Genomic DNA, 286,874 nt, shown 5'->3' with positions numbered 1-286,874 from the left:
GAGTCCAACAGAATCAGACTTGATTCCTGGTCTGTGATAGAAACTCTGTTGGATCTGGTGTACCCTTTGCTTGAGCCAGGAGAATGTCTCTTGAGAAGGTCCAGCTAATCTCCCCTTGAACAAAAAAGAACAAGCTGTCTCCAAATGTTAATACTTAGAGGTTGAAGGAGATGTTCTCTGATGCTGCAGAGAGCAAGATGGGAACCAAGCCGATGAAAAGAACAAGAAACACTTCTTGGCTGAATGTTAGGAGCAACTTCTTGGCTTCTAAGTGCTGGCTAAGAAAGGATTTTTCGAAATGACCCTCAGTCATTAGAATTTCTTATATTATTATTAACACGCTCTGATGTTAAGGAGTTAGGCGTTCTACTCCCCCTCCCCATCTGAAAAGAACTCTGTTCCAACTGCCACTTGGGCATGGGCGTGGCCAGCACATGACTCATCTGCCCTGCGAGCTGGCAGTTTAGACATTCTACTCCCCCTCCCCGCCTAAAAAACGCTCTGGTGGTAAGGGGTTAGACTGAGGGAGAGAAGGGGATAAGATAGTAGAGGCCTCTGTGGGGCAAGCCTGAGGGAGAGAAGGGGAGAAGAGAAGAAAGGAGCCTGATCACATCATTTCGTAGCAGAGCACAGGTATCCAGCTAGTGTCTAAATAAAAGCTGAGAAGATAAGGAACATTCAGTTGCCTTTGAATCCTGCAGGGTAGATGCTTGTATTTAATGGGAAACTATGTTTGAATCTGTATAACTCAATTCTCAGAAGAAGAAATTATTTCTACATGTACTGCCAGGCACAAGTGATACAGAAGGTATGTTATCATTTGAAACTGTTGTAACCTCCTGAGCTCCGTTTTCGGCCATGACGGCCTCCTGCTGCCATGCAGGACCCTCCTGGGCTCTGTTTTCACTGGCAGAGGTGCCGCGGGCTGGCCCTTCACTGTTTCCAGGGCAGCCTCATCGGCCAGATTTAAGCACCCCACGGGCCTCGAGTTTCACACTAGTGCTTTATAATCCCTCTGCTGGGGCGAAGATGCATGGAAGATTGATTTAAACCTTGAAATAAAGCTGGGTGCTTCCAGTTTTATAGTGTTGATTCTGTCACTGAGCACATTACAGGTTTTCTCTCTCTTTTTCTTTTTCTGGCAAAGGATTTCACTTTTTTTTTTTTTACTATTTTTATTACTTTGGTGGAAAGGCGTTGCTTTTTCTTCACCACAAGAGCTGCTCCTGGGTGCTGCAGGCCACATTCAACACCACTACGTCCAGGTGGAACTAATGAAAAATGGAGCTTAATCATTGGCTTCTTCCTCCGAGTCTGTGACAGGCCAACCAAGGTATTGGACACGAGTTTAGCACTCTTCCAGGACAGCGCTAAACCTGTATTTGGAGAGTAGCAAAGAACATGGCTACGTCGTCACCTGTCCATTGAATGACTGGGGAGGGGGGGGCAAACCAGCTTTTCTGTCTTTACTTATCCATGTCCACCCATTTAGATCAAGGAAACCCTCAGTTGGAGAGAAATGAAGGTGGGGAAAATATACCCATCACCGTTCTTCATTGAAATCAGGAGGCAGAATAGGGATCAGGGGAGGACAATGCAATTGATTCCAGTTTATACTTTTTTCTGGATTGGACGGGCATTATGTTTTTATATGCTTTCTGACTGTTCCTCAATTAGAAAATTGGAAAAAATACATGATGCTAGAAAAAGGTATGCGAATATGCAGTTCAAGAGTGTTGCAAACTCCATTTACTTCTATATGTTCCCTTGGTTTATTTCTTTATGGTGTTATTGGGTTTATTTTATTGTGTTATTGCATAAAAGCAGGATGTAAATCTAAAAATAAATACCATATTGGGCCTGTGTTTTAACTGTGTTTTTAGCTGTGTTTATTGTCTTTCACTTGCAGGTCTACTCTCCTCCATGCACAAATGTAATTGTCCTTGTTTTTTCGTATGTATGTGTGTCCTATGTGTATTTTATCTTTTTGATTGTACGCCGCCCCGAGTCCTTCGGGAGAGGGTTGCGGCTAATCAAATAAAATTTGATTTGATTTGATTTGAAAACGGAGTGTGTATTTTGCACAGGAGAAAAAACGGACTTCTTACCCTTTCAATCATCTTAACATACTTTTATTCCTGAGCAGAATAAGCTTTGAAAATAACAAAGGTGTGAACGTATTTTTAAAGTACGTAAATGTAAAAATGCTCTCTTCACCTCAATGCTAGCTCATTTTAACTTGTTAATATTTAAAAATGCTTGAAGTACTATGTTAAATTAACATTATACATAAATAAATATGCTTCCTCTTGAAGCAGAAACATCTGTTATCTTGTAACCACATCATATAAAGATTAGTAATTTCTTGACATTGCTGATCCTGTTTTTTTTATATAACTCGTTGAACTGTATTTAACTCAGGCACAGGCCAGCTTCAAACTAGAGAAAATTCTGGAAAATGTCTCCAATTCGAATTCCTCTGAAATTAACTGTACAATACAGACATCTTGCTGAGAAAACCTGCATTATTTTGGAGATTGGTCTTAGAAGATCCCCAATCTGCTTTGTAATCGTTGATACTCCAATATTCAAGGATATGTTGGTCTGTTCCCACATACGAAAGTAGCAACTAGCAAAATAGTTACAAGAAGAATGGACATAATCCAAACTACCATTTGCCAATCCGTTCAAAAACTGGAAAGAGTTTTTCCCATCAGCAATTTAAAAAATAAGCGTGAGTTTTAAAGCAGCAATTGCTAACAAGTCTTGTTAAAGAAAACTCCTGCTACTTTTATTACTGGTAAAGTTCCACCTGCTAGAAAAATGACATCCAGTCATCCCATCTGTTAACTGGGTGATAGGCAACTGATGATCAAAGAAAAACTTTATCTAGGGAAAAGGCATAGACTGTTCTAGTGCTGCATTGGATTTTTCCCTGTGCTAAAAGAAACGAGTCTGTAAATTTGATGTAGTCCAATAATACTTAGCAACATTACTTATAAAATGCACATGCTTGAGTTGTAATCAGTGGTGAGATTCAGCCAGTTCGCACCTATTCAGGAGAACCGGTTATAAACTTTCTAAGCGGTTGGGAGAACTGATTGTTGGGAGAAATCTCATTTTGTCCTTTTTCCCACTTTACAGGGCTAATTCTGTAAGGCAGGAAGGAAACATTCTGGTGTTGTTTCTAGCCTAATCCTTGCTTACAGAAACTGCCTCTCTGGTTAACCCATATTACATTGTAACACTCACGCTCATTGACGTGACATTGAGTTGGCCATGCCCACCCAGTCACATGGCCATCAAGCCCCACCTACTCAGTTGGTCATTAGGGCAGAGAACCGATTGTTAAATTATTTGAATCCCACCACGGGTATTCTTGTTTTAAGCAATATTTTATTGTTAAATTTTTGTTGTTGTTGTTCAAACTGCTAGAACTATTAGCCCTTTATGTTTTTCTAACGCTAACATTAAGGAAGATCCTATAACCCCTTTTCTGAATTTTTAAGCACAATATATTACAAGGTTTGTGTTTTTCCTTCCTCCTTAATTCTTCTTAATCAACTTGTTCCCTTTTTTTCTGTAAACCACAGGCCATTCTTTAGAACCAAGGATATGAACTACTTCTCTTAACGACATCAAATTTAATCAACCATTCTGTAGCTTTCGTGCGATTGCTTCATTTGAGCCACTCCTTCCTCTTTGTCATTTGAAGACTTTTAATTCTCCCTGGGCTTAGTCCGAAAATATCTGCTATCTGATGGGTCATTCAAAAAGCTCTGAAATTTCCCTAAAAGAAAATTGTAAATGTTTGTCCATTAAAAAAAATGGTCTGTTCGGTTTTTATGTTGAATTGGAATGCAAGTTGAAGAATGCCAAGCAGGGCTGGGCTGCTGGGGGTTCACAGGGGTTTGGGAGAACTTCTAGCTGTGCAGTTCGGAGAATCCCCAAATCCCACTCCTAGCTGGCCTCGCCCACCCCACCCCTCCCCTCCCAGGAGTCCCCACGCGGCCCATTTTGGATGCAGGTAAAGTGCAGGGCGTGCATGGATGCTTGGGGAGGGCAAACAACGGCCCTACCGGAAGTTTGGGAATGCCGGAAATGGGCTTGTTCTGGCCTCCAGAGGGCCTCTGGAGCTCAGGGAGGTCATTTTCACCCTCCCAGAGGCTCCAAGAAAGCCTCCAGAGCCTGGGGAGGTCAACCCCCCCCCCTGTGGTGCAGGAAGCCAACTAGGCCACGCCCACTATGGCCACGCCCACCCAGCAACTGGGCAGAGAACCCCTTGCTAAAAGTTTTGAACCCCATCCCTGATGCCAAGTGTAACTCGGCAAACTATTCAAAGGAAATGAAATGCAGCGTTGCCGACTTCCCTAAAATCATGAATCAGACAGTGACAAGTGTGTACTATAATAAAACCCTGCTTTTTTTCAGAGAACTGTCATCAACACAGTGTATTACTCATGCATGACTGGTATCAAACAGAATGTTAGTCAACAGGTGTTTGAAAAGATCGAACGTAAATAAAAAGCACAATATTTGTCCATTCTCAGGAAATTAAAGCCATTTGTTTGCAGCTTTGTGCGTTGATCCAAGGGTGCAAATATCTCCTTATCTCCTTGCACTGTAAAATGTCTTCCAATGACCTTTTCAGTAATCCATTCTGAAGCTGCTCTTTTTTTAAAGACAACAAGAGAGACTCACGTAAGACTGCTATGGTAGCAGAAGCAATCAACAGGAGTTTGAAATCCCTGAAGTGCTTTCTACGAGTATTCCAGTAGTAACTGATGCAGTATATGAACAGTAGCCGTTCAGGTGAGGAAAGAAAACGGGTTGCAGGCCTTCAAACAGAAAGGTAAGGTGGAAAACTGGTACTGTGGACACTGTTTAAATAGCTGAAAGAAACTTTCCATATTAATGTAAGGTGATGATGCCATCAGGAACCTTTGCAAATATCTTGGGAGCAGAAGACAAAATCCAGCATTCCAGAAATGGATTTGCCTTGGGGGAAGTGTTGCACTGACCCTCCACAACCCTATGAAAATAGCTGTATCTTTAAGGAGCTCCAGTGGCAGGGGATTTTGACCTGGCGGAAATGGATATGCAGTGGCAAAGAAGCATTATTAGATATAATTCTTGGACAGGCTCATAGTAAGCTCCCTTTGGAGTAGCACCTCTGCCTTTTAGTACAAGTCAGCGTGTATGGATTGGAATCCCCAACCCCATTATACCTCAAAGTGTCCTCGGGAAGATAATTCATCTCTTCCCCTGGGTGCAATCTTTTCCCTGGTGGTCATTTTGGAGACCTTGTAGAGCAGAGGTCTTCATACTTGGCAACTTCAAGACTTGTGGACTTTAACTCCCAGAATTCTCTTGCCAGCCTAGTTGGCTGGAGAATTCTGGGAGTTGAAGTCCACAAGTCTTAAAATTGCGAGGTTTGGGGACCCCTGTCATAGAAGAAGAGCACTATCTGCCATTCCAATCTACTTTAGAAATTTTGAACATCACAAGCAACTCACACACGTTTCTAGCTACAAAGTTTAGTTTCCACTTAAATAACCATTACCAGTTTCTCCCCGGCACCAAGGGGTGAAATGCTACCAGTTCGGACTGGTACGCCCAAATCGGTAGTAAAAATAAAATGCACCTGGTTAGGGTGAACCGGTATTTCCGATGATCAGCTGTGATGCGCGATTTATATTGGCTAGAAAGCAGGATTTCCTGCTTTCTAGCTAATCTAAATCGCGTGGCATAGTGGACTCCCCCCCCTTTCTGTTCTACTTACCTTTGCAGGGGCGCTTGGTAGCAGGCTCCACCCACCCACCCGTCCATTTTTGATGTTTTTGAGGTGGCGTGTGCGCTCACATTTGCGAATCAGTAGCGAAGATAAGTAGATTTCACCCCTGCTGACACCCAATTGACGACAAAGCCCAGGTGTTCCACTAAAATCAAACGATTGCCCCAAAATTATTTTACAAGCCAAAAATGAATGGATTTTTATAGGAATTCATGGCTTTCAGAGAACTAAACTTGGTCTCCTGAAGGCAGGACAGAGTTTTTATGGGTGAGGCTCTCATGCAAGAATCTTTCAGGGAATTTGAAGTGAAGGGGATTTGAAGTGAAGTGACTCTTGGAATTCGTGTAACTCAGGATCTTTCTTCCTCCTCTTGATAGTATCTGTCAATTACATCTGAATTAAAATAGACCACTGTAACCGTGATATCATCCCTATACATGCGTGCTAAGTCATCAGGAAGAGTCAACATTGCCATTAGCTTTTCCTGGTCTATCTCTCCATACTCATTGGTGCCAATGGCATGTCTGATAAGGTGGGTTGCCACATTCTGGTCAGAGGGCTGGGCAGTCCGGGTCTTTCTCCGAAGTAGCAAGTCTTGTACATACCCCAGACTGGTTGGTTTCTTAAAAGTGAGCTGAGTTTTCTGGACATCATCTTCCATTGTATGGTTTGCAACGAGCTGGACCACCTCTTCATTGCTCAACATGTCCCACAGGCCATCAGAAGCAAGAACCAAGAACTTATCCTGCCGCCTGATTTTGTGGTAAGTGACCTCTGGCTCAGCTGTTAAATAAGGTGGGGTGTGGTAACACGGGAGGACGTACTCGTAGATGTTTAAATCCTCCAGGTTGCAGTGGTTTTTAAGGATGCTCTGCTGCAGATCCTGACTCCATTTGAACATGACATCTCCAAAAGCTCTGGAAGGCATAAGGACGCCCAGCAATCTGTCGTTCATAATGAGGGTGTTCCCTTCAGAAGATGGGTGCGCGCCTTTCAACCGCGAGATTTCCGACTCATTGAAAGCGTTGTGATCTCGGGTAAGGGGTAAAGCAGACCACGAGCCATTGGGGTTCTGAACGCCCAGGATCACCCGGCAGTCCCCAGCATTTGCTACATGCAAGTGGGCCTGGTCAACGTGAGCTAAGCAAGCCGTTGCACCCGAGAAAGCCACTTGCAGAGCGATATCTTTCAGAAGTTCGTTCTTGGAAGGTGCCTGAGCTTCCAGCGATATGTCTGAATCCAGCCGTTTAAAAGCACCGATCAAAGCTTCTTCCATCGTCAGCCCAAGGTCTGCGTCCGAGTTCAGTAAGTCTTGCCAATAATATCGGAGCTGTTCCAGGTACAGGGAGGCAACCTCGTGGAAGAAGCTGTCGTTGGGGTGTTTGTGCCACTGGAGAAGAGGCAGAATCGGCTTCATAGACTCCACGGCCAACTCAATCTCTTCCAGCGTTTGCCGAGGCAGCAGAGAAACGGCAAGGTACGAGAACAGCCTCTCGCTAACCGACTGAGCGCAGGAATAGCCGGCATGGCCATCAAAGACTCCAAACATCATTCCCCTCGTCTGCAAACAGGTTGCTGCACTTCGGCGGTCTTCTATCGGCACGTTGGCCGCCAGGTGGTTGGACTCGAATTTCAATACCGGGCTGGGATTTTTCCCATCAAATTCAGGGACGGTGTAGGACAACTCGCTCGCCCTTAAGACCTCGTCGATCTGCGATGGCGTCAAATGGAAGGAGAAGTCTTCTTCCTCAGTGGAGGTGTGCCGGAATGCTTTTCCCAGATGGGGGAAAGGGTGATTGATCTTGCAGCTGCAGCTTGCTGGGGACCAACCTAAACGACCTTTGGCAAACAGACTTTTCCATGCTTGATTTTGGGAGATAACGTATCTGGAGTAGAGGCGTCCTCCTCTTCCAGGCAAAGTGGCAACAGCAGACCTTGAAATAATAACCCAGCTAGGCATAATGCCTATCATACGATTCCTTAGACTTCCAATCAGCACGTTCTGGAAAGTCTAGAGGTAAAACGAAAACATAATTAAAGGAGAAAACAGGAAGACCGCACAATTTCTACAGCAAAAGGGCTGACCAAATAATTTTCTACCAAGAGGCTTCCGAAGACATAATCGCTTAGGATTGTCCTCAATAATAATTTTGTCTGTATAGGCAACTTACACTCATCAACCTGGCAACATTCACATGGAAGAAATTAAACAATATGCCTGGAATCTTAACAGGGGTCAGCAGTAGGACACTTTCATAATTGCAATATCCCTTCTGCTTGGAAACCACTTCTGCACTTTGTGCTTGAGGGGGGGAAATGAAACTTTGATTTTGGGTTTCCCCAATCAGATAGGATTGCTATTATAGAAATGGCTAGCATAGATTATTATGTAAAAATAAAAAGTTGAGGTTCTATGTTATTAACTTATTCTATTGTGCCAAAAGGAGTCGAAAGTCAATGTTTTCTGTTTTGTTTCGCTTTTACCCTACACGTTTTCCTCTTCCCCTTCTCGTCCCGTTTCCCCATTATTTTCATTTTTCTTTGTATTTCTGCATTTGTTGTTATGATTAATAAAATTTGCAATCTCCAAGATTTCATAACTGCAGCCTCTCAACATAGCCCTATACCTCCTTACAAAACTCAGTATTTTTATAATTTTCAAAAATGGTAAAGGTAGACATCTTTTGAAACGGATTGCTAAATCTTCGGAAGCTTTGGCCTTTTCTTACATAATTTCTGGTAATGGTACGTTGGAATGACCTTGAAGAAAAGAGGAAGAGCCACAGCCTAGACCAGGGACATCAAACTCAAGATGCAAGGGCCGGATTTGGTCCGTGGGGTGCTTACATCGGGCACGCGGGGCTGACCTGGAAACAGTGAAGGATTGGCCTGCGGTGTCAAGGGTCAAGGTTGGTTCAGCCGTCCATCTTTCCGAGGTTGGTAAAATGAGGACCCAGATTGTTAGGGGCAATAGGCTGACTCTGTATACCACTTAAAGAGGGCTGTAAAGCACCCTGAAGTGGTACATAAGTCTAAGTGCCGCTACTATTGCTATTTCAGGAATAGAATAGGTGGAACATTATGACCTATAAGGACCTTGAGAGCTTTCAAACTTCTTTTTAAGTAGGTGACCTAGCAACCCATCATATGTTGTGGATTTCCATTGCTTGAAAGGTCTGCAGATCTTTAGACCATCCACAAAATAGGTAGATTTCAAAACTGCCAACTGTAGGCATTGCTGGAATGTGTGTAGACACCAAGATAGCAAAAACCATTTACTTATCTCTTTTTACCTCATCTCTTTTTACACAACATATTATTTGCTCCTGTGGGTTAATGTTTGTAAGTTTATGTCATCAGAATAGGGTGATGCGGTAGCTCAGCAGTTTAGAGGCTGGGCTTATCAGCTAGAAAGCTGGCAGCCCAAGTTTGAGACCTGAGCACCATGTGATGAGCTCCCTTCCTCGCCTCAGCTCCTGCCAACCTAGCAGTTTGAAAGCATGCAAATGCGAGTAGATAAATAGGTACCACTTCAGTGGGAAGGTAATAGTGCTCTGTGGCATCACAGAAATGCCTTCGGACAGTGCTGGCTCAATGGCCTTGAAACGGAGATGAGCACTGGCCCCTACAGTCAGCAGCAACTAGGAAAGTAAAATCCATAGGGATGCCTACTTTAGTTCACCAGAATGCACTTTTTTACAATTAAGGAAACTGCATTACCCAATGCTTTGCAGTGGTTTTTTTTTCCAATGAAGGACGCCTGACCCACTTCTCGTAAAATAGCTATAAATGAAAAGTTAGCCACCTCCCAGTCATCAACATCTTGCAAAATGCTTCACTTAAAAAAAAAATCTATTTTGTAACATCTCACATGTGGATGTAAAAATTGGATTTGAGCTTCATGGCTGGCATAGAAGAAACCCAATAAATAAGGTAGCATTGTTCATTAGCTACCCATTTCTCTTTGGTTGCAATTTAATGCACATTGTTTTGAGAGGAAATCAGGCTTATTGATATCAGGGTACTTGTTTCTGAGCAAACATGCTCAGTAGTGAGCAAATAAACAACTTGCATTGGTCTGGGACAGGGGTCAGCAAACTGCGGCTCTGGAGCCACATGTGGCTCTTTCCTCTCTTTGCTGCAGCTCCGTCACCAGTCGGTGCCACAATTTTGAGGTCGGATCCCTAGCGCTGCATAATGGAGTGAGCTCCTGTTAGTTGTCCCAGCTTCTGCCAACCTAGCAGTTCGAAAGCATGTAAAAATGCAAGTAGAAAAATAGGAACCAGCTTTGGTGGGAAGGGAACAGAATTCTGTGCGCCTTCAGCATTTAATCATGCCGACCACATAACTACGGAGATGTCTTCAGACAGCGCTGGCTCTTTGGCTTTGAAATGGAGATAAGCACTGCCCCCTAGAGTTGGGAATGACTAGCACATATGCGCGAGGGAAACCTTTACCTTTTACCTTTAGTAACAGCTGAGCCTGGCTTTTGATCTGTTATTGAGAAACATAAAGGAGAAATGAAAACAAAGCACAGGAGCATTTCCAAAGAAATTAATCTCTGGAGATACATGAGCCTACACTCTGTTTACATGTGGTTGTTCTCCTTTTATCAAAGCTTGCAAGTAACTAAAATCATTAGGAAATGTCCTATCTCAGTGGAAGAACACTGGCTTCCTACACAGAAGGTTTCAATATTAAATCTTCACCCAAAGCTAGAGAATTGTTTCTCAAAACTTTAGATAAAGTTTGTCAAAACTTTCTTATCAGGAGTTGATTCACACATTACCCTGTTGGTTCTATTTCAGTTAGTTCTGTGGAAATATCATTGGCAAAGAACGGATTAGAGTCTAGTATAATATGGGAACCAAACCAAGTGAGTTTTCCTCAACAAGCATGACTTTAAGACCTTTAAAGGACTTACACAGGAAACACCTGTCAGGTGGAAGAAATCAGGAGCCAGGACAGAGTTCAAAGCATTGCAATTTTATTCTATGATACCTGCACACAAAAATCAGATTTACTAAGTCAGTGAGAATTGGCGCCAGACAAGAGTCAACGGATTTCAAGGGGAGCTGGAATTAGTTCTTACAACGGTGTAGAGACTCTAAACTGATGATGCGTTTGACCCCACCCTCAGGCTCAGCCTCGTCGTCTCCTACACCACCATGTAAAATAGGGTTCAGGATTTGGAGAGACCAAGACAAATAGATAACTTTATCAAGTTAAAAGATTCTTCCAAGATAAGCTTCTCCATACTTGACAATGATGGCCAAGAAAAGAAAAGAGGTGAAAAAACTACACCAATATAGAATTTTTCTTTTTAATGGAGAAGCCCAAAATTAAATCCAAACTCATTCAGGTCCTTCCAGGAGGCAATTCTGCCAGGGTCCTATTGGAAGCTGGAGCTTCTAAGGAAGATGCTAATAGCTGGAATGCAGAGAATGTCAACATGCAATCATTTTCAACCGCCATTCAAGGGAGCGTGGGAAAAGAGAGATCAAGGAAGCTTGAAAGCAGGAAAGGCTCTATAATATTCTATTTCAGGGAGGGTGAATCTTTTTCTTATGGCGGGCCAAAATTGTCTGCGTGCATGCTGTCGCACAGCAATTCAATCCTCCTTGCACACCTGCGCATATGCACGCAACCGACTGACCCACCCACCCCGTGCATGCGCGCATGTCCCCTCCCCAGGTTCCGGAGGCTTTCCTGAAGCCTGGGGAGAGCGAAAATGGCTTCCCTCGCCCTCTGGAAGGCCAAAAATCATCTGGTCTGCACGGACATGTGTGCTGGAGCTGATATGGCTCCGTGTGCCACCTGTGGCATTCATGCCATAGGTTCGCCATCACAGTTCTATACCATCTTTCACTTTGCTCAGTATGTGTCTTTCTTTCCTGAAAACAAAAATTCCTACACTGTGCTTGTCCATGTAACTGGGGGGTATATTGCCCAGTTCTGCCAGCCCTTTGAGGTGGTCAGGATTCAAGGAACACACAGGGCAAGAACTCCAGGAATATTTTATAGCCGTCTTGAAAGCTTGTTCTGAAGTTTCACCACCCCTTCTGAAGGACACTACAGCCTCTTAATCATACTTTCTACTTTCCCAGAACTGAGTAATTGTCTTCCCTCTTCCTCCTTCTAGCTTAGAACTAAATTCCTTTAACCACTTCTTCTCTTTTCAGGGGAATTTGACGTCAGATAGGGGTTAGTCCAATTTGTAAATTCCACCCACGGGCTAAAACTGGGCTGGAGGAATCAAGATTTCAGATAAACTCAAGGCTGCTTCCAATTCCAGACTTAGATAAAGTACGGTGCCTTTCTAGCAGCTCACGGTGTGCAAATCCACACAGGTAAATTATCTGACTCATGAGATCAGTAGAAGTAATCCTTGATTTTAATTCTGCAACTCAAGGTAGCTTTGCCCAAACTTGACGCAAAATAGGAGGAGAAAGGCAGGTGGCTTCCTTCACCTCCACCCATTATCTGCCCTTGAGAAAGATCTCAGAAGAGAGAGGCAGGAAGGCAAGAAACTGACTCAACCAGATTCTTCTTTCTCTTGGCCCTTCCCCATAATCACAACAGCCACTAACCGTCCAAGTAACAAAGATATTGTTGTTCATGGATTGCTCCTTCAAACAATATTCACTGCTGTTTTATTGACCCTTATTTACCCTGCTTGCAAACTGCTTTGGGAGGATAGCTATCTAAGTGGCAGGATATAAGATAGCTGACAACAAAGATAACAACCAAGGTGACTAGGGGGAGTAGCAGCTATAACTATATTGAACAACAATTGCAGGAATTGTGCATGTCTAATCTGATGATGGCAAATCTAGACAGCATACTAAAAAGCAGAGATATCACCCTACCAACAAAAGTGCATATTGTCAAGGCTACGGTTTTCCCAGTTGCAATGGATGGCTGTGAAAGTTGGACCATAAGGAAGGCTGAGCGCCAAAGAATGGAGACCTTTGAACTATGGTGCTGGAGAAGACTCCTGCAAGTCCCTTGGACTGCAAGGCGATCAAACCGGTCAGTCCTAGAGGAGATCAACCCTGACTGCTCTTTAGAAAGACAGACCCTGAAGATGAAACTGAAATACTTTGGCCACCTAATGAGAAGGAAGGAGTCACTGGAAAAGAGCCTAATGCTGGGAAAGATGGAGGGCAAAAGAAGAAGGGGACGACAGAGAATCAGGTGGCTGGATGGAGTCACCGAAGCAGTCAGTGTGAGCTTAAATGGACTCCAGAAGATGGTAGAGGACAGGAAGGTCTGGAGAAACGTTACCCATGGTGTTGTGATGGGTGGACACAACTTCGCAACAACAAATCTGATGAAAAGAAAGACTAGGGGTGACATGATAGCAGTGTTTCAACATCTAAGGTGCTGCTACAAAACACCTAAAAGCAGAACAAGAAGCAATGGGTGGAAACTAATCAGAGAGAGAAGCAATCTAGAACTAAGGAGAAATTTCCTGACAGTGAGAACAATTAATCAGTGGAACAACTTGCCTCCAGAAGTTGTGAATGCTCCAACACTGGAAGTTTTTAAGATGAGATTGGACAACTATTTTTCTGAAATGGTCTAGGGTTTCTTGCCTGAGACATGGGTTGGACTAGAAGACCTCCAAAGTCCCTTCCAACTGTTATTCTGTTCTGTTATCCTGTTATTATCTCTGTATCCATCCCATCAAGCCCAAAGAAAGTCCAGAATGGCATAGGTTCTCCTGCAGAGGGCTGGACTAGAAGACCCATAAGTTCCTTTCCAACTCTATTATTGTACTCTATGTTGTAATATGTTAGCTGTCAGTTTCTGGCGCCCTCCATCCTCAAAGAGTCCCTGCTCATTTCACAACTGAGGTCACTTGGTTATGAGACAATTTCTGCTTGAGACATGTGGAGGAAGAAAAGCAGTGAATGAACCCACATAACACTCATAGAAAAGTCCTGGATTGTTTCATCATTTGGCACCACCTGTTTTTACTCTTTTGCATTATGCATTGTGAAGTTACTGTCTCATAGCTGTTTCTGTCAGCCTCCCAAGCAGACCAGACAGGAAATACAACAAAGTGAGCTAATTCTGCTTTCTTATAAGGCTACAATAAAAGAATCTTGCAAGTCTGAAAGAATAAATCTCCTGCCACCATTTCTTTTTACTGCCAGATAAACTAGGGTGGTTCTTTTCTAAAAAAAATTTTTTATCTACTCGTTGTTTAGCTGCAGGTTGCGTCCTTATCTGATCATCCTCTAGGCAGCATTTTTATTCCCCTTCCAAGGTCATTTTCACATACCTTTAAAGTTTCTATTTGACCCCAAACTGCATCAACACATTTTGCTAATCCAATTTTGTAGAATAAGCCTTAATTGGCTGTTAAGACAATACAATACAATACAATACAATACAATACAATACAATACAATACAATAGTAGAGTTGGAAGGGACCTTGGAGGCCTTCTAGTCCAACCCCCTGCCTAGGCAGGAAACCCTATACCGTTTCAGACAGATGGCTATCCAACATCTTCTTAAAGACTTTGCTAAGATGTAAATCACAGTTCACAAGTTTAAATAAGAGTACCTATTCAGTGGTGGGATTCAAATTTTTTTTACTAACGGTTCTGTGGGCGTGGCATGGTTTGGTGGGTGTGGCTTGGTGGGCGTGGCAGGGGAAGGATACTGTAAAATCTCCATTCCCTCCCCACTCCAGGGGAAGGTTACTGCAAAATCCTCCCAATCAGCTAAGACTAGAGACTAGATGGGGCGGGGCCAGTCAGAGGTGGTATTTACCGGTTCTCCGAACTACTCAAAATTTCCACTACTGGTTGTCCAGAACTGGTTAGAAACTGCTGAATACCACCTCTTCTATTGAATACCACCTCTTCTATTGATTTAAAAGCCAAATACCACATTACACTGCATCATATTTCTGGCAATGTCTGTGCCTGTAAATTTAATCTAGATTTTAGTTAATACTGAGCTGGTCATAATTCCTGGTCATTGCATGGATAAACACTTGCTATCTGTCCACTATTGCTTTCCTCTTTTGTTATGTGTATGAATCCTATGACGTATATATATTTTTTCTAGTCACCCACTTGCAACTACGTGCCCAAAGTATGCAAATTGATGCCCGCTAATCAAAAACTCAACTATCCTGGACAGACTAGTTTGACTTGCAGCCCATGGTTTTCTTAGTAAATTATATGCATCTATTACATCAGTCCTCAATTACAACCATTTGGAGTTACAACAGACCCTAAGGTCGCATAATCAAAATTCAGGCAGTTGGTAACTGACATATCCTTAGGTACAATGGTTGCAGGGTCCTAGTAATTGTCAATCATGAACTTCCTAGTCAACTTCTGACAAACAAAGATAACAAGGGAAGCCAGATTGCTTAACCATATGATTCTGTGGTGGCGCAGTGGTTAGAGTGCAGTACTGCTTGCCAGCAGTTTGGCAGTTCAAGTCCCACCAGCTCAAGGTTGACTCAGGGGGCAATAGGCTGACTCTGTAAACCGCTTAGAGAGGGCTGTAAAGCACTGTGAAGCGGTATCTAAGTCTTAAGTGCAGTTGCTATTCATTTAACTTCAGTGATTCGCGTAACAACTGGACAACTATTTAACAATTTATTTAGCAGTAGAAAATCTGGTCCAAACTGTGCTCAAAAATCAAAGACTACCTGTATATAATTCGGGTAAGAGCCATTGTCTACTTTCTCATTTGAAAACAGAAGTTGTGTAGTTTCCTTTTGACAAATATAACACTGCCACTTTTTCTTCTGTTTGTTTTCAATGCAAGTAGAAGAACAAGTGGAAATACTGCATTTGTCAAAAGGAAAATTCACAACTTCTGTTTTTAATGAGAAAGAAGATACTAGATCTTGGCTGTTATACGTAGGTAATCCTTGGTTTACAACTGCAATTGGACCAGATTTCCTATTGCTAAACAAGGCAGTTGTTAAGCGAACCCTGAAGTGAATGTGATTGCTAAGTGAATCCAGGTTCCCCTATTATCTTTGCTTCGCCAGATTTTTCAAATCATACCTGCTTTCTTTTTCAGAGTTTCTTATTGCACTCCATTCTCATAAATTATAATCAATAAGTATTTTTCCACCTACAGAAACAAAGAATTTTTTTAAAAAAACCTATCAGAATTATGAAACATTTCAAAGTTATTTACCTTGTTAATCATTCATGTTTTTGCTTTTTCCAAGTATTAGCAAGGCAGATGTCCTTCACCAAGACCTGTTGAAAAATCAATGTGAGATTTTAAAAAAAGATAGACAGGAACATGCCAATTGCAAAAAAAAGCCATTATTCCTCTTGAACTATAAATTTAAATGTATTCACAATATATACCTGACCATTAGTCAGGTTTCCTGACTAAGCAGGGTGTTGGACTAGAAGACCTCCAAGGTCCCTTCCAACTCTGTTATTCTATTTTTATCCACAGGCAAAGATTTATTTTTCTTGCACAGAAAAAGGATCCCACTACAATGGGATGCACAAAAATTCTGGAAGACAGTGCATGCCACGCAATAAAAAATTGCAGTGACAAAAATAAGCAGCCTTTTAAGGGCTGATTTTCCATATTACGCTGAAGTACCTTCCCCTCGACTCAGATCAGCTTCAGAAACACAAATACAAACTTGTTTTGAGTCTGAATATAATAGCCTTCTCTTTTATCATGCCACGGACATTGTTTAAAACAGCAATTTCCCACTCTATAACTACACCCCTGATACTCCCTTCACGTAATTGCTTCACAACCTCAGTGCAAAATATAATGTGCAACTAAACACCTTGGGTGATCAGGCCAGCTGAGCAAAACAGAACCTAAAATGTACCCAAGTTTTTAATAGCCGCACATCCAACTAAACTGTTTGAATTAACAGGTCAGCAGAAGGAATGTTATTTTAGTTCCTGATACCAATGTTTGTGGATGAGGTTTGCTGTTGGTTGACTTTGCTCGTGTGATGTTACATTTGCATAGGCAAAAAGGTCAGCCAGCAAAAACAGAACACCAAGAGAATCCAACACTGATAACTGGAAAAGTATCAGGTGGTTGATCTTTTCACACAAGCTTTCAAAAATTATACTGCACGCAGAATTACATTAAAGATGAGCTGCATTGGTTAGAGTGCAGCACTGCAGGCTACTTCTGCTACCTGCCTGCTGCCTGCAATTTGGCAGTTCAAATCCCACCAGGCTCAAAGTTGACTCAGCCTTCCATCCTTCCCAGGTGGGTAAAATGAGGACCCAAATTGTTGGGGGCAATAGGTTGACTCTGTAAAACGGAGGGTTGTAAAGCACTGTGAATAGGCATATATGTCTAAATGCTATTGCTATTTCAACTCTCCAGGTTATTAAAGCAGCAGCATCTTATTTCAGGGTCTGGTGAAAGCTCCCACACAGACCTTCCTGTTTTAATGAACAGAAAGTAGCTGCATTCACACAGGTTCCAAAACATTTCAAATTGCACATGATGAAAGCACAGCTCTGAAACATGCACAGCTCCTTACTCTGTGAAAAGTAAACCAACAAGCAGAGAAACTGTTCCTCTACTAAACTTACACCCTAAGTTTTGTAAATCCATTCCCCACTTATGCAAGAGAGAGAGAGAGAAAAAAACTTTATCAAATGCACCCAACTGCCTTCAAATTTTGCAACTTTGGAAAACGTTGGGATATTCTTTAGAATCTTTTTTCCTCTTTTCTAATACTTTATCTACATTTCTTTCCCACTTGATTACTTTTCTTCTTCTTCCTTAACTCCAAAATCTGCATCGTTTTAATTCTGCTTTAACACATCAAATTAAAAAAAGAGGATTTTAGAAAGGAAAAAGAAATGCAGAGCCTCCTTTTAAAAAAAAATCTTCCCTACCGCACCAAATTTGCTGTCGCACTTTTAAGAGCAATAAAAAGAATCATATTAATAAAAAAAATGAATAGCAACCGAATTGACAAGCTTAACTAGGCGTCCAGCTGGAGAGCTTCCAAACTTCAAAGGAGCTCCTTGGCAACTCCTGAACCCAGCTCCGTTTCTGGACCAGCGCCGATCCGATCTGCAGCCATGAACGGCTGATCCCGTTTACACGACGCTCCTTTGATAAACTCACCACAGAGAAAGGAAATAACCCAAGCTTAAAAACCAAAACAAGGCAACCAACCCTGTATTTTTTTTCCTCCAGGCGATTAATGGGTTCACTTGCTGAATTCCTGGCACGCTGAAACCTCCGCGAAGAGAAAAAAGCCTACTTTTCTCTCTTCTCCTTGCAAATCACATTCCAGTTTGGGGCGTCGAGTAGAAGCAGCAGCTGGACTTACAGTATGGCAAGGCAAAAGCGAGGCTTCAATAGAGGCTTGACTCCGCCCCTGGAACGCACAGCCATTGGCTGCAGCGGGAGGCGTGAGACGGTGTTCAGGGAGCTGAATGGCGGCCGGGGGTGGCGAAGCCACGCCCCTCGCGTCAGTACTAACTCGCGTGGGGCTTTTCCGGCTGGGTTCCGCTGACCCCCTAGCGGCCGTTCGGAGTTTTGCAGCTTCAACCAGGCACGCAACAGAATTCCGAACGCGTCGGAATCCGCCCAGCAGGGTTTCTTAGAACGTGTGAAGGGGCACTTATAGAACGTTTTCGGGTTCTTTTGGATGCGGGCATCCCCAGGAATTAAAGTGAACCGGTACGTTCTCAAACCTCCACGCCCGTGCTCCCTTAGGAAGATTAGGGAAGAAAAGACCTACCTCGTGTCGGGTTGAGCCTGCCTGCTAAGCCGTGTGAGTTACTCGGAGGCGAGGCAAAAGCGCTCCTCCCCTCCTCTACGGGAAATGACAGCTGAGCCCAACCCCAAACTCGCTTCCTCTGGATAGAATAAACACGCCCCGCGTCACTTTTAGTAGGGAGGTGCACGACCCGGGAGCCTTTTGTTGTAATTGAGTCTGTCATCTGCACCTCTATAACTGCCTGGCTTAGTTCTGCAACTGCCTGCGACTTCAGAGGATAATTAGAACTGCAGAAAAAACAATTACTGCCAACCTGCCTTCCATTGAGGACCTGTATGCTGCACCAGTCAAAAAAAGGGGGGGTTGTGAAAATAACTACAGACCCCCTCACATCCTGGACATAAATTATTTCAACTCCTATCCTCAAAATGAACCTATAGAGCACTGCACACCAGAATAACAAGACACAAGGACAGTTCCCCCCCCCCCCAAGGCCATCACTCTGCTAAACAAATAATTCCTTCAACATTGTCAAAATATTCACTAAGGCTGCATTACTATTACTATTAGTCTTCTCATCCTTCCTATCGCCCATCTCCTCCCATTGATGACTGCAGGACTGTAACTTGGTTGCCTGTATCCTTACGATTTATATTGATATTGTTTCCTGATTGCTTATTTGTACCCTATGACTATCATTAAGTGTTGCACCTTATGATTCTTGGCGAATGTATCTTGTCTTTTTATGCACACTGAGAGCATCTGCACCAAAGACAAATTCCTTGGCCAATAAAGAATTCTGTTCTATTCTTGCAAACGGGGAGATTCCCCCACGCCTTTTGGCCAGCGTTTCCTTAACAAACCTGGATGAAATCGGTTTGCAATCCGGCTCAACCCTAACCCCACGCCCTGCCATCAGTTCTCCACCCACCCACCTATCTCAGTAAAAAAAAAAAAAACAACCCAGGAGCGCAGCGCCTGCAAACACGGAAAGCTCCACGTGCGCGCAAGTACCCACGTTCTCCAAAGCGCGTCGACTCGTGGGCTCTTCCCGGCTGGTTTTTTTGGGGTCGGAGAAGGGAAAAAGTCGACAAGGAGCAGCCCCGCCCGGAAACGAACCCGCCCTCTGCCAAGCCTCGCTTGTCCTCGGATGGCCTCACGGGCTGCCGCCCCTGCGATCAAAGCCGAGCCCGCGGGTGGAGGCTTGGTGCCCGCCGGGCCTTCCGGTGGATTCCGACGTTGCGCGAGACAGAGGAGGAGGAGGAGAAGAACACGCAAGCTTACTCCCAGCCGTTTTCAGCCCCTTGCAAAGCGCTGCAAAAGCCGTTTTCTGCTCCTTGCGAATTAGCTGGTCAAAGCTGCATCTTTAAAGGGATTTTGGATATGGTCGTTAAAACTAATCCATGAATAAACTCTGCCGCCTTTAAAGATGAGGCGAGAGCATTTGGGTAAGATTTCACCGGCGCCCTAAACCAGAAAATCCATTTTTTGCTTCTTCTTCTTCTTCTTCTTTTTTTTTTTTTAGTGGACAGAAGGAACGAGGATGTTGATGGTGCAGATGGAAAAAACCCCAGGTTGACGTTTGTCACGTTTTTCAGTTGCAAGCCTTCCCAAATCAGAGTTTGGGTTTTTTCCATCCTAAATCAGGTACTTGATCTGCTGCTCTGTACTATTACAAATGTCACTGAGTTGGTAATTTTTGGCTTAATTCCCTATTTAGATTTTAGGGGAAATGCCAAAAGACAAAATGCATCTTAAAAAAAAAAACCAACTTGTGCACCAAAGCCCTTTTTAAAAAGATGTTGAATGACACCCGGTGGTGGATACTTTCAGTTATAATCGGTTAAAAAGCTGATGTACTATAAACCTCCGGAGGGCCGTTTGGTTTAAAAAGCCCACTGGCGTTTGTAACATCTGTAGTAAAGAGTGAGTAGGTCTACAGTGTGGATTTTGGACCACATTTGGAAATGGATCCAAATGAAGTCAAGACACTTCTGATTTAATCTCAGTCATTACAACTATGAATAATAATAATAGTCACAATATACAAAAACTCTCCTAAGCATACCAATGTGCTAGGAATCCATTGGTGGTGTCCATTTTGCTGTCCAAATTCATGGAGACCTAACCCTAACCCTAAGTGGATTTTACCCCAATGGGATTTTCCCATGCATTTTTCCAGGAAACATAGATAAGGCAGACTCAAAAAGCATGCACCCTCCTAACCATACCTATGGGCTCCGAAACCATTGGTGTTGTCCATTTTGCTCTCCGAATTCATGGTGCCCTAACCCTAACCCTAAATGGATTTTACCCCAATGGGATTTTCCCATTCATTTTTCCAGGAAACATAGATAAGGCAGACTCAAAAAGCATGCACCCTCCTAACCATACCTATGGGCTCCGAATCCATTGGTGTTGTCCATTTTGCTCTCCGAATTCATGGTGCCCTAACCCTAACCCTAAGTGGATTTTACCCCAATGGGATTTTCCCATTCATTTTTCCAGGAAACATAGATAAGGCAGACTCAAAAAGCATGCACCCTCCTAACCATACCTATGGGCTCCGAATCCATTGGTGTTGTCCATTTTGCTCTCCGAATTCATGGTGCCCTAACCCTAACCCTAAGTGGATTTTACCCCAATGGGATTTTCCCATTCATTTTTCCAGGAAACATAGATAAGGCAGACTCAAAAAGCATGCACCCTCCTAACCATACCCATGGGCTCCGAAACCATTGGCGATGTCCATTTTGCTCTCCGAATTCATGGTGCCCTAACCCTAACCCTAAGTGGATTTTACCCCAATGGGATTTTCCCATTCATTTTTCCAGGAAACATAGATAAGGCAGACTCAAAAAGCATGCACCCTCCTAACCATACCCATGGGCTCCGAAACCATTGGCGATGTCCATTTTGCTTTCAGAATTCATGGTGTCCTAACCCTAAGTAGGATTTTACCCCAGTGGGATTTTCCCATGTATTTCACCTGGAAACACAAATAGAATCAAAAAGTCTGCACCTTCCTAAGCATACCAAAGTGCCAGGAATCCATTGGTGATGTCCATTTTGCTCTCCAAATTCATGGAGACCTAACTCTAAGTGGATTATCCCCCCAATGGGATTTTCCTATGTGTTTTACCTGGAAACTGTCAATAGAAACAGAATGGCTATATGGCAAAAGAAAGCAAAAATAGTACCAATTGGCGCTTTGCAACCAGAACAATCTGGAGCTGCACTTGAATACTATCAGCATTGACACAATCACCATCGGTCAACTGCAAAATGCAGCTTTATTGCATTTTATTATTATTTATTTTATAGCTTACATCTCACCACAGTACCTTTAATATTATTAAACAAGAACCTTTATCACGAGTCCTTGAGAAGCACTTGGGAGGTGGGCATATGTGCCAAATCCACTCTGAACCTCTCCCTGACTGTGTGATGAGCATAATAATTTAAATTTCGCATTGGCAAATGATTTGGGGGGAGGGCGACTTTACAACAAAGCTGAACATTTGGTGTATTAAGTATAAGTATAATCTTTATTGTCATTGTACTTAAATACAACGAAATTCTCTACTCTTGTAAAAAAGAATGGAGAATACCCCCAATACCTGAGCAAATGGGGAACTCAGGGTCCTGTATGAATCTGAACCGCTTCTTGTGGTCTCTAGAAACTCAGCTATTTAATGATAGATGACATGTACTGTTTGGAAAGGCTTAGACTAAATCACAAGCATTACATTAAAGAAGGAAAACAAGTTCCTGTGTAAGCTTTGAAGAACCATCATTAATGGTTCAATTGGTTTGGTTAAAGCTCAGTGCAGGAGTGGGCTGCTGGGAGTTCGGTAGAACCTCTAGCTAAGATTCTGTGCAGTTCGGAGAACCCCCGAATCCCATTCCTGGCTGGCCCTGCCCACCCTGCCCTTCCCAGGAGTCCCCACGCGGACTGTTTTGGATGCAGGTAAGTGCCGGGCACGCAGGGAGGTTCAGGGAGGGCAAAAAACAAGCCTACTGGAAGTTTGGGAAGAGGGCCTCCGGAGCCTGGGGAGGCCATTTTCGCCCTCCCCGAGGCTCGAGAAAAGTCTCCGGAGCCCGGGGAGGGCAACCCCCCCCCCACTATGGTGCAGAAGACCAACTAAGCCACGCCCACCATGGCCACACCCACCCAGCAACCGGGCAGAGGACCTCTTGCTAAAATTTTTGAAGCCCACGCCAGGCTCAGTGAAATGTGTAAACTCGGCATTTTGAAGCTTATTCAAGAAAACATGGCTGCCACAAGAAGAGAGGACCACCTTACTCACCCAAGCACTCTAGGCAGGACAAGAAACAATGGATGGAAACTAGCCAAGGAGAGAAGCAACCTAGAACTAAGGAGAACATTTCTAACAGTGAGAACAATTAACCAGTGGAACAAATTGTCTTTGGAAATTGTGGGTACCCCAATACTGGAGGCTTTAAAAAAAAAAGACTTGACAACCATCTATCAGAAATGGTATAGGTCTCCTGCAAGAACAGGGCGTTGGACTAGAAGACCTCCAAGGTCCCTTCCAACTTCGTTAGCTGTTGCTATCTAGGTCTGTAAAGGCCTGGAATGAATGAATGGGTGATTTTCAAATTGACACCGTCCCTCTCTATTATCCTTGCTGGTTAGGACCAAGTTGGAGTTTTTAGGTAAGCAGCATTTTTGAAGGACTATGGTTCCCTATCCTTGGCAAACCTTTTCAGGATTGTCTGAAGCAGAAAAATATAGCATGAAGGGCAATGAAGTTCGAGCAAAGCATTGAAGTATTGACGGCTTTAGTCAAGCGCAAATTTCTCTTGCTTAATTTAGGCTTTGCGGCTATAAAAGCACACCAGAGGACGGCTGATACTGATGGGTGTGAAAAATATATTGCCTTTTAACACCCATTAATTTTCAGGTAGAAACATTGAAGGGCTTTTCATTCTGCTTTCCTAAATTATCTAACTTTTCTACAAGTGGTAATGTGAACATAAAATGATTTCAGTTCTCCAAAATGCTGGTCCTTCCATAATCCAAGGAACATCACAGACAAGCTGGGAGTATTGGACATCACTTGCACTGTTCAATAGTTCGGGGGGGGGGGAATTGTGGAAGGAAGGAAGGAAGGAAGACAGGAAGGAAGGAAGGAAGGCTCAGGTTCTTAAAAGCGTCTTTGGTGGAGATCTGGAGTGGTATGGATGCTTTTCAAGATATCTTGAAATAGATAAAATCATGTTAAAGTCAATAGATGTTCTGTAGCCATCTTGCATTTTACAGCCTTGGATGAAAACCAGTCTTAAGTCGGCTGATTTTAGAAACCCTCTGTATGTTGTTCCTTCTCCTTTTCATTCATTCATTCTTTTTATACCTTGAAGGATGCACGAACGACCCTTCCCTTAAGAGGCTGAGGAGGCCGAAAATTATTCACCATTGGGATTTTTTCATCTTCCTCCGTCGTAAAAAGAAGACTTCTGAATTTCTCCATCTGTAAACGCACACGAGATGGCGTTACAGCTAGAAACAGAGTCCGCAACAATGCTAACAAGCAAATCATACTAAAAAAAAACAACCTGAACACACTTTCATCATTTTTTATTTCGTTCTGTTCATTCAGTCATACTCATAACTAGGCTATTCATCCAGTGTTATTTGGGAAGTGAAGTTTGCAATAGATTTGCAAAATTTGATTTTAAAGAATTAAAGCATCCTAACAGCTGAAGAAATACAAAAAGAAGTCTACATGTTAGTACAATTACACAATGCTTTTAAACCTGAGTTACAGCAACACAAAAAAAGGAATTTATATAAGGCCTAAGTACTGTCGTTAAAGAGGGGAAACACAACATGACCCAGCTTAATGACAATCAAAACGTACGTCCTTACCTGCTGCTTTTAAGACTTTTTTCTCTTCAAGATTACATTTAGAAATAATGAGAATAATTTAACAGATATACAATCCATCTCGGTCACAGTTTAGTAAAAGATCTGTGGCCAAGTGTGGCCTACAGATGTTAACCGTAGATGGACAACATTAAGTTCCTGCTGTCTCCTTTGAATTTTTTTGTTTCCAGTCTTTATAAAGAACATTTTAAATGTGCAAAACATTCCTTTTCTTAATCTCACAGTGCTCTTCAAGACCACACCACTATGATTTGCCAGAAAAATCAAATACAGGTCGTCCTCAACTTACAACAATTCATTTAGTGACTGTTGGATGTTACACCAGCACTAAAAATGTGACCTATCCCCTTGGTCACAGGATCAAAATTCAGATGCTTGGCAAGTGACTCATATTTATCACCATTGCAGTGTCCCAAGGTGGTGTGATCGCTTCTTCTTGTGACTTTTTGACAAGCAAAATCAAAGAGGAAGTCAGATTCCTCTTCAGGAACTTAACTGTGTTACTAACTTAACAACAGCAATGATTCGCTGAACTGTGGCAAGGAAAGTCGTAAAATGAGGCAAAACTCACTTACTGTCTCTCTTAGCAACATAAATTTTGGGTTCAATTGTGGTTGTAAGTCGAGGGTGGTACCTGTATTAACAATGTTAATTCCCTGCTGATTTTCAATGGAACCTGCCTCCACGCATAAATAAACCTACTTATAAATCCCTCTCCAAAATGATGATAATTTTTTAAATCGTTTGAGGAAAAAAAAATCCATTTATCTGGATAGGATAACTAAATCTTTTGCAGCTTGGTTGCTGAAAGGGAATTTCCAGGAGAATAACTGGTGTTTTTTAAAAAAATACAGCAGTGAACATAACAGAGAAAAACTCAATAAGAAATAATGTCAACATTCATATTCACATAATTCAAGAGCAATCTACGTTTTCTCCTGATAACTCTCTGGAAGAATATTTTCTGTAAACATCGCACAACTACATTCTCATCACTCACACGCAAGATTTACCTGTTTCTCTGATATTTGGATAGCTTCCTTCAGTACTATCCAGGTTACACTCTCATGAAGAGGTGGCGTTGTCAAAGATCCAGCATAAGTCCAGTACTTTTTGCCAGGGGGAAGCAGAGTGCTTGGGCTGAAAGATCTGAATTCAGCTTTTGTTCCCTAGGGAAAGTTTCAACAGGAAGGAGAACATTTGACATTTAAAAATAAAATTAAGAGACAGCTTCACTGGAGAAAGCAATTACTGTGTGTTCGGAAGAGTTAGCGGTAAAAGCAGGGGTGAAATTCAGTGGGTTCTGACAGGTTCTGAAGAACCGGTAGCGGAAATTTTGAGTAGTTTAGAGAACAGGCAAATACTACCTCTGGCTGGCCCCAAAGTGGACAGGAATGGAGATTTTGCAGTATCCTTCCCCTGGAGTGGGGAGGGAATGGAGATTTTGCTGTATCCTTCCCCTGGAGTGGGGAGGGAATGGAGATTTTGCTGTATCCTTCCCCTGGAGTGGGGAGGGAATGGAGATTTTGCTGTATCCTTCCCCTGGAGTGGGGAGGGAATGGAGATTTTGCAGTATCCTTCCCCTGGAGTGGGGAGGGAATGGAGATTTTGCTGTATCCTTCCCCTGGAGTGGGGAGGGAATGGAGATTTTGCTGTATCCTTCCCCTGGAGTGGGGAGGGAATGGAGATTTTGCTGTATCCTTCCCCTGGAGTGGGGAGGGAATGGAGATTTTGCTGTATCCTTCCCCTGGAGTGGGGAGGGAATGGAGATTTTGCAGTATCCTTCCCCTGGAGTGGGGAGGGAATGGAGATTTTGCTGTATCCTTCCCCTGCCACGCCCACCAAGCCACACCCACAGAACTGGTAGTAAAAAAAAATTTGAATTCCACCACTGAGTAAAAGGAAACCAGGCCACCAAAGGACACAGAGGCTGGACACCAGCCAGATGATAGAAAAATTCAAAGAAGTAGTACAAGATCAGAAGACGTGAAGAGATCTGGCTCACAGAAACGCCAAGAGTCATACATGACTGAATGGATAATATCATCATCATCATCATCAAGAGACAACTAAAGATGCAAACAAAAACGATTTTTTTAAAAAAAAAAATCTCTTGGAAACTACAAAAAACAAAAATGAGACAAGCAAAACCCCCAAAGGAGTAACAGAATTAAAAAAAATTGATTCCACACTGAACTGGTGAAAAGAGACACAAAATGGATTTCTGATACGAAATGATCTAAGAAAAAAAAAACACGCACAAAACCAGATTCCTTACAGAATCCCATTGTAATTTTTTTCTCTGAAAGCTTAAAAGAATTTTATAAAAGTTAGAAATCTTGGGGTTGGGTTTTTTTTTTTTTTTTTTGCATGAATAATGTAATATAATTCACATCCCGGCTCCAAAATAAAAATTTTAAAAAACGCCATAGGTGTGAGCTTTGCATTATGATGATACGGCTAAAAGAATACTTGAAGCAGGCGCAAAAAATCTTGAGCATCAAGGTACGTATATAGACATGCACACTTCTATAAATATTATGGCTTCCACAGTTTAATTGGATTTAACTTCCGTAATTCACTTAAGCACAATTGATTTCCATAGGTTACTTCCAAGGGCATTAATTCTGGATTCAATCTAAAATGTCTTCCGCAGAACACAATTACAATATCCCTTCCTCTTATTATCACAAAGCTTAATCTTTCTCATATATATGCAAGAAAGGTGCAGTTGTGTTGGATTTGATTCCATAAACTTGTTTGGAGAAGGCAGGGCAACAAACGTAGCATTTGTCTGAGCTCCATAGAATAGCTGTGTTCTAACAACTGACTCAAAATGTCCATGAAAGAACAGTGAACATAACAAGAGAAAAACTCAATAAGAAATAATGTCAACATTCATGTTCATATAATTCAAGAGCAATCTACGTTGAAAACTTACTTTAAATTTGACCATATAGACGGCATCAGTCAATCGGTTCAAAGTAGTATGTTCTTCTCCAACCTAAACGTTGAAAAGGCCAGAGGAGATACAATATGAAAGTAGAGGCAATTACAATACCGAGTAAGTTAATAATTTCTTCAGTCTGTGGCTTGTGGACTCCTGCTCTGCCCACAATTCTTGAAACCATTCAACTTTTTAGAAACACTCGTTGTTAGTTGCAAAGTCATGTCCGACCCATTGCAACCCAATGGACAACGTTACTGTTAGATCTGGGCAACGAGAGACAGACTGCGGACACGACGTGACTTAACAGCTCTTTATTAGTAATAGTAGTGATCCAGCTTACTCTGTGGTCGGAGGGTTCCCCTTTTATAGGGATGAGGCACGCCCATTGACCAATCAGAGGAATACCTGTTTCCCGCTGTAGGAGCGGACCTGAGGGAAGACTTATCCCGATATATGCTAATATCTAACACCCCTCCCCTCCTAGATGGGACGTTGCGGTAGGTGACATAGTCCTTTAGGTAGGTGGGTGTTTGTCTTGCTCGGGAGGAACGTCGGAGTTCAGGTTGTGTTGAAGTACTTGCAGGATTGGTTTCCTGTTGGGTTGAAGTAGTTGCAGGATCGGGTGCTTTTTCTGTTTCTGGAGGTCTTGCGTTTTCGATGCTCTTTTCCCTGGTATCTTGTTCGGCTGCGATGACGGGGGTTTGCTCAGCGGCTGTGATGACGGGGGGTTGCTCAGCTGCGTGCGTGATGTCCTGTCCCCCGCTTAGCTCGCCGGTGTCGTCGTTTCCTGGGATGAAGTTTCCCTGCGGTTGTCTTTCTGTGGACAGGAAACTTTCGCCCTCATCCCTTAAGTTGGAGTGTGCTAGGCGACCTCGAAGCTGATCGATGTGCCTTCTCCAATTCCGCCCATCTTCAAGCTCTAACAAATACGATCGAGGGCCCATGATGCCAATGACCCTTGCCGGTATCCACAATGTCCCCCCTGTGTAATTTTGAGCATAAACAGTGTCTCCTTCTCTAAAAGATCTGACCTTACTTGTAGAGTCTGGGGGAGCCGAGGTAGAATAATTCGGGTGGAGCCTGTCCAGGTGAGATCGTAGGCGGCGACCCATTAGTAGTTCAGCGGGGCTTCTACCCGTCGTTGCGCTCGGGGTAATGTGTTGAATGAGGAGGTAATGGTCAATGCGTGTTTGCCAATCCCCCGGGCCCATCCTGGCGAGGGCCTCTTTCGCGAACCGCACCATTCTTTCTGCCTGACCATTGGACGCTGGATGGAATGGCGCGATGAGGGCGTGTCTGATTCCCAACCCTGCTAAAAATGTTTCGAACTGCATGGCCGTGAATTGGGGCCCGTTGTCCGATACTAACAGATCTGGTAGACCATGGGTGGCGAAAAGCCGCCTAAGAACCTTTATAACTGCCTCTGCCGTGGTTGATGTCATTAGGACTACATCCAACCATTTAGAATAAGCATCTACAACTATGAGGAAGGTTTGACCCTGGAATGGCCCTGCAAAATCAATATGAATGCGTGACCAGGGTGCCTTGGGTTTCTCCCATTCTGTGGCGGGCGCTTCCGGGGGTGCTGGTCTCGACTCCTGGCATGGATCGCAAGTGGCCACCCACTCCTCTATTTCTTTGTCCATATTGGGCCACCACACATAACTTCTCGCTAACGCTTTCATTCTCACGATCCCCGGATGCCCCATATGTAAAGCATTCAATACCTTTTTTCGTAGCGCAAAAGGAATAACAACTCGATCCCCCCACAACAAACATCCCTGTAACACGGAGAGTTCGTCCCGTTTAGACCAAAACATTTTGAATTCCGGGCCCACATTTCCCTTTGGCCACCCCCTCCATACCCAAGTTTGCACTTGTTTTATTAAATTGTCCTTCGAGGAGAACCTTGCAACGTCGTAAGAAGAAACCGGTCCCGAATCCAAACAGTCAATGAGCAATACCGGTACTTCTGGAGTGGGGTCTGGCAAAATGTCTGGTAATGGGCAACGGCTGAGCGCATCTGCGTGCCCTAGAGTGGAGCCCGGTCGATGAATTAACTTGTAAGAGTACGCAGCCAGGAAAACAGTCCACCTGGTCATACGTGGAGAAAGGGAGACCGGAGTGGGGCGATTTCCCGCCAAAAGTCCTAACAGCGGTTTGTGATCAGTAATGAGTTCAAAATCGCGGCCGTAGAGGTATTCATGGAAACGTTTCACACCTGCAACGGCAGCCAATGCTTCTCTGTCCATTTGGCTGTAGTTCCTTTCGGCCGATGAAAGAGTTCTGGAGTAGAAAGCAATGGGTGCTTCTTTCCCGTCGGGCATCCTGTGGCTGAGGACTGCTCCAACCCCGAACGGCGATGCGTCGCAGGTCAATACCAGCGGGAGGGTCTGACTGTATTGTACAAGTAGTGAGTCAGTGGTGAGCAGGCGCTTTACCCCGGCGAATGCTGCAGCTTCTGCTCGTCCCCATCTCCATGGTGCGTTCCTCTGGAGTAGACGGTGTAGTGGCTCAGCAACGGTCGCCTTCTGTCTCAGAAAAACGCTGTAGAAATTAAGTAGTCCGAGGAAGGCCTGCAACTCGGTTTGATTTCGTGGTGTGGGGGCGTCCTGGATCGCCTTAATTTTCTTTTCAGTGGGGTGAATTCCCTGACCATCAATTCTATAACCCAGGAATTCTACGCTAGGCACGTTAATTTGGCATTTTTCTTTTTTCAGGCGGAGACCCTTCTCTCTGATTCTGGCCAAAACCGATCTGACTCTTTTGTTTAGTTGCTCCTCGTTTGCAGCGGACACCAAGATATCGTCAAAATATGGGACGACTCCCGGTATCCCTTGCAACAGTCGTTCCATGACGCTCTGGAACAATCCTGGAGCAATACTTACGCCGAATTGTAGCCGGTTGCATTTAAACGCTCCTCTGTGCGTCACTATAGTCTGGGCCTCCGCTGTGGCGCTATCTACTGGCAGTTGCTGGTAAGCTTGTGCCATATCTAATTTAGCGAAAACTTTTCCTGGCCCCAATGAGTGCAATAGGTGCTGTACTACGGGCACCGGATATGCGCTCTGTTGTAGCGCGACATTAATTGTGCATTTATAGTCTGCGCACAAGCGGACTGATCCGTCTGACTTAACTGGGGTCACGATAGGTGTCTCCCAACGCGCGTGATCTACCGGCTCCAGGATTCCTTGTTCCACTAACTTATCTATCTCTTTATCTATTTTTGGGCGGAGTGCAAAAGGCACTCGTCTCGGTTTAAGCCGGATTGGCGCCACATTTGGATCTAAATTGAACGATATTGGTTTGCCCACATACTTACCAAGACCGGAGCTGAACACATCCTCGAACTCCTTAAAGATCTTTTCAGCGCTGCTGTTTCTCACGGCGTTGATTCCGGTGACTTCTAATCCCAGGGCTTCAAACCAATCAAGCCCCAGGAGGTTCTGCAATGGCGCGCTGGAGATGGTCACGGGCAGCTGGGCTTCGATGTCCTTAAACTGGATGTGGAATGTGCCTTGGCCCACGATGGGGACTTGGTTCCCCTGGTAGTCTCGTAGCAGGACGTCAGGAGCGCGCAGTTGGCTCTTTCTGAGGCTGGGAATGGCCTGTTTCATGGATGCCCATGAAATGATCGTCAGGGTTGATCCTGTGTCAACCTCCAGCTCGCAGGGTGAGCCCTCCAAGAGGACTGTGACTTTCAGCCTTTTGGGCCGCTTAGGGCGGACCTGATGTATCGTGGTGAGATACGTTCGCAACTCCTCTCTCTGGGTCAACTCTATCTCATCGTCTATATCCTGAAAATACTCTCGTTGAGCGTCTTGGTAGAACGCTCTTTCGGCTCTCTGTGTGAATTCTCTCTGGGGATACGCTCGCTCACTTTCTTGTGAGTAATCTCTCTGGGAATACGCTCGTTCAGCTCTTTGGGGAGTTTCTCTCTGGGTAAACACTTGTGGATTTTTCTCTGGGCGCCCTTTTTGATTTCGCCAAGCCCCTGGGTTGGGCTTCTGTTGGCGGTACATGGGTGGCTGCCGTGAGGCAGGGACTCCGCTCCGGCACACTCGTGCGATGTGCCCAAGTTTGTTGCAGTGCGCACAAACAACGTTCCTGAACCTGCAAGTAGACCTGGGGTGATTCCCTCCGCAGCTTGCGCAGGGCGGCAAACGGGATCCGGGTTTCCCCCCAGGCCTCCAGTGACTGCTCTGCATTAGGTGACTGTCCTCGAACTCGGGATCCACGTAGTCGGGGCTTGCGTCTTCGTAGTGGACTCTGGTTTGTCTCGGTGCTGGCTGGGTTTCGTTGACCCTTCGTTGTATGGTCACTGCTGATTTCTCCGCTGATTCCGACGCTCTTGCTTTGTTCAATGCTGACTGTAGGGTTAGATTCGGGTTGGCTAACAGTTTCTTTTGCAACGAAATGTCTCTTACCCCACAGATGAATTGCTCTAAGATATGCTCTTCCAAATCCCTGTATTCACAGTGGGCTGCTATTCTTCGTAGAGCTGCAACAAATTGGTTAATGGATTCTCCCGCCTTTTGAGTCCTCATGTTGAACTCTTTGCGGCTGACATGGCGGGACGGTTTTGGCGCGTAATGTGTTTCCAAGGCTTGTTTCAGCGTCGCCCATGGTACTGCTTGTATTGGAGTAGGCGCGGTGAGGTCTCTGGCCGTATTGAAGACTTCCTTTCCGCAGTAGCCGAGGAAGATATTTTTCTTTCTTGCATCGGTGATCCCCGTGTACTCATTTGCTTCGAGGAAACACTCGAAGCGAATCATGAAGGCTTCCCATTCGTCGGTTGCTGGGTCGAAAGGAGCGGGGGGAGCATGCATCGCCATCTTCTCAGTTTGAATTTGCCGCGCTGCGGTGATCTGAGATGGCTGCCGGAATTTCTGCCGAATTCCTGGGCTGGATCAAATCCGGAGATTCTTGAAGTAGCGTTCTTCGTCCTATCTGTCTCTCAATCCCATCCTCGTCGCCAATGTTAGATCTGGGCAACGAGAGACAGACTGCGGACACGACGTGACTTAACAGCTCTTTATTAGTAATAGTAGTGATCCAGCTTACTCTGTGGTCGGAGGGTTCCCCTTTTATAGGGATGAGGCACGCCCATTGACCAATCAGAGGAATACCTGTTTCCCGCTGTAGGAGCGGACCTGAGGGAAGACTTATCCCGATATATGCTAATATCTAACAGTTACTACAGGCCTTCCTGTCCTCTACCAACCCCTTTATGCATTACTGCCTTGTTAGGGGCTTGCGTAGCTCAATGAAGCTATGAGGTATGCCGTGCAGGGCCACCCAAGATGGACAGGTCATAGCAGAGGGCTGTGACAAAAAAATGATCCACTGGAGAAGGAAAAGGCAACCCACTCCAGTCTCTTTGCCATGAAAATCCCATGGACAGAAACACTCTGAGGTTATGATAAAAGGGAAGGTGATCACACCTTTCTTTTTCTTTTCCCTGTGCCTGGAATGATTTTCTGAGGGCGGTGTGCCTAAAATGACACTAACTCATTCACTCATATTCCTCTCGTGTAAGCCCATGTTTTTGGCACTACTCTCTCTTAACCCAGTTCACTTCCCAGTTTTGTTCACATGGTAAAAAATAGGAGGAGAGGGCATTAGGTACCCTGCTTTGAGGTGTACCCTACCAAAATGGTGGAATGCCAATCAAAACACATCAATTATTCAATAAAATAAGTAAATAAAATATCCTTTCAGACTTGATTGCCTCCCGGTGTACATTTTCAAGATGGAAAGCCTGCCTGTTCATGTCTGCACAGAGAGAAACTCATAGCATTGCAGGCACTGTAGAAGACTCATGTTGACTGATAGGGCCAAACATTTCAGCAGGAGGCTGCCAAATAGCAATAGCACTTAGACTTATATACCGCTTCATTGGGCTTTGCAGCCCTCTCTAAGCCGTTTTACAGAGTAATCATCTTGCCCCCAACAATCTGGGTCCTCATTTTACCAACCTCGGAAGGATGGAAGACTGAGTCAACCTTGAGCCTGTTGAGATTCGATCTGCCAAACTGCTGGCAGCTGGCGATCAGCAGAAGTAACCTGCAGTACTGCACTCTAACCACTGCACTACTCTAACCATTGACATCCCCCTTTTCCAACTAACAGATTTTACTGGAAATGTGTTATTATCTGGATTCTTCTGGATGTGTAGCCTTGTGGATGTCTATCCTTTTACACTGACATTGTTCACCTTTTGTGTTAAGCTGTGTGCTTCATGATGGTTTGCTGCTTTTTTTTTTTCTTAATGCAAGCCATAAGCCAGGATTTTCAAACCAGGACTGTCTTTACTTAACATATTGGAGAAAAAACCCCAATCACATGATGGCAAAGGAAAAGTGTGACCCCAAATGCTGTATATCTGGGGTGTCCAATCATGGCAACTTTAAGTTCTATGGACTTCAATTCCAGAATTCTAGGAGTTGAAGTCCACAAGTATTAAAAGTTGCCCCGATTGGACATCCTTGCTGTGCAATATGTGTTGATGGGTGGTAAGCATATAATAAACATAAGATGCTCACCTCTAAGAAAACCCCAATCACGGCAAGGCCATCTGGGGCAGCTACAGCTTCTCCAAATGTTGGGTATTTCTTGGCATTCCAGTGTACTAAATGGAGCTTGGGAGGAAAACCAGACAACACCGTTACCCAAAACATAAACAGACAAGGTCTTATTCTTTCTATCCCTGACCACATCAAGCAGGTGAGCTGAAATTTATTGCTTTGTCCCCCCCCAAAAAGTTGAATTTTTGGAAGGTCCAATAACATTGGCAGATAGTTGTATTTTTCACCAGGTAAGTCAGAAGGAAATGCTAAGGAAATTCCAGCTTTAGAAAAAGTGTCTAGAGAACTTGACTCCCAATTCCCCAGCCAACCAATCCTTTAACCATGATGGTTGGGGAATTCTGGGAGTTGTCCACACAGCCCTTAAATTCCCCAGGGCTGAGAAACACTGCTCTAGATATCCACATTTGTGAATTAAAAATATGAGCTTAGATCAGCAACTGCCATTGAATCTTTTTGCAGACACTGGATTCAGATAGAGAAAAATAAAGGAACAAGAAGATTTGCAGGATATTAACATTTAATGGAAAAAGGAAGTCCTAAAAAACAAAATCCAAAAAGGATTCAGGAAGGAGAAGCCTGACAACATAAATGAAGTTTGCTTACCTGTGGCTTAATATATTAAGGTGACCTATCTACTGTAATTTCCAAACCATATTTTATGAATAGGCATGTGTGAACGCAGCCAATGGTCCATAAACCATGGTTAAGCAAAGCATAATGTGTCATGTGAAATTTTACTTGTGGGAAATTAACTTTTTAAATTGGCTATTTGCAGTTTTTCACATTCTTGCTAAACAATTATAAAGAACAAGCCTACGGGTCCATTTTTATATAGAACTATTAAAATAACTTTATTTTTAGATGATTGTATACCTATACCGGGCGCAAAGCTTTGCTTTTAAAAATCTGGAGACCTTTCAGCAATTTTTGGCTAATCTGAAAGGTCCACAGATGCCCCGTCTCCTTTAGGCTTTGTTTTGTGCACAGCTTTGCTCCGTCAACGTTGATAATAACTCACCTCGCAAGGAAAAGATTTCCCATTAACGGTATGTTCGGACCCCGACTTCCGGCTTGTCCCCCAGTGAAAATGGAATTGTTTCAGCCTATAAGGATTTTCCAAGGGGCCTCCACTGATAGCTGGAACCCAAAAAGAAAGCAGGAATTGATAGATGTCTCGTTAGAGTAGTAACAATCATGTACTCCTTTCTTCCCATCTTCATTGGCCAAAGGGAGAGTACAAAAGGGCAGGTGTTGTAGTGGTTAAGGCAGAATCCGGGACAAGAAACTGGAGCTCACTCCATTACGTGGCATTAGGGATTCAACTGCCTAACTGCCGACCTTTCTGATCAACAAACTCGGCATCTTAGCCTCTGAAGTGAAAAACTAAAGGGATTACAACGAGAGTTTCTGTAACAGACAACCGGACACTTTCTAGGTTTACAGTTTTATTTACAATACAATAGTAGAGTTGGAAGGGACCTTGGAGGTCTTCTAGTCCAACCCCCTGCCTAGGCAGGAAACCCTATACCGTTTCAGACAAATAGCTATCCAACATCTTCTTAAAGACTTCCAGTGTTGGGGCATTCACAACTTCTGGAGGCAAGCTGTTCCACTGATTAATTGTTCTCACTGTCAGGAAATTTCTCCTCAGTTCTAAGTTGCTTCTCTCCTTGATTAGTTTCCACCCATTGCTTCTTGTTCTACCCTCAGGTGCTTTGGAGAATAGTTTGACTCCCTCTTCTTTGTGGCAACCCCTGAGATATTGGAATAATGCTATCATGTCTCCCCTAGTCCTTCTTTCTCTTAAGCTAAACATACCCAGTTCCTGCAACCGTTCTTCATATGCTTTAGTCTCCAGTCCCCTAATCATCTTTGTTGCTCTTCTCTGCACTCTTTCTAGAGTCTCCACATCTTTTTTACATCGTGGCGACCAGAACTGAATGCAGTATTCCAAGTGTGGCCTTACCAAGGCATTATAAAGTGGCACTAACACTTCACGTGATCTTGATTCTATCCCTGATCTTGATTCTATCCCTATTTACAACACACAGCAGTGTACAAGCAGAAACAGAAATGATCCTTTTTCAAAACAGTAGTTTTTGCCTCCAAAGCCCCAGAAAGTTCCATGTTATAAAGTGCATTCCACTCAGTCTTAAGCTCCAAAACTCCTTGACTGGCTCCAATATCAAATTAAGCCACTTTGCTTAACCATAGTTTATTGAGTATGTAACAATTGTCTAGTTTCACACCACACATGATGTAATGATTTCTTACTTTCTTTGGAAACAAATAATATGATAACACCCAAGATTATCCACAGAAGCCCTGACTTCCACATGCCCAATTCCAAAGTCCAAAATTATTGCAACTGTTGGGGCTGGAAATGCACTGGCTGAAATCTGTTCAAAGTCATCCAATTTAGTGCCCTCAAGGACACCCAGTGTTAACACTGTGCTGAGATGTGCAGTTTTTCCCTTGCAAAAGAGGCTTTTGATGTATTATGCTTGAGAATCTTTCCAATTCCACATATCAGTTCCATCTGAATGGCCCTAAAGATGAAATAAATTTCTGAAGATCGCTGGAATTCCAATTCATCTTGGAGCCCTAACTGTTTGTTAGGTTCACTTTATGGTGGTCCTAGATTATATCTTGTGTAGAAAGTATGTGTGTGTGTTTGTGAAGGTTTTAAAAATCAATAGAGTCTGCTCACCTGTTTTGTCATCTACATCCTTGAAATCCACCATGAGTGAATGCCCATTGTTGGAGATACTAAGAGATGAATCCGATTCATAGGAAATATTGAGAGGCTTCAAACTGGGGTCATAGATAGCTTGTGTGGAAATGATATCAATTGGAGATTGACGGCTGCCTTGGGCAATGGGATAAGACTTATACCATAGAGAAGGTCCTTTGGGGAGAAAGAAACAACATCTAAGAATGTCTTTCAAAATCATGGAACTTGTTCCTCTTCCCCTACATGTTTGGAGTCCTAGTCAGTTGAAGTTGACGCATTAGCACAGAACTCATTTGTTGTGCAGCTCAACAAAATAGCAAAACATTGCAAGTTCAGAAGGAGGATTCTTAGCTTACAAAAGTTACAGCTGCAACTCCTGGCATTTTCTGTGAAAAGATTTGGAATTGGGGCAGGAGATAGGAGAGATTTATGGAGATCAGTTGCAGTCAGATGATGATAGCTCCTACTTTTAAGTTGGACTTCTGCTTGTTCAGAGTACAAACCATAAAGCTATTACATCTGATGAAGTTGATAGCAATGTCTTTGGCAGAGACATAAATCTAACGTGCAATTCATCAAAGGTAATAGGCTCACCGTTAAAACAACGACTAAGTCAACTAGAATCATTATCACTTTTTGCCTGGTTTGGGATGAGTTTCAGTACAGATTAACAGAGTTGGCGTCCCTTAAGCTTGGTTGTTTCCTTGTACACATGTGGTTGAGCCACAGTGGTGCAGTGGTTGAGTGCAGTACTGCAGGCTACTTCTGCTGCCTGCCGGCTGCCTGCAGTTCAAATGTCATCAACTCAAGGTTGGCTCAGCTTTCCATCCTTCCAAGGTAGGTAAAATGAGGACCCAGATTGTTGGGGGCAAGAGGCTGACTCTATAAACCGCTTAGTGAGGGCTGTAAAGTGCGGTAAAGTGGTATATAAATCTAAGTGCTATAGCTATTGTTACCAACTAGGTCAGTGATGGGGAGTGCACGCACGCTCGTCGGGACAGCAACCCAGAAGAGGAGCTGCTCAGGGGGCATGCACTTCTGGTTTCCAGTGTGTGCATGCGCACCAGCCAGCTAATCTTCTGGTTACTGGCACGCCAGTGGTGGGTTCCTACAGGTTCAGACCGGTTCAGCCAAACCGGTAGTAGTTTGGTGGCCTGAGTCGCTGGAACCGGCAGCGACCCAAGCCTGCCACGCCCCCGAATTGGTTCCCCCATCTTGTTGTTTGCTTCTGCGCATGCACAGAGCATTTTTAATTGCTCTGTGCATGCGCACACATGATTTGCACACCCACAAGTAAACCAGCAGTAGTAACTGCTGGAATCCACCCCTGTGGCACGCAGGCATGCGCAATGATCAACTGGCCGCTGCACATGCCCACACTGGAAAATGGGCATTTCTTCCAATTTCCCGCACTGGCACATGCATGAAGGCCAGCTGATCGTCATGCGTGCATGCATGCCAGAAACCCAGAAGAGGAACAGGCGATGCCTATGTGCCATAGGTTCGCCATCGTGGAACTAGGTCATACTCATCAATGCAGATGGTGATCTATGCACTGATGATGTTACCTAGTTGGTTAATGAACTCTTCGAGGGATCTTTGGTGGTGCTCTCTGAACTTGGTTGTTTTGTTGCATGCAAACCTTTCATTATCCAAACTAGGTAACATCATCAGGGCTAGATCTTCCCTCCTTATCACTCAGTTGGTCTGGCATAAACCACAAAGAACAAGTCCATGTGCAGAACTCAATAGTACTGACTGAAACCTGTCTTCAACTCTGGATCAGTATCCTCAATTACCCCCAAAGGCATCAGATATAGTTACTCCTCCAATATCCTCTTGCCACCTCCTACTATCTCCTGCCTGAAGTAGTTGCCTCCGTAAGACTAATAGTATGTAGTTGCTCCTAAATCACTCCTCTTCCGGGCCAAACTGTTTGGGGAGCATTTGTTTCCGATGCCTTATTTTTAAAATGTGACCTATTCCTTCATCAGCGTTGGAGCACCCATATTCCCCCACGTTTGCTTTGCATCCCGAATAATGTTTGATCAGCATTGCTTGCAAGCATCTTTTGAATGGGTTTCTGTATTTGGAAAAGCGGATAGAAAAGGACCCCTGTTCAGCAAAAGTACTCAGAGGGACTACAGCCACAGAACATTTATTTCCTAATTAAAACAAAAACTCCAAACGTCCCCCAGACGTTACAAAAAAAAAAAATTATAAATCAGATAATATTTTGACCCAGCGATAATGTAAAAGCAGCTTAAAAGTTAACCCTTTCGTCCCCTGTTGCCTATTGCCTGATGGTCGTGGGATTTGGGATGTAAGGGTAAAGCCAAGCAGCACGATATAACTATTCTGAGTAGAAGGAAGAAAAGATCGAATGCAGGAAAAAAGAGAGAGAGAGAGAGAGAAGGAGAGGGAGGGATGGAGGGGGGAGGGAGGGAGAGAGAGAGAGAGAAAGAGAAAGAGAGAGAGAGAGAGAGAGAGAGTGAGAGAAGGGAAAGGGTTGTGCAAATCACCTACCATCTTTCTGGCTGTATCCCCAGCAGTTATGGCCTGTCATTATGTGAGTTGCTTCCTTCTGCCTGGCTGCCAGATCATTTAATCCAAGTGCATCAGCTTACCTGCCTTTATAGCAGCTCACTTACAGGACAGTGTTTGGCTCTTAAAGAGACAGATGCAAATTCTTCTCTTAAATCCACTTTGCACAACTTAGAATTTACATATGAGCGTATGGGGGGGGGGAGATAAACTACAGCATTTTTCCTTCAAGTGCAGATTACGGATTGTCATTCTTCAGGTTAAGAGGCCCATCAACAAGGACAGCATGGGACACGAGAGACTTTGGTGTGCGATTGGGGTATTTCTGCTCTGAGCAAGTCTTATGGATGGGCTGATTACCCTAAGGTGATTAATAGTTCTGCTGAATTTAAAGCCAGTTGGAAAGCAGGAGCAAGGATGCTTTTTTTTAATTGTTCAAAACACAGTTGGGATTCAAAACACATTGGAGTCAGAATGGAGTTTTCTTATTCCTTTGGGCTTATGGAATGAAGGGTTGGTGGATATGAATTAGCCTGAGAAATTCAATTTTTGAATTTGTTAAACCTTTTGTACCAGTTGGGCTAGGTGGCTCAGTGGCTAAGGCGCTGAGCTTGTCAATCAGAAAGGTCGGCAGTTCAGCGGTTCGAATCCCTAGAGCCGCATAATGGAATGAGCTCCCGTTACTTGCCCCAGCTTCTGCCAACCTAGCAGTTCGAAAGCAAATAAAAATGCAAGTAGAAAAATAGGAACCACCTTTGCTGGGAAGGTAACAGCGTTCCATGCGCCTTCGGTGTTTAGTCATGCCGGCCAAATGACCATGGAGATATCTTTGGACAGTGCTGGCTCTTCGGCTTTGAAACAGAGATGAGCACTGCCCCCTAGAGTCGGGAATCACTACCACGCATGTGTGAGGGGAACCTTTTACCTTTACTTGTACCATTTGAAAGATTTTGTACCATTTGTGTATTTATTATAGACTTTATTATTATAGGACAGATTGCCATACACTAAATAAATACATTTATTATAGACTGAATCACGGTCCATTTTACAATTTCACCTGGAATTATGGCATAATAAAAGCAGCTGTTGGATAATAGACCAGTATATATCAACAGTGGGATAGTTTTGTTTTTGTTTTACTATCTAAGCCAGCTACTAATTTTGAAGTTTCCCTTGTACAATAAATAGACTTGATGGGTCAGCATTACATGTACATCCAGGCAATTGCATCTTAATCAAAGTATGGATTAAATGCAAAATGCAATGGTAGCTTAAATATTGCTTTTTGGACCTTCTGAATGGATGTTACATCTTGCCGGACATCTGTAAACTTTTCTGATTTACAGCACCTCCTAAAAATAAAGATGCTGGTCACCCTGCAAAGGTTGGTGTGTATGCATGTGTTGTGTGTGTTGTGCATGTGTTGTGTGTGTTGTGATGTGTGTATACACATGTACATGTTTTGTGAATTAAAGTCTCATCACTATTCTATTCAAGGACAAATCAGCCTCCACAGCACACACATAATACTGTCCTTGAACGAGAGCCATAGTGTGAATTTGGTTCCTCCTATGTTTATTATCTCTTAGTGAAGAGTAAGGTGTCATAAAACAATTTATCACTGGATTCGTTCATGAGAAACACCATTTCAATAGCCAATTTTGAAATATATGTGTGGGAACAGTGGTCTCGTTTGTGAAGCAATGTATGTTTTAATCCAGAGATGCACATCCTGAGCCTTCTTTGGCATGGCTGCCATTCGCTATTAATGCAGTTTTTAATAAAATACATGATGAAAGAGCATTTTATTAACTTTAATATTAATAGCAATTATTAATACGTGGCTATCCTATTTTTATTTTGTAAGGGAAGTGGTGGCTCAGTGGCTAAGACACTGAGCTTGTCGATCAGAAAGGTCGAATCCCTAGCGCCCCGTAATGGAGTGAGCTCCCGTTACTTGTCCCAGCTTCTGCCAACCTAGCGGTTTGAAAGCACGTAAAAAATGCAAGCAGAAAAATAGGGACCACCTTTGGTGGGAAGGTAACAGCATTCCGTGTGCCTTCAGCATTTAGTCATGCCAGTCACATGACCATGGAGATGTCTTCGGACAGCGCTGGCTCTTTGGCTTTGAAACGGAGATGAGCATCGCCCCCTAGAGTCAGGAACGACTAGCACATATGTGCGAGGGGAACCTTTACCCTATTTTTAAAGTGCAGATGATAAGTTTTGCATGGTTCATGAATTCTGACCCATGAAGTTGCCCAATCCCTGCTACTGGGGTTGATTTAATAAACCATGGTTAAACATAGTTTGGTATCACATGCAGATTAAGAGTTACAGAGCCTCATTGCTTTCAACAGGAGTGTTGTGGAAGAATTTGACCATGCTGTGATAAATATGCTCCACTTGGGAATTCTTTCTATGACCATTTGTGAAACAATTTTCTGTCTCTTCAGAGGTTGCTCTGAAATCTGAGCGACTGTAGAATATCCATTCATGTTGCTTTCTAAAGAAAGTTATATGAGCTGCTTCTTTATTACATACCTGAAATTATAGACAAATGCCACCCCCTTCCAATAAATGTTCTATTTAATTGATGTTTATACTGCTTACCCTATCAAGAATGATATTTTGAAGGAGAGCATAATATTTTAAAATTTATAATTATAGAAGTGAGATATAATTACACCATAATTACAAATATAATTCTAAACTATCATTATAAACAATTTCATTTAATTCCACAGTCATTCTGGTATTAACATCTCAAAATAGAATTCACAGCATACACTTAAGGCTGCGTTTGCCAATATGCCATGGTTTGTTTCATCCATGATAAGGTTTGGTTCATCCAACATACTAAGCCAAAATCAACAAAAATGCACAGTAGCCTTTGTGTGATGCAGGAACCAGGTCAATTTAAGTTTGTTACAATGTTATTTGCATTTTATTAATTTAGCTTTTTTTTTTCAGGTGACATTTTAAGAGTCATGAGTTTTTGTTTATTTATTTATTTTATTTATTTTATTTGATTTCTAGACCGCCCCCTCTCCCCGAAGGGACTCGGGGCGGTGTACAGGTACCAAATTAAAAACCATACAGATAACAATAAATATAATTAAAACCAGATTAAACTTTAAACCCCTGTACAAATTTATAAAAATTAAAAACTTAGCTTTAAGACCAACCCGTAAAATTTAAAAATACAGACTAAGGTGGGAGAGCTGGAGTTAGGCCAAGCCGGTTTATACTTTACCATATCCTATACATCTTGATGTCCATTAATTTGCCCGATCAAGTGTCTATTTGGACAGGAAAATTTGAGTTACAACAACATTCACCAAACTGATTTGCTTCTGGAAGCATGAGTCTTTCCCCTTCCTTTATAACGCCTTGGTTAGGCCACACTTAGAATAATACTGCATCCAGTTTTAGTCGCCACGATGTAAAAAAGATGTGGAGACTCTAGAAAGAGTGCAGAGAAGAGCAAGAAAGAGGATTAGGGGACTGGAGGCTAAAACATATGAAGAACGGTTGCAGGAACTGGGCATTTCTAGTTTGAAGAAAAGAAGGACTAGGGGAGACATGATAACATGTTCCAATATCTCAGGGGCTGCCACAGAGAAGAGGGAGTCAAGCTATTCTCCAAAGCACTTGAAGGGAGGACAAGAAGCAATGGGTGGAAACTAATCGAGGAGAGAAGCAACCTAGAACTTCATGCGCGTGCATGCGCAGTGCAATAGAAATTATTCTCCGCATGCACAGAACTGAAAAACAAAATGGTGGTTGCGGCGACCAGGGAATTAGTTCGGGGGCGTGGCATGCGTGGGTCGCTTCAGGTTCCAGTGATTCAGGCTGCCAAACCACTACCGGTTCGATCAAACCGGTCCAAACCGGTAGGAACCCACCACTGGCCGGGAGGAAATTACCTTGAATGTGTTCCTTTTGATTTCATTTAGCAAAGTGCCAAATATTTAAATCTGCACAAAGAGGAAGAATGAACATAGCAAACAGAATGCATGAAGGCAGAGAAAAAGGGGCTCAGATAAGAGAGCCGAGAAAGAGGAAATGATCCCTTGCTATCATTTTTTTTCTCTATTATAAAATATTACGACAATCATCTCATACATTTTTGTTCTTCTGCTCAATCATGTCCAATTCTTCAAGGCTGCCAGAACTAATCCCTGCAGTTTTGTTGGCAGCTTTTTCAGAAGCGGTTGGCCATTGCCTCCTTCCCAAGAGAGCGTGGCCAGTCCAAGGTCACCCAGCTTGTTTGTTTTGTGCTTAGGGCAGAACTAGAACTCCTGGTTTCTGATTTCTAGCCAATCTATTCAAATCTATTCACCATAGCACCAGAGGGCAGGGCAAGAAACAATGGTTGGAAACTAACCAAAGAGAGAAGCAACCTGGAATAAAGGAGAAACTTCCTAACGGTCAAGACTATCAACCAGTGCAACAGCTTGTCTCCAGAAATGGTGGGCAGTCCATCACTGGAGGTTTTTAAGAAGAGACACTAGACAATCACTGGTCTGAAATTGTATAGGTTCTCCTGCTTGAGCAGGGGGCTGGACTAGAAGACCACCCAAAGTCTATTCTATTCCTATTCCTATTCTATTCCTATTCTATATATTCTCTTCTATTCTATTCTATTCTATCCCTCTTCCTATTCCTATTATATTATCTATATTCTATTCTATTCCATTCCTATTCTATTCCTATTCTATATATTCTCTTCTATTCTATTCTATTCTATCCCTCTTCCTCTTCCTATTATATTATCTATATTCTATTCTATTCCATTCCTATTCTATTCCTATTCCATTATATTTTCTATTCTATTCTATTCATTTCTATTCTATTTTTCTATTCTATTATTCTATTCTATCCTATTCCATTCCATTCCTATTCTATTTCTATTCCATTACATTCCTAGTCTGTTCCATTCTATTTTCTATTCTATTCTATTCATTTCTATTCTATTCTATTATTCTATTCTATTCCATTCCATTCCTGTTCCATTCCTATTCCATTATATCCCTATTCCATTCCTATTCTACTTCTATTCTATTACATTCCTAGTCTGTTCTATTCTATTTTCTATTCTATTCTATTCATTTCTATTCTATTTTTCTATTCCATTCTTCTAATACTCAACTCAAGGCATGAAGATGCTCTCAAGCAGCCTTTACATACTACCCTGCCCTCTTCTGATCTCAGTTTCCTACTTTTCCAATTTTGCCTGGCGCTCTCCCTCCCGAACCTAAGAAGGTTTAGAGCCTTTTCCCGCAAGAATGGATCTTGAGAAGCTAAACCTGCTTAGGACCGCGCACGGAAGAAGCAGGCACCCACCCACCCACCCGCCCGCCCGCGGCTGAGTCGCAAGCCTGCAACCGCTTACGACGTTCCTCCTATAGCGCTGCCTCCAGGGCGCATCTCCGGGGAGATGTATTACAGTGATTTCTCCTGCTAGCCCGTTCTGGCCTCACCCATCTTTTGCAATGTCAAAGCTCTCTCCGCAGAGCGAGCATCCCATTGCCTTGACACCAACAAGGGCATTCCCAGACAGCGCGGGTGGGATTCCGCGCAGTCGCAGAAACGGTGCCCTCGGTCGCCCTCTCCGGCGGAGCGAGGAAGCGCAGGAAGGCCCCAGCGGCGGAGCGGAGTCATGGCGTCGGGGCGAACGGCAGGCCGGCTCAGCCTGAAGGAGCAGCGCTACGACCGACAGCTGAGGCGAGGAAGAGCCGGAGGGGTCCGGCTGCAGGCCGCGGGGGAAGGAGGGCTCTCTAAGCTTCGGGTCGCAGGGCGGAGGGTCAGCGTATCCCCCCCGCCCGGGGTTTGCAACCTTCGCAGTTGCTTTTGGTCCCCGCTTCTCTCGTGCAAATCCCTTCGCCTCTTCCTCCTCCTCTTCTTCCTCTTCTTCCTCCTCCTCCTCTTCTTCCTCCTCTCCATCCGGAGCCCCCTGGCCGGGGACGGCTACTGTTCCTCGGGCTCCCGGTTGCCCGGATCCTTCGGATGGAGGATGACCATTCATTGTCCTGCCTCTCTTGGCTCCTTATTTCCGGAATCCTTGTTTATTTATTTGTTTATCCTTCGGCTCCAGGGATAAGAATTTAGGGTGCATGTTTACACATTTGCATATCTGGTTGTATGTGCATGTTTTAACCATGCACCCATATGCACATGTTACATATGCACATGTCTTATATGTATGTGCATGTCTACAGGGGTCTGTATGTGGTATATAAACTATATACTTATATATACTGTATAAGAATGTTACGTATGTGGATATATGTAGAGTATTATACACATACACACAAAACTGTGTGTATAATAAATATATTTCCATTTCAAATAAATGTTGTTTGATTATGTCATTGCAGACATGCAAATCTACTGTATGTCTCTGTCTATCCATCCATCTATCTATAAATATAATATAATAAAGGATAGAATAGAATAGAATTGAATATAATTCTTTATTGGCCAAGTGTGATTGGACACACAAGGAATTTGTCTTTGGTGCATATGCTCTCAGTGTACATAAGGAGAATAAAATACATTCATCAAGAATAAAAGATACAACGCTTAGTGATAGTCAAGGTTACTAATAAGCTATCAAATCATACTAGGAAACAAATGTGAATAATGCAATGTGTGTATACACAAACACACAATGAAATCCTCCTTTCAGGAAACCTAGGACAGGACAGCAATAAATATTTTGAGCGACTGATTGTTTTATGTCTGTTTTGCTTTTGGTTCCTTTATTTTATGCTTCTGTTTTACTGCCTACAGACTGCCTTTCAATCCATTTTTTTCTCTGAGTTTTGAAGTCAGAAATATTTTAAATTTTAAACCAACCATTGGTAATGTATATCTATGGAGATTCTCAGTCGTCCAGGTCATGGTTGCCCCAAAGGTGCTTTTTCAAGGGGCAACTGGACTTTCTGGGGTTGTTTTTTTTTTTTTTAAGACGTTTCGCTTCTCATCCAAAAAGCTTCAGAACCGAAGAAGCTTATTGGATGAGAAGCGAAATGTCTTCAAAGAAAAAACAGAAAATCCAATTGCCCCTTGAAAAATGAAAGCACCTTTGAGACATCGCTATTTTCTTTGTCAAGTTCTTTGTCTTGAAAGTCATATGTTTTGATGTTGCAGGCTATGGGGTGATCATGGACAAGAGGCTTTAGAATCTGCTCACGTTTGTGTGATAACTGCAACAGCCACCGGAACAGAAATACTCAAAAACCTAGTTCTACCAGGTATAATTGACTTTTAAAAACTGTAATTGGTCTCCAGTAAAGTTGTAGTTCAATCTGATCACTGGTTTGGTTTGTTCTTTAAGGTATTGGATCTTTTACAATCATAGATGGGAATCCAGTCACTGGGGAAGATGTTGGAAACAGGTAATGCGTTTTCTACAAATATTTGGTAATATTCTGGTGAATATTCCTCTTATGGTCTAAACAATGGCATCATACAAAAGCATAATGATTTGTTTCAGTAAATAAAATACTTAGGAAATTAAAGCTTCATTTTAACGTACGATTAAAAACCACTAATGCTGACTTTTACCAATTATTTCACTACATTCCAATGAATATTTGTGTAAAATCAACGGTACATTTGTTTTTGTTTTTTGAGATAGCCAATTGTGCCGCAATGTTTATGGCAAGAATTTCATTTATTTTTAATTAAAGTATATAAATATCCAGTGGGATTTTTTTTTATCCCATTTGCAATGGTAGATGGAAGATTTTTAAAAATCCTTGTTACTCCATGAACTACAGTTAGATTGTGTGCCATTTTTAATACTTCCATATTGTTTATCTGGACAGAAAACTGATAGTGTTCTCTGTGTCTAAGTCTCTCTGTCTCAATGTTTTATGGTTGGTAAAAGCATAATTTCAGCTTAATTTCAAACTTGATGGGAATATGGAACAAAAATATGTGAAATACTTTATTGCTGCTATAAATATCGTTTACATTGATAGGTAACCCTTTCTGCTTACTGATTTTGATCATATCATTATATACCCGTGTTGAAGCTTAGTCAATATTCACATGCCATTGTTCAACCTCATTCCTTGTGACCATTTTTATAGCATGGTAAAATCAACTGAGATATTAAAATGTAAATCTTTAAATAAAAAGAGATCCGTATAGACTAAGCCTGAAATGCCCTGATTGGAATTATTGGTTTTATTTATGTGGATTTTCCAATTCACATACAGTACTCAGATGTATTGATTTCAAGCAAGTCTTTAAAATGTTGCAAGATTTTAGAGAGGAAAAATATATTAGAGCAGTAATGGCAAAGCACGCATGCAGGCAGGCACGCTTCACATAGACGGGCTCACTCCTCTGGGCCGCAACCAGGAAGAGGACCTGCCCAGGGGGCATGTGCGTGCCAGAAAAGGAATTTCTGGTTTCCGGCACACACATTGCACGCCAGCCAGCAAGTCTTCCAGTTACTGCTGCGCACGCATGCATGCCGATCAGCTGGCTGGTGCTCATGCCGCAAAACAGAAGGCATTGCCGCACATATACCAGCTGATTGTTGCACGCGCATGTGCACTAGAAACCTGGAAGAGGAACAGGCAATGCCACATGTGCCAGATTGCATGGCTCTGTGTGCCACTTCGGGCACGCGTGCCATAGGTTCACCATCATGGCATTATGGAGTTTTCTATGGAGTACACTGTTTACATTATTTTATTTTAAAAATTGGGATTATGATAAAATTCTAAAGGAATATTTTTTCCCCTTTTTTAGTTTCTTCCTGCAAAGAAGCAATATTGGTCAAGTAAGGAAATACTAAATGTGTTTATTTATGTGAGTCATTATGTAATGCATAGGATTGTTTCCCTTTTACAATAGAGATACACATACACATGTCTTGTATGATTAACAAGGCAGTTGTATACATATCTACAGAGAAGTGATCCCCTTGTGAGAATTTATTCCTAAATAAATATATGTTGCAGCCTACATTTATATCCTTGTGTGACCCACTTTTAATACAGATAAGTAGATTTCTTACGTAGACGCGTATGTAATCCTTTTCAAATGATTAGTTAATTCGCTTTGAAGATCTAACCATGGGTGCTTGCAAACAAAGTGTTATCCTGAACAAAACTTAAAGCAGTTTTTTTTGTTTCCTGTTATGTAAGTTTGTATGCCCTTCTGTATCCAATGCTGGACATTTTCTGGTACACCCTAAAATCATACATGTTTTCAGAAGGAATTGCCTCGGGATTTCCCCTAACATTTCCCCATTCATATTTATCAAAGCATCTGTATTCATATCTCTCTTGAATGTTGTAATAATCTGTCTACAATTACATCTACCCCCAAATCCTTATTTTGGAAATTGGAACATGCAGTACAATTTGGTATCTATTTTTTGAAAGATGGGGGTGGGGTTTTTTTTGGGGGGGGAGATTTATATTCTCACTCTCAGGATAAAATTTTAAATCTATTTATGGCAGTCACAGCAATGTAACACACCTGCTTATTATTTTTAAACAGAATCGAGCGCAGTGTGCCACAGAACTGCTGCAAGAGTTGAATAATGATGTCTGTGGAAATTTTGTGGAAGAGGTTTGCATTAAACATTTTTAAACACGTTATACACACGTGCTAACAAGTCACAAAAGTATGTCAGCTATGACTACCATAATATCAAATCTTGCTCTTGTGTAGGCTCATTTCAAAATAGTATCCTTTTTTTTCACTTTCAAGCAACAAATCCTTTTTAAGATGCATATGATTTCATACCCTAAGCAACATGAATTTGTTCCTGGAACAGTCTTCTTTTGCAGTGGTTACTATGTTGATCCAAATCCATATTAATTCTAATGTGAATTTAATAATAGCCAAGGTAGAATAGTCTTGATTGAGGAGATTTATCTGACCAATGTAGGTAAGGTATGCCAACTCTGATGGACAGAACTGAACTGTCTATAGAGGTGCCATTCCAAAGGGTAAAATATTGAGTTTAGATTATTGTACTGATTGCAGTTTTATATATATTTATATATATATATATAACGTTGCAAAGACAATCTCAACCTTACACGGGAAAAGACCCGAATACAACAAAACCAGCATACCTACACCCGTGAAAATCTACGAAAACATTATATATATATATATATATATATATATATATATATATATATATATATATATATATATATATATATATATATATATATCTTTTTATATATATATATATATATATATCTTTTTCCCCACTATAAACATACATATTTCATGGAAAGTACATTGACTGGGTCAACTCTTTTTTAAACCACATAAACAATAGTAATGCAAATAAATATGTATACTTCAAATCTTCCAACTTCAACAATATTGTCTCTTTCCATAATCCTTTATCATTTTTCCAATAGTTCATTTAAACATAAATAGCATTTCCTTGTGCCCTATATTTATTATTCCCTGCTAAGTAATATCATTTGATATTTTAAAAATTACTCATTATTCTACCATAACTTCAATGTTCCAAATGTGTAGAGTTGCTAATAACGCCAAGTATCAACAATATTTAATCAATCTCGGAAATGTATCTCAAAATCCCCGTAACTTCTAAGCCTTACTATTTTAAACTCACAGTATACTTTAACAATTATTAATGTTATTAATGCAATTAAATTACCTAATTCTAAATTCCCACCTACTAATCTTTTCTTATTGGGGTTACAACAAATATATATTGTCTATTAATGTATATACTACTATTTTATCTATATATATATCTTCCCCTTTTATTAATATATTTTCTCATTATCCATCATCTCTTAATCTCTTTGAAATTCCATCATTTATCGACTTTTTAATCAGCCTTGCACTGAACTAGAAAAGGAAGTTTTAATTCTGAATCTTTTTATATTTATTGCTTTATGCTGCAATATAGATGGGTGTTTTTTTTATGTTTTCTCAAGAACCCAGATAAACTTCTAGACAACGATCCTTCTTTTTTCTGTCGGTTTAATGTAGTGATTGCAACTCAACTCCCAGAAAAGTAAGCTGGAACGAATTTGATAGTATTGTCTTTAAATACGTGTGTTTTATTTCGTGTTTGTTTGGTAAAAATGGAAATTCTATTTATTTTCAGAATATAATCTCTCTAGCTGGTTATTTTTCTTTATCCCTTGCTTGATACAGCTGTGCCTCCGTTCAAACATGGTTTATTAATTAGGCCACAGTGTCTGACTTCACACATACTGACAAAACAAAACAAATAATATTTGATTTAATGTGATATGTGGTCTCATTGTCCAGCCATCTCTTGTCATTCCCATGTTAAATTGTGTGAGTGTGGATCAGACATGGTCCTTTTTTATCTTTGATACACGAAGTTCAAAAATCAAAGCCGTCAGATATTCTATCAAAAAAAGTCTGAATGGGAATTTTGCATGTGTTTGCTTGAACGCAAGTACAGATATAACAGGCCTTTCAAAGAATTGCTACTTTATATGCAATATAAAATTGTAAATTGTTTTTAAAATGCCAGAAGGTTGCAAGCTAAAGGATCTCAGTTGCAAGATATTGTTGCTTGTTCAAGGTCTTGAAGTATGAGAGCTATCTATAGATGCTCTGTATACAGAATAAATATTTGTGGGTAAATTCTAGTGGCTGTGTATTTTCTGTTCATTGTTCACTGTTTAATTGCCTTGCATCTTCTGTTTTTCAGTACGTTGCTCAGATTAGCTGATGTCCTCTGGAATTACAACATCCCTCTGTTAATTTGTAGGACTTACGGACTAATAGGCTATATGAGAATTGTTATTAAAGAACATCCTGGTAAGATATTTAATGATTTAGAAAAAAAACACATTCCATTGTTAAAGAACATCCAAATAAAATAATCAGTGAATTAAAATTACCCTAAATATGTAACCATTTATTAAAATGGTAAGTAGCAAAGTGTCTATGTTTCTTCCCCCTCCCACTCCATATTTTTAATCTCAGGTGGCTCATTTTCCAAAACTAACATCCATAATGAAAATATGGATACTGAAATAGATTATTTTGATTAAAAAATAGATTAGGTAATTCTTTAAATCACTTTCGTAACTTGTAAGGCAGGAAATATAATCAGTTCCAAATGATAATTTATCATTTGAAATCTAATTTGAAATACTCTTTGGATTTTACGTTGTATGTTATCACCTCTGGGTGCAATGTTAAATAGCCAGGAAAGGTCACATCATTTACAAATATATGCATAATCATTGAATTGTGTTTATTTAAAATATTTTAACACCAACTTTTTAAGCACAAGCCCTTCAAGGGCAGCTTACATAGTAACATCTCTTATAGAATATAGAATTCTTTATTGGCCAAGTGTGATTGGACACACAAGGAATTTGTCTTTGGTGCATATACTATCAGTGTACATAAAGAAAAATAAAATAGAATACATTCATCAAGAATCATAAGGTACAACACTTAGTGAAAGTCAAAGGCTACTAATAAGCAATCAAATTATACTAGGAAACAAAACAATATACATTTTAAAGATACAAGCAACACAGTCATGAGTGGGAAGAGATAGATACTAGGAAGGAAGAGAAGAATAATAGTAATAGTGTCTTAGTAGATAATTTGACACTGTTGAGGGAATTAGTTGTTTAGCAGAGTGATGGCATTCTGGGAAAAACTGTCCTTGTGTCTAGTTGTTCTGGTGTGCAGTGCCCTATAGTGTCGTTTTGAGGGTAGGAGTTGAAACTATGTCCAGGATGTGAGGGGTCTGTAGTTATTTTGACTCGTGCAGTAAGAAGGCTGTGAAAATAACTACGGGCCCCTCACATCCTGGACATAAGACATGTGAATACTGTATATGTGTATATGTGTATGTTATATATAATAATGGGAACAAAATTGCGGCGAAACCACGGACTTTAGCAATAATGTTACCTTCAGCTATGGCTTTAGAACTGAAATGTTGTTTAATCTTTCAATAGTTATAGAATCTCACCCTGATAACGCCTTGGATGATTTGAGATTGGACAATCCATTTCCAGAGCTGAGAGAACATATCCAGTCTTACGATTTAGAGCATATGGAAAAAAAGGTTGGTAGAGGCTTGGCCAACTCATCAGTACGTGCATGCAAGCATTAGTGCTGTCCCAAAGGTGCTTTTTCAAGTGGCCACTGAACTTTCTGGTTTTTCTTTAAAGAGGTTTTGTTTCTCATCCGATAAACTTCTTCAGCTCTGAGAGAAGAGCCGAAAAAGATTCTTGGATGGGATGCGAAATGTCTGCAAAGAAAAAAACCATAAAGTCCGGTTGCCTCTAGAAAAAGCACCTTTGGGGCAACCTGGATGACTGAGAACATCCATAGATAAGTATGAGAGATGTTTCTTGAATTTGTTCTTGAACTGCATTATATGCTATTATGCAGGGCATCTATGGAGTGTCTCGATCATCCAGATCATGATTATCCCAAAGGTGCTTTTTTCCAAAAGGCAACTGGACTTTCTTGGGGGGTTTTGTTTTGTTTTTTGTTTTTTGCTTGAAAACGTTTCGCTTCTCCTCCAAGGAGCTTCTTCAGATCAGAACTGAAGAAGCTCCTTGGATGAGAAGCGAAGTGTTTTCAAGGAAAACAACAACAAGGAAATCCAGTTGCCTATCAGAAAAGCACCTTTGGGACATAACAAAGGATATTTCTTTTCAGAGATGAAAATGGGGCTTGATCTAGATCAATGGATTCACCTGTTACATGTCAAATCTGATTTTGTTACGGTGACTGGCTCATTGAAGTTACATAGAAATTTGTTCAGTCTGTTTCGTTTTAGGGGGGGTGAAAAACAAATCCAAGCATGCTTTTTGAACAAGCTCCATTATTACAGACTTGCCTTCTCCACATGCTTTCAATATAATTTTAAGGTGGGGAGCCAGCCAATAAGCTTATATAATTCAAAGGGGTCGAAATGCTTTGAATTTCTTTAAAGTGCCTGGCTCCATTTGATTTGTTGTGATTTCCAACATAGGATTGTGAATCTCTATTTTTAGCGGTGAGTTTTCAAAATCAAATGGAAAACTGAGGAAGCAACTTACATCCCGTCGATCTGTCGCACCAAGTGAAAAGGGTTGTTCCACAATTATTTCGTAGCAACCCTTAACCGAAGGCAATTCTGTTGATTTAGCTATTTTTGTTGCACTGTGAATTCAGTCTGTGCCAGCAACCCTATTTCCCAACTACTCTGCTTTCCAACTTTAGAAGTGCGCTATTTTCGTTGGTTTCTTTATTTCGCTATACTTGCTTTAATTTTGCATTTGCAGGAACACAGCCACATTCCATGGATTGTGATTGTATCCCAGTATCTAGAAAAATGGTGTCATGAGGTATGTAGATACCTTGGCGGTAGTAGTCTAACTTACGGTCACTCATGCTTTCTGCTGCAGATCTGGGGGGGAATAATGCCTTCCACCAGAGAGGCTTAAGTGCTTTTATATGCTGCAGTCTTGATCACAGGCTGCTTGCATGCTGCTGAAATCACAGGGTTGAATCAGGCAATTATACGTGAGATTGAATTGTAGCTAATTATGAAGCTGATCAAATGCCATTCAGAGGAAATTTTAGAAGCCCTTAACCTGGGCCGGTTGTGGTTAAATGAAGCCCCACAGACTTCAATAAATGCTTATTGTTCCCCAATCTCTACTTCCCATCTAATTGGCACACAGAAAACTGTTTGCAGGCTGTGCATGGCAGCACTGCAGAGAAAGGGAGGTTAGTATTCACCTCCAGTATGCCATTTCAGCTATATCCTATTCTCTGCACCGTGTAAGTATTCATCCATAGGCTTAGGTTGTTGGGGGTGGATTGTGCCCATGGGTACATCATGTTTAACTGTATTTATTAAATTTGTAGGCTAGCCATCTCACCATCAAGTGACTCTAGGCAGCTTACAGTAATTATAAAAGCACCACAGACAAAGTTAGAAACATTAAAACATTGCTCCTTAAAATCAAAAGATGAACAATAAATTATATAAAGGATCCATGGGTAAATGGGTTGGAAGTGGGATCTTATGTAATCTACCAGATTGGGACAGCCCCATTTCAGCTCCAGGCCTTTTGGCAGAGCCAAAGCTTTAGGCTCTTACAGGAGGCCAAAAGAGTTGCAGGGGGCAGATCGGTGGTGGGATTCACATTTTTTTACTGCCGGTTCTGTGGGCGTGGCTTGGTGGGCGTGGTGTGGCTTGGTGGGCGTGGCTTGGTGGGCATGGCAGGGGAAGGATACTGTAAAATCTCCATTCCCTCCTCATTCCAGGGGAAGGTTACTGCAAAATCCCCATTCCTTCCCGATCAGCTGGGACTAGCAGAGGTGGTATTTACCGGTTCTCCGAACTACTCAAAATTTCCGCTACCGGTTCTCCAGAACTGGTCAGAACCTGCTGAATACCACCTCTGGGGCAGATCACATTTTTTAGGAGCACGATCTTCCAAAGAATGCCTATTTTTTAATGTAAATCCTGTTGCTAAGCTTGTTATTACTTTTAGTGCCTTGTTTAAACCAGCCACATCCTGTATGAGAGATAATATATCTGTTCATATCTATATATGTATGCAAATGGAAATTTAAAAAAAACCTCATGTACTCTTGAGTCATAGAATGGGCCTTAATTTAGTCATAGCTTATTCCACTGATGATAATTATTTACACTAAAATTGATTGAATTTGGCTGTAACTCACTGGAGTATCCTGGCCTAAACATTTCGACTTAAATATGTACAAATAACATTTTGATGTGCTCCACTTTATATATTCTTGCTTGAACCCATCTTCCAGCAGGGGCATCTACCTATGATTTGGTTAGCATTATTATATGTAAAATGGGAATTCTGACCTGTTTCCTAATAGAGTAGAATTTTAAGTCTCATTTGTTCTTATGAAAAAAACCGAATCCGATTCACTTATAGTTTGATGTTGAACTAATTTTTATTTGCCTTAATTAATACACAATTTAATAAAATTCGAACCTGTTGTATTTCTGTTTAGAATAATGGTCAGATACCTAAGAATTACAAAGAAAAGGAGGCCTTCCGGGAGATGATTAGGCAAGGTGAGAGTTTTTGACCATCTGTGTCTGTCTATTGTAGTATTATGTTTGGGTGAACTTTATTTAAAGACGAATGTACTGTAAATATGTGTCTAAGTCTACATCAGTGGCATATAGTATTTATCAGAAGTTAATTAATCTATCTAAAGAATTCCCTCATATTAATATTAATTCAAAAGATAGAGGTTGTCTGTTTATCACCTATTTTCTAGTTAATAAAATCTTAGTCAGTTTTTCATTTTTTTCTAGGAATTTTAAAGAATGAAAATGGAATCCTGGAAGATGAGGAAAACTTTGAAGAAGCCATCAAAAATGTAAACACCGCTGTAACTGCTACTAAGGTAAAGGAAGGTTGCCACCTTCTATCAGAATTTTTAATTGCTTAGTGACTGATGTCAGCGTTCCAAATATCATGCAGAATTAAATCATTGTCCAAGGCAAAGTAGTCCTTAAAACTCCAATTTAATAAGACAGGCATGTTGGCATTATGCTGTTGAAATTTCAACTCTAAGGTACATCCGGTGAATTCCCCAAGTTAAAAGTTCATCATCTATCCCCACACCCCATAATTCATCACATGGTCCAATCTTCATCTTCCACGCTGGCATGTCCACCCCTCTTCTTCCGGCCAGGTGTCGAGGTGCGGAGACAAAAGACGACCTTGAGCTTCTAAGAAATCCATAACAATACATTCCACAATCCTACTCCTTTCTATTCCCCCTCCCAACTACTATACCAATGAAACAGCATAATATATATATGTTTTAATTATGTGGCAGGCCAAAGATCCTAAAAGGAACAGAATTACAGGCCTGACAACTGCATTCCTAATGGAAAAAAAATAATGTGGAAATAAATATTATCTTGAATTTGACTTTTAGGTACCAGGTTGTATTGAAGACATTTTCAGTGATGATCATTGTATCAATCTCTCACAGCAGGTAATAAATACAAATCACTTTAGTATTCTAGTCCAGTATTCTGACGCTCTGAATAAAAACTTGGATCAATCAATTTTGATTTTGACTTGTTTGGTTCTCCTTTCTCCTTAGACTCCATCTTTTTGGATTCTGGCTCGAGCTGTAAAAGAGTTTGTGAGCAAAGAAGGTCAAGGGAATTTACCTGTTAGGGGCACAATTCCAGATATGATTGCAGATTCGAGTAAATTTATCAGCTTGCAAAATATGTAAGTATTTTTCTACAGTTGTTTAGTTTTATATTTGTACTGAGATCCCCTTCAAAACCAATGTTTTCATTGTGACTTTATAAGCTCCCTATTTTGGGGTGGATTTAACTTCGGTATAAGGGTGCTCTCAAACTGATGGCAAAGTTTTGCAATCTGCTAAAAATATCAAAGACTGCTTTTGATTCATAGTACAAATAATAAGTCGTAATCACAATGGAAAAAGCTTTCCTGTAGGTTTAAGACATGCATTTAGGCAGAGGCAGTTTATAGAAGTGATCATTTGTAAGTGGTTGGTTCCAGATTTATATTCAGTAGATGTCAGCAAAGAATCAGGACCATACCATAAGTTGCAGTTCAAAAGATTTATTGCACAAGCCTATACATGAGAATCCTGTCAACTAAAGTTTAGTACGAAATTGGTGCCAGATAAGAGTCAACATAACAAGGGGTTGGACTTAGACAGTTTGTGGCAATGTAATGACTCTAAGCTTATGACATGCTTAACTCTGCCCCCCAAGCTCTGCCTCCTCTTCTCCCACAGTAGCGTTCCACTGCTACTGGAAAAACAAGTCAGAGATATGGTGTTTTTAATTCCTCTACATACCTGCCATGACTCTTAGAGATTTGGTAGTCTTTCCCAAGCATCAAGGAAAAACGTATTGCAGATTTGATGATTTGATGTGACTAAAAAGAAAATGATTTCCTCAGTTCCTTTTTTGTAACTCCATTTTATTCATTTGGAGAAAGGGCAAGACTTACTTCATCCACTTCCAATTTCTTGTTCAAAGAATTCATATTCTTAGTCAGAAAATTCTAACTTGAATATAAAATATTGAAACTTCTTACTGCTTTGCACGCTCCATAAATACAGTACAGTTGGCTTTGCATCCATTGGTTACTACTAAGTTACCTATGGATATTTTGAAATCTATTGATTTGGGGGTTAGATTTGCTGAAGTTCATTTTTGGAACTTTTTTTTTTAAAGATACCGTGATAAAGCCAAGAAAGATGCCGAAGCTGTGTCTAATTATGCTGCAAAGCTGTTGCAATCAGTTGGCAAAGTGAGTAGTAGAAAATGCACTTTTCATTCCCTTAAAGACATTGAAGTAAAGAGTGAAGTAAAATGTATTTATGTTTTTTTTAATTTATAGAACTGCCCACCTCACCAAACAAATGAGAGGGGGATGGGTGAGGCAGCCTGAAATATTTCTTGTCATGATTGATTCCCAAAATGGGGAATTGTAGAAGATAGATAAAACATTGTAATTGTATATGTGCCCCCAGCTATGGACATACGATTAAGTCAAATTCTATAACAGGAATCTAGAAGACAAATTGTCGGGCATTCTAATTTCATGAAAACAAATTTGCATTTTGTTCACAGGCACCAGAATCCATTTCTCAGAAAGAATTGAAATTGCTTTGTAAGTATTTCGTTTTACTTACATCAGGTTAATAAGGCTAAATTGTAAGGAATGCTGTTTATTTGCTTCCACTTGACTGCTACTACTAATGGAACAGGCTGAACAAGGAATCAGTCATTGTTTAATAATGTATCCAAACTGAATTTGCTAAAATGCTCTTTTCTTAATTAGTCTTAATGGTGAATGAAGAGCATTGAAAAAAGGACTTTGCTACTCTATAACTGTATGCCGTATAACTAGAGGTCATAGTTGAGAACTTTATAGAAAGTTTGAAATTTTTTACTTCAAATTCCATGGGAAATTTTAAAATACTGTTTTGAAATATAAGAATGACATAACTATCTCTCGCATGTTGTAACAATTAAGTCTTTATATTTAAAGTACCTATTCTCTCCTGCCCTCTTCCCATTTTCCCACTCTCCTTGATATTCTGCATTTAGGCAGTAACTCGGCATTTCTTCGCATAGTACGATGTAGATGTCTTTCTGAAGAATATGGACTGAATACTTCAAACAAAGACGAGATCAGTACGTTTATTTAGTTGTGTCCTTTGGCAGTGTTTTCATGTACAAATCAAATATGTTTGATGTAGAAGAGGCACGGCCTTTTTTCTGCTTTCTTCATTTTTGCTATAATGTAAATGCAAGTTTTTAATTGCAAGAAAGATGTGAGGCCTCCCCCCCAAAAAACCACCTTGAATTTGTATATGTTGTGAATGCAATGTTGCAGTGATAAATCACATGTGCAGCTTGTTTTTATTGTTCAGTAAATACTCTTATTGTGCCTGTATAACATTTGAATCAGTCACAATCTGAATGCAGAGAATAGAGAGGAGGGGATATATGATATGGAAACATTCTTATAGCAAGTGGAATACGTTGTGTGAGAAATTGAGGAATAGGAAAGATATTTAGTTAAGTTAATCTCAAGCCTTTAACAATTTTCTCTTGTAAATTACATTTTGTTTTGTTTCTTGAAGCTTCCCATATGGATAATCCAGATAGTGAAATGGTGCTCTACCTAATGTTACGAGCTGTGGACAGATTTTTTAAACACAATGGTAGATACCCTGGTAAGGTTTTTTTCAATATATCATATCCTTTCTGAGATAAAAATGAATACTTTTTGTAATACTGTAATTTCTGTAATTTTGTTCTTTTCTGCTTTTTCTATAGGATAGAATATTCTCTAACAAAATTATATGTCATTTACTTGCAATAAAATGTTAGTTCTGTCTATAATAATTATATCTTCCTTTCAGGGGTTTATAACTATCAAGTGGAGGATGACATTGGAAAACTGAAATCTTGCCTTAATAGTTTTCTTCAGGAGTATGGATTGCCTGTAACAGTCAAAGATGATTATGTCCATGAATTGTAAGTGTTAAGTTGGAAAAAATACTTTCCAAGATCTTATGATGATGCATTATAATATGACAACTTTGTTTTCTTTTTGTAGTTGTCGATACGGAGCTGCTGAGCCACACACCATAGCAGCATTTCTAGGAGGTAAAAAAATTGCTTTTTTTCTGTGTCGATGGTGAACTACAAGCCAATTGACATGCAAAAATATTTAGTATGTCTTTCTTTGATACTACTTTGTATTCTCATGCCCATTGTACTAATATCTTTATGTTGATTAGAGGTAGTAACTATTCATTATATTGATATAATTCCGTCTGATAAAAATGTCTCAGATTTAAAATTGTTTCCAAAGTTTATACATGTACAATAATATTAGTTTGTACTCTATAGTTGTTCGTATATTTTGATATATACGCTGAGATATTAAACAAATAAACTCTAAACTGCAGCCAGTATTCTTTTGTGACAAATCTTAGATGCACATAAAACTCCCCAGATTAAATTGCCTTGTTTTAATTGGGAAGATCAATTTTAATTGGGAAGATCAACCAACATGAATTTGGAATCACAAATTGCTAACAAAAAAATGAAGATCCTACCATAATTTCTTAGGGAACAAAGTTGGTAATTGAATTTTATAATACCTATTACTCCACTTCTCTTGTTGATGATAGGCTGTATAAGGGCTCAACTGACAATTTCAGTTTATGGACAAGCTTGTGCCAGGAAAAACTCTTGCCAGGGTTTTTTTTAACTGCCAGAGATTTAACATGGAAAAAGAGCAATTGGCCATTGAGCTGAGTCAATCACAAGAGTATTCATGCTTTATTTCTACCCATTGATGTAAGGTGGCATCTGTTAAAAAATGTAAGCATTTGGATTTGAATCAATTGGCTTCTGTTACATATTTTTAATTTGTCATTCCTTGGCTGTTTTACAGGAGCTGCTGCTCAGGAAGTTGTGAAAATTGTTACCAGGCAATTTGTAATATTTAATAACACCTACATTTACAATGGGATGTCTCAGACCTCAGCAACGTTCAAACTGTAAACCAACCCAACTGTGTTGTTGAAATCTGTAACTGCTTTTGATTTGCATTCTGTTCTGTTAAAAGTATTGCTGAAAAGAATGTATGATGCCAGTTCCTTTCTTTGTATCATTTCTGTCTTTCTAAATTCTTTGAAATTGTAATAAAGAATGTACCTCGCATTTTAATAAAAGATACTGGAACGTGGACATTATGGCTTCTTCAAAATATGGCCAGATTACCTACTCCAATTCTCCATATTTTATATTTTGTTCTTCACAAAAAATATTGGCTGGTTTACAGGACTCAGGAAAGTATTTTTAAACATTGTGCTAAATAAATTACTGTTTGAAGCAAATGTACAGTGGTATTAAGTGCAATGTGTTGGATCTTCATGAGTAAGAGACAGTTTCTTGCAAAATACAGATATTCTCCATGCAAAGACTGGTTCACATAGAGGATTGGGCATTCATTGAAAGCTACTAATGAAAAAAAAGCAGCAATTTTTAATTGATTTTTTCTTTCCACTGCTGATACCAATATCTTTTTGAACGTCGTTCTGGAAGTTTTCATAATGCTTATAGCAGCTTTTGGGGATATTTGGCTACAAAGAAATGGAGCCCACAAAAACCACTGCTCAGATTTTCCTCTACGATCAGCTGTGGTCTAAATTCCAGATCCCACTCACTATAATATGCAGTGTTGTTCTCAATATTATGAATGTGTCTTTAAACCATTAAGAAAATGTAAAATGTTTTGGAAAAGAATTCATGATACTCTGATATAGTGGTAAGGGTTACATGCAATAAACGTTTTTAATGGGTCATGCAAGTTTTATTGATATTTTGAGAAAAGCAAGCCCTTTAAAAGTGGCTGCTCTTGAAACAACATTTCAGTGCAAAATCATTGTTGATATCTCTGATTCTGTCACTAGAACAGTGCTTTGGCCCAAATGGAAACATTCAATTTGAAACTTGTATATATCTATCTATATCTATTTGTCTAGCTATCTATCGCTAGCTTTCAATCTATTTATCTACCTACCTACCTATGAATCTCAATTTCACTTATGTTTTTTTTCATCCAGTTAGTAGATGCACATTAAGTTTGAAAATTTGATAATCTACCTTCGAAAGGATGTTATGGGTCACTGGTAAAAGAAAATCCGGTCCCAATTTTGGTCATAACTTGAGGATTACCAGCACAGGTGATAAAGCTGCAGTCTTACTGCATTTACTAGGTGGTGGGAACATCCCAGTCAGTTTGTGTTCTCATTCAGAGCCCATTTTTGGGGTAGGAAAGGGATCTGCCATCATTGCTTCCCCTCCAGGGGAAAAAAAAATTGCGCAATTTTTAAACAGGGAAACAAGAAAGAAATGAAGACTTGTAAAGGCCACGCCAAGGTGGCTAATACTGGAAGTACAGATTGGTAGCCTGCAGATTCCCATCGCCAAAGCCCTTTCAGTCCTGCCAGCCGAGACCAGAGGCAAATTTGAAAGCTATCATCTGCTTCCTGGATTGTCCTCCCTCCGAGCCAGCTGAGCAGTGGGTGCTGAGCTAAGAATGCTGGGACTTGTAGTTCCAATTTACCTGGCGGGCACCTGATGGGGTGGGCTGCTTATTGAATTGCCTTAGGCAGCTTGGCGGGAGATGGATGTTTGCCCACCTGGGAGGCAGAGACATGTTTATTTGAAGCAGATTTGATACAAATGGCCAACAAAACAACCCACTGCATTGAAGACCTGTGTAAATTATTGGGAAGAAACATGATAAAATTCTCCTTCAAGAGTACCTAGAGGTGTCTTTTTTGGGGCCTTGGCAACACTTATTTGTGATTATTTTGGAAAAGCGCCCCATTTTGCACGAGAGGAAGTCGGGCCTTCAATTCTAATTGAATATAGTCTCAGAATTGATTCTGAGGGAGGAAAATGTATTGTTTTGACCTCAAATATCCATTTTATTCTTCAAGAAACCAGGAAGACATTTTCAGTTCAAGAGGGCTGATAGGCCTCATTTACTAGATTCGTATGTCTCATGACATCCTAATATGTCTGCCTGATTGGAGCTTCATTTGTTTATAAGCCAGCCCAAGGGTGTCTGCAAGGTGTCAAAAAAGTCAAGATGGCGGCCGCAATATTGCCCTTGAAGTTTCAGGTGTTTTATTTTGTTTTAATGCTGCCATCTTGACTTTGTTGCCTTGAAATGCAGGCACCCTGAATGGCATGGAACTGAGGACCCATTCTCTGCATCGGAGAGACAAAAAAAAAACTTTTTAATCTTTGCAAAGGAGGCTTTTCCACCTACCTGAAAATGCAAATTGCCAAGTAATTCAGGCAAAGTAAAAAGCATTTATTAAGGAGGAAGGTCAAGTCTTTTTATAGGGTACCGAAACAAGTTATACGTATATTTAGTATATGCGATACGTTAGAAATCAAGTGCTCAAACAAACACACAGATTATATGTGAGAATTGATCAATAGAAAACGTTGATTCTAGGTAACAGTCCAGAAGTGGCAAATTTATGGGTGAAACTATAAATTAAATTATTCCCTTTTCCAGCCAGGTTTGCATCTAAGGATTTCTGTTGTTTAATTGTCAAAAAGGCAAGTTCTTGCAAATCAAAAGAAATGGTCTTGAATACGAAGGGGGGAAAATGCTTTTTTGAAAGTAGAAAAGAGGCCTGAGTTACCATGTTAAAAATGCTAATATTGCCTTTTTAAAATGTTAATAATGAAGCATAAAATTCCAGGTACCAGATCCACCTGTTTTGTTTTTTTTATACCTCCATTTTGACATTTTGGACTGCAGATGCCCCAGACCAAGCGTGGGTTTTGTAAATGAAGAAATTATGTTCTTGTGTTTTATTTCTCCTTCACCTTCTTTATTATAGATAAAAGCTGAGGAAAAAATATGATCAAAATGGAAAATGGAAAAGATCAGAAACTTAATTGTGGTAAGATTGGCATAGACACAATAAATTAAAGGATGATATTAAATCTGCTCTGTGTATTCACAACTCTGGAAAGAGTTCCTTTTCTGGTATTTGTGAATGCAAACACAAGTTCAAACTTCCACGTAAATAAAGACATGGATTAACAAGAGCAATTTCCATTTATTAAAAAAAATATTTTTACTCAGTACACTAACTAGTAATTGTTTGGAATATTTTTGGCATTCTTAACATTAGTGCAATTGGCTGTTACAGATGACAGGATTCTACTATTGACAACTTTTTTTTAAAAAAAAGGATTCTGAAATTATTGCGTTATCCTTTCAGATATGAAAACAGATTTGAATTTACTCCTTGAATGTCTTAAGTATCAAATGGACCATCCAACTTCTCAAAAGGAAGCCTTGGTTACTATTTATTCGGTTTGTCAACAAAACAGTAAGCTACTGTTTACAGTTGTAGGTCTATTGGGTTTGTTTTGGTCATAGGGATTATTAATATGGAAATAAATGTTGTTTTAAAACGTCATCTGTTATTCACTATTCATCTGGTTTTTTTGCTACAGGTGCTGCCTGTGATTATTTTAGAGAAATAGGTGGCTTGCTATTTGTATGGAATCTTGCAAAGTCACAAATGCACAGTTTGGTTCAAGAAGCTGCTTTATTTACATTAGGAGGTTTAGCTGAGAATAATGGTAAGACAAAATTTCATTCTCATTTCATTATATCATTCTTTCAGAATCCCTTGTTTTTATTAATCCATTTATGATAATCAGTATAATAAAATGTGCATTTAGAAATATTTACTGTTTATCTAAAATCTGATCACCTGAAAAAATAATTTTATTAAGGAAATCTCCATGTAACAGCAGCTCAGATGGAGGGGCAGAAGGAAAATAAAAAACCATAAATATTGAGCAAATGCTATGAAAATATTTCATCATTCTGGTTGATTTAATATCAAGGTGCCTTTAAACTTATAAGTGATTCTGCAAATATTAATAAAGAGATGCATAAATGAAATAAGTACTTCGAGTCATGGTTGCTATGAGGTACTTGAACTCCCATCAAAATAGGCTCCCTAAATCTCACTGAAAACACTATTAGAACAATCCTATTCTTATCCACTTAGAACTTCTCTCAAGCTAGTGTGTATCTGTTGCAATATGAAAGACACTTTACTGCAATGTTAAGTTTCAACAAAAATTGGGTATAATTTCTGCACTTGAATAAATTGAAATATTTTATGTTCCCAGAGCTACCATTATATATACTGGTAGTTCTAGCCATATTTTTTAAAAGTAAGTTCCATTAGGTAAGTGAGAACAGTGGCTATAGTTCCTATATTTGCTCAATTACAGCAATAATACTAGCACTTAGACTTATATACTGTGCCATAATGCTTTACAATGCCATAATATTTGCTCCCAACAATCTGGATTATTGGGGGCAAGTATGCATAATTATCAGGAAATTCAATTATATTTATCAATTAATGTAATGCAATATAGTCTTATTCACATTATATTTATTTTTTGTAGTGTTCTGCCAGCAGATGTTATGCACAGCTGAATTATTTAAGGATCTTCGTACGTTTTTAACTAATAAGGATTCAAGTATGAATTTGAAAAGAATGTCTGTATATGTCTTACTGGTGCTGGTTTCAAATAATAGTAAGATTTTTTTCTTCTTCTCCATGTATAAAGAAATTGTTCAAACACATATAAAGGCAGTCCTCACTTTAACAATATGAGGTCTACTAAGATTAGTTCCCATCTAATTGGGAGTCATTGGTATGAATCAGAAATCCTAGTTTGCTTTAGGTAAAATGTTGAAAATTTGTAAACAATCATTAGGTTTCATTATTAGTTGCTTAATATTTGTTCTATTTATTTTTCTAAATGTTATTTTAAAATATAGACAGTGGACAAACACACATGAGAGAATCTGGATGCCTCAATGTTCTGCTCCAGTTATTCAGGTAAATTAACCCTCCCAAAAATTCAATTAAAAAGTATTTTTTATAAAATGACTTTTTTCGTTATATGCTATCTATTTTCTTGAACAGGGTAATTCCTTCAGAATCTCAAATGAACCTTTTCGATCATAAAATTGATCAGTATCATCTATGGTCCTCGGTTTGTAGTAATCTTTGTGTATGTGTCAACAATCCTCAGAATGGTAATTAGTTTATCGAGCATTTCTTCTTCTTCTTCTTCTTCTTCTTCTTCTTCTTCTTCTTCTTCTTCTTCTTCTTCTTCTTCTTCTTCTTCTTCTTCTTCTTCTTCTTCTTCTTCTTCTTCTTCTTCTTCTTCTTCTTCTTCTCCTCCTCCTCCTCCTCCTCCTCCTCCTCCTCCTCCTCCTCCTCCTCCTCCTCCTCCTCCTCCTCCTGTAAATATAGGTGGGAGGGGATGACAAATGGCTTGTGTTCAACACACATTTTGTTCCCCTCCAGAGGAAAATCAGAAAGCCTGTAGTTTGGTTTTTCCATATGCAAAAGATTGGCTGCAAAGTAGTATGAAGGCTGAGATAATTCGCCCAATATGTTCATTCATTGGGCTCACTGTTGCAAATAATTGTAAGTATCTGAAAAATACACACTATGAAAATGTTTATTCTGTGAAATAAAATATCATTTCTAAGTAGGGAGAAAAGAGATAGAGTGTCCTGATGTGTGATAGAAACTCTAGTGTGATTTTGAGAGGATGAAGTTTGCAATAAGCAAAGTGATGATGTGACGTAAGCGATGTGGTGTAGTCTATGCAGCAAGGCTGGCATATATTTTCCTTTTCTTTTTTTATTTAATTGTGTGATTTTTCTTTCTCTTATTAGGTTGGTTTTAAGTTACATTTAAGCTACAGTTTACATTTCCTTTCTAAACAGTGAAATCCAAAATTTGGCAATGCCATTGAAAGGGATTAGGAGCAGCAAATAGGAGATCAAAAGGCTACAAAAGGCATGATTTGATGCATTGTGCAAGCCAAACATTTTGAGTTATTCGGGAAAATGTTATTTAGAAATATCCATTTTTAAGATTTAAATCTTAAAAATTTAAGGTTACATGAGAACATCAGTATTTCTTACAGTTTCCCACTTGTACTTATTTTATGAACCTTTTGTGTGAAGCTATGGAATAAACTGGTTTTGTGTACATCAGTTACACATTTTGGACTTGTTCACCTATCTCAGTTATAAATGCGGTTAAAACTGAGTTTATTTGAGATTCCTTTAGATATTTTTTTATGTTGATTTAGGATTTTGGTTTATTTATCTGCTTTAACATAATTAAAGAGCTAATGAAATATTGCTCCCCTCTCCAAATCTGTTTAACTTTATAACATCTTTAACTTTTAACTTTTAACTTTATAACGTCTTTAACTTTAAACATCATTATCTTAAAGCAATCTAGTAATGGTTTATTTTTGGATTTTTTTTTTCAAGCAAGAACACAGAATTTTTTTATTTCTATTGGGGGATTAGCTGTTTTGGATGAGCTTCTTCTCAAACTGATACGTGGTTCATTGGAGAACAATATAAATCTAAAACTTGCTGTGGTGGTGACCAAAACATTGGATGCCTGCATTTCTAACAATGGTAAATAGTTTCTATTCATAAACTTACTGTTAATTGCATAGTGTGTTCTGTGTGGATTTATATTCAATTCATTGTCTTAATAGTAACAGGTTATCTTACCTGTTGATCTTATTGCTAGGATCTGTTTTGCTTTCTGATTTTCTCTGAAACAATTGTGGTTGAAAGACTTTAAGCTACATTAGGAATGCTGTAAGAGGCATAAGAGAGCTGAAAGTCTCCCAGATCTCCTTCAATGTACAGATAACCATTCAACCATTCATTTAGAGGCCGGTCACAGTTACAACAGTACTGAAAAAAGTGACAACAGGTCTTTGCGCTTACGACCATGGTAGCATCCTCAAGGTCACCTGGTCTAAATTTAGGCACTTGGCAACCAGCATGTATTTATGACAGTTGCAACTTCTCAGGGTTATGTGATTGTCATTTACAACCTTCCAGATGGTTTCCGACAAGCAATAGAAGCTGGGTTTGCTTAATGACCATGCATCCACTAAACAACCACATTAAGCCATTCGTTTAATGACTATGGGGAAAAAAATCATCATAATGTCAGGCATAATTCACTTATTGACCACCTTACTTCACAATGGAAGTTTTGGTCTCATTATGTGGTTGTAAGTTGAGGACTATCTCTATTTTCACTCCTTATATGAGCCATGGTGATGCAGTGGTTAGAGCACAGTACTGCTGCCTGCCTGTAATTTGGCAGTTCAAATCTCACCAGGCTCAAGGTTGACTCAACCTTCCATCCTTCCGAGATGGGTAAAATGAGAACCTAGATTGTTGGGGGCAAGATGATGACCCCATAAACCACTTAGAGAGGGCTGTAAAGCACTGTGAAGCAGTATATTGCTATATCCCTGGGATTATCATGATTCAGATAGTAACATTTGATCCAGAGAGAAAGTTTGAAAAAACTAGAAGCAATGATACAGAAAATTCTTCTAAATGTACGACTTTGTATATGGTTTCATTCTATTGCATACCTAAAAAAAAAAAAACTGTTTTGTGTTTGCAGCTGCAGTTGGCATTCATTTAGCAAAGTATAACATTGTGCCTAATCTACTGAAACTGCTTTCTTACAACATTTTGGACTCAGGAGAGCGATTCAGCGTTATACTTACTCTTGGACATTGTACAGAAGTCTGTGGTAAGATTCCTAATAATATATTGACTTATTTATTTGAGGGTAGTGAATGCTGCATTGAGGTGCAGACTGCATTCGAATTTCAACACGTGGTTTATAACAATAAACAAGAATGACCAAAGCTGATATTGATAGAGTAATCAATGTCTGATTTTTCAAGTTGCATTTAGCTTTCATCTAAATGAAAAAATCAGCCAAAATAAAACATTGGAAGTTTCTAGTGAGTCCAATAAAACATGAATGAAGTCATTCCAACAATTTAATAGAACTTTGCTCCCTAAATGGGGCAATTTGCAATTGTGCATGCATTTATCTGAGGGAGAGGTTCTGAGCAGACACAAATAGGATTTGACAATATCTAGGAATTGTGCTTTAGTTAGCTTTCCAACTGTGGAATCGTAGGAGTCATTCTCTGACCTCTGCTGTAATATGTACTGTATATAGTACTTTGGACTACTACTGATTTGGTTTACACATAATAGTATACTATAGTTAGCTTAAAATGGTTTTAAACTAAAAGTTTTGCGCAACATAAGCCATAAACTGTGATTTACAAACTACAACGTAGTGGTCCATAAAACACCTTAAATTATACATTGGTTGATGTATACGCTCTGTAACTATCTTTTAGAATTGGGGGGGGGGGGATTTTTTTTTCTGGATAACTATTATAGTTCTAAGCTAATATAAGTTCTTGAGTTTATGATATATCGTAAAAATAAACTGCTGATGGCAAGTTGGCAGTGATAACAAGATGTGACTTTAAATTTTAGACCTTACTGGTAGTTTGAGGTTTGCAGTAAGTGAGATCACATGTTTCTGATTAAGCAAACTTGCAACTCAGACTCAGTTGCTTTTTCTTGGAAAGATGTTTTCAAATGATCTTATTTTTACAGTTTGAAGAAATATGTTTACTAAGGCTGATTTTTTTTAGAGGAAAATCAGTATACTCTGATTAAGAACAATGGCCTTCCACTTATGATTCAAGCCCTAACTGAAACGCAGGATGATGAACTAAATAAAGCGGCTACCTTTGTGTTGCAAAACTGCAAACAGATGAGTAAGATTATCATTATTTTGATTTCTGTATTTAAAACCAACCGGACAGGAATAGTCACTTGCATGGTTAAATTCAGAAGTAACTACTGTATCCAAGTGTTCAGTATGTGAATATGTTGCAAAATCAGTTATTTAGGTTGAAACTAATGGTATTTGTTAGACTGTCTTCCAATGTATAGGTTGTAAAGTATCATTTTATAAGAAGTTTAATTTTGTGATTGAGAATGTGTTTTTGTGAAAGCAGTGTTATAAGTTAACAAATGTTTCTAAAATTCTCCTAGTGCAATGCCCTCAGTTGTTTTATCCTATGCTAAAACACTACGATTGGAGATGATGATTTCATCCTGAGATGCTTGGATCAAGAAATTACTATTAAACCACCCATTCTGGTCATTCAGGCGGTTACTTGTGTGAATAAAATATTTCATTTGATACAAATCAAACCTTAAATAAGTTACATATGTTACATATGAGATGAGATCAGTGGTGGGTTGCACGTGTGCAGTGCATGCATGCGTTCAAGTGCCTCTGCGATGCTCCACGCTGCTCCAGCTGCTCCGCGGAGCATCGCGCAGGCGCTGTACGCACCATGCGCCTGTGCGGAAGCGCAAAAGCCTTTAAACTCCGGTAAAGAGCTCGGGTGGGTGGGTGGGTCCTCTGGAGCACCATACCAGAGCAGTATCCAGGACTCCAGTAAGCGTGTACCAGGGCGTACCGCCTGCAACCCATCACTGGATGAGATGGATGTAATGTATTAAGTCTTTAATATGAAATATGCATCTTTAAGGGATGTGATGGCTCAGTGGCTAAGATGCTGAGTTTGTCTATCAGAAAGGTTGGCAGTTCAGCGGTTCAAATCCCTAGTGCCACATAACAGAGTGAGCTCCTGTTACTTGTCCCAGCTACTGCCAACCTAGCAGTTCGAAAGCACATTAAAAAGTGCAAGTAGAAAAATAGGAACCACCTTTGGTGGGAAGATAACAGCGTTCCGTGCGCCTTTGGCGTCTAGTCATGATCACAGAGACGTCTTCAGTCGGCACTAGTTCTTCAACTTTGAAATGGAGATGAGCACCGCCCCCTAGAGTCAGGAATGACTAGCACATATGTGCAAGGGGAACCTTTAGCTTTACTTTACCTTTATATATCTTTATTTCTATGAAACATTTGTTTCTATTCTTTTTCACAAGCTGAAAAACTGTCGGTGAAGATGAATCAGCATTCATTGCAAGAGCACGAAAGAAGAATATTGGAAGTAGATTGGCAGAATGAAGAAAGGATTCTTGAAGATTATTGGAATGAAGCCAAACAAATTTTATACAGAATCAAAGGGCTTGAAAATGAACAAGAGGTTTTTTTCTTCTTCTTCTTCTCCTCCTCCCTCCCCCCCCTCTCTCCCCTCCCTCCCTCTCTCCCTCTTAGTAGTTGAGGAAATCTATCAAAATCGGAAAGCTTCTCCTGACATTCTCAGTAGAATCTAATTGTATTGTTTTATTCCAGTTTTTCAGTTCTTGGAATTAATAACTCAATGAGCTATGCTCATTTACATTTTAAAAATAAATGGATTGAAATTCCACTCCTCTGTTAGTCAGTGTTTGATGGCCCCTTCAATTCAATTTCAATTTTATTTAATTTCTAGACCGCCCCCTCTCCCCGAAGGGACTCGGGGCGGTGTACAGGCACCACATTAAAAAACCATACACATAGAATAAATACCCTTAAAAACAAATTAAACCATTAAACCCTGTACAAATTGATAAAAATTAAAACTCGGCCTAAAACCAACCCATAAAATTTAAAAATGCAGACTTGAGGTGGGTAAGCTGGGATTAGGCCAGGCCTGCCAAATTGAACAGGTGGGTTTTAAGCTTCTTACGGAAGGAGCGGAGATCTGTAGTTGTTCTGATATCGGGGTGAAGGTCATTCCAGAGGGTCGGGCCCATCACAGAGAAGGCCCTTCCCCCAGGCGTCGCCTGCTGGCACAGCCTCGTGGACGGCACCCAGAGGAGTCCCTCTCTGTGTGAGCGGATCGGCCGAAGGGATGTATGGGGCCTTCTAGTTATTGTGGGTATTCGTTTACATATAAGTTTGATTTCTTGCAAAGTAGTTACTGCTGAGATAAATATTCAGTCATGGTACTAAATTAATGGATTACTGTATATCTATATGAGCTTTTTTGAAAACAGTTTTTCTCTGGCTTTCCTGTTGTTTTTATAGTCAAACAGAAAGTGTAATGTTTGCTTAGTTTTATTTAACATCTAGTCATGTTTGGCTTGGTCCTATCCTGCAGCTTTGTTTTTTGTCTATGCATTTGTTTCATTTCCCTACTGTTTTTAAACATAGGAAAATATCAGAAGAGAAATATTAATTAATGAGGATACCCCTCCAGAAAAGTTTTTGCAGGCTATGACCCAATACCGTCGAACAAATTCCAGCAAGCAGCCTTTGGAGAACAGCAAAATATATTCAGAAATGAAACACCCACTACAAAATACTATTTCTAAAGTGCAGAGTACTTCTAAATTTGAAGAGAGTTCTTCTAGTAGAGAACAATTGAAGTCTGCCATTTGGAATTCAACTGATGCTTCACTCACTCAAAATGATCACAATAATCTTTATGCAGCTGAAAAAACAACAACACCCAACATAAATGAAGCTTATATTACAAAGAAAAACAGTTTTTGTGATTTTAGGAAAGTTGATGCCCAAGCAAGGTACTGTACCTAGGATCTTCTGTCTAAAGCTGGCTTGTTAGTTTGATCTTAATAGTAAATCAGATTTTCAAATGGAAATTTTATATTGGGTTGCTTCCAGATTTAGTTATGTTTAGGATAGATCCAGTTATTTAAAATTATAAAGGGTCCCTTATATTATCTAATTCCATTTTAAGTTTTGGGATGAATTCTGAACAGCCTAGAATTTTATCCTAAATTGTATGTTATCTACGGTAAATGTTTCTCTAAAAAATAGAAATCAATTTTTATCTTTCACAATAATTCATGACTTCTAGATAATGCCACATACAGGAACAATGTGTGATATTCTGTGAATTTTTCCTCGCATATCAATAATAAATTAATTATAGGGTGTGAAAATTTTCCAAATTTGAGTTTGAGTGTGAAACATCAAATTTATCAGGGGGCAAAGCAATATTGTGTTGTCACAATACAAGTCCTGCCTACTTTGTATATGTGTGTCATGGTGTTATATGCATGTACAAATGAGATGGAGTTTGTGGCACAAAAATACAACATTGGTTTTAGAATTTGACAGACTTGGCTGTGGATACCCATGAATGAACACTGTATATTCCTCAGTTAGCGGTGCGATATGAAAGATTGAAGTACTTTTGAGGCATGTGTCAAATCTCCAGCTAAAATTCTCAATAATACTCTTTTAATCTTTTCAGTGAATTCATTTTTAAGAAACCAGATTGTGTAGTAAAAAGCCCAATGCAAAAGATTCAACATTCAGGTAGATATAATTTATCTAAATATTTTAATTTCAATTTGATTTTGGGAAATTATATATTTTTTGCATGGATGACTAAAAGGTACACAGCTACATTCTGTGATATGCTACTCAAAAGAGCTAAGTATGGATAGAATAGTATTACAACAATAATAAGTTTGCTTTCTATTGAAAATATGATTCTAATTCTTTTTAATACTCTTTTGAAGAATCAATATGTAAACTAAATATTAACATTGTAAGCCCTGTGTTGCTGTATCATACAAAGGAAGCTAGTATAACATAGTTAGTGATTAAATTGATAGATCAAAAATTAATCTGGAAATGTTAGTTGGCAAGTAGCTTTTCTTTATGCTGGTGTGTATTGCAGTATTTCAGTTTAATTCTTTTTAAATACAGTGGTAATATATAAAAAGAAATACATCCATTAATTAATGCATTTCACATTAGATATTTTATTTTTCAAAGAGCTAAAATATCCAAGGAACCCAAGCAGAGGAATGGGACATATTCTGACTGTTCCCCCTAAAATAAGAGAACTCAGATGTTCAGGTAATTAAAAAAAACACATTTAAATATGCTCATAGATTTTTCTGTTCAAAAGGAAGTCCCACTGAATTTAACAGTAGTGATACCCCAAATACAATTTCATCCATTCAGTCAGCCTATCCAAAGTAATGAAAATTGTTAGGAGCGCTATGTAACATTCCTAGTATTAACCATATGGGTATAGCAAGATGGCATGGATAATCAGTACAATTTTCTGGGACTGCCCTCCTCCTGGCTATGTGCCAATATTATCCTTTTATTTGGGGTGGAGGGGGGTTGCTACTATATAACTTGGCTCCTTCCTTGCCTAGCAGAAAAGTCTCTTTTGGGGCTTTTTTATGAGGATATAATTGACCTATAGGGCAATGTATCTGTAGATCTATTGATTTTCTAGATTTAGTGATGATTTATCACAATGTGGTTGAAGCATAAAATAAGAAATATTAAATAATTTAATGTCTTGCACCTGTAACATTTTATTTCTATAATATTATATTGTCAGGTTGTAGAATAGGAAGATTTTCCTTAAACAGCCGAAACTTTAGCAAGACTCTACAATCTTGTCCGTATCTGTGTGAACAACACAAAATTATTCTTGAATCTGAGATGGAATATAAAAGGAAGTTGAGAAGATCCATTGTGGCTCACGAGAATACTTCTGCATATAATAGTAATCATGATGACTGGAGAGTCAGCTGCAAGAGAAGCTCAACAACTGTGAAAGAGTTAGGTGTGTCAAGGAACTTTTATCCCTGGTAGTAATATCTAGTTAGCCCCATTCTGTGGTAATTTTCAGAAAGTCTGAATAAACAAATGTTTTGTTTCAAACAGCAAATTTTCAGTGTGATGCACATTCTAAGAACCAAACAATGAAACAGAACTATAGCCTTCAAGACCCGGACTTGAGCAAAAACCATCCATTTGAAGAGGAGGTATGGACACCTAAATACCAACGTTTTGTATATTAATATCTGGGTATAAATTCTAACACCAGATAGTGTTCTTCGTTGAAAAGGCTTATACTTAAAACTCTTGGTGTGCTGTTTTAATTATTGTTGCAGAATACTGAATGCTGCAGTATACAGAATACTGAAACGCTATCAAATAGGTCTACAACAACTTTAAAGAAAAGGAGAATCAGGAAAGATTTTACATCAGAAGAAATAAGTTATCTTTTCGAAGGTGTAAGGAAAATGGGGCATCATTGGAATTCAATTTTATGGGCTTACCCATTTCAGAAAGGACGGACGAATGTTGATCTTGCTAAGAAATACTTCAAGTTAGAGGTATTTTTGTTTTGTTTTATAGCTATTCTATATGGATTTGGATTGAGAGTAGCTGAGACCTTAAAGTTAATAGCTAGTTGGCTAAATCAGCTTGGAAGGACTAAGAAATGTGTTATTAGTGATGGAGGAACCAATGATAAAAGTTAGTCATACACCTTTCGAGACATTTCTCTCACTGGGCACACTGAGAATATATGTGCTGAACAAATCTCCGCATTGGTGACAGGAAAGGCACTCGGCCAGTAAACACTCTGCTAGCTTCATTCAGTTGCCCAAACTCCACCCCGCAAGGAATTATGGGGTCATTAAATGATGATGATGATGATACACTTTTCCCGATTACTTCAACTTTTTAGTCGTATTAGAGGCAATGAGTAACTGATACAAGATTGATATGCTTAGCTTTGTGTTGGTTTTTTTCTCTTTTACAGAAGAATAGAAAGAGCAGAAATACCCAACCTCGGTGAAAATGGCCTATAGTAAAAGCTGAATGTGTGTTGTTTAAAATGTATGACTTCGGCGAATACTTGTATCTAGGAAATTAACAAGAGAGACTGTTTCCACCAATATTTAAATTTGAAAATAACTGTGTTATTTGCCTAGTGAAATTATGTTGCATATTGATACTGTATACAATTCAAAATGACCCCATTGTCTTTTAAGGAAGTGTATAATATGATACCACCTGTAAAAAATAAATTTGAAAAGAATGACTCAGAAGCAAATATGAGTCTAACGTTTTATTAAACTGAATTATGCGTTTGCGTTCCTTTCAAACCGTTTGGTCTTTTCAAGCTCTCGGCAACGGAATCCAGTCTCGCAAATGATGTTGCTACAAAACGGTGCGACTCCGTTTATGCCCCTTGCAAGCTCCGCATCCTCTTAGTGTAGTAGTAAGGGGGAGGGGCGGGGGAGGGGGCGAAACCGAGCGATTACCGTATTGTGCCTGTATCGAAACCTTCGGGCGTAACCAAAGAGCCTGATGTGCTCCTTGCCGCCACTAGGGGTCCCTATTTGGCGCAAACTGGGCGGCGGCCCCGAAAAATCTTAAACTCATCCTCCAGCGAAAAACCCGCTGCCGTGGGTGTCCTCCGAAATGCCTGATCGAAAAAGAGCGGGTGGGTTAGCCTCCCGTGGGGACCAAAGCTTCTGCGTGGAGTGAAAGCCGCCGATGAAGCCACGAACGCACTTGTGGACCGGAAAAGGCTTCCAAGAGAGGGGCCCCCAAAAAGAAAAAGAACAGGCACCCGTCTGGACAGGCGGGGTCCTTAGCCGGGAGCGTAGGAAAGCCGGGGTCCTGCCGGCGGAGCCTGGGCGGATGAGGTCACTCTTTGTGGCGGCTGCCGTTGGCAAGATGGCGCCGGTGTTGGCAGAGAAGAAGCTGCTGGAGCCGGACGGGCCTTTGGCTGCGGACCTCCCCAGCGAGGAGGAGGAAGGCCAGAGCCTCTGGTGAGGCAGCCGGGCCGGGGCTTCAGGCGGCTGCGGGGGACGCTTTGGGGGGGCTGGGCGGGGACGGCGTTGCGTCCTCTCCCCTCGCAGGTGGGACTCGGCTTGGCAGTGGCCGGTTGAGGGGCGCCGCCGCCGCCGAGCTCGGCTTCAGCCAAGGGATCCCCGGGCGGCCACTTGCAGCCCGTTTTTCCCCGGCGGAATGGCCTCGGGAGGGGCGCCTCCTGCAGCTTGGGGAGCTTGCCCTGCCCGCAGGGTGGAGGGGCGGCTGCTCCCTCCCTGCCAAGCCGACAATACGGGCGGCAGCCTTTCCCCGGCCTGGAGCTACTAACCAGGGGCATGAGACAACCACACCCATCCTCCCCTCCCGCCAGTCCGCCTTGGAGGTCGGACAGGTGGATTTCGCTCTTCTGCCCGAAATGGGGCTCTTGGCGCTGCATCTTCCCTCCCTCCCTTTGGGGGATGCAGAATGCTCTTTTTTTCCTGTACCCCAAAGAATTGCTGGAGGCTTGGGAGGTTTGAAATGCCTGCCAAGCCTCTGTTTCGGGTTTCTTTGAAGTAGGATGCCTCTAAAGCAGTGGTTCCCAACCTTTTTTTGGCCATGCCCCACCTAAGCATCGCTGAAATCCTGATCTCTCCCCCCCACACACACACACAGACATATAATTCTTACTTTACTCAAAAAGTGAACTCCACTCAGGTGGAGGAAGCCTAAAAGGCCATTCACTTGGTTTAAACAAGGTTCCTATTGCCCCCATTAAAAATCAAAGTGCCCCCCCTGTGGGGTATGGGCCACACGTAGGGAACCACTGCTCTAAAATATTATCCTTCATACTCGGAGCTTTAATCCTATGCAAAGTAAGCGGACATCCTCCAATTTTGCGTCTCACTATCGCTTTCTTTTTTGTCACTAGCAACCCACCTGCTTGGATGTCATTTATTCCAGGGGTCACCAATCTTTCGGACCTCAGGGACCCCTAAATTCATAATTTTAAATCCCACAGACCACTAATAGGATTAAAAAAAAGATATAGTATTTAGTGCAATATAAAAAATGCAAGTAATTGCACCAAAATTTTCTCACGGACCACCAAGTTGGTGACCGCTGTTTTATTTGATAAAAGCAGAGTTCTGCAGCTAGCCTTATTTGTAAGGATGCTTGGCTGGCATTGCTTCTATACTGGTTTCTGTAAACTGGCTATGGTGTTTTCTGATTTTATCAGTGGGCTGCTCCTATTTTCATTGATAGTTCCCTTTGTAATGAATCCATGCTTAACCGGGGCTTAAGGGATGCATGTATTCTGAACTCTTTTGAGTTGCCAGGCATTTTATTTAGAAGGAGCAATTAACTCTTACTCTGGCTTGCTTTGTGTTTTGTGACTCACTACTATAATCAGTTGTGAAAGAATGCTCTAAAATATGTGAGACAGTGAGAATAAACTCTTTTTGGTCTGTGTACTAGATTTAGAATGTTTCTAGACAGTTAACAAATGGCCAGGATTTCTTTTTGGCTTATTACAGTCCCAATCCTTTCTTTATAATTGAAATATTGCAGTCAAATTCTTTAACAAGAGAATAGGTGTGAAAGGTAGAGTCAAGGCCTTTGACTCCTGGTACCCAAGTCTTGTGGGGAGCAACTTTCCATAATATATGCAATACATAACCTATAGTTCCTTGTTTATTACATTTGCACAGCTGTCCGTCTCATATTGTGTCATGTTTATAGTGGTTGCTCTCAGAAAACATAATATTTCACTGTTGGTTCATGTTCAAAATCATAGTATTAGTTCAACACTAATTCATAAGCCTTTCCCTCAATTTGTCTTTAAAAATTATGGTTGTAGTCTGATATTATTGAATGCCTAACATGATTGAATGTAAATGGTAAAATATAAAAAATTATTCCTGACCCAAGGGTTTAAATATTTATTTACTGTTTGGAAATGACATTTGTACATGAAAACCATAGAAAGCCAAAAAAAAAAAAAGCGCTGATTCATTTATTTATAGGATGGACCGTCACTTCTGGGTTTTTTTTGGGGGGGGGGTCATTCATCCTGTTCTTTTGATTTGTATCTTTCATCCTTGACTAAAAAGAATGTTACTTCAATGCAGGTTATCAATATTGAGTGAAGTCTCCACCCGCTCAAGGTCTAAATTACCATCAGGCAAAAATATTCTTGTCTTTGGTGAGTATGAGTGAATAAGCTAGAGGAGGCTATTGGTTCTCCAGGAAGGTTAACTGATGAAAGAAAAAAGCCGTTTAAAGCCTTTGTTGATAGATTGAATATACATTAGTTAGTCTTCACATGGTCTTGTGTGCATTTTGTGAATAAGGCCTCTAGTGCTTCTTACAGACTTAATGGTTCCCCCTCCCCCCCCCAGTTTTTCTTTTTGAGAAATAATGTTCCCTTTTTGAAGAAGAAAATGAAAGGTAATTGATATTTAACAAGTTAGAAAGTGAAAGAAGCGTGTAGCAGACTGGCACCATAAAGAGGCCTGGCTTTGTTTAGCTGTTCTGTAAAATGAAATGTTTCTTCAGTCAATTCAAAGGCATGGTATGTTTTTCTGTTAAAATATTATCTTCCTATTTCTTCTCTTCCTTGCAAACATACTGGCAGGTGATGATGGCTCTGGTAAAACAACCCTGCTGACTAAAATCCAAGGAGTAGAGCATGGCAAGAAAGGAAGAGGGCTGGAATATCTATACCTAAATGTCCACGATGAAGATAGAGATGGTAAAGTCTTTGTTTTACCTGCCTTTCTTTTGCCTAAAGTTCAAAGGCCAGCTTACCTCAAAGATGTTACTGTCAGAAGTTTAAGTGTCTTTATTCTTTTCACTTTCTTTTATGTCTTGTTCATTTTCTTTCATTTGATGCCTACATTCAGGCAATTTAGCAAAAGATGCTATTCCCACCACAAAAAAATGGCCCTTAATTATCTGTTACCACATTTAGTACATTCTGCTTCATCATCTCTTTTAGCATTTTTTTTTCCGTGGAACGCACCACCTCCACTTTTCATTTAAGTCTGGTTTCTGTCCATTTCTCTATCCGGTACACATTTTTCAGAATCCTCCACAGTCATTCTCCTGACTCTCTTGTTGCTCCGTTCGTACAACCTGAAAGCTTTTTTTTTTACATTCATCCAGCTTCACTGCTTTCAGAATTACTTGATCCTTTTGTCCTTTCTGCCCTGTGCATTTAAAATTGCTCGTCAGAATGTTTCAGCTGCCCTACTTTTTCTAAGCTTGTCCTCAGAACTCACCTCTGAAAAATGCCGAGTAGTGCAGCATTTCCAAATCTGGTACACTCTGGATCATCCTTGTCTTCTGTGGCCACAATAAACACAAACAGATCTAATTTAATTTCCCAAAATATTAAATTAAAGGGTAATTATGCATACAGAGTTGTGGTTTTGTGAATTTTGTGATGCAGTCCTCTAGTCACATTTAAGAAACATTTCTTGCAAAAGTCATGAATTAGGAAAAATACAGACACTGGGGAAATGCTCATGGAACCTCTGACCATTAGTGTGGAGCTGAGTGATACAAATTGTAGGAAGTAAACTCAAAGATGAAGCAACTGAGACCAGAAGATTTATCCAGATTTATCCAGCCAATTTGGAAAGACCATCCTAATATTTTTAGGTAAGAATGTCTGAAATAGCTGCACATTCTTGTACTTAGTCTCTGCTTCTCTCCTCTTTCTCTACCTCTCTGATGCTGACTTCTTGTTTGTAATCTCTCTTGCAGCAAAGTTGTGCTATATTTAGTGCTGGCTGTGTACTTGGTGCTTTAGAATGCCTACATTCTGTCAGTGCCAAGTATGTTAATGGATGCTATATTTTTTAATGTGAGAAGAATTTCCTACTTAAAAGGAATTGTCTCCTTTGCAGATCAAACCCGCTGTAATGTTTGGATTCTTGATGGTGATTTGTATCACAAGGGTCTCTTGAAGTTTGCTGTGACAGCAGAATCATTGCAGGAGACTCTCGTAATCTTTGTGGCAGATATGTCTAGGCCATGGACTATTCTGGAATCCTTACAAAAATGGGCAAGTGTCTTGCGGGAACATATTGATAAACTGAAAATACCCCCAGAAGAAATGAGGAACATGGAGCAACAATGTAAGTTATGTGAGGTTGACATTTCTTTAATGTCCGTGCACTTTATTTAGAAGAGTGCCCGTAACTATATTGAGCCAGGCCAAAAGTCCATTAACTAAGCACTGTCTACTTGCCTGCCTGCAGTTTGTGTTTGAGTCTCTTTGTTTTAAACAGCGTTGCTAACTATGTGAATTTTGTAATAGAGCATGTAATTTGTTCATCTAAGGAAGAATTGGTCATCTGAGAAAGTAGGCTTGTAAATAAATAATATTAGCAATAGCACTTAGAATGATATACCATTTCACAGTGCTTTACAAACCCTCTCTAAGCGGTTTACAGTCAGTATATTGCCCCCAAACAATTTTGGGTCCTCATTTTACCCACCTCGGAAGGATGGAAGGCTTGAGTCAACCTTGAGCCGGTGAGATTTGAACTGCCAAATTGCAGGCAGTCAACAGAAATAGCCTGCAGTACTGCACCTAACCACTGCACCACTGTGGCTCATATGCCTGTTCCTTTTACAATACAATTAAATAAATGTTGGAATGATAGAGGTAGGTTAGATTGCATGAATAGCATTTTAGAGGTTTGCACTATGAATGAAGGCATAATGGGTTAAATCTAAATTTGATAGTGCCTGGAGTAGAACATTTGACAGTGATGGTTCTTGAGTTAGTCATTACAGAGTTGCTTTGTTGATGAAATAGATTCGTTCTAAGCAGGATTGTGCCTCAAAAGTTCTATGGCTTGTAAGATAAACAATATATGGATATAGCAATAGCACTTAGACTTATATACCGCTTCATAGAACAATGAAGTGCTTTACAACCCTCCCTAAGCAGTTTAAAGAGTCAGCATATTGCCCCCATCAATCTGGGTCCTCATTTTACTGACCTCGGAAGGATGGAAGGCTGCCTTGAGATGGTGAGGATCAAACTCCTAGCAGTGAGCTGAATTAGCCTGCAATGCTGCATTTTAACCACCACACTAAATATCTTAAGCTAGAGCAAGCTTTCAAGTTGCTACTTCCCTTTTAAGAAATTGAGGAGAAAAGCGACCATGGAATACTGCTTCCCAAAGCTGCTCTTCTTGAGATTGAAGAGAAATTATTTCCCCCAGTTGTGACAGAGGGAAGTCGTACAAAGCTGGTGCCAAGGCGTCATGCATTTACTCTGATTTTCCAGGAAGTCATCTTCCGCTGTCGATAGTCGAGTGTGATTTGATGTTTGCCTAATACTAAATTTAGACCCCATTTTCCCTTCCCTGTTTGCATTGCTGGGCTTCTTGCTTTAATTTGGGCAAAATCTGTTTCTGCAGGCATTGATTGGTTCTAGTATGGATTCTTGGCAGCTCTTGTGCAAAGCCCAATTAAAGTATTTTTAGATTGCTGTGTACAGGTAGTCCTCGACTTATGGATCAAAATTGAGAGCCCAAAATTTTTGTTGCTAAATGAAACATTTGTTGTCAGTTTTGGCCTCATTTTACGAATTTTCTTGCCACAGCCGCTAAGTGAATTTGTATAGTTGTTGAGCTAGTAACACGGTTGTTAAATGTGTTTTTCTATTGCCTTTGCTTGCCAGAAGCAGAGACAGTCTGGAAGCTGAGTCATGGCAACTGGACTTTTTTTTCTTTTTGGGGTTGAAAAGTTCTGCTGCTGAGTCAAGTAGCTTCTTCAGGCTGACCGTTTCAAATAAAAAAACAGAAAAGAAAAGTCAAGTTGCCATGACTCAACTTTTAGACAATTCTACCTGCTTGATTGAGTATCTTCACTGACAAGCAGAGACAATGGAAAAGCTTGTCATGTGATCGCAAGTCTCAGTCACATGATCTCTTGCTTACTAGCCACCTTGCTTAGTAACAGTTGTGGGTCCCAATTGTGGTCAGTTGGTGAAGACTACTACAATTCATGCAGAATGAATTGATGGTTAACTCGATTGGTTTATTTACAGTTTTTTTAAAATCTTGAAGAATTTTAACAAAAGAATACACTGAGTTTCGACTTACTGGTTGATATAATCAGTGGTGGGCTGCTGCCGGAATCAGTAGTTCCGGCAATCAATTGGCCCCACTCCCCCGCACCCTTCCTATCCTGTCCTATAGTTCCTTCTTTCTGGCACAGCTGATTTCCGCCTCTACTTACCGGGGCTGCCTTAGAAGATAAGCAGCTGGGGTTCAAAGTGCTGCATTTTGAACGCTGTGTGCTAGCACATTAGACGCACACACGCACACAGATGGAAAGTGTGCAATCACCGAACCGGTTGTTAAACCGCTTGCATCCCACCCCTGGATGTATCTTCCAAATTGCGTTTCTGAGAATTATTTCCAAAGCATAATGATAAACTTTATGTCCTCAAAGTTCTCTTCTTACATTGGGCATTGAATGGTGCTGGCGCTGAACTTTAGGGGCTGCAGCGACTCAAATCTTGTGCATGGCATTGACTTGGTAGAAAGCCGTTATCCAAAATCAAATAGCATTTTCCAGTAACCCGTTTGTTTATGACACACACGCAAGCGATGTAGTGATGATCATGATAATGGTTGATTCATAAAAAAGCAATTGGAGCTATGGAATTGTGGTGGTCCCCAGCAGGGAGGAAATTCAGTCAAGAGAATCATTCAAAAAAAATATTATTATTTTTTTAAAAAAATACCAACTCTTGCTAGAAAAACAATGTGTCATCAGAATTTCTATTCCAAACATTTGGGCACTGTCATCTTTTTCAAGAAGTATATTCTGGCAAGCCCTTCCACTGCTTGACACAAACATCTCTGGCCTCAATGTGACACTGAGCTGATATTATGCTGGTGGTGGAGAAAAAATATCCTTCAGGTTTCTGAAGCTGTATCATGTGAGTTCATCAAACCCATCAATACTTTCAAATACAGTGAGTAAAAGAATCTCTTTCTTCTGCCAAGAAATTACATGCTGTGGATTGTATCATTCCACATTTATATGGAAACTGAAACAGACATGTCCGTTACAGTAGAAAAAACGCAAAACACAGAAGTTGTCAGGGTTCTAAGTAACACCCCCAACGAAAGAAGACTCTAAGGCTTGAGTTTCCTCAAAGTTCCATTTTATTAAGAGATGTCATATTGGCACACCTGGGAAAACCCGAATCTGAAAACTTCCAGGTTTTCCCCACAAACGAAAGTTCAAATCTCTGCCCAGCGCCCACATGTTCATTATATGGTCCAATCAGGCACTGTCCAAAACTGGAGATGCCTCCCAGCCACACCGTCGCAGCTGCAGGGCAAGATGGCCTTGACTCTCTGAGAAAGGAATGTTATTTTTGACTATATATCACCCGTAACCCCCCCTGCCATTTTCCCACAGTGGAAAACGTGGCAGGCCTGAAGGCCCATGTAAAAGATGGCTTCCAGGTCTGATACAAGTCATTTCTGTGTATTCCCTGTATGTAGTAATGGTTGTTGTGTATCCGTTGTTGTGAGCCGAGATGGCACAGTGGTTAGAGTGCAGTACTGCAAGCTAATTCAGCTGACTGCTAGCTGCAGTTCGGCAGTTCAAATCTCACTGGCTCAAGGTTGACTCCGCCTTCCATCCTTCCGAGGTGGGTAAAACGAGAACCCAGATTGTTGGGGGCAACAGGCTGACTTTGTAAACCGCTTAGAGAGGGCTGTAAAAGCACTTCGAAGAGGTATATAAGTCTTAAGTCCTATTGCTATGGCTATCTGTGCCCAAAGTGAAATTTTCCAAAGCTATCGAAAAATGCAAGAAGATAAACAGGACTGTGTTGTTGTTGTTGTTTTCCACCATAGAAGGAGTTGTTAGCCAAGGAGGCAGTCATATAAAACAGCTGGGGCGAGACTTGCCATAAAACTAGTGGAAGCTGCTCAGAGTTGTATGCGGGTGACATACCCATTTAATAAATAAATGCAGTTGTGCACAGGTGCCTCTTTTGAAAATATCAGCTCCTTCAATGTTTAGCAGTTTAGAGGCAAAGCATCTGGCATGCTGCAGATGTTTGAGTTTCCTGGCTCTTGGTAAAGCAAAATTTGACTCTGGCCCGAAGAGCCTTCAAGAATAGATTGCACTAAAACTCCACACAAATGGATTTCAGTGATGTAAGATGCTTCATTTGTGCTGTTGGAGCGACTAATAAAATTTGCACCCTCACTTGATTTTGTACTCACTATTTGGGACATTTATCTTCTCTCACTAAATAGAAAGGATGGCATTTTTTTTTTGGAAGGGTAGCATTCACCAACCTTGAAAATATCTGCAACCATTGGGATATTAAGGGTAAAAGCTAGGAGTACAGTTTCTGAAAGCCTATTAAAAGAAGGCTTGTTTTCTGCACTTCAGGTCTTTTGAATTTTTAATATGCTGAATTCTTGTAGGGTTTCCTCTCCCAGAAAACCTGGCACAGATAGAGCAACCCCCCCCCCTTTTAGCTCTCTGTAGTAGTTTGCTGAAAAAGCCTTAAAACAATGAAGCCTTGAGGTTTAATAATACATTTAATAATGAAGCTACCCAAATCCATTTTTGAAAAACATTTCTGTTTTTGTTTTTACGTTGTGAAGGGTTATTGGAGACCTGGAAGGTTAAGTAGGATAATTGGTAAACATATTTGGGGGGGGGGGATTGATGGTGTTTTTTTTTTAACCAAGCAGGTGCTTTGTCCTAATTTTTGCTCTTTAATTTCAAACAATACCTGTTTTTTTTATAAAGAACATTTGAAACAATAGCTATCGCTTTTAATATAAAATACATTTTTGTTAAACAAAACAAACAAGTATCTGTTTTGTTGCAGTTGTGAAGATTTTTCAAGAATATGTAGAACCGGAAGGAGGTTATCAGGGATCCCCACAAAGAAGAGGCCCACCAGGGCAAGAGGAGGAGGATATCGCTCTACCGCTCGGAGAGAATGTGCTGACTCACAATCTTGGGATCCCTGTGGTGGTAGTTTGCACAAAGGTAAGTTTGAAGTCCTGTCGCCCCCCCTCCCCCGCCCCCAATTTATACAATGGGATTGAATCTTGTTACTTTAAAGAATGAAATCTGATTTGTGGGGAAGATGTTTTTTTTCCTCCCTCATATCTTCCTCCCTCCCTCCCTCCCTCCCTCTCTATTGTCTCATATCATCTCCTCCCTCCTTCCCTCTTATATCATCTCCTCCCTCCTTCCCTCTTATATCATCTCCTTCCTCCCTCCCTCCCCTCCCTCTTCTCTCATATCTCCTCCCTCCATCCCTGTCTTATATCGCCTTCCTCCCTCTATCCCTCTTCTCTCATATCTCCTCCCTCCTCTATCTTCCTCCCTCCCTCATCTCCTTCCTTCCTTCCTTCCTTCCTTCCTTCCTCCTTCCTGTTTCTTTAACATTAACATCAGCAATGATACCTTGAGCATTTTTGCATATTCTCTTTTGAATTTGATATCTCTCATATTTCCCATTCTTTACAATCCAGGAAGAACATTGAATTCCGCCTGCTTCCTTTTTCTTCAGGCTGTCCTTTTCTGTATGCTAATTTTAGACCATTCTGCCAAATATTCAAAATCGCAGGAGATCTCTGTTTTAAATTTACACGCCATGCAGCTGGAGCGTGTGATTAAATAGCAAATCCGGTCTTAAGAAGTTGCGTGTTTTTGAACCGGATGAAGCTGCCGTGGGCGCAATGTTTTCAAACAGAAAAACATTGGAGAATGTTACTGTCTGTTTTTATTTGTGTACGTTGCCCTGAATTGTATGTGGATTGGGTTGGTAGCTATACGAACGGACTAAATGAACAAATAACAATTGAAACTTTCTCCTTCATCTCTTCAAAGTTTGCTCTAAATATTGATCTGTGCAAAAGCCCATCTTCCACACTCATTCTATTGTGTGGCAGACTTTCAGAACTCTTTGAGATTCCTGTGGTTGTTGTTTTTCCCCCCCCCCAGTGTGACGCAATGAGTGTGTTAGAAAAAGAGCACGACTACAGGGAAGAACACTTTGACTTCATTCAGTCGCACATTCGTAGGTTCTGCTTGCAGTGTATCCTTTTTCCTAAGCTGAAGTGGTATATTAAAGCAGTGCTTTATAAACTTGGAACGATGTTTCACGCGAACCCAATGCTGTTCTTTTGTATTGTTTCCACCAATTGAAAAACAGTCACATGCTATGTTTTCCTTTGCCTTTCATGAGCACATATTCAGATTTAAAATCCCCAAAGGCCAGCTGTCAGGGTTCCAAGGAATAACCTCAAAGCAGTCAAAACTCTCAGGCCTGGAGTTTCCTCAAAGAATATATTTATTGGGGAGGTCCTATTGGCACGGCTGGTGGAAACCTGACCCTTGCCCTCCAGGTCATATGTCCAATCAGATCATAGTCCCAAATCCGACTGGCTTTGGTCCGCACCCTTCCAACACCTGGCAAAGCGTCCTTGGCTCCCGCAAGAAAGAATGTTATTTTGGCTACACATCTCCTCCCCCCCAAGCTATCTCCACCTCCCCCCATATATACATTCCCACAACTCCCTCCCAGCCTCGCTGTAGCAACTCTGAAGATGTCTCCCAAAATGGCTTCAGGGCTACACCAGGACCTTCCATTTTCTTGGTGATGGTGAGAGGTTTTGTATTTCCAGTAAAGGCTGGTAAATGAACAGCAGTTTTAGATGTCCTGTATCTAGCAGTGAACAGTACCAACCCCATCAAGGTTGACTCTTGAGAGAAAATCTTTCTGTTGTCCTGGATCCTACCTGCCAGATCAGCTGCTCTGAAGTAGATCTTTCACATTTATAGGATTATGCTGCAAGTGCAATTAGTTAATTTTTGAATTATGTTTAAATGAGTAAATTAATTTTGCTAGGAACCAATATGGCTCCTTTAGGAAAGCTTATATTTCTTTAAACTGCTTAGCCTTATTGTAATAACTTTTGAATTTGAAAACTTTTAACATGCTCATTTCTGCATTGTGCTACCCTCCTTACCTTGGGCTTAAAATTAGAAGGATGGACTGCTTCAAACCATTACCATTTGGGCCCATTATCATCAGTACATAGTAAATAGACATGGTGTAAAGTGTTGGACAAGGTGACCAAGGCCTTGTTGTGTTACTCTCTCGCAGGGGTGCTCTGGGGAAAAGAGAAAGCAGCAACTTACTGTCTTGAATTTCTGAGATAAAGGCAGGATATAAAATTAGCAACTAAATATATCATTTAGAAACAGATACTTTTGAGAGACTTAAATGTATACATTCAGCCCTTGAAATTCACTACTTTGCTTGGAATTTTCCTTAAACAAAACAAATAGATGGAGCAGCCTTGATCTATACATCCGTTAAGGAGGAGAAGAACCTTGTCTTGTTATATAAGTACATTGTACATAAAAAATATGGCTTTCACTTTGCAAACCCTGCCTTAGTGGTAGAAAAGGACGCTGTTTTTATGTAAGTTGAAGGGCAAAATAAGCATCAAAAGACTACTGTATATTGTGGCTGCTAGTGGCCAACAGAGCTGGCTGCAGATTCGGACAGTGAGGAGGTTGGGGAGGAACATGGGCCAGTCCTGGAGTCTGGGGAAGGCTCTGATGAGGGCTCTGTGTCGGAGACAGAGAGGGGGCCAGAGCCATATGCCAGTTATCAGCTGCCTTCAGAGTCAGACATCAGTGAGGCAGACAAACAGCTGGATCCTGTTCCCAGTGTGCGCATGCGCAGAGTTGCCAGACAAAGGGAACAGCTAAAGAACAGGGGTCGACTTGGGAGTAAGGCCACAGGTGGACAATGAATGGCCCCTTCCAGAGGGAATAAAAGAGCGAAAGGGGAGTGGAGTTTGCAGGAGACAATTAGTTTGATTAATTGGTTCATGACCCTCCAAGACTCCTTGCCAAGTTTTCCAGATATTGGCCTGGCAGCTCTCCAAGCCAGAGAAGGTCTGTGACTGTAAATCCTCCCTTGAAAGACTTTGCTGGATGTGAATGAGCAGAATTCACAGTCAATTAATGAAAGGGGTTTTTGTTTGGACAAGGAGTTTGCATCATGGTCTTGGGAAGCCAAGGTCAGAAGACGGTCACTGAAACACAATATTTTTCTGACTTGGTGCAGGGGAGATGAAACCTACGTAAAAGATGCCAATTATCTGTCTCAATTCTAATAGAAATCTGTCTTGAGTAATATTGTCTGGATGCAATTGATCTTATAGTCATTCCTATAATTATTTGAAGAGCACCAGTTTTGGAAGAGATACATAGTTTTCATGCTCTGGGTAGACTTAAGTAACTACTTGGGATTGGTCTTTTCTGGTTAGCATTTCATCTTCATGCCTTTGGCTCTTTTTCTGAGAAATGTACCTCGTCTCTGAATTGTCTTTTCTCGGTACCTCCCAGAATTTCCTTTGAAAATTATTGCATTTCAATAAATATGGCAAATAAGCACTGAAATTAGTTTCATTCATTTTAATCATAAAATAAAACTTGCTAGTTCCCAAAACCCGCGGACGAAATTATTACACCTGTGTGATAACTTCATTCACCGCAACCCTCCTCCCTGCCCATCAAATAAATTGTCTGCCTCAATTTACAAGTGTCTCTTTTCAAGGGGAATAAAAGACAAGCAAATTACTCCCTTTATGTCCAAAAACACATTTCTGGAAAAAAGATGGTCTTGCATGAATGATAATTCTTTTCTCTAGACCTGCTGGCTGGGACAATGAAAAGAAAATTGCAATCCTGCATGAGAATTTCACAACAGTGAAACCAGAAGATGCATATGAAGACTTCATAGTGAAGCCGCCTGTAAGAAAGGTATGGCTGCTTTGAACTCTGATCCATTATCCTTTATGTGAAGCTAGCTGCTGGCCATTGACACTGAAGTTCATACTGTGTTTCCCCAAAAATAAGACAAGAGTCTTATTTTCTTTTGACCCCCGAAATAAGCATTTGGCCTTATTTTCAGGGAGATCTTATTATTTCTGAGGTGCAGGAGGCAGCGAGTATGGTCACCTCATGGCTGCTGCTGTGTTGCAATATTTTTGGGAAGGGCTTATTTTTGGGAGAGGGCTTATTTTAGCGCATGCGCTCAAAAGCCCAATTGGGCTTATTATTTGGGGAGGTCTTATTTTTGGGGAAACGGGGTATTTTAAATTACATTAAACTTTTGTTTGGCATCCGTAATGTGGAGTAGTGAATCTGCTAACTATTCACTTATGAACTACTTGGAGAAGTGCTTCTTGGGACTTGGTTGACTAACAAAGAGCACTTATAAAAAACAGAAAGCTATTTTCCACCCCAGGCAAGGAGCTGTAGTTTGGCGTGGAAAAGACCAGAATAAAACGGCTTGGGTCCAACTAACCATGAGTGGAAGAGTGTTCTGAGACATAGAAGCGTTCTGAGGAGGCTTTTGATGTACGCCTTCCCCTGCCTCAGGCACAGAATTTTGCAGGAGGAACCCAGAAGATATTTCTTTCTTAACTGCCTAAGTTTATCAGCCTGGCAGTCATCTTTGTAGCCCGACAGCATTTAACGTGTGCAGGCTGTGGCTTCTTGTGCCTATACAGTCTAAAAATGCTGGTCCAGAAGTGGGAGTTAGGCCCTAAAGTTCCTACTTTGGCAGCAGATCAAGGAAGCTGATTACTCCTTAGCTGTATCTAAGAAAGCCACTCTCCCTGTGTGGTGAGAGAAGCCATTGGCTTCTTTTGCGTATGGAGAAATGGGTCTTTCCCAGAACGGAGCTGTGTTCCATCCCTTTCCATACACAGCAAATGGGGGGGGGGTGTCATTTGCAAGGGGTTGTCCTTGCAATGTCCAGGGACCATTTCCAGGCCTCCTCCTCTGTGTTGATCTCAGCCCAGAGTGACTGTTCAGCAGGACTTCTAACCCTAAAACACCATGCTTATGAAGTGGAACAGAAAGTGCTACCATAGGCCAGACATTTGCACGTAGCTCCCCTCTTTCTGCAGTTTCCACACATTACATCCCCGTTTGGCGTGTGTGTCTAAATTTGTACGGGTGAGAGGGACACCCTTGTGTATTGTTTCTTTCCTTGTGTGTGGTTTCCCCCCCCTCCCCAAGATCCAAACAGGTGTGTGCATCCACGCTTCTTGCATTTATTACACTAGATGTCAAGGCGTATAAGAATCTCCCTCCGCCCCTCCCCTTGACTGCTCTTCATGGAGATCATTTCAGATAACTGAACATCTGTTTGTGAGAAAACCCTTTCCTCCCTTTTTTTTATTTCCCTTGTCAGTTAGTTCATGATAAAGAGTTTGCGGCAGAAGATGAACAGGTCTTTCTGATGAAGCAGCAGGTAAGTGGAAAAAAAAGCACTATTTTCTGTTTTTGCTTGTCTCTGGTGCTTAGGATATTTTAAAATAGGGTCTATGCATCATGAGGCTTTGGGTCTCAATGCAGCCCCCTAATCCCCCCCTCCTCCCCCAAACGCTCCCTTTTTGTAGCCTTTGCATCCCTTTTTGACCACAGTTGCAGAAAACCCATCTTCCTGGTTCCCTGGCAGGTAAAGCTCAAAACATTTAAACCTATCCTTAAAAACAACCTTTCTCAAATTAGAAGAACATCATCTTGGTCTTCTCCACATAGCATTGACTACTTAGCATTATTATCCAACCACTACAGACCTTAATCCTCCTCTTTTTCCTATGATAGTAAGTCTTCAATGAACCTCCAGTAAGCAGAATCCTTGCCAGAAGGACCAGGCTGTAAAGCTCCAAGGGGGAAAAATAATTCCCAGAACTTATATCTAGAGCGAAAGCGGAGCTTTCTCTGTTTTGCGTGGTGGCTTTCTCTCAAAACAATTCTTGGAATTGTAGTTGTCTGATGTAGTGAAAGAGATCACTGTGTCTGGTCACATGGGGCTTCTCTAGTTCGTGGATGAGCTGTTTCCTTAGGGTAAATTTTGAATTTTAATTTAGAAATACTGCTCTTTTTTTTCATTTGAAACTAGTGACTCTGATTCGCCCTTATCAGACATATACAACATAGTTGCACAATATGCCGTCACCCTAGTGTTGCTGAACACATCTGTCATTGTTCTTCACTGTTAACTATGCTAGATGAACTTGTGTCCACAAACATCTGGACCACTGTACATTGTGCCTCCATGAGTGAGTTGGTTCGTTTGTTTGTATCCTGCCTTTATTATTTTTGCAAATAACTCAACATATCGAAAAGTCCTTCCTCACCTCAACCAGCCCTTGTAAGATTAGGACTAGAACTAGCCCAGTCTCCCGCCTATTGACCCTAAGTCACTCAACCAGCTTTTATTCCTAAAGCGGGACTAGAACTGAGAGTCTTCTACTTTCTAGCATGGTGCCTTGAGCACTAGGTTGGAGTTACAGCCACATCACCTCTCCTCTTTAACAATACGAAATTTCAGGGGGGGGGGAAGCTTTTTGAAATACAATGGTGTATCGCGGTTCTTTGGATAATCAATTGACAGGACTGTGACTTTTCTTTCAGTCATTCCTTGCCAAGCAGCCGGCAACCCCTACCAGAGCTTCTGTAAGTATACATGGTTAAAATTGGTTACATTCCATAAGGCAGTATAATCAGATAAGAGAGAAGAATATTAAGATTAATCCACCAGCGAACATCTCAGGGATGTGAAATTGTTTGACATGATTGCACTCCACCAAGGGAAATCTGTATTTTATTAATGACTTCAATTCATTGTTGTACACAGGCAATCCTAAATTGCATTAACAAAGAGATACAATCAAGATCAAGGGAGGTACTAATACCACTCTACAAAGCCTTAGTAAGACCACACCTAGAACATGGCATCCAGTTTTGGTCACCACACTATAAAAAAGATGTTGAGATTCTAGAAAGAATGCAGAGAAGAGCAACCAACATCATTAGGGGACTGGAGGCTAAGAATGGTTGCTGGAACTGGGGATGGCTAATCTAGTGAAGAGAAGGACCAGGGGAGACATGATAGTAGTGTTCTGATATATGAGGGGCTGCCACAGAGAGGAAGGGGGGGGGGTGTCAAGCTATTCTCCAAAGCACCTGAAGGCCAGACAAGGAAGAGTGGATAGAAACAGAACAAGGAGAGATTCAACCTGGAAATGAGGAGAAATTTTGATGATGAGAGCAATCAACCAATGGAACTGAAGTTGTCTTTGGAAGTTGTGGGAGCTTCATCCCTGGAAGCTTTCAAGAAGAGACTGGACTGCCATTTGTCAGAAATAGCGTAGAATCTGCTTTGGCCAAGGGTTGGACTAGATGGCCTACAAGGTCCCTTCCAACTCTGTTAATCTATATCTGTATCTAAGGTGATATTTTACAAAAAGATGGCATCAGTAAAACCACACCCTGTTGCTTTTTATCATTGTCCAGGAATCTCCTGCTCGTGGCCCTTCTGGCTCACCCCGACCGCAAGGCAGGACAGGCCCTGCCGCCGTCCCCAGCGCCTCGCCAATAGCATCCGTCAAGAAGCCAGATCCGGCTATTAAAAGTATGCAGTTCACCGTAGAATGTTTGTTTTGTTTTGAACTTTGCCAGGGTGCGGCATTTTATGGTCTGTTGGTTCAAAGGCTGTGGGGATGTTTGGAAAGTTTTTTTGTGAACTGCTACGCTGATCATTAGCATAATGAAACTTGCTATTGTGAAAAAAGTTGAATCTCTTAAATGTAATTTAAAAAAAAACTTTTTCAATTATAGCATTTTAAAAAAAACGTAAGTTTCACCTCCTGCTTTAATCCTTCATTGGATGTAATAATTAGAGTATCTTCATAATAAATCCATGCCCAAGCAAGAAGATAAAAACATTTTAGGAAAGCTAAGATGTTTTTGGAGCAATAGTGGATCTATAGCTAGAAAAGGCAGCAGATCCCTCCCCCCCTCAAGTATCTAAGCTTATGTTAATCAAATACAGGTATATTGTTAACTACTGAAGCTATAGTACAGTAGTATGTTTTGATGAAGATGATATGGTTTTATTTGAAAGCCAGTGTAGTCTAGTGGTCAAAGACTAGAGGTTAAAGGAACCAGGTTCTAGATCTCCCTTCGGCCCGGAAGCCATCTAGGTGATCTTGGACCAGTGGTGAAATCCAGCAGGTTCTGACAGGTTCTGGAGAAATGGTAGCGGAAATTTTGAGTAGTTTTTGGAGAACTGGCAAATGCCACCTCTGGCTGGCCCCAGAGTGGGGTGTGAATGGAGATTTTGCAGTAACCTTCCCCTAGAAAAGGAGGAAAGGGAGATTTTGCAGTAACCTTCCCCTGGAGTGGGGAGGGAATGGAGATTTTGCAGTTCTTCCCCTGGAGTGGGGAGGAAATTGAGATTTTGCAGTATCCTTACCCTGCCGCGCCCACCAGGCCACGCCACCAGGCCACACTATGCCCACCAAGCCACGCCCACAGAACCGGTAGTAAAAAAATTTGAATTTCACCAATGTCTGGGGCCAGTTATGCCCTTCTTAGCCCAAATCAGCATTGGGCCTTATAACAATAGCCCCCTTGTTGCATCATGCACTTTTCTGCAAGAAGTCGCCCTCATGCAAAAGCTAAAAGGATGTTGCAATGAAATGGGAAAATGGGTAACAAGATCATTGTCTGTTGAACACACACACACACAATTTTGCAGGATCCAATCTGGGTCAGTCACCAGGACCAGAGGTTTTAGTCTGCCAAGCTTTCGGACTCGAGCTGGAGCCCATCCTCGGGGAACTTCGCTCTAGCAGAATGTAACATTCTGGTCCTGGTGACTGACCCAGATTGGGTCATGCTGTTAACACCATTCTGGGATACGCCTTATTTGCCTTCACACAAAATTTTCCATATAATTCCACCTTTGACCTCAGAAAGATAACCAGTGTCGTGGCTTTCTTCTTTTATTTCTCAGCTTCTCTTTTGAAAGTCAGTTTCTTTTAAGGGTCAGCCTTTGCCCGCCTTTGCCCACTCTCAGCGTTTGCCTCTTCCTCCTCAGACAATGCGGCAAGCGAAGGCGTGCTAGCCAGTTTCTTCAACAGCCTCTTGAGTAAAAAGACAGGTTCTCCCGGGAGCCCTGGTGCAGGAGGAGGCGTGCAAAGCACCGGCAAAAAATCAGGTATTGTCCAAAAGAAGCCATTTCTCCTTAATTTCATTGGGCCCATTTACACGCAGTACTTTGTACTCTCTGGTTTTAACCAGGGTGGATTTGATTTAAATGGAGTCGATTTAAATCGCTAGTTAAAAAGGCTTGATTGAAATCGACTCGATTTAAGTCATGATTTTTAAAGAGCAGCTGTCATCTCTGTCTCGCAGCAGCTCCTCCTCTGACCTGCTGTCGACTCACCAACAGTCCCATTCACTTTAATTGGACAGCTGGTGATGTGGTAGGTGAGGGATGTGGCGGGCAGCAGGTGAGTGGATGCCCGCTAACAGGCGCTGAGCCCATGATGCATCTGAAATGACAAGTGCTCTTTAAATGTAAGGACTCCTTGCTGGTAGTTTGAATCTTTAATATTATTTGCAAACAAAGTGAAGCTTTGCAGAGCTTGGATTCATTGAATGAGTTTACCAAAAATGTAAATATTGCAGAATATACATCCTCAGCGGAAATCGCGGGTGGCCCTGCCCACCTGCCCCGGCTCTATGGCACCCCATTTTTTTAGCCAAAGTACATGCGCGGAAGCCTGAGTGCATGCGCAGACGGGACGGGGCGCGTGTGCTCACATTTGCAAACCGGTAGGGAAGGTAAGTGAATACCATCCCTGAGCCTCTCATGCTACATAACTAAACTCCATTTCATGCTGAATGCACTAAATGATTAATGTATCTTAAATTGAAAACTATATTTAGATATATTTTTAGCCCAAAAGCATTTTATGAAAATAAATGTGATTTAAAAAACCCGATTTAAAATGTTAAAAAGTATGATTTTTTTTGCCTTTCAAAAAATCTTCAATTTTTATCCACCCTGGTTTGAATGGATTTTCTGCATACGTATACTGTGCCTTCCTTTTTTTTATAGGGCAAAAACCTGTTTTGACGAATGTCCAAGAGGAGCTGGATAGAATGACTCGCAAGCCAGACTCGGTAGTAACGGCCAACTCCTCTCTGGCGGAGAACGAAGCTTGAGAATCCTTGAACCTCCATATGTAAATGACCAAATAGTGATGTACATTGACCTGATAACACCAGGAGCTTCCTGCTGTGGCAGATGCTATCAGTTTTTTCTTGGGGAAATGAAATTTAACCTTCATTGGCTTGTCCCAGTGTCAAGTGCACATTCAGGAAGTTTTGCGTCTAAATTTCCTCTGTTTTACGATAACCATTTTAGAGTTTAAATAGGGCATTTCTCTTAATTTGGTTGCAAGCAATAGGGAGAAGCGCACAGAAGCAAGAGGTGGAGTTCCTGCTGAAAAGCCACGAGCTGCTGCTGGCACGGAGGAAGCGCCAAGTCCTCCCTGTTTTTTTTTTCCAAGTTTAACTGGAGTTGGCCACGAAAATGCATACTTGTGTTTTGTAGAGGGGTGCGATGTAGCAGAATGTCGGTTGGATGAATGAGTGTGTACAAAAGGCAGTGTTTTGAAAGGATAAAAGGCAAGACCTGATCCGTAGAAGCGAAAAGCACGTTGGATGTAAATCAAATAATCATGTCGGGAAAATAAAATAAAATAAATGTCTTTGCAATAGGGAAGCAGAAAATACGAGCATCATGGGAACTATTCCGATGGCATTTTCCCCCCCAGTTCTAATAAGAAGATACATTAAATATGGTGGGTGCTCTTTTTGTCATAACTGACATGGGGAGAAACTTGTTCAGACCAAGTGCCTGGCACAGTGTGAGTTGTGTTTTCTTGAAGGTGCTTGAACCTCTTGTGCACTATTGTACAAACAGTGTCTGTTTAATTATTTTTGTTTTATTTTAACCCGGTAACTTTTGATTGCTGGGTTGAATTTTTGCATCCTTTTTTCCCCCCCCACCCTGATAACTTTTTTTTTCTTTTTCTTTTCTTTTCTTTTTAATACCAACCATCTGGCCTGTTAAGAGGAATGAGGGACATGTCATTTCTCCGTAATGAAATGGAAACGCAAATCTTTCTTTTGTATCCAAGAGTTAATTGCAAAGGTCAACACTGATTTTCTGCCTTAAGGCTTTAGAAACCCCTATGGTGAGTTTGGGGTAGCCTCCAAAATTCTTGTTCCGGATTGGATTAAACAAAGGGTTGTAGGTATACGCAGGAGAAGAAGAAAAAAACGCAGACTTACGTGACTTCATTACATTTGTGCTTTACCCCTTCGGTGTTGCCTTTTCAATGTGGAAATGATTTTGACGGTTGGCCCCTGTTGCTGCTCAGACGAGATCCTGTAGCCACTTGGAGTAAGACTCCCACAGTTAACCGAAATGGCACTTTTGAGTTTCTGTACAATTGATTTGACAGAGAAACACTAACTTATTTGTACCAAACTTGTTTGTAAGCAACACATTGGAGGGATTATACCACCATGGATGATGCAGAGTTTACTTTGTATTGATAAAAAGGTTTTTTGTGTTACGTTAAATCTTGTTTCTGAATAGAACAACCCTAATATTTATATACCTATATCTATATATATTGTTATATATACGAAATAAATTGACCACTAACACATTACTGGATGTAATTTGCAACCCACCTGTTGTAGAGAGAGGCCATTCCTCTTTGTTTTTGTAAGTCTGTCTAAGGCTAGCTAGAAAACTAAGAGTATTTACTTGCATTAACATGAAAGGACGTTTACTCATGTCAGTTACTTTTTTTAAAAACAATACATGTTCGACTACATTACAAAACTCAGTTTTGCCCAACGTTACCTGGCTCTTAAACTGAGAAGTTGTGATCAGGGAATTTGGTGTGTGTTTTGGCTGCCATTACAAGCCAGCGTAGGCTTTGCTATATTGTAAAATTAGCCTTGTGCCATCCCAATAGTAGTGATTCAATCTGTCCCCATGGCAGCGCCTTTAAGTATACCCTATTCCAGTGATGGTGAACCTTTTCAGCCCCGAGTGTCCACAAACCAGAAGGCATGTGCATATGCCCGCGCCCGAGCACTGGAAATCCAAAAAACAGCTGGCCTGCGGGCGTATGACTGTTTTTGGGGTGTTTTTCGGCTCGAAAAAGGGTCTGAAAACAGCCCGAAAAATGACCTGTGTTTTGGGCGTTTTCAGGCTGTTTTCCAGTGCGCTGGCGAAGACCTGCTGGCCGATGTGCATGTTCCAGAAGAGCAGCTGGCAATGGTGCGTGTTCCCACAGAGAGGGCTTTGTGTGCCACCTGTGGCATGGGTGCCATAGGTTCTCCATCACGGCCCTATTCAGTAACTAGAGTTTTGGTGCCATTGATACATGTAGAACCAGTGAGTGTATTGAGATGATTGAATTGATGCTTGGATCTGAACAGATGGAGTGTAACAGTTATGGGGTTGTTGTTTTTGATGGATTGGCCGTTCCGAAGATGATTATGGCAGCTGGATGATTTCATGGAATTCTGGAGAATAAAACCTTCAGATTGAAACCGGGTTTGGGGAAAACACAAGAAATTATTTGCTGCTGTTCTAAGAGCACCAGTTAGGTCTTCAAGGCCCGACTGGCCTTATTCAAAGTTTTGTCACGCTACCAAGATAATTTACTTTTTTTTTGAAAGCTGTAGACAACAGGTTTTTTTCCCTATTTGCATAAAATGAACGTTGGATTTGCAAAACAAAAAAGGCCTATAGCATACGACTTTCCAGTTCTACAAAAGATCATTGGGACTCAAGAGAATTTGGAAATGCCCCCACCACCTACTCTTCCACTTTGCAAGTGAATGCTCCTAGTTTTTCAAAAGAAGGAAACTGTAACTGATGTGATGTTTTGTCAGTTGCCAAAGTCTAGCAACTTTGGAAAGCTGCACCATTGTCTTTTCTGGTGTTCTCAAGCATTAGAACCAAAGGCCAAATGCAAAACAGCCTTTTATGTTTAAAACTACCGTTTTAAGTTTATTTTCAGGATTCACTTTTATGGAAGACTGTTAGAATTACTACCTGGCTCTATTTATATTGCATATAATAATTGCATCCGCTGTTCACGTTTAAACTAAAGTAATAATATATTGGACTTGAAGATAAGGCAGATATAAATCAGTTAAGGATTGGCCCGCCATCAAAAATTTTGTTTTATGCTGCTTGATTTTTAAGTTTGCACTTCTATTGGCATTTTAAAACTCGTTTAAACAGAACTTGTACGTACGTATTTAATTTAACACATTGAAAGTGACTGAACTTAACCATACCCATGCTGTAAATGAAAGTTTTCTCTCTCCTGTATTCAGTTTATTGATGTTTTTAACTTTTCAATGGAGACTGCAGATGTATCCAGCACAAACCCTTAGTCCAGTTGTATGGCTTTAACCAGGTGAAGTCCTGTGGAACCTTGCTTTCTAGTGCTGGCGAAAATGAGGACATGTCTTTTAACGGCTTCAAATAAACACCAACCAAGACGACTTACCTGTGTTGGGTCACCTTTTTTCTCCCCCTTTTGGCAAGGTGGGCCCTTTTGAAGAATGCTAAATTGAAGCAAACTCTAAATATAGATATGCGTTTCCAGACTGATCAGCTTTTTTCTTAGGGTGGGTACATTTTCTTACCTTTTTGCTGAGAACGTAGAAAGGACTGTAGCTAAACAGCCGAACGACTGAGAAAATACTGTCTGAAATCCTAGAGAGGCAGAATCATTTGTGTATTGGGTAAGGCCAGTATGCAGATGACGTGTTCCCCCAAACTCAGAAAATACTGTGAAATCCTAGAGAGGCAGAATCATTCGGCATATTGGGGAGGGGCAGTATGCCGATGAAACGGTCCCCCAAAGTGAGAAAATACTGTCTGAAATCCTAGAGAGGCAGAATCGTTCAGCATATCGGAGGGGCAGTATGCATTTTACATGAACCCCCATCACTGAAACTCTTTAGTCAAATGAATTATTAGTTTTCAGCCATGTGATTTCCCCTCCCTGACTAAGGATTCTAACGGTGTCCACACTTAAAATCTCCCTGCCCCCCCCCAAAAAAGTGCACTATTGTTGCTAGTTTTCAAGTGCATTAATTCATGTCTTGGAGGGTTTAAAAATGTGAATGGTAAGTCTATTCCTAGTTTCCCTGACCCCATTTCCAACTTTTAAGATAGGCCAAAAATGCAGGTTTCTTGACAAATTGCAAGCTGCAGCCTATAATGTGCTGAACCTCGCTTGATGAGCTTCATATTCTTCTAAAATGTACAAAAATCCTATACTTACTTTGATGGGTATCAGTGACTATTTTTGGGATATTTTTCTAAGTAAAATGAATGCAATGTATTGCTATATTGCATTGATCTTAAGGGGCCCTTTTCTACCAGATGTCCGTTTTCAAGAGTGGTTTTAATAGGGATAGGATATTCCAGATGTCCTCTGAAAGATACTAGATGCTCAGACCTAGATACTGGATTAACTTTCTCAGTAGTAGCCCTCTGCCTCCCCATTTAGGTGTGCCAGGTGGCTTTTTTATTTTTTTGTGTGTAAGATGATAAAAATATTCCTAAGAGAGCATTTGGATTTAACTTACAGATCTATGAGTTTGTAGCTTCATTATTTGTTGATATAACAGATGTATTTTATGGCCCTATTAATGTTTTACTCAAATGCTGTAAACTGCCAGAATTTGAAGAGTAGGCACCATATAAATGTTGGTAAAGATCCATCACCACACTCCCTAGAATGCTCTGAAGTCTTTAAACCTTAGAAAATGAGAATAGTAAATATCTGTAACCTGGTCTTTTTTTGAGAGAGATTATCGTCCAAATAATTCCCATTTTGTCACTAGCTGCCACTCACCAGGAAAGCCATTCTAAGTAGTTTTCTTCCCACGTTTGAGGGGTCATTTATATTATACAGTGAATATTCCAGGTATACTCATCAATTGCAAGTAATTCCTCATGTTCTCTGCAGTGTATTTTAAAGCAAGCTGTGGGGGAGAGAATCTGTTCAGATAGGCTATGCATTTTAAAGAGAAAATGATTTACTCCAATCATGATGCGGTAACGAGAAGCCGTCATATTAGCAGCATAAACCATCTCTGTTATGGAGCAGCTATTGCGTTATTGCACCACAGTGTTATGAGTTGTTTTTCAAGAATAAAACTCAACGTAAATTGATAAAACATACAGCTCCCTAGAAGAGAAAGTCCATCCCAAAGAAAGATAACATGGTTTTAAAACACTTTTAATTGGCTTTTTATTGCTTTTTTAAAGTTTAGATTGATTAGTAACCATTTCCTTTTGTTATTTCATTGAGCTGCCAGAGTCACGTGGGTTTGGGTGACTGCACAGATCAAATCAATAAAACCACAAGGAAACTGACCTTTATTTGCCAAATTGAGTATGTCTGTCTATACTGTAGCTTCTTCTGTGCATTTGGAGACATTTGGCCCAATAGGCCACAGCAATATTTGGAACATCTCTTCACGTTCAATCGGTTGAAGACCACGCATCTTAAAAGTTGCCAAGTTTGAGAAACGCATGATTAGACTATACTACCATATCCTCAATGGGACATGGTGGCTCAGTGGCTAAGATGCTGAGCTTGTCGATCAGGAAGGTCAGCAGTTTGGCGGTTCGAATCCCTAACATCCCATAACGGAGTGAGCTCCCATTACTTGTCCCAGCTTCTGCCAACCTAGCAGTTCGAAAGCATGTTAAAAATGCAAGTAGAAAAATAGGAACCACCTTTGGTGGGAAGAGAATAGCGTACCATGCGCCTTCAGCGTTTAGTCATGCCAGCTACATGACCACAGAGACATCTTTGGACAGTGCTGGCTCTTCAGCTTTGAAACAAAGATGAGCACTGCCCCCTAGAGTCGGGAACGACTAGTACATATGTGCGATGGGAACCTTTACCTTACCATATCCTCCCTCATCCCAGTCTCGTAAGACTGTTATTGATAGAGCTGCCTTGTGCTACTTTGGGGCACAGCTTGGAAGGGGGCTGTGATTTAAACCGAAAGCAAAAGGTAACAAAACCCTCGGCATCCAATTTCTAAGATAGAAGATGTAAAATCTAACACGGAAATTGATACAGCATGTTGTGCCTGCTAAAATGCACTCTCAGTAAGAAGAGTTAAATTGCAAATTGAGTAAAAGGACTGACTTAAAAAAAAAACCAATTAACCATTATCACGTAAAAGCAGTAAGAAAGAAACTAATCCAGTTTCTCAGGGGAAAAAAAGTGTGCTACACATGAGCTGCTTCCTGGAATGGCCCCAGCCAGTTGGCTTTCAAACCACTCTGAGATAAAAGGTGAAAACACTTCCTCATATAACCAGTTTCACATTGACTTTCTGTGTATGTTTACTGTAGTCAGAACTGATCACATTAGGCTGAATAAACTGATTGTATTCTAGCTTTATCTTCTTTTTAGCGTATAAAAGTCATTTGTAGTTTCTCTTTGTGGTGAATTTACCGGGAAGACCGGAATCAGAGGAGGTATTCAGCCAGTTCTGACCAGTTCTATAGAACTGGTAGCGGAAATTTTGAGTAGTTCGGAGAACCGGCAAAAAGGCCTGCCCTGCCCCGCCCCAGCTGCCTCCCAGCTGATCTTCTTTTGTTGCCCTGCACAGGAAAAGGGAGCTGGAAAGCAGGTTAGTGGGGTGGGGAGGGAATGGGGATTTTGCAGTATCCTTCCCTGCCACGCCCACAAAGCCACGCCCACAGAACCGGTAGTAAAAAAAATTGAATCCCATCACTGACTGGAATGCTTAAAAAAGATCTTTATAAACTGCCTCCCATCTTGTGAATACAATCCCATTTCTCATAAATTTTGCCCCCAGCATGCAGAATGAATAGGTCCATTCATTTTCATTGATGCAAAATAAAACACACACACCAAAAATTTTTTGGCTTGTAATTCGTTTCAGAAACACAAGAAGTTTGATTTTTTGGGGAGTTTCATTTTTGAATTATTTTGCTACCCCTTTTTCCCTTTTAATGTTAGTTTGTATTTTAATGTTTGACAATGAAATCTAATATATTATAAAAAATATAGGAAGCTTTTTTGCAATAATTTTATTAATGATTATATTAAACAAGTAAATATTATTACAAATATAATACAGAAATACATCAAGGAATATAGCTAGGTACATATTAAAAAAGTGCAGAAATCCCCCAAACAAAAATTCTACATCTTTCTTTTTAATTAACTAATTAAGGGTTTGAGGCCTTTTACAATATTGTCTCTAATGTTTTGTCTTGCTTTTTTTTCTTTGAAAGCACTTTAAGTGGTTAACATAATTAAAAGCAGAATCATGGCCATTAAAAGTGAGTAGTGAAATTTCTTCTGCAATTTAATACAAATGGCCTTAACGAAGGTTGAAGGACCAGAGAAAAGAACTAAGGAAGTTCTTTAAATTGTGCCTTTTTTTTTACAATCCCTGTGAAGTGATAGTTTTTTTTTACCTTAGCCTCTCTTTCATCTCAACATCCAGCTGCAAGAGTTATTTTTGTAGTTTTGTTGCAACATTATGATGTATGGATTTTGAAAACTACATTTGAAAGTACCTTGACCTCTAATTAGCTTAATTTATGCCTTTGTTTTTAAAGTGGATATCACTTTCCCCCCCTCAAAATTGCAAAGATGTATAGGCTCTTGATTTGAATTGAGGGAGTTGGAAAATTTGGCTTGCCAAAAATAACTTGGTTTAAAGGAAAAACAAAATTATTTTACCAGCAGCCCATAGCTCTTATATTCTTATCTAAACTTTTGTGGGAGGAAAAAAGGGGAAATATATCTAAGACTAGTACAATGAATGTGACATCTATCATAGTGGTTGACAAGGAGAATAAGTCAGGGGTTTCCAACCTTGGCAACTTTAAGACTTGTGGACTTCAACTCCCAGAATTTCCCAGCATGGCTAGCTGAGGAATTCTGGGAGTTGAAGTCCACAAAACCCCTGGAATAGGTTGTTAAAAAGCAGGGCCACACAATTTGTTGTTACTAGTAGTTCATAACAATTTGAAGTCACAACTGCCAATTTTTTAAAAGCTGATGTAGGGCTTCAAATGCATTGAGTTGTTCCAAGAATATCGGGGTAGTATATACATGCAAATCCAAGCAGTGTGGCCTTTTGCAATTGACAGATGGAAATGTTGTCAATTCCCTGATTTCCTAGATGCCGCCCAAAATGTATTGCTCCCAGTCTGCCCATAACCACTGGCATAATTTATGCCATAATCTTTCAATTTCTATACCCATATCTTGATACTTTTTGATCTCCAATTATTTGTCTTGTGCTCTACTATCCCCTGACATTGCCACACCAATTAACCATACTTCCTTCTTTTCAACCACAATTATATCTGGTATGTTATGAGCCAAGCCCTTTTCAGTTTGTATTTGGAAATCCCACAATATTTTAGCTTGCTCATATTAGGCCATAATGGCACAATTTTGAAACACAGTGTACTTTTTATCTGTTGTTGTTCTTCCAGTAACCCTACAGTGTTACGGTTTTTCTATTTTCTTTCCCTATTAAAGGGGATGATAGATACAAGGAGTTCTCAACTTACAACTATTTATTTAGTGAACATTCAGAGTTACAAAAACAAGTTACAAGAGTTACAGCAGCCCCATCGTCATAGGATCAAAATGGCAAACAGCATGTATTTATGAGGGTTATGAGCTAGTTGCCATCTGCAACCACCTTGGCCGGCTTATGACAAGCCAAGTCCATGGGGGAAGGTGGATTCACTTTAACAACCAAATGATCCATTTCACTTTGCAGTGATTTACTTAATCGTGGCAAAAAGGGAAGCCGGTTCGTTTAGTGACCGTTCAAAGGTTACCACAAAACTGAAAAATGGGACTAATGACCCAAAAATCACATGATTTACATTCAGATGTTTGACAACTGACTCACATTTTATGATGGTTGCAGTGTCCCAGCGGTCACGAGATGCCCTTTTGCGACCTTCTGACAAGCAAAGTCAATGGGGAAGCCAGATTCACTTAACAACCAGGTTACTAACTTAACCAGCTGCAGGGATTAATCAGAATTGTGGCAAGAAACGTCGTAAAATGTGGCAAAATCCACTTAACAATGGAAATGTTGGGCTCAGTTGTCGTAAGTCAAGGACTACCTGTACATTACGGTCAGCGTGACTCTCAGCCTCAACATTGCAAGGCCCTCCACCACAGAGGTATATTACTATTACATCACACTTCTTAGAGGAAATCTGTGCAGTTGGTAAGAGGGATATATAATCATAATGTATGATTAGAATCAATGTCTGATCATATTTGGTCTCGTGGTTAAGGTGCCACACTGAAAGGTTCAACTCCTGCCTTAGCCACGAAAACAGCTGGGTGTCTAGGCAGGGGGTTGGACTAGAAGACCTCCAATATCCCTTCCAACTCTGCTATTGTATTGTAGTGTCTTTGTATTTAAAGGCATACATTTTCCCCATATTTTTTTGTTTTGTTTTTGCTTTTCTATTTTGGGGAATTGCTTATGAAATTCTTACATAATTTGTTCCAATTAAGTATCGTATGGCAATGCTACATGCATGTATATCAGTGGGTCGATCATCACAAGGTGTTCTTTGATTTTTATCCCCTGCTGATTTTCTGCCTCTTTCCTTTTTCATCCGCTGAATTTTGGGGCCGCTGCAATGTAAACTATCACATTAAAAAAGGTGGTTTTTTTATAGGGTTTCCTGCCTAGGCAGGGGGTTGGACTAGAAGACCTCCAAGGCCCCTTCCAAATCTGCTATTGTATTGTATCGTATCGTATCATATTATTGTATTGTATTATATTGTATTGTATTGAAGACAAATTCCTTGGGCGTCCAACCACACTTGGCCAATAAAGAACTCTTTTATGGTCTATAAATTCCAAGAACTGAGAGGCTGGGGATAAAACAATATTAGATTCTACTGAGAAGGTCAGGAGAGGCTGTCTGATTCTGATAGACCCCCCTCAACTCCTACTCAGTGAGATGCTGCTTCCAGGTTTGTGGTCTGGGGTCGTCCCTTCGCCCACCAGGTCGCGCGCCCCTTCCCCTTCGGACCCCCCCCCCCCATCGCACAGCTCTACCTGTTGAACGGCGGCCCTCTCCAGCTCCTTCCGTTCCCCCCTGCCGGGCGGGGGGGAGTCCGGGGGTCGCCCCCTCCCCGCCTCCTTCTCTCCCGGGCCTGCCTCCTTCCCTTCCGCCGCCGAGCGGGAGGAGCAGAGGCGGGGAGGCGGCCGCTGGGCAGGCCGACGGGGCGGGACTAGGACGGGGCCGGAGCTGAGGCCGGGGCGGTCCGCCGCGCTCCGCGGACCGACATGCCGCCGTCGTCGCCGCCGCCACTGCTGCTGCCGCTTGGTGCGCCTTCCCCGCCGTCCTCTTCTTCTTCTTCTTCCTCCTCGTCCTCGGCGTGAAGCGAGGCTCCGTCCCGGCCCGCCATGAGGAGCCCCGAGGACCTGGAGGGCTTCGACGGCGAGGCGTCCAGCACCTCCATGATCTCGGGCGCCAGCAGCCCCTACCAGCCCACCACCGAGCCCGTCAGCCAGCGCCACGGGCTGCGCGGCCTCCGCTGCGACCGCGACTACCTGCGCAGCTACCCCGGCTACCTGAAGATCGCCCAGGTGGTGGGTATGCAGAGAACCCCCCCCCCCTGCCCTGCAAAGGGAGGTCGGCCTCCTGGGGGGTCCCAGATGGGGTTTTTTGGGGGGGGGTCTGCGGGGGGGGGAAGGGGAGGTTTGTCTCCCCTCTTTGGTGGTCTCCCCACGCTTCTCCCTCCCCTTCCCCAAGAAGAACCCCTGGATGGCGACTTCCAGATGTTGCACCAACCTTTTGTGCTCCTGCTCTGTTTACCTTATTTCCTAGGGAACATCTGGAGCCTGCCAGCCCATGGGGGGGGGGGAGAACGGTGTGTGCATGTGTGCGTTTCTGTGTGTTGAGGATGGGGATGATGGGTAGTGGGGTTCAAGGTATGAGGGAGGGGTGCCTGCTTGTGGAAAGACCCCTGGTCTCTTCTCCTTTTCCTTGCTTTCAACTTTGGGTGTTTCACACCCAAGGTTGTGAAATGGCTTTGAAGGCTCCAGATGTTTGATTTACCCCTCTCCTGTTTCAACAGATGGAAAGGTGTGGGGACATCTCAGGACATCCTAAAGAATTAACCCTGATCCTGATGACCAAGAGGGCTGGGCCCTTTCAGTTTGGTGGCATGGGTGTTGCCCTTCATTGTTTGGCAGAGATATATGATCTAACTATGCTTGCTCCCAAAGGGGGAAGAAATTATGGAGCTCGTCCTTCCCCTGTGTTTATACTCCTTATCCTTGTAGCCCCTGGTGTATTTTTTTGAAGCGTGCCTGATAGGGATTGTTTTGCCCAGGGCTGTGGGGAAGTATCATGTTGGATACGACTCTTCTAAATACTCTAAAAAATTAACCCACGTAGAAAATATAATCTGTGTATTTTTACCGAACAGTTTTTGGCATATTTGTGAATATATGTGTTATTTGTCTTTTGGGGGAGTGTATCAGTCTGCAGAGGATAAAGTATGATAATCTATAAAAACTTCTGCTGCAAATCTGCAGAATTACAAGGGTTCTTTTGTTGGTTGTGTCCGAGCCTGTGGAATTGGGATTTGGGGAGAAATTCATATTCCATTTGGAGATCTTTGGAATGGGATAAAAAGGATTATGTACTGTATAGCATATTACTTTTCTTTTTCTGCTCATTCCCTCCTCTCCTTTTTATGAGCAACTGCTTTAAGGTTAGGGGAAGGGAATCTCTGCAAAATTTGTGAGGATACTGGCATTCCTTTTATTTGTCTTCCTGGTGCCTTGGATTTTTTTTTTTCCTTCCAGAAAAAGGAAAACTTCTCCTTTAATCCGTTTTCTTTTCTATGTTCCTCATTCCTGTAATTTCACCAGTATTTCTTTTCAGTTTTGGTTCTGCTTGATTAAGGAGCAGTTTTGCAACAGGTGACATTCTGGAAGGTTATTTATATTTATCCAGTTTTGCAAGGTCATTCTTTATAACTAGGGGAAAAAATGGGAGATAAGATGTCCTCTTTTGTTCTCTTATCTCTTCCCTCAAGGTGTGTTCTAGAAAGTGTGTTTTATTAGTTTTAACAGAGAGGTCTACTCATGCTTTTGTTTCTGTAGCATTGCAATGCTGAAATATGTGGGTCTTTTGGTCTGTGATTGCTTCATTTGGAATGAAAATATGTGTACTTGGAAGTACATAGAAAATGTGGTTTCTACTGTGTTAGCGAAATAGGAACAATTTGTTATCATTTGTCTTTGTCTGTCTCATATTGCTCAAGCGACTCCAAATAAGATATACCCTGTTTCCCCCCAAATAAGACCTCCCCAGATAATAAGCCCAATCAGGCTTCTGAGCTCATGCACTAAAATAAGCCCTCCCCGAAAATATTGAAACATAGCAGCAGCCATGAGGTGACCATGCTCACTGCCTCCTGCACCTTAATAATAAGACCTCCCTGAAAATAAGGCCAAGTGCTTATTTCAGGGGTAAAAAGAAAAGAAGACCCTGTCTTATTTTCAGGGAAACACAGCAAAACTTCTAGCATTTAGAAGTTTTATATCCCATCTGGTCTATAAGATTCCTGAAAACAGTTTTAGACACTTGATGAAAAACGTGCACTATAAAGTTGCTGTCGTATCATAGCAAAATGCAAAAGCAAAGCAGGTTTAAAATTAAGAATGTTTCCAAAACTCCAGTAAAATAAGGAAGTGTTGACTATTTGCCTAAAGCTGTGTTTCTCAATCTTGGCAATTTTAAGGCCTGTGGACTTCGACTCCCAGAATTCCCCAAGCAGCCATGAGAAAAACTGGCCTAAAGGCTTACAAGAGAAAAGCAATTGAACTTTTGGAGGGAATATAATTGTGTATTGAAATAATAGAAATGGCAAATCTAGACAGCATACTAAAAAGCAGAGACATCACCCTGCCAACAAAAATGCCTATAGTCAAGGCTAAGGTTTTCCCAGTTGCAATGTATGGCTAAGGTTTTTCCAGTTGCAATGTATGGCTGTGAAAGTTGGATCATAAAAAAGGTGGAAGGAAGAATTGAGGCCTTTGAACTATGGTGCTGGAGAAGACTCCTTCAAGTCCCTTGGACAACAAGGAGATCAACCCGGTCAGTCCTAGAGGAAATCCACCCTGACTGCTCTTTAGAAAGACAGATCCTGGAGATGAAACTCAAATACTTTGACCACCTGATGAGAAGGAAGGATTCACTGGAGAAGAGCCTAATGCTGGGAAAGATGGAGGTCAAAAGAAGGAGAGGACGACAGAATGAGATGGCTAGATGGAGTCAGTGAAGCAGTAGGTGTGAACTTGTATGGACTCCAGATGATGATAGAGGACAGGAAGGCCTGGAGGAATGTTATCCATGGGGTTGCGATGGGTCGGACATGACTTCGCAACTAACAACATTGAAAAGTCTTGTTCTGTAGACCAATATATCTGGCCTTGAAATTTAAGGAAGAGTGGCTTCCAGCAATTTTATAATGGACATTCAGTAAATTCATATAGGGAAGGCTTTCAGTTTCTCTTTTCCCAAACAATTGCGAAAGCAAAAGGCAAAATAAGCTGGCAGTTTAGATCAGTGTTTCTCAAACTTGGCGACTTTAAGTCCTGTGGACTTCAACTCCCAGAATTCCCCAGCCAGCTATGCTGGCTGGGGGATTCTGGGAGTTGAAGTCCACAGGACTTAAAGTCGCCAAGTTTGAGAAACACTGGTTTAGATGGTGGAGAGCGGGAGGTGTTGAACCTGGTTATCTTCCAAATAATATATAAGGACAGTCATTGATTTACAACAGTTTGTTTAGTGACTGTTCGAAGTTACAATGGCACTGAAAAAAGTGACTTACGACTGTTTTTCACACTTACGACCGTTGCACTATCCGTGTGATCAACTTTAAAATTCAAATGCATGTATTTATGATGGTTGCAGGGTCCTGGGATGATGTGACCACTTTTTGCGATCTTCTGACAAGCAAAGTCAATGCGGAAGCCAGATTCCCATAACAACCATGGTACTAACTTAATAACCATGGTGATTTACTTAACAACTGTGGCAAGATAGGTTGTAAAATGGGATAACATTAGCAAGTGTCTTGGTTAGCACCAGAAATTTTGGGTTCGACTTTCAAGGACTACCTGTAGGTCAGTGAGAACAGCAGCAGTAGGTTTGCCAAGCCACAAAGGGATTTATTATAGGTTAGATTTGACAGTTTAAGGTGTGGCCACAGAAATAGCTACCATCATAGAGAAGTTTCTGATATGATACTGCACGTTGAATGTATTGTAATCTTCTTGTTGTTTTTTTCCTGCCTTGGCTGCTAGTTTGTTGATATCTTAATAGCTTTAATTTTTCACCTGAGATTTGTATCTCAATAGCTTTGACATATACCCCCATCATACATCTATTGTGCATGTCCAAATGGGGAAAGGAAAAGGGTTGTGTCTGTGGCTTAGGTGCCCTTGTTCTTACCTCTGCATTTGAACAGAACAGTGCTGATGTCTTAAGTGCTTTAAATGGCATTTCAAGGACACAGATATACATCTCGGGGATACAAAATGTTGCTTTACTATAATTGACCTGTTATTTAGCATTGTGTGCATAAACACTTGTGACCTGGGCTTACACATTGTTCCTCTCTTCTTTTGTACTCCATGGCTGGAATATTAGAATGGCACCAGCAAATCATAGTGCGCTGTTTCTACTCAGTGTGCACAAATGAGAGTTTGCTGCCTTAAGACAAACTTTTTACCGTTAATCTAAACATTTCCGGCAGCATTTTTTTTTTTAAATTAACAAGACTGCAAACTTGATGTCCCCATTCGCTTGTGTCAGGGTTTCCTAAATGTAGAATATGCATATTTTATGCATTTAACTAGAGAACTTTTAAGGCTGCATTTTCCATGGGCAGCTTTATGAACTTGGAAAAAAATTCTGGGTGATCAGTGAAATTTGTCCAGCCTGAGAAAAGCACCTAGTATGATTATATACAGGAAGGAACTAAGACTCTCTAGTCATTCCTTTCTGTTTCTGTTCCAAAAATGCAACAAAATCTTGTCAGTGGAAAATAGCTCATACCACATTGGCTACTGGAACTAGATTTTTGTTGTGTTTTAAGAAGAAAGCATTTGTTAATTAATGTGTATTGTGTGGCTTTCAAGTAAATATGTCAGTCTGATACATGTAGTTCTGTTTTCATTGGAATTCACTGATCACAAGATAATAAAAATCCACATTTCGGCATTTCTTGGGCCCCTGATTTATTGGTTTGAACATTTTAAAAAATGCTAACTTTACAGTCACTTCAAAACAATTTGAGGTTTATTATCTGATTGGAAGTTCGATCATGTACAACTGTAATCTGATGTTTAAAATGGGTCTGGGCCTGGATTGGCCATTGAGCTTTTAAAGTGTTTTCTCTGTATTTTGTCTAAACTCAATACCCATTATACAAAAAAAAACATCAAGCAAAATGCAAGATAAACACAATTCAAAATTACTGTTTATGTATTACTGTACTTTAAAGTCACATTTATTGGGCTGTTATTATAAGATCAAAATGGAAGCACAACTATTTTCAGTAATTAAATTTCATGAGCAAATAAAACAAGAGACAATTGTTATACTAATTGTCTTTTATGTCACCAGGATAAAGAGTTGGGAAGCTATAAAATGCAGGCTCTGTGGCTGCTTTTTAAAAATAGCATTTTGGAGCTCCTCATGTTTTGCAATTAAATACACGGCAACAAATGTATTTATTGTCTTAATGCTCAAGTTAGCCTATCTAAGCTAAATTGCACCTTTTCGTTGAATTAGTTACAGGACTTCAATTCTGTACAGTAAATTTGGTATTAAAATTTTTCAGGGACAAAAAAAAAGGTTGCTACTTACAACAAGACACAGTAAGATATAAGAAATAGACATAGATATTTATTTTAGTTATAGTTGATTACTTCAGAGTTTGGAGAAAGATCATGATTTCTACATAACTTTCTGTTCTCCATTTGTAGTTTTCTGCATAATTGCAAATAGCAATTTTATCTCCCATTTGTTCAATTTGGTGTAACTTGGGCTCTTTTGGAAAATATTTACTTGGGGCCCCCACCCCTCTGTGACTGTATGGTGGTACAATGTATAGATGGTGGAATTGCACTTCAGGGTGCTCGGTGACACTTTATTGGCAGGCAATTTAAACACAGTGTGGGAAGCTTTGGCGCTTTAGGGAATGTGCAATGTTTTTTAAAAATTCAGACAGTGGAAAATTTGTTCTTTTGGGGCATAATTTGAAACACATTTGTGTGGCTTTGTTTCAACCAAGGGTGGAAGGTAATTTTTTTGAATTGCTCTATAAAAAAATCTTTGAGGCCTTTGAACAATGCTGCTGGAGAAGACTCTCGCGAGTCCCTTGGACTGCAAGGCGATCAAACCGGTCAGTCCTAGAAGTGATCAACCCTGACCGCTCTTTAGAAAGCCAGATCCTGAAGCGGAAACTCAAATACTTTGGCCACCTAATGAGAAGGAAAGACTCACTGGAGAAGAGCCTAATGCTGGGAACGATTGAGGGCAAAAGAAGAAGGGGACGAGAGAGAAGGAGGTGGCTGGGTGGAGTCACTGAAACAGTCGGCATGAGCTTTAAAGGACTCCAGAGGATAGTAGAGGACAGGAAGGCCCGGAGGAGCGTTGTCCATGGGGTCATGATGGGTCGGACACGACTTCACAACTAACGACAACAACAACATAAAAAAACCTTGAAGTATCCTGGTTCTGGCGGAATTACAGCCAGAGTAGTTCAGGCCCTTGGTATCATTCTCTTACTGTTAAGTTCCTTAAAGCCAGTTATATTCTATGGATGTTGGTGGTAGAAGCCTGTTTTGAACAGATTATTTGGTAGAAAAATATAAGGTAGTCTTGGACATATTGCCCCATTGGAGCCCAAAATGTCCATGACTAAACAAGACAGTTGTTAAGTGAGTTTTGTCCCGTTTTACAACCTTTCTTGCCACAAGTTGTTTAAGTGAATGATTCAATTTGTTAAGTTTCTAATACAGTTGTTAAGTGGATCTAGATTCCCCATTGACTCTGCTTGTCAGAAGGTCGCTAACCCCGGGACACTCCAACCGTCATAAACACATGCCAGTTGCCAAGCATCCAAATTTTGATCATGTGACCGTGAGGATGTTGCAATGTTTGTAAGAGTGCAAAATGGTCACAAATCACTTTTTTTCAGTGCTGTTGTAACTCCAAATCATTCCTAAATGAATGGCATATATATATATATATACAGTATATATACAGTATATATCGAAGAGTACCTATATTGTCAGTAATGAACATACTGAAGTGATTTCAGAGGTGGTATTCAGCAGGTTCTGACCAGTTCTAGAGAACCGGTAGCAGAAATTTTGAGTAGTTCGGAGAACCGGTAAATATCACCTCTGACTGGCTCCGCCCCCATCTGTTCTCTGCCTCTTGAGTCCCAGTTGATCGGGAGGAAATGGAGATTTTGCAGTATCCTTCCCCTGCCACGCCCACCAAGCCACACCACGCCCACCAAGCCACAGAACTGGTAGTAAAAATTTTTGAATCCCACCACTAAGTGATTTGCCAGATAATTTTTCTTTCTTTGCCGTGTGTGTGTGTGTGTGTGTGTGTGTGTGTGTGAGAGAGAGAGAGAGAGAGAGAGAGAGAGAGACAGAGACAGAGAGAGACAGAGACAGAGAGAGAGACAGAGAGAGAGAGACAGGCAGGCAGGCAGGCAGACAGACAGACAGGCAAGGTCATCATTGCCTTTGCTGGCAAGGTATTCTGTTTGTCATTATAATTTTGCCATCTTTTTACCACAAATAAGTAGAACCATCTTCCTTGGTTTGATTATGAAGAATGCATTCTATAAACTTAAAAAGTAATTCTTCTTAACAAGAACCATGGAATGGCACATACTCTACTGTCCACTCTGGGAGTCCAAGTTTCTTATCTATTGTATTCAGAAAATCTTTATTGAAGCCTCTGGTTGAAGGAATAGACAAGAAGTGTATTCTCTTTATATGAGTATGACCTCTCCCTGCCTCTTTTTCAGGGCATCAGTGCTGTCTGCAATTTCCAATATGATTGATTTAGTATTAGAATAAGTGAAAGAGTTAACAAGAACAGCTGGATGTTTTCTCTGTAGGAACGATGTCCTTTATAATATGTTGCTTCTGCATGTTTTCCTCATAATTGGTGCTTATCTAGTTTGGGGGAAGAGGAACTTGTGTCCACCAGATGTTTTCAACTGCAGCCCTTGTAAGATTATGGAAATTGTAATCCAAAATATTTGGAGAGCCCAAAGTAGCCGACTCCCATTCTTAGAAATCAGACAACTGTGCACAAAGTGTGTGCGAATTCTGTGTCATTGTAAGAATTCCTCTGAGCACATTTACTGTGTCTAGAAGATTGTATTGGAAATTTTAAGACCCCCCCCTACTTAACCCATTTTAGAAAACTGTTACGGCAGAAACCACATTTTTAGAGCAGTAATTGTCACATGCAGTGCTTTAAAACTATGTCTATAAAAATATTTTCCTCCCCAGATACTTGCATTTACCCTAAGGGTTGTACAGAAGCATTTTGAAGTGAGGCAGTTGTAGACTTAGGTGGAGGAGGGATCCTCAGAAAGATTTAAATGACTGACCAAGCTCCTAAAACGCATGATTTTGTCTGTTTTCTTTTTAGCATGTTTTGATATTGCTAACTATTCTGTTTAATCTAAAGTTCGTTTTATTTTTGAGAATTTCTTTTATTCTATGACGTTTTGGACTGTTGGCTACTTAAAGCCTTCAGAAATGGACAACATGCATACCAATAAGGCTATAAAAGCAGGAGACTTTGTGGTTAAGCCAGATGGATGACGTTGGGCCTTCCTTCCTTCCTTCCTTCCTTCCTTCCTTCCTTCCTTCCTTCCTTCCTTCCTTCCTTCCTTCCTTCCTTCCTGTTGGCTACTTAATGCCTTCAGGAATGGACAACATTCATACTAATAAGGCTATAAAAGCAGGAGACTTTGTGGCTAAGCCAGTTTGGTGACTTTGGGTCGGTCCTTCCTTCCTTCCTTCCTTCCTTCCTTCCTTCCTTCCTTCCTTCCTTCCTTCCTTCCTTCCTCACACACCATTTTAAAGGTGAAAAACAATGTCTTGCATCAAAGCATGCTTGTGTACTACAGTCTTTTGAAATATATATTTGTTACATGTGTTTAATGATTGCTCATGGTTACATTTTTTTTCCCCAAGCATTGTTACATTTATTATATTTTGCCTTTCCTGTTTGGATTTTTTGAACTTTTGAGAATAAGCTCCCTTCACGGGTTTGAGCTAGTCGGTGTATACATTTTTTTGTAAATAAAAAATATGTAAAGGTGGCTTAGCATAGCATGGATATCTGAAATTCTTTAAGGGATTGTAGAAGTCTTAGTTGAAACCGTTGAATAACTGAGGCAAGAAATGGCAAAATATTAATGCTACTTTTCAATAGCTGGTTTTGCCTCTCCACCCACCTTTGCATACATTCTGTTTACCCAGTGTGGTTCATCTGGTCCCTGTATTTGTACAGTAATGTAAGACAGTCACCTTCTTTTCTCATTTGCTTTTTTAGTTCAACTCAACAGTTGGTAAGGATAAAAAAGTTGATTATCGGGTTGATTATTTAAAAGATGAATCACACTGGTGTTTAAAAAGTTGCTATGGCTGTCTGTTTGTCACTGAGCTAGAGAGGGTGTGGATTTTGATGTCCAACCTACCTAAAATGCTTAGAATTTAGTTATTTATTATCCATGGGAACTGAGTATGGTTCTAGAGTTTCTCTGATTAAATTATTATTCAACCAAGTTTGCCCTTCTAGAATTCTTTGCGGTGAAAGGACACATTCCTTCTTTGGGATATCTAGGGAGATTCTCTGTCATCCAGGTGATGGATGCCCCAAAGGTGCTTTTTCGGGAGTCAACAGCCCTTTCTTGTTTTTTCTCTGAAGACGTTTCGCTTCTTATCGAAGAAGCTTCTTCAGCATCTTCAAACGTCTTGGAACAGTTCTTGTGTTTCTGGTATAGGGTACTTTTTTTGTGTAAAGTGAAAACTCTTTTAGCCACAGACTTCATAATATGGAGGAGCCTTGTATTAGGATGAGACAGAGGAAGGTTGCTTTTGAAAACCTTGTTTGATGGCTGTTTATTTTATAATAAAACTCCTGAAATGATTGGCTATACTGTGGAGTAATACAGGATTATCTTCCCAAGAGGTGAGATAGAGAATTTTTTTTATAAATTAAAAAAAAAGGTGTACGTTTTGAGGCTTACCAATATTCAGAGAATGCTGTGATGTGAAAGCTACAGAAAAGAAAAATAACTAGAATTAGTAACAAGATAAACATAGGTCATAAAAAGAATTGTAAATATTTCTTTGCTATGTCCTAAACTATTTATTTGGCAGGAAGAGAATGTTCAAACCACTTTGTATGTCCTTAAGAGTTTATCTGCCACAGACAGACGCCCAGAGAAATTAAAGTTATTATTCATTTCTGCACAATCTTTTTGTAGCCTTTGTTGCATCTCCTGTAAATTCCACTGCTAAAATTTCTTTTACCTTTCTCAGAGTAGGTATACCTGAAATTTTAAGTGTTCTGCCCTGAATAGTCTTCACATTAGGAATAGCCAACACTCCAGAAGATAGGCTAAAGATACAGAAGGATCTTGACAAACTTGAACATTGGGCACTATCTAATAAAATGAAATTCAATGGTGAAAAGAGTAAAAGGTTCTACATTTAGGCAACAAAAATGAAATGTACAGGTACAGTATAGGTGATACCTTGCTCAACAGTAGTAACTGTAAAAGGGATCTTGGAGTCCTAGTGGACAACCATTTAAATATGAGCCAGCCGTGTACAGCAGCTGCCAAAAAAGCCAACACAGTTCTAGACTGCATCAACAGAGGGATAGAATCAAGATCACGTGAAGTGTTAATACCACTTTATAATGCCTTGGTAAGGCCACACTTGGAATACTGCATTCAGTTTTGGTCAACACGATGTAGAAAAGATGTGGAGACTAGAAAGAGTGCAGAGAAGAGCAACAAAGATGATTAGGGGATTGGAGGCTAAAACATATGAAGAACGGTTGCAGGAATTGGGTATGTCTAGTTTAATAGAAACAGAAAGCAGAGGAGAGGAGAGCAGTGGAAATCCGTGGGCCGGTCCTTGGGACAGAAGAGCCACCGCTGCTAGCAAGGCCTCACCCTAGCTCTGGGGATAAAAGGCAGGGAGTGGAGATGAATAGATGTGGAAGACAACTATTCATCTCTTTGCCGGACGGATTCGTTAGCCTGCGGTGAGAGAGAAACTTATTGCTGGGGCTGCCAGCATTCCTAATAAAGGAATCTTTGAGTTCACTTCAGAGGGTTTGTCGTGTTTAGGGAGCTGGATCAGAACAGCTGGCATCCCAAAAAGCAAAATTAAAGCTTGTTTTGCTTAACAACCCTATAATTTGCTGAACTATCGTGACAAAAAAAAGTTTGCAAAATTAAGCCCAGTCACCTGTTAGCTTGCTTAATGGTTGCATCATTTAGCAATGGACGTTTCAGTCCCAATTGTGATCATACATTGAGGACTCTTTTATTGGCATAATTGTGCTTTTGTTTTGTGGCTTTCTGACAGTGGACTATTCCCAGTAAGAGAAAACAAAAGAATGAAAGAGAGATAAAAGATGAGAGGATAACTAAAATATGCTGGTGTTATCTGGCTCGATTGTGAGATTTCTGTAAATAAAGTACATGCTAAAAAAAACTTTCTGGAAAGAGTCTTTTATATGCAATTTGGCAAGTTTCAATGCTCTTTTCTTTCTCATTTCCTAACTGAGCTTCTATATTTAACTTTTTTTTTTCTTTAATGGGCCTCTCCCGTCTTTTGCTGTCACTCTTCTCTTCTTGCCGCACAATCATTTTTCTATCCTATTTAATTGCCCTTAATTTCTTTGTTCTTAATTGATGCTGTGTAGTCAACAGCTGAGCTTGGTAGAAGTTGTAATTATTTATTGCTTTTGACTTTTGAGATGCGATGCTTCCATAGATTGGTAGCTATGTAATTACGAACTCTCGAATCTTCAAATTATGACACATTGTCCTATAATCCCCTCAGGACATGTTTACAACTAAGCAGAATTAATTACTCTGAGAAACCTCTGAGGGAAAAATTGCCCTTGATTTCACTGTTTTGCAGCAGTGTGACAAAGAGAGAAAGATAAATGTGTATTCCTCAAAAGTCAGAATACTTTGCTAAAAAGAAAAATCAAATAGTACAATAAAAGTTTAAAGAAGAGTTTAAAGGCAAAACCAATGATAGATGTACCATGTTTCCCCCAAAATAAGACATGGTCTTATTTTATTTTGACCACCAAAATAAGTGCTTGGCTTTATTTTGGAGGAGGTCTTATTATTGTTGAGATTCAGGAGGTGGCGAGCGTGGTCACCTCATGGCTGCTGCTGTGTTGCAATATTTTTGGGGAGGGCTTATTTTAGCGCATGCGCTCAAAAGCCCGATTGAGCTTATTATCCGGGAAGGTCTTATTTTCTGGGAAACAGGATAACAATTCACGATTTACGTAAGTCATCCAACTCGGTTAAAAATAAGAAAATCATGGCTTTTCTCAAATAGATTCAAGCGGTTTTATTTTCCACCAAGTCTTGGGACAAAATTGGATGGATTCCATGATGATTTTGGATAGAAATTTTATTGTATTTAGTTGTTTATTTTGATTATATTCTTTTGTTCTATTGTTTACCTCCAGTGTCTGCTGGGAATGGAGTAATGATAGATAGACATTCTGTAAAATAAATATTTTTCTCACACCTTTTTCCTTATTTAAATAAGATTTTTGAACCTAGGAGAGTGCCAAGTCTCTAATTCCTCTATAGCCTTTTTAGAAGAGAATGGTATACAGTATTGTACCGTACATTATTGAAAAGCACATGTGAGATATAATGCATTGTTTATGATTGTAAGCTGCCCAGAGTGAGTTTGTGGTAAGATGGCCAATAAATTTTTATAAATAAACAAATATAAATAAATACACAAAACGCATTTCATTTGAACTTCTGTCATACTTAACGAATATACAAGGATAATATTAAAATTTGTTTTTTAGCAAACAATTCTTCTAATTTTATGAAATGTCTATCCTGGCCTATGTTTATATTTTTGGGGGGAGGGAATTAATATGTGCTTTTTAAACGATGAAACGTTTTAACGAAGCATGAAATCTGTCCAATATTTGTGTTGGAAGAATGCTATATTCTTAGTGTTGTGGCTAGCAGTTTTATTTTTTTATATATTCCTATTTTTCCACTACGTCTAGACTGTTTTGTCCTTTAAAGATGGCATCCAAGAGAGATATCAGATTGAAAAGTTGAAATTCCTGATATTGTGCATATTTTTTTTTATTTGATTTGGTAACATTCTTTTTGTAGTGGATTCCTTTTAGGTTAAACTGTCATCCTGATTAGTCCTTTATTAAAATTCTTGCATTCTGGTAATTGAATAACAGATAGACACTTTTAACAAATCTTAAATGAACACTGTTTGAAGTGAAAACTGTTACTTTAAAATGAGACTTGCTTTTTCTTTATTCTAATTAAATGGATATTAAGCTAAAACTTCTTCTTTTTGTGCCATATCTGTCACCTGAAGTTGGCAATCACGTTGGCAATTCTATTTTTGTCAACAGCCGCATGAAAAAGTGCTGCTGAGTTTTGCCCAAACCAGTCCATTAGATTTTGAAGCCATGATGTTCTTCTTCTGTCTAGACCTCATTTGCCTTCAATCTTTCCCTGGAGGATTAAGTGAAGGATGCCGTATTTTTCTGGGTGTCGCATCACATGTCCAAAATATTCTAACTTTCGCTTTTTAATGGCATTGATGATTTCCCTTGGCTTCCCCAGGCAGCTTATCACCTCATCATTTCTGATTTTGTCCACCCAGCTTATACGTAACAGCCGCCTGTAAATCCACATTTCAAATGTTTCTAGATTTTTCAAGTGGTTTTCCGTCAGAGACCCATTCTCTGCTCCATAGAGCAGGATAGAAAAGATATAACATCCGACAAACCTGATTTTTAGACTTAGGTTACGTCGTGACTACCAGAATACCTTTTTCATTAGCTAAAACACAACTTAAAAATTACTATTTATTAGAGATGTATCAACACAAATCAAATCTTTTTTATGGCTTTTAGGAACACTACAAGAAAAACACACAAACCTGTATTTATTAACAAAACTATAAAGGAGACGTGTAATGCAATAAAATTACATAAAATGTTAATGTAGAAGCAATAATACAGATGACACAGGCAGTTTTAGGCAGTTGGACTAGAAGATCTCCAAGTTCCCTTCCAATGCTGTTACTCTGTTCTGTTTCTTCCAACTCTGTTATTCTGTAATTTTATTCTCCTAAGAACATTGTGAGGTAGGTTGGGCTTGTCCCCATGGCACCCAGTGAGTTTCTGTGACAGTTGGTGGACTTGGTCATAAGTCTCCTTGGTCATAGTCCAGCACCATAATCATTAACCACACCAGTGTATGACTTAGTGAGCTTCCTATTCCCCTTCTGAGTTGTTGCAAGGAGGTGCTTGTTGTGTTTGGACTGGGAACACACAACCTAACCACATCCTCCAGATGTTTCTAATAGAACCATCACCATTTCTTGCCACTGCTGTCAAAGTTGGCGGGAATTGAAGTTCAGAATACTTAGAAGGTTCCAGTTCTGTTTCAATGTCTCTGAGCACAGCCAGACCAACCCACCAATTCTTGAGCTGGCAGTAAAGTTTTCTAGCGTTACATAACACCACAAGGCTGGTGAATATCCCGAAAGTTTCAGAATTGGGCCTTCTGGAATGTGATTGGTGTGATCCCCTGGCTTTGTTTCCTAATCATGGTGGTTGAGAAAAATAACTCTCAGTCCCTTTCTTTGACCTGATCTGGATAGAGTGGGATGAGAGGTGAATATTGACAGACCTATCCCTTAGAGACAGGTAGGCTGTTGAGGGTTATTGGTCCACGGGAGGGTTATTGGTCCATGATGTATCTACCCAACTAAGCCAAAGACAACGTGAAGAAAGTGGGAAGTGACAACTCTTTATCTAATAAGCTTCTAGTTCTGCAGATCAAACACCTGGTAGGTTAGGGAGTTGAGGCCCATTTTGTGCTAGCCAAGTTAAATCAGATTAACACCTCTAAACCTGAGTACAAAAGAGATATTTGATGTTGATATATTTAAAAGGTAAAGGTAATGATTTCTGCTGTCCAGTTGTGTGTCTGACTCTAGGGGGCAGTGCTAGTCTCTGTTTTTTAGCTGAGGGAGCCAGCGTTGTCCGAAGACTTTTATGTGGTCATGTGGCCGGCATGACTGTATACCAAGACATTACGGAATGCTGTTACCTTCCCACCAAAGTGGTACCTATTTATCTACTCTCCTTTGCATGCTTTAGAACTGCTAAGTGGGCAGCAGCGGAGGCAAGAACGGGAGCTCCCTCTGGCTGTCGACTGCCAACCTTCCAGTCAAAAAGCTCAGCATCTGACCTTCTAGGTTTGGGGTACTCCAAAGGCCATTTTCTCCATCCCTCTATTAGGATGTATTATCAGCTTTAGCATATTACAAGATAAAGTAACTCCTGTTAAAAGTTTTTGCCCCAAGATCCTGAATATTCTTAAGTAGGGGGTGGAAATTACATTATCTGGTGGTTTTTCACAATCATAAGTAATTATGTCATTGAACCACACACAATAAGTCTTTTATGGGCCCCTTCAGATAAACAGGAAGATTTTTTTTAAAAAAGCTATCAGGATGGAAGATTTTTTTTATTTTAAAAAAGTGATTTTATTGCCCAATTTAACAGCCGATAAAATGCAGCCAGCTAAGTAGAGAAAATGTAATGGTAGCATTTTTTTTTTCCTTATGAAAACTTCTGCTGAGGTTAAATTTAAACTTCAGTGCATTCTCTTCATTTTTCTCAGATGTTTACAGTAATACTTAGTGAAGATGATTTGCCAAAGTGAATCTGGTTCTGCCTCAATTCATTTTCTTTCTTTCTTGTTTTGGTGCTGGGCGGGGCCAATCCCAAACCGGCAACAAAAAATACCTGTGTCCTTTACAACGGGACAAAATATTTGGGAGAAGCTCTTTTTGGCTGCTGTTCTTTGATCCTGCACAGTTGTAAAAGAACTCATTGGCTCTTGAAGAGCTAAAACAGTTTGGGGGAAATTTGTAACCAATGCCACATTTTTTTGGGGGGGGGGGTTACCACAGTTTCATTTGCAACATACCTGGGGATGTTACAGAAATCGGTCCCTTTCTTTGCATGACACAGCTGCCTTGAGAATTAGCCTGCAGGAAAATTCTGACTTGTGCTGAAATGGATAAATTGTTGTGGGAATTGAAGAATAAAGACGAATATTACAGAATATTATAAGATCTGGGACAACTTTTATCGATGGTTGGAACAAAAAAGGAAAGACCCAAACTAAACAATGACTAAGATTGATAGAATGAAGATTAGAATTATGTATGAAACTATAACGATGAAAATGTATAAGACAAAAAACAAAGCAACATGGTTGGAATTATGATATTTTTATATTTGTAAACACTGAATAGACCAAATGCAAATAAGCATGGTGGTTATAATGTGTAACTTTATATCTTCGTATGTATGGCAAAGACTTTGCCAGGACGGCTACACTGTATCCAATGTTTTAATTTGTGTTCAATTAAAAACTTTATTAAAAAAGAGAATTAGTATGAACAAGGTAAAATTGGATAGAAGTTAGATTGGTGTCAATGTTGCTGGCCTTTGGAAAGTCCCTGAAAATATGACGGTATCATTTTTTACATTGGAAGATTATTTGAGTCAGAAAATGTCCAGTGGTTCTTGGCTGTGAGTTGGTGAATTCATGCAAAGTTTTGCTTCCTACAAGCAGCATGAAAGCAAACGAGGTTATATAGGTTTGGAAACAAGAATGGAAAACTTTTTAGTGACTGGGATTTGAATCAAACTGTGATTTGTCCCTCTTTTGGGGAAATGCAGGTGGAATCCGGAAGAGGTGTGAAGAAACACCAATTCATACCCTGTTACTATAAACCCACCTTTTCAGAGTTTCGTTGTATTAGCCATTCATGTTCATTTTGGTGGTTTTTAGAGGAAGTACATTTATTAATATTATACTAGAGAACCGTGATGACAAAAGGTTTAGGGATGACTCAGAAGGATTTTCCATTATCCTTTTAGTATGAAAATCAGATTATAACTTATTTTTGCAGCCAAGTGAGGAAGGCTGCCCCATCCATCTTTTAAATCAGAGAGAATACTGAGGAGCTTCCAAACTTGAGGGAACTCTTCCTCCATAAGTTTAATAATAATAATAGTAATAGTAATAGTAATAATAATAATAATAATAATAATAATAATAATAATAATAATAATAATAATAATAATGCTTAGGACTCAAGCTGTTGAGCTACCAACCAGCCCCAAAGGTTGTGAATCTCACCAAAGATTAACCACATAATAATACTAATAAAAATAGAAGCAATGGATAAATACAGAGTCACAAAAAGGAGATTATGATTCTACATCCTCCTTAAATTTCATAAATGATTTCATTGAGGGACGCATCAGGGTTGTGTTTGACCTTGGGGGGCTGAGGTGGGTGTGGCCAGGGTGGGCGTGGCCAGCTTGATGTCAGTCATCGGGGTGCCTGTGGCGGCCCAAGTACTCTGCCAGCACAAATGGGCTCGTGAACTCCGTTTTTGGCTGGGACAGCCTCCTGCAACCTCCACATGGCCCTCCCGAGCTCTGTTTTCGCTGGCAGAAGCACCGCGGACCAGTCCTTTGCTGTTTCCAGGGCAGCCCCGCGGGCCAGTTCTAAGCACCTCGCGTGCCGGATCCAGCCCCCGGTCCTTGAGTTTGACGCTCCTGGTGTATGGGAACTCCTGTAAGAAAACACATTTCACTAATATAATTATTGGTTCAGGTTCTTTGGATTGATTTATATTTGGAAGCATTTCATAGCTCCCCAGTAGTGGCTTTTAATAGATCCCCAATACATACAATCATTTATCAAGTAAATTCTAGATGAATGCGTCTCGGATTGCCGTACTGAAGAAACAAACTAGCTTTGGTGTAACTTGTGTTGAATTCTTTATATCAGGGGTTTCCAAAGTTGGCAATTTTAAGATTTGTGGATTTCAACTCCCAGAATTCCCCAGCCAGCCCTGGGGTGGGGAGTTGAAGTTGGCAAGTCTTAAAGTTGCCATATTTGGTTTATATCATGAATTTTACTGGGTGCAGCACATTGTTAAGTATCCACTTCCCGATGACTGCTTTAGGATTATTGGTGACTGTATATTCAGAATATTACAATAACTGTTTTCCTGTTTTTCATGTCTTAGGTTTTGGCTTTGATTTCCTTCATCTGCATAGAGACCATCAACCAATGTTCTCCTTGTGAAGGAATTTACTTTTTTGAATTTGTCAGCTGTAGCGCATTGGTAGTGACTGGAGTTCTATTGCTTATGTTCAGCCTAAATCTCCACTCAAGAATACTACAGATCAACTGGGACACTACAGTAAGTTCTCATCCCAACCTTTACAAAAATAACCAAATGAACATATGATGTTTAGATTTTAAGCTCTGATTGCTTCAGTGTAGGAACTTTAGATCTTATGAGATCTGCTCATAATATGCTAGAGACTGCACATTTTTATTGACTGGTAAGCCAGTAAAAAGAATGCGGTGGCTAATATGCTGAGCTTGTCGATCAGAAAGCTGGCAGTTCAGGATTCAAATCCCTAGTGCCGTGTAACAGAGTGAGCTCACGTTACTTGTCCCAGCTTCTGCCAACATAGCAGTTCGAAAGCATGCAAAAGCGCAAGTAGAAAAATAGGGACCCCCTTTGGTGGGAAGGTAACAGCTTTCTGTGCGCCTTCGGCGTTTAGTCATGCCGGCCACATGACCCCAGAGATGTCTTCAGATAAGGCTGGCTCTTTGGCTCTGAAATGGAGATGAGCATCGCCCTCTAGAGTTGGGAACGACTAGCACATATGTGCGAGAGGAACCTTTACCTTTACGCCAGTAAATGTTTTTCCCTCCACTGTAGAATAAACTTTACCCACAGTGTTGCAGCTGAACCGAGAACTCCCAAAAACACAAAAAAAATGTATCGCAATAATTTGTGTAGCCATGAAAGTGTTCAATGGCGGTGATCACTAATGACAACATTGCAGTCATTACATGTTGGAGTTTTTGATAAACATTCATAATATTTCAGGAAAGAAACATGGAACACTATTTTTGACAGCAGTCCTTCTGTTGTCATATTGCGAATCACATGCCTTTTAATTTATTTTATTTAAAAGTAGCTTCTAGAAGGTAAGTAGGCCAGCGACTCAGTTGTGGTATGCTGGAAAGCGCTAAGAGTTATTGAGGAAATAAGCAGACAAGTCATTTTTTTTCAGACGAACGCTGATAGTTTCCCCTCTGATAATGGGTTAAAAAACCAACAGTGGAAATTCCTGTGTGCTGCTTAACAAATATAGCTCCACAGTGCAAGAATGTATGCAAATAATATCAAGGAATGTAACGGCCATCTGAAAGCGTTTTTGTGATGAGCTTGTATTCACTCCTAAATCCTTGTTTTAATCCGTTGCAAATACCCCAAATATTTAGTCTAATTGCAATTGGTTTAGAGTTCTCTTCTCTGCCTTGTGATGGGTTAGAACGGATCTGTTTCAAATTGGAAGTGATGAACGAACGCTACACTCCCCGAGATTCCGACAAGCAGGGATTTGGCTAAAATGTTACCGCACTACGTCTTAGCAGGGGTAGTCAAAAAGGGTGGAAAAAGGTCCTGTTTCACCCCCCAAAAAATAAGTTTTCATGATTGTGGCAATTTGATTTTTTGTGCAAACTCTGTGCTCTGAAAATCATAGCCTGATGCTTGTTTTGAGGAATCCTTCATACTTGTAAGGAGTGGGACTTACAAGCACTTACTACTGTCTTTCCCCGAAAATAAGACAAGATCTTATTTTCTTTTGACCCCAGAAATAAGCGCTTGGCCTTATTTTCGGGGAGGTCTTATTATTTGTGAGGTGCAGGAGGCCCCTTAACCTCGGCCCACGGATCAGCTGATCAAGACAGAGCTGGAAGTTCTGCCTATGTTTCTGGCACGCTCTTGCCAGCCCAAGCGTCACTGGGCCACTAAGAGAAGGGGTGCAGAAGCTAGGGTGAGGCCGTTCTGCATGGATGGCAGGTGCCTATGAGGCAGGTGGGGCATGTTCCCGCCCCCTTTCCCCCCGCCCCCCGGAAATGGCAGGGACCAGCGGTGCATGTGTTTAAATATTTGGAGGGAGGGCTTATTTTAGCGCATGTGATCAAAAGCCTGATTGGGCTTATTATCCAGGGAGGTCTTTTTTTCGGGGAAACGGGGTAATACTGATGATGTTACCTAGTTTGGGTAATGAAATGTCTGCAAGGAAACAACCAAGGACTCTTCGTTTCAGCCCTGAGCTACAAATATTCTTATTTATGCTTACTTCTCTCCAAAGCCTCACGGTTTAAATATGGCTCAGGAAAAACTAAAAGGCCCGATCTAGTGATTATGCGGGTATCCGCAAGTTTTTGTGATACAAAAAGGGATAAGCAATAACAATAGCACTTAGACTTGTATACCGCTTCACAGTGCTGTACAGCCCTCTCTAAGCGGTTTACAAAGTCAGCCCGTTGCCCCCAACAATCTGGGTCCTCATTTGACCCACCTCGGAAGGATGGAAGGCTGAGTCAACCTTGAGCCTGGTGAGATTTGAACTGCAAATTGCAGGCAGCCGGCAGTCAGCAGAAGTAGCCTGCAGTACTGCACTCTAACCACTGCGCCACTGTGGCTCATAGCATAAGAGAAGTCATGTCACTGCTTATGACGTTAAATTAATACCACGGTTGCAGTGAATTAATTTTGAGAGGTCTGAGAATGAGAGCATTGGTTGGTAGGGGTGAGGCTGGTATAGTCTTGAAAAATGGATGGTGTGAAAGCTGGATATAAAGCTGGAATAAAGGTAAACTGGCTGTAAGCCAAGAGGCACCTTTTTTTTTCTTTGAAGTAATTTTGTTTTTTTGGGGGGGAGGGGATGCACTCCTATTTTAGAGCATTCTAAAATCCATCCATCTATCATCATCTTCATTTAATGACCTCATAATCCCTTGCTGGTGGAGTCTGGGCAACTGAATGGAGCTAGCTAGCAGAATGTTTTAATGGCCAGATGCCTTTCCTGTCACCAATGTGGAGTTTTGTTCAGCACATATATTCTCCTTGTGTCCAGAAAGAGAAATACCTGCCTCTACCTAGAATTGAACTCACAGGCTCCTGATTGTGAGGTGAGAGCTCCACCCTAGGCCACCGCACCACTCATTCCATCCATCCAACCATCTGTCCGTCCGTCCATCCATCCATCCACCCACCCACCCAAACCAACCCACCCACCCACCCACCCACCTACCTACCTACCTACCTACCTACCTACCTACCTATCGATCATCTTTATTTAATGACCCCATAATCCCTTGCAGGGTGGAGTTTGAGCAACTGAATAGAGCTAGCAGAATATTTTAATGGCCAGATGCCTCTACCTAGGATCGAACTCACAGGCTCCTGATTATGAGGCGAGAGCTCCACCCTAGGCCACCATGCCACTCCATCCATCCATCCATGCCACTCCATCCATCCATCCATCCATCCATCCATCCATCCAGCTATCCATCTATCTATCTATCTATCTATCTATCTATCTATCTATCTATCTATCTATCTATCTATCTATCTATCTATCTATCTATCATCTATCTATCATCTACCTATCTAATCTCTGCTTTTGGCTGTTCTTTTCCCAGCGTTGAGGCTGGAAGGCCCCTGCTATTTAGCTACAGAGTGATTCTCTCTGCTTTGAGCCATGCTGATGCCTTCTTTGCCTGTTTCAGTTCTTAAGAGGTTTATGGATTGGGACAGGCCATCCCAAATGCAAAAGAGGTTGAAAGGTAGCAGTTGTCAATTTCCCACACCTTCTTTACTACAGTTGATTTACTTTCGTCTCCCTCAGTAGGATTTCAAATATCTTTTGTGTAGGGGAATATAAAGGATAGTTCCAAGTAGAAACTTCGGCCATTATACTCTGGTTTTGGCTAAATCTGCTTGCTCTTGGCTTGCGTATAAGAAAAACACAAGACCCATAATTGCCTTACAGACCAAAAAAAAATCAGGCAGTCTGTTGAGTTTTAAAATATTTTGTGAACTGCACAATCAGCGCAGTCTTTCTCTCTCCTCCCAAATTGCAAGTTTTGTCATCTGACCTTTTCTCGTGAAAAAAATTAATTGTAGCAATCCTATCCTTTGGGTTATTATCCTTTGCTATCCTCTGCATAATTGATATTGAGATAAATTATATGAATGCCCTTATAGCAAATACTGATCTCTCTCTCTCCCTCTGTCTCTCTCTCTCTGTCTCTCTCTCTCTCTGTGTATTTTTCTGTCTATCTGTCTCTCTCTCTGTCTCTCTCTGTATTTCTCTGTCTCTCTCTCTCTCTCCATCTCTCTCTCTGTCTCTCTCTGTATTTCTCTCTCTGTCTCTCCGTCTCTCTCTCTCTCTCTCTCTCTCTCTCTCTCTCTCTCTCTCTCTGTGTGTGTGTGTGTATATGTGTGTGTGTGTGTGTGTGTGAGAAACAGGGTAACCAAATACCTTTTCTTTACATCTCTAAATTACAGGGTTCATGAAAGAGAAAATGGCTTGTTTTTCAGATTTCCCCTTTACTTCATTTTATGCATGAAATCAGGGCAGGACATTTTCTTTTCTTCACACATTTAGAAAAAAGAAGAACCCATTTGGTCTGCAACGTAAGCTATTTAGGAAAGACCAGTTAATGTTATGACTTTAGAACTTGGCAACTGCTTGGTAGAAGAGTGCATCAAAGAGATGATAACTAAAACACAAACACATTGGCAATCCAAAAGAAGATTTAGAAAGGAAGGCAAAGTACTGTGCCAAAAGTGCTATTATACACTTTGAGCAAATGACGTTGCAGGAAGGAATCTGCACACGGAAGATAAAGAAACTTAACATATGCCCCAAACAGACTTCAAATATAGTCCTTGCCCAATAATCTGAAATAGCAAGCAAACAAATGTTCAAATTAGCTCATTTAGGAGCTACTGTGTATTGTATGCTGGATCTCCCCCAACAAGCTTTATCAGACAAATGAACACACAACTTCTATGTGGGTCTAGGACAACTCGCCTTAGCCAACTCAATCACTGTGGCCAACACGTTGCAGCCATCTTGCTGCGGACAACCTCGCCTTGAGACAACTGGCTGCAGGATGAGTTACACCAGTATTGAAGAAATGATGAGATAGAATCGTTAACGGAAGGATGAGAAAGAGGCAAAAGCAAATGCGAACGACAAAAAATAAAATGATTTTTAAAAATTATTTTAAAACATTGAATAGAATTATTGAATTGTTGGCCATGGTGAGTTGATGGCAGCGAGTTATCCCATTCTAGTTCTACGCTGGCTAGGAATTGTAAAGGTTTCTGTCCTCTTCTACCCAGACAATGCCAGGTTGGAGAAAGCTGTGATCAACTATAAATTAAACGAATTGCTTGGTTTCGAATAAGCCATGTAATTGTCTTCCAGAAATCGCTTTGAATTTTCTACAACGGTAGTAAGCCAAGATAACTGTGATGACTTGGTGTGAGTAAATCTTAAAGCAGCAGATTGTGGCTTGAAGAGCTGAAGAACTGTTGACAGGTGCAAATAAAACCCAACATCTCTGTGGTGAAACCCCATACTTTTTAAGTCACTTTTTAAAAACTCAGCAATTGAAACTGATTGACTTCTTAATAACGTATTCGTTTTCTTTTCTTCTCCACATTAATCCAATGAATGCTTTCATGATTACATAGATGGCTACTGTTTAGGTGTCTGAAACATATCTAGCTATCCATTGAACAGAGCTTTCCCTATGTGATTGTTGGATATGTCCGTTTAATATATAAACGTCAGTTAATGTCAACCATAGCACAAGAGAAGCGAACACTCCGCAAAGCCAGACCTGCAAATGCTGCAACAATGGTGCCCACACATATCTTCCTGACAAGTGGCAGAACATTTCCTGCCCACATAGACCTTACCAGCCACCTGCGGATACATTGTGGACAGCCCACACCCTGTTAGATGTCAAGGGTTAGGGTTTGAACACGATGGACGAATATCATCGATTAATGTAAATAGACTGTGTATGTAAATATCAATGTAAGCATCAAAACTTACTGGCCATAGAAAGAAACCTGCCCTTTGAAAAGCTGACTTGAACTCATGTTGGTAATCTTAAATTGGATCTGTCTGTCTGCCTACCTGCCTGCCTGCCTGCCTATGTGCATATCTATCTATCTATCTATCTATCTATCTATCTATCTATCTATCTATCTATCTATCTATCTATCTATCTATCTATCTATCTATCATCATCTATCTATCTATCTATCATCTATCTATCTATCTATCTATCTATCTATCTATCTATCTATCTATCTATCTATCATCTATCTATCTATCTATCTATCTATCTATCTATCTATCTATCTATCTATCTATCATCTATCTAATCTATCTATCATCTATCTATCCTAATCAGTTCTGGTTGGAAAACTCTGGATTTTATTTGCCCCAAACCCTAAAAATTGAAGTCTGGGGAAGGCTCGGACAAGCTTCTATGTCAGAGGCAGAGAGGGGGCCAGGGCCATCTGGTAGTTACATGCTGCTTCTGGAGCGCTGGAATCTGACATCGGCGAGGCAGAAGAACTGTGTGAGCCTGTTCCCAGTGTGGACATGGGCAGAGCTGCCAGAAGGCAAGGTGCTTATCAACATTACTCTGAAAGACTGCGGCAACTCAAGCAGACATCTGTCGAACTCTTCACAGACTGTTTGTGAATCATTGTGGGCTGTGAATGACCATAATTCACAGCCGTTTAAATAAAAGAGGGTTTTTGGGACTAAGATTGTGATTTATACTTTCTCAGGAAGTCTAGATCAGAACAGAGAAGATGGACTAATAAAAACAAAGTCATCTTGGCATATTTCTGTAATAAATGTACACAACGAATCCCCACTATTTCGTATATTGGGACATCAGATACATTAGCTAAGAGTTTGTCTATTAGCTGTGAAATCTATGATAACTGGATGATCTGCATCTCTCTCTCTCTCTCTCTCTCTCTCTCTCTCTCTCTCTCTCTCTCTCTCTCTCTCTCTCTCTCTCTCTTCTTTTCTTTTCTTTTTGAATGTATTAGTAAGCCTATAAAGCATCTAACAAGAACTAGCTCTAATTCCTTAGAATTATAATAAATGTGCATAACAGTATGCCAATTATACATCTGGGAATTCAGTGAGCTTAAAATCACTTGAGCGCCATTACTAAACAGGAAGTCTGTAAAACTGAATTGCAGAAGTTACTGAATGATTTGTTGTTTTAGGAATGAACAATACTTGAAAAGATTCTCCAGGAGATAAGAGAAATGTTTCCTTTATGCTAAAACTATGCCACACAAACAGAATTAGCATTGTACAGAGATCCTGCAACATGTAACACCGCAAGAGACATGTGGCAGGCATACAGATAGTTTTCTAGATTTGACAAAGCTCGGAATCTATTTATATATCAGTAGCTAAGTTATAAAATATTCTTGTGGCTGGAAGAATGTTTCATGGGTTGGTAGTATTGGAATAAAGGAAAGAAGAAATTGCCCTTGTTTTATTAAGGAATTCTTTTTCTTGACTATAATGTAAGGAATTGTTCACTGGGCGTATAATGTATATTTTTTTGTGGAGTTGCAGTTTGACATAAAGTAATTAATTGCATGCAAACCTTCCTGCTTCATCAGCTCAGTTGATCTTATGACAGATTGACAGTATGTCAGACTTCGCCTGATAGTTAAGACTGCAGAAAAATCAATTGCCACTAGCCTTCCTTCCATTGAGGACTTGTATACTGCAAGACAAAATATCTACAGACCCCTCACATCCTGGACTCCGCTACAGGGCATTGAATGCCAAAACAGGGTTGTTGTTTTTTTGCTTTGTGCCATCACTCTGCTAAACACCTAATTCCTACAGCACTGTCTTATGTCTAAGGATATGTACCCTTGTAGTAGAGCTATACTCATGTATCCTTCTCATCTGTTCCGCTACTTTCTCCTATCGGTGTCTTATGTTTATATTACTTTGTTTTGCTGTATGTACAGTTAGGGATGTAACCCTAGTCTTGGCTTGGCAATGTATAAAAGCCATGATTGTAACAAATGTATCTGTTACTTTAAATGCTAGAGAGATGTGATTGGGTTGCTGTTACCTCAAGCAGCCATAAGAGGGAGCCAGAATGGCTGTGAGCTCTCTGTTTGTTAGAAGCTGATCGGTGTATTGTGAGGTTCTGTGATTTGCTACTGTTAGTTTTTTGTGTGCTAGACTGACTATTTGAGAACTGACTGACTGAACCGTGCATGACTTGGACTGTTAACTGGACTCTGAATACCTCTATATTTCCATATAGTAAACTACTATATTTTTATACTATTCAGTGTCCCTGTATGCTGGTTTGTGCGTGTTCTTCCATACCACTCTCATTACGCTTCTCTGCACACTCGCTTTCCTAACGGGGAGCTTAATTACTTGATATACACCAAGAGCTTCTGTACTGGAGACAAATTCCTTGTGCGTCCAATCACACTTGGCCAATAAAGAATATTCTGTTCCATTCTTATATTTTAAGATATAACATCTATAATTTTGTTTTTATAGGATTTAGTCAATACTGGAATCTGCACTTTCTTTTTCTTCATTGCGTCGATAGTACTTGCAGCTTTAAACCATCAAAAAGGTGCAGAAATTGCAGCTGTGGTAAGAAAACATTGATTTGTTTGCATTCTCTTGTTGAGAAGATGAAATATTTGTGCCTAAATATTTGTAACCCACTGTCAATAGCAAACTGCCACCCAGATTAATTTATGCTGCTTGACCCAGGGGGTTGGACTAGAAGGCCTCCAAGGTCCCTGCCATAGCTCTGTTCTGATTGACTGATTGCTGGTTAGAATTTCAATTTTAATACCAGTCTCTCTGTTCTCATATAGCATTCAGCCTAATATATATATGTATTTGTGTTACAACCCCTGGTATACCTAATTCAAATCCCAGTAAGGGTATGGCTAGCTGATGAGAGCTAATTAGCTCGAAATAGATCTATACTAGTCTCCCTTTATTTATTTATCAGTACAAATACAACACACATATAATATAATATAATATAATATAATATAATATAATATAATATAATATAATATAATATAATATAATAATATAATATAATATAATATAATATAATATAATATAATATAATATAATATAATAATGTAATATAATTAATATAATGTAATATAATATAATATAATTAATATAATATAATATAATATAATGTAATGTAATATAATATAATAATATAATATAATATAATATAATATAATATAATATAATATAATATAATAATATAATATAATATAATATAATATAATATAATATAATATAATATAATATAATATAATATAATATAATATAATATAATATAATATAATATATAAATATATATATATATATATAAACGATCCATCTCATTTGGCTTTATTTTAAACATACAGCTTAAATAACAAAGCTTTTTCAACTGCCATCAAGTGAAAATCAGTTTTTTTTCCCCTGAGCAAATCAGGGGTTTGCAGCCTTAGGTGTGTGTAAGGCCTGCACTTTGCCTTGGAGTGTTAATGCCAGATACCACACTGTTTAAAGTTAATAATCACTTTCCGTGGGATTTAATAATATTTAACAATTGCTCCTTTGTGGTATACATTAAAAATCCTGATTCAGCAACCATCCGTGAAGTGGGTTCGGGAAGGGACTGCAAGCTAACACTCTGTTAAAGCTTCATGTGGGCACTGGATTTGCAGATGGTGCATTGGTGCTTTAATTAATGAGTAGTTCTGTTTCGCCAAGGGATTTTGCAATGTTATTGTATAAGCCAGTGATGGCAAACCTTTTCAGCACCGAGTGCCGGAAAGGGAGCACTTTGCATATGCGCGCACACTCATCTGGGCCACGACCAGGAAGAGGAACTGCCCAGGGGGCATGCGTGCACTGGAAAATGAACTTCCAGTTTCCGCAGACATGCACGTCAGCCAGCAAGTCTTCTGGTTACTGGTGCACAAGCACGCACGCCGATCAGCTGGCCAGCGGGCATGCTCATGCCTGAAAACAGAAGACCATCTCTTCCGGTTTCTGGCACTGCCGCACATGCAAAGGCCAGGTGATCATTGCGTGTGCATGTATGCCAGAAACCTGGAAGAGGAATGGGGGACGCCACACGTGCCAGGCGACAGGGCTCCGCGTGCCACTTCGGGCATGTGTGCCATAGGTTCGCCATCACGGGTATAAGCTAATAGGCTGCTTTCAGAGTTACAATTCCCTAATTTTCGCCTTTTGACTTATATCTCAAAAAAATCCAGAGGACATGAAATTTTAATGGAAAATAAATAATCAGTGTCATCATATGTTTATGGTTTTGGTTGCTAAGCAAAAGCGTTGTTAAGTGAGTTTCACCACATTTTACAAGTTGGCCACGCCCACCCAGTCACATGGCCAGCAAGCCACTCCCACAAAGCAGGCCACACCTACAGAAGAAGTTCTAAAAAAATTTGAAACCTACCACTGGCGCACACATAATTTGTATTTTGTTAATTGTTACCTGCTATTTCCTCAAACAAATGTTCTCTTTCCCTTTTTTAGATATTTGGCTTTTTGGCAACCGCAGCCTATGCAGTGAATTCATATTTAGCAGTTAAAACTTGGAGAGACACCAACAGACAACAAAACACACCGCAGACGAGTGACTATAGACGTGCTCGGACAGAATCCAGAGAAGTAGATAACCGTCCAGAGATTCAACGTCTGGACGGGTGAAAACGGGAACTTCCTGAAAAAGATTTTTTTTTTAAAAAAATGAAAAGCCTGCGGACCTATGTTTTAAAGAAAAGAAGATGCTGACGATAATTTTTACAGGCAGTAAAGGAGGACGTGATGGCCAAGAGCATGTTCGAAGAGAAGGAGGTGGATTACGAAGCAATTATATGAAGGCTACAATGACAATTGCATCTATTTTTTTTTTTGGCCCGTAAATAATGGAGGATGGAGATACAAGAGTGGAGAAAGGGATGCATAACATCCAGACCCCCCAAAAAAGAGTAGAATTAATGCTAGCAATAGATATTTTTTTTGAAACATAATTTTGATGTTTGGCATCATGCACTGAGATGAAAGATAGCAAGAATATAAATTGGCTATTGGATTACGAAACTGCTACATAACATTTTCTAAGAGGTTTGCCAGGTTACTTTTTGCTCTCACATTCCTCCTACACTTTTGCTGTTGTCTCTGCAACGAGCAGCCAAGCTGTAGTAGACTTTTAGCTGGAGGATCAGGTAATATGAACTAACGGTTTTGACTGCAAAGGAAACACCAAGCACACTCCCTCTGTGGTTACAATTTAGGTACGACCTGATCTTGAATTCTATCATCTATTACATGCTCTCTCTTTTTTTTACTCTGGAAGAAACACAAAGTAGGTATTGGGATTGTTTATCTAAACATGTATAGACCATTATACTCCCCCCCCCCCTTCTCCCTTTTATGTTCAGCTACAAGAAAGTCTCATTGTGATCAGGGTTCAAGAACATTTGTTTTGCATCCACGGATTGCAGTGTCTCTGAAACGGTGTAACTGTCCTGAGAACTTCATTGGTTTGGCTGCTAATTTCTATTGTCCAAATTCTTTAGACTGTTATTGTGGGAAAGATGTTGGGAGACAGAGTGAAGAGATGCTTCCCAGGGAATCGGTCAGTTAAGAGACAGCAGAGTGGGAAGCTGGATAACAGATGGAGAAGAAGCTCAGAAAGGACCCACCTTAGATTCTGTTAAAAATAAAATTAGAATCTGGTTGTGATTCCTGTCTAGTCTGGTAAGGCTGACAGTTACTTAGTTGGGTGGTAACTTTCTGGATGTCAGATCAGGCATGTTTGAAGTATCTCTACAGATTAAGACTCATTTTGGCCAGTGAACATAGCCGGTTATGTGGTTTGTTTAGTTTATATATTATTCATACAATATTATTGTTGTTAGTTGTGTCTGACCCATCGCGACCCCATGGACAACATTCTTCCAGGCCTTCCTGTCCTCTACCATCTTCGGGAGTCCATTTAAGCTCACACCAACTGCTTCGGTGACTCCATCCAGCCACTTCATTCTCTTTCGTCCCTTCTTCTTTTGCCCTCCATCTTTCCCAGCATGAGGCTCTTCTCCAGTGAGCCCTTCCTTCTCATTAGATGACCAAAGTATTTGAGTTTCATCTTCAGGATTTGGCCTTCTCAAGAGCAGTCAGGTTTGATCTCTAGGACTGACCGGATTTTTGTTAAAAAGCTTTGGTACTGATTCAAGCTGCATTCAAAACTACTTTTGGAAGAGAGGCGCTTAAAGCAGCTTGAATTATGACCTGCTGGTAGAGCTATTGCTATTCCAAAAAGTTAGCAAAACATGTGATGCCGTATAGCAATTTCATTTTTGTTTTTTTGTCAGTAGATGGCAAGTAAAATAAATAAGGGTGAGAAAATACAGGGAAGTTTCACTGCAAAAATATCACCTGAATTCCCCTTTCGTCCTGCCAGTAAAATTCTGCACTGTAAATGAGCTTTATGATAGAAAATGGCAACGCAAAGCCAGGATATGCACTTAAAGGCCTTTAGAATTGATCTTAGTTCAGCTCAATTACTTAGAGAGTAAACTGATTTGGCCCTTTCTCTTTGGTTCTGCCACTAAACATATGAGGGTTGTATGAAAAGTAATGACTCAACCTTAATGCCTCCTCTACTACCAAGGTAGGCTTGGTCAGGAAACATAACCACGAGAAATGCTGGAACTCTTGTTTTATTGATAGAAGCTATAGAAACACAAACTTGAAAGCTTACTGAGCCGAGGTGGAGCAGTGGTTAGAGTGCCTACTTCAGCTGACTGCTAGCTGCAGTTCCGCAGTTCAAATGTCACCAGCTCAAGGTTGACTCAACCTTCCATCCTTCCGAGGTGGGTAAAATGAGGACCCAGATTGTTGACTCTGTAAACCGCTTAAAGAGGGCTGTAAAAACCACTCGGTGCTATTAATGGCGTTTCCCCTTCCTTTCCTCTTCAATCAAAGAAAATCAAGGCAGGGCAATTTTTAATTTCTTCCTCATTGTTTCTTGTTTCCCTAGGCTAAATTCTACTAACAGCTACCCCATACTTTTCCAACGTAATCTCTGTGCTCTTCTACACTTTGTGATGATGTTCCATAGATAGTGATGCTTAGTATTCCGGGTGGCAATGATGAACCTAGTTTTCATCAGCTGTCACAATGCTATGAATACATCCCTCCTCTCTTGGCGCGGCAACCAACTTTCAAGTTTTGAAGATTCCATTTCTGCCATCATTCTGTCATGCTCAAACCTTCTGATGCAAGACAACATCGCTAAGGTGACCTGCTATCCATGATCAGTGCATCAACCTTTCTTACCTTAACTCTTGCTGTCACAAATTGCGCACTTCAGTCTCGCTCAGACAAATCAACACTCTCCCCAATCCATCCTCTTTGCATTTACAACTTCACAATTTTTGTTGGCTCGTTTGGCAGTGAATTTCAGTTGTGGGATTCCATTGGCAGTCAAACATCCAATCAGTGCGTTGCCTAAAGAGCACGGATGAGTTCCCATGTGCAAGTTTCTATTTCACAAATTCTAGCAAGACAGGGTTTCCCCCCCCCCCTCTTCGTAAAATTTTCTACCAATTGAAGTGGAAAAAACAGATGGTAAACAATATGTTTCTAATATGTAGGCAGTAACATATACCGCTGAAGGCATTACTTTTCATTCAAGACCTGTAATTGAAGAACCCGCCCTCCATAACATGCGTTGCAGCTGTGTTTGGGAATATGATGATTGTGTCTTACAAGAGTGACGCTTAGCTAAGAGAACAGACATTTTAACATTATTGTGTAGAACAGAGGTGCGGTACATTAAGTTGCCTTGAGAAATTGAAATAACCAAATTTGTGCTTGATATTGTCAGAAATGACAAGCATTGGATGTCTGGGTATGAGTATAGAAAAAAAACTATTATAGCTGTCTTACTCCACAAAGGTAAATGTCCATAATACACAAATAATGAAGAAGACCATCTAAAACACTGTTTCTCAACAGCTTGAAGATGGGTGGATTTTAACTCCTGGGAATTCTGGGAGCTGAAGTCCACCCACCTTCAAGCTGAGAAACACCGATCTAAAAAAACCCAATCACCTGGAAATCTTTTGTCCAACAATATTACAAAAGCAAATACGGTGAAGAAGTATTGCTTGTATATCCTAGTGTAGTAATTATTATTTTATATTTCCATATGTTCAACCATTCAATTCAATGGTCGGTACCCTGTTTCCCCGAAAATAAGACCTCCCTGAATAATAAGCTCAATTGGGCTTTTGAGCGCATGCACTGAAATAAGCCCTCCCTCCAAAATAAGCCCTCCTCGAAAATATTTAAATGCATGCGCAGCCTGTCATTTTGGGGGTCAAAAGAAAATAAGACCCTGTTTTATTTTGGGGGAAACGGTATTAGCCCTGCATTAGTAATGTATCCAACCAGAGCTTTGGTGATGTCAAGGAAATCAACCCAGCCTTGTTGGGTTTCAAAAGCTTTTAATGACTAATTACGTTTATATATCACATTTTGGATGAGTGTTGGAAATTATTTACCTAGCCTATGTCTGGTAATATCAAGTAATCTTTATAAAAACATGATTAAAGTAATCTTCTACAAGCTATATATATTTTTAGCAATGACTTCCATTTTAAGAATATCTGGCTTTTAACTAGGAAAAAGGGTTGCATAGTACTTTTTTTACAAGGCAGTTTTATTTCTATGAGATAAGAATATTGCATGTTCGACCTTAATTAGCTATGCTTTTCATGGAAAAAGGTGCTCAGTGTATTTGACCGGCTGTGGTCAGGTTTTATTTTGTTGTTAATTGTGAAGATGCAAGGACCCAATACAACATCCAGATTGTTACAGTTGTGGCTTGCGGTATTTAGCTAAGGCTTGTCTTCACAGCCATGGTAATACCCATAGATGAAAACTAAGAAGCTGGAGTGAAACCTATTCCTATTCCTTCCTCTTGACAGCTGTGATTGATTTTGGAAAAATCAGTTCACTTTCTGGAATAATTTAATTCAGATGGCTTCTGAGCCCCAGAAATAAATAGGTAGAAAAGGAATAATGTTTTTTAAAAACCCAGCTATTTGTAATATTTCTAGTAAACTCGTGTTTTGGACTTTGTCTTGCCTTATTTACAATATTGATTTGATACTAGAAGAAATGCAAACCAAAACAGAATTCCTATGTCTGGTTTTCCTTGACTAGAAAACAAGCCCCTTTATTAATCTGCCTGGCCCGATGAGCAAAATAGGAGCTACCAGTTCGGCCAGCAAATCATCCATTTTCCTTAAGCTTTCCCGTCCCTTCTAAAAATCATTTTTCCAAATTGAGAACCATTTTCATGTGTTGAGAACAATTCAACAACAGTCAGCCAACATGGTCAAGATCGCAAGGTTAGGAAAGTTGGTGTAGCTAACCCGAGAGTGAATTCGGTGGTGTTTAATTTGGGATGAAATCAGATAAAAGCATCGAAGAGGGCGAAACGTCTATGGAGATTCTCAACCCTCCGGGTCAGGGTTATTCCAAACGTGCTTTTCAAAACGCAACTGGACTTTCCTGGGTTTTTTTGTCCCCCTTGAAAACGTTTCGCTTCTCCTTCAAGAAGCTTCCTCGGTTCTATCAGTTCAATCCTTTCTATCAGTTCAGTCAATTCAGTTCAGTCCTATCCTTCTGTTCCCCACCGTTCAGTCAGAACTGCAGAAGCGAAACATTTTCAAGGAAAAAGAATCAAGAAAGTCCTGTTGTCTTTTGGGAGGAAAAAAAGCATCTTTGGGATATCTTAATAGGGCATTGTGAGTCCTGGCTTATTTCTGGCTAACGTCTTCTGTTGTGGCGTGTAAGAAGCCCTAAGTAACAGTACTGTAAACAGAGCCTGTTTAGAGGTAGAATAGATTATACATCTTTTACATGTTATGTGCGATCCAGGAGCAGCCATATATATATAACACCTGTTTTAGTGACTCTGCTAAATCCCACTTAACCTAGAATAAAAGATGCACTTAAAATTGTCTTATGTGGATACTTCTCTTCTGCATTATTGTGGATGGAACCTATTTGTATATATTGAGGTTTATGAATTGAGATATAATACGATGATGGGATGGTAAACTGTATATTTATTGTTCATTGGTTATTGTCCCAGTTTGGCTAAGGTGCCTTTTTGGTACGAATATCCTTTGTGTGTGAATGGCATGAACCCTTTCTCAGAGATCCTTCCTGCAAAACGCTATTTTTTAATAACCACAAATGGCTAAGCAACACTTTTTATGTTTTAAGTTCTGTTAAAACACCAACCTTAATGGATTCCTCAGCCTTCTTTAAAGCCTCTGCTTTCCTGGCAGAAGTTGACAAACACCATTGCATTGCCATGGACAAACTCTTAAATGTGTTTAACATGCGATGCAAGCCTTTTGGTAGGTCCAGAGACAGCGTGTAAAAAATGTGGATTTTTGTCGACAAGGGGACCAAGTTGAAACAGGTAAACGCAATGCCAATTCCTGGGGCAGCACAAAGTGCTATTATGAAACGAGGGGCACCAGTAGTTAAAAAGAGAGATTATTTCCCCTAATTTAAAATGCTTTCAAATATATGCCAAGTTGCACTTGCTTTCCTTTTTTAGAGGATTCTTTTGTATAGGACTGTTTCAAAACCTACTCCAAGGCACTGGCACTGTATTCTAGACCAGGGGTCACCAACCTTTGGGACCGCAGGGACCACTAAATTCATAATTTGTAATCCTGGGGACCACTAATATGATTTTTTTTTAAAAAAAGATAAAACAGTATTTAGTTCAATGTAAAAAAATGCAAACCATTTTTCTGCGGACCACCAAAACTTTCTCACGGACCCCCAGTTGGTGACTTCAGTTCTAGACTTTTCCAGGAATCAAACTTTTGTGACCAAAAATATTACCCAACTAGGATTTTCAATGAGCTAATAAAGACAAGTGATTTCAGTTTGATCTCCTTTCCTTCCAGGGTGAAACCATATTTAAAGTATCACGTCCTTAAGTTGTTGGATATTGTGAAATAAACATTCCTCCTATTAAGAAGGGAAAAGCTGGATTATATAGCATGAAACACTATTGAAGTCAAGTCCCAGGGACTTAAACTGTTTTTTTAAACAACTATTGCAAACGTATGCCTGCAGCTACCATACCAGCAGTTTGTAAACAAAAAAAAGGGGGCAATAAATTGTACAAAGTTTGAATATGGTTTCAGTTACGATCCTGATTTGCTGATGGGCTGAATCGGCTTTCAGCCAAGGACTTCCAGTGTGACCTACATTGTATCAGATAGAATCGTTCGTTTTCAAAGTTTTATCTTGCAGAAAATCACAAGATCTTTTCAGAAAAAAAGATTGTGTGGTCAGCACATAATTTTCCATCTGACTCCTTTGCCGTTTAGATTGACATGCTCTTCAACATGTCCGAGCTCTGCAGTTTGGGGAACATATTTCCCAATATGGTCCAGGGAGACTTGATGAGAATATCATTTCAATGGCCTGGGACTACAACAGGAGGCTTCGATACCTTCTGCTTACTACAGATGGTTCAGAAACTGCTATCAGGCGGCTTCGAGAATACAGCAATACATTTTGTACCTGCCTAGTCTAAATATTGATAATTGGATTGGCCAATGCAGGAATCTAGTAGTTTTAACTTAGAACATAACACCAACAAGCATAGTAGACATGGGTGGAACACAGTGCAATCTGCAGTAACCTATTAGTTCAGTGTTTTATCAACTTCTGCAACTTTAAGCTGGCTGAGGAACTCTGGGAGTTGAAGTCCACGCATCTTAAAAGTCGTTGAGGTTTGAAAAACCCCGCAATTTGTCGTTCCAGAGCAAAGTTAACCATATTCCACAAAGTTCCTGTGGCTCCAAGACAATCTGTATGGCCTTTTGCTTTAGTACCAAGAAAAAAACAAACTTTGAGCGCAGAAAAAGTTTCTTCCTGCATACTCTTTGACATTCCATATATGAGGATTTCTATCTGTTGTGTGAATAAGATGTATATCCATTCCAAAGTTTCACGAAGACAAATAGCAGTTGTATGCCATGCACTTTTAATTTCCAATATTACTCTACATTTATAAACTTCCAGGATGAAGGATTGTAATGATTTTTTACTTAAAACTGAAGGCAATCACCAAGTTGCTGCTTGGTCAGTTCTTGTTTTTAAATTGATTCCTATGTGGTGTATTTTTTATCAGTTTTACCTTTGTATATTGGCATGGTTTATTCTGGGTAATGTAAAATTTAATATGAGTATCCTTCTGGCTTTTGATCTATACTTTTTTGGGGGATACACCAGGATATCGGATTCTATAAAATTCTCATGGTACTTGTCTATTTTCATTGTGTGTGTGTTTTTTTAAAAACAAAAACCTGTATTTTTGTATGTAGGACAAAATCATAAGCTTTTGGAGTACTAATCTCATATGGAATCATTGTAAAGGATTTAATAAACGGGTAGGAATAAATGTCTTCACTTGTTGAGCGTTTGCATCTTGGGTGACTTATAAACCCAATTGTTTCATTCCATCTAAGAAAACTCTCCGATATTTCTAACAAGGACTTGAATTTGTCATTCTTTGGGAAAACAAGCATTTAGTTGCTCAAAGAGTCTTGATTTGTTTCAATGTGCACGTTCAGATAACTACTGTGTTTCTCCGAAATTATGACATGTCCTGATAATAAGGCCATGCCACATTTTTCTGGTGGGCAAAAATATAAGCCCTCCCCCGCAAATAAGCCCCCTGGACAACCCACCACCTCCGGCCAGGCAGAGCGCCGCTCACCAACCTAGCGGTGTCCCGAAGGTGCCAAGCCGCAGGAACCGGAGGGGAGGCAAAGGTGATTGTGTTACTTGGCGGTTTCGGGATACCACTAGGTTGGTGAGCGGCTCTGTGCCCAGCTGAAGAGGGGGGTTGCTAGACAGCTGCTCTTGCGAGCGGGCTCCCAAAGAGCTGGGCACAGCCTCATGGGCGAATGGCTGTGTTGTGCTGTCGCAGCAGCGCAACACAGCAGCCATGAAGCGACCACGCTCACGAGCAGCCACCTGGCAAACCCACTTTCCAGCCAGGCACAGCACCATTCACTGACCTGGGGGTATCGCCAAGCCATGTGAGCGCTTTTTCACTGGCTGCCCAGCTCCCACAACTTGGTGCCTTCGAAATGCCAGTGAATACTGCTCTGCACGGCTGGAGAGGGGGGTTACGCAAGCGGCCGTTCTGCTCTATATTGTTGTATGCTCTGCCGACAGTTGGCCCACAACCATAGAGCGTACGTCCAGAGCGGCCACTGCCGGAAGACTCGGTTTGGAAGCCGCAGAAAAAGCCATGCGGCGGCAGCAAAGGTGCCTGGCTCTGTGGAGAGAGCTGGGCCAGGGAATCGTGAGGTTGGCAGGCGCGTGAGCAAGACCGGAATAGCCGCTCATGTAACCCCCTCTCCAGCCATGCAGAGCGCCATTCACTGGCATTTCGAAGGCACCAAGCCTTTTTTTTGGGGGGGGGGGGAAGGTGCGTCGTATACTCCTAAAAATATAGTACCTTTTAGGGGCTGCGTCATAAGTCTCGGTTGGATTATCTGTATCATTTGCCTTGGTTAATGGAGACTGATGTTCCAAGCCGAAGGTTGAGAGGAGTATCCTCTGAATGAATTTCTCAGCCCTAATGTATAAATAATTGTTTGCTGCAGCCCCTTTTGGGGTTAGCAATTTCTCTGTATTTAAAAAGTGCCTTATATTAATTTTTTTAAAAAATAAAAAAGCCAAGACATTACTTTGCCATTTACAGACACCCATCAAACTTCCTTTGATGCGGCTACCTTGAGAATTCAATTGCACATGTAAGTAATTACTCGAGGCAAACGTACCTTTCTTTTTATAAAATACACTTACAGTAAAAACATAGTATCAAAAGATTACAAAATTCGGATAACATAAGATTCACATAATCAAATCATGAGCTCATTTCTCAATCCGGTTATAAACAGCAGCATGTCTGTCTAAATCATGCAAATTATTATAATGGAACTGAGCTGTTCATTTTGTAAATTGTAACTGAAGTGACTTCTAGATACCTATACTTTTAAGGCGGTTTCAAATTTGTTATTTTAGGCATAACCTGAGATTTCCCTAATCTTAAAAATCAAGCATTCGTATCAGTGTACAAATTCCGGAATTAAATTTGTACAGGTAAAATTATATTCCAGAAATGTTATTTAAGAAACAGACAAGTAAAATTATGACTTTATAGCCTTCGTTGTTATGATTTTGCTAGCACTGATTTCCACGGGTACATTAGCCTGCATACCCTTTCTCTATCCATTTCTGGAAAGTTCACATTTTATAACCCAACATTAGTTCTTGGAGATTGTTTTTCATCAGCTGATCAAAAATTATTTTTCCTCTGCAATTTGGCTTATTATTTAGGTTTTGAATCCTGTCGTTACGAAGGCATCTGAATTACAAACCAAAATCTGGCTGAAATCTGTAATGGAAAGATTATTTCAAACAAGAAAAAAAAAAAAAAAACGGAATGGTTTCCCTGAAGGGGATGATTAACAGAAAAAGTTATTAAGGGAGCCAAGAACAGGCCGTTTTGATTGTTCTCATAACTGAAACACCCAGATCTTTCCAGATAGTGCAGATATTTAAATAATATGAAAGCTTAGTGAACACCTTAAAATGAAATATTGACATAGATTTTACTCCATCTACAGTTTCAAAATGTGTTCCTTGTTCCATTGGACATGCGCGCTAGGTTTCCTTCGATTGAAAAAAAAATTCACAGATTAAACCACATGCAAATGACTATATAAAAAGAAGCAAAGACGGTAAAATGCTCCTCGGGGGAATTCCAGAGAAGTATGAACGGGAACATAGCTAGTAAACTGTTGTGCTAACCCAGTACAGAAGCCAGCCTGCTGGGTCCTTCCGTCCTTTTATTGCAAGGACCTGCCTGTGGGGTTTATCAAAAGAAAAAAAAACATATTTGCTTTGTCTTGATAACTGACCCTCCCTACAAAAGTAATACAAATCGGTACTAAGCTTATTAAATATTGTGTACTGTATATATTGCATCATAGTTTCCTTCATTATAGGTAGCCCTTGTTTAGTTATCACTGTTTGGACTGGCAACTCTTGCTAAGGAATGCAGTTGTTAAGGGAGCCGTCACGTGGGTAAAACAGCCTTATGTGTCCTCCCTTCTGCTGTGGTTATTGAGACACCCCAGGTCATTAAGCGAGACTTACTGGCAGCTTCTCCATGGACTCTTGCTTGTAAGCAGCTGGTTGTGAAAGGCACAGAGGGTTATGTTAACTGCAGGACACTGCGATGGTCATAAGGCAAAGCACACAAAGCAGGCAGTCAAAAAACTGCAGGGATGCTGCAATGGTCATTATCTGTGATGACCAGCTGTAAAGGTACTTTTTCAGCACTGTCATAACTTAGAACCATTGCTAAGCAGAGCAGTCCTTAAGCAAGGACTGGCATATGGGAGAGGGGGAAAAAAACCCCAGAAGCCGGAGGAATGGCATGGCCATTTCACCTTACCCTGAGATTCTTTTTTGGCAATTCTAGTTTTGGATAAGAGGGCATGTACATCTCAGAACAAGACCTCTGTATCTTGCATAGTTTTCTGTAGCTCACCATGCCTCCTAATTACTGGTGGAGCTATCGGTCAATCAAATCAAATATTTATCATGGTCATGGCCAGAATACAATTAATGATTTATAAAGTTCGAACAGGATCAAAAAACTAAACCTATATAAAGTATTTTAGTTAATTTTTTAAAGTTTGTACTCTCTCGCTGTCCATTTATCATCTATCAAATTATTTTTTATATTTCGCCCTTCTTATGCTGGTATAGGACTGTAATAAAGATTTGATTGGCTCGAGTGGCTATCCAAGGCCTAGGCCCTGTGGGAACACTATTCCTCGCTATGTTTCTGTGCCTCCGATTTCGTGAAGCGAGGCAGGCACTCACAAAAGTTGTAAGAAAGCACGTTCATCACTCTTCTTTCTTGAGGAATGATGTTCTAACGTGGGGCTTGTTATGTCTAAGGTAAAGGTTCCCCTCGCACATATGTGCTAGTCGTTCCCGACTCTTGGGGGTGGTGCTCATCTCCATTTCAAAGCCGAAGAGCTAGCGCTGTCCGAAGATGTCTCCGTGGGCATGTGGCCGGCATGACTAAATGCCGAAGGCGCACAGAACACTGTTATCTTCCCACCAAAGGTGGTCCCTATTTTTCTACTTGCATTTTTTACGTGCTTTCGAACTGCTAGGTTGGCAGAAGCTGGGACAAGTAATGGGAGCTCACTCCGCTACGTTGCACTAGGGATTCGAACCTGCGACCTTTCTGATCGACATGCTCAGCGTCTTAGCCCCTGAAGCACCACGTCCCTTTTTTGGTATGTCTAGGCATGTAATTACTGAATAGGACAGATGATTCTAAGGAATCATCTTACTTTGGCCTTATTCATGAGGGGTTTAAATTTATTTTCATTATTGCTGAACTTGCCCTGAGTTTAAATTCAATCTAAGTTTTAAAATCAAGCCCCCTTCTAACAAATAAGCAATTGTCTTCGGAACTCAAGAACAAGAACCTTGGTATAAGTAGAAAAAAAGAGAGAGATTAAAGTTGATAAGCTTGATCTGGGTCTTATGTCTACTTCTAAAGGAACTCCATGTTGCCAGATGTTAATGACTTCTTGATACATCCCGGATAAAAAGTTTGGCTGGAAAAATCTATTTGCAATGCTGAATGATCTTCAAATGGCAGCAGGTCAAGTTTTCTTGTGTAAATTATGCACAATAATATTCCCAGCATGATTTTGGTAATCCCAGTTGTAGTAACAACAATCTGTAAAATTTCACTGAAAAAAGGTTAAAATACCCAAGTTCACTGAAAAAAAGGTTAAAATACTCAAAACATTCATTTTTCTTCTGCTTTTGGTCTTTTCCTCTTTACGTCTTCCTCATTTTCCATCGAGGTTCTGACATTCATCAAAGATACTGTTATTTCAGTCGGAATCGGAATCGGAGTCATCTGGGAAAAAAAATGGACGTGAAGAATAACTTTCATACTAAAAATAGCGAATGGGCTTTTTAAAAATACAACAGTGGAGGACAACCGATAAACCGGAAGCAGCCATATTAATTGTAGTTTTTCATTTACCATAAACTAGAGCGGTATTCTTGGCAACTTTTAATAGGTGGGGACTTCAAGTCCGAGAATTCCCCTGCACCAAATCATTAGGTTAGCAAGATAGTATTGAAACTCTAAATAGCAAGTGTGGTTGGATAGCAACGCAAGAACAGTTGAAACCTACCTTCTGACTTCTGTGATTTGGGGACGTCGGAGGAATCTTCCTGTTTTAGGAATGTTGCCAGGTCATTAAAGGTGAAATAGACGTAGGCACAGTAGACGATGGTAGTGATAAATCCAAATACCTGAAGATCAAGATAGGGGAGTTACGGAAAACATGGTTTTTTAAAAAATATGGAGAGGGGGGGAGAAGAGGAAAAGAGCTATAATGGGTAGAAATAACAGAATTCAGTCCACATCTCCATTTCTAGTCTTGACTGCCCTCGTCTTCAACTCTTGCGGCCCAAAGAAAGAATACAGGATAGCAGAACAGAACATAAAAATACAGGGTAACAGATACGGGACTTTAGAGGTCTTCTAGTCCCACCCCCTGCTCAGGCAGCAAACCCTATATCAGTTGGTTGGCCAATCTCTTCTTAAAAACTTCCATTCGCAACCTCTGGAGGCAAGTTGTTCCACTGATTAATTGTTCTAACTCAAGGACTTCCTCCTTATTTCTAGGTTGTTTCTCTCCTTGATGAGTTTCCATCCATTGTTTCTTGTCTTCTGGTGCTTTGGAAAATAAGTTGACCCCCTTTTCTTTATGGCAGCTGATCAAATACTGGAACGCTGCTATCATATCTCTGCTAGTCCTTCTTTTCATTATGATTTTCATTAATACATGCAGCGGTTTATGGCTTTCCTATCGAAGTAGCGCAAACTTGAGGAGAGTTATCTGACAACCTTTGCTAACTACATCTGGTCAAATTAAGATTGGATTCCTAGACTAAGAACAATCTTGAGAATAAGGCCCTAGAGGAGAAAAGGGGTATCAATAGGATAAATGCATATAGATTAGAAAATAAAGGGAAAATATGCTGCTTTTTCAAACATGGTATGTGTTTGTGTGAATTGTCATTGAAGTTTATCCTCCTTTGTGAGCTCTTTTGCATCTATAATTCCAGCTTTCTGAAATATTTGGATTTTTAAAGAAAGCTTCATTGATGGTGGTGTTAGTTGCGAAGTCATGTCTGACTCATCGTGACCCCATGGACAACGTTCCTCAAGGCCTTCCTGTCCTCTACCATCCTCTGGAGTCCATTTAAGCTCACTCTGACTGCTTCAGTGACTCCATCCAGCCACCTCATTCTCTGCCGTACCTTTCTTCTTTTGCCCTCCATCTTTCCCAGCATGAGGCTCTTCTCCAGGGAGTCCTTCCTTCTCATTAGGTGACCAAGGTATTTCAGTTTCCTCTTCAGGGTCTGGCCTTCTAAATAGCAGTCAGGGTTGATCTCCTCTAGGACTGACCGGTTGGATCGCCTTGCAGTCTAAGGGACTCGCAGGAGTCTTCTCCAGCACCAGAGTTCAAAGGCCTCCATTCTTTGGCGCTCAGCCTTTCTTATGGTCCAACCTTCACAGCCATACATTGCAACTGGGAAAACCATAGCCTTGACTATACACACTTTATTGGTGTTAGTGGAAGCGTTTTTACAATGCTTTACTTCAATGCCAGGAGAGGTTTTGGAGGAGAGGCATATGATTACAGAAGAATCTCCCAGTTCTCTTCCCATATTCCTTCATGTACCAATGAGTTGAAAAAAATACTTTTTAAAAAAGAGCTTCCACTGATATTGATGGAAGTTTTTTTTTTTAAAGAGCTATTCTATAAGAATGTATGGGGGAAATCATAGCTAAATGAGTTTAGGAACTCTTTCTCCCCAAAACTGAGCAAATCCAAATTGAGCAATGAAGGGTGAAGAGCAACAATAGATAGGTTTAGACAGAATGACAATTGCAAAAAGAAAACACAAACAGGTTTGTGAAATTAACTCTGCTGGGAGAGAAAATATGGTGTACAAGTTCTGTCCGGAAACTTACCCCTGCAGCCTTCGATGCGGTGTCTGTATATTTCGAAACGGCAGCAATGGAGATGGCAAAATATATAATAGCAGCAATAATTCCACACAAAAAATCCTGCAAAACCAGAGAGAAATCAGAGAGAAGATGATTAAGAAGATAAATGAAAAGGTATATATATTAGGAGATAATTTCAGAAGGAAATCTACAGCCTTTCACTTGTTTGCTTGGAGTAGAGTTTTCACCAGACCGAATCAGTTGTGGTCAAATATTAGGGATCCTGGTAGCTGATTCAGTCATATTTGGAGGCCCACAGCTCCCCAATCTCTATTATGCTCCTGGCCAGTCTTTTCCAACCTGGCGTACTTTAGATGTGTCAAGATCACAACTCCTGACAAACCCTGCCAGCCAGCAGGATCTGGTGAAGATCCTTGATGGGAGAAGTTTCATAAGAGCCTGCTTTAATTGTTGAGCGTCAAATGCCCAGCAGTTACGAGATGGTGCAACAATGTTTTGGCTGGGGCACGGCATAAAATCCTCTATTCCTTGAACCAACAGGAATCAGATTGGTCATCAGGGGCTGCAGAGACTTTGAGGGCCAGAAAGAGATCACCGAAATGTTAATACAATCTCCATGTTTGCAGATCTTTCATTTCTCCTCTTCTTTTTCTTGCACAAGGAAGACAGGCGAATGTATACAGCCCACAGAAAATCGGCTTTCTTTATTTTCCTGCTGGGGATGACGACCACTGGCATTTGAATGACAGAGCTCAGCTAGGTTAACATCTCAGTTATCAATTTATATCTGGGTTATGGCACTGCAGTCTTTTGACTGTAAATTAGACGGCTGATGGAAAATAGTGAACAAATGAGGAGGAACAAAAGCTCAATGTTCCCTCCCCCCCCCCTCTGTTTTGCTTTGCAAAGTTAAGTCTTCCTGGAAGGCCAGCATCCCCTGGTGGTCACTGTGGAGAACAAGGAAGCTTTTAAGCAATAGTTTTCCTCAAGATATGACTGGGCTGCAATAGGACAACCAGCTTTACCATCAGGCCAGGTTGCCCATCATTCAGAAAGCAAATTTCAAAGGTAGCTTGCTCAAAAGCCCACAGGTGGAATGCAATTGAATGCAGATAGTCCTCGACTTACGTCTGGTTGCTTAATGGCTGTCTAGAAGGACTTCCCAAGGCTACTTAGGAACTCGATTTGAAGTTCCAAACGGCCACTCTCTCCACCACAATCACGTGATCATATTGGGAGTTGGCAACGCCGGATCACATTTACAGCCACTTGCAGTGTCTCGTGATCATGTCACCTCGATTGTATGATTTCTGACCAGCTCAAGGTTGACTCAGCCTTCCAGGTTTGGTAAAACGAGGACCCAGATTATTGGGGGCATCATAATGACACTGTAAACTTGCTTAGAGACGGCTGTGAAGTGATATATAAGTCTAAGGGCTATTGCTATTTTCCTCCCTCCCTCCCTCCCTTATGGTTAGAATGCAGTGTTGCAGGCTAACTCTTCCCACTGCCAGGAGTTCGAACCTGACCGACTGGCTCCAGGTTGACTCAGCCTTCCATCCCTCCAAGGTGGGTAAAATGAGGGCCCAGGTTATTGGCGGCAAGAGGCTGACTCTGTAAACTTCTTAGAGAGGGCTGTAAAGCACCGTGAAGTGATATATAAGTCTAAGTACTATTGCTAGTTCCTGGTTATTTCTTGCAAAAAAAAAACACCCATTGCGGAGAATGGATTTGCTTAATGGCCATGATGTTCACTTTATGGGTGTGTTGAGTCACTTAATAATTACTGCAAAAATCTATGTCATATCAGGCATGGTTGCATAGCGACCTGCTTAATGACCATCACAACTTAGGACTGTAATTCTGGGGCTCAGTTATGTTCATAAATCAAGGACTACTTGCATCTGATGCCAGGCATTGCGCACTTCGTCTTCTGGGTCTCAAGTTCCAGAAGTAACTCTCAAGGTAGTAACCACCCAGAAGTAACCATTCTTCCTTCTACCCACCCATCTTCAGGTTGTCTGAAGCTGATGGAAACGCGACCTCAACGTATTTTGAAATGATACCGTTCAGTCTCCCTTCCCTCCTTCCCTGCGAAACAAACCCACCAGCCCACCTGCTAAACCACATCTTAAGAACCAGCCATTACCCCCATTCAGCTACTTACCCCTAAGAGCCAATAGATGCCTCGGAACTTCTCATTCAGCTTCAGGGAATAGGAAACGAAAAAGCCCAAGGCGAGTAGAAATGTCAGTAAGGGCACCATCATGAAGGGTGTGGCTGCCGAAGCGATGTAGCAGATGAAGATGATAAAGGAGAGGGCCTGAAGGACACAAGTGGGAGAGCGTGGGGGTTACCCATAAGCTGCAGAAGATTTGCTGGGAGACCACTCAGCCCGGTATTCCTGCAGATGCAACCTCATCTCACCGCATAGGTATCGGGTTTGCTTGCGCCAGCAGAATTTTCTTGAATTTTTCTTCAATTTATTTTAAAGATTTAGTTAATGGTGCTTTAGGTGACTGGCTAAGACGTTGAGCTTGTCAATCAGAAAGGTCGGCGGTTTGAATCCCTAGTGCCGCATAACAGGGTGAGCTCCTGTTACTTGTCCCAGCTCCTGCCAACCTAGCAGTTCGAAAGCACGTAAAAAACGCAAGTAGAAAAATAGGAACCACCTTTGGTGGGAAGGTAGCAATATTCCGTGTGCTTTCGGCATTGAGTCATGCCGGCCACATGACCACGGAGACGTCTTTGGACAGCGCTGGCTCTTCGGCTTTGAAACTGAGATGAGCACCGCCGCCTAGAGTCGGGAACGACTAGCACATATGTGTGAGGGGAACCTTTACCTAATAGTACTTTAAATGTGCTTTGCTAGAATTCAAGAGAATGTGAGCTCCAGGCTTGCCACAGGAACTGAAGGCAGGTGAGTGATTTGGGGCTGATCTACCTCTCTCAGGGCTGAGAGTTCTAAGAAGAATGCAAGGGGAAAACCTTTTCCAAAACAACAACCACCAAAACCCCCGGTGCCAAGGAAATATAATGAGCTTGTCCCTGCCACTGCCAGGTGTCGAGAGTGATTTGAAGACATTAAAAAATAGAATAAAATCTCTCCAACTTCTCCCTTTTAAGGCTGCTTCTTTAGCATTAGCCCCTGGACACTGCAGATCTTCTGCAGCACACCTGCCTCTTGCAATTTCAGGGTCAGCATCTCACCTGCAAAGTGCTTGAGGACGTGAAACCCCAGCGTGCTACTTTTGGTGAATTGTCCTTGTGAAGATTTTGGATGCCTGGTGGCCTAAAGAGCTCCTTTGGCTTGATGAGAGAGATGATGGGCACATCTAAATGGCCAGAGTCAACAGGAGATGCTCTCACAAAACCGTTTCCAAGGGAGTTTAGCCATTCACAAAGGAGATGTTGTGGAAGATGTGAACAGTCACCAATTATCCACTTACCAGTTGCTTATTATTCCCCTTTCACCCCCCTGAAAGGTTATATTATAGGTAGTCCTCAACATACGACAACAATTGAGCCCAACGTTTATGTTGTTAAGTGAGTTTTGCCCCATTTCTCACCCAAATGTGGTGAGACCTTTCTCACCACCTCTGTTAAGTGAATCACCGTAGTTCTTAAATTACTTAAGTCAGGGGTGTCCAAACTTGGGAACTTTAAGTCCACAAGTCTTAAAGTTCCCAAGTTTGGACACCCCTGACTTAAGTGAATCTGGTTTCCCCATTGACTCTGCTTGTCAGAAGGTCGCAAAAGGTCATCCCATGATTCTGGGACATTGCAACCGTCATAACTATGAGCCCGTTGCCAAGGGCCTCAATGTCGATCACGTGACCATGGGGACGCTGCAATGGTCGTAAGTATGAAACATGGTCATAAGTCACTTGAGTGTTGTAACTTTGGACGGCCACTAAATGAACTGTTGTTGAAGTCAAGGACTATCTACATTTGATGACTGGGGGACAGGAGGTAGACCGCTTTCTAAACAGACCATGGACCTCCAGCCAGTTAGTTTTTACCTGCTAAAAAGAACTTTAGTGGAAATCCCAAAGGCCCAGAGACATTCTTGGACATAAAAGACACGGCAGGAAGTTGCATTGCGCTTTGCTGCCCGCTAGCTCTGTTTAATGTTTCTTTAAATTAAAAGACTCTTTAAAAAATTAATCTCAAGCTCTGTCTTGATGCGGGTTGGTGGACACCACTTCCTATTCCTTTAGCTTCTGCAAAGGGAGCTGGTGCAAACTATTGCAAATTTCAGCCAGCTGTGAAATAACTCAAAAAGGCAGAACTATTTCCAAGAAACTCAGCAGTTCCTCTATCTTTTTTTTTAAATCCAGGAAGTCTTTGCTAGTAAGTAGTATAAACCACTAAAAATGATACACACACACACACACAAACACACACACACACACACACACACTCTCTTTTGGCAGAGGTTGATCTTTAGGGAAAGCCTGAAGGGGCTGTCGATAACCCTGCCGTGAAGCCCAACTTAGAATAGAATTATAGAGTTGGAAGAGACTTTGGAGGTCTTCTAGTCCAGTGGTTCTCAACCTTCCCAATGCCGCAACCCTTTAATACAGTTCCTCATGTTGTGGTGACCCCCAACCATAAAATTGGTGTCTCGGTTCCTAAGACCATCGAAAATATGTGTTTTCCGATGGTCTTAGGCGACCCCTGTGAAAGAGTCGTTCGACCCCACAAAGGGGTCCCGACCCACAGGTTGAGAACCACTGTTCTAGTCCAAACCCCTGTTTCGGCAGGAAACCCTACACCTCTTTAGTCAAATGGATATCTAACATCTTAAAAACGTCCAGTGTTGAAGCATTCACAACTTCTGGAGACAAGTTGTTTCACTGATTAATTGTTCTGTCAGGAAATTTCTCCTTAGTTCTAGGTTGCTTGTCTCCTTGATTAGTTTCCACCCATTGCTTGTTGTCCTACCCTGGGGTGCTTTGGAGAATAGCTTGATTCCCTCTTCTTTGTGGCAACCCCTGAGATATCAGAACACTGCCATCATGTCACCTCTAGTCCTTCTTTTCATAAGACTACCCAGTTCCAGCAACCGTTCTTCAAATGTTTTTGCCTCCAGTCCCCTAATCATCTTTGTTGCTCTTCTCCGCACTCTTTCTAGAGTCTCAACATCTTTTTTACAACGTGGCCACCAAAATTGGATGCAATATTCCAAGTGTGGCCTTACCAAAGCATTATAAAGTGGCATTAACACTTCATGTGCTCTTCGTTCAGTATTTTCATTCATTGGCTGGCTGGGGAATTCAGGGAGTTGAAGTTCACACCTCTTAAAAGTTGCCAAGGTGAGAAACATTATCCTACACTATTGTCATTTCTAATCCCTACTTGGGAAGGGAGAGCTGTGCAATCAAATTACCGTAAATTTATTGGCTTGCAGGAAGGACTTTGCTGTCCCTCCCAAAGTGAATGCAGCAAGATGACCCCTATCTACAACGACCACATTTTCTTGTAAATACAGATAAACCCCAAAAGGAAGCAAATCTAAGAGGTTCATAATTTTTTTTAAATGCTTATAAGCAATCCAGCAGGAAAATTAGGTTGCAGATCCCGTCAGCTAAGAAGTCTGACTGGTGGGGTTCAGGAAGAGATCATTCTCTGCCATTCCGCCCCCCCCCCCCGTGGAATATTCTCCCGCACCCTCAAAGGTGAGGCAGGCCCCCACTCTCCTGGATTTCCAAAAATGAATCAAAATGTGGTTTTGTGGACTAGCATGGGGAGCTCAGAGGAGCCTGGTTGGTGTGCTGAGACCCCTCCCTTTTCTTTTTAGGATATAGTGTTAATAGTACTTTATCATCCTTGCCTTTAAATTTTTAACTTTCATATACCGTTTTTAATCTTTTAATACTGTGCAGTATATACAAATACAATAGCAGAGTTGGAAGGGACCCTGGAGGTCTTCTAGTCCAACCCCCTGCCTTGTGTCTTTCTCTGAGAGAAATGGGCAATTCAAAAATGAAAAAAACAACAACGTGGTTTTACAAAGGAAAATTCAAAAGCACCCTCCCCCAAATTAAATCTAAGTGATAATTTTCTATAATAAAGGAGGTACAGTCATTGTACTTATAGGTCACCGTGCATTAACCCCAATTGGACAAGTCTGGAAAATATCTATTTTTCCATATCTGCTAAGCTGTCCTTTTCTTTTCTTTTTCTCTGCAATCTACCTGACTTTGGACAGCGTCTTCAAAAGACACATCTTGGTGTCTCTTCCAAATTTTCCATCTGCTCAAACCCATTCGTCCAGTTCTACTACTATGCTAAAGTAAAGATAAAGGTTTCCCCTCCGCGCATGCGTTCTAGTCATTCCCGACTCCAGGGAGTGGTGCTCATCTCAGTTTCAAAGCCGAAGAGCCAGCGTTGTCTGAAGATATCTCTGTGGTCATATGGATGGCATGACTAAACGCTTGTTGATCAGAAAGGTTGGCAGTTCGAATCCCTAGCAGCGTGTAACGGAATGAGCTCCCGTTACTTGTCCCAGCTTCTGCCAACCTAGCAGTTCGAAAGCAGTTCAAAAATGCAAGTAGGAAAATAGGGAGCACCTTTGGTGGGAAGGTAACAGCGTTCCGTGCGCCTTCGGCATTTAGTCATGCCCGCTACATGACCATGGAGATGTCTTCGGACAGCGCTGGCTCTTTGGATTTGAAATGGAGATGAGCTCCGCCCCTTAGAGTCGGGAACAACTAGCGAGGGGAACCTTTACTTTTATCTTTAATGGGAATTTGTCAGATTTTTGCGAATCCAGGTACCATCCGACCATTCAAAGTTACAAGTGAAAAAAGAGAGACTTATGACTCATCCTTGCACTTAACAGCATCTTCATGGCCCCCCCCGAGGTAAAACATTCAAGCACTTGGCAACCGTATTTACAATGTTGGCCAGTGTCATGTGATCACTGTCTGTGAACTTCACAACCAGCTTCTGGAAAGCTGGATTCGCTTAACACCGTATGATTCACTTAACATCTGCAGGGATTCGCTGAACAACCGTGGCAAAAAAAAGGTCATAAAATCAGGCATTTAAAAATTGCCTAGCTTAGCAGCAGAAACTCTGATTGGACTTGCAATTGTAAGTCAAGGATTCCCTGCCCTAATCAGCTCACAATCTTAGGATCAGGTACAAAAGAACAAAGGTTAATTTCCTTAGGCTAGATGGAAAGGGCTAGTGACTTTTTTGATTGGTTTATTTACTTACCATTGTTCCTTGTAGAGATGTTCTTGGTTTTTCTGGCCCACTTAAGGTTGATAGGAGGTTAAAATCTGGGCTCTTGCTAATCCCACCATCTTTCCTGGTATGGCTAGATTCAGCCATTTAGTTGCCTCAAAGGAATTTTTTAAAAGGCAACTGGATTTTCTTTCTTTGTTTTTATTTGAAGATGTATTGCTTCTCATCCTGCCCAGAAGCAAAACGCCTTCAAATAAAAATAAATAAAAGTTTTCAAGAAAAGCACCCCTGAGATATCTGTGGTTAATGTTAACCATGGTTTGCTTTAGCAAGCCACATTCACAACCCGGTTGGTTGTCACTTCTGAAGAGGTTTAGGGCAAGCTGCAGAAATCTTACATTACGGGATCTGAGACCAATCATGTCATACCTGACATAATGTGTTTTGTTATTCTGTAAAGCAAACTATAGTTTGGGTAAAGGCCCTGTGCTAGTCGTTCCCGACTCTAGGGGGTGCTGCTCATCTCTGTTTCAAAGCCGAAGAGCCAGCGCTGTCCGAAGGCGTCTCCGTGGTCATGTGGCCGGCATGACTAAAGGCCGAAGGCTTACGGAACACTGTTACCTTCCCATCAAAGGTGGTTCCTATTTTTCTACTTGCATTTCTCCATGCTTTCGAACTGCTAGGTTGGCAGAAACTGGGGCAAGTAACGGGAGCTCACTCCGTTACGCAGCACTAGGGATTCGAACTGCCAACCTTTCTGATCAACAAGCTCAGTGTCTTAGCCACTGATTTCCCCCCCCCCCGCGTCCCTTAAACCATGGTTTAGAAAAATGCAAAACTAGTATAGTAAAAGTTTCTGAACTTCTGTGATCACGCTAGAAAAATGAATTTCCCGGTAGCTTTTCTCAAGAGTCTTAGACTGAGGTCAAGTTTTCCCCCCCTTTCCTGGGGGAACTTAGCCCCTCATCCTGCTCTCCCAGAGCTCAGCTGGGTACCACTGCAGAGTCCAGACGTTGCTGCTCCCCTTAAACAAACTATCTTAAGAAATATACCCCTCCCCCCCTTGGGGTGCTTTTATTCAGTTAACCCTGATTCATTCAGGATCGGGCATAAGCTCGTTGCTAGAACGCAGCTCAACGTGTTGTGGGAATGCCGTCTCTGCCTTCTCTCGCGGGTCTGTGTAACACGTAAGCGGCTCCGCTTGGGGTGGAGGGGGGGCGTGGCAGGTATATCGTTTGGGGGAGGCCTCTCCAAGGAAGCGACCCGCTTGGAAACCATTCCCGCTTCGGCAAAGACCCTCGTCCGGCTAGGTCACGATGCTCCCCCTTTGAGGCACGGTTGTTTGCAGGAGTCGTCGTCTGAACGCTACCCGGGGTACGCCTGGCCAGGGCTTGTCCCTTCCTTTTGCCAGAGATGAGCTCACCGCCCTCGGCCTGCCTTCCCCGCCCCGTGCCTGGGCTTCGCAATGGGGAGAGCGGTGCCCCTGCCCGGCCCACCCAAGCCCCGCGCCCCTCTTACCGCCTGGGCCAGCAACAGCAGCCCTTTGCGGGAAGTCAGGAACGCCTTGAAGGCCAGCACCAAGCGGGTCCCCGGCGGCACCTCGGCCGGATCGGGCTCTTCTCCTTCGCCGCGCTCCATGCTTGGGGACCGCTTGCGTTTGCAAGAGTGAAGAAGGGAGCGACCCCGGCGGCGGCTTTGCAAGAAGCGCCTGCGAGAAGCGATGCAACCCCGGCTGGGATTTTTCTTTTCTTTTCGGGCTCTCCGGAAACTGGACGGAAATCAAGCAAACTCCGTGCAATCTTTTGCGAGCGGCCGCCAATCCGGGTCGGGGCTGCGGGGGGAGGGGGGGAGGGAAGGGGGCGCACTGAGATGGCTCCTCCTCTTCTTCCTCCTCCTCCTCCTCCTCCTCTTCTTCCTTCCTCCGGCGCCAGAATTGAATGGACCCAATGCCCGGGGAAGGGGGATCTGCCAGAGCCGGAAGCGCCCCCTTGCGCGGTCAGCCACTCAGGATCGCAGCGCGATCCTCTGCCTTGCTGGACCCGCCCCGGTTGGGTCTCCCAAAACCCTACCCAAATTTAGCTGGGAATTGGGGGAGTCTTCATCCTATTATATGTGGAAGGCAAGCTTGTTTGCAATTTCTGGGAGAAGTAATTTCAGCAGAAAAAAATGTAACAACCTTTATAGATATAAATATAATATAATATAATATAATATTATATATATATATATATATATATATATATATATATATATATATATATATATATATATATATATATATATATATATATATATATATATATATATATATATATATATATATATATATATATATATATATATATATATATATATATATATATATATATATATAAATATATAAATATATAAATTTATAGATATAAGGGACATGGTGGCTCAGTGGCTAAGACATTTTGCTTGTCGAGATGAGCACCGCCCCCTAGAGTCGGGAACGAGAGAAACCTTTACCTTTTATAGATACAAAATGATCCATGACTTTATAAACAGGAGTGATTTATATTCCTTTGCTTGTTTGAAGTATAAGATGGAAATATATTTAATTCTACTTTGGAGATTTTTATTGTTTGTAGCAAATGGAACTGTAAGCTTGAAGGAATGTAGTTTGTCTTCATTGTTGCCTGTTTAGACAAGCAAAAAAATGCTGAAAGCAGAAAGAATCAATCAAGTTATATGCCCTGGTTTTTCCTTCTACTGCATGAAACTTTCAGAAAGGTGATTAAGATTCAGAAATTGACATTTGCCAATAAAATGTGTAGTCTTTCTTTTGTTGAAATATTATCACCATGGGTCGTTTCTATTTCTGATTTTTTTAAACTATTCACCTGATTTTTGAAAGGCTTAAGTTTTCCTGTGTTGAAAGAAGCTCTATTTTCAACTATTGTCTCACTTTGCCGTGTACTGTATTTCCAAAGATTTATGCTACCACACCTTAATCATTTTAAGTATTAGTTAAAAACAAATACAAGGACCTAGTGAGAGAGAGAGAGGGAGGGAGCGAGGCGGAGCCTGGGCTGTCCATCAGCCCTCAGATGGAGAGTCAACAGCCCCCAGGTTTGGAGGTAGTTGATGAAGAAGATGAGGAACAGCTGGGTCCAGTGCCTAACAGGTGGCTGCACAGAAGGCAGAGGAGAGGAGAGCAGTGGAAATCTATAGACCGGTCCTTGGGACAGAAGAGCCACTGCTGCTAGCAAAGCTCCACCCTAGCTTTTGGGATTAAAGGCGGGGGATGGAGATGAATAAGTGTGGCAGATAACTATTCATCTCTCTGCCAGACAGACTTGTTAGCCTGAAAGAGAAACGTTTTGCCGGGAGTGCCGGCATTCCTAATAAAGGAATCTTTTGAGTTCACATCAGAGGGTTTGTCGTGTTTGGGGAGCTGGGTCAGAACAATGGTACTTACTACTACATCTCCACTCTGCACTGTCAGACAATAGTCTAAAAGGTTTTTCTGACTGACTTCCTCTTTTTGAGTGCTCTGCTAAGATTTGCCAAGTGGTAAGTGGGTGTCTGCATTTGTGCAACATGCTAACTAATGGCCAGAGGCTGAACGTTTAACTGGAAGGACTGGTGTGTGCGTGTGTGTGTGACTAAACCGCCCCCATATTAGTCCAGCACATTGGGTCAACTCAGTATTCTGCTATTACAAACAGCATAGTCAATGGTGGTGGCTTCTTAAGATGGAATTTTGTTAAAAGATTAACATTTTTTTAAAAAAAAAAAAATCTGATGGGGGAAAATACATGCAATAAATACTAGGAGCTCTAATATTATCACAGGTAAACCATTTTAATTAAAAACATTTAAGATTTAATACAAACCAGTTCAAGAAAATATACCCCGTAATCATTTATAATGTTATATGGTAAAAAAAAAACCAGCTGTTTTCTAAAACACAAGGTATTTTTTTTAATCAACGGTTGTTTATGTTGTTAAATAAAGGAACTAATTTGACAAAGTATGCAGTAGTCAAATTCTAGCCGCAGTTTAAACTAAAGGCATAAAAATCCCCCGTCAAGTAAAGGATTTAAAATCACATGTAATTTGATAGGGTTAAAACATGTGCTTAATTTTGCCTTTTGAAATCAATAGGATTTAATAAAGGTCTACTGACTCAACTGGAATCTAAAGCTTTCAGGAAATAGAGAGATAGTGTGACAAAGAGTAGGCTTTTAAAATGGATTATAACAGCTTTCCCAATCTGATGACCTGCTGGGATTTTTTCCCCAGCTGCACACAATAAAGTGCTTTATGCATTGGTTGTGGATGATGGGAGCTCTAGTCCAACATATTTGTAAAAAGTTACATTAGGAATGGCTGTTTGATATCATTTATTTGGCTGCTTTGGCCATTCTATTTTTGGATACCGTGCCTTATTACTTATGAAAAGTAACTTTTTTCAGGATTAAAGTAACATCTATAGTTTATTTGGCTGCTTTGGCCATTCTATTTTTGGATACCGTGCCTTATTACTTATGAAAAGTAACTTTTTTCAGGATTAAAGTAGCATCTATAGTTTATTTGGCTGCTTTGGCCATTCTATTTTTGGATACCGTGCCTTATTACTTATGAAAAGTAACTTTTTTCAGGATTAAAGCAGCATCTACTACACAAAGGATGCAAAGTATCAAACAGAATACCTGTAAAAAAAGAAAACAAAAGGTTCAGATTCCACACAAAAATGAAAAATACAGAATCACTAGTAACATCTAAGGGGTAGTATATAGATCAGAATTTGGTTTTGTGACACTTCTAAATATTTACAATATTTTTTAAACTCTGGAAAAACGTTTGTACCTCATATTCTAAAAAAACTTGCTTCCTTTTATTGGGTTCTCAGCAAATGTAAAACAAGCTTCCCATTTTAAAGATAAACCAAGGAAATAAAAAAAAAATCTCCCTTTCAAGTAAATGCAATATATTTTTGGCAGATTTTGAGAAGTGGCAATTGCTAATGGCCTAGAAATATACTATAGTGTTCTCTTTCAAATATGAAATGTGAGTTAAGTAAAATTGCAGTATATGGGGGAGATCCTGGTAAATTGTTACTATTGGAAGAGTCACATTAATTTATGGTAACAAAAATCAAGTTTGGTAATGCCTTCCCCAATTCACAGATTTTATTAAAAGGTAAAAAAAAAACTGCATGAGAACTTATTCCCGTTAACAAAATATGTTAGCTGGAAAAGATGCTACCCAAGTCTTTCTCATTCTTTGGTAATAAGTTGGACAATATAACTATCAAACTTGCCAGTGCAATGCCACTCCCTGCTTTATTTGAGCCCCAGTGGCACAGTAGTTAGAGTGCAGTACTGCAGGCTACTTCTGCTGACTATTGGCTGCTTGCAATTTAGCAGTTCAAATTTCACCAGGCTCAAGGTTGACTCAGTCTTCCATTTTGGGTAAAATCAAGACCCAAATTGTTGGGGGCAAGAGGCTGACTCTGTAAACCGCTTAGAGGAGGCTGTGAAGCGATATATAAGTCTAAGTGCTATTGCTATTTTGTTTTAAATCAGGAGAAAAGCTTCCAAAGACAGGATAGCTTAGCAAGCATATAAAGTTATATTTAATAAGTTTCCTTGGTTCTTACTGAGTATTGGATAAGTAAAATTGTAGACTTCGTTGAAAAACCAGGAGCTTATATTACAGGTAGTCCTCGACTTACTACCCTAATAGAGCCAAAATTTTCTGTTGCTAAGCAAGGCAGTTGTTAAGTTGTCCCCTTTGTTACGACCTTTCTTGCCAACGTTGTTAAGTGAACCACTGCAGTTGTTAAGTTAGTGATACTAACTAACTGCTACGTTGCTATGTAAATCTGGCTTCTCTGTTGGGTCTGCTTGTTAGAAAGTCACAAAAGGTGATCACATGACCTCTGGACCAGTGGTGAAATTCAATTTTTTTTTTAACTACCGGTTATGTGGTGGCTTGGTTGGGGGTGGAGGGGAAGGATATAGCAAAATCTCCATTCCCCATTGTGGGCCAGCCAGAGGTGGTATTTGCCGGTTCTCCGAACTACTCAAAATTTCCGCTACCAGTTCTCCAGAACCTGCTGAATTTCATCCCTGTTGCGGATATTGCAACCGTCATAAATACATGCCAGTTGCCAGGTGTCTGGCGTTTGATCGGATGACCATGGGGATGCTGTGACCATTTTAAGTGTGAAAAACTGTCGTAAGTCATTTTTTCCAATGCTGCTGTAACTTTGAACTGTCACTAAATAAACTGTTGTAAGTCGAGAGCTACCTGTATTAGGACATGTAGGAAATGAACTTCCCAGCTCAATAGTGTTCTTATTTGCATTTTTGGGATGCAACCCTTACATTAAGGACCAAACCTGTTCTCCAGATACCCTTCCACAGGTATTTGTGGCCACCTGGCCTGCAGATACCCTCCAGATTGTGCCCAGCTAATTTCACACCGTACTGCTAGTACAGATGTCTTACTTACACCTCCAATTAATGTTTCCTTGTTGGTCTTTATGATGGTTGCACACAGGCCCACAATGATGAGAAATAGTGCTGCCACCAAGGAATTGAAAGCATCCTGAAAAACAAAGCAAAGAATACTGTCTCCAGATCCAAGAACAGGTGGGTGGCTTTTCTCTTGAGTCAACCAACTGATACCAAGCAAACCTCACAAGGTCTTATCAAAAATAAAAGGCAGGTGCAAATGTCAACAATCGTACTATAATTAAACTAGTTAGTGCCCATTTATAATACAGTGCCTTAAATCAGCTGTTGGAGGAGCTAGTTGAAATGGGAATACTAAGATCCCAGGTCTGCATATCTGATAAAAATGTTTATCATCATCATCATCTTCTTCTTCTTTTAAAGACCTCATAATCCCTTGCGGGGTGGAGTCTTGGGCAAGTGACTGGTGTTTACTGGCTGGATGCCCCGTTTCAGCAGATATATTCTCATTGTGCCCAGAGAGAGAAATATCTGCCTCTACCTAGGATTGAACTGACATCCTCCTGATAACTGATAAAAAGGTTTCTATTGCATCAATATTCTTTTGCTTTGTAAAACAAAAGCAACATCCAAGAAAAGAGTGCTTATAAAAGTCTATAATGTGAAGCTTTTGTTGGCTGGCCTTCAATATAATTGCTGAGAAGGAATTATTTTTGCAATGGGTAGAAGTTAAAGCTCCATGGAAAAATGATTTTGAGTCATCTTGAGATCATTAAAAAATGTGAAGGATGAGTAATCAAATGCTTAATGCAGTAACACCAGTAACATTTTATAAGTACTGCCTCAAACAGAAGATAAGCAGTGTTTTAAGTCTGAGATGCTTTTTATTGAACAAAATCTGTATCATTGTAGCTAATAAAAATGATAGCCAATATATTTAAAGGATATCTAAAGGTGAAAGGTTCCCCTCGCACATATGTGCTAGTTGTTCCTGACTCTAACGGGCTGTACTCATCTCCGTTTCAAAGGCAAAGAGCCAGCGCTGTCTGAAAACGTCTCTGTGATCATGTGGCCGGCATGACTAAATGCCGAAGGCGCACGGAACGCTGTTAATTTCCCACCAAAGATGGTTCCTATTTTTCTACTTGCATTTTTAGTTCCTTTGAACTGCTAGGTTGGCAAAAGCTGGGACAAGTAACGGGAACTCACTCCATTACGCAGTGCTAGGGAATCGAACCGAACTGCCGACTTTTCTGATCGACAAGCTCAACGTCTTAGCCACTGAGCCCTTAAAGTATGACTAAAGCATCTTAAATATAATATAACGTGGTTGAGAAGTAAACGTTTTTTGAAGAATGACCATGTTTCAGGCCTTGCCCTAAATCATTCATCAAATTTAAGCTCTTGTTTCCATATCGAGTATGTTCACATTTTTCAATACTCCTTTCAGTACTACTTTATTCTGTGTTTTTACTTTTACTTTTGACTTCTTTTACTTCTTACTAAGTACTTACTTAGAAAAGAAAATACGTTGGTTTGTAAAGACAGAAGAGTAGAAGAAAGATAATCTGAAATGGTCTGGTGGATTAATGCTCTTCACTCAATGAAACTAGTCAGCTAAATATAATCCTAAGAATTATCAACATTAGGTACACAATTCATAAGTAATATCAGTAACATCAGTAATTTCATAATGTTAAATGAAGCATAATCAGAAGCATTTAAAATGAATGAATAAAAGAACACACACACACACACAAATGAATCAGCCCTACATCCAGAGATCAAGCTATATAAAACAGTGGAAGTCTTTCTATAATTAGCCTATTTTTCCAGGAATATGACTGGATACATTAAGTATTAATCTGACATCTATCTTTACAGAATGTGTACACAAAGCAGTTTTTGTAAAAAATTATACTTACAGCCAAAGGCCAAAACATGAACGTTAGCTTTGCATCCAACTTCAGTAGATAGAGTAAATAGAATAAAAACGTAATGACAAGTTCCATGATGACAAGGGCTAGGAAGGCTTCGTGAGATCTTTTAACCACAAAAGTGATGATTGCCATAAAAGCTACAAGCTGCAAGGGAGAAATTGGTATAATAATTTACAAGACATCCTGCAAAGACAGCAGATTGCTAAACTTTTTACTTGACATGTTAAAATAATAAAACACAAAGCTATGAAATTTTGCGAAAAGAAATGCGACACATTTCTTTGGAATTCTAGCTAAAGCAGACCAAGGTTGTGACAAGGACAGATTGTCTTGCACACAAGTTTCCATGTGAAACACACTAGCAGAAACTATAACCCGAGAGTTTAGAGCTTTCATTTCAGTTTCATTTTATTGATCAAAGCAAACAGCCAAAACAAGGCACAACTTCCTGAAATAGAAGTTAAGTTTGCTGAGAGGTATTACGAAATAGTGGCTGGGTTTGCATTCCATCCTTTATTTGGTTATTGGATTAATTCACTTTCTTGTTTGCCTGATCAGTAAATCATAAAGTATAAGCTGGATTTGCACAACATATATACAGGCACAAACCAGCCGAGGTTAGAATTTAAAATGTGCAAAATGCAACTGTTAAGTCTGTAGTGGGTGTGAATGTATATTTACGGAGAGAGGGAGAGAGAAACAGACTTTAAAGAAGCGAAAAAGAACAAATTTACAGCACGAAAAAGGGGGAAAAAGGGCTTTGAGAATGCAAGATGTGCACCTGGGAGAGAATCATCATTTCACATCACCGTAGGAACCATAGAAAATACTTGGAAACAACTTAGCATCCTTTATCCTGATGTGTTAGTCTTTTAAAGACAGAAAAGTGTCTTTTTCTTTTTCCTGGGGCTAAGGAGTATGGCTACTGTAGTCCAATGAACCTAGATTATTTCTGGTTGGGAAAGGCAGATTTAAAATTCCCCCTGGATGGCCCTGGACAACCACTGTATGGATCAAGGGAGATGACAAGTATTCATACAAGATGCCTACTCAGTTACAAACCTAGCAATATGGCTTGTTGGACCTTGGTTAGTTTCTGGGATAGAGTTGGTGTGTGAACCCAGAGTTTTGGAATGAATATGAATGGTTCATTACCCTGCAAGTCAAACACTGAATTTTTAAAAAAATGTCTTATAATGAATAAATGGAGCAATATGTTTCTGTAAAGTCTATGCATGAATATGTTAAGTGAATGAGCTCATTCTGTACTTATTTCATTTATTTAGTCAATTGATATGGTCACTCATCTCACTAAATGTAATTCTGGGTAGTGTACTACCTAACATGTTAATATTGTATGAATCCATTTTTTCCCTTTCAGTTTTACATCATTATTAGGTTAACCATTGTTCTGTTTATTACTTTTTATATTTTATTTCATAACAAGATACACAAAAGCCAAAAAGACAACAACAAAGGGAAAAGGGAAACAAAGGAAATCGCTTTTTCAAAAAACAGTAAACACATTTTTTGAAATGTGTTTCAAAAAAACACATTTCCTGAGCCCACTGTTTAACACTGGGAATAACTGCATTTTGTTTGCATTATTTCACATACCTTCATATTATATATTTCATATATATTTTTCACATGTGCAGTATCAATGTGTAGAGGAAAGCAGTTCAATTCAGCTACTGTGTTCCATATGTTATGCAAAGACAGACATTGCCCTGATGTGACACTAAAAGTTATTTGGGAGGGATTTCTATGATATATATAAGGAGGAGAAGGTGGAAGAAAAGGAAAGAGATGAGAAGGGGAGGAGAAAAAGAAAATAGAAAAGAATAAGAAGGAAAAAAAATGAGGAACAGAAAAAAGGAGAAAGGTGAAAAAAGATCAGAAAGAGGGGAAAAGAGAAAGAAAGAGAGAAGAAGGCAGGAGAAGAAAGAATAGGACACAGGAGAAAAAGATGTAGAAAGAAGTAGTAAGATGGCAACAGAGACAGGAGGAGAAAGAAGAAAGACGAAGACGAAAAGGAGAAATAAGATGAAAAAAGGAAGAAGACGGGAAAGAAAGGAATGGAGAAAGAAGGATGGAGGAGAAAAAGGGAAGAGGAGCTGAGACGGAGAAAGAAAGAAAGAAGGGGAAAGAGAAGACAGGAGAAGAAAGGAAAGAAAGAAGGATGGAGGGGAAAGAAGGGAAAGGAGTTGAGAGGGAGAAAGAAGAAAGGAGGGAGACAGGAGAGAAGAAAGGAAAGAAAGAAGGATGGAGGGGAAAGGGGAAAGGAGTTGAGAGGGAGAAAGGAGGAGAAAAGAGGAAAGGAGAAGAAAAAGGGGAAAGGAGTTGAGAAGGAGAAAGAAAAGAAAGAAGGGAAAGGAGGAGAAAAGAAAAGAAAGGAAAAGGATGGAGGAGAAAAAAGGGGAAAGGAGCTGAGAGGGAGAAAGAAAGGAAAGGGGCAGGAAGAAGCAATGGAGGAGACGCTCAGAGCGGCCACCCAGCCCACCTTCCCCGCTGGGGGATCCAGCCGTGAGAGGCCCCGCGGGGCCTGGCCAGGGAGGCGCTCTGCACAAGCTCAGAGGCCCCTTCGAGCCTCGACGTACCATGCGGGCCGCCTTGAGGATGCCGCCCACGGAGCGCGGGAACTGCCGATCCACCTCCACCTTCACCATGGCGGCGGCGCTGCGAGGCGGCGGGCGGTGCCGGAAGGGGCGCCGGTTGACGGCCGGAGGGCGAGGACGCCGAGAACTTCCCCCACGCCGCCTCGGGACGGTTTGGCCGGCCTACCCGGCCGGACTGTTGGAATCCCTTCGAGCTGGGGGGAGGGAATGAAAGTAGAAATTGGGACTGGTGGGGAGGGAGTTGAGCAGCCCCCTCCTTCCCTCCCTCTGTTTCCAGGACAGCCTACCTCACAAGGCGGTTGTGAGGAGAAAGATGAGGGGGGGGGGAGAAAATGGGGAGAGAAATGACCCCCCCTCCCAAGTGGACTTGAGCATCTCTTTGTGTCTCTATCGATTAAAGTAACAGCAACAGAGTTAGAAGGGACCTTGAAGGTCATCTAGTCCAACCCCCTGCTCACACAGGAGACCTGTACTAGATGGTCTACCTTGCAGGGGGCCTGCGACAAGGAAGCCACAAACCAGCCCACCTTTTGACCTCGTGTGAGGTGGGAAAAGAGACCTTTTGATCCAGTTTCAGCTTTCCCCATCGTTTATAAGCTTGGAAAAAATCTGAGGAGTTGAATAAACCATGGTTAGTTTAATCCTGGCTAGGTAGGGCTGTGAGACATGGAGCTTTGAAGTCCCTTTGGGGCACCTTGGACCACTGTCAGGATTGAATTATAATCAATGAAAGTATAAATAAGTAATGCAGAGCTGCAGGGAATTTTTTATGGATGCTTATTTGAGAGGCTGTTATTAATTCTTCCTTATTTTAGACTAATCGTATTGGTCAGATCGATTAGTAAGAGACTTTGGGATCCATTAAAAAGGTGTCCTTGGTTAAATAATGAGTGTGGAGCATACATTCTCAAAACTTTATTTTGGAAGAACTTTGAGTGACAAAGGTGTCTTCTGCAAAGATGCTGGAGATATGAGTTGACGAGTGGTTTTTCATTTATATAATAAATTTATACAGCCTCTTATACATCATTCTGGGTGGCTTACAATTTATTGAATAAGAAATAATCCCAGGTTGAAGCCTCATTCCTGCATTAAATAGAAAATGTGACTTGCAGATTACACTGGCTAGATTCAGGGGTTATGCTAAAACATAAGATAGTGTTTTAATTCAAGCTTCAAAAGTGTTGCATGTGACCCCACTTCAAGTGGCTTTTAAACCATGATTAATGTCACCATCATGGCTTGTACCAATCAGACTTCACCAGCCTTTTTCTGGTCCAAAATTACGATGAGCTTTGCTAAAGGAATTCCGGTATTGCAACAGGAAATAATTTAGCAAGAACCTTCTTACTTACAGCTCTGAGATAAAAGTAGCTCTTTGAAACACCAGGATGTTGATTCTTTTTTGCTTAGACTCAAATATTTATTGTGCTTCTTGACTGTTGTTATTAGTGGTTGAACATTTTGCTTCAATCTTCCACCTGGAATTGTTTTTTTGCATGACTTAGGAATTTTGTTCCAATTATTTATTTACACAATGCTTACATTACTGTATCTAATCTTGATTATGGAAGGGTAACAGGGAAGCAAAAGAACAATTTATACTAAAACTCAAAATGGCAGTGTAAAAGGGAGGTTTTCCAGAATGCCAAAGGGAAAAGGGTAAGTTTAATTTGGTGGGTAGCATGTCCCACAATGCTGGAGCAGCTGCTGAGAAGATCTGTCTTCTGCTCCCGTTCCTCTTTCATAATTGTTGAACTGTGTAGCTGCAAGGGACCATAAGGTCATTTAGCTCAACCCTCTGCCCTGCAGAGGAAAACCAAATCCATTATCTTGAGAAAGGGCTGTCTGGTCTCTTTGTCCAAATCTCCAGAGCTGTTTCTCTTCCATAGACTGACTGTTCCACTCTTGTTACTGTTCCCATCAGGATTTTTTTTTCTTAACCTCTGTAATTTATATCCATTATTTCTCGTGTGGTTTCCATGGCGATGGAAGAGTGGGCAATTTTGCAAGTCCTCCTCCCAATACTCCTGGAGGATGACAAAATCCTAATTTAATGTGTTGCTGGAGGGCAGGCTGGGACCACTCGTAGAGTGAAAAGGCCACGTTGATACATGAGAATTAATTGCAGGTCACAGAGGGAGACCTGGCGTGCCAATCAGCTATTTGACGGCTAGCAAGGCAGAGGCAGTGATGGAGCTGGCATCCTGGGTGAGGCCTTGAAGTAGTTCTTGGCATGTCTTTCAGGCAGAAGTGGCTTTAAAAAGTTAGCTAGTTGTGACATTTGATGACAATGAATTGCTTTTCAAAAAATGCTAATGGACTGCATGAAGCTTCTTTGGCAGGCTTCACGCTGTACATTCTGGAATTTTTTGATCACAGGGACCAGTGTAGTGATTGCAAAGTGGCATTCTCCTGCAGTTGTGAAATAGGCTCTACTACAGGTAGTCCTCGACTCACAACAGTTCACTTAGTGACTGTTCAGAGTTACAACGGCACTGAAAAAAGTGACCACATATGACCAATTTTCACACTTATGACCGTGGCAGCATCCCTGTGGTCAGACCAATTACATTTGGACTCTTGGCAGCTGGTTCATATTTATGACGGTTGCAGTGTCATGGGATCATCTTTTGCAAGCTTCTGACAAGCAAAGTCAATGGGGAAGCCAACTCACTTAACAATCGTGTCACTCATTTAACAACTTGCAGTGATTCACTTAACAAATGTGGCAAGAAAAATCTTCAGATAGGCAAAACTCACCGAACACTTAATTTTTCATGTAGCAACATAACTTTTGGGCTTGATTCGGTCATGAGTTGAGGACTACCTGTTGTAGTTTGATCATTGCCTTGTATATGAGAGCTTCTGAGCCCCACATACAGTGTGTTGCAATGTTCAACCTTACGGCAATAAGAGTGCGAGTTCCTGTCCACAACATTTCCTTGTCCAGTGAAGAGAAGAGAAGAGAATAGGAAGGGATCTTGTAGGTCATCTAGTCCAACCCCCTGCTCTAGCGGGAGAGCCCATACCATTTCTGGCAGATGGCTGTCTAGTCTCTTTTTGAAAGCTCCCCGTTATCTGATTCTTCATTCTCTGAGACCATTATGATGGTTAACAAATCCATCATACTAAGCTATATAACAACTGGCTTGATTTCAGCATTTTTGTGAATCACATGATTCTTTATTATTTCATTGACAACTTGGTTTGCCTTCACCCTCTCATTTAAATCTCTTCCAAATCAACCCCCTTGAGAGGAAGGCTGGATTGAAAGAAAGCAGCTAGCCCTCAAGCCATCATTGAGCCCCTTGCCTTGCTACCTTCCCACAATCCACTTAACCAGTTTACCAAATTCACTCCCCCCCCCTGCTTCTATAATACCCAGAATCATGGGATGTGCGAGCAGGCTGACCTCACTTATGCTTAGCGGATGGTACGAATGCTAGATGCAAAGTTTCGAACTGAATCACACCCATCCGCCTGCAACTGATTAAGAACAAAACACGCCCTCAAAACAACGCTATAGAGCACTGCACACCAAGACAACTGGACACACCACTGTCAAACTATTCACATTATAATTACTATTAGTCTTCTTGTCATTCCTATCACTCATCTTCTCTCCCTTATGACTGCAGGACGGTAACTTTGTGGCTTGTATCCTTACGATTTATATTGATATCGATGGTTTCCTATTGCTTATTTGTACCCTATGACTATCATTAAGTGTTGATTCTGGACGGACGTATCTTGTCTTTTTATGTACACTGAGAGCATCTACACCAAAGACAAATTCCTCGTGTGTCCAATCACACTTGGCCAGTAAAGAATTCTGTTGTTCTGTTCTGTTCTAGTCTATTCTAGTCTATTCTATTCTAGTCTAGTCTAGTCTAGTCCAGTCCAGTCCAGTCCTGTCCTAGTCCTAGTCTATTCCATTCCATTCCATTCCTAGACCTAGTCCTATTGTATTGTATTGTATTGTATTGTATTGTATTCTATTCTATTCTATTCTATTCTGTTTTATTCTGTTTTATTCTGTTCTATTCTATATTTTCTGGTCTATTGTATTATATTCCCATTCTATCCTATTCTATTCGCTTGCAACCCCTGCTAGTCCACCAGGCTAGAAGACTTGAACTACAACTCCCAGCACCCCCTGCCCAATCTGGGAAAGCCGCGGCCAGCTGACGCGGATCGCAGCTGCGCGTCTCTCCTTTTCCCCCCTTTCGCCGTTGCAAAGCGCAGCTGCTGGAATCGCGCCCGGGACGCGCGGCGTTTGCGATCGCGGCTGCTTGCAGCGGCGAAAGGAAGCGGGTCATCGGCCCGGGCAGCTGCCCTTTCCTGCTTTTGCAAACGCGGCCGCCCTTCGGTTCCTGCGGGAGTCCCCGCACCGCCTGACATGGGCGATGTGGTGGGTGCTATCGCTCCGTCCCCGTCCCTGGCTGCCTGGCTTGCAGCTCTGGGCGGCTGGGCCTCTCTCGTCTTCCTCTCGTTGCATAACCGGCTGCTCGGAGCTCCGTCGCCCTGCGCCGCCGAGGGATCCACGCTACCCCATGGCCGGGTCTTCCCAGCACGCCTCTTGTATGTTCGGCCTGGCTTGGCTTGGGGTCCTTCCCGGGATGGGATTGGGAGTGGGGGGGCGCGGGGCTGGCCAGACTTCTGGGCTGCTGCCCGTCGGAAGGTGCAAACGATCCCAGGGTTGAGCTCACACAGATTAACAGAGCTGGAAGGGACCTTGTAGGTCATCTAGTCCAACCCCTCACTCAAGCAGACTCTATACCAGATGTCTTCAAACTTGGCAACTTTAAGACTTGTGGACTTCCAACTCCCAGCATTCTCCAGCCAGCTATGGCAGTTCAGGTTGCTCGGAGATTCGCCTTGGTTTTGTTCAAAAACGTGGCTTGGAAAGGGCTAAAACCACGTGGGAATAGAAGCGTAAATTGCCTGGGTTTACTTAATTCACTAAATGAACTAATAGTGTTTCAATACCCCTTCAATTGGAAAGCTGAAATTTCTATTATCTGAGAAGAGTCTGGGACATTTCTTTACTGTTTGTTTCTATTTTTTGGTGTGTGTATGTATGTTTGTGATAACTTGACTTTGCTGAAGTGGCTTATGATGCACAGAAGCTTGTTGTCAGTTGCTAAGTCCTTTCTGACCCACTGCGACCCCATAGACAATGTTCCTCCAGGCCTTCCTGTCCTCTACCATCCTCTGGAGGCTGCTTCAGTGACTCCATCCAGCCACTTCATTCTCTGTCATCTCCTTTTGTCCTCAATCGTTCCCAGCATGAGGCTCTTCTCCAGGGAGTCCGTCCTTCTCATTAGGTGGCCAAAGTATTTGAGTTTCCTCTTCAGGATCTGACTTTCTAAGGAGCAGTCAGGGTTGATCTCCTCTAGGACTGACCGGTTTGATTGCCTTGCAGTCCAGGGGACTTGCAGGAGTCTTCTCCAGCACCATAGTTCAAAGGTCTCCATTCTTTGACGCTCAGCCTTTCTTATGGTCCAACTTTCACAGCCATACGTTGCAACTGGGAAAACTATAGCCTTGACTATACACACATTTGTTGGCAGGGTGATGTCTCTGCTTTTTAGGGTGCTCTCTAGATTTGCCATAGCTTTCCTCCCTAGGAGCAAGCTTCTTTTAATTTCTTGGCTGCAGTCCCCATCTGCGGTTTATCTTGGAGTCCAGGAAAATAAAATCTGTCACTGCTTCCATTTCTTCCCCAGCTATTTGCCAGGAATTGAGAGGGCCAGATGCCATGATCTTAGTTTTCTTAATGTTGAGTTTCAAGCCAACTTTTGCACTCTCCTCCTTCACCGCATCAAGAGGTTCTTTAGTTCCTCCTCACTTTCTGCCATCAGGTTGGTATCATCTGCATATCTGAGGTTGATGCACAAAAGCTTATGTCATGGTCAGTGTATTCATCTTGAAAGTGTCCCAGGTCTGGACTTAATGAGGATCCAGCATGAAATCAGGCCTGTGAAATAAGAGTTGAATGGCAGACAAGATGCCAACATTTGACAAAGACATTGAGCTGGGTCTAGTCTGTGATCTTGGCTCTTCTTGTTTCCTCAGTAAATATGTCAGTTGGTCCTTGCTTTGATGCAAAAGACTCCTGGTCCTGTTACACAATCTTACCTTTTCCTTCCTGTACCTCTTGTGTCTGCATCCGGTGTGGTGAGGAGTGCTGTGCAGGTGTGTTGGTGGCACCTGCACTCACACTACCCCTCTCCTGCCTTTACCTTCTCTATCCAGCAACGGAAAAGACCTTTGACATTTTCTTTCACAAGTTGCGCTAAAATAATTGTTTAATTCTAGCTTGCATTGGCTGGATTTGCACATCATGTTTACCAACCAAGCCATCTCATGGCTTAGTATGACGTGTGAAACTTGCAAGGAACAAATTAAGTGACCTTGATGGCACGTCCTGCAATTCAATTCTGCCATGAGTGGTAATGTTGATTAGGATTCTGGCAAGGCTGTTCGATCTCGTATACTTGATCATCTTCATTTAAATAATTGATATTAAAAGAAGATTTCACAAAGGTTTTAAAGAAATGACTGAAAAATAGAAGAAGAAATAGCAGAGGGTAAAAGGAAAACAGAAGAATAGCAAGAAAGAAAGCTAAGACGCCGAGCTTGTCGATCAGAAAGTTCAGCAGTTCGAATCCCTATGGACTGAGCTTCCATTACTTGTCCCAGATTCTGCCAACCTAGCAGTTCGAAAGCATGTAAAAATGCAAGTAGAAAAATAGGAACCACCTTTGCTGCGAAGGTTCCAGCGTTCCGTGCACCTTCGGCGTTTAGTCATGCCGGCCACATGACCACGGAGACATCTTCAGACAGTGCTGGCTCTTCGGCTTTGAAATGGAAATGAGCACCGCCCTCTAGAGGTGGGAACGACTAGTGCATATGTTCGAAGGGAACCTTTTACCTTTAAGCAAATTTGATTCTTTGCAGTAGTTGCAAATATAATGATGACCATTTCCTCCCTCCCGTATTGCATGTCATAGTTCCTTTCTTCCCCTAGACCAGTGTTTCTCAAACTTGGTGACTTTAAGTCCTGTGGACTTCAACTCCCAGAATTCCCCAGCCAGCTATGCTGGCTGGGGGATTCTGGGAGTTGAAGTCCACAGGACTTAAAGTCGCCAAGTTTGAGAAACACTGCCCTAGACAAACCATTCTAATCAAGACATCCAGAAATCATCAGATCATTTTTATTCATATGATCAAAAAGTCCATAAGCGGTTTCCAGTTCTTTTAAACAAAAGTCATTGTAGTTTTCTCCTTAAACAAGTTCTTGTCTAGATTCAAATTTAGACTGTCAGAATTAACAATTAAAACAAGGTAATTTAGCCATTTCTGCTATCTTCACAACCCATTCCTCCATGATTGCTGTTTCTGTAGTCTTCCATATTTGGGCATAAAATAGCCTTAATACTATAGTGCCCTTTCCTTTGTAGCATTACTAATATTTCAACTGATTACCAGCACCAATTACTCTTCCAGCTGAATGCCTTTGTTTTCTTTTACAGATAAGCGCCTGGCCAATGGAGAAAAAAAGAAGACAGTTGTAAGTATGAACAAACCCCCACCCCCACCCCCAATATATACTGCATTAATGAGATAGTAATGAAAACAATCGCTATGCATTTCTGAATGCAGTCTTGCAAATCTTTTTGTTGGATACCATACAGGAGAATAACAACAATATATATGTAGTACGTTTTAAAAAGAATTGGGGCATACAGTCTGCAGATGGGAAGAATAGGAGAAGTCCTGTATTGATATCCTAATTGCAGTGATTGGAAACCGATAGTTCATGCTCGCTCGATTTTTCTAGATTTTTTCAAATTGAAAGAGTTCTAACTTTCCGCCGAATTTGAGCATCACACCATTAAGCTTGTTCACCTGTTGTCATTTCATCACGCTCCAGCCTTAATCAGGGATTTCGTTCTTTCCTTCTGTTTTCATCAGATCTGCATCGAGGGGAACATTGCTAGCGGGAAAACAACCTGCCTGGATTATTTCGCTAAAAACACTGGCATTGAGGTGAAGCAGCATGGCGGCTCCTTGAGTTTGTTCATATCCTAAGGGTGTTTCATGTGATTGAAAACAAATAGGATCAGGATTACGGTTCACATGTTTAGTGACATTCCTGCCCTATGAAAAAAAATTATATATAAATATTTTATATATATTTTATATAGAGAGAGTTCCAGAAATGTTGTTCCCCCCCACTTGAATATATGACTCACTTTCAATGCTTCAGGGCAGATTACAAAAACATCATAAAATGATTCATTTGTAAAACTCAGTTCCACAAAATCCATAGCGCCCAAAAAGTCTTGGTGAAAACAGGCTGCAGCTTTATAAACTATAATAAAAGGGCCTGTTATAGTTTGGATGGCATTTTGCTTCGTAATCCATACCTTGTCTTTGGAAAAAAAGTGGACTCAGTTGCTAACTAGTATCTGGTGGACTGAACCTGGTTTAAACCCATCTCTGTCTCACTGCACGCCCATTTCAGAAGTTGCCTATTGCTGCATCGCTTCTGAAACTTGATAAATATCAGCTTGGATCACTGTAGAAAGTCCTTGTGTTAAAACTTCTACAAGATAACAGTGGGAGGATTGAAAAGGCTGCCTGGATGTTCAGAAAGTGAAGTTAAAGAAGGTGTAGCAAAAATTAAAAAAAATGTTTTTTTAATTGAATAAATAAATCAAGACAAAACTCCTTTCAACACTGCAAAATTAGAAAGAAACACACAGCAGAGACAAAAACGTAGCTAATGAAACAATGAAAAGATCACAAATCAGTGGTTCTCAACCTTGTTCACAACCCTTTTAAATACCTTTTGTGGCCACGGAGCAGGGCCATGGACCCTCAAGACTTAAAGCAAGCATTTCTTCAACCCTTTATGGACCCCCTATGATGACATCACAGCCCCCCCCCCCCCCAGTTCTGCAGACCACAGGTTGAAAACCACTAATATACATATTTTATTGGCTAGTGGTTTCACGTAGTAGTGAAAGAACATAAGAGAATCTTGGTCTTTGGCAAAGCAGTCAGTCATATAGAAGCTTACATACTTTGCATGCTTTCTGTCTGAGGGTACTAGATGCTAATCTTCTACATTTCTTGATTGTTTCTCTAGTGTAGGTTCAGAGAAGTAAACCAAAGTTTTCTGTATTGCACTGATTTATTTTTTAAAACTTTCAACGCAGGTGTTGACAGAACCAGTATCTAAATGGAGGAATGTCCGTGGACACAATCCTCTGGTAAGTTGCTAGAATGAAGCTCCTGGACTTATTTTCCGCATTAATTGTTTTTAACTGCTTGAAAGCCCTTGAATTATAGTGAGAAAGTAAAACTGAGCTACTCTTGTCTAACACCAGAAAATATACTGATTCTCTAAATTCAAAAGTTACGATTTAGATTTTTTTTCCCCAATAGGGTTGCTGATATGTTTCACTATGATAAGATATTCCAAGCATATGCTGTACTTCCTCTTTGGTAATTTGGTAATGAGTTTCAAGCCTTTTTTTAAAAAACAAAATAGTAGGTCTCAATTTTAAGTGCTGGTACTTTTGAAACCAAAAATACATTTAGGCCCAAAGGAAGATATGAGTCACAATTTTTCGTTGGTGGCCAGTGTCACCAACTTAGTAAATCCTTCCCATTGCGGTGAAGAAATTAAATAAATATTGGAGGATTTGGAACTGTGTGTGCTCATGTACCTAATATTGCAACAACTCTTCTCTTCTCTTCTCTCCCCTTTCCCTTCCCCTCCCCTTCCTTCCCTTCCCTTCTCCTCCCCTTCTCTCCACTCCACTCTTCTTCCACTCCACTCCACTCCCTTGAATATAGTCTTATTGTTTTCTCCCCAATGGCAGGGCTTAATGTATCAAGATGCAACCCGGTGGGGGATGACATTACAGACTTACGTGCAGTTGACTATGTTGGACCAACATACAAAACCAATGGTATGTTTTATAAGGTAGTAACTAGAATCCCAATGTAGGTAGTCCTCAACTTACGACCACAACTGACCCCCAACATTCCTGCAACTAACTTTTACGCAGTTATGTGAAGTTCCTTTTGCCCCCACTTTGCAACCTTTCTTGCCGCGCTTGATAAGTGAATCCTTGCAGTTGTGACGCGAGTCTGACTTTCCCATTGACTTCGCTTGTCAGAAGGTTGCAAAAGGTGACCCCACTACCCTGGGACGTGGCAAATACATGCCAGTTGCCAGGTGGCCAAATTTTGATCACGTGACCATGAGAATGCTGCAGTCGTCGTGAAAACTGGTCAAACTGGTTGTAACTTCAGTAAATGAATGGTTGCAAGTTGAAGACTACCTGTGTTAAGAGCCAGTGTGCCCTCATAGTCAAGAGTCTGGAAAGATAATAGGGAGACCCTGGTTCAAATCCGGTCTCTGCCATGGATTCTAAATAGGTAATTTTGGATCTGTCTCCTTCACTTCAGCCTACTCCCTTGGCCGGTCAATGTGGGGAAAATAGGAAGAGAGAGAATTTACAGTTTGAGTTCTTGAATGAAAGGATGGAAACCTATCAAGGTTGCTGGTTTTGTAAAGGCGTTGCCGAAGTTAAATAAACTTCAAGGGAATAAATAAAAGGAATAAATCCCTTTTCCACCAGGAATGTGTAGTCCAGGGGATGCTGCAGAACAGCTAATCTCCCCCTCCCCTTGAATAGCTAACAATCTGTGCGTCTGTCTGTCCACCCGCCTGTCCGTCCTTCTAAATGGCTTTTGGCATTTAATTTGCAGATTTCTCCCATAAGAATGATGGAGCGGTCAATTCACAGCGCAAAGTACATTTTTGTGGAGAACTTATATCGCAGGTACGGTTCAGAGCGTGCTTTTAAGAGAGTGGCTTCATATATTATTCATTCTGAAAAAGCTCAGGAACAGAGCCAAATCACCATCCAATTGGCAGTTGCACATTGACTGAGTAAGGCAGGCTGGCGGCTGCTACTCGTCTTTGCAATATCTTTTCGATTTGTCTTGCCATTATTTTTTGCCCTGTGAATAAACATCCAGCCAAACTAGATTTTTCCTTCTGAAATACGGGAGGGAAAAGAGACTCCACAAGGTGGCATCTCTGCTACAGAGTCTCTTGAACAAAGGCGCAGATATGATGGTACGATAGCTTTTGGTTCTCTTTGATCCCAATTGCTGAGGTATTACGATGTAGCGATCACCGCATCTTTCTTGATTGCTATTTGGGTATGACTTTGAAGAAGTTACATTACTACCTTTTTTGCATGTGCATATTGGATACTGCTTTGCTAATTGTTGGATTGGGTGGAAAGTATAGTATAGTATAGTACAGTACAGTACAGTACAGTACAGTTTAGTATAGTATAGTATAGTATAGTATAGTATAGTATAGTACAGTGTACAGAACAGAACAGAATTCTTTATTGGCCAAGTGTGATTGGACACACAAGGAATTTGTCTTTGGTGCATATGCTCTCAGTGTACATGAAGAAAAATAAAATAGAATACAATCATCAAGAATCATAAGATACAACAGTAATAGTCATGGGTTACTAATAAGCAATCAAATTATGCTAGGAAACAAATAAAACAATATAAAATGGAAAGATACAAGCAACATGGTTATAATCTTAAGTGGGAAGAGATAGGTACTAGGAAGGAAGAGAAGAATAATGATAATACAGTCTTAGTAGGTAATATGACAGTGTTGTGGGAATTAGTTGTTAAGCAGAGTGATGGCATTCGGGGAAAAATGTCCTTGGGTCTGGTGTGCAGAGCCCTATAGCGTCGTTTTGAGGGTAGAAGTTGAAGCAATTTATGTCCAGGATGCGAGGGGTCTGTAGATATTTTCACAGCCCTCTTTTTGACTCATGCAGTATACAGGTCTTCGATGGAAGGCTGGTTGGTAGCCATTGTTTTTTCTGCACTTCTAATTATCCTCTGAAGTCTGTGTCTGTCTTGCTTGTTTGCAGAGTCAAACCAGATAGTTATGGAGGTGTAGATGACAATAATTCCTCTGTAGAACAGAATCAGCAGCTCTTTGGGCAGTTTGAGCTTTCTGAGTTAGCGCAGAAAGAACATTCTTTGTTGTGCTTTTTTGATGACATTTTGGATGTTAGGTGACCATTTTAAGTCTTAAGATATGATAGAACCTAGAAACGTGAATGTCTCTCTACACTATTTTTATGAAATTAAGTTCGTTCTTTTGTATTAGTCAAACCTGAGCCATAATAAACAAACCACGTTTGTATGCTGTATGCTCTGGTTAGCTGTGGAGGAGAAAGCTGGTGAAAGCACAGGAATTACCTCCATGTGCTCTCCTGCATACAGTCCTTGGTTATGTGTAGTAACCAGGCAACGCCGAACTGATTCATTTGAATGTTGAACTTGTTCCAGTGAATGATTACTGTAAACAGATCAAATACATTACATTAAAATATTTTGGTTCGATTGTCATTGAGGTAGAAATACAGCGATGTGGTGGCCTAGCGGTGAAGACACTCGCCTCCCACTCGGAAGATTGAGAGTTCAATTCCAAGGTAGCGGCAGATGTTTCTCTCCTAGGGCACAAAAGAAAACAAAAAAAAATTGATGTGAACTCCACATAGATGTCAGGAAGGGCATCCAGCCAGTAAACGCTCAGCTCCGTCCAGCCACCCCCAACTCTAGCCCAAATTATGAGATTGCAGGGTCGTAAAAATGGAGTGGCTGAGGTAGAAATATACAGAAGTGAGGAGAGATATATTCACTGATTCTCAAAGATAAGTAAAATGGGGCAGCCCTTCAACTTGGATGAAGACAACTAGAAAATACGGGATTGTTGGCTAGACTGAGAAGTTGTGAACATACTGAAAAGAAGGAAGTAGTGAATTGCTTCTGTACGTTTGTGAAATAAAAGATAAGAATGTACCTATATGAAGGCATCAGGAGTTGAGCTTGACTTAAGGGAGGTGGTAGACAGGTAGAAAGTAGCAGATGTTGGCTGATCTGCAAAAAGCTGAACAAGGTTGTGCCTGCTTAGTCCCCGGAGAAGAGTTTTTCAGAAGAGTGGTCTAGGCTAGTAAACTAATTGTCAACCCTAAAGGGAACCTGGCTGAGGCCATCTTGGAGGCTTCAGGGTTGCCACACAACAGAAAGAGGAGGGAAATAGTTAGATGGAGTTTTGTAGCCAAAACAATAAAGTTTTCCCATGGGAACCAAGGACATTCTCACAGGGGACTGGCCAGAGGAGGAGTGAAGTAACCAAGCAACCGGCCAACACCTCGATTGGACAGCATGACCAGTGACTTGGGGGGAAAGGGGAAACTTTTACTTTTTAATTAGGTGAAAGCCGTGGGAATTTTCAGAGTCAGCTTTCACCAGTTGTGCCAATTTGATGCATCCAATAAATTGTACTTTGAGGATTTTGCCTGCCTTGGAGTTCTGCTTTCTAGGAGTGCAATGAACGCTGACGCCAAGCTGACTTGACTGTGAGAATGTCCTACCTGACACACAGAAAAAGAATAATCATCTCAGGAGAAAGCAAACTTCATCCAAAGTCAATGGGGAAGCCAGTGGAAAGTTGCAAATGGTAGCCGTGGGACCATAAGATGTTATGATTGTGCGGGATTCACCTAACAATGGCAATTGGGACTGCCCCAATTGACGGTCACAAGATGATGCAATCACACGTGACATCACACCACACAGTTATGGAATTGCTAGTCCCTGTCAACATCTTTAAAATGAGGACTACCTGTAAGCACCCACACCACCGTAGACAGGCTGAGATTTTGACAATCAGATATGAGATCTTGGTGATGGCTTTTAGAGGCAGATCGGGCCAGTGTATAAGTTGCGATGATGAAGATGAGACAGATTAGCAGTTGCCGGTTGACAGTATAAAGATGAGAAACTGAACTGTTGACCATCTTTTTGAAATTTGAGTCCCCAACACTGATGCCTTCTCAGATCATTCTCCTGTATTTTTTGCAGTGGGAAGATGGCAGAAGTAGATTACGTCATCCTGACCGAATGGTTTGACTGGATCCTCAAGAATATGGATGTGTCAGTTGATCTGATAGGTAAACACCTCTATTGATTCTTCAGGGGTGGGGAGGTTTTGTGGCTACTGATCATTAGGGATAATTTCGGTAATTTGAGTCTTGGAGACTTAACACAAGATTCTCCAACACGATGCCAATCAGAAATGAAATGATTGAAACTGCCCTTGTATCCTTAACCAGTTCTAAACTATAATGGTTTAATGCAGTTTATCTTCAGACCTCTCCTGGCATGTGTTACCAGAGACTCAAGCGGAGATGCAGGGAAGAGGAAAAAGTAATTCCCATGGTAAGGAGGAGATCTTTTTAATTTTTGGGAAGATTACAATTTGGTTGGTTGGAAGAAGGATCAAAAGTCTTCAGTCCCAGTAACAAGATGGTCATAAGCATCCACTGGGGTGGGGGTGGGGGGGTCAAATGTCAACGTATACATGATGTCATCACAGAGATGATGCAACTTTAGTTCTTCCATCAGACATCATGGTGGAAGTGTGGCATTTGTGCAGTGGTATCCTGATCCATGCAACCATCGTTTTGAGGCACAATGGTCTCTTTTGGATATTTAAGATTAAGTCAGGTACTAATACCACTCTATAAAGCCTTAGTAAGACCACAGCTAGAATACTGCATCCAGTTTTGGTCACCACACTATTAAAAAAATGTTGAGACTCTAGAAAGAATGCAGAGAGGAGCAACCAGGATGATTAGGGGACTGGAGGCTAAAACATAAGAATGGTTACAGGAACTGGGCATGCCTAGTCTAGTGAAGAGAAGGACTGGGGGAGACATGATAGCAGTGTTCCAATATTTGATGGGCTGCCACGGAGAGGAGGGGGATCAAGCTATTTTGCAAAGTACCTGAAGGCCAGAGAAGGAATAATGGATGGAAACTGATCAAGGAAAGATTCAACCTGGAAATAAGGAGAATTTTTCTGGCAGTGAGAACAATCAACCAATGGAACAGAAGTTGCCTTCAGAAGTTGTGGGAGCTTCATCACTGTCTTAGATAAACGAGATCCAGGTCCCCTACCCAGCCCCCTTCCCAAATCTGGTTGTCCTGTTGCAACTTAAATCAGATATTTGGCTCTTAATTGCAACTATTCTACCTTTTGCTCCTACAGAACACAAATCATGATTAGGTAAAGGTAAATGTTCCTTTTGCACATATTCTAGGGCAGGGGTAGTTAACCTTTTTATACCTACCATCCACTTTTGTATCTCTCTTAGTAGTAAAATTTTCTAACCGCCCACCGGTTCCACAGTAATGGTGATTTATAAAGTAGGGAAGTAACTTTACTTTATAAAATTTATAAAGCAGAGTTACAGCAAACCCCTACTGCCTGCCCACCATGAAAGCTGGAACTCCCACTAGTGGGTGGTAGGGACCAGGTTGACTACCACTTCTCTAGGGGGTGGTGCTCATCTTTGTTTCAAAGCCGAAGAGCCAGTGCTGGCCGAAGACGTCTCCGTGGTCATGTGGCCGGCATGACTAAACACCGAAGGTGCATGGAACGCTGTTATCTTCCCACCAAAGTGGTCCCTATTTTTCTATTTCCATTTTTATGTGCTTTCGAATTGCTAGGTTGGCAGAATCTGGGACAAGTAACGAGAGCTCACTCCGTTATGCAGCGCTAGGGATTTGAACCACCAAACTGCTAAAAATCATGATTAATCAAAGTATTTTTGTGTCTGTTAAAAAAAAAACCTGATCATCCTTCTTTTTTCCTCCTCTGGACAGGAATATTTAGAAGCTATTCATCAGCTTTATGAAGACTGGCTCATTAAACAATCATTGTTCAAAGTCCCTTCTCCGGTGCTTGTAAGTATACATTCATGATTGTTTTGAAAGATAGTTTGGCCCAAACAGGAAAAAGGTACCTGAATTAGTGCATAACTTTTATTATGTTTGTAAAAAAAAAAACCCTGTCTTGCTCTCCATCCTGTCATGTCTCACTATTAACTATCTTCCAAGGCTCCTTCGACTTACTATAAACTTTCCACAAGAGGGGAAGACCTTTTAATAGCATTGTGACAGGCATCAGCTTGGATTTTGGCAACTTGGTTCCTTCTAGGAAATACGACAAGCTGGGGAATTTGACCGTTTCTACTCACTTAGAGATGTGCATTTGATCATTTGAGTCTTTTTAAGGTGCTGCAGGCTGACGACGACCTGCAGGAAATGATGGAGAAATACGAAGAGAATCAGGACCAAATCTTAATGCTGGACAACACCCAACGCCGGCTGTAGAATTAGCTGTCTTACTATGGACAAGACTCTGTTGCCCAAAACAAAGATGTACACAGGTGGTGTAGCCTAAGCTAGAGAGAGAGAGAGCTGTAGGCTTCTTTATTGCAAGCAGCTTGAATTGGTGGTCTTGGAAACTTTGAAGGCATTCTGAGAAGCTTTGCAGAAAGATCCAAGGGCTTGGAATTAAGGAATTGCTGAGAAGGTCCACCATTTCCATGTGGGATGATCCACCAAGAGCCAAAATGGACTCTTCTCACCTCCCATCCACAGCTTCTTCTCTGTTTGGAGACTGTACCCTTGAAAAGTAAATACATACATATAAGGTGCGGCTAATTCCTTTCTTTCACAGCAGCCCATCTATTGTTTTCAGCTTGCACTTAACACTGCTAGTGTTGACCCGAGAGACTCACAGATGATGGAGAAATATGAAGAGGATCAGAATGGAATGCATAGCTATGACTTAATTCCTCCTGCTGCCAATAGACGCTGCTGTTTGGAGTTAGCAAACGTGCAGCTCAAATGCAATCGGATTTAAATCTTTTTTTTCCCCCCCCAAAAAAAGAATTTTAATAGAAGGGGACAAAGAAAACAAGCGGCCAGGCTTATTGCTAGTATGTACTAATTGCATTTGTGTTAATACTTTTTAAAGTGGACTAAAAAGTTTATACAATATGGCCTCCAACCTTTCTGGCTTCGCGGACTGGCAGTTTTGGGGTTTGGCATCAGTGTTGGCAAGATGGTGGTGGGGAGGAATAGTTTTGTGCGAGCAACCTAATCCTGCACATGCGCAAAGGAAACTGTGTGTACACAGCCCTATTCCCATTGGGCTGCAGTACGATACCTGTCTGTGACACTGCCCCGATCCCCGGGGCTTGGGGATCACTGCAATATGGAATAGTCGAGTTATTTTCCATCCATGAATGCATAAATTGTATGAATTATATGAGACAGGTAAAGCAGCAAACCGAGATGGACTGTATTGTGTTGACCACCCAAAGCTGAGTGGTTGTCAGAATTCATTCCAGGAGCCCACTTTGGATGACCTCCGACCCACTCTTGAGCACCAGGCAAGGCAACCCAACCCAACCAGGATGCAGATCCTTTCGGCTCCTCCTTCCTGTCTTTCATGGGCAGATAAATCCCGGGCGTCTTCACATTGAATTCTTAGGCAGCTCAAGCCAAGTGAGCATAAAAACCATTAGATGATCCCCATGCCTAAATCACATCCACGGCCACATCTGAGCAGGATGAGAGTGAAATATGGTCCCACGCACATAACATTTTTTTACTATTCCCTACAAGTCAGTTCATTTGGAATTATTTTATAGAGTTTTGTATTTGATATGAAGAGTTGGGCTCGGGGAAGAGCCATGTTGGATCAGTGACTTTATGTGAGGGTATATAGATAAATGATGGAGCAGAGTCATAACTTTTTGATCTTTCTTTTACTGTTAATCTAATTTGGATTAAAATGTCTTCAACTGAGATGGGAAGATGGGTGTAAGTTTTGGGTCTGAAATAGAACCTGGGTCGGAAGGTACTTGTTTGCACTGAAAAGAAGGTAATTTTGCTCAACTTCTTACCAAAAATATGCAAACGGTTATAATAAATGAGTGTAGAGTTTTCTATTCGGCGTGTTTTAGAACCTCTTGGTTAGTTTGCCAGGGTAAGAACAGCAGATATGATTCCAAGATATTTATCATTCCTTTCCTTCTTCATTAAAAAGTTGTTAAAATGTGTTATTGTCTCATATTCTTAGTCCAAATAAAGAGAACAACTGTCAACCTATTAATTTAGCTTATTCTCCCTGAGACACGGAATTCTAAGATGGAAGAGTAGGTTATGTCTTTTATTTAAATTGTAATGTTATTGTTAGAAAATTAACTGTAATTCAGTTATTCCCTAACTGAGTCGCATAGCGATGTAAATATAAGCAGACATTAAAAATATGTAATATATTAAGTTATTGTCAGTGATTTGATCTATGTCAAGATACAATGGGAACACTGCAATTTTATCTGTTTCCCCACCTAATATTAAATACGGTGATCTGGTTGTGAAAGTGAAAGCAATTTTGAATCAACTTTTAAGATTCACAAATGATTTTGTATAGTTCTCTTTCAGGCCTGGATAGGGGAAAATAAAATTGCACTTGGCAATGGACTCTTTACACAAGCCTACAGAAAGATTTTGATATTGTATATTCAGTCTATACACTGAAACAGAAAACTTTGCTACTCCTACAGGGTGTTCTTCCAAGCTTTATGTAGAGGTGTATGTGTGGGTCTGTATACCTTTATACAAGTCAATGTTGAGTTCTGGATTAGCCCCTGCAGTTTTCTTGGCAAAGTTTTTCAGGATTGGTTTGCCATTGATTCCTTCCTAGGGCGAAGATAGAGTGGCTGGCCCAAGGCCACCCAGTTGACTTCATGCCTAAGACTAGAACTCCCACTCTCCAGGTTTCTAGTCTGGTGCCTTAAACCACTACACCAAACTGGCTCGCTTTATTTAAGCACCCCCAAGAAAAGATACCTTAACAATTTGGAATGCTACCTTGGCTTTTTAAGCATTACTTTTAAGCATCCCATGTTCTGAGCCTTGAACTTCGGCCCCTTGTGGCAATGAGTGAATGGCTAATTGTTCAACTTCAGGATTTTATTTTTTATAAAAATTCCCTCTTGTAGAGATAAGAAATCATCATCCCTTCAGTTGCAAGGCTCCAAGGGTCAACTTTACCTGAATATTGGTCATATTAGCTGAAGCGAATGAGAATTGAAGTCCAACAAGTCCCTGAACTGAGCTGAGCTGTACTGGCAAAGAAGCACAAAACGAACTGGAGCGACATGATTAGAAATAATAACCAAAGCAGGGAATCAAAATATAGATATAATCCTCAACTTATAAGAGTTTATTGAATGACCATTCAAAGTTACAATGGCACTGAAAAAAGTGAGACACAAGTATTTTTCACACTTGACCATTACAGCCTCCCGATGATCGTGTGATCACAATTCAGGTGCTTGGCAACTGGTTCATATTTATGACGGTCGCAGGGTCCCGTGATCAACTTTTGCGACCTTAATGGCAGTGGCAAGAAAAGTCATAAATTGGGGCAAAACTCACTGAACGGCATGTTTCACTTAGCAACATAAATGGTAGTTGTAAGTTGAGGACTCCCTGTGTCCATGACGTTTTCACATGCATTCCTTCACTAAAGGTTGAAAGTATTTTCAATGAAACTTGTTTGACAAGCTATTGATTATATTGGTACTTTGGTATGCGTGGTATGTTGGCTGCTGGTTCATTATTACAAGACTATGTTGTTGGACAAGTTTGTTCTAGTTCTCTGACCATGGATGGGACAAAATGTTTATCCACAAGCTCTGAAGAAGCCAAACTAATGAGAGAAGAAAACCCAAAGGTTTAGCATCGCCCAATTTTTGGGATCCAAATGGCTTTTCCATGACAATTCAAAATAAATTATTTTCCTTTCATTTTTATTTTTTGCTAGACCATACTAGAATTCAAAAGCTTCCATCCTCAAATTTTCTGTGGAGTCCAATATGCTTTTTCTTTAAAAAAAAAAAGTCATAACATTCTTGAATTGTTTTCTATCCAATTATTTTTGGTTATATTTCAGTATAGAAACATTGTCTTTATTACAGATTAACAGAGTTGGAAGGGACCTTGTAGGTCATCTAGTCCAACCCCCCCACCTAAGCAGGAGATCCTTTCATCTTGCCTAATCAACCTGCTATATTGCATAGACTCTTAACAGAAAAAAATAACAAGCCAATCGAGCAAATACGGAGCTATGCAAACCATTTGACATTCTGTGTTTCTGGATATACTTCCTGCATTAACAACAATAGTATTTAACATTTAACATGATTCATGTATTTATGAAACAGCCTATTATGAACTGACGTCAGGATCCAGATTAATTCGATAACATTTTCTTAGAGGTAGTTCTTGTTTAGCGACTGCCCAAGGCAGCGACCTGTTCACAGAGGTGAAAACGTAACCCATTTATGAACTTCACAGGCCTGTAAAGCAAAGGAAAACTGAAGTAAAGATCCTAAGGAATGGTGGTTTCTTTGGATGACTGCTTAACAGCCAAGTTGCTGGTTCTAATTCTTGTTGCTAAATGAGGACCATCTGTAATCTTGCATTTTAAAGTCCACGATTAACATTTCTTCGATTAAAACTGAACTGGATAGGAAGAACAGCAAATGCTCGAGAAACTTCACAAGTATTCCTGATTTGTAGTTTCTTAGTCCTAGTTCTTTATCCTGGACAACTTTCAGGCACTTAGGGACTGCATAAAAGAGGAAGAAAGGGGAAGCACCAGTGTTCCCCCCCCCCAAGTGTGTACCCTTCTCTGGCACGCCTGCCAAACCATGAGCAGAAGGGGAAATCCATAGGAGATGTTGGAGCTGCAGAAGTGGATGAAAATTCCTTCCTTGGAAATTGAAGGAACGGTGATTCCCCCACGCCCACCCCGCCCTTCAAAGTATAATGTTCTTTCAATGATCTCACAGTAAGATGATGCTAAATCTCTCATGAAGTCTTAGCTGAGCACATTTGAAGTCCTATGAAACATCCCATGATCCTCTCTTGCTTCAACTGCCAGAAAAGCCAATGCAGTCCTAGGCTACATTAGCAGAGGGATAGAATTAGGATCACACGAGGTGTTAATATCGCTTTATAATTTCTTACTAAGACCACACTTGGAATATTGCATCCAGTTTTGGTCACCACGATATAAAAAAGATGTTGAGACTCTAGAAAGAGTGCAGAGAAGAGCAACAAAGACAATTAGGGGACTGGAGGCTAAAACATATGAAGAACGGTTGCAGGAGTTGGGTATTTTTAGTCTAATGAAAAGAAGGACTAGGGCTGACACGATAGCAGTGTTCCAATATTCGAGGAGCTGCCACAAAGAAGAGGGAGTCAACTTATTTTCCAAAGAACCTGAAGGGAGAAGAAGAAGCAATGGGTGGAAACTAATCCAGATGAGAACCGATCTAGAAATAAGGGGAAAAAATCCTGACAATGAGAACAATTCATCAATGGAACAGTTTGTCTTCAGAAGCTGTGGGTGCTCCATCAGTGGAGGCTTTAAAGAAGAGATTGGATGGATTTCATTTGTCTGAAATATAGAGTTTCCTGATTAAGCAGGGTGTTGGACTAGAAGACCTCCAAGGTCTATTCCAACTCTGTTGCTCGGATTTTACCACTTGATGAGAAGCATGTAAACACCGCAGTGACCAATCTCGCTGCAACTCAGTCAATCCTGACTTGCGGGTCCCAGAGCTCTCGGGGACCTACTTTTTAATTATCTTTGTTAATAACAGCATAACCGTCTAGGCTAGGCTCGTTCACATGCGCCCCACGAGTGTCGAAGTCCGCCAAAGAGGAATGGTGGGGACATCTTTCTCGCCTATGCCGAATACCTGCTGGAATGTCACCAGGGTACTGATCCTCGGTCGGAACAGGACGGGTTAAAATGGGGACATCTAGATGCCTGCTATAACTCGGACCCGGCGTGGGATTGCTGCACCCGGCGATATGACTGAAGTGATCTGATGAATAGAGGTCCACGTTGTAAGGGTCTCCACAGGAGAGGTTTGTTGATTGCATCTCATGATAACGTTCTTCAGGGACTCGGAGGCTCCTTCCAGATGTTGCCCGTGCTGTTTCTTCCACAGGGTACACCAACTTCTCTACGTAGTCTTCCTTGTTCTTCGGCTTCTCTCCCATCGAGGCCGAGTCATTGGAGGAGTTGGGTGACTGCTGTGCCACGCTGCCTTTCAGTTCTTTGGGTTCGTCGATGGTACCTGACCCAGGAGCGCTCAGATGCTTCATGGCATCGCAGAGTTTAGACTCATTCATCGTCTGCCGAGTCTGGTAGTCATAAGGAGTCTTGCTTACCCCAGTAGGATCGTTGAGGATGGCTAGGGCTTGAGGGCCACTTTCATCGGAAGGCAGATGAGGGAGAGTTTCTCCCCCACAGGTTGGTAGGCCCAGCCTTGTTTCAGTAAACCAGGCCTCCTCATTGGCTGCTCTCAAAGAAGAAGAAGTGGCAGAGAAGTGGAGAGGCTGTTGTCCAATGACAATGTCACTGTACTTAATCAGGAAGTCCTCACTGTCCGTGCTTCTGATGCAGGAGTGTGTCGAGGTTTCCTCTGGTTGGTTCTGGTTGCTGTCCTTCTCAGGAGTCTGTTCGGAAGCAACTGGTCGAATCTCTCTTGTAACACATCGGAGACCAAAACTTTCGCCATGCTCCGTCTTGTCCTGCTCTTTGAAGGCACTCTGGCTGTGGCTCAAGTAGGCCACTGCAGGACTTGGTGTCTCGTTGCTTTCTCCGACAGCCACTTCCCCTTTTGTTTGTGAGTGTTCCTGCTTTTTAGCTAGGCCAACACAAGGGGGACCATGCTTCTGAGCCCTCTTCTGTAGGATGTCAGCCAGGTCACTGTCTTTCATGTCCCCTGCAACTTCATGAAGGTTTTCGCATTCGATTCTCGCCAGGAACATTTCAAAGGCAGCCTTCTCTGCTTCTTCCTCATTTAGTTTTCTGACCAGGGAATATTCAGTAGCAGAGGTGGCAACATAGCCGATTTCCGACAGCAGTTGCTGTACTACACTTTCCGGAAGGATGGACTTTACATAGTAGACAAAGTTGCCTGTAAACGTCTAAAGGGAATGAGAAGAATAGTGTTAGGGAGACATCAGCATGGAGAAATTATTACTACTCTGTGAAATTATGGGTAGAAGATTTTTCTGTTGCTTGAAGTCTGAATTCTTCCGTTGATTGTATCCACAAGGGAATTTGGACTTCAAGCAACAGGATAAGACTCACCTTGACTGGTCCCAAAGAGTCAGGCTGGCGTTAGAAATCTTCCTTCCTGCTGAAACTTCATTGTATGTTCCCGTTATCTCTTTAGCTGGGATGTAGTTAGCTAAATCTGGCCATTGGGGTGTCTATCATTGGACAAGGAAGGATCCCCCCCCCCCCTGTTTTAAAGTTTTATTACATATAAAAAATTCCATTTCTAAATAAATTGTGTTGTCTGCGTACACATAATTTTGAGAAATAATAATATTTACAATAGTATTCATCAGATTGCCATTGGTCTCATAATAATAATGTTTGCTTATCCATTTTCATAAACCTTCCTTATAAAATTACTCCTTCCCTTATATTTCCATATTTCTAACTTCTGTTTTTATTGGCTAGCAATTGATAAAATTAGTCCCATGTTTTAAAAAAAATCCAGTTTCTCCGTTTTCCTTGATTTTAAGGGTTAATCTGTCCATTTCTGCACATTCCAATTTTTTTTTAGTTACGTTTTCCTCTATAGTGATCTTTACACTTTTCCATTGTGCAAATACAATTCTAGCTGCAGTTAATATATGTAAAATCAAGTATTGTATTCCCTTTATTATATTTTTTCCGGTATGACACCCAAAAAGAATATTGCTTGATTTAAGTCTATATGTTTCTTTATGATTTGTTCTAAACATGTATGTGTTTTTTCGCCAATATTTTTTTTTTGCCTTTATTTTATTTATTTAGTTAGTTAGTTTGTCAAACATGTATGAGATAACAGGTATAAGTATAAACATGAACACAGGAAACAGGTACGAATAAATGGGAATAGTAGGACAGGGATGTATGCATGCCCCATTACAGACCTCTTAAAAGTTATGGGGGTTTGAGGAAGTAACAGTGAAGTCAGGTAGAGCATTCCAGGCGTTGACCACTCTGTTGCTAAAGTCATATTTTCTGCAATCGAGTTTGGAGTGGTTTATATAGTTTGTATCTATTGTTTGCCCGTGTATTATTGAGGTTAAAGCTGAAGTATTCACTGATAGGTAGGAAGTTGTAGCAGACAATTTTGTGTACTACGCTTAGGTCAGACTTTAGTCGGCATAGTTCTAGGTTGGCCAAAATTTCGAGCCTGGTGGCATAAGAGATAAGAGATTCTATTGCGAGCAGAGGAGTGGAAGACTCTTCTCTTGAAACACCTCTTATCATTTATATATATGAAATACCTTTATCATTTGTTCCAATCATGAATGTATTTTTGTCCATTTTTTTTTGCCTTGGGCAAAAGGAGAAAGGATTTTTGTTTTTAACCTTCTCTGCCTTGGGTTCCTGGAGTAAAGCCCCCCCCCCCAGCCTAGCCTTACTCGGTGGCTCAGCTTGTCCATCAGAAAGGTCAGTAATTCAAATCCCTAGTACAGGTCGCCTGCGTGAGCAAGGGGGTTGGACTAGATGACCTCCAAGGTCCTTTCCAGCACAGTTATTTTTTATGGGAAGTGGGCAAACCTCCTCTCCCCCATCCACCCTCTCTATCAAGGCGCCTGACTAGGTGTCCATCGCCTAGCCTGACTAGGTGGCTCAGTGGCTAATATACTGAGCTTGTCCATCAGAAAGGTCGGGTTGGACTAGATGACCTCCAAGGTCCCTTCCAACTCTGTTACTGTTTACGCGAAGTGGCCAAACCCACTGGGGAGCTTCCTTCTCTCCCTCCCCTTCCTGCCCTGCCTCCTCCCCAACTACCTTCAGCGACTTGATCTCCTTCCTCCAGGGCGAGAGGCAAAGGTTGACGCACAGCAGCTCCAGGTAGCCGAAAGCCTGGCTCAGTTGGCGGAAGACGGCGGGGCTGTCCTCCCGCCGCCGGCCGCGCATCCTCCAGCAGCTCTCGGCGATCGCGCCCACGTCCCACCTGCCCGCCCGCAGCGACCCGGCGCGGCTCTTGAGCGGCGCTTCGTTGCAAAGCCGGAGTTTGCCCTCCGCCCAGCTAGCGCGGTAGAAAGCCAGGTAGTCTTGCAAAACTTCCCGCGGGGCGGCCAGAGACGGGCAGCTCCTCATCCTGGATCCCCTCCAGGGGTTTCCCCTTCCTTCCCTCGCGACGAGCCTGAAGCTGGGAAGCCCGACGGCCAGCCGCTCTTGGCTCCGACTCGCAGGACGCGGAAGCGGAGGCTCCCACGCTTGGCTTCCTCAGGCCCCGCTGGGGGAATGGGGCGGAGAGAGAGAGAGAGGGAGGCAGGCAGAGAGGCTCTGGAGGCTGCCATTGGCTTGTCCGTGGCTTTGCCCGCCGTTCCAGTGGCTGCCCCTGCTGTCGCTCAAGGCGAACGCTCGTCCTTTTCCCATTTCGGGCTCGCCAGGAGGCGGGAAGTGGGCGGGGGCTGCAAAGCGAAAGTGAAACCGAAGTGTGGGGGAGAAGAGTTCTGCTTTGGGTATCTGTGTTCAAAGGCAAGTATAAGTATCATCTTTATTGTCATTGTACTTAAACACAACGAAATTGGAAATACAACGAAAGTCTGGAAGTTATTGGCTGGCCTTTTCTCTGGGGGCTTGGGTGGTTCTCGAAGTGCCACCATGGGGGGCGGGGGTTGTTATAACAGGTAGTCCTCGACTTACAGCAGTTCACTTAGTGACCGTTTGAAGTTAAAACGGACGGTTTGAAATTAACACTGAAAATTGACCATTTTTCACACTTAACCATTGCAGCATCCCCATGGTCATGCGATTTACATTTATGATGGGTTATGCAGCCGTCCCGCAGTCATGCAATCCCCTTGGGCGACCTTCGGACAGGCAAAGTCAATGGGGGAAACCGGATTCACTTAACAACCGTCTTACCAGTTTGACAACTGCAGTGATTCACTTAACAAACGTGGTAAGGAAAGTTGTGAGATGGGGCAAAACTACCTTACTTACTTACTTAGCCATGTAAATTTTGGACTGGGTTGTGGTTGTAAGCGGTATTTTATAGATTCTGAGTTCAAGTCCCGTCTTAGCCATGGAAGCCAGCTGGGTGACTCTGAGCCAATCCCTCACTCTCTCAGCCCAAACTCACCTCACAGGGGGTGTTTGTTGTGGGGAAAATAAGAGGAGGAAGGTGTGTTGAACATGTGGCCACCTTGAGTTATTTGTAAACATAAACCTGAGATATCAATGAATGAATGTTTTGTTTTATATCAGGTGCAGGAGACTAAAACCTAGGACTGCTTGCCCCAAAGCCCACATCTGGCACGGGGCCATTGGAAGGGTGATCAGGTAAAGCAAGCATTTTATTTCAATCTTTATAATCATTATAGCTTCATTATGGTGAAGTAAACCAGTTTAAATGCAACCCCGGGCCCAATATCTGGGGAGGTCATGACTATAGGCCATTCTGGAAGTGTTGTGGCCCACTAATTGCCAGCAGAGCTGGCAGCAAAGTCGGACAGTGAGGAGGTTGGGGAGGAACATGGGCCAGTCCTGGAGGCTGGGGAAGCTCGGATGAGGGCTCTGCATCAGAGGCAGAGACGGGGCCAAAGCCATCTGGCAGTGATCAGGTGCCTACTGAGCTAGACAGCAGTGAGGCAGAGGAACAGCTATAGCCTGTTCCCAGTGTGCGCATTCACCGAGCTGCCAGAAGAAAACAGCAGCTAAGAAATCAGGGTAGACTTGGGAGTAAAGTCCCAGGTGGAAGTTGATTGGCCCCTCCCACAGGAAATAAAAGAGGAGCGAAAGGGGAGTGGGCTTTTGCAGGAAACAATTCGTTCGTTCCATCGTTAGATTTGTTTCAGGAGTGTGGAGATCTGTCCGTGAATCTCAGAGACTCTGTGCCCAGTCTTTCCTGGCACAGCACCTCATTTGGACAATATTTACATGGCAGCGTTCCAAGATAGATAAGGTCTGTGGTCATAAATATTCCTTTGAAAGACTGTTTACCAGGCCTTTGCTGAATGTGAATGAGAGGAATTCACATTCCTTTAATAAAAGGGGTTTTGTCGGGATCAGGACTCTGCCTCATGCTTTTTGGGGAAGCCTCGGTCAGAACAGGAACGTAGAATGCTGAGAGTAGTTGAGCCCTTGGCGGATCAGGCATGCTCTTCCTAAACTCATAGATGTTGTGAACATTTGATTATAAGTAAAAACACTTAATCTCACGACACCTTTGAAGATACTACTTTCCATAACTTGGTTGTGACCCACAACATCAAAAAGTGCTGCTAAACTTTTCCTGGAACTGTTGGACCCTTCATAAGGTGTGGAAACATTTTCAAAAAATCAAAACATTACAGATAAATGATTACTTTAAATGAATGAGATAGAAACCTCCTGCAGGTTCTGTTTCCCCTAAGTATGTCTTTGGGTCAGGTGGCTGTTTATAATCTTAGATTATGTAATGGGATACAAACCAAGGATTGAGTTTTGGAATAATGTTGGAATATTTTGGAACACCCGTCCATATACATATAATAAATATAGAGCAAGCTTTTGAATCATGCAGTATTTAAGATTTGGCGAAAGAATGATCCCGTGTAAATTAAAATTGTTAGACTATTTCTAACTCCAAAAAGGCTGGCTTAATGCATGTTGTAAAAGCTTTCCATGTATTTTTTATTGCTCTTCTCTTTGGAATCATGATACAAATATCCATCGTTTAATTAGCGGCAGGAAAAAATACAATTCTCTTTCTATTATGGCTGCGTAAAGTAATCATCACAGATGGGTGTTTTTTGTTTTTGCATTTAATTGTTAATGGAATCCCATGCTTTACAATATTTAGCCTTCTATATCCAGAGGCAAATGCCACCTTTTTTTGCTGCTACAATTCTAAAGATTGCTAAAAGACAAACAAATTGAGCAAAACAAGCCATATTCTATTCTTGCTACAATTTACAGATAGCCCTCAAGTTATAACCATCCATTTACCTCTTGTTCAAAGTTACAAGGGAACTTATGACCGGTCCTCACAGTTACAAATGTTGCAGCATTCCCTACGATCAAAAGATCAAAATTCAGGTGCTTGGCAACTGGCATCTATTTATGATGTCTGTCGTGTTCCAGGGTCATAGGATTGCCATGTGCGTTCTCCCCAGCCAGTCGATGGGGAAAACCAGATTTGCTTAATGGCCATGTGATTTGTTTAATAACTGCCGTGATTTGCTTAACCACCCTGGGAAATGACGTAAAATTAGGCGCGACTCATTTACCAACCATCTTGCTTAGCAACAGAAATTCTGCTCTCGATTAGGGTCGTAAGCCGAGGTTTACCTACAAAGGAAGAATGGGACACCCATGGGAAATGAAGCGCCATGGTGTTTCTCAGCTTGGCAATGTTAAGATGGGTGGACTTCTGGTATGGCTCTAGGGAAATAGATGCAATTGTTGGGACAGGTCCAAATACAAATCTTAAGGACAAATTTTATTATTCGGAACCAAACAAGGATTTTTGATCCTAGGGGGTGGTAATTATTGCTCGACAAGAAGCCGTTGTAGACTTTCTACAAGTTCAATGCAATACAGGTAGTCCTTGATTTACAAAAGTTTTTTTTAGTGACTGCTCAAAGTTACAACGGAGCTGAAAAAAGTGGTTTATGACCATTGTTCACACTTACAATCACTTCAGCATCCCCATGCTCATCAAACTTCAACTGGTCACAAGAGGGAAATCAGAGAGATTGGGTGTTTTAGCTAGAAATGAGTGTCCTTTGTTGGAGGCCTGCTTCCTTTTGAGATGACACTTCCAAAATAAATGGGGAAGGACCAAAATGAAAGACAACTTGATTGGAAGGGTTAATGAGATACAAGGACCTCACGTTCCTGCTCATTTCCCTCCATGGGCCACATTTCTCCCTTATAACAAATTAAAATGTACCCATGGAAATATAAACTTTGGACAGAAAGTTTGGAGATTTCCGGGGCAATGGCCAGCATTTTCTAAGGTAAGTGGACTTAGGTTGGACAGCTCTGCCTTCAGGAATTGAATTTAGTCTATATGTGGGAGAGATCAAAGGAACAGCTGGATGAGAAGGAGAACCTCTACTTTTCCCAAAGAGCAAGAATATGATTTTGTAAAAGGCGATAAAATACTCCAGTTAAAATCCTCCAGTGATGTTAGATGTTTTGTAGGACAGAAACAACAGCTGCAGTAAAACAAGAATATAGCAGCAAGCCATCAAGAACCTAAGCAGAGATATAAAACCCTAATGTCCCAGAAAAAGAATTATTTTGCTCCCTGCTTGCAAAACCATGGAAGGAGACCAGCAAACTAGTTTCTAGAATTCAGAGTTACAATTCAGAAAAAAATCAGATTCCCATAAACCAGAGGTTCCCAAACTTGGCACCTTTAAGATTTGTGGACTGGAGAATTCTGGGAGTTGAAGTCCACAAATCTTAAAGGTGCCAACTTTGAAGATCTCTGCCATAAACAAATGAATGATCTGAGATACTTCAAGAAATCTGTTGTCAATTATTAGCTGGAGAATCACATTTTGGTACATCCACCGACTCATCCTCATCGTCATTATGAACTTTCTCGGTAGGCCTCGGAGCAAGATGGATGTCGTTCTCACTGTTTTATTAGCTTTCCAACTCTCCTTGCGAGGTAGGTCGTGTTGATAGGCAGACCGGTTGTCTTCAGGATGGCTATTTTCCCAGACCACACTTGAGGTGCAAACTAGCCAAATCCACATTTCAGCCTACTGCGTTTTGTAAAAACCCAACCCATGTTCTCCTTACAAAGAATCCCTTCCTCTGTTATTTATCTCTACCGCTTACGAGCAGTGCTTAAAATATTGGTTGTACTTTTTTTTAAAAAAAAATATGCGTTTTATTTATTAGTCAAATTTATAGAGTTGCCCATCTCACCGAAGTTGATTCTGGGCAAACCTTTCCTCCCGAACCAGGGAAGATCCAACAAGAACGGACAGTTCCATACGCCTCTGGGTGAGCAGGAGACATTATAAAAATGCTTCGGAGATGTCCGCCTTCCTTAGCATCGCTTTTGGTGTTTTACCCTTTTCAAAGTGGGAGAGGAAACGGTGCAAAAAACATAGAGAGGCCAGCTTTCCAAAGATGTTCTACCAAAGGAAAGGAAAAATGAAACCCGTGTCTCCAAAAGCAGCCCAGCCCTGTTCGAAGTAGAAAAAAAAGAAATGTTTTGTTGCAAGTCAACCGGCGGGTGGGCGATCAGTTCACCTTTCCGTGCATCTTCGCTTTGCAAGATGTCCCCACGGCGTGATTCGTTTACGCTATTCTGTCGAAAAGTGTCTGATGATAATAATCTGCTGAAGCTTTCAGCAGAGCGAGTGAGGTTTGCGGGAGAGGAATGTTCTGTTCACCCACAACAGCCTCGTACGGTGGAGCGGTTTCGGTTGGGAAGGACGATGACGAGGCCGTGGAAGGTGGATGCAGGTCCTGTATCCTAACCCAAGCCTCAGAATCTGTTGTTGTACTGGTAGATCCCCTTTCTTCCAAGGAATTGTTTATAGACACATCGTTCTGCTGACAAGGGTCTATCAGAGAATAAGGTGGAGGATCCTCCGTTGGAAGGTAGATTTGGGCTGCTCCGGGCCCAACACACTCATCGTACCTGAAAGAAAGCACAACCGCAGGGTATTTCCTGCATAATTTGGGCCAATCCATCAATTCAAAACAATAACCTACAGATCTCGCTTCGGAAGGGGAGTCAAAAACAATAGAATTGAAACCAACTGATGTAGCAGGTGAAGCAGAAAGTTAAATATGTTTTACACTACAAGTCCAACTCTTCCCTGAACTGGATGATTCTTTTTCAAAGAACAAGGAAGCTTTAAAGGAAGTTGTCATGCTTAATGTAAAGAATAAAAGGTAAAGGCAAAGGTTCCCATCGCACATATGTGCTAGTCGTTTTTGGCTGTAGGGACTGTGCTCATCTCTGTTTCAAAACCGAAGAACCAGCGCTGTCCGAAGATGTCTGTTACCTTCCCACCAAAGGCGGTTCCTATTTTTCTAGTTGCATTTTTTACGTGCTTTCGAACTGCTAGGTTGGCAGAAGCCGGGACAAGTAACAGGAGCTCACTCCGTTACACGGCACTAGGGATTCGAACCGCTGACCTTTCTGATCGACAAGCTCAACATCTTAGCCACTGAGCCACCACGCCCCTTTAATGTAAAGATTAGAAGGCTGCTAATTAAATGCAGATCCCCCAATCGACCATTAATTATATTAACTGAAATAATAAATAGATTGAGAACTGATCATGTGACCTTTTTTGGTAATAAAACATCTGGAGGGAAACAACCAAGCTCAGAGAGCACCAAGGAAACCTCATTTCAAATATTCTCCTTTATCCATAATAAATAAATAGTATTGCTATTTTGTGGTTGTAAGTCTTCTTGGCTATTTTTTTATTATTAACTCTGTTTTTATTCTATTTACAATAGAGTTTTTTCCTTCTTTATTTAGATAACATTAAATTTTTAATATTCTATTCTGTTATTATGGGAAGCGATGGCTCAGTGGCTAAGATGCTGACCTTGTCGATCAGAAAGGTTGGCAGTTCAGTGGTTTGAATCCCTAGCACTGTGTAACGGAGTGAGTTCCCGTTACTTGTCCCAGCTTCTGCCAACCTAGCAGTTTGAAAGCATGTAAAAATGCAAGTAGAAAAATAGGAGCAACCTTTGGTGGGAAGGTAACAGCGTTCTGTGTGCCTTCGGTGTTTAGTCATGCCGGCCACATGACCATGGAGAATGTCTTCGGACAGCGCTGGCTCTTCGGCTTTGAAACGGAGATGAGCACCGCTCAGGAACGACTAGCACATATGTGCGAGGGAACCTTTACCGTATTCTATTATTCTATTTTTATTTAATTTTAATCATTTAATTGTGAGCCATCCAGAGGAAATGAATGATCTATATGTTTACTAAATAAATACACAGATAGACAAACAAATATGAGTCATTACACAGAGCAGCCAAATAGAGTCTGCCTGCCTATTTTTTTTAAAAAAAAACTCTGTATCTGCTCTTTCTAAAATGCTAACTCTAAAATAGAACTGACATGTTTCCAGTGAATTTGGGTCCCCAGGAAACCCATTAAGAGAGGGATATTTATGGACATTACTTTTGATGTACCCTTTCAAGAAAAATAGACTAGAGAGGTTCCATCCGAATGCTTTGGCAGGATCCTGATTAAGGGAAGCAGGAAGAGAACGGAAGGAAAATAATCCCAAATGAAATCTGTAGACTCGTATGAGAACCGATTAGGGATACATTTGCAGAGATAATCACATTTAGTCGCAAATGAGATTTCTGCAGCTCGTACATCAAAGCAATTACATTATTAACGTCCCGAAGGCATCTTTCATAAATTAATGTCCTAATTAGAATTGTATATAAATAGTTTTTCTGCCCTTCAAATTTTAAAATGAAGAACAGCCGCCCACCCCAAAACGGGACACGGCTTCACTTCAGCGGTCAGGAGTGCGAGTTAATCGATTCTCAGAAGATTTGGCCCCAGGTGTTGATGTTGTGTGTCTGTGATGGCTGCCTCGTTTGACCCCTTTTCCCAAACTGGTGTCCTCCAGATGATAGGGGATGCTAATCCCAGAATTCCCGAAAGCCCCTTTTCACCCGATGCAAATGGACATGCATGGCTTAGGGCAAGCATTGGCAATACAAAATTTGTATTTGATTGATGGTTGATTGATGGTTGATTGATGGTTGATTGATGGTTTGATGGACGAACCATCATTTTAAAAACTCCCCATTACATACAGTTCCATTTCAAGTACTCCCGACTCGAGTTTCTGATTCTAGGGGGCGGTGCTCATCTCCGTTTCAAAGCCGAAGAGCCAGCGCTGTCCAAAGACGTCTCTGGGGTCATGAGGCCGGCATGACTAAATGCCAAAGGTGCACAGAATGCTGTTACCTTCCCACCAAAGGTGGTTCTTATTTTTCTTCTTGTATTTATACATACTTTCGACCTGCTAGGTTGGCAGAAGCTGGGACAAATAATGGGGGCTCACTCTGTTACGCAGCGCTAGGGATTCGAGCTGCCAAACTGCTGACCTTTCTTTGGTTTTTAGGGAATAAAAAGGAAAGGGGTAATGGAAAGGTTTACAAATTTTGGCAGTTGCAGTGTGCGGCAGGTGTCCCCCCCCCCATACTCATAATATACATTTAAACAATATTCAATACTAAATAGCAATATTTAGTCAGCATATAAATTCAGGTAATAATTTCAATCACTTTATATCAAGCAGATTTTCTTGCTCATTTTTGTGATCTGAGTTTTCTTGGTATTGCCCCTTCTCCCCCCGCTGGCAGAGCTCCGGCCCCTCCCGTGTCCTGTATGTCTGCGGTGAGATCATCTGGTTTATCTAGGAGTAGTTTATTTTTTTCCATTTCTGATCGACCAGCTCAGTGTCTTAGCCATTGAGCTACCACACCCCTGCTATCTTTCCCACTACAGAAAGCAGGTTTTTCTCCCCAAGACCTACCGCTAGTTTGGAGAAGTCCAGGCTGAAGCGCTAGAGAACCGCAATATATCAAAGTATTCAATACACTGGACTTGGATCTGTTACAGAGAGGGGTGTGGGGAGGGCACTGCAATGAAAGGAAGATCCTAAACTTTCAGTAACACAATACGGAATGCTTAGCAACTGCAAAAGGTGGATGCTAAACCAAGGACTCATCACTGTCCCACAGTCAATGGGGGAAAGAAAGAAGGAGAAGGTTTGGGAGAAGAGGTTGAAAAAGGCTGAAACCTGGAAGATTACTGGAGCTGGCAGTTGGCAACCTTGCCTGGAGGACAAAAAAAATGCCAGCTGGTGGAAACAAAAGCTGCACTTTCTAGATACTCTTATCAGTTAAGCAGATGGCCAGCTTCCCACTTAGGCTGCAGGAAGAGAATGGAAAGGTTGTAAAAAGCTCTGATTTATTGGGCCTCTTGCCAGGAGTTGAATTTGCTTCCTGTAATTAAGTCAGCGGGAGAAAATCTGTATGCTTCCACCCCTTGAGAACAGAGCATAGTAAGACTCTACAAATTACGGGAATGAAGTCCTGCTTAAATAAAAAAAAGGACTCGAGAAGAGAAAAGGCACCTTCACCTCTACACCAGGGAATATGAAGAGAAAGGAGGGTTGGCCAAGCTCCTTCTGTCAGTCTTCAAGCTGCAGGCAGGACTGGATCTAATGAAGCCAAGTCTTAAGAATCCAAGAAGGAAGGAAGGAAGGAGGGAGGGAGGGAGGAAGGATAGATGATAGATAGATAGATAGATAGATAGATAGATAGATAGATAGATTAGATATATAGATATAGATAGATGATAGATAGATAGATAGATAGATTAGATATATAGATATAGATAGATGATAGATAGATGATAGATAGATGATAGATAGATGATAGATAGATAGCAAGATAAACAGACAGACAGACAGACATGATGGATAGATGATAGAGAGATTTAACTGAAGAGAAGTCTTAAGAATCCAAGAAGAGAAGATAAAAAGATATAGGTAGACGTACATACATACATACATACGATGGATAGATGATAGAGGGATTTAACTGAAGCAAAGTCTTAAGAATCCAAGAAGAGAAGATAGATGGGGAAATAGGTAGACCGATAGACAGACAGACAGACAGATAGATAGATATGATAGATTGATACATATGATAGATAAGGTAAATATAAAAATTCCCCTCACACATATGTGCTAGTCATTCCCGACTCTAGGGGGCGGTGCTCATCTTTGTTTCAAAGCCAAGGAGCCAGCACTGTCTGAAGACATCTCCGTGGTCATGTGGCCAGCATGACTAAACACCAAAGGTGCACAGAATGCTGTCACCTTCCCACCAAAGGTGGTCCCTATTTTTCTACTTGCATTTTTATGTGCTTTCGAACTGCTAGGTTGGCAGAAGCTGGGACAAATAACGAGAGCTCATGACGTTATGCGGCGCTAGGGATTCGAACTGTTGAACTGCCAACCTTTCTGATCAACAAGCTCAGCATCTTAGCCACTGAGCCATATGACCATGCAAATGTCTTCAGACGATACCTCAACTAGGAAACAGAGATGAGCGCCACCCTCTAGAGTCACATGTGACTAGATAGGCGAAACCTTTACCTTTTTAAAAAACCTTTTAAAAAGAATAATTAAACAATTAAAAGAAATTTACCGTGGTGGCGAGTCTGGATGTCTGAAGTTGGCCTGGGAAAGTGCCTCCATGTAAGAGCTAAAGTAAAATGTTGGCGGGAATTCTTCAGCGCAGCTGGATCTTAGCTCTCCAACGGAGCCACCATAGGAAAAACAATCTGGAGCTGGGGAAAAGAAAAGTAATATTAGCACAGTTCCAAAAGGTGGATTAAATAAGAATTGGAGACAAAGAATCTTGGAAATTCTAAATCTATATATATATAAATGGATGTGTGTGTGTGTGTGTGTATATGTGTATGTTCTAGCATAACTCTGGAGCGCCTCGAGCAATTTCAACCAAACTTGGTACATAGATGACTTACTCTCTGGAAACAAATACTGTGTGGGTAAGACACCCCTAACATCCCTCGGGGTGTGTGTTCTGTTAAGATATAGCCTGTTGTGCCTTAAAATGGCTTCTACTGTACAGTGCAGTGGAATTGCCAAGGTAACGGCTTCACAGTACTCCACAAGGGGGCTCCCTCTGGTAAGGGGGAAAATCCAACATTAGAAATTATGTTTGATCCAGACAGCGCCGGATTATCAGCTAGTCCCAAAGGTTTAGGGATGCAATTGTTAGGATGACGTGAGAGCTATGGAAAGGAAGGTCGGAAATATTTACATCTCGTATTTCAGGTAGTCCTTGACTTACAACTCCAACTGACACCCCCTTCCCCCCCCAAACATTTTTTTCATTGCTAAGCAAGACAGCTGTTAAGGGATTTCTGCCCCATTTTATGATTTTCCTTGCCACGGTTGTTAAGTCAATCACTGCAGTCGTTAAGTTGGGAACATGGTTGTTAAGTGAACCTGGCTCGCCCATGGACTTTGCTTGTCAGAAAGTCGCAGAAGGTGATTGCAAATTCCAGGTCACGGCAACCGTCGCAAACACGAGTCCGTTGCCAAGCAGCCAAATTTTGTTCAAGTGACCATGGAGATCAGCAGCAGCGGTCATTAAGTGTGAAAACCGGCCATAAGTCCCTTTTTTCCCCAGTGCCGTTGTGACTTTGAATGGTCACGAAACCAATGGTTGTAAGTCCAAGGATGATCTTTTTCGAATTCCTAATGTTGAGGGTACCGTTAGAAAGAGGAAAGAAATATAGAAGACTCCCTTACTGTAGCTGGCATCGCTCCACAGCTGGAGATGGCGAAAGCACTGGTTTTTTCGCAGGCTGCCAATCAGGATGGCCACGCAGGATAGAAAGAGGACCACTCCGATGACTACCCCAGCCACAAGCACTGACGAATCCAGCATACTAGAGCCTCGGCTGGTTTCGGTGTAGTGAGTAATTTCGCTGATGAAGTTGCTACGGTTCAGCTGGATTTCTATGTAGCAATGAGACACAGAAAGAGAGTCCCCGTTGAAGAGCTCTTACAAAACAGCTCATGTCAAATGTATATTGGCCAGGTAAATCTCAGGGGTTTATAGGTGAATTGTAGGATGTGACCAGGCTCAGCCCGAGGGAGGGGGGTCGAATGCACCATCAGTCTCGAGTACCTTCATGCCCAAAAGAGATCTTAAGTCCAGCCCACCTTGAATTCCTTTAGCTCTTAACCTACCACCAATTTACTTTGACCGTTAGTTAATTCGGATTCTTTTCTTTTTTTTAACTGAATATTTTCATTGTACATTTTTCTTTATATATATACATCACATTTCCAGTTTTGCAACGGCAGTGAACAGGCTGTATCCAGTCCTTTTTGAGTATGAATAGTTTTATACACCCTGATTATAACCAATATTTTCTTAATCATACCTTTATAGTCTCTCTTATATACATAATGTTGTACGTCATAGTTATAGACATTATTTTCATAATTGTGCAACAACGTTCTATATATTGATCTCTTTCCTTTCCTCTCTCTACTTCCTTCTCTCTTTTTCTCTTCTCTTCTTTCTCCTCCACTTCCCATTCCTTCCCTCTCTCCTACTCCTCTCCTCTTATCCATTTCCTTCTCTCCTTTCCCCTCTCTACTTCCCTCTTCCTCCTCCTCCTCTTCTCTCGAACTTTTCTGTCTTCCTCTCCTTCCTCTGCCCCATTCTACTCCACTTCCCTCTCTCCCTTCATCTCTCCACTTCCCTTTCCTTTCATCTTTCTCCCTTTCTTATTATATATAAATTTATTATATATAAATTTCCATTTCCCTACGAGGTACAATGTATGTCAGATTCTTGCAGAGAGCTTTAGCATGCAATAAACCTGTATATTCATTTGAACTGGGTAGACCCTTGATTTCCTATGCTTGACCTGAATGGACAACATCTCATCAGCTTCAATCAACACAACCATCAGGACTACAGTATTGCTGGATTGTTGCAACTCTCTCCATCTTCGATCATGGGGTTATATTGGTGGGAATTGGCAGGGGTTAAAATCCAATAACATATGGACTCTGATGAAATCCTTCTGATCCAGGGGTGTCAAACTCGATTTCATTGTGGGCCGCATCAGGATTGTGTTTGACCTCGGGTGGACTGGGGTGGGTGTGGCCAGCTCAACGTCACTCGTGTCGGGGACGCGTGTGGCGGCCCGAGCGCTCTGGCGCAGAAAACGGTCTCCTGAGCTTCATTTTTGGCTGTGATGGCCTCATGCAACGCTCTGCCAGCAAAAATGGAGCTCAAGAGGGCCGCACGTGGGACTCCTGAGCTCCATTTTCATTGGAGAGAGGCAGAGGCATTGCGGGCCAGTCCCTCGCTGTTTCCAGGTGGCCCCGATCTAAGCAACCCATGGGCCAGATCCAGCCCACGGGCCTTGAGTTTGACACCCTGCCCTAGACCATTTCAGACAAACGATTGTCCAATTTCTTCTTTAAAACCTCCAGTATTGGGCCAGGAACAACCAAGATTGGTTTGGTACATTCAGGCATATTAAATGGGCTAACAGAGGCCAAATCCGCTCAGATTTGTGAACGCTTCAACGCAAAATGCTGGCTTGTCCTTTTCCGACAGCTGACATTGCCTCCCCCCCCCCCCCCGCAGCTGCCTGATAACAGCCTCCGCCGTTGCGCGCTGACATTCTTATTAAAGAGTCTGAAGGAATCAGATTGGATCACTACTGACCTGCCTGCTCAGAAATGTCAGAATCGAAGAGTCTGTGCCAGGAAAAGAGGGTGAGAAATAAATTGTTTCAGATATCTGTGCCTTTAGGGCACTGCGTGGATGTCACAGCCACTTGTAAATGTGCTATTTCAAATTAGCAGGTAAACACATACAGGCTTCCTATTCTTCACACCACCAACCTGTTTTATCAACATGATAAATTCCACTGGAGTGAATGAAATTGCTTGGGTGGGAAGCAAGCATGACATATATGTCACCAGCTATAGCATTACCTGGGACGGGGCTTCAGGATTCTCAGCCACGCCAGGAAGCAGATTGTATACTTGACTTACAGCCACAGTCTAGCCCAAAACTTTTGACTGCTAAGCAAGGCAGCTGTTAAGTGAGTGTTTGCCCTATTTTACAAACTTTCTTGCCACCATTGTTCAGTGAATCTGGCTTCCCTGTTGACTTTGCTCGTCAGAAGGTTGCAAAAGGTATTCGCAAACCCCGGGACACTGGATCTGTCATAAGTACCTGCCAGTTGCCAAGTGCCTGAGTTTTGATCACGTGACCATCGGGATACTGCAATGGTTGGAAGTGTGAAAACTGGTCCTAAGTCACTTTTTTCAGTGATATTTGTTTCCAAATATTATGGTCAGATTGAGTTTGCACACCAAATTGGCTTGGTTGAATCAAGGCTCATTCGCTGTGCATAGATAACCAAATTTGCACCAGCCTCTAATCCACAAACTGGTTCAGAAATCACAATAACTAAACGCACACCAGCCATGGAGATAAACGCAGCATTTTATACCATGTTGTAGATTGACCTTTCAGCTAAACACAGCCCCTGCACGGATTCTTCACATTGTGCTAAACTCTACACCTGGCCAGCTGAACAAACCAGAAGTGTGTGAGTTCATACATGTGAAGCCAGCACCACGACAACCACACCACACCTTTGTACAGCGTGTGAATTAAGGTTGATTCCCCCACCCCCCCCATCATCGTCTGGAAGTGGATAATATTTGTGAGGCTGAAATATTATCCCGGCTCACGGTGGCTGCTGTTTTGCCCTTTTAACATATTTAATTTGTTCTAAAAGTAAATGAGCCCAATATAAGCTAGCCAAATTTTTTTAACAACCTGCTCTACTTTTTTCAAATATATATAAAAATACATACAGCTGGCTCTTATTACAGGTGATGTTACCAAGCCAACCCCAATCAGCAAGAAATATATTTGTTTGATTCATCAGCTTTAAAAAAAGCCATGCCTCTCTTCTATTGGTGGACTGGCCAAGCAACCTACATGGCAAAGCAGGGACTGGTCTTACGGGGGAGGGAATGGGAAGCATTTACTAATCGATTATAAGCTTTGAAAAGATTATTCTACTTCATTGCAACAATAACACAAACAGTAGTTGTGTTTGTACACTAGGTGAAACCAGGCTTGAGTTGTTGATTAATCCCCAGTGGATTGATTCAACACTAAATCATAAACTATGTTTTCAAACCCAACGTGCCAATTTCAACCCAACCCAACCCAACCCAAGCATACAGAATAACAGAATTGGAAGGGGCCTTGGAGGTCTTCTAGTCCAATCCCCTGCTTAGGCAGGAAACCCTACACCACTTCAGACAAATGGATATCCAATCTCTTCTTTAAAACATACAGTGTTGCAGCATTCACAACTTCTGGAGGCAAGTTGTTCCACTGATTAATTGTTCTAACTGTCAGGTGTAGTGGTTAAGGCAACAAGCTAGAAAGGAGGGGGGGAGTGAGTTACAGTCCCACCTTAGGTACAAAGACAGTTGGGCCAGTCACTTATTCTCAGCCCTAGGAAGGAAGCAATGGCAAACTGCTATGAAAATCCTACCAAGAAAACTTCAGGGATTAGTCCAAACAATTGCCAGGAGTCAATAGGTTGAAGGCATGCACTTGTGCACAACCACAGACACACATACACACCTGTTCAAAAAGAAATGTCTACGGTAAGTATAGCTAGATGCACTCACCATCTAAGTTCGTAAAGACAAACGATCTCCTTGCCAGCGAGACTTTTCTGACATTCAAAGGCAATGGGACAAAATAGACATCATGCTGGAGGCTCCCAACTTTTCATTTAATTTTGAAATGAAAAGTATCTTTAAAAAAGGACAGACAGGTAGGGAAGGCAGCGTGCCTGGTGCTTCGGGACTCCATCATACTTAATTGTTGGCCAGAATACTGAATGGGTTTGGAGAGAAAGTAAGGCTGCAACACTAAAGAAGTTTGGCATTGGAAGCCAGCCAGTCATTGACTGAGACGGATAGGTATATTGCATTTCCCCCAAAATAAGACAGGGTCTTATATTCTTTTGACACCCCCCCCCCCAAATAAGTGCTTGGTCTTATTTTCAGGAGGTCTTATTATTTTTGAGGTGCAAGACGCCCCTTAACCTCGGCCCATGGCCCGTGGATCAGCTGCTCCAGAGAGGGCCGGAAGTTCTGTCTTTCTTTCTGGCACACTTTTGCCAGCCCTAGCGTCACTGGCCCTGCCGCTCTTTTTGCGGCTGTCACTAAGAGAAGTGGCACGGTAATTAGGGTTTGCGGTAGCGGCCTCCCTGAGGCCATTCCGCGTGAATGGCAGGTGCATGTGGGGAGTGTGGGATATGTTCCCCCCCTAGGAAATGATGGGGACCGGCTGTGCATGTGGTTAAATATTTTAGGGGAGGGCTTATTTTGGGGGGGGGTTATTTTAGCGCATGCGCTCAAAAGCCCAATTAGGCTTATTATCCAGAGAGGTCTTATTTTCAGGGAAACACAGTAGAAATGAAATGAAATAAAAATAAATTAAAAATAAGTTAAGCAAGCAAATTTGCTTGCTTGCTTGCTTGCTTGGAGAGCTAGGCATATTATAACTGAATCATAAAATATTAAACTGCAGGCAGTCTCAAGTGCCATTCTTGGATAAACTGGCAGGGCATCAGTTAAATAAACAAGCACAAGCGAATTATAACACGGTGGCCCAGCTTTACAGACATGCTTATAAAACTTCCTGGACCCAATGCAACCTGACAGTTCTAATGACTCTCAACTCCCCCTCCTGCTGTTGCCGGGATCCTTCCGAAATCTGCCTTCACATTTCCTTCGTAGCAATCTGTTCCTGCTTCAAACACAATTTTCATACCCAGCTTTTCAATCAACTGCTTAATGAAAAGATAAGTGTGGTCAAGGTGCAGATGGCCAGCAGAAATGGAAGGGGAAAAAAAAGTTCTACTCTCATTAGCAGTGGTTCAAAGGACACCATTCCAGGAAATACTGCTGTTAGGGCTCTTCTTAAATAACCTGGGGGGAAGGAGAGGGGATCATTTTTTTCCAGAGAAAAACCAGACCTTTTATGCCAAATTATAAGATAGGTAACATTTAGAATTCTTCGAAAATCAGATTTGTCACAGCATAATTTCCCATGTTTGGAGATAGGACTCCAGCACAACAAAATGAGGCATGACATGGCCTGTAAATTTAAGATAATTAAGTTTTCTTCAATGACCTCCTGTGCCACCGGCCTCTTTATAAATAAGAAAATAGCCAAGAGAATCTATGCTAAAATTTTCTTCTCAAGTTGGCTTCTTCCAGATATGCTGGGACTCAGTTCCTAGAAGCCACATGTGGAAGTCGTCATTCATTCTTTGAATGAAGACTTTAGAATAGTTAAGAGTAAGGACTGTGAAGTGAAATAGGCAATAAAGGTAAAGGTTCCCCTCGCATATACGTGCTAGTCGTTCCCGACTCTAGGGGGCGGTGCTCATCTCCATTTCAAAGCCGAAGAGCCAGTGCTGTCCGAAGATGTCTCCGTGGTCACGTGGCCGGCATGACTCAACACCAAAGGCGCACGGAACGCTGTTACCTTCCCACCAAAGGTGGTCCCTATTTTTCTACTTGCATTTTTATGTGCTTTTGAATTGCTAGGTTGGCAGAAGCTGGGACTAGTAACGGGAGCTCACTCCATTATGTGGCGCTAAGGATTTGAACCGCCGAACTTTCTGATCGAGAAGCTCAGCGCCTTAGCCACTGAGCCACCGCGTCCCATAATAACAGAATAGAATATTAAAAATTGTCCCTATCAACAATTACTATTCTGAATTTCCACCTAATAAAATGCCTCGGCTACTCTGCCTCCCCGAATGACTTCATTTGAAACACATCCATTATTTCACGGATGGGCACAAAGAATCCTTTCTGAACAGATGCTGCGGGGTACCAGATTCCTTTAAAAAGCCTGGGCAAAGAAATACCAACAAACCCACCTTCTTATCATTTCCTCCCCTTCATCCATTAAAGAATTCAGGATATTATGTTAGGCTTGAATGATTCAGCAGACTAGAGGTAATTTGTAAGTCACTTCCTGGTTGATACTGTCATAAGGCAGTTCTGCCAATATCCATCCTCCTACCAACATTTCTTTCATTCATGAAAGCCCTTACAACCCAAACTGGCGGTACTGAGAACATGATTTCTAGAGTCTTGAAAATGATGTCAATGAGCACTGCATATCCCTTGCAGTTCTCTCTTACTACCTGGTAGGATGCCTGTCCACCACACTTTAAAAAGGTATATTAAAAACATCCCACTTTAATCAGGAAGCTGGCATTCTGCAGAGGACAATGCCATTGTACGTCATTGTTTCTTACTTCTAGTAGCAAAAATATGGGTAGTCTTCGAGACTTGGACTGTATCCAGGAGTCACACTGGGCAATTGAACCATTTCCACATGACCTGCCTCCGTAGAATTCTGAGGATCCGCTGGCAGGACAAGGTGCCAGACACAGAAGTCCTCGCCAGAGCAGGCCTGCCATCTGTTCACACCTTGCTGGTGAAAGCCCAGGCCAAGTTGCAAGGATGCCAGACCATCGCATCCCCAAACAGCTCCTGTATGACGAGCTGTCTCAAGGAAGGCGATTGCACGGGGGACAAAGGAGGTGATACAAAGGCACGTTGAAAGCTTCCTTCAAGTCCCTGGAAATCGACACCACCTCCTGGGAAACCCTGGCACAAGACTGATCAACATGGCGCACGCTGATCCACCAAGGCTGCCAGACATCTGAGGACAGAAGAACAACTACGGCACCAGAGAAGCGAGCACTCCGCAAAGCCAGAGCTGCAAATGCTGCAACAATGGTGCCCACACATCTGCCTGACATGTGGTAAAACATTTTGTGCCCTCGTAGGCCTTACCAGCCACCTGTGGACACATCGTGGCCAGCCCACAACCTGTTAGATCTCAAGGTCCTCTTCGAACATGATGGATGAACATCAGCAAAAATATAGGTAGTCTTCGACTTAATGACCACAATGGAGTCCAACATTTCCACTGCTGAGCAAGACCGTTGTTAAGTTTTGCCCCGTTTTGCGATCTTTCTTGCCACCATTGTTAAGGGAGTCACTGCAGTTGTTAAAAGTCAGCAATGTGGTTTGTTAAGTGAATTGGCTTTTCCCCCATTGACTTTGCTTGTCAGAATGTTGCAAAGGGGATCCCATGGCCCCAGGATACTGCAACTGTCATAAATACACGCCAGTAGCCAAGCACCCACATTTTGATCATGGGGAGGTGACTGTGGTCATGTGAAAACGGTCAGAAGTGACATGGAACAGTCAAATGAATGTTTATAAATCAAGGAACACCTGTAAGTATCTTTAGAAAATTTAAATGACCGGTGATTTCAGCCAGCTTTGTTTGCAAGCATGTCCATTGTCCAAGGTTTGTTTTTATTTTTTTAAGGTAAAAGTAAAGGCTTCTCTCACACACATGTTAGTCATTCCTGACTCTAGGGGGCGATGCTATCTCCATTTCAAAGCGGAAGAGCCAGTGCTGTCCAAGACATCTCCATGGTCATGTGGTCGGCATGACTAAACGCTGAAGGCGCACGGAACGCTGTTACCTTCCCACCAAAGTGGTCCCTATTTTTTCTACTTGCATTTTTTACACGCTTTTGAACTGCTAGGTTGGCAGGAGCTGGGACAAGTCACGGGAGCTCACCCCATTACGTGGTGCTAAGGATTCGAACTGCCGAACTGCCACTCTTTCTGATTGACAAGCTCAGCATCTTAGCCACTGAGCCACCGCGTCCCTGTTTTTTTTAATGTAAATTGACCCAGTATACTTAAAAAAGCATTCTGAAGGATAACATGGGATGACCTGAGCCAGTAAAATAACCATGCTGTGAATGTAGAAATCTCTTTTACTAGAATGCCTATTGACCTGCTGTCAGACTTTCTGAAAAGACATGGGACTCCTGCCTTATCGAGTCTGGCATTATCCGAGTATAAAATGTTCTGTCTTAAAAAGGAATGGGTTCAGGATAAGAGGTTGAGAAGCCTCTTTTATAGCGCAGGCAATTGAAATTGGTTTAAGCCTGAAAATGCCAACTGCACTGCAGAAGATGAAGATAAGATTGGCAGCCTAAATCATGTCCATGATGACCCAGGGTAGGGTTCAGTATCCAACACCAGTCAATCACACAAGACTTAGGATTTCATTAGATGAAGTCAAAGCACGGTAGGCTTTCCTGGTTGGTGGTCCGTATTAGCCGATCTTCTGAAACAAATTGCTTTTCGATAGTGGAGTTTCTGTTTAGGTCCTTGCCGTAACCCAACGTTTTCTTTGCGAGGCCATTTGAAACCACATGAGACTTCATGTAGACCCTGGGTGGGTTCCAGACGGCACTACTGCCAGTTCGCTCGTGTGTGCACTTGCGCAGTGCAATTAAAGTTGTTCTACTCATGAGCAGAACTGAAAAACAAGATGGCGCTACCGTTGGCGCTGATCGGGGAATCCGTTTGGAGGCACGGTGGGCCTGGGTCGCTGCCAATTCCAGTGACCCAGGCCAACAAACCACTACCGGTTCGGCCGAACCGGTAAGAACCCACTACTAATGTAGACTAAGGTTCTCAAGATCACCAACAAGGAAGATACTTCGCTGAGAAGGAGCTTGCAAAGAGCAATGGTGATTGTGCACCCATATTGGAAACACGTAGCAAGCAAGCTTAGCAATTTCCGAAAAAACAGATCTTTCCAATAATCCATCCTTATCGCACAATAAGGTAAAAGGTTCTCCTCACACATACGTGCTAGTCATTCCCGACTCTAGGGGGCGGTACTCATCTCCGTTTCAAAGCCAAAGAGCCGGCGCTGTCCGAAGACGTCTCCGTGGTCGTGGCTGGCATGACTAAATGCCGAAGGGGTACAGAAAGCTGTTTCCTTCCCACCAAAGGTGATTCCTATTTTTCTACTTGCATTTTTACGTGTTTTCGAACTGGTAGGTTGGCAGAAGCTGGGAGAAGTAACAGTAGCTCACTCTGTTACGCAGTGCTAGGGAGTCGAACCGCCAAACTGCCAACCTTTCTGATCGACAAGCTGAGCGTCTTAGCCCCTGAGCCACATTTATCACACAACAGCCTTTAGTAAATATGGACCAGGAAAAGCACTCTATAATTTCTCACAATTTCTTTTTTTAAAAAGGTGAGCGATCAAAAGGCAGTTCCTGAAATGTTTCCCTACAATTGTGTTTCTCTTAGCTATTGTGCCTTATAGTTTCTGAGAGGATGCTTAGCCTTGCAATGGTTGAATACTTTGTCTTTTCCTTCCTCTCTCTTTATAAGTTAACATTTTATGAATGCATGTTATGTGGCCTGGAGCTTCTTCTCATTATTGAATGTTTGGCTGGAAGTCACTTCTCATTATGCAGTGGTTTCTAGCAGGGATGACAAAATCCCTTGGCAACCACACTATTTGGATAAAGCTCGCTTATAAACTCTCTGCTATCACATTATTTATACATACTTGTGTGCGTGCATGTGTAATGCTAAGTACTTTTCCCAAATTCTCCATTTAAGAAAAAGAAATCAAAAGATCGAGTAAAGGATGAGCAATGCCTCGCTGGGTAATTACCAGACACGAAAAAGATCCTGGAATTGTAGAATCAGCAATTAGAAATGACTGTCTGAATAACTAAATACATTGTTAGAATATTCATGACTGGGAGAGACATGGTAACAAGGTCAGCCAATGAATAGGCATAACAACTAAGCCAGCCAATGGGAGCTTAAACTGATCTGAGTCTGTGCGGAGAATCAAAACTGAAACTACACTGCTCTGAACTCTGAAATGAAACGAACTGTTCTCTCCTGCTTGTGTTCTGCTAGTAACTTCTACCACGTTGAAAGAATCTACTATTGGTATTGTACCTTTATTCATCTGTTATTATGTATATAAAGAAGTTACTGAATCCAGTAACTTTTGTGTGCTGTATGAATCTGTGTGTGCTTTCTGGATTCGATTTTTCTGCAACAAACTCTGACATAAATAAAAAGCAAATGCGATTTCAAGCTGCATCAACAGAAGAAGAGCTTCCAAATACTAAATTAATCAATTTGCCATGACTAGTCCCGGGGACTAAATTTCAGCAACTATTGAGAGAAACCCAACCCAGTTCAGAGAAAAGCAATGAAGACAATCGAAGGACACGGAATTAAGTCCTGGGGAAACCTTTAGGTGCAACTGGACATTGAAGAGAAAGTCTTGAACAGAAAAGGAAGAGGGAATTGTTGGACCTTACACAAAAAGCAAGATGGGAAGAAAATTGACTTGTTTGAGTTGTTGATACTGGAAAAAGCTCCTGCATATTCTTTGGACAGCAAAGGTGTCTAACAAGCAAGTATTGGAGTGTTTAACACCAAACATGAAACACGGTAGCGCAGTGGTTAGAATGCAGTATTGCAGGTTAACTCGCTGTTCACAGTTCGATCCTGACTGGCTCAAGGTGGATTCAGCCTTCCATCCAAACGAGGACCCAGATTATTGGGGGCAATATGCTGACTTTGTAAACCACTTAGAGAGGTCTGTAAAGCACTAGGAAGTGGTATATAAGTCTAAGTGCTATTGCTATGTGACTAGAAGGCAAAATTATGAAACGGTGTCTTATTTACTTTGACCGTGTCATGCGGGGGGAATTCACTGGAGAAAGCCATTATCTTTGGAAGAGTTAGCGTTAAAAGGCAACCAGGCCACCAAAGAATATGACGCTTGGATGCCATCAAAGCTGAGACAAGACAGAACATAGAAAAACTCAAAAGAAGGTAGTGCAAGATCGGAAGATGTGGAGAGATTTAGCCCATTAGAATCGCCGAGAGTCAGCCAGGACTGAACGGAGAACATCATCATCCCCATTCAAACGCTAGACAGGTTGTCATATAGAAACAAGTTGAGACTCCGTCTCCGCGGTCCCATAATGCAAGACACAGAAGAAGCTCTCAGAAGACAAGAGCCTGGCAGAATTTTAAGAGATTGACAGCATAGCCAATTATCTGCCTTTCTCTAGTTCAGGTTTCTCAGTAGTAACTGCAGAGTGACATTGTAACCAATTATCTTCCTTTTACTACTGCAGCTACCATGCTCAAGTAAAAGCTGAGCAGAAACTAGTTGAAGATGCTTTAATTTGGATTTCCCGAAGTGTGCTATGGGCTAGTTTAGACCTAAATGGACTTTCTCATTTGTGGAATGCTCTGATCCCATTTCTCCTCCAGCCGAAAGTGATGAAGTGATGAATTCCATGCTACCTTTTTGTTCAGTTCGAAAGTCAGGATATAAATGGATAAATGCATTTAAAAAAAAAACCATCAAGGAAGAACTGAATCTATACCATAATAACCATGACACAAAATCTGTCAAAAAAAGGCAAAAACCTGTACAGAGGAAGGATCTTTTCCATCTTTTACCTAAGATACTTTCCCTAAAATCTAGGGTGATCCAGCACTCACCAAACCCTTTTCACAAGTCGGTAGGAGATGGAAATAACGAAGTTCCAAATTATTAATACATACTACACATTAAAAGGTACTTCTGGAGGTTTTGGGCAAATTGGCTTCACCCAGGATTTACATTTCCCATAGTTGTATAGATGCTTTTGTGGCAACTGGGATGATTTCTTTATGAATATGGAATGGACACTCTCTCCAGAATGATTAGTACTCATTTGCAAGAAACCATATGCACTGTCATCTATTATTGCTTTTGTGCATGTCTGTTGTCTCCATTTTGGATAATCTGAGTTTTCATGATCTTGTTAGAGATTGAAATTGTTTATACATTTTAGGACCCTTCAAAATCTGTTTGTCCTTACAACTTTGTACCTATGTATCCACATACAGGATTTGACTGCATGAGTGCTCAGTTTGATACTGCTAAGCCTTTGAGACAATCTTTTTCAACTTGGAACCCTCTGGATAAATGGATCAACCTACAGAATTCCCTAGACATTTCCTGGACTTCTATTTTCTAGATATTCTGAAAGTTGGAAGTCCATCCATGTGGGAGGAATTAAAATTGGTGTCGGGGGTCCAACTCAATTTCATTGAGCGCCACATTGGGGTTGTGTTTGACCTCAGGGGACCAGGGCAGGCATGTCCAGCTCAATGTCCCTTGTGTCGGGGGCGTCTGTGGTGGCCCAAGCACTCTGCCAGTGAAAACGGGTTCCTGTGCTCTGTTTTCAGCTGTGGCGGCATCCTGAAACCCTCTGCCAGTGAAAATGGAGGAGTACAGGAGGGCCGTGGGTGCCCCCCCCCCCCCGAGCTCCATTTTCACTGTCAGTGGTACCGTGGGCTGGTCCTTTGCTGTCTCCAGTGCGTCCCACCGTCCAGACCTAAGCATCTCGTGGGCTGGATCTGCCCCCCCCAGGCCTTAAGTTTGACACCCCTAGTTTAAGGTGTCATAAAACCCTTGGATTGCGACTACTTTCTTCAGGTCAACAATATCAACTGGCAACCTACAATGAAGGTTGTTGAGGTTATGTTTCTTCTCAAGGAAATCTATCCCAACGCTCAACAAACCAAATCTTTTGAGACTGACGTTCAAATGGATTGTGTTGCTACTACTCTGCCTTCCACATTGTTTTATCTCTATGCACTTTATAGAGGAAAAAGGCTCTTACCCAAGGTTACAATTCTGTTTTCTACGTTACGAAGTACAGAAGACATGAGGCACTGCATTTGTAACTTCACCGGTGCTAACGTATCATTTCCTTTGACCAAGAAGCCCCTGTTTAAAATTCCACTACCCTTAGCAGCAAGTAAGATGGAATACCATTAAAAGGTACTTAATTTGCATGAAGTAACCTTGAGTATACTCTTAATGTGCCTCATTTACAAAAGCACTCCCAATTGTTTAATCTCCCTGACTTCCCTTCTTGCAAAGACAGTGTTCCTTATGCATTTTTTAAATACTCTTAATGGTTTGAAAACCCACCAGATGTAGCTTAATTTGGATGTTTTTCTTCTGATGAGATCTGATTGGCGTTTTTATCTAAATATCTAGGCTCTGTTAGCATGTTTTGAGAAATATTTTCTTATGCAGAGGACTTTTGATCTGGAATAGAACAGGGGTCTCCAACCTTGGCAACTTTTAAGACTTGTGGATTTCAACTTCCAGAAGGAAATTCTGGAAGTTGAAGTCCACCAGCTTAAAGTTGCCAAAGTTGGAGACCCCTGGAATAGAATACGAAACCCTCTGCAATGTTCTGGAAGCCAGCTCTGTTTCTTCTTACTGTTCTTCTCAACAAAATATAAGAAACAGCTCACTGAAGGTTGACATCATTGGAAGCATAGCTCACCCAACCCAACTTCATCCTGGGATAAGCAGCAGAGATCTCAGCTGAATGTCTATGTGTGAACCACGCTTGTTGCACCCAAGGGGATAATTCACCTGAACATGTCACTGGGATGGAGACGTATTCTTTGCCACAGTCCTTCCTGTAGTAGCAGAGAAGGCCAATTCATCAAGTGGACGCTATCTCCGCACTGAAGTTTTCCTTTTCTGCAAGACAGGAAATTCTTTTCATCTAAAGAAAGAAGAGGGGAAAAAAAGAAGAGGGAAAGGGAGATTAAAAAAAAAGTCAACAGCAAGCAGAACAACATGTGCATTAGCAAGACCCCAGATTTCTTGAAAACTTAATGCTTGGGTGCGGATGGACATAAGGCAGAGGAGAGGAGAGCAGTGGAAATCTATCGGCCGATCCTTGGAACGGAAGAGCCACCGCTGCTAGCGAAGCCCCACCTTAACTCTAAGGATAAAAGGCAAGGGGTGGAGGCAACTATTCATCTCCCTGCTGGACAGACTGGTTAGCCTGCTGTGTGTGACAGAGAGACTTTTTGCCCAGGCTGCTGGTGCTCCTAATAAAGGGAACATTTATTTAACTGGCTTGTCATCTTTGGGAGCAAGCTGGGGAATTCTGGGAGTTGGAAGTCCACACACCTTAAAAGTCATTAAGATTGGGAAACATTGCTCTAACTTGCAAATAGAAAGTCCTTCTCACATCTCTACAGATGTCCCATCTCCTGGGAATGGGCTTTGAGATAAGATTAGGGCCAGAATATGCACAAAACTTTGATTTATGTACTGTCTGCCTAATTCCCTTAAGGCCTCGGTGGAAAAGATGCCAGCAACCTACTTTGCTCCCAGCCTTGGTGGTATCCAAGAGATGCTTGCCCGGTCTTGCTAATGGTTCTTGTGGTAAGAAGGCACCAGGCTTAAAGAGCCTTCAGCAGCTTCAACTTGGGAGGTCTGACAGGAGCTCACAGTTTATTTTGCTATAAAGGCAGCAGAGAGACGACATACGCCTCGCCTCTATGATCTGTTATCATGGCATCGCTTGAATCCAAGGAAAAGTATACATATACACTGCAAGATAATACAAACAGTCTGACGAAGTGGCTTTGAAAATACTCAGCGTAATCCTGTTCTCTTTTATTTAGATGCAGTGCCTCCTCCTAAATTTTGAATGTTTTTATTCTTGAGTCGATGGAAAAGACTGAGGCTACGTCTTACCTCCTAGAACCATGATGGTGAGCCTATGACCCGCATTCCAGAAGTGGCACACAGAGCCATCTCTCCGGGCACGTAAGCCATAGCCCGTTGCTCTTGTGCCGGCCAGCTGGTCTTCAAGTGCTGGGAGCGCCGGAAACTGGAAGAGCAGCTGGCCAGTGTGCATGCGCGCAACGGAAAGATGATCTTCCAGTTTCTGGTGCATGCATGCGCACTGGCCAGCTGGTCTTCATGCACGCATGCATGCCAGAAACCGGAAGATCAGGTGCTCGTGCGCATGCCGGAATGCAGAAGAGCAACTGCCCGGCGCATACATGCGTACTGGGTTGCTGCTCTTCTGCTTTCTGGCACACATGCGCGCACTCTCCCATTCAACACTGCCCTATAACAAACCACAGTTCATTTCTTTAAAGAAAGTATTTGTTAAACTGTAAACACGTTACTAATAACTCTTTTTGGAAAAAAAATAATGCTATTACCTTGCAGCATTAAATATAAGCTTTGGGACTACACAACTATATCTAAGTTGTATTCAACACAACAGGCTTTAAAGAAGAAACCTAGCCATCTGTCCATCCCTCCATCCATCAAATATTGTGAACATAACCCTTTCAACTTGAATTAACGGAAGCCTATTCTTCTATAAAGTCAGGCGGGAAGAAAAAGGAAAGCCCAACCTAGATCCTGATCCACAAAAGGGGGCGTTGCGTAGACTAACCATCTGGATAGCTCTAAAAACATGTTTAATTTGATGTTTTGGTGTCATTCTTTTGATAGCCAAAGACCCATGCTAATCAGCATAATTGTTCATGATTTATAATTTTTCTTATGCTGCCGCTCCAGCAGAGAACGCTTGCAACGCCCTGCCCTCCCTTGCATTTCTCCGTATCACCCACTCGGATGGCACATGTCTCTCAGAAAGCCATGAGCATGTACATGCCTGGCAGCAGAGTTTTGCGTAAGATCTGCAATGGAATAATTTTTGTGCTTTTAGCATGCAGGGGATAATGTTCCTGGAGGATCTAAATCATTAGTTGCCCAAGTAAAAGTTTAGGGGATATTTCCCTTACTAGCACAAATCCCTCTCCCTGCAAAGTAATTAGCTATTCCTTTCCTTTTTTATTTTGAGTCATTGCCAATTCAGAGAGAGAGGGTGGGGGAGAGAGAGGGAGAGAGACAGAGACAGAGAGAGACACATAGAGAGAGACACAGAGAGAGAGAGAGAGAGAGAGAGAGAGAGAGACAGACACAGACACAGACAGAGAGAGACACAGACAGACACTGATCCAAGGTCATCCTAGTGGCTTTGCAACTAAGGCAGGAGTAGAACTCATGGTCTCCCAGTTTCAGAGGTCAGTGTCTCTCTGCACTTTTACCAACAAGCAGAAGGCATAGAAGTATAGCCAGCCGAACAAACAGGTTTAAAGATAGTTTCTATCCTTGGGCTGTCAGACTTTTAAATACAACCACAATCACTCCATGTACACGCTAGTTTTTTTTTTCTTTTCTTTCTTTTCTCGTTTCTGTTATAAGTTTGCAGTGAGATTAAAACCAATTTCGTTGTATTTAAATACAATGACAATAAAGATTATACTTATAGTTATACCAGGGAGGGAGAGAGGGAGAAGCAGTTTGGAAGTGGGCTGCAAAAGCATTGTTGGAGAGGTATGAAAACTAATGCTTGGAGGTGGGGGGACTGATGCTGTTTTAGGAACAGCAGTGCACTTCGGTCTCAAATCACTTCCCACCTACTCAATCTGGAGGCTTGCATGGAATACAGGTTGACTAGGAGACCAATAACACCTAGATAATCCTGAAACAGCATCATATTACATCTCGCAGTCAGGAAATTTCTCTTTAATTCTCAGTTGGTTTTTCTCTTTGACTAATTTCATCCGTTGCTTCTTGCTCTGCCTTCCGATGCTTTCAAGAATAAGTTGACCCCCCCACTCTTCTCTATGGCAGCCCCTTAGATATTGGAACACTGCTACCCATGTCCTTCTTATTATTAAATGAGACACATCCAATTCCTATAACTGTTCTTCCTAATCATCTTAGTCAATCTTTTTTTCTGCGCTCTTTCTAGAATCTCAGCATCTTTTTATATCTGAATTACATTTCAGAAATCTTATCACAGATCAAATAACTGCCACCATATGAACCGTGATGGTGCACGGTGGTTAGAATGCAGTATTGCAGGCTAACTCTGCCGACTGCCAGCAGTTTGATTCTCACCAGCTCAAGGTTGACTCAGTCTTCCATCTTTCTGATGGAGGTCGGTAAAATGAGGATTGTTTGGGGGCAATGTGCTGATTCTGTAAACCGCTTAGAGAGGGCTGTAAAGCACTTTGAAGCGGTATGTAAGTAAGTGTTATTACTGTACACAATACAAACATCCTCTCGCTTCCTCTCTACAACTTATCTACCCCAGCTTTTTGATTCGTTAGCCCTTTTCTCCAATCACCCTTTCTACATACAGGTATCAATCGCAGTCTTTCTTACAAAGACGACATGCGCAATTACGAAGGCAGAACGGGATTTCCATTACCTTAAAATTTCTGTCCACAAACATAGTGCAGAGTTTTTCTTAATATAACAAAGGCATAATAGAAAATAATTCCTTCAGAAAAGATCTCATCACAAATGGCTTTCCTAAAACTACCATGAAACTGGAGAAGTGTAATCCAGTGCAATAGTACCCGAGAAAGATTTGGAGGATCCAATGTTGCTTTCTGTTTGCGAAGTTGACAGGGAGGATTGCTCCAAACACAATTCTTAGTGTAAAAAGGCAGAAGAGAAAGGAAGGAAGGAAGGAAGGAAGGAAGACAGAAAGAAAGAAAGAGAAAGACAGGGAAAGAAAAGAAGAAAGAAAGGAAAAGACAGACAGAAAGAAAGAAAAGGAAAGAAAGAAAGAAGAAAGAAAAAGAAAGAAAAAGGAAGGAAGGAAGGAAGGAAGGAAGGAAGGAAGGAAGGAAGGAAGGAAGAAGAAATTTCAACCCCAAATCTTTGGAGAACATCTCACTGAATTAAAGTGAGAATCAAACACCTTGCAATAGCTCAACGTCACCTGGTGAGATGCCACAAGATTCTTGCAAGTCAATTTTGCAAAACTCCAGGACTTTTTTAATTTTGTTGGAGAGGGAGGGAAAGTGTGAGATGACATAGTGTCTGGTGCCTAAATTGTAAATGGTATCTTTTCGGCTCGCAGACATAATTTCAGGGGGAAAAAAATCCTGTTAAGATTACAATAACCAACATCCATTTTTGTTTTTGTTTTGCAAATAACAATCCACTATATTTTTAGCAGGGGAGTTTAGCTGCAGAGAGAAGGCAAAACCAGGTCACTTTTGGCTGATCATGTTTTGGGGCTAGGCCAAACGTGAATTACAACTTCAGAGGGAACTAAAGTAAAACAAAATGTACAGGGAAAAAGATTTTGAGCACAAGCCCAGAACTTAATTTTTGCACGGAGAATGGGGCGCCACATCCTTGGGTGATGTCATTGGTGCCATCCCATAACTACTAAGGGCATCCGGATTTATTTTAATTGCAGGAAAAGCAACACAAGAAGATGGGTAACAGAACAGAAAAAGATGGGGAACCAGGGAAAAGAGGAAAGAAATTAAAGATAAGAAGGGATGAATCGGAGTATTCGAACAGATATATTTGTGGTTTGTTTTAGCTATCTTAACTGTTGGGTTAAGACTGATTTTAGAGGAAAGATTTTGAAAAAAGAACTGAAGGATGGAACAGATCAACAACAGACACGTTTGTTGAGTGAACGTCCACATCTGTCCAAAAACACCCCAACTGTTTCCGGTGTTGGTGCAAAATTGGATAAGGTAGCTTGGTGGTGGTTCTTGTAAAGCTGAAACCCATTGTCTCCTCTGTTGCTTATTGCAGGGGGTCTCCAATCTTGGCAACTTTAAGAGTTGTGGACTTCCAATTCCCAGAATTCCATGCTGGATGAGGAATTCTGGGAGTTGAAGTCCGCAACTTCAAGGTTGGAGACCTTATTATGGCTTATTGTCAGTGCTTTACTTCTAAAGCAGCCCATGATGCCGGAAAATCTCCCCTCCATCATTTAGTGAGAAAAACTCACCATATCGGAGCTAGCGAAGTACAGATAGTTCTTGCCTTACAACTATAAGGGAGTTTGCCCATTAGGATTGCAAGTCATGCCAATTGTAAAGTGGGTTACCCACATGATAAGCCCGAATTTACCATCTATTTTTTTGCAGTGGTCATTAAGTGAATGAGGTGGTTATTAAGCGAACTGATGGTTGACTACGGAATGGTTTTGGGAAAAGTCAGAAGTAAATGTCAATTTTCAGCGATAAAGTAGTAAATCACAGTCACTTGATTGCAGCATATGCTGATCAGCGCAAATGCCTTCACGCGCCTGGCCATTAGAAATTTGGAACCAGGTTGTAAGTACAGGTAGTCCTCAACTTACAACCATTCATTGAGTGACTGTTCGAAGTTACCACGGCACTGAGAAAAATGACTTAGGATCGTTTCCCACACAACCGTTGAAGCATCCCTATGATCAAAATTCAGACTTTAGTCAACTGACTCATATTTATGACTGTTGTCGTGTCCTAGGGTCATGTGATCATCTTTTGTGACCTTCTGACAATCAAAGTCAATGGGGAAGCCCGATTGACTTAACAACCGGGTTCCTAATTTAACACTTGCGGTGATTCCAGAGGTGGTATTTTACCAGTTCAGACTGGTTTGCCTAAAGCGGTAGCGGAAATTGTAGGTGGCTCCACCCACCTGTCCCGGCTCTACGGCATCCCATTTAGGCCCTTTTTTTCACCCGAAAGCGCATGCGCGGATGTGCGCACACTCACATTTGCGAACCGGTAGGGAAGGTAAGTGAATACGACCCCTGAGTGATTCCCTTAACAACTGTGGCAAGAAAGGTTGTAAAATGGGGCAAAACTCCCTTAACAAATGCCTCACTTAGCAACCTAAATGTTGTGCTCAATTGTGGTCGTATGTCGAGGACTACCTATAGTTTTTGCAAGGTTCAGGGACCATCTGAAATATACCTCTTTTGGTAAGGCCCCGAGCAGAACAAATGTACCACAATTTGATATGGAACCACAAAATAGTTCCTTTAGGCTACAACTGCAAAAATTTTAAAAAAGCGGTAAAGATATTTCCTGTCAAGAACAGAAAAAACCTGGTCTGCTTTTCTCAAAAAAATAAAAATAAAAATCCTATTTCCCCTGAGAGAAATATCTGCCACCGAAAAGATGGCTCCCGTTGGCTTCTTTCAGATCTGCCTAAACATTACATAACGGGATAAGGGTTTGCTTATTCCCTCAGGTGCTGGTTTCTGCCGGAAGCTTTTAGAAGCAATGTCTCACAGAGAGCCAAGCAAGGGTTAAGATGCTGTTTCTTCCTGCAAAATGATGAAAAGGTGGAGCAGCTTCTGGGAGGAATTTCCCTGGATATTTAGCCTAGAAGCATGAGTTGCTGGAGAAACTGCTGAAGAGATGGGCATTTATTTATGTATTTGTTAAACTGATGTTGCCGTCCAACTCCACAGTCACTCTGGCTGGCATACAGTCAAGGCATTATGAAAATACGGGCGAAACATCCCAACTGTCTGGAGGAGAGAAAAAAAATTATTCTAAAATGGTACAATATGTAGGACCTAGTCTACAAACTCAGTTTGTAGCTGAACTTGTCGATCAGAAAGGTTGGCAGCTCGGCGGTTCGAATCCCTAGTGCCACGTAACGAGTGAGCTCCCATTACTTGTCCCAGCTTCTGCCAACCTAGCAGTTCGAAAGCACGTAAAAAATGCAAGTAGAAAAATAGGAACCGCCTTTGGTGGGAAGGTAACAGCGTTCCGTGCACCTTCGGCATTTAGTCATGCTGGCCACATGACCATGGAGACATCTTCGGACAGCGCTGGCTCTTCGGCTTTGAAACGGAGATGAGCACCGCCCCCTAGAGTCGGGAATGACTAGCACATATGTGCGAGGGGAACCTTTACCTAGTCTAATCCAAGGCCTGTGGGGAAAGCGAAATGTTCAGGTCTCTTTTAAACGTGGTTAAGGTGGGGACCAGGCAAATCTTAAGGTGTTCCAGAGAGCAGGTGCTGTAACAGAGAGGGCCATGCTTCCTGGGTACTGTCAGATGGGGCTGCTGAATAGAAGAGACTAAGTGTGGGCCAATTCTGATCAACTGAGTTTTGGTCACCACAATATAAAAAAGATGTGGAGAGTCTAGTGCAGAGAAGAGCAACAAAGATGATTAGGGGACTGAAGGCTAAAACATATGAAGAATGATTGCATGAATTGGTTATGTGTAGTTTAATGAAAAGAAGAAATAGGGGTGACATGATAGCAGTCTTCCAATATCTCAGGGGCTGCCGCAAAGAAGAGGGAGTCAAGCTATTCTCCAAAGCATTGAAGGCAGGACAAGGAGTAACGGTTGGAAACTAAGCAAGGAGAGAACCAACCTGGAACCAAGGAGGTGCTTCCTGACAGTGAGGACAATTTATCAGCGGAAGGAATTTCCTCCAGAAGTTGTGGATGCTCCAACACTGGGGCTTTTTAAGGAGAAATTGGACAACCATTTGTCTGAAAGGATTTCCTGCTTGAGCAAAGGGTTGGAGTAGAAGACCTCCACAGTCTCTTCCAACTCTGTTATTCTGAACTATGGAAGTTTTCCCTAAAGCAGTGGTTCTCAATTATTTTCTGTCATGCCCCCCCCCTAGGAAGAAGAAAACATTTCGCGCCCCCCGCGCGACTGTAAATAGTATCATTTGTCTATAAAATTGTTATAAGTACACCTCTGCATAACACTGTATCCTTATTAAACACCTCTTATTTTATACAATAAACATTTATCCATAAGTAATTCATCGCAATTCTGTGAGAAAATGATGGGAAATGCAGTAAATATCTTATTTTAAAATTGGTAACAAGGGCCCTACAGAATGAAATTCAAGGTTTATCTAGAGCAGTGATTCTCAAAGTATGGTTTACCGTACTCTTTCAGGGGGATGGCGGAGTATTTTATAAATAAATATTTTTAACATTTCTCGGTTTTAATTTCTAACATACTACACATCAGTGATATAACCCACACACATCAAAGCTTTTTGGTGTCCTCAATCACTTTTTAAAAATCAAAGAGACCCCCAGGCTAAAACCTTTGAGAACTGATCTAGTCCTATAATATGAAGAGACCCCAGTGGAAAAGCTGCCTCGTATTTCTGTTTCCCAGAAGCAAAGCCTTCCTCTGGGAGAGAGGATGTGCCTTCGGCCAGAGGAAAAGCGAGGGTCGGGCCAGGCAGAAGCCAAACTGGGCACAGAGGCTGAGCAGGCAGGAGCCACGCTGCCTCTACCTCTTCTTGCAGGCTATCGAGATCTGTCTGGGTCCGGCTCAATTCGGCGGGGCTCGTCCCCGAAGCGCCAGGGTTGCTCCAGCAGCGCGGTCGTTTTAAGCGCTCCGAAGGCATCAGGGAAGCCTCGGACGGTCCCTGAAGCCTTCGGAACGCAGCTCCTCCCTCAGCCAGGAGCCAGCGGGGGCTGGTCGGACAGGCAACCTTGGCGGGAAACTCCAGTCCGCTGCCTTCGTCACCGCCGTTGCACCCAGATGGAAAGGGAGCCTTCGCGCCCCCCTTTACGGAGCCTCGCGCCCCCCCTGGGGGGCGCGCCCCACTATTTGAGAACCACTGCCCTAAAGGAAGACAGACAGTCCTTTAGACCCAAAGCCATGAAGAGTTTCATAATAGATAAACAGGTCTTTGAACTATGTCCAGAAGCTTTCTGGTCCAAAATTTATCAATTTTATACATGTTTGCAACCACCTACCAGATTCATGGATTGAAGCCTGTCTCCCATGGTTTCTTGCCATCATTAAGGTAGGCAGAGTCAATGTCTATCAAACAATGCCATCTATCAGGACCTAGGAAGTGTGTCTTCTCTGTTGTGATACTAGCCTTCTGGAATAGCATACCCCCAGAAATCCATGTAGCTTCCATTCTGATATGTTCTAGAAGTCTTTTAAAATATGGCTCTTTTCCCAGACTCTTTGGATACTTTAAAGTGTCTGGAATTTGTGTCTGAACATAATATATTCTTCTGGCTTAGTATTTTTTTTTAATTTTTTTTTTCAGTTTAAGGTGCCCAGAATTATTTTGGAATTGGGTGGCCTTAAATCTAAAAAAACCGAATAAGTAAATTCCCAGCACTTAACAATGGACAATGAAAGATAGGCAAAACTTCCCTTACTGACTTTGTAAGTAAGCATGAAGAGTTTCTGTCCCATTTGTGAAAATTTCACCACGTAGCTATTTTTCTTTGAACACAAAATCTAGATGCAATTTCTTTTCCAACAAATAATCAAGAATTTGGGCCTTCCTCAGTCATTCCATGCAACGTATATTGGATTGGGAATCACATTTTAATTCCTTTGTTCACTAAGTCTGCCCATGTGCTATAGTTCACTTCCAACCTGCATATTGAAATGTCAGTGTAAGAGACACTCCAACCAGCAGCTTAGTAGATTGGGTGACTAAGGCCTTGTTTGTCCATTTGGAAGAAAGGGCCAGTCTCTGCATTCCACTTTTTATGTCTAAGACTTTGAAGTTCTCACAGGAATGTCCCTAGAGAACCTTGTTAGTTAGTTCCTGGAGCAGAAAACAACTGAGAAAGTGGGGCATCAGATGTAAGGGACTGGCTGGTTATAGGAAGGTCAAGAAAACGTGTGAAAGAATAGGCTGTTCAGGACTTGGAGAGCTCCAAGATAGGAGATGGCTTTGCAAATATTAGATAGCAAGAACTTTAAGTCAATATGGTGCCCTTCCATCAAACTGCCAATTTTTAAACCTTTCACTTATTAATATTTTTAAAATATTAAAAGGCACCTGGCTAGAAAACAAGAGATAGGGAATTCTAGTCATGCCTTAGGCATGAAAACCAGCTGGATGACCTTGGGCTAGTCACTCACTCTCAACCCAACACACGTCACAGGGTTGTTGTGAGAAAAAGAGAGAAATAGGAGTGTTATTTGGAATTGTAACAAAACAGGTTCTAAATAAATCAATAAAATAATTACAGAAATGAGATCTGGCTAACTTCAAAGAGAACAGATCCATGGCTGAATCCACAGCGGACTGGCTAAAGCAGATTGCGGGGAAAGGATCATATCTGCCTGATCTCATCTGCAGTGGGCTCCCCGGCCATGTTGTAATCAAGCTTCGAATGGATGTAACCTCAATAGTTCTGCAACTTCTGCCACTTTTGGCTTCAGCTGCTATGAGGGGTCACAGATCATCTTGTAAACAACGTCGCCCTGACACGCTAATCGTGTCACAGAAAGAGGCACTATGGAGGGTTGAATTTCTGCCCTTCTAACAAAACCTGCACAAGGAAGATTTATTCTCAGCTCAAGAAAAATACTTTCGAATAAGGTGATTCTTCCAAGCAAGATTTCACATTGTCCCACTCCTATAGACAGAATCTTGCCAAACAAAAGCAGTCTACATCATAGGTGTCCAGTCCTTTGGCTTGCTGGGGCCATATTGAGTGAAGAGGAATTTTCTTGGGTCGCATATGAACATGTATAACATACTTAATGTAAACCACGTAACAAGGTTAGAAGTTTATGATCTTGTGGGGCCGCATTATTAGCTGTCCATGGCCGCATGCGGCTTGCATCCCACAGGTTAGTCACGCCTGATCTACATCAAGCACATACTCAACTATTAGGGAGGAGCTATCTTCACCCTCTTTCTCACACACAAATTATCTGTTCTGGGCTCTCTCTTACTCCTCTGGAATCCTCCTGAGAATCGGGCCCACTATATTCCACCACAATAACTCTTAAATCTTGGCACGTTACTTACAGAGACCGAAATAACTGCCTCTGGTTCTAATCTGGATATAACTTCCCAGAAGCAAGAGAAAAGTGGAAGAAAAGAACTAAAAGGAGAGAGAGAGAGAGAAAGAGAAGAAAGGGAGGGTTTAATAATTTGTCTTTGTTTGTGAAGCAGATATTAACTGGTGGTACATAACATTGTGGAAAGTACACCTGCTGAATTTACTAGCCAAATTTTGGAAATTCATTATAAACATCTCCAGCCAAGGGACATCAAATCCAGCTATTTCAACAAAAGGAATCCCCCCACCCACCTCGAAAGATTCCTCGATCAGTAAGAAACATATACAGCAGGGGTGTCCAAACTTGGCAACTTTAAGACTTGTGGACTTCAACTCCCAGAATTCCCCAGCCAGCTCTGGGAGTTGAATTCTGGGAGTTGAAGTCCACAAGTCTTAAAGTTGCCAAGTTTGGATACCCCTGATATACAGCTTTCTGATCTCCAGAAGGGAAGTACCACATCTTGGAGAAGAACAGGTGCTTTGCAGACAGAACGGTTCAGGTAGGCCCCAGATGTGACTAATAAAAAAAGACTGATATGAAACTCTGGACAATGCCCTGCAATCAGATTAGGAATACTGAGTTGAGATGGATCGCTGGTTTGCCTCAAGGTAAATCTTTTGTACTTCAAACAAACAAACAAAACCCCACGTTTGTATGAATTTATCCAATTTCCACACACCAAATCCACAGGCAAAAGGGAATTAAGACATGCGAGCATATTCACTCTTTTTTTTTTTTTTTTAAAGTAGGATAATATTAAGGAAAAGTGCCACACCAATGCTTCTTTGGAAACCAAGCATTCAGGAAGAGTATATATACACAACCATTGGAAGAAGTGGACAGAAACCCCGGTCAACTGTCCCCACTCCAAATTTCCAAACTGACCAGGAAGTGGGTCCAAACGGAGTTGAGATTCGGAATACAAGAAACTGAGCCTTAGGTTTGCCCATCCTCGTCTCTTTTCTCGAAAACTTTTTGTTTTAGTTTAGCAATTTCTACAAAAGGGTCTAGCCTTCCAGACTAAACACCAGCTTCCAGCCAGCTTTAAAAGTGATTACACAGCACTAACTTGATCCCAAGGTTTGGTATTCTGAATCTTGATCGACTGCCTTGGATTTGGCCAGGAAGTCAGCACTCACAAACAATAACCTCCCCCCCCCAATAAAAAAAAACCCTATTCGTTTTAGGCCAAGTTAGTTAGTTCTGTTTGCCTTCTGGTTTCTGTTTTGCTGGAATCCAAACACCAGGCAGGGATTCACATGTCAATATTTCCCCCGTCTTTGAGTCAGACTTCAAACTGAGCAGAGGGCTACAGCTTCACTCTTCCAGAAACTCCATGCCCTGAGAAAGGGACAGCAACAGAAACTTCAAGCCTTCCACATTCCTAAAAGAGGCTGGGTTTTTTGGGGGGACGGGGAGGGGGAGATCAGAAGCCATACACACCCAGATTTTCTTGATGCACAAGCTTCAGGAATTAAGCCTTTCCCCCACTCTCCCATTGTCTGGACGGAGAGCATGGGAGGAAAATGAGATTGGAAGGCACCTGCTTCATTGTTCAGAGAGAGGGAAAGAGACAGGCAGAAAGAGAGGGAGAGAGAGAGAGAGAAAGAGGAGAGAGAGAAAGAAAGAAAGGGGGGAGAGAGAGAGAGAGAAAGAAGGGGAAGAGAAAGAGAAGGAGAGAGAGAAATAGGCAGAAGGAGAGGGGGGGGAAGAAACAGAGGGAGGAAGAAATAGAGAGGAGAGAGAATGGTTGCATCCGACCCCTGGTTTCTGTCTCTTCAACTTCAGCCCTTACTTTCCACCCAATAAAGGGAAACCGAAGAGAGTGAAATCCGGGTTGGTTCCTGCATTGTCTTCTTTGTCGAGGGAGGGAGAAGAAAGGAGAGAGCCGAAAGACAACCTCCCTTCCCCACCCTCCTCCATCCATCCACCTCTGCATACATACGTGCGATGGGCTCGCCACGATCCCGAAGTTTCCCCCCCTGCTGCGGACTTCCTCGGGTCGACGAGGCGGCTTTCCCCACAGGACCGCCGGAGGCATGGTGAGCCCAGCAGACTTTGCCCGGAGTGGGGAGGGGGGTTCTCCCTCTTCCCCCCCTCCGCCCCAGATGTTTCCACGGAGGGGACCGCGAGCCAATTCACCGGAACCGCTGCAGGCTACACAGCACACGGGGGGGAAGGGTTTTTTTTAGAAAATGGGGGGGGGGGAGAACGCGCGCTCCCGCGCGCCCACCCACCCTCCGGATCCCCTCGTGCAGCTGAGCCCCTCCCCCCACTCTCCAGCCAGACAATGGCTCACCCCGCCCTAAAAGACTTCTCTGCTTTGTGGCAACAGCAAGGGGCGGGGGGCAGAGCTTAAAGCTCTCCGCGCCCCCTCCCCACCCCAGTCCGGTGGGCAGGTGGGACAAAAGGCTTTGGCTTCTCTTAAAACGCCGACTTGGGGGAGAAGGTCCCGAGGGCGCCCCTTGGGAAGCCAAGGCGTTTGACTAACTCTCGCAGAGCCCCTGTCCCTCCCCAGGCGGGGCTACATCCTAATCTCCCCCTCCCCCGTTGTCTCCTCCCGGGGAGTCGCCCTCCAGCGCCCCAATCAGGGAGCGGCAGCCGTGGGTGGGGGGAGAAAGGAGGGGAGGGGAAGCAGCCACCCGGTGAGCCCTCCCTCGCCCACCTCCTCCTCCTCTTACCGGAGCGCATCCAGCAAGAGGCCTGCCTCCTCTCCATGCGGGCTCGCCCAGCGCTTGGGTCGCTCGGACCGGAGCAGCGGAGAACAGGCGACGGTGGTGCAATAAGCCGCCTCCTGGGACTTCTCCAGGGCAGCTGCTCTCCAAGCAGAGCGGACGCCCGGGAAAGATGCTCCTGGGACGGCCAGCCGTGTGATGCAGCGGTGGGGGAAGCGGAGAGCCATCCGGCCGGGCAAAGGGAGGGTGGAGGGTGGGCTTGGTTGCATCCCAGGCAACCGGGCCTCGCCGCTGCCCCCAGCCCGCTTTGCCGAGGCTGGAGGAACAAAGGAAAGCCCCCCCCATCGCTTCCCCTTTCCAGGGCAAGAGAAGGGCCATCTTGAGTTGGCCATCTCAAGCTGGAGTGCCGCGACTTTGCTTGGGTGCCTTGGTTCCTTTTGCGCTTTAACTGGAGTCGAGCACCGCTTGGCTTGGGTTTAGGACCACATGCGAATCTTCTTTGAGGTGGTGGTGGAAATGGAATGGAGGATGGGAAGGGTTGCTTTTTTGTGTGTGCTGTATTTTGTTGTTGTTAGTTGCGAAGTCATGTCCAACCCATCACAACCCCATGGACAACGTTCCTCCAAGCCTTCCTGTCCTCCACCATTCTCTGGAGTCCATTTAAGTTCAAGCCAACTGCTTTGGTGACTCCATCCATCCACCTCCTTCTCTGCCATCCCCTTCTTCTTTTGCCCTCCATCTTTCCCAGCATGAGGCTCTTCTCCAGGGAGTCCTTCCTTCTTATTAGGTGGCCAACGTCTTTGAGTTTCCTCTTCAGGGTCTGGTGTTCTAAGGAGCAATCAGGGTTGATTTCCTCTAGGACTGACCGGTTGATCACCTAGCAGTCCAAGGGACTCCACTCAATTCGGGTACTGATTGTTATACCTGGAGAGCGAGGAAGATTCCTCCTGGATCTGATGGGAAATGCCCAGCTGCCTTGTAGATTGGACACCCGAGATGATGTCCTTGTAGGCCAGGATATAATAACACCTGGTTACTTCTAAGCAAGCATAGCATTTTGTGCTAATGACCAGACATCTTCAAACTTGGCAACTTTAAGGCTTGTGGACTTCAACTCCCAGAATTCTCCAGTCAGCTATGCTGTCTTAAAGTTGCCAAGTTTGGGGACATCAGGCTGTTTTCTTTTTATACTCACTTGGGTTAAATGAATTGTATGAACCCAGTCGTGGTGTTCCTTTATCGAATAAGTCCTGTTGTTCCGTTTTCCAGTGCAGGAGACAAATTAAACAAAACAAACCCCAATGGATTATTCATGAGATTCATTCATTCATTATTCATTAAATTCATTAAGCTTAATTTCAACATATTTTTTTTGGCCTGCATGGTCCCTCAAACCAGTATCTCTGAGATTGTGGTCTCAACCATGGTAGTCTGTAAATGACAGCTTTAGGGAATCATATAGGTAGCTTAGTGACAGATGAATCTGGTTAGAAAGAAAAAAGTTGAAAGGGTTAAAAGTTATGATAGGTAAAGGTTCCCCTCGCACATATGTGCTAGTCGTTCCCGACTTTAGGGGGGCGGTGCTCGTCTTTGTTTCAAAGCCGAAGAGCCAATGCTGTCCGAAGACGTCTCCGTGATCATGTGGCCGGCATGATTCAATGCCGAAGGCTCATGGAACACTGTTACTTGCCCATCAAAGGTGGTTCCTATTTTTATACTTGCTTTTTTTACATGCTTTCGAACTGCTAGGTTGGCAGGAGCTGGGACAAGTAACGGGAGCTCACTCCATTACACGGCGCTAGGGATTCGAACTGCCGACATTTCTAATCGACAAGCTCACTGTCTTAGCCACTGAGCCCCTGCAGAGTTAGGGTTTAGATGTCTCTGGTCATGTGGCCGGCATGACTAAATGCCGAGAGCGCCTGGAACGCTGTTACCTTCCCACCAAAGGTGGTCCCTATTTTTCTGGAACACAAAAAATCAGATGTTAATAGGAAACTGTGTCAGTTGCTGCAGTAGAATTATAGAGTCTTGTGATACCTTAAAATAGGAGTGGGGGAAAGGACCTGATTCCATAGGGAATAATAAATCACGAGGCAGAACTTTGTCTATTGTAAAGAAGGAATTTTTTGGGGGGGACACAAAGTCTTTCAGTACTTGAGGAAATGTCCCAGAGAAGAGAGAATTGATTTCTTCTCCAAAGCCCCTGAGGGCAGGAGAAGAAGTAATGAGTGGAAGCTTGTTAAAGGGAGATCCAACCTAGAAGTAAGCAAAAGTTTCTGACAAGGAGAACAATCAATGGTCCAGCTTGCCTTCTGGAGTTGTCGGAGCTCCATCAGTAGGGGTTTTCAAAAATAGACAACCATTTGAAACCTCCAAGTCCCAGCCCTATGATTCTAACTTCTATCTCCTTTCTTGCTAGACAACTGTCTTTTCTCTCCTTCTCTCATCTCCTTTCCGCTTCTTCCGTGGCTTCTGCTGGGAAGGCACAGCTCATCCTTGGCAGATGTTTGAATTGATCTCATACGAAGCACTTTGGGGATTAGCTCAAGAGCCACAAGCTGTCCATCTTTCCCACAAACAGCAGCTGATTTATTGCAGTGTTGCATAATAGTTAATGGGATAAAGTCATCAAGCACACGGTTATCCTTTTCATCCAAGGCTTCGACAGTCCCAAACCCATGTGTGGTGAACGGACAAGATGGACCTCATCACCTTATACGTAAACCGTCAACGGTGTCATTGCTCCTTGAATCAAAATAAACTTGGGCTCCTCTTGCTGGAGATCATCCTAAGCCAGTTTTGGTGAATCTTTCAGCGATCGAGCGCCCAAACTGCAAAGCCAAACCCTACTTATTTATTGCGAAATGGCAATTTAACCTGAATAATGAGGTTTTACGACCTAAAATAATGATAAACAAGGCTGAGTTTGGCTAATTGTTCTAAAAACAAAGGTGATAAACCAGGGGTGTCCAAACTTGGGAACTTTAAGACTTGTGGACTGCAACTCCCAGAATTCCCCAGCCAGCCATGCTGGCTGGGGAATTCTGGGAGTTGAAGTCCACAAGTCTTAAAGTTCCCAAGTTTGGACACCCCTGTGATAAACGCTATGTTTCCTCTTCGCATTGGGTAGACAGGGCTGAAGCGATGCAGGCTGGCTCTTATGTTTTCCATTTTCCACGGGCAGATCCAGGGATGGGATTCAGCCGGTCCAGACCAGTTCAGGCGAACCGGTAGTTCCAGGAATCAGTTGGCCCCGCCCACCCGTTCCTGCTCTTTTCCATCCTATATTCCCTTTGTTTGAAGCCCAGCTGATAGGCGTGGCAGAGTGGATTGCTACGCCTCAGCCGTTTTACTCACTGGGGCTGCCGTAGAAGGTAAGTTTTAGAGCCGTTTTCAAATACACTGGACGCATGTGGAGCATGCATTTGGCATGCGCGTGTACCAGTGGTGGATTCCGGATCACGTTCCAACCCGTACCGCTGCTCAGCGGAGCAGAGCGCAGTTTCTGTACGTGACACAAACATGCGCGGAAACGCCAAAGACTTAAAAGACCGGTAAGGAGCTTGGGTGGGTGGATGGGCCTTCCAGAGCACCGTTCCGGAATGATACCTGGTTCTCCGGGCAGGCTCCAGTACGCTTGTTCTGGGGCATACTGCCTGCAACCCACCGCTGGCATGTACTAAGTATGTGTACATGCACAAACCGGTCCCCTCAGCAAACCAGATGTTACTCCGGTGGAATCCCACCGCTGGCTGGATCCAACCACATTGGGGGCTAGATCTGGCCCGCAGGCCTTGTGTTCGACACCCCTGACTTAATTCAAACTGATTGTACTCCATGTGCACCTTAAGATTCAGGAAAAGCTGTGCATGGAATCATCTAACACCGATACAGCAGCTCTCCCTAAATTAAAGGCCTCGGAGGACGCCTGTCTGCAGCTGCAGCCATCTAAAAATCTACAGGGGCTGTGAAAGTCTGAAACGTGGGAGCCAACACATCTGGATTGGGTGAACAATAGAATGCTGTCTATTCAAACTACGGAAAAGGAAGCAGCGTGCAAGCAAGCGTTGAAGGCAATCCTTTTCCTCCTCACATTGTTTCTGGAGCTGAGCACCATCTGGTGTTCAGTTCCCTTATCCTGCAGAAATTCTGATGGCCCTGAAGGCTCGCATAAAAAGGGCATTTTTGATGGATTACTCGGGGAACTGATGATGTTGAACTTTATGATTCATGTTCAAGTAATGGAGCAGAGGGGAGGATTAAGTAGAACAGGGATGCTCAAAAGGTTTTTTTTTTAAATAAGCTTTTTAGCATGGAAAAGAGGATGTCTGAACAAAACAGGGCAATGCTTTGCAGAACAAGGCAGTCGTGTTTACAGGCAGAGAAAGAGAGCTATGAAATATTTTTAAGTGGAAACATTAAGCATTCCATTTTATGCGTTGCTTTGGTCAATGATCATAAATACAATACAATACAATACAATAGTAGAGTTGGAAGGGACCTTGGAGGCCTTCTAGTCCAACCCCCTGCCTAGGCAGGAAACCCTATACCGTTTCAGACAGATGGCTATCCAACATCTTCTTAAAGACTTCCAGTGTTGGGGCATTCACAACTTCTGGAGGCAAGCTGTTCCACTGATTAATTGTTCTCACTGTCAGGAAGTTTCTCCTCAGTTCTAAGTTGCTTCTCTCCTTGATTAGTTTCCACCCATTGCTTCTTGTTCTACTCTCAAGTGCCTTGGAAAATAGTTTGACTCCCTCTTCTTTGGGGCAACCCCTGAGATATTGGAACACTGCTATCATATCTCCCCTAGTCCTTCTTTCGATCCATCATGTCTTGACGAAAGAAATCGTGGCTTGTCGGACTCAATGGTTTCTTTTTTCTCTCGTGCCTTTGTGATCTCCTGCCTGGACTACTGCAATGATCTCTACTTGGGGCTCCCCGTGAAGAAGGTGCAGGAGCTGTGAAAGTCTGGCAGAATGTGACAGTATGAGTAGTAAATGGCATTGGTTACTCAGCGCTTATGACACCTTTACTCCCATGAGTAATGGCATTGATGTTGCCATTGTGTTCCTGGGTGCAATTTAAGATGCTGATTGTTTTCTCGGCTTGGGATTGGGTTACATGAGGGACTGTTTCTCCCCAGCTGTTTCTATTTGTCCAGGTGGGATAGACATAACTTGGGTCCCATTGACTAAGGGAGTGTTCTGATCTACGCTTCCCCAAAAAGCACGAAACAGATTCCTGGTTCCGACAAAAACCCTTTTATTAAACAAATGTGAATTCTTCTTATTCACATTCAGCAAAAGCCTGGCAAACAGTCTTTCAACGGCGAATTTATGATCAAAGACCTTATCTATCTTGGAAAGTTGCCATGTAAATATTTTCCAAACGCGGTGCTGTGCAAGGAAAGACTGGGCACAGAGTCTCTGAGATTCACGGGCAGATCTTCACACTCCTGAAATGAATGAACGACCGAACGAATTGTTTCCTGCCCTCTCCTTTTGCTCTTCTTTTATTTCCTATGGGAGGGGCTCTTCACCATCCACCTGTGGCTTTATTCCCAAGGTGACCCTGATTTCTTAGCTGTTCTTTTCTTCTGGCAGCTCTGTGCATGCGCACACTGGGAACAGGCTCCAGCTGTTCTTCTGCCTCACCGCTGTTTCGCTCCGAAGGCAGCTGAGAACTGCCAGACGGCCCTAGCCCCATCTCTGCCTCCAACGCTGAACCCTCCTTCGAGTCTTCCCCAGATTCCAGGATTGGCCCATATTCTCCCCAACCTCCTCACTGTCCGATTCGGCTGCCAGCTCCACTGGCCGCTTGGCGGGCCACAACAGGAAGGGGATAGGGTTCTCCAGCCAGCATCGGCGTTGGAAGTCCACAAGTCTTAAAGTTCCCAAGATTGAGGACCCTGAACTAAGGAATATTGGTTGGTGGAGAACAGGATGGCCCAGACTCTGCTAGAGTTTAGGAGTTGTGTGGGTTCTCTATCAATGGATGTTTTCAAAAACAGACAACCATTTGACACCTCCAAGTCGTAAAGATCTGACTCAGGATCCAGGTTGTGGATCCTGAATATATGCAGGGACCTATTTCTTGATTAATTCAGCAATTATGATGTGTGATTTATTTTTGGCTGTTACGTATTTTAATTTTTTAAAATATTGTTGCAATTGTTTTAATTTTGTTCACAGCCCAGAGTTGCTTGTTGAGATCGGTGGTCATATAAATGGAATAAATAAACAAGACAAGAAAATAAATTCCTGGCTGCCTCTCTTTCTACCGCAATTTTTGCAAGAGTTGGCTCTCTGACCAATATTCTTTGAAAGAACTGGGGTGCAAATAAACCAGAGCTGCAGACTGTTATTTTTTTTATTTTATTTTTTAAAAAAGACTTCCTTGCCAGTGCGGGAAGAAAGCTGTGAGAAAGAGACTCAGAAAGTCTCACTCCAAATGTACACCTGGATATTGGTCCTAGTTCACTTGCTAGAATTCAATTGCTTCCATCTTAATCTTTCTAAAGAGAATTGGGAGAGATTGGTGCTTGGAGAGAGAGAGAGAGAATCACTTTCAATTCAGACAGCTATCAAAGGTCTGGGACTTTCGTTGTTTTGTAGAAAAGGGTGATGAGCAAATTGCCTGTTCTTGCTTGCATCAAATGTCAGCTTTTCTAGTCAGCTCTTCTTCTCTTTCTCTCCCTCCCTCCCTCCTTCCCTCCCTTCCCCTCTCCAACTCTTTCTCTCTCTCTTCCCCCACTCTCTCCCTGTTCAATTCCCTCTCCCTCCATCTCTCTCTCTCTCCCCCCCTCCAACTCCCTCTCTCTTCCTCTCTCTCTTCCCCCTCTCTCTCCCTCTTTAACTCCCTCTCTCTTCCTCTGTCTCTCTCTCTTCCTCCCTCTCTCCCTCTCCCACCATCTCTCTTCCTCTGTCTCTCTCTCCAACTCCCTCTCCCTCCCTCCCTCTGCAACTCCCTCTTTCTTCTTCCCCCCTCTCTCTCCCTCTGCAACCCCCTCTCTCAGCCTCCATCTCTCTCTATCTTTAAATTTTGTCTTGCATTTTTGGAGGAAAGATGACTTTCAGCATTCCCTGAAACTGGGTCAAGCCACCTAATGATTATTTTAGAGGCTGTTCCAAGTGAAGATTAACCTGCTATTTCTTATCTGATCTATCTTATCTAAGATGCCAGATGCCAACAATTATTGCATAAGAAAACAAGTAAAGAATCTCACAAGGCAACCTTGATTTGGGGCTGTTTAGTGGCTGCTGTGTGGATGTGCCTTCTTCTAGGACATTTTTCTGCATACACACACACACACACACACACACCATTGACTACTTACAAACCTGGCACTTTCTGATAGATGTTCTGAGCAGAATCAGAAATGCCTTCCTGCTATGACATGGGCCTCGGAGCTTTTTACTCCTAGTAATTAGCTTAGGAGTTCCCAATAGTCATACATTTGTGATTCTCTGATATCTGGAGGAGAAGGAAGAACTCCTGTGGTGTCCCATGATGAGTTAGCCACATTTACAAGTGAAGCCATGACTCGAAAGTTTTTTTTAAAAAAGGATCACGTTATTAGGGAAAGATCCGCTGGAACCATCAGATCAGAAATGCACTCTAATGCGCTCTTTACATTTGCAAGTGCCAACTACATCATGAGCAAATACCCCATTTTACAGTACCTGTAAGGAAAAAAAAGTAATTTGCAAGGAGAAAATAAGGTAGTTTCACAGTTAATGAGGCTGTTGACTCTGGGTAGTTTCCTGCAGCAGCTGAAACGCTTTAGATGTCTTTGAAAAGGTAACTTTTGTTAATGACTAAAATGGGTGTCTAAACCATGTAAGGGTGTTAAAAGTGAATGTGAGAGATCTAAAACAACGGAAGAGAATATCAGTAGCTCAGGGTTAACGGTGGGGTTTTTTGTGTTCTCTGAACTTGATGGTTTTCTAGCAGATGTTTCATTACCCAGAACCTGCTCCCCTCTAGCACTGATGATGTTATCCAGTTCGGTAATAAAATGTCTGCAAGAAAACCACCCAGCTCAGAGAGCACCAAAGACCCCAGATCTAAAAAAAAAAAAATGGATAGGTTTGGATGGCATCAATAGTGAAGGATTTTTTTTTTTTTATCCATGCCTGCTCTGATTTCGAATGCTTGTGGTCTATTATGGAATATGGTCTTTGGATTTTCTGATCTGGTAGCTTTAGTAGAGGTTTTGATCTGAGCCGAGGTGGTGCAGTGGTTAGAGTGCAGTACTGCAGGCTACTTCAGCTGTCTGCTAGCTTCAGCTCAGCGGTTCAAATCCCACCACGCTCAAGGTTGACTCAGCCTTCCATCCTTCTGAGGTGGTAAAATGAGGACCCAGATTGTTGAGGGCAATAGGCTGTCTTTGTAAACCACATAGAGAGAGCTGTAAAAGCACTCCGAAGTGGTAATAAGTCTAATAACTATTGCTATTTGGGACCTGAACCTTTTACATGAGTTCAGATGCCAGTCCTTCACCAGTTGTTCATTGCCACCAGTAACAAGTATGCAAAAGTGTCACAAGGATGTTGAGATAATTCATTCAATAAAAGCTGGTAACTAAAAATACATTTAATTAGAATAGCTGCAACAATGAGGACAAACAAGACATCATCTAAGCTTTCCTATAACAGGCAAAGAACCACGGTGCTTTAAAAGCATTTAAACATTGGATTTCTATATAAGGAGAAACATTTTAAATCCCTCAGTACAATGGCATTCCCATTCAGGGGACAAAAAAGATATCTACAGACCTGATTTTGTTTAAATCTTGTTTCCCTTAGGTTATCTCAGTCTGCTCTGAAAATGTATTTTAAAAAAAATTCTGATTTTCTTTTGTATGGGGAATGCACAAAGAGTTGAGCAGTCTTTCAGTTTTACGGTTTATGGACAGGGTCGAGATGATCGGCCACTGACCGCCCTCAGTAGATCAGATCTCCACTGGGTTCCAGACCGTAAAGCTCTGCCAGCATCTTGAACCTGGGACCCCAGTCGTTGAGAAAATCGTAATCCATCTCCGAGTCTGAGGACCCCGAACCCAGGGAGCTGAGAGATTCCGCAATAGACTCGCCCCCTTCGTAGCCAAATATGTGGAGGGTGTCATAGGGCAATATATCTCCATCGTTATCAGCTTCGTCTTTCTTCATCTCAATCAGGATGCCCATTTCTCCAATGCCTGAAAGCCCATTCTCTGGGATCTTTCGTTCTCGGGAATAATTGCAAGGTGAATCCTCCAAAGGCATCTTGGGGCATAGTATCCCTCTCTGGCGGGCTGAATTGAGAACCGAGACGTCATAACTGGTGGTGTCCATTTCACCGCCGCCTTCTTCGTCGTAGGCCACCAGCTGCTCATGGATCTCTTCTACGTTCTTCTTGAGAACGCTCAGATCTTTCTTGTGCCTCCTCCTCCAGACTATCAGCAGCAGAGTTAATGCTGTGGAAAAAAAATGGGGGGGGGGGGAGTAGATGACTAGCCAACGCAAACTATTCATATGATGTTGATTTCTCTGATTTTGATTCCTTGATTCTTTACCAGACCTTTTCACTAGGATGAGAGTTAAATACCTTCCACCTTTCACCTAGAGTTCAAGGCTATTGTGTACCTTTTGGCATGGAATAGTTGGGTTTGAATACAACTGCTTATCATTTTCATTTGATGGGACTTGGGAGGCATATCAGAATAGAATAGAATAGAGAACAGAACAACAGAACAAGATTTAGAAGGGTAGAATAGAATAGAAAAGAATAGAATAGAACAGAGAGCAGAACAACAGAACAAGATTTAGAAGGATAGAACAGAATAGAGTATAGAATAGAAGAGAAGAGAAGAGAAGAGAATATGGAATAGAACAGAGAATAGAACAGAACAGAACAGAACAATAGAATTGGAAGGGACCTTGGAGGTCTTCTAGTCCAATCCTCTGCTCAGGCAGGAAACCCTATACCAGTTCAGAAAAAGGTTGTCCAATCTCTTCTTAAAAACTTCCAATGTTGGAGAAATCACAACTTACAACAAATTAAAATTAACTCATGGTTCCTGTCTGGTTTATTTGGGAGGGCTGACATCAAGCTTGCAAATCTGAAGGCACAAATCTCTGCCACTTGTAACCAGCTGATCCATTAGGACGGGTCCTTCCTAGCCCCCACTCTGAATTAAGCCACTGGGGACTCCCCCACCTCTCTTGTCTGATTGTATCCTAGGCAGCATCTTTTCCCTTGTGCCTCAAGGTCATTCTCATATACCATTAGAGGAGATTTGTTCTATTTTTTTTTAAAAATGCTTTTAACACTCCTGCAATTTTTCCACTGGTGCTCCTTCACTCTGGCAAAAGAGAATTTATTCTGACATTTCTTCCCAAAGAGAAGGGAATGGGGATGTTTGTGGGAATGCAACACAGTGTTCTTGCCCAGGAGTTTCTGTGCACAGCTGATCTGTCATGGCACTGTCTCTTTCTTGTGATCTGCAGCACCCACAGGTTCACCGGTTTCAGTCAAATTCCAACCCCTTTCAGCTTGGGAAGCGAGGACTGTCAAGGAAGTTTCAAAGAACAGGAAGAAGTAGAAGCAGAAGCACCAGGTTCTCCTACCTCCTTCAAAGACTCCGAAAGCTGGAGAAATTGTAAAGGAATCCTTAGGTACTGTTGTAGCCTGCCAGCACAGCTGGCAGCAGATTCGGACAGTGAGGAGGTTGGGGAGGAACATGGGCCAGTCCTGGAGTCTGGGGAGGGATCTGATGAGGGCTCTGCATCGGAGGTAGAGAGGGGGGCAGGGCCGTATGCCAGTTATCAGCTGCCATCAGAGTCAGACATCAGTGAGGCAGACAAAAGCTGGAGCCTGTTCCCAGTGTGCGCATGCACAGAGTTGCCAGACAAAGGGAAGAGCTAAAGAACAGGGGTCGACTGAGGAGTAAGGCCACACAAGAAGCAATGGGTGGAAACTAATCAAGGAGAGAAGCAACTTAGAAGTAAGGAGAAATTTCTTGACAGTGAGAACAATTAATCAGTGGAACAACTTGCCTCCAGAAGTTGTGAATGCTCCAACACTGGAAGTTTTTAAGAAGATGTTGGATATCCATTTGTCTGAAATAGTATAAGGTTTCCTGCCTGAGTAGGGGATTGGACTTACTAGAAGACCTCCAAGGTCTCTTCCAATTCTGTTATTCTATTCTGTTCTGTTCTATTCCATTCTATTCTATTCTATTTTCTATTCTATTCTACTCTACTAAAAACCACCATCACATGGGTTGCTACTTGTATTAAGTTGCCTTCCACTCCCTGCCCCGTTCAAAGCAGAAAGGGAGAAGCCAAGATTGATTTACCAAGGATGGTGAAGATGCAGACAAAGATGGTCACCAACACTTGGATGCCGACTCCTACTTGCTTCGCTTGCTCTTCGCAGAAAGTGAAGCTCCCTTCCTTGTCGCACTGGCAAATCCGGATGGTAAGAGTGTTCGTGCTGGTCTGTGGTGGTGCCCCATTGTCGGAGATGATGATGGGCAAGAGATGAGTTTTGAGGAGCTCGCGGTTGAACTGTCCAAACTTGACGGTGACATTCGCCGTGTTATCTGGAAAATGCAATAGCGTGCAGTTGAATGACCGAAAAGGGATTGTTTCAAAAGGGTTTCCAGCTACCGTTCATAATAGCGTCCTCCAGTTTACGGAACCCAACTGATGGGTGGAAGGAGAGAGCATTCCCATTCTAGCAACTTCTTAATTTAGCACGATCAACTGGCAAGCTGGATAGAACATCCAATACCCTGTTTGTAGCTCTTAGCACCCAGAGCAGTGGTGCAATTCAGCTGGTTCTATCCGGTTTGGGTGAACCGATGGCGGTGGTGGCGGGAGGCTCCGCCCACCCGCCTGGACATCATCATGTCCCGTTCTTTATGCTCATGCACAAAGGTGGCGTGTGCGCTCGCATTTGTAAACCGGTAGCGAAGGTAAGTTGATTTCACCCCGACCCAGAGATTGTGTCTTTGAAGCTTCGTGGCAACAAATTATTTTGCTTTATTTTCCTTCAAAAATGAGGATTTTTGGCTGTTGCCACCAAATTGGACTGTTTTGCTGCTAATTGTCACTGAACGATGAGGTTGAGAATTTTTAACAGTGGAAATGGAATTGAATTATTTCCCAGGGTCTCGCTTCTTCAATTCCCAACTTTCAAAATCCAGCAAATCTCTCTTTTCTAACTCTCTCTCCCCTCTTCCACCCATGGCTAAAATTAAATCAGGGGGGGGGCAACATCTTGGGGTTCTCTAGATACTCGGGGGAGCAAACTGCCTACCCCTACACTTACTGCATTAGAAATGCAAAATCTTCCTTCCACTTTGAGGAGGTTGGAACAAGCTATGAAGATTACCAGGATAATAGGGCTAAAATGATTGTGCTACCCTTTTTTTTAAAAAGGCAGTAAGCTATGTTAGGAGAACTTTGGAGTTCACCGGATCTGTTTCATTGTTTATTTCTGCCAACTGGCAAACCATCTTAAAAACCATATCGGCAACGAGACTCCTGTTTTCATTGCACGTATTCCCCAGACACATACCACGATTGTCAACAAGGGTAAAGTTGCTGTCTTCAGAAGTCAGGAAATACTTGAATTTCACGTCTGGTGGTGTTTCATCCTTGTCCACGGCAGAAATTCTTGTGATCACCTTTAGGAATAGAAAAATGGGATGTTCTCCCGTCAATTTCAACAAATCCATGGGGATTATAGAACACACGCACTGCTCTCATCAAAGGCATGGCTTGGTCTTGTTAGCAAAACCCCGAATAACTCTTTGAATAATTCTGCTCTGGGTTAACCTGTCTTGCAAGCTACCTGTGCGCTGATAGCAGAAAATGACTCCTGTGATATGTTCTATGAAAAGAAATATAGCAGTAGAACATCAAAGGGGTAATCTAGCCTGAAAACTAAATATGCACAATACATTTACCATGATTTGTTCAGTAAACCATAATTGGCTGAAGCCACCCAATACATCACACCACAAATCACACAGCTTACATGATTTATGGTGTGATATATTGTATTTGCACATCACCACTGCCTGGATTTAGGCAATATGTTTAAATGAAAACAAAATAAAATAAACACATTAGGGCTTATGAACTCAGCTACAACGAAGTATTTTTACCCCAGGAAACTCAATTTATCCCTTTCTAGCATTTCATGCAGCCTTTGCACAGATAACTCCAGGTAGCCCTCAACTTACAACAGTTCATTTAGTGACCGCAAGAAGTCCATTACCATGAAACTGCAGAAGAAAGAACACTCGGATTTCAGTCCTAATGTGTTCACTCCCCACTTATAAATACAGCCGAATTCCTGATTTTAAAGTCCTGTAGTTGATCTTCTAAACTCAACTTCTAGTTGGCAGAAAAACTTTATATATATTTGTTGTTAGTTGCTGACTCATCATGACCCCCCTGAACAACGTTCCTCCAGGCCTTCCTGTCCTCTGGAGTCCATTTAAGCTCAGTGACTCCATCCAGCCACCTCATTCTCTGTCGTCCCCTTCTTCTTTTGCCCTCAATCGTTCCCAGCATGAGGCTCTTCTCCAGTGAGTCCTTCCTTCTCATTAGGTGGCCAAGGTGTTTGAGTTTCATCTTCATGATCAGGCCTTCCAAAGAGCAGTCAGGGTTGATCTCCTCTAGGACTGACTGGTTTGATCACCTTGCAGTCCAAGGGACTATATATTCTGCTTATATTCTAGTCTTCAACACTTCTAAACTGTTTACTTAGAATTTCACTGACTCAAAAAATACAGGCCCTTTCAGAAACCCAAATAGGCTAATTTTTAGCTTTTGAGACTTATAATGTAATAAAAATGGAAAGGGCAACACACAAGAACAAAATAAGGCACAAAAAGGGCGTACATCTAATTCTCTTCCAAGTTAAAAAAAATAGGCTTCTATTTAAATTTGGGATACCTTTGGATCTCAAGGCCCATACCAACTAGCCCAAGTGCCCCTTTGATAAGATTGGTCAATATGCAGTAGGGCTAACAATCTTTCTTTAATATCAAAAACTACTGTACTTGTATGCTTTGCCAGTTAAAGGACAAGTGCTAGTGGAGATCTTTTTAGATTTAAATCTTATTTCTTCAAAGAGAGAAAATGGGGAAGATATGGATTCTTTAATCAACTGTAGAACATTGAAACTAAATAGAAAAAAGATTTTTCTCCTCCTGAAACTTTACCTGTCCAGATGCAGCATTTTCACACACGCGTGGATCGTATGGAAAAGCGAATTCTGGGGCATTGTCGTTTATATCCTTAATTTTAATATAAACTGGTACATGGGTTTCTAATCTGGGGATTATCTTTTCTGAAAAAGGAAAAAAAATATTAACTGGTTAGCATCCTGAAACCAATTAGAGTAAACACATCCACACCATATTATTAGGAAAAGTACAATGAAAGAGGGAAACTTGTTGGAAGATTCCAAATTCTCTACCTAATATTTCCAGATGGGACTAGGAATGCCACTTGATTCAAATCCCTGGAGAGTTTCTGCAGGTGATCGTATCAAGCAAAATCATCTGACTCAATTTAAAATAAGTTCTTAAACCTCCTATTGGCGCTTCCCGTTATTCGATTGTCATGAGGCAAACCTGTCTACTGAGCTTGCTTAAGACTATGTTACAGTTTAAGGGTGTCAAACTCAAGGTCCGGGCGCTGAATCCGGTCCGTGAGGTACTTAGATCTGGCCATGGGGTTGCTGTGGAAACAGTGAATGACCGGACTGTGGTGCGTCTGCCAGCGAAAACGGAGCTTGGGAGAGCCACGTGTGCCCCTTGCAAGCTCCGTTTTCACTGGCAGAGGGTTGCGGGCGATTGTTGCAGCCAAAAACGGAGCTCAGGAGGCGGTTTTCACTGGGAGAGGGTTGCAGGAGGCATCGCAGCCGAAAACGGAGCTCGGAAGTCTGTTTTCGCTGGCAGAGCACTCAGGCCATCACAGGCACCCCAGGCATGAGTGACGTCGAGCTGGCCATGCCCACGCCCACCCTGGCCACGCCCCTCCCCAGTCCTCTGAGGTCAAACACAACCTTGATGTGGCCCTCGATAAAATCGAGTTTGACACCCCCGTTATAGCTGATTTAAAGGCTTATTTATATGTATAGGCTTATCATTGATTTAAAAGTTACTTCAGAAGTGGTTCCACCAGTGTTGGGTTTTCCTGTTTATTGAAAATTACAGGCGAATTAGCTGCAAGGTTTAGAGTTGGTAGTTATTTATTTTCAGGGCTGTGCAGTGCTTCAGATCCAAAGGGGGAAATGTTTTTAAAGATCATGTGGTCATGTAACATCTGTTTGTAGTTTCTACAATGGAATCTTGTCCCAGATGGTTGGACATTTGCCTTGTACCAGATGTACCAGGAAAAGGTGTGCCTGCTTTAAGGAACTGCCAATAGCTGCTTAATGAGTTCTACTAAGCTGTCAAAAGCACATTTGCTTTTTCAAATCCAAAGCGCTGCACAATCCTATTGTTTATTGATATTTATTTACTCTTATTTGTAATTGAAATGATCTGAGAAGCCGCAGGAGTTGATGCACCAATCAACGCGTAGATCATCATCATCATCTTTTAACAACCCCATAACCCCTTGCGGGTGGAGTCTGGATAACTGAATGGAGCTAGCAATACAATACAATACAATAGCAGAGTTGGAAGGGACCTTGGAGGTCTTCTAGTCCAACCCCCTGCCTAGGCAGGAAACCCTATACCGTTTCAGACAAATGGCTATCCAACATCTTCTTAAAGACTTCCAGTGTTGGGGCATTCACAGCAGAATGTTTTAATAGCCAGATGCCTTTCCTGTTGCCAATGTGGAGTTTTGTTCAGCAGATATATTCTCATTGTGCCCAGAGAGAGAAATGCCCGCCTCTACCTAGGATCGAACTCACAGCCTCCTGATTGTGAGGCGAGAGCGCCACCTCTAGGCCGCTGCACCGCTAATCAACATGTAGATGATACAGGGAAATACTTACTATTTTGATCCAGCTCATTGGCTGCGACAGTTATATTATGCCAGGTGTTTTCTTCTCTGTCTAGACGCTTTGTGGCTAAAATACACCCACTGGTACTTATTTCAAAAGAAGTGGATCTTAAGATATGGTAACTACAGTGGGTATAAGAAAAAATGAACTTAATATTACTGAGCCTCATAAAAATGGGGTTGTTATTATATGGTTGAATTTACACACGGCAAGGAAAGCTAACCTGCAATAGTAAGGCAAAATAGTTCACCAAATGTTGCCCCAAAAGAAATATAGACATTGGGATGGCATAAGGTGTTGGTCTAATTGACAGAACATGATATATATATATATATATATATATATATATATATATATATATATATATATATATATATATATATATATATATATATATATATATATATATATATATATATATATATATATATATATATATACACATACATACATACATACATACATACATACATACATACATACATACATACATACATATATATTTGTGTTACAACCCCTGGTATGCCTAAATATGGGAGGAAGGTCACACTCCCTCTTTCTGTCCTTCGGCTTCATCACAGAAGACCATGCAGGCAGAAAATCATATTTTTATTTTTAATGTTGCCTTTTTTTATATTTGTGTTGTATTTGTACTGATAAATAAATAAAGGGAGACTAGGATAGATCTATTTCGAGCTAATTAGCTCTCATCAGCTAGCCATACCCGGGCTGTATATATCTTAGGCAGGAGTCTTAACCACTAAGCCACGGGTTCTCTTCCTTATCAGTTGAGCCAGGGAAATAAGTATATATTTGTGTTACAACCCCTGGTATGCCTAAATATGGGAGGAAGGTCACACTCCCTCTTATGTCATATTTGTGCTGATAAATAAATAAAGGGAGACTACTATAGATCTATTTCAAGCTATTTAGCTCTCGTCAGCTAGCCATACCCTTACTGGGATTCAAACCTGGCCTTTATTACATATTAGGCAGTTGTATTAGCCACTAAGCCACAGGCTCTCCTCCTTATCACAAATCTAAAAAGGCAACATTAAAAATATGGTCTTCTGCCTGGATAGTCTCCTGCAGTGAGCCAATAGACAAAAAGGGGGAGTAGTGAGTTCCCTCCCATATTTGGGCATACCAGGGGTTGTAACATACATACATACACACACACACACACACACACACACACACACACACACTCAGACGATATTTTTAGGATATGGTCAGTTAACTTTTCATTACCTTATTTGCCGGTTGGCACTATCAGGGTCATTTGCCAAAACGCATCCAATGGATATTTTCTTTGCACCTTCTTCTTGGACAGTAAATGTATAGGAAGCCTGGGAGAAAACTGGGGGTTCGTCTACATCAATGACTTTGATAATTACTCTTGCAACGTTCTCAAGACCCTTCCGTGCAGAATAGGCATAGTTGATATTGGCATCAGTAGCTTCAACCACGAATTTGTATTCGCGTATCTTTTCAAAGTCCAAGAGCTAAAGGAAAAAGCAGACACGTTCAGTTCACAAAGGCAATAGAAACTGTTTGGCTAGTATTGCTTTTTTGGAGCGGGGGGGGGGGGACACAACTTTTTTGAGATGAGACTTTGAGTTACGCTCCTCAAAGCAGATCAAAAATTATATTTAATTCATTTTTAATTGAAATTTGGATCGAAAATAGACGAATATAACTGGACACTTCTACCTCAGTAATAAGTAGTCTATGTTATTTTGGAACTCCCTTGCAAGAGATTATCTCGCAATTATCGACTTTGTACTAAAGGGCTATCAGCTTTGAGTGGTTTTAATTGATACTAGACAACTTGTGCCCTAGTTAACTCATTATTTCATAAGTATTTCATTCAGAGAAACAGAATCATCAAGGGCAGATAAAAAAGCAGTGGAAGCAGGAATGACTTCTGATTTCCTGCTGGCTTCCCCATTGATTTTTTTGTTACAATCTGGTAGGGAGCATTGCAAATTCTTCCTTCCTTCCTTCCTTCCTTCCTTCCTTCCTTCCTTCCTTCCTTCCTTCCTTCATACCTCCCACCCTTGCCCTTGTCTTTGCCCTTGCCCTGCCTTGCCCTGCAGGCAGGAAAGGGGCTGCTGGATGAAGGAGAGCGTAAAGGATTGTGATATTGTCTGGGAAATTGTCATAGGCGGCGCCTAGGAGTAGAGCCTTCTCTGTGATGGGCCCAACCCTCTGGAATGACCTCCCCCCCGATATCAGAACTACTACCGACCTCCGCTCCTTCCGACAGAAACTTAAGACCCACCTGTTCCAATTATCTGGCCTGGCCCATTTATAGTCCCATTTATACCTCCTGGCAAATATTTTATCCTGGGATAGTTTTTAGGGGTGTTTTTAATGTATTTTTAAATTTTTAAAATTTTTAAATTTTAAATCTAACTTTAACTATTGTACAGTAAACTACTGCTACCTCCTCCAGCCACACCTATATTTATTTTATATTTATATTATGTATATTTATTGTTTTTAATATGACTGTACACCGCCCCGAGTCCCTTCTGGGAGAGGGGCGGTCTAGAAATCAAATAAAAGTTAAAGTTAAAGTTAAAGATAGAACATTGAAAATGTAGATCACATGACCGCAGCAGCAGCCCTGCAACTGGCAGCACCACTGATGCAACCACAACTTCTCCTAATTTCATTCACCCAGGAAATTTGCAATCTGTAAATTCGCCCACTTGAGATACTTTGGTTCGGAAATTATTGTCCTGTGATGCACCGTTTCACCCAGTTAAAGGTCATGACGACAAGACTTAGTAATATGTAGAGATTATTTTTTTAGTCTTATTTACTTATTACGTTGATATAGCCTCCCTTCCCACTTGCCTATTTACTGATGCTGTAACAGCTAAACAGCATTAATAATAATAGTAATAATGTTTGAATGTTATTTTCCCCGCCCCCTATAATATGCATTCCACATATCATGTATTCGATAATATGTTTTCTTCACTTCACTATTTCAGGCAGACCGAGTTCTATCTAGCAACATAGAAATAGCCCAAGACACAAAATCAATGGAGCTTCAAAAGCAATACCTTGGTTGGTTGAATTACTCCTTCATTTGTGTAGCGATTTGGTATGATTTTAAAGGTGTCTTGGTAATTCCCTTGGCGAAAGCTATACTTGGTATCCCTGTTCTGTGGTTCATCGATGTCCTCCACTTTTAATCTACCGACTTCACCAGTCAAACTGACATTCTCAAGGACTTCGAAAGTGAAATTTTCTGAAAAAGATGTTCACAAAAGCTTGGTATTTCAGAGAAAGTTTTCAATGATGAAGAAGAGATAAATGTAATGGGAGATAATCCACTCCTGCTCACAACAGGATGTCTTATGCCATCAGGCTCGAAATTTTGGACAACCAGGAACGCCGCCGCCTACGGTCTGACTTAAGCATAGTACACAAAATTTTCTGCCACAATGTCCTACCTGTCAACGACTACTTCAGCTTCAACCACAACGACACAGGAGCACACAATAGATACAAACTCAAGGTAAACCACTCCAAACTTGATTGCAGAAAATACGACTTCAGCAACAGAGGGGTCAATGCCTGGAATGCTCTACCTGACTCCGTTGTTACATCCTCAAACCCTGTCTACCGTGGACCTCACCCCATTCCTGAGAGGTCCATAAAGGGGGTGTACATAAATGCATACTCATACCTGTCATCTTGTACATGTTTGACAAACCAAATTTTTACAGTGTCTGAACTATCGCAAAGAAAACATTCCAAAAGTTCAGTCCCTGAGCAATAACAAAGCATTGCACTTTTATATGATATGCTAATTGGAGTCTCTGCAGAAATAAAGCTAGAGCCTTTTTAGATACAGCCCTTTGACTTTGCAAAACTCACTTTGCTTAAATGTTGGGAAATTGTCATTGATGTCAATTAATTTAATGATGACAGTAGCAGTGCCCAATTCTTCAGCGTGTAGACCCTTGCCATCCCTTGCTTTCACCCGAATGGTATAAGTAGCCTTTTGTTCTCTATCCAAGTCAGGCACAGCTGTGTAAATGGTTCCTTTAACATAAAAAGAAAACACAAACGTTAGTTTATATTGTCACTTCCACTGTTTTCCCCACCCAATAGAGTTTAATTTTTAGTGCTGGTGGTTAAAATAACAAAGCACAAAGATTAAAATTCTTCAGACAATGGTTGTTCCTGTGATGTTCTATAAATGTGAACATTGGACTTGGATGGAACTGAATGGAAATACAGTCTCTCTCTCTCTCTCTCTCTCTCTCTCTCTCTCTCTCTCTCTCTCTCCCTCTCCCTCTCCCTCTCCCTCCCTCCCTCCCTCCCCCCTCTCCCCTCTCTATATCTCTCTCTCATTTCTCTCTCTCTCTCTCTCTCTCTCTCATCTCTCTCTCTCATCTATCTCTATTGCTCTCTCTCTCATCTCTCATCTCTCTCTCTCCCATCTCTATATGTCTCTCATCTCTCTCTCATTTCTCCCCCCTCTCTCTCATCTCACTCTCCTTCTCTCATCTCTCTCTCATCTCTCTCTCTCCTTCATCTCTATAACTCTCCCGTCTCTCTCTTTCTGTCTCATCTCTCTCTTTCTCATCTGTCTATTCTCTCTCATGTCTCTCTCATGTCTCTCTCTATTGCTCTCCCTCTCTCTCTCACACTCATCTCTCTCTCATTTAGATAAGAATCTATCTATCTATCTATCTATCTATCTATCTATCTATCTATCTATCTATCTATCTATCTATTCTATCATCTATCTATCATCTATCTATCATCTATCTATCTATCTATCTATCTATCTATCTATCTATCTATTATCTATCTATCTATCTATCTATCTATCTATCTATCTATCTATCTATCTATCTATCAAAGGATAGAAAGATCCATTTGAACTTTGATGTTGGAGAAGATTTCTGATCAGCTTGGAAAACAAACCAATGGATCACAGAATAAATCAAGCTGGGATTATCACATGTAGTACTAATGGCTGGGCAATTACTGTTATATTTTTGACATATCATGAGAAGTTCCACTTCCTATGAGAAATCCAAAATACTTTGAAAAATTGAAAGAAAAGAAGGAAGGGGATGGGCAGCAGCTAAGTGGATGGACCTAATAATGAAGGCATCACTGAAACAGCAAAAAGGCCAAGTTGAAGGTACCTATTTCGCAGAGAGTCTATTTACGAGGTCACTAAAAATTGACACTGATGACAGCACTTACTCAAAAGCTTTAAAAAAACATCTAGGCTTTATTGGTGCTTATTGCCAAGACAACATCTGGTCAGTTCTTTTAAGAAAATTGTCACAATTCTTTGACTTAAAATATATTTATTAAAAAATATTTTGTCCATCCATCTATGGAGGCTCTCAGTGATCCAAGCCATGGTTCTCCAAACTGAAAAAAAAAGCCTCTTGGAAGAGAAGCAAAACAATTTCAAAGAAAACACTAATAAAGTCCACTTGGAAAAAGCACCTTTGGGACATTTTGTCCAGTGTTTTGTAGTTTAAAATCTCCCAGAATGGATTTTAACTTTCAGTGAAAAAAAGTTTAGAGGGTTTTTTTTAGGTTTATAAAAGGCTATTATCCTATGCATTTAAAAGGGATGGAACACTCAAAAGGCTTGAAAAGCAAAAAAAATAGGTTTCTAGGACTTAGAATGCAAATATGGCTAATCACCTCAGCTATACAAGGAATATCCCTCCTTGGTCAGATCTGAAATGTACCTCAGCCTGCTATTAGTGAGTTGATACATAATTTAAATAATCCGTGGTTTACTAAATAATCTCTCCTACATGGGAAAGGGAATAGATGCCATTTTGTTCTTTGATCGAGCAGACAATATCACAGACAGTTGTGTTTACTTGTTCTTGTGCAAATTATATTTATACAGTAGATCCTCTACCTGAGTTGTCTATTCTGAAGTAGTTTTTGCCATCAGTAACTTCGTAGAAAACATCTGCATGTCCATGAAGGGTTGGGTCGTCAGCATCCACGGCTGTCACTTTGGTGACAGATGTTCCTAAATGAGTAAGAGAGAAAGAGAGATGAGAGAGAGAGAGAGAGAGAAATAAAGAGATAGATACAGAAAGAGAGACAGACAGAAAGAGAGAGAGAGAGAGACAGAAAGAGAGACAGAAAGAGAGACGAGAGAGAGAGAGAGAAAGAAAGAAAGAGAGATACAGAAAGAAAGAGACAGACAGACAGAAAGAGAGAGAGAGTGAAAGAGAGAGACAAAAAGAGAGAGAGAGAGATGAGAGAGAGACAGACAGAAAGAGAGAGAGAGAGAGAGAGAGAGAGAGAGAGAATGAAAAATAACAAATATATTTGAATGGTGTGAAACCTCTTTTGTCAACAAAGGGCTGAGGAAATTAGCAGCGAAATAGAAACACAATGACGAGAGATGCTTCCCTCAGATCTTCTCTCCTTCATCCTCCCCCTATTTTAGTTCATGGCATGAATATATTAGAGACTTTTAATATGGCAATCTCCATTTTGCTCTCTGAATTCCTGTAGAACTGCTTAACCTTAACTAACCCTGTTCCTAACCCTAACGCTCGTTTAATTTTAGATTAGAATAGAATAGAGTTGGAAGGGACCTTGGAGGTCCTCTAGTCCAACCCCTGCCTAGGCAGGAAACTCTACACCATTCAGACAAATGGTTATCCAACATCTTAAAAACGTCCAGAACATTCAGAATTTCTGGAGGCAAGTTGTTCCACTGATAAATTGTTCTAACTATTAAGAAATTTATCCTTAGTTCCAGGCTGCTTCTCTCCTTGATTAGTTTCCACCCATTGCTTCTTTTCCTGCCCTCAGGTGCTTTGGAGAATAGCTTGACTCCTTCTTTGTGGCAACCCCTGAGATATTGGAACACTGTTATCATGTCTCCCCTAGTCCATCTTTTCCTTAAACTAGACATACCCAGTTCCTGCAACCGTTTCTCATATGTTTTAGCCTCCAGTCCCCTAATCATCTTTGTTGCTCTTCTCTGCACTCAACATCTTTTTTACATGTTTCTTCTCTGCACTCAACATCTTTTTTACATGTTTCTTTTACATGTTTTCATTGGCAATGTGATTTTCTCACGTATTTTATTGTGGTCCAGAAACAAATCCGAACAAAAACTTGTGTATCTGTATTGAGCATTAAGAAGCAAAGCAAGGGTTTCAGCTTGTTTTCTCACCGAAAGGTTAATTCAGCAATGTGATATGAGATTTTAGACAATCTTACTCCAAAATGAGGAGTAAAAAGCTTACCTAGTGGTGACATTTCTACCACTGAACCATTAAACACCTTTTGAACAAATACTGGGGTGTTGTCATTAATATCATGAACAATGATGCGGAACTTGGACGGATCCTCCAATTGTTGACCAGTAAGACGGTTGTAAATCAGAGCTGTGAGTTCATATTCAGCTTTCTTCTCTCGGTCCAACCTTTCGCTCACAGTCACATCTCCAGTAAATTCATCAACTCTGAACAAAGTCCCAGCACCGTCCCCTTCAAGGACATATTTGGCATTGGGATTCTTGATAGTTGAGGTGATCTAGAACGCATAAGCACGTGAGAAAATCACTTCTAAAAGATGTGATGGGATAAAAAAACCAGCATCGCTATTGTTATTCTTTAACATTTCATTATTTTTATTAAATTTATTTGATACCCATTTTACGTCTGAGAATTTCACACTTCCACCTCAGGTTACAGCATCTCAGTTTTCTGTATACATTTTTGATTTCCAGTTTCTAGAGATATTCCTTGGCCATTTCTGGCATCTTATTTTTCTACCTAACCTTTTCTATTTTCCAGAAAATTCTGAGCTGTTGGCCCAAATGTGGATAATTTCCCCTCAATCAATCAATGAACAAATTTAATGTTTTGGAGTCATTGGTTTTCATTGGATTCCCTTTATCTAGCTTTAGGACGTGTGAAGAGCACATCATATTTTAGGTTATATTTATGCAGAAACATTGGTGATTCAAAAAGGTTCATAAACTTTGAAACCATAGTTTGAGTTCAAAACAATTTCTTAAAAAAGTTTTAAAAAGCACCAAAATGCTTCTTTTTCATACAAAAAGTAAATTCATTTAAATGTTTGGAGAAGAGTATTATTATAAGTTATGGATCTTTCAGTTTAAAGGTATGATGAATGGAAATATAATATTGTTTCAACTACTAATTTCTTCTACATCTCTCCTGTGCTTAGTTATAGCTATATAACCAGTAAATAATATATAACATTACGGTTAATGCTCCTATATAGTTCTATAAAGCTTATAAATTTTTGTACAAAAGTTTAATATATAATTAATCGAATATAATATAAATAGTATATTCAAATCTTGGTCCAAAATTAATAACATCATCTTATTAGATTTATCTTGAAAATGTCGCTCCTGTCAGGCTCCCTATGAGACTTGAGTCATGCAGAAGTATCTACATTAGAAAGGAGCTTTGGGACTTGTTCAGTACCCTTCAAATCACTCTAGCTAGCAAAAGGTTTTGTTTAGCTGGTTTTTCATGGCTAAAAGGTAAAGGTTCCCCTCTCACACATATGTGCTAGTTATTCCCGACTCTAGGGGGTGGTGAAGAGCCAGTGCTGTCCAAAGACATCTCCATGGTCATGTGGTTGGCATGACTAAATGCTGAAGGTGCAACGAACGCTGTTACCTTCCCACCAAAGGTGGTTCCTATTTTTTTTATTGCATTTTTAATGTGCTTTCGAACTGCTAGGTTGGCAGAAGCTGGGACAAGTAACGGGCGGTCGCTCCATTACGTGGTGCTAGGGATTCGAACTGCCGAACTGCTGACCTTTCTGATTGACAAGCTCAGCGTCTTAGCCACTGAGCCACTGCATCCCTTTTTAATGGCTGTTTTCTTCTTTCTGCTTTTTCTGGGTTAGGTATGAGATTGCCAAGACAAAGAGGCGAGATCTTTTGAAGTAAGAAGTATTGCCTAGATGGGCACTTGGTATAAGGGCTATCAGCTAAGTCAGCTGTGTAGGCGGCAGTGAATTGCTTTCCTCTTTTTCCAAGTGCCTTTTTTGGGGGGTACTTTTGTTATTGGATCTTCCAAGAAAGGCTTTTGCATCTAATGTCCAAGAAAGGCTCTTATATCTAATGTCTCAACATTTTTTGATGGGTTCTCAGAACTGAGTGCATTCAGAATTTATCTAAGAAGCCATTCATGGGGCGAAAATGTCCCATGTTACAAAACTGGGAAAAGTATATAAAAAAGAGGAGTGTTCATGGGCTTTAACGAAAGTGTTTACTTAGAGAAGTAAGAAACAAAGCATGCGTAAACCTATTAGGACTCCTTACCCACCAGACAATTCAAACAGGTCACCTAGGGTCATCTATTTGGATTGGCAGGAGTTTCACATGGTCTTTTGAAAGATAAGTTTTTCTCCTACCCCATCACCCACTACCTAGTTCTTTTCAATAAAGGGGTCATGGCTTTCCAATTGCAAAGAAGAACAGGGACACCCCACACTAAAAATCTGCTTCCCCCAACAATGGTGATGATTGAAAGGGGCCTTCCAGAATTCTCATGGGGCATCAGATTTCATGATAACCAGGCTCCCAATAGCAATAGCACTTAGACTTATATACCACTTCACAGTGCTTTACAGCAGTTTACAGAGTCAGCCTATTGCCCACAACAATCTGGGTCCTCATTTTACCCACCTCGTAAGGATGGAAGGCTGAGTCAACTTTGAGCTTAGTGGGATTTGGACTGTCAAATTGCAGGCAGCCGGCAGTCAGCAGAAGTAGCCTGCAGTACTGCATTCTAACCACTGCGCCACCATGGCTCTTATCAAAAACGATATGCTTCCTGCATCTCAGAACATCAGGAATGAGTGTTCTGCTTTTTGGAAGCCAGCGTTCAATTGTGCAAAAGGTAGTTGGGTATTATTGTATCTCTGCCTAATGGGCTTTGCTGGGCAAGTGGAAAGGCAAAGTCCTTCTCCATGCAAGGAATTTGCTTGTGGTACCTCTTGGCCGGGTGACTATTAATTGACCATTACCAAATCCATGCATACCTTTCCAACATGATGAGGCAAAGTCCCATTCTGCTCTTCAGGAATATGCATTTTATTCCAGATCCATTCTCTTTTCATTCGCTTGTGCAAGTTGTAATTTGTGTTTGTCTTTGAGAAATGGTCTCCATGCACACCAGAAGACCTCGGGATCAAGAAAATGAGGAGGAGGAGGAAGTAAGAGCAGCTTGCCATCTTTGTAGTTCAATGATCCTGGGAACTCCTGTGTTTGAAGAAGTCAAAAACCATCTGGTGACTACATTTTCTTGTTCACAGCACACAAAAGATTTGTTACAGGCTGTTCTTTTTGAACGTTCCAGTTTAGCTTCTAGTCTTCGGTGGTCTGTCATCCCAATGCTAACCAGGTCCAATCCTACTTAATAGAGAAGGTTAGACAGACATTCTATCTGCTGAAAAGAAAACCCTATAGTAAAAGGCAGATGACTCATTAGACATTTATTTGGTGTTTTCATATAAGAACGTTTTCAGGCACTTAGGCAGTAATGACATTCAATTTTTTAAACTACCGGTTCTGTGGACGTGGCTTGGTGGGCATGATGTGGCTTGATGAACATGGCTTGGAGGGAGTGGCAGGGGAAGGATACTGCAAAGTCTCCATTCCCACCCCATTCCAGGGGAAGGATACTGCAAAGTCTCCATTCCCACCCCATTCCAGGGGAAGGATACTGCAAAGTCTCCATTCCCACCCCATTCCAGGGGAAGGATACTGCAAAATCTCCATTCCCACCTCACTCTGAGGCCAGCCAGAGGTGGTATTTGCCAGTTCTCCAAACTACTCAAAATTTCCGCTACCGATTTTCCAAACTACTCAACATGTCCGCTACTGGTTCTCCAAACTACTCAAAATTTCCACTACCAGATCTGCAGAATCTGTTGGATTTCACCCCTGCACTTAGAGAGGTTACTGACCAGCTGTTTTCTATGAGCAGGTTAAAAAAAATTAAATTCAAGGTTTAATGAGTTAATGAATTAAAAGTTAATAATGATTTTTTGCTGCCATTTTTAGACATGCAGATCCCTGAAACCTAATGCTCTTTTTGAAAATCAGGCCAAATCCTTTATTCCATATGTCCATGGTTGCCTCAAAAGTGTTTTTTCAAATGGCAACTGGTACTTTGTTTTTCCCTGAGGACGTTTCTCTTCTCATTCAAAAAGCTTCTTCAGTTCTGAGGAGAAGCTTGTTTGATAAGCTAGAGAAGCGTGATCTATGCTGACTTTGTAAGATTCTTAATTTATTGGTTCAAATTCCCAGTTTTGTTTCTGGCAAACCTTCCTCGTCAATATGTATGGCATAAAAATGCAATCCAGAACAGACAGTGCCTCTGTTTTCTTCATATGTTTCAAATGACTTGATCTTTCTCTTTATTTCCATGTTCCCCAACACCCAATTTTCACTTCCTCTGGTTAATTTTTGAGCAGACTTCGTGACACCAGATAAAATAAAGTTGTCTCTTGATTGCCTCACTTCAAAACTGGAGGGTTAGCCTTTTCTCTAAACAATGCCTCTCCTTTTGAGATCCCCCAATGGTGATGCTTGCATAATAATTACCATTTTTGAGATTGCCATGTGTTTGTTCAGATTTCAAGAGCTATGTCTTTTTTTCTTTAAATCAGATGCTGCTAGAAAAGAAGCAAGCTTAGAAACAATGAGGTATCAGTTTTATCTAGCAGTGGTGTGTGATTAAAAAATAATAATGAGAAAGCAGACTACCTTTTAGAGCAAGGGTGTCAGACTCAATTTCATTGAGGGCTGCATCAGGGTTGTCTTTGACCTCATGGGGTGGAGATGGACATGGCCAGCTTAATGTCACTCATGTTGGGGGTGCCTCTGATGGCTTTACCACTCTTCTAGCAAAAATATAGCTAGGGAGGGCCACACATGGTCCTCCCGAGCTCTGTTTTCGCTGGCAGAGGGTTGCAGGAGGCTGTCACAGCCTAAAATGGAGCTCAGGAGGGCCACGCACAGCCCTCCCATTTTTGCTGGCAGAGGCCTGCGGGCCAGTTCTTCACTGTTCCCAGGGCAGCCCCGCGGGCCAGATCCAGCCCACGGGCCTTGAGTTTGACACCCATTTTAGAGTAAAGGAGCTGGATACGCAACTCCACACAGAAGGCTATCAATGTTCCTCTGCTTAACGTGAACAACTGGAAGGATTTCATCCCTGGCATTTTCTGAGTTGCAAATCAAGGATCCTAGCAGGTGCAAGATTAATGGCTGCATTATTTTTCCTACAAGCTAAAACTGATATTTAAGATGTGGGCTACCTCAATCCTTTGGGAAAGCATACAAATGATATAAACAGCAACAGTAACAATGGAATTGTTTCCACCCAAATCACGGGATAGAAACTGTTTATACCCAACTTGATCTCCAGTACTATCACTGTTTGAATTAATTTTCCATTTTTAAAAAAATGGTTATATGTGCATTGTCAAAGATGGAGGCTTTAGCTTCATGGCCCTATCTCCAAAGAATCTTGGGAATTATACCTGGACAGCAATTCTACTCAAGATTTCTTCTAATTTGCAGAATCATAATTCCCAAGGAAAAGTTAATACATGTTAAAAAGACACTTAAAATGTCTATTACTCTTCTCTCTCAGGGGAATTGTGTTAGCAAATATGAATGTCATGTTGCCAAATCATACATACCGGCTGATAATTTTAAGTATTTAAAAGAAAACATTTTTAAACATTTAGCTAAATAATAGATGGTTTTCTGAATCTGAACTCTTGGCCTAGATCATTACTCTGGAGGAGTGAATGCACAAAATATGCAGCTTTTATGGTTTATAATAATTGTGAGCAACAGATTAAATCTTAGCTTGTTCCTGAGATCAAATGACTTTGCATCTCTACCGACTTTGAGTGTACTTTAACAAAAGAGCCTCTATATAGCACAGATTGCATTTCAGCTAGAAAATAAAGTTTGCAATTGTTATAGAAAAATAATTAAAACAAAAAGCAGCACTAGGAATGAGGGATAGACATTGCTGGGAAATAAACATTGATTGATCTTTGAGAATATCTTCTAACACAGCTTTCCTCAGCTTGATGCCTTCAGTGACTTCCACTGACTCCAAAAGATGGGCCCCACCAGGTGTCAAAGTCCTGCCTATTTTTAACATGCGGTGCATACGTTGCACACCAATAAAAGAGGCAGAGCTCTATTCTCCAACGCCACATAGAAAATTTCAAAGCCAGTGACTATCATTGCTGATGCTACATTGGACTTCAAATTCTATACTTTCCAGCCAATATGGCTGGTTATGGAGATTGGGAATTCTTGTCCTTGGTCCAACATAATTGGAGAACATCATATTGGGAAAGACTGTTCTCATATTGCAAAGATCAGATTTATTGTCTCAGGAAATAGTGATTTCTCCTTCCTTTGACCTATATTAACAAGGGATGGATCCACTCCCTTGCCCTGGCTTCATCATATACATCTTGGAATAGATATCTCCAAAAATAGCTTTCCACTCATTTGTGTGCTCCTTAGACTGTTGTTTCGCAACCTTACGCAGTTTAAGATGTTTGTAGTTCAACTCCAAGAATTCCCTAACCAACAGGCTTGCTGAGGAATTCTTTGGAGTTTAAGTCACACATCTTAAACTTGCTAAACTTAACATTGCCTTAGATCAGGGGTGTCAACTCAATTTCATTGAGGGCCGCATCAGGGTTCTGTCTGACCTCAGAGTGCTGGGTGGGCATGGCCAACTAGATGTCACTCAGGTGACCCAAGTGCTCTGCCAGCAAAAACAGACTCCCGAGCTCAGTTTCGGCTGCGACTGCCTCCTTTCATCCTCTGCCAGCAAAAATGGAGATCTGTCTCCAGGGCCTTGAGCATTGGAAGGTCCGGCAAATACTGTCAGCAGTTTGCCAGACCTGCTCCTTGGCTGACATTCTGAGCCACTAGTTTTATATAATTGTAGGTAATGCAATTATATAAAACTAAATAATTACCCTAAAGAGCTGATCCCTGTGGTTGGAACCACTTTGCTTGAATTGCAAAGAGGATAGATTAATTCTTCCAAATTTTCTATCTTCAAATAGCTAATTCATAATGGGTGAAAAGTTAAGTGGAACAGAAGAATTCCCCAGTGCATCATTTATTCTGTTTCTCCTCATTTTTCTCATTCTTGAATTCTACCTCGTTTTCTGAATAGACTGATGGTTGCTGAATCACACTCTAGCTATGAGCCTGGACTTGGAGAAAAAGTGAGCCCACACTTGAAATAAAATAAGTCATGCTTCTGGACTTTAATTTAAGAGTCTCTGGTTTTGTCACCCTTTCAGTGATGTCCTTGTTTAGATGACAACATGGCTTAAGACGTTTGTTGAATGTGGTCAAGAGTTCTATGATATTCTGAAGGATTTCCCCCCCCCCCCCAGTTTTTTCCTCGAATCCTACCACTCTGCTAAACAACTAATCCCCACAGCATTGTCAAATTATCTACTAAGACTGTATTACTATTATTCTTCTCTTCCTTCCTAGCACCTATCTCTTCCCGCTTACGACTATAACCATGTTGCTTGTATCTTTACAATTTACATTGTTTTATTTGTTTCCTAGTATAATATTGCTTATTAGTAACCTATCACTAAGTGTTGTATCTTATGATTTTTGATGAATGTATTCTACCTTATTTTCCTGTATGTACGCTGAGAGGATATGCACCAAAGACAAATTCCTTGTGTGTCCAATCTCACTTGGCTAATAAAGAATTATGTTCTGTTCTGTTCTGTTCTGTTCTGTTCTGTTCTATTCTATTCTATTCTATTCTATTCTATTCTATTCTATATAGAAGAACCAGTCGTGCCTTTGTGCTCCAGCTGCTTCCTAGACGTGCCAAGATTCCTTCAGAGGAAATGGGGTGTGACCTGGATTCTGAATTCCAAGCCCGCTGATGTGAGTTGCCGTTTAAAGAAAGCTTGGTAGTATTCAAGATTTCCGTGGCATGTGTTGCTTAGAGATTAAAGGAAGGGGAAGAGAATGACCACATGGCTGACTTCCTCCAGATGGCAAAAGCTTGACTAGAGCAAGTGACTCCTAAGGATATCAAGGGAGATCTTTAGACACCCCCACTCTTCCTACTGCAGGATAGAAAGGATGCAGTCATGAGATCTGGGCAAAGACCTGAATGTCTACCAGAGCTTCGGGTTTCCTACAATTCTAAGAAACTGAAGTGGGCAGAGAGACAAATACTTTACAGAATGTCCCCACCCCACCCCCAAGTACATTTAAAAACACAAAGGAAAGTCTTTTAGAACTATGTTCTGGAAAAGTGGGTTGCTAAATAATGATGGAATACAATTGAGTGCGTCCAGAGGTACTTCACGAGAAGAGTACTCCATTCCTCTGCTCACAATAGAATCCCTTATGCCGCCAGGCTTGAAATTTTGGCCTTGGACAACCTGGAACTATGCCCCCTATGGTCTGACCTAAGCATAGTACACAAAATTGTCTGCTACAATGTCCTACCTGTCAAGGACTACTTTAGTTTCAACCTCAATAATACTCGGGCAAACAGTAGATGCAAACTCAAGGTAAACCACTCCAATCTCGATTGTAGAAAATGCGACTTCAGCAACAGAGTGGTCAACACCTGGAATGCTCTACCTGACTCCATTGTTACATCCTCAAATCCCCACAGCTTCAACCTTAAACTGTCTACTATGGACCTCACCCCATTCCTAAGAGGTCCGTAAAGGGGGGGTGCATAAGTATACCAGCATGCCTAGCGTCCCTGCCCTACTGTCCCCATTTATTTGTATTCATTTCCTTTATTCATGTCCATATTTATACTTATACCTGCTAACTTGTACAAGTTTGACAAACTAAATTTAAAAAAAAGATTGCATGGTTTATGATGTTTCTTATGAAAAAAAAACTGAAAATGGTGCAATAAAAGTTATACAAAATTAAATCAATGCCCATTTTTTTCTCCCTGAGCTGACAAGAAGACCTGGGTTTTGAGTAAAGAATCGTACATTCCAAAACGTCTCGAGAACCCAAACGTAATTAGAATCCATTTTGTTTATACTTCAATTGAGTTAACATTTAAAACATGCAATTACTCTCCAGTCAGATACGGAATGTTTTTTCTCTCTCTCCATTCTATTGCATTAAATGCACTTGGCTAAATAAATAAAGAGAAAGACGCCACGGGAATCCCTGGTTCTCAGTTTGTCCATCTTTGATATAAATTTTAGGCCTTTTGGTTAGGATATTGTCTACTGGGGAATAATTTGGCTTCTTCCCTTCTCTCCAATTTTATGTAGTTCTTATAAAAGCAGGATTCTGTAATGATTAGATGTAATAGCCACAATAGGAACGTTTGAATTCCTTTTGTTGTTCCATTATTTAATGCTAATATGCTAAATCTTTTGATTTAGCACTTGGTCATCTCAAATACTTTGCACCTTAAATCTTTTCAGAGTGCTTTTTCTTTCTTTCTTTTCCTTCCTTCCTTCCTTCCTTCCTTCCTTCCTTCCTTCCTTCCTTCCTTCCTTTCTTTCTTTCTCTCTTCCTTTCTCTTGTCTCTCTCTTTTCTCTCTTCCTCTCTCTCTATTTTCTCTCACTTTCTCTTTCTCTCCTTTCTCTGTCTTCTCTCTTTCTCTTTCTCTTTCTCTCTTTCCTTTCTTTCTTTTTCTTTCTTTCTCTCATATTTCTTTTTCTTTCTCTGTTCTTTCTCTCTCTTTTCTTTCTCTCTTCTCTCTCCCTCTCTCTCTTTTCCCTCCCCCCTCTCTCTCACAATTTTTTTGTTGCACCTGCCCTGGTTCAGATGACTGACAAATGACCTATGTCTAGAACTACGATGACCTTCTGTAGAAACCTGTTAGTGAATCTGCTATCTGAAATATTGATTAAGTTAAATTTAGGTGGGGGAGGGGATCAGTTACTAGTTCATCTTACTTTTGCCAGTATGTTTACTTGTTCCTGGGGAAAAAATCCCTGAAATATTTCATTGTGTGGTTTCTAATTTATAAAAAAAATGTTTTCTATAGAGAAAATAAGAGGAAGATGTTTTACAAGTAGATTAGTGATAATATTTTATGCTACATAAACCTAGAACAGAGGTGTCCAAACTTGGGAACTTTAAGACTGGTGGACTTCAACTCCCAGAATTCCCCAGCCAGCCATGCTGGCTGGGGAATTCTGGGAGTTGAAGTCCACCAGTCTTAAAGTTCCCAAGTTTGGACACCCCTGACCTAGAATTATATAACATTAGAAAGTGTGCATTTTAGTGCCCTTAACCATCCTAGGAATCTACCCAGGGCCTTCTAAGAATAATTGCAATTAAATACAACATAGCTAAATTCCAGGAGTTTTTAGTGGAGAAGTCAGCAAATAAAAAGAAAAGGGGTTTAGTTTCAGACCAACCCTTTATAATAAATAAGAAATCGGGTTAGGACTGTCAGTCAATAAAATTGAAGGTCAATGTGTTCTTAATTTGAAATAAGTAATTCAATTATAAAAGGTTAGCAACACCTAGTCACATCCTGCCTGTTCTGAAAAACATTAAACTTGACTGAACCTTGTTAATATTTGGATGAGACATTACCCAGGTACCCTAAAACAATAGATTTAGTAATTTGAAAAAAATGCCAGTCTATATCAATATCTATCTAGCATATATTTTCCCAGTTCGCATTCCCCATTTGGCTGACCAACGATACCATTGATTGCCTGGGCCTGTAGATTATAGTTCAACAGATTTAGAAGATATCCAGATAAAATGGCTCCTTTGGATTATTGAAACGTTTTCCATTTTATACAGCCGGGGTGTCAAACTTGCAGGGTCACATTGTCGACGTGATGTATCGCGACTTTTCCTCCCTTCACTAAAATGGGGGTGGGCAAGGCAGTGTGTGACGCATCAGGGCTGCGAGCCATGAGTTTATCACCCCTGCCCCTTTGGGGCAACCATTACCTAGATGATTGAGAATCTCCATAGGTACTGTGCAGCCATAGTTAGAACATGTCTGGACTAAGAATGTTGGTTTGATTTCTTTTGGCTTCGTAGACATTGTAGTTCTTTTTTCCCCTCTCTTTTCAACTGAATGTAACCTGCTTCCTATTTAGCTTGATCTACACTGAGCGGTGGCTCAGTGGCTAAGATGCTGAGCTTGTCGATCAGAAAGGTCAGCAGTACGGCGGTCTGAATCCCTAGCGCCGCGCAATGGAGTGAGCTCCCATTATTTGTCCCAGCTTCTGCCAACCTAGCAGTTTGAAAGACTGTAAAAATGCAAGTAGAAAAATAGGGACCACCTTTGGTAGGAAGGTAACAGGGTTCCGTGCACCTTTGGCATTTAGTCATGCCAGCCACATGACCATGGAGTTGTCTTTGGGTAGCGCTGGCTCTTCGGCTTTGAAACGGAGATGAGCACTGCCCCCTAGAGTTCGGAATGACTAGCATTAGGGGAACCTTTACCTTTACGCTCTGTTGTTCATCTGTTTCTTATGACAATTGTGGCTGGCCTCCATAATGCCATTGGGAGGAGTTCAGAGGGCTCCCAAACAGGATGCTTTCCCCAGCACAGGAAAACAGGAAAGCGCATGTTGCCAAAAACCTGCACTTTTCAGAATTTTGTGCTGAAGTCTGCAATTCACAAAACTCTTGCAAAGAATGTACTTTGGGGAGGGGGGGAATGCCTGCCCAAAGGGCTCACACTAAATCGTGAAAAGCTGAGGCACAAAGGGCTGAAGATCATTGCTGAGAAATTGGACAATGCAGTCCCCTTCTTTGAGGCATATGAGGCTTCTCTCCAGCTACCCTAAACCAGAATTGAAATAAAACCCTGATGAACTCTGGGCGTAGTTCGAAGGGACCGTCTCTTTCTTTCCACAGAAAGGGGAAAGGAAACAAAAATTTCCTGAAGGGTGGGGCTTTGGAGGATTTCTGCCATAGGCTCCATTTATAATGTGCAGTATAACATTTTGTCTTCATGGAATGTAGAATACTCAATCACTTTCTGACTAGTGTATCATTCTCTCCTGCTCTGTCTCTGTACAAGAATCTGCCCATTTTATACACACTTAATTTTTCATTCTCCTCCCTGTGTAGGTCCTTTACAGCTCATTTATACAATCCCGTGAACTTAGCCCAAAAAGAAGAAAAGTGCACGTAAAATTATATGTATTTTCTTGAGAGCCATTCTGGTAATGGATCTATTTTTCTCTGCACCTTCACAAGCAAACCTCAATTGTGGCAAGCTTTTAATTTCCTTTAAAATAAGGGGTGTGCATTCTACTCTTACTTGTATATAGGGAGTCCTTGCTTAACGACTATTCAAAATTAGAATGGACCAACATGTTTTTTACTGATATCCCATCCTCAAAGTTACAACTGTTGCAGTTAATGATTGTAATGAGTTATGACCATAACTCCAAGCCTAATTGTTATTATCATTACGTGAGGGCTATCTCTCTATATATTTGTGCTCATGCTTTGATTTGTGATCCATGCTGCTAAACCAAACAGGTAGTTTTGCACATTCGTTCTAGCTCTTCTATAATCTTCTGTTGGAAGAAATGTCCACCAGCGTTCAGTTCCAAGTGGGAAGAAAGACACTGAAAACCTGTGTCTTGGAAAGATGGTTTAATAGTGGATAGGACCACATGGGTTTTTCGGTCCTGGGCAAAGAAAAAAGCACATGGGAGAGAGAGGGAGGGAGGGGGAGAGAGAGAGAGAGATTTATACTCTCTCTTGGGCCCTGCTTTGGAGCTTCCTGTTCCTGTGTAAGAAATTTATTCTGATTGGTTGTCAGACTCCCATGAGGCCATGCAGGGGTAACTTTGTAGTGTCTTGAGTCCCAAGCTTGGTTGAATCTTGCTGGGTGATGTAATCTCCCCAGGTGCCATGTGCTGAGTTCTGTTGCTAGACGGATAGAGGGCTAATCCTACCTTTGTTGGATCTTGGATGAGGGCATTTGCTTATGAATAGACCTAGCTATACTGACATCTACTGTGGGCTATTAAGAGTGAGTCTGCTTCCTGGCTAAAAAAAACATGTTTCTCCATTTCTCATCCAGGGAAATATAATATTCTGCCTTTTTAATATTTCCTAGAATATTTTACCCTTCTAGGAGAGGGGTGGGTGCTAACTTCCTACACTTCTGGAGTGGATAATGTAGTCATATCCATATAATGGTTGTGACAGGATGACTTTCTTCTTGGTCCTTCACAGATTCATTTCAGGTCTGCTTAGAGTCTGTATCAGCTTAGCCAGGGTGCTTTCCCCTGTGCCTTTTGATAGTGTTGGGGCTCAAAAAGGAAGGGGCATTGCCTCTTACAGATTGGTTTTCCATTCAGTTATGATATTTGTATGGGGAAAAAAAAAGAATTAACAAGCAACTTGGCAACTTTAATTTTCCTAAAAGCTTTCTCAACTCAGTGTCCAGGGATTCGCTCCAGAGAGAACCGCTTTGAGAAGAGTCTACAGCTACAAGCCAACATCCTCTCCTTTGTTCTCCGAGAAGAATGCTAGCAAGGGCATTGCATTTGTTAACTTAAGCAATGTATGCCTTCCCCCCCCCAATCTGGGGGTGCATGAAGCTAAAAAAGAGTGTCCCCCTCCTTTCAAACCAGTATCTGATGTTCTTACAATTCAGCAAAGGCAATCAATCACGAAGGGCTTCTAAAGGTTAAAGGACTATACAAATCCATATATATCTATATATCCTGTTTTCCATTACAACAACTTGCTTCAACAAAAGCAGGATATGAGAACAGGTTATCCAGTTGGCAAATCCCTCCAAAGCTGTTAATTGTTTAGGTGAATTTCCCTTGAGTCTGGCTTTTATGTTATCTGCTGCAGCTTAACCAGATGTGGAGGAAAATAAATCTTCTGGGCCTTTAATCATTTCATTGAAGAAAGCCTTTCAATATTGATGCCCGTTTTCTGCATTAAGTTTATATTTTCTTCTTCTTCCCCAAACAACAATAATCTCAGTTTAGAGTGATAGAGAGAAAGTAACCAGGCTAAAGTTAGCTAGTAAGCTTCTATGGATGATGGTACACATTAGCCTTACACTTCCTCGGTTTAGCCCTATATCTAAACAGGTGGAGTCAAGCTATTTTCTTCACAAACTTGTGTCAGGCCTGAAATCCAAAATGTAAAAGATGGCTTCCTGTCAGACCTGGAAGCCATCTTTTACCTTTTGGATTTTAGGCCTGACAACCTGTGTATTTTGTCCACAGATAATTAAAAACGACGCATGACAACAATCAAGGTCTGGGCAGTTATTTCAGAGTCCTCAAAAAGTATTTATCATTTAATTGTCTGGATTTACATGAACCATAAACTGATAATTCAAGATGGATTTGCATAGCAGACTAGACTAAAATGTCAATAAGTAATTTGTGTTTAGTCTACTGAACAAAGGCAGCTGAGTTGAGGCAAACCAAATGAAAGCATACAGCAAATAAATAAAACAAAATAAGAAGAATTGGCAATACGGTGCTACAATATGAAGTCTACAACTTGAAGTCATTTCCCTTTTTCTTTTCAACTTCCTTCTCTTCTCATAATAGACTGTCATGATCAGCCAACACTTCACCCATTGCATCAAACTTTCTTTCCCAAATAAACTATACTTCACAAACACATATATTCATTCATCACGATTTACCTCCAAATGTTAATGCCGCATCTAGATATGGCATCTAACCAAAGACAAACAAAACACATTACAGTTTAGTGTTGTCTAAATTAGATTGTAGTGTTTCTTTTTTTACCTAATGAAAAGATTGGAGTGGAAGGAGAAAAGAAAGGGGGGGAAAATCTGAAAATGAGGAACAATTGATTTGGAATGTACAACTTTTTCATGATTATTTTTCAATTAGCAGAAAGCTTTCTGAGGTGAGTGGCAGTTCACAAAAATCCCAAAGATGCTTTTTCAAAAGGCAACTGGACTTTTTTTGAAGTCCAGTTGGTTTTTTGGGAAAAAAACCCACTTTTGGGAAAACTATGACCTGGATGATTGAGAATCTCCATAGACGTTTAACTCTGAAAAGGTTATGTCTTTTAATAAAATGTGTTAGTCAGAAAATATGTTATCAAACTCCTGATTTTTTTTTGTTAAGCAAGATCATTTGCAATAAAGAAATGTGGAGGACACATAAAGTCAAGAATAGCTCTTGCAAATCTCCTATGTAAAATTCAAACATGGAAAATGGAATATTCTTCTCATAAGAACAAGGAATAGTTTTTGAGTACAAATTATTCTCCCATTCCAAAATGCTTAGACATTGGCAGATGGCAAAGACATAATGGCAATTCTTTGGTGGTTTGTACCTTCCAAATCAACTGTTCCTCATTTTCAGATTTTTCCCCCCTTTCTTTTCTCCTTCCACTCCAATCTTTTCATTAGGTAAAAAAAGAAACACTACAATCTAATTTAGACAACACTAAACTGTAATGTGGTTTGTTTGTCTTTGGTTAGATGCCATATCGAGATACGGCATTAACATTTGGAGGTCCCAAGTCCATAATCTTATAGAACTAATAAATGTACTTTTTGCTCAGTGACTAAAGTACCCAGCTCAGCTCACAGAATCACACAAATTAAAAATAACATAATTCTAGAGCTGGCTTAGAATTGAATTGAATTCCCTGTTTAGTGAAGGAATCCCGATCAAAGCATCCTAAGAGAATGGCTAACTACATTCAAAATATAAGGCTTTGTAAGGTGTTTTGTAAAATAAAGAGCCAGCAGGGCCTTCCAATGGTGGAACATCATCCTGAGATGGCTGAAGAGAGATTCCCACCCCCACCCAATTTTCTACAATTCTCCTCCATAAATGGGAATATTGAGTGGAAGAAAGTAAGGAAAGGAATATAAACAGTACTGTGTAAGGCAAGTCTTATTACTACCTTCCCTACGCCACATATTTTGGAGATAACAAAAAAAATCCACTCCTAATATTGATACTGTGTGAAGTTGGTTTATTTCCAAAAAACAAAGCATCAGTTTTTATGAAAACATTGTAAGGTATTTGAGAAGACCCAAGAGATTTTCCTAAAATTTCATTTAAATTTTTTGAGTGCAACAGTTTGGGTTTTCAAGTAACAACTAGTCCTCAAATTTCTTATCTTCAACCACAAAGTCTTCTATGATCTTCCTACTGTTTTTTCAATTGGAAAGCCTCCAGTGACAGTTAAGGTGGCTCTGGTAAGGTAACTTGATCACAGGTAAAGTATCCAGAAAGTTGGTTGGCAACAGGCCAACAAAATATCCTAAGGAGAGACTCTGGGTCACCTAACTTTGGCAAACAAGCAACACAGATGTCAATTACAGGTTTTTTTTAAAAAAATATATCTAAAAATAATCTCAAATCTTGTGTTTCTTACCTGGTTTCCTCTTTATCACAATTCAAAAAGATTCTTGGTGATTGCGATTCTTCTCTAAGCACCCTCTAGATCAAGCCATGGGAGTGTATTGGATAAAGTAAAAAAATCAGTTATTTGACTGCATGAAGCAATTCAGGGAGTGAGCAGCTTCCTTGTTGCCAAGGGGTCTACAGCTGGGAAATCAGCCCTTCCCCTCTGTTGAGTCTGCACATCCTGTTATTGTTCTGATATTATTAATGTTACAAAGAGAAGAGTGGAGGAAGGAGATAACGTTTGGGGTCGTTGCCTTAATCACCTTCCCAACAAGTAAGAGGTAGAGAACAGGATGGTAGGACTCATTGCCATTTGCTAACAAAAACACAACTCAAGCCAGACTGAGAATGGGGATTGTGAAAAACTAGAAACAGTGGAATGCAACTTTTTTTTTGGCATTTTTGTTGTTTTCTTGGCTGAGAAATCTTATGGACCTCTTTAAGACTTTCCCCAGCTCATCATGATAACTTGTTCAGAAAGCCACTTGTATATTCTTTTCTTGAAAATTTAGAAACCTTCCCCCTGCTTCAGTTTTTACAAAGTCCCTTACCCTTTCCCATAATGACTGAATTTCTCACAAATTAAACATACGAAACTGATTCTTTGTATTAGTTTTATGTTTTTAATATGGAGCCTTAATCGGGGGGGGGGGGTGCGATTACTGAGAAGATGCATTTCCTGGGGTCCTGATAGAGGATGATGTGACCTCACCAGGAACAAAAATCCATCTTGATTAACTTCAGGGTTATAGAAGCCATTAAGTCTTCCTACATGGTTTAGAATAGAATAGAATAGAATAGAATAGAATAGAATAGAATTCTTTATTGGCCAAGTGTGATTGGACACACAAGAAATTTGTCTTTGGTGCATATGCTCTCAGTGTACATAAAGAAAAATAAAATAGAAAACATTCATCAAGAATCATAAGATACAACACTTAGTGATAGTCGTAGTTTACTAATAAGCAATCAAATTATACTAGGAAACAAATAAAACAATATAAATTATAAGAATACAAACAACATGGTTAAAGTCATAAGTGGAAAGAGATAGGTACTAGGAAGGAAGAGAAGAATAATAGTAATGCAGTCTTAGTAGATAATTTGACAGTATTATGGGGATTATTTGTTTAGCAGAGTGATGGCATTCGGGGAAAAAACCTGTCCTTGTGTCTAGTTGTTCTTGTGTGCAAAGCTCTATAGCGTTGTTTTGAGGGTAGAAGTTGAAACAATTTATGTCGATGTGAGGGAGAAGTAAATATTTTGACAGCCCTCTTTTTAACTCATGCAGTATACAGGTCCTCAATGGAAGACAGGTTGGTAGCAGGTTGTTTTTTCTGCAGTTCTAATTATCCGTTGAAGTCTGTTTCTGTCTTGTTGGGTTGCAGAGCCAAACCAGACAGTTATGGAGGTGCAGATGAGAGACTCAATCATTCCTCTGTAGAACAGAATCAGCATATATTGTATCTTGTAAATTCTGGATTGTCACAATTATATTTCAAAAATGTATTTTAGTTGGTTTTCTTATTTTCTTTGAATGCATTTGATAGAAGCATGGGATTAAATATTTAAAATAAAAACTAAAAGATACCCCTGTAACATTATTTTACTTTTATTACTGTTATACTATGTTTGTGGTTACTCTTTTTAAAATGTGGGTTTTACGCTTTCGGGCAATTGTAGTGAAGGGAAGACTCAAGACTCTTTGAGAGTAAGCCACATCAGCAAGAAATACTCAATTTGCAGACTCAGTGCTTGCTGAGGATAGTTGGGTGAAGTTGGGTGAAGGAGAAGGTGCTTCAGATCAACAAAGAGGAACCTAAAAACGGGACATCTGCTGAGTTATCTTTAGTTTGTAGAAACAAATATTTCCCTTTTATGCTGCTTGGTTTTGATGGAACTTGTTGTCCAAGCAGAGAAGAAAGCTGAATGATCAAGCTGGAAAGTCAGAGGCTATCTGAGGAAACAGCTGGCTAACAACTGACAACTGAAGCTAGAAGATTATCAAGACTGTTGGTGATAGAACAGGATAGCAAGCTTCAAACTGCTGCTACCTAAATATTCCAAAGGAACTAAAGAAGCTTCTGGCATGGGAAGCGAAGTGTCTTCAAGAGAAAACAAACTTGCCTTTTGAAAAAGTACCTGGATGACTGTGAATCTCCACGGACATTTGCTCCTTAAATAGTTTACTTCTTTGATTGGGCATTTTATTTTGGGCATTATTTTGAATCTTTAGCTTGGAGTCCTTAGCCTTAGAGTGGTTTTTCTTTTCAGACTCTCAGGGTTCCAAGAAACACCCCCAACAACTTCCAGATTGACACAGACTCTATGCCAGAACGCTCAACAAATTGGAGATAATAACCTGCTTGCTTCCACACACAGAGGCTTTGCTTTCGCCAACTTCTTAATCAGCTCCTGGCCTCTCCGTGTCTTCAGGGATCTCTGCCATTGCAGAGATGTCCTGGTATGGAAACACAAGCTGTGTTTGCTTGTTTGATTTTTCTTTGCATGTGACGGAGACAGAAAGGGAAAAAAGCAAGAAAAAAAGAACAACGCTTTGCAAAAAGTAAGGCAGAGGAGAAAGAAAGAAAAATGCAAATATAGTCGCGATTGCCAGGAACTTGAACCTGCACTGTACACTTCCATGAGTCACTTCCAGTTTCCCTTTTTCATGGTGAATTTTATCCTCGAGTAAGCCTGGCTTCAGTTTCCTGTAATGAGAATTGTTACACAAAAGAAAACGACAGTGAATGATTTTACTGTACTGTGACAAGTATTCTGTAGGCAAGCAAGCAACCTTGCCTCTGTAGCTCTTCTAACAAATGCTTGAGGTCAAATGCTTAGATCATTTTCCTAGAGTTGACAATTTCCCAAGAACTGATACTAGGAATTCAACTCAATTAAGTCCCTGTAGTAGATGTTAGAGAAATAAAGCAATCTGATTCACACTCCTGTTCAAATCTGCATTGCATCTTTTTTTTCACTGACATTAGTTTTCCATTGATTGCATTCCAATTCCATTGATTGCGATCCAAAAAAGATACAGGAAACACACACCACAATTAGTTCCGCAATTCCTCTACATTGATGGAGATTTTGAGATTTGAAGGAGCATTCGTGGCATCCTTGACAACCTGCAAATCAGAAGTCCCTGGAGAACATCATTAGGACTTCATTATCTTAGAACGATACTGGTGGTTGATTTCCATTCTTGTGCTGGAATGCAATTTATTGTTTGCATCTTGAATAAACTTTCCTTTCGGCGCGATTTCTGAAGCTTGAATGAAACTTACATTGATTCAGACGGATTTTTACTGGCAGTAAAATTGACTCACCAATCATCCGATATAAACGCTGTTCAGCTTTGCAAACTGCTTTTGGTACATTTTGGAGGTTTATGCTCTAAATTCCATCAAGAAGTTGCTGAACTCTAATTTTCATGAGCCCTAACAGTGAGGCAAGTTAGGAGAAATAGCACAGCAACACACAGAGGGCACTGGGCACAGTTTTTGCAAAGCTGCTGAACAGTTATATGGCCTGTTAATAGAAATAATGTTGTAAAATTAACATGACAAATTAAATGTGTGAGGTTTTTGTTTGGAAGTATCAAATGGGGCCTAGTGATTTTGGACTCCATTTTCCTGGTCTTTGGGCATGTTATCTCGAACTGATGGAAACTGGAATTCAAGACAAGTGGGGACATTGGTGGCCCATTTCTGACTTAGGGTGATCCATTCACTCATGTAGGAATAAAAAAGGTAAAGATAAAGGTTCCCTTCACACATATGTGCTAAGCATTCACCAACTCTCGGGGGCGCTGCTCATCTCCGTTTCAAAGCCGAAGAGCCAGCGCTGTCCGAAGACGTCTCCGTGGTCATGTGGCTGGCATGACTAAACACCAAAGGTGTACGGAACGCTGTTACCTTCCCACCAAAGGTGGTCCCTATTTTTCTACTTGTATTTTGTATGTGCTTTCAAACTGCTAGGTTGGCAGAAGCTGGGACAAGTAACGGGAGCTCACTCCGTTACACAGTGCTAGGGATTCGAACCGCTGAACTGCTGACCTTTCTGATCGACAAGCTCAGCGTCTTAGCCACTGAGCCACCACGTCCTCTCATATATGCATACAAATAGATAGACATGGAATCGTTTTAAGCATATCTAGATGAACTCTATACCACCTTCATTTATGCTTTAAGTCTTCACTCCTGCTGACATGGAAATGGCTAATTGCAGGGGTATGAAAACATCATTTATTCCTCATACCACTTCACCAGATTATGGAGTAACAGAAATCCTTTCATTCCCTGTTCCAGGCAAATAGAAAATCAGAATTTTCATTTTCATTCTTGCATCATGTAATGTGCATTAGTTTCCTTACAATCAAGGGAATCCAAGAAATGTTGTGATGGGAATCTAGAAAGACATTGCGCCAAGTTCCTTGTTGAAGGGCACCTGAACTCCAGGAGCAGAGATATGACAACGCATCAAGATGGACATGAAGTCTAGGACTACAAATTTCAAAAAAATGGCCAGTTCTATTGTGGTTTCAAAGAGAATTTGGATGAGTCAGAAATAAATCTTGAACATGAGGTCACAGAAATTCATAGCTATTTTTGAACCAGCCACAAGTCTTCAGGGGGAAGTCCTTAGTCATAGAGAATTACAGAAAAAACATAATGCATAGCTAATTTTCTTTTTTTCTTTAATCAATTTATACAGAGAATGACTCTGGGTGGCAAACAATAAAAATGAAACAAATCCATATAAAAAAATTAAAATACACAGCAATCCAGAAAACCAAAGTTGCCCATATAGGCAGAAAACACGGAGAAGCACAAAGTCAAGTTTTTAGGATTTTACAAAAGACCAGTGGAACTGGGGCCATCTTAGTCTCTAGAGGGAGAATGTTCCATAGGGTGGGTACTACGGCTAGGAAATTCTGGGAGTTGATGTCCCCTCATCTTAAAGCTGCCAAGTTTGACCAAAGTGAATGGTTAATCCCTTAGTTTCAGAGGTAGTATTCAGCCGGTTTTGACCGGTTCTGGCAAACCGTTAGCAGAAATTTTGAGTAGTTCAGAGAACTGGCAAATACTACCTCTGGCTGGCCCCGCCCTCATCTATTCTCTGCCTCCCGAGTCCCAGTTGATCAGCTGGGTCTTTTTTGTTGTTGCCCTGCACGGGAGAACAGAGCTGGAAAGCAGGTTAGTGGGGTGGGGAGAGAATGGGGGTTTTGCAGTATATACTTCCCCTGCCACACTCACCAAGCCTCACCAGGCCACACCCACTAGGCCACGCCCACAGAACCGGTAATAAAAATGTTTGAATCTCACCACTCCTTAGTTTTGAAAGCAAATCGCTATAATGGCCTTGCCTGCATCTACATCAAGAACTACTGTCAGCAGACTACAGTAAAGAAAAGTTAAGAGGCAGCCATGACTGTGCCATTGTAATTTTGCCAAATTTTTATAGGTGGTGAACATAAAGCACACACACAAAAACCCATATAAAGCTTTAATCATATCATAATGGCCACCATTAAAAAAAAAACCTCACTGTTTGGATACTCCAACTTTAGAGACAAAAAGAATTTCTTGTTTCCTCTGTAAAGCATTTCAGTTAAAAACTCAGAGGAATTCTTCAATCTCTGGGAAGGAAGTGTGTTGTATACAAAGCTTCAGGCCGGCTACAAATGAGCGGAAACACATGGCAGGGACAATTCTTCCAAGATGATTCCGCCTCAGACCCTGTTCCAGGAAAAGTGTGCCTTTAAAATTATATATAAATGAAACAAAAAAGGAATTGATTGTAAATTTGATAATGGCAGCTAGATGAGTCATGGCTAAATATTGGGGACAAAATTGGAATATTCAAAGAAATAAGTGGTATAATGAAATTTGGAGTATGGCAACAAATGATAAATTAACAACAGAAATTAAATTTAAAAAAGGGATGATTATAATGAAATATGGGGGGGGAATTATAAAAACAGTGTTGGTGGAAGGCAAAGGGAATAAAGCTACTCAAATATATATGTTGTTTTGGAGGAGATAAGGGCACAATTGGAATATATTATATATCTTTCAATTGTTAGAGAAGAAGAAATATAAGGGAAAAAATGGTCTCGGTGTGTGCGCGCACGCTGTAATATTTGTATTTCCCCCTTATTTTTGTACTGAGATGTATGCGTACTATGTTGGTATTATTTGTATTTAAAATAAAACAATTATTTTAAAAAAAGACTGAGCTGTTTTAGAGTGAAAACTCAGGAGTTAAGGATTTCTTTTGAGTGGAATCTTTGACCTTTTGGCTAATTAGCACCAGCTGAGTTTGAGTGGAAGCTTACTGCTGCAAGCCAGTCAGTTTCACCTGTTAATGTAGGTTCTTATTGTGCTGCCTGAACGTTGCATTTATTTCTTTATTTCTTTACTTTCTTCTGGATGTTGGAACTGCCTCTACTCTTTTGACCCCAGACTGGACTTGGAACCTGCTGTAAGTGGCTATTTTATTCCTGAATTTGGTTTATTGGGCTTCGTGTCTCCCCAGAAAAGCTGTTAGTAAAATGTGAGGTGAATGTACTGCTCTGTATCCATATTTTCTTCTATGAATTGTAAGACCAAATAGTCATTTGTTTTGAAAAAGAGACTATAATAACAACATTGCTTTCCTCAAGGCAAAACTGAAACATTGTTAAGAGCAACAATAGCAACGGGGCAGAGCTTATCTGAAACTGTGACAAACTGAAACTCTTTGCTCTTTGCAATCCAAATTTGGTGCACGATAATGAAGTAATTAAATCATTTCCTTTCTTTGGAGCCATAAAAAGCAAGCTGTGGGATATTGAGTCAAATAATGTGCAGTTTCTAGGACCTTAAAGTCTCAACTAGGGCATTGGGGTGAGAGGCCTGGCTTCAGTTTTGTTGAACTTTACCTCAAGGCGACTCCGCCCGGGGTTACCTTTGAGGTAAGATGGACGGCCTATTTAAGTGCTTTAAATAAAATAATACACTTGAATTGATAGCTTTACTCAAACCTCTCTTTATTTTTTCTGACTTCCCTCATTATTTTCAGCAGAAGCCTAAGGAAAGCAATCTTAAATAATTTAGGGAGTCTTTTTTCTTCTTCTTCTTTGTATAAGTAGAATTCCTGGGTGTGCGGGCTGAGGAATTCTGGGAGTTGAAGTCCACAAGCCTGAAAGTTGCCAAGGTTGGAGACCCCCTGAGCGAGAGCATCTTTTCCTTCCAATTAGGGTGGGCAAGCTAGTGCCTTCTACATCTTTTCCTGCTATAATTCCACATTTTCTTGCCATGGTTGGGACGGTTGTAAATTCAAAATACCCGCTTACTTATTCTGGTTTAACTTTTAATCTCTACATCCCGCGTGTATCGTTTTGCCTTTTTGATAGCGCGGTAAATGAAACAAATGGAGTGGATCAGAACCCCAAGATAAAAAGTGTGAAATAACCTTATTTAAAGTTTAACACTTGAATCTTGAGAGGATGTTCATTCAAATGCACTAAGGCTGTTATGGTGAACTTATGGCACACATTAATCATTTAATATGATTGTAATTTATAGATGGCTTTGGATTTTGGATTGTTTATGTAACTGGATATATTCAACACAGTTGAATATATCCAGTGGCACACAGAGCCATCTCTCCAGGCACATCAGTCGTTGCCTGTTGCTCTTCCAGGTTCTGGCATGCACATGCATGCTGGACAGCTGGTCTTCATGCATGCAGGAGCACTGGAAACTGGAAGAGCAGCTCCCTTGTGCGCATGTGTGCACCGGGAAGCTGAACATCCAGTTTCTGGCATGCACATTCACATCGGTGAGCTGATCTTTGTTGAAGTCTACACATCTTAAAGTTGCTAAGGTTGGGGAACACTGTTCTAGATCTTGCACTTCTTAGTTCAATCTACTTGTTTTTAGTTCCGTAACAGCTGCAGAGCCTTAAGTTGCGTTTCAATCACTGCCGTTTTTAACGGTCTATTAAGACTTTAGGAATTGCTGTCACAGCTTTCAATCGCTTTGGATGAATCTACACAGCATCATGTATTGTTCAAAGCTCAGTTCTGTCAGAGACTTTAATCATTTAATATGATTGTAATGTATAGATGGCTTTGGATTTTGGATTGTTTATGTAACTGGATATATTCAACACAGATTTGGCTTTGAATGGTGAAGATTTAAAGGAAACACATGGAAAGTTGCAAGATGCTAATTCAAAATAATGAAGTTTTTATGTTGTAGACTTTAAAGGTGTCTTCTTCTTTTTTTTTTTTTAAGTTGTGTCTTCAAAGCACAGATGGAAAGCAATTTTCTGGAAATCCTTTCCTGTTGTTTGCTTTTTCTCTCTGGCTGCAGATGTACCATTGTTCCTTCGTGTGAAAGAAATATAATTTTGATTGCTGACATTCAAAGTGTCAGTGGGCTTTGACTGAATATATTTATTTTTAAATATCCAAATTGTGGCCCTTGGAAGAAAATAGCTGAACAGGTCTGTTTGCTTGAGTGGATTAATTTTATTTCAGCACAATCAGAATCTGCTTAATTTGTTTAGAAAGTGGTGTGGTTAGGAGTAAATTGCCTGAAATCTGCAGAAATTATAAAAAGCCAACATGGGTTTGTCAAAAACAGATCATGCCAGACTAATTTTATTGCATTCTTTGATAATGTAACAAAATTAGTGGACCAGAGGAATGCCATCGATATAGTTTACTTGGACTTCAGTAAGGCATTTGATAAGGTAGACCATAACCTACTACTAGATAAAGTAGAAGAATGTGGGTTAGACAGCATCACCACCAGATGGATTCATAACTGGCTGACCAACCATACTCAACGTGTAGTCCTCAATGGAACTGCATCTTCATGGACAGAAATATGCAGTGGAGTACCCCCAAGGCTCTGTTTTGGGCCCAGTACTCTTCAACATCTTCATCAATGATTTGGATGAGGGAATAAATGGAGAACTCATCAAATTTGCAGATGACACCAAGCTGGCAGGAATAGCCAACACTCCAGAAGATAGGCTAAAGATACAGAAGGATCTTGACAAACTTGAACATTGGGCACTATTCAATAAAATAAAATTCAATGGTGAAAAGAGTAAGGTTCTACATTTAGGCAACAAAAATGAAATGTACAGGTACAGTATAGCCTGCATCCAGAAGTTGTGAATGCCCCAACACTGGAAGTCTTTAAGAAGATGTTGGATAGCCATTTGTCTGAAACAGTATAGGGTTTCCTGCCTAGGCAGGGGGTTGGACTAGAAGACCTCCAAGGTCCCTTCCAACTCTGCTATTGTATTGTATTGTATCTTGAAACTGCTGATGTATTTCAACAACATGTTTTGTAAAGTTGCAAGGCCTGAGGAAATGAAATTACACCAATTCTATATCTTAAAGCTTTCCATATGACTGAGCAGTTGAGTTTAAATTAGGACATAATCTTGCCCTAATTCTTGTGAAGTTGCCTGAGGCAAACTGTTTTAATTTTATTTTAGCTTCTTTCTCCTCCATCTGTGAGGTAAAGATGAAACACTCAGCAAGGCTTGGGGTTAGGAGAGACATAATAGCAGTGTTCTGATATTTGAGGGGCTACCGCAAAGAAGAGGGGCTCAACCTGTTTTCCAAAGAACCAGAAGTCAGGACAAGAAGCAATGGGTGGAAACTAATCTAGAAGAGAAGCAACCTAGAACTAAGGAGAAATTTCCTGACAGAATAATTAACCAGTGGAATGACTTGCCTTTAGAACAGTGGTTCCCAACATGGGCCTATGCCCCACAGGGGGGCAATTTGTTTTTTTAATGGGGGCAATTTGAACCTTGTTTAAACCAAATTAATGGCCTCTTAGGTGTCCTCCATGTGAGTAGAGTTCACTGAGTCCTTTTGGAGAAGGGCGGCATATAAATCCAAATAAACCTAAACCTAATGAAACTTTTTGAGTAAAGTAAGGATTATATTGGGGAGGGGATCAGGATTTTAAAGATGCTTAGGTGGGACATGGCCAGAAAAAGGATGGGAACCACTGCTTTAGAGGTTGTGGGGTCTCCATCACTGGAGGCTTTTAAGAAGAGACTAGACAACCATTAGGTTTTTCTGTTTGAGCAGGAAGTTGGACTAGAAGACATCCAAGGTCCCGTCCAACTCCGTTATTTTATGTTCTATGTTCAGTACCAAAGGCATTTTAAGGCTGGACTGAAATAGCTAGTCTTTGCCAACATAAAGCAACTGCTATGGCAGGAAGCCTATTTCGTTAAACCTATTTCGAAGTTCATCCTACATATGATAAGTGTTTCCCATCTCAAAATGGTAGGAAATTAGGTCTCCAATTTTTGGCAATGTATCAGATGTGGCTCTTGAACATCAGACCCTGGAGGAGGAGTCTGATTATGAAAATGAGTCACCAACCATAGACTAAAAGATTAAAACTGAGTAGGGAGAAAGGATTTCTAATAAGGAGAATATTTGTATCTCAAAGTTGAATCCTTGGTGATCTCTGAGCTTGGCTGTTTTCTTGCAGATGTTTCATTACCTAGCTAGCTGACATCATTAATGCCGTTACAACTGATGATGTTACCCTGTTGGGTAATGAAATGTCTGCAAGGAAACGACCAAGCTCAGAGAGCACTAAGGATCCCATAGTAAGAATTCTGGTGTGTTCCAAGATACCCCTGTGGCCCCTTTGGTTCTTCGGTATCATTTTAGCCTCTCCAGTTCTCATTAAATATACAAAGTCCTCAGCCACAGTCATAAGAGGCATATTTGTAAGTGATTTGTTGGTCTCCTTTTCTTCAGGAAATATGTGATTTACAATATTTGAAAGTGTGGATGGAGGACTATAGTTTAGCAATTTAGGTTTTTTTTTGTTATTTTTGGGGGCTAAAGTAAGTGCAATTTAATGGGAAAAGTCTTGTCAAAAAAGAAAAGACAATTCCTTTGTGCTAACTGTTGTCTAAAAATAAATAAATAAACACTTGAATATATGAGCTGAGCATACAAATTAAAATAAATGTATGTATATGAATGTTTCTTGTTCATAAAAGATTCATCCAAAATTAAGAGATAGCTTCTCTTGCAATGCATCCTTTGAAAGCTTGCAATCACTTGCATTGGCAACTGCATTTTCTTCCCACTACACTATCCAACTTGCAACATTCTTAATGCTGTAAAAAACTCACCATTATCTATTTTAGCCCCATCTGCTGACTGAAAATAGACTACAAGCTTCTAAAAGCATTGTCTCTATTAATGTAGAGCCCCCTGAGGCTATTGGAAGGGTAGGTGACAGATGCCATTCAAACATTTTTTGCATTTCAACTGCTATCAGCACTATCTGTAATGGTTAATGACAAAAGATTGCAAATTAAAACTCTAAACATCTGGACAATATCAGGCTGTGGATTGCTCTGCTATTGAATCAGGACCACATAACAAGTTCCAATTAAACTGATTTATTGCTCATGCCTGTACACAAGAATGTAGTCAACTAATGGTCAACAATAAATTGGTGCTAGATAAGAGCTAACAGAATTGAAGAGCTTGTGTTTAAGTCCAGGTTGGACTTAAACAGCTTGTGGGGATGTAACCATTCCAGGTTGATTCCTCTCTTGACTCCACCCCTAGGCTCAGCCTGTCCTTCTATGACTTCTATTTCTAAGTAGCAACTGCCTTAAATGGTGATGTATGTAATATATGGCAAAGAAAAGCCTTCTAACCTTTTGATAATGCTGTTAGGTACCATAATGGACCTTAGTCATCTGGTACATATTGCTGTTAAAATTAGAATACACTGATCAAAGTAAAAATCCATTTGCACAGCAAAAGCAGGATGGGGGAACAAGTAAAAATCTTAGAAGTATTTGTTTTCAGGCTTGCTAGTTAATTAAAAACAGCATAATGTTAGCTTTTCTATAACTGATGTTGGGCAACTTTCTTTTGTTAGACCTTATAGAATCTAAAAAAGGGACGTGGTGGCTCAGTGGCTAAGACACTGAGCTTGTCGATCAGAAAGGTCGGAGGTTCGGCGATTCGAATCCCAAACGCCAACTAACAGAGTGAGCTCCCGTTACCTGTCCCAACTTCTGCCAACCTAGCAGTTTGAAAGCATGTAAAAAATGCAAGTAGAAAAATAGGGACCACCTTTGGTGGGAAGGTAACAGCGTTCCGTGCGCCTTCGGCGTTTAGCCATGCGAGCCACATGACCATGGAGATGTCTTCGGACAGCACTGGCTCTTCAGCTTTGAAATGGAGATGAGCACCGCCCCCTAGAGTCGGGAACGACTAGCACATCTGTGCGAGGGGAACCTTTACCTCATAGAGTATGTTTGGATCTGGTTTAATACCTTTATCCAAGTAGCTGTTTAAACACATACCATCTTTTAAATCCCGTCAAGCAGTTTCTACAATGCCCTGTGTAATTATTATGAAGAATGAAGGTGATCTTTCCTCTGCCTTAACTGTTTTTCCCATGATAATTGAAAAAGGTAGAATGTTGAGAGATTTAGCATAACTTGGCATCTTATTAAAGAAGCAAGCAAAGTAGAACCAACCAGGAATGAAACGGGTAATTTTGCTACTTTATGAACTGCAGAGGATGGTAACACTTGGCTGATCTCTTTTTTTTTAATCTTTATTTTGGTCATAGGAGAGCATAAAATGACATCAGTAAGAATTACCATTACTTCGGTGAAATCTGTAGACATATCTAAAAGCTAGTGTTACTAACGCAATATAATTTTATAATATAATTTTAAAATACTAAGATCTGAATATACATGTTCTTAATATTAAGACTATAAATTAAATGGGGGAAACATAATGTACAATGTAAGATAGAATAGTTGTAAAATAATTTACATGATCAAGTAGACAAATGCACGGAAACTTTTCTAATCTAATTATTAATCTGAACTATTAAACTAAAACCATGAATGCAAATATTAAGGGTAGCAGCATCCAGAGCTGTGTGCTGTAGATTTTGTCTTATTGTATCCAGACTCTTCTTTGTCCTTTAATCTTAATGTTAACTTGTCCATTTCTGCGCAATCTAGGATTTTCTGAATCATTAATTCCTCTAGGGGAATATTACTCTGTTTCCAACATTGGGCAAACCTTATTCTGGCTGTAGTCAACAGGTGTATTAGTATACATTTAATTTTCTGTCTATATTTCCCCTTGGTTATTCCCAGCAGAAAGAGTTCTGGTTTATATTCTATTTGTTCCTCTGTAATTCGTTGTATCCATTTCCAAATTTTAATCCAATACTTTTACGTTTCCGGGCAGGTCCACCATATATGATAGAAAGTCCCTTGTGTTTTTTTTTTTTTTTTGCACCATTGGAGGCTTTCAAGAAAAGATTGGATAGTCATTTGTCTGAGATCATCTGCAGGTAGTCAAATAGCAGGCCTCCACATCTTCTCCCTCTGTGAACCATCTAAGAAACTCCTTCAAGAGGATGAATCTCAGAACTTCAATAATGTCTTCAGCAGTTTTATCTTGTTTTCAATGGAGAACGCTGAAGCAATGCTTCGTACTTGCGTTCCTTCAGTTCATTGGTAATGAACTTCTACACTGAAAACCAGGACATTCTTGTCTGTACTTCTTAGTGCAGAAGGACGCAACATCTTTCATTGCCTGAAAATTCCTTTTTGGGAAACAGAATGAGAACTTAATAAACCATGCAAGAAAAAAAAATGTTCTTATCATAGTCCTTACACCACCCAAATGGTGCAATCTGCCTATTGGGGGAATTCACTTTCATGAAAGAATCTTGGTCATCTGAGATCTTAAATCAGGACATTGGAGGCTGTGATATCATGTTGCAGTTCTCACTGATCATGGCCTACTGCTAAAAATCATTTTAATTTAAAAAAATAATAATACAGGCCATCGCTTATCCTGTGTTGAGAGGCAAGTCATTACATCAGATCATATTTGAATGATGTGTTTTAAACAGACTTTTTAAATGCATGATGTTCCAATCAATAAAGATTGATCCATTCATTCCTCAAAGAAAGAACGGATTGTAAAGCTTAGGAATAAATTAACGCTCCTGCTTTCTAAGGCAGGCAGCAAAAGGAGTATTCACAGACCGGAGACATTTGTGAGTGTGCATTTCTTTGCACCTAGGTTCCCCCCCCCCCGGTGTTAAAGATTATGACACAGATCTGAAGGAGAACTGAATTTTGTATACTCTATATTTCTGTAATTGTCAGAGGAGTTTGGCTGAAGGAATCTATTATTGCTGACTCTTGTATTGAACTCATTATTTTTTCCCCCAAAGTTTTTAAAGAAAATATAAATATAGGTTCCAGGTTTTCCATTCTATCCCTATAGAATTCCACAGAAACTATTGAATTTGTGTGCTCCCAGATTCCTTAGAGGAAAGTTTAACAATACTTTTATGATTAAAATTTGGGTTTATGATTGAATGTGAGCATACTGCACATTTTTATGTCATTAGGGCTTTATGGAAAGAATTCTGTAGCATTCTTGGTCGATTGTGGCTCTTCCTTAAGGTAAAAGCTGTACGATATGTTGTTTGACTTTTAAGGAAACTAGAGATTTTCAAGAAAATATTGGACAGCCATTTGTCCAGAATGGCATAGAGCAGGGATGGGCTTCAAAAATTTTAACAACGGGTTCTCTGCCCAGTTGGTGGGTGGGTGTGGCTATGGTGGGCATAGCCTAGTTGGCCTCCTGCACCATGGCAGGAGGGGGGCATTTTTGCCCTCCCTGGGTTCTGGAGGTTTTTGTCGAGCTTCTGGGAGGGCAAAATTGCCTTCCCAGGTTCCGGAGGCCCTCTGAAGGCCAGGAAGGGGCCGTTTCCAGCTTTCCTGAATTTCCAGTAGGCCATTTTTCACTCTCCCTAAGCCTCTGCACAGGCCCTGCAAACCCCCAGTATCCCACCCCTGGATAGAGTCTCTTAGTTGAGCAGGGGGTTGGAACAGAAGACCTCCAAGGTCCCTTCCACCCCTGTTATTCTATATTCAGTGTTCTTTGATGTAGCCAAGGAAGAGAAACAGTCACCAGGCTTGTTTCAATCTTGCTTAATTGTTTTTCTAACTAAATAGATTTTAACTCAATTCTACAATACTTTGGGAATTCCATGAAACAAATGTGTATAAAAAGAAATCATGTAGGTATGGGGTTTACCCAGTAGACACATTTTAATAAAGTGTGGTGTATTGGTGTGCCCATGGGGATTTCAGTTCCCAGAATTCCCTAACCATTCATGCTGACCACAAATTTTAAAGTTGTCAAGGTGCGATGCCCATACTCATGACCAAGTCAGCTTCTATTATTTCTGAAATAGAGGCAAGGATGGCAAACAGACTAACACGCACCAGTGAAATGTTTGCAGAGCAGAAGACTGTGGTTCACCTTTGATGTTTCAGCATTTTCATGTACACAATAATGAGACCACTAATGGCATAGATAAACCATCAATCATTTTGAGTATATTGTCTTATTAGAGGCCCAGGAGTGCTTGCTAACCTCTACTAGATTGGTACATTTGACCTTTCTTAATTTCAAAAGTCAGATTTAAGCTGCTTTGAGGATTTTAAAATAAAGTGCATTATCCATAGCACAGCTCTGTATTAATATATATTTTTGGAGAAGTCAGAACGAACTGTAGGAATTGTTTAACAATGACATTTACCATAACCCTGCAAGGTTGGACTTTGGGAAAACAAAATCCTTATAGAACATAGAAACACATAAGGGAATATCGCTTCCGCAGTTCCACAGGTGGTGGGTGTAGACATTTTAGTGAGGCACTGGCGTTTAGTACTGTTAGGAGCCCCAGATTGCTCCTGAGTGAAGGAGTTTGAACTGAGGTAATGGAATATGAGGCAACTGGCAGTTGGAACAGAGTTCTTTTCAGGTGGGGAGGTGGAGTAGAATGTCTAACTCCTTAGCATCAGAGCGTGTTAATTACTGTATAAGAAATACTAATGATCTGATGGTCATTTCAAGAAATCTTTTCTTAGCGAGCACCTAGAAGCCAAGAGGAACATACATGCCAAATTTCAAGTTTGTAGGCTTTAGGGTCCTGGAGATTTCGTGATGAGTGAGTTGTATTTGCCTTTTATATATATTGATAGATTTCACAGATCATTCTGATAAGGCGTATAGTTTAAGAGGATACAACTGTTGAATATCTCCACAAAAGGAAAGTTTCTTTCTTTTCCTGAGCATTGAACATAAACCATGTATTTTGGAGGCCAAGTAGATCAATACTCCCATTCCTCAATGCCATTTCAAAGAGGCAGAATGCAACGATGTCACTCTTGATCAATAGCCACTCAGCTCCTTGCTGTACTCCCTTGGAGAGAGACCATTGTTGAACCACTCCTTCTATAAGGATATATTTTTTGTAAATGTTTCTCCAACATCAACTTCCCTGCAAGGACAAGGGAAGCAAGGACAAGGCCACTTCACTTTCTCCCTGAAAACCTTCAAATATTTAATACTGTTGCCAGTGTATTGAGGTTGAATCTTCACAACTATTGTGCTTCAGAAGCAGTCAATTCTACTATACAAGTCCTCATAATAGACTAGTTCACCTTATGAAAAGGATTATAGTTGTGCAGCCTCCAATGACTCCTCTAGAAGTTGCTGCCAAATTATAATACCTAGTGGAACAGAGCAGAATTGTTAATATATGGTGTAAAGTAAAAGTAAAAGTTTTCCCTGCTCAGTTGTGTCTTACTGTAGGAGGCGGGGGTGTTCTTCAATCCTTAGACAAGGGACCTGGCATGGTCTGAGGAGACTCCTATGATCATGTAGCCAGCATGACTATACACAGAGGACATGGAATGCTGCTACCTTCCCACTGAAATGGTACCTATTTATCTAC

The 286,874-nt window shown here is 41.3% G+C and overlaps 12 protein-coding genes across 22 annotated transcripts; 5 read left to right on the top strand and 7 right to left on the bottom strand.

The window, feature by feature from the left end:
- Nucleotides 1-3,405: 3,405 nt before the first annotated feature.
- Nucleotides 3,406-19,932, bottom strand: PDP2 (pyruvate dehydrogenase phosphatase catalytic subunit 2). Of its 4 annotated transcripts, none has more exons than XM_081963121.1 (3): nucleotides 19,532-19,932; nucleotides 15,975-16,039; nucleotides 3,406-7,805 (listed from the first exon to the last, which is right to left on the bottom strand). In XM_081963121.1, exons 2-3 carry the CDS (start codon nucleotides 15,984-15,986, stop codon nucleotides 6,144-6,146), a joined length of 1,674 nt encoding a protein of 557 aa, XP_081819247.1. In that variant the 5' UTR covers nucleotides 15,987-16,039; nucleotides 19,532-19,932; the 3' UTR covers nucleotides 3,406-6,143. The 4 variants fall into 4 exon arrangements, with proteins under 4 accessions (XP_081819247.1, XP_081819246.1, XP_081819245.1 ...); XM_081963120.1 differs by lacking the exon at nucleotides 19,532-19,932 and adding an exon at nucleotides 18,535-18,670; XM_081963119.1 differs by lacking the exon at nucleotides 19,532-19,932 and adding an exon at nucleotides 18,052-18,154.
- A 3,724-nt stretch (nucleotides 19,933-23,656) lies between these two features.
- Nucleotides 23,657-39,282, bottom strand: CA7 (carbonic anhydrase 7). The gene is made up of 7 exons (XM_081963701.1): nucleotides 39,225-39,282; nucleotides 36,675-36,872; nucleotides 34,983-35,101; nucleotides 33,920-34,015; nucleotides 27,366-27,428; nucleotides 25,438-25,593; nucleotides 23,657-24,008 (listed from the first exon to the last, which is right to left on the bottom strand). The coding sequence occupies exons 1-7, from the start codon at nucleotides 39,262-39,264 to the stop codon at nucleotides 23,886-23,888; spliced, it is 795 nt and encodes a 264-aa protein (XP_081819827.1). The 5' UTR covers nucleotides 39,265-39,282; the 3' UTR covers nucleotides 23,657-23,885.
- A 5,590-nt stretch (nucleotides 39,283-44,872) lies between these two features.
- On the top strand, nucleotides 44,873-60,698 carry NAE1 (NEDD8 activating enzyme E1 subunit 1). The gene is made up of 20 exons (XM_081963116.1): nucleotides 44,873-44,975; nucleotides 46,404-46,507; nucleotides 46,591-46,651; nucleotides 48,021-48,051; nucleotides 48,777-48,848; nucleotides 50,213-50,292; nucleotides 50,965-51,074; nucleotides 52,238-52,347; nucleotides 53,558-53,620; nucleotides 55,278-55,341; nucleotides 55,588-55,679; nucleotides 56,220-56,279; nucleotides 56,391-56,524; nucleotides 57,511-57,586; nucleotides 57,910-57,949; nucleotides 58,390-58,476; nucleotides 58,929-59,021; nucleotides 59,211-59,325; nucleotides 59,408-59,457; nucleotides 60,254-60,698. Exons 1-20 carry the CDS (start codon nucleotides 44,911-44,913, stop codon nucleotides 60,361-60,363), a joined length of 1,617 nt encoding a protein of 538 aa, XP_081819242.1. The 5' UTR covers nucleotides 44,873-44,910; the 3' UTR covers nucleotides 60,364-60,698.
- A 2,561-nt stretch (nucleotides 60,699-63,259) lies between these two features.
- Nucleotides 63,260-75,117, top strand: TERB1 (telomere repeat binding bouquet formation protein 1; the record flags this gene model as incomplete). Its single annotated transcript, XM_081962916.1, has 18 exons — nucleotides 63,260-63,293; nucleotides 63,618-63,728; nucleotides 63,856-63,984; nucleotides 64,831-64,962; nucleotides 65,210-65,270; nucleotides 65,358-65,470; nucleotides 65,745-65,867; nucleotides 66,731-66,883; nucleotides 67,902-68,033; nucleotides 68,965-69,090; nucleotides 70,277-70,437; nucleotides 71,430-71,800; nucleotides 72,496-72,560; nucleotides 73,026-73,109; nucleotides 73,609-73,836; nucleotides 73,938-74,038; nucleotides 74,168-74,392; nucleotides 74,824-75,117. 18 exons carry the CDS (start codon nucleotides 63,260-63,262, stop codon nucleotides 74,857-74,859), a joined length of 2,385 nt encoding a protein of 794 aa, XP_081819042.1. The 3' UTR covers nucleotides 74,860-75,117.
- A 572-nt stretch (nucleotides 75,118-75,689) lies between these two features.
- Nucleotides 75,690-98,339, top strand: DYNC1LI2 (dynein cytoplasmic 1 light intermediate chain 2). The gene is made up of 13 exons (XM_081962900.1): nucleotides 75,690-75,841; nucleotides 77,954-78,027; nucleotides 78,460-78,576; nucleotides 79,736-79,966; nucleotides 84,721-84,884; nucleotides 85,848-85,941; nucleotides 87,198-87,333; nucleotides 88,574-88,685; nucleotides 90,127-90,186; nucleotides 91,356-91,397; nucleotides 92,238-92,355; nucleotides 93,826-93,945; nucleotides 94,852-98,339. The coding sequence occupies exons 1-13, from the start codon at nucleotides 75,711-75,713 to the stop codon at nucleotides 94,956-94,958; spliced, it is 1,506 nt and encodes a 501-aa protein (XP_081819026.1). The 5' UTR covers nucleotides 75,690-75,710; the 3' UTR covers nucleotides 94,959-98,339.
- Nucleotides 98,340-105,057: 6,718 nt separating this feature from the next.
- CMTM4 (CKLF like MARVEL transmembrane domain containing 4) lies at nucleotides 105,058-141,821 on the top strand. Its single transcript, XM_081963198.1, has 4 exons — nucleotides 105,058-105,494; nucleotides 123,363-123,539; nucleotides 131,809-131,907; nucleotides 133,837-141,821. Exons 1-4 carry the CDS (start codon nucleotides 105,309-105,311, stop codon nucleotides 134,008-134,010), a joined length of 636 nt encoding a protein of 211 aa, XP_081819324.1. The 5' UTR covers nucleotides 105,058-105,308; the 3' UTR covers nucleotides 134,011-141,821.
- A 4,477-nt stretch (nucleotides 141,822-146,298) lies between these two features.
- CMTM3 (CKLF like MARVEL transmembrane domain containing 3) lies at nucleotides 146,299-157,543 on the bottom strand. Its single transcript, XM_081963655.1, has 5 exons — nucleotides 157,238-157,543; nucleotides 150,690-150,845; nucleotides 148,526-148,621; nucleotides 146,673-146,793; nucleotides 146,299-146,389 (listed from the first exon to the last, which is right to left on the bottom strand). The coding sequence occupies exons 1-5, from the start codon at nucleotides 157,355-157,357 to the stop codon at nucleotides 146,364-146,366; spliced, it is 519 nt and encodes a 172-aa protein (XP_081819781.1). The 5' UTR covers nucleotides 157,358-157,543; the 3' UTR covers nucleotides 146,299-146,363.
- A 1,991-nt stretch (nucleotides 157,544-159,534) lies between these two features.
- Nucleotides 159,535-167,020, bottom strand: CKLF (chemokine like factor). The gene is made up of 4 exons (XM_081962910.1): nucleotides 166,709-167,020; nucleotides 164,094-164,252; nucleotides 162,206-162,301; nucleotides 159,535-160,398 (listed from the first exon to the last, which is right to left on the bottom strand). The coding sequence occupies exons 1-4, from the start codon at nucleotides 166,775-166,777 to the stop codon at nucleotides 160,321-160,323; spliced, it is 402 nt and encodes a 133-aa protein (XP_081819036.1). The 5' UTR covers nucleotides 166,778-167,020; the 3' UTR covers nucleotides 159,535-160,320.
- Nucleotides 167,021-170,957: 3,937 nt separating this feature from the next.
- TK2 (thymidine kinase 2) lies at nucleotides 170,958-224,727 on the top strand. 7 transcript variants are annotated; one of them, XM_081963066.1, is made up of 11 exons: nucleotides 170,958-171,310; nucleotides 174,268-174,305; nucleotides 174,710-174,784; nucleotides 175,960-176,013; nucleotides 176,629-176,718; nucleotides 177,524-177,597; nucleotides 180,731-180,819; nucleotides 181,008-181,087; nucleotides 182,537-182,617; nucleotides 204,999-205,129; nucleotides 216,666-216,834. In XM_081963066.1, the coding sequence occupies exons 1-11, from the start codon at nucleotides 171,136-171,138 to the stop codon at nucleotides 216,751-216,753; spliced, it is 975 nt and encodes a 324-aa protein (XP_081819192.1). In that variant the 5' UTR covers nucleotides 170,958-171,135; the 3' UTR covers nucleotides 216,754-216,834. The 7 variants fall into 7 exon arrangements, 5 of the variants coding, with proteins under 5 accessions (XP_081819192.1, XP_081819193.1, XP_081819195.1 ...); XM_081963067.1 differs by lacking the exon at nucleotides 216,666-216,834 and adding an exon at nucleotides 224,303-224,727 and having other exon boundaries at nucleotides 170,959-171,310; XM_081963069.1 differs by lacking the exon at nucleotides 216,666-216,834 and adding an exon at nucleotides 210,825-210,843 and having other exon boundaries at nucleotides 170,959-171,310.
- LOC309397221 (uncharacterized protein) lies at nucleotides 185,607-192,087 on the bottom strand. Its single transcript, XM_081963065.1, has 2 exons — nucleotides 191,616-192,087; nucleotides 185,607-189,742 (listed from the first exon to the last, which is right to left on the bottom strand). The coding sequence occupies exons 1-2, from the start codon at nucleotides 191,925-191,927 to the stop codon at nucleotides 188,381-188,383; spliced, it is 1,674 nt and encodes a 557-aa protein (XP_081819191.1). The 5' UTR covers nucleotides 191,928-192,087; the 3' UTR covers nucleotides 185,607-188,380.
- Nucleotides 193,693-216,931, bottom strand: BEAN1 (brain expressed associated with NEDD4 1). Of its 2 annotated transcripts, none has more exons than XM_081963076.1 (4): nucleotides 216,345-216,470; nucleotides 203,135-203,344; nucleotides 202,002-202,143; nucleotides 193,693-197,427 (listed from the first exon to the last, which is right to left on the bottom strand). In XM_081963076.1, the coding sequence occupies exons 2-4, from the start codon at nucleotides 203,271-203,273 to the stop codon at nucleotides 197,082-197,084; spliced, it is 627 nt and encodes a 208-aa protein (XP_081819202.1). In that variant the 5' UTR covers nucleotides 203,274-203,344; nucleotides 216,345-216,470; the 3' UTR covers nucleotides 193,693-197,081. The 2 variants fall into 2 exon arrangements, with proteins under 2 accessions (XP_081819202.1, XP_081819201.1); XM_081963075.1 differs by lacking the exon at nucleotides 216,345-216,470 and adding an exon at nucleotides 216,801-216,931 and having other exon boundaries at nucleotides 193,879-197,427.
- Nucleotides 224,728-239,344: 14,617 nt separating the features above from the next.
- CDH5 (cadherin 5) lies at nucleotides 239,345-270,122 on the bottom strand. The gene is made up of 12 exons (XM_081963427.1): nucleotides 269,972-270,122; nucleotides 256,599-256,818; nucleotides 253,814-254,102; nucleotides 252,460-252,576; nucleotides 250,431-250,598; nucleotides 249,611-249,798; nucleotides 247,785-248,038; nucleotides 246,525-246,655; nucleotides 244,735-244,862; nucleotides 243,078-243,186; nucleotides 241,852-242,097; nucleotides 239,345-239,967 (listed from the first exon to the last, which is right to left on the bottom strand). The coding sequence occupies exons 2-12, from the start codon at nucleotides 256,788-256,790 to the stop codon at nucleotides 239,456-239,458; spliced, it is 2,334 nt and encodes a 777-aa protein (XP_081819553.1). The 5' UTR covers nucleotides 256,791-256,818; nucleotides 269,972-270,122; the 3' UTR covers nucleotides 239,345-239,455.
- Nucleotides 270,123-286,874: the final 16,752 nt, after the last annotated feature.

Source organism: Natrix helvetica, assembly GCF_964273705.1.
Source record: "Natrix helvetica genome assembly, chromosome: 10".
Classification (NCBI taxonomy): Eukaryota; Metazoa; Chordata; class Lepidosauria; order Squamata; family Natricidae; genus Natrix; species Natrix helvetica.
The sequence above is the reverse complement of the archived record's forward strand: the minus strand, read 5'-3'. Positions and strand labels throughout refer to the sequence as shown.

Excerpts from the sequence above, each read along its gene's own strand:
- CA7 (XM_081963701.1), bottom strand. The coding sequence starts at position 39,264 with ATGACAGGCCATAACTGCTGGGGATACAGCCAGAAAGATG. Across the intron at positions 27,429-33,919 it reads TGATTGGGGTTTTCTTAGAG|GTTGGAGAAGAACATACTAC; the intron begins GTGAGCATCTTA and ends TTCAACGTTTAG. Across the intron at positions 24,009-25,437 it reads TCCAAATATCAGAGAAACAG|ATGGAGAAATTCAGAAGTCT; the intron begins GTAAATCTTGCG and ends GTGCGTTTACAG.
- NAE1 (XM_081963116.1), top strand. The coding sequence starts at position 44,911 with ATGGCGTCGGGGCGAACGGCAGGCCGGCTCAGCCTGAAGGAGCAGCGC. Across the intron at positions 46,652-48,020 it reads GGGGAAGATGTTGGAAACAG|TTTCTTCCTGCAAAGAAGCA; the intron begins GTAATGCGTTTT and ends CCCCTTTTTTAG. Across the intron at positions 59,022-59,210 it reads ACACAATGGTAGATACCCTG|GGGTTTATAACTATCAAGTG; the intron begins GTAAGGTTTTTT and ends TCTTCCTTTCAG.
- DYNC1LI2 (XM_081962900.1), top strand. The coding sequence starts at position 75,711 with ATGAGGTCACTCTTTGTGGCGGCTGCCGTTGGCAAGATGGCGCCGGTG. Across the intron at positions 84,885-85,847 it reads TGGTGGTAGTTTGCACAAAG|TGTGACGCAATGAGTGTGTT; the intron begins GTAAGTTTGAAG and ends CCCCCCCCCCAG. Across the intron at positions 88,686-90,126 it reads TGAAGCCGCCTGTAAGAAAG|TTAGTTCATGATAAAGAGTT; the intron begins GTATGGCTGCTT and ends TTCCCTTGTCAG.
- CMTM4 (XM_081963198.1), top strand. The coding sequence starts at position 105,309 with ATGAGGAGCCCCGAGGACCTGGAGGGCTTCGACGGCGAGGCGTCCAGC. Across the intron at positions 105,495-123,362 it reads ACCTGAAGATCGCCCAGGTG|GTTTTGGCTTTGATTTCCTT; the intron begins GTGGGTATGCAG and ends TTCATGTCTTAG. Across the intron at positions 123,540-131,808 it reads AGATCAACTGGGACACTACA|GATTTAGTCAATACTGGAAT; the intron begins GTAAGTTCTCAT and ends TTGTTTTTATAG.
- CMTM3 (XM_081963655.1), bottom strand. The coding sequence starts at position 157,357 with ATGGAGCGCGGCGAAGGAGAAGAGCCCGATCCGGCCGAGGTGCCGCCG. Across the intron at positions 150,846-157,237 it reads TGCTGTTGCTGGCCCAGGCG|GCCCTCTCCTTTATCATCTT; the intron begins GTAAGAGGGGCG and ends TGTGTCCTTCAG. Across the intron at positions 148,622-150,689 it reads GCATCTATTGGCTCTTAGGG|GATTTTTTGTGTGGAATTAT; the intron begins GTAAGTAGCTGA and ends CTGGTTTTGCAG.
- CKLF (XM_081962910.1), bottom strand. The coding sequence starts at position 166,777 with ATGGTGAAGGTGGAGGTGGATCGGCAGTTCCCGCGCTCCGTGGGCGGC. Across the intron at positions 164,253-166,708 it reads TCCTCAAGGCGGCCCGCATG|CTTGTAGCTTTTATGGCAAT; the intron begins GTACGTCGAGGC and ends TCTCCCTTGCAG. Across the intron at positions 162,302-164,093 it reads TCATGTTTTGGCCTTTGGCT|GATGCTTTCAATTCCTTGGT; the intron begins GTAAGTATAATT and ends TTTGTTTTTCAG.
- TK2 (XM_081963066.1), top strand. The coding sequence starts at position 171,136 with ATGTGGTGGGTGCTATCGCTCCGTCCCCGTCCCTGGCTGCCTGGCTTG. Across the intron at positions 174,785-175,959 it reads CTAAAAACACTGGCATTGAG|GTGTTGACAGAACCAGTATC; the intron begins GTGAAGCAGCAT and ends CTTTCAACGCAG. Across the intron at positions 176,014-176,628 it reads TCCGTGGACACAATCCTCTG|GGCTTAATGTATCAAGATGC; the intron begins GTAAGTTGCTAG and ends CCCCAATGGCAG.
- LOC309397221 (XM_081963065.1), bottom strand. The coding sequence starts at position 191,927 with ATGAGGAGCTGCCCGTCTCTGGCCGCCCCGCGGGAAGTTTTGCAAGAC. Across the intron at positions 189,743-191,615 it reads AGGAGATCAAGTCGCTGAAG|ACGTTTACAGGCAACTTTGT; the intron begins GTAGTTGGGGAG and ends CATTCCCTTTAG.
- BEAN1 (XM_081963075.1), bottom strand. The coding sequence starts at position 203,273 with ATGCTGGATTCGTCAGTGCTTGTGGCTGGGGTAGTCATCGGAGTGGTC. Across the intron at positions 202,144-203,134 it reads GTGGAGCGATGCCAGCTACA|CTCCAGATTGTTTTTCCTAT; the intron begins GTAAGGGAGTCT and ends TCTTTTCCCCAG. Across the intron at positions 197,428-202,001 it reads CATCCAGACTCGCCACCACG|GTACGATGAGTGTGTTGGGC; the intron begins GTAAATTTCTTT and ends GCTTTCTTTCAG.
- CDH5 (XM_081963427.1), bottom strand. The coding sequence starts at position 256,790 with ATGGCAAGCTGCTCTTACTTCCTCCTCCTCCTCATTTTCTTGATCCCG. Across the intron at positions 244,863-246,524 it reads CAATGAGCTGGATCAAAATA|AAAAGATAATCCCCAGATTA; the intron begins GTAAGTATTTCC and ends TTCCTTTTTCAG. Across the intron at positions 243,187-244,734 it reads AAAATGCTGCATCTGGACAG|GTGATCACAAGAATTTCTGC; the intron begins GTAAAGTTTCAG and ends CTATTCCTAAAG.